Consider the following 285791-nt stretch of genomic DNA (forward strand, 5'->3'; position numbering starts at 1 on the left):
TGAGATACCGGGTATGGTGTTTTTGTTACAAGCTGTTTTACCCAAATTGGACTCATGGTATTTTAAATCCAATGCAGAAAGAATTGACTTATGGCTAAAAAGCATGTACTGTATTCATCGGGCTCTAGAATCTACTTTATCCAAAAATGATATCCGCAAAGAATTACAACTTGTTGTAGTATATAGTCTGCTCTACTTGGAACCGCGTCACGCGTTATTGAAGTTACTCCGAATGGGCGAACGTACATTGCACAATAAAATGATCACGGAGACTGATTGGATTAGTGGAAAAGGATTCAAGACTATCAAAACCGTAGAATTAGCCTTGTCGATAGTCAATCGACTTTTAATGTTTAGAAAGTCTTTGGATCTCGAACTGGATGATAGATCACCTCTCGAGATTGCTTTGTATTCCTCTCCGAGGGTACCTAATGGACTTCTCATAGTGCCGACCATTGTTAATTATTTGTACGTTTGGTTTAGTCCTTCATTGCAAAAAATGGCGGTTAGATTACTGAAGAAGTTTGCGGAAGAATTTTCTATGTCTTTGCTCGTTTGTATGGGAATGGATGGTACCTCTATACGAGAAACCTTCGCATTTCGATTGACGCTACCGACATGTGCGATTGAAGTAAAAGTCGCTATCCTGGAATTGGTCGCCGTATGTCTGGAAAAACAGCCCGGCTTGACGGAAGCCCTCTTCAACATCATGCATCAAGCGGAACGCAAAAGAATTTTCCCGCGTTCAGCCGATGAGTTTCTTACGGAGGGCTGCAGTCAATTCTTGGACTCGTATTTAGAACGAATGTACAAAGAAAGTGACATTGTGTGCGACAAGTTGTATGACAGCACGATGGCGGTATTACGTGCCATGTGGTATTACAGAAACGAGATTCTCGTAAATTTCTTTCGAAAGCGAGAGAAATTTTGGAGCCATCTATTCGCGCCACTTTTCAAACCTCTAGTACCGGGTGTGAAAGGTTATTCCCAATTGTTGGATGTAATTACGTTAGAATTATATAAAAGCCCATTACTCGAAGATAATTTCTCAAAAAATCTAAAAGAACTTTTGGATAAAACCAAGGATCATTGGAAGAAATTAGCCATATATGTCCTTGATGTTGTCGCAAACGGCGAAGACGAAAGTACTAAAGAAGAGCATATAAAACAAGACAAAACCGTCGATCCATTATACGAAATTAATTTAGAATCTTGGTATCACTTTATTGTCATGCTCACTGACGATCGAACGGCTAAACATTATCCAATTAACGTAACGCAGGCGCATCTTCTAACTCAGCTGGCCCTGGATTCTTTATTGGAGCGAGTGAAAGAATCCAATGATACCAGCAGCGGTAAAATTCCTATGTTACTGGCCTCTTTGTCCTTAAGATGCATCACTTCTTGGAAACAGATGTGTGTTGGCGATTCGAGGATCTTTAAAACCAGACTGTCACAGCTCACGCAAGAGATAGCACAGACTTACCGTGGCTTCGGAAAGGCCCTACGCCAAACGATGATTTCGTTACTGCTTGGATGCGTGCAACTGGTGAAAAGTACCTTAGCCGAAGATTCAGCGAGCCTGGAGTATCTTTTGGCGCATTCCTGCACGATCGCTATTTGTGAATTGGAAGAATTGAAGGAAGCTGCCTTTCAACTAGAACGTCGAAAGCAACAAATCTCTATCGATCTCATCAAAACCGAGAAGAAAGATACGCAGAAAAAGGCTGACTATTACAGCGCGGAGATCCTCCGTGGTATACGAGAAAGTTTACCGGCAACATTAGCTGTCTGCATGGTGACGCAGTTGTTACGATCATACGTCGAACGTAATGCAAATTTCAAGCATCGTCTACGAGCCAGTTGCGTACAACTGCGTCAAATGGTACCTGAATTGATGGCATGTGTCGGTTACACGGTGCAGAAGTATCCGTATTTTAAATTCAGTATAGCAGCTTTGAGTCTGCTGGGTGTCATATCGCGTTCGCCGTACTGTCCGCACCCTATCAGCGACAACGATATCGCGAAGCTCTGGCTCAGTCTGATCCCGCCAGAAGACATCGCTAACAGTATGCTCGACTCGTTGTATGACGATTCGCCGAACGGTCGATGGCGTTGCCAGGATTGGTGGCCGCTGTACACCCTGGGCTTGGAGTTCCTAATAGGTCTAGTGACTAGCGAGACGCACATGGTGTATATCAATCATGTGATCCTTTTCTTAAATTCTCATGAACATCAGTTAATGATTGTCTCCACTTTACTGAGACACACCGCAGATTTGTTGGCCGCCGATCTGATACAATCGTTGATCGCTCTTATACATGCTGTAGCTACGCAAACATATGTTTGGAACGCGATCCAGCCAAGCGTCCGCGAGACTCTGATCAAGTGCATGTATCTGGTATATGACAGTACGGTGAACTTGTTGTTAAGACCACGAATACTCAAGTTCATCATTGATGGCATTAGCGTAGAAAGTGCCGAGGAGCTCGAGTCTTGCGACAATCGATTGCCTAGCGGTGAGTTGAAGCTACTCGTGAACAAACTGATTGTCATAAACACGACCTGTGCGCTAACCTTCGTTCACTTCTCTCCAAAATTGAACACTCTCGTGGACACAATATACACTCAGAATTATTGGTATACGCCGATGGCCGAAATGAATTTCGGCCCACCGCAGATGAGCATGAGTTCCGGTCCGCGGCTCACCTACGGCACAATCATCAGTTCGACCCAGCTATTCACCCAGGCTCTTCATTCCCGCTCGCAACCCGTCGCTTCATTGCCTGCGTCTTTAATCCCACACACAACCGGACGCGAAGATAAAACGGATTCCGCGAAGAAGGAATGGGAACGCGCCGCACCGGATAATCTCCGGCGTATGCACACGAGCAAAGATCTACGAAGAATCATTCACGCCGCTTCGGGCTCAATTTCCAGAATGTCGACATCTAACATCGGTTCCAGAGAATTTCTGGGATACCCCGTCAGTGGCCTGGACGTTACCGTGCCATTACTTAGCAGTCCAAGACTCGTACGTCGTCCGTATGATCCGTTGATATGTGAAAACACTATTCTTTCAAGAGCGACCGCTTTGGCGACCGGTAGACACGTCACGAAAAGCAGCGGTAGCGGCACTGGCGGCAACGGTAGTCCAATTATAGCAAGAAATCATCGGTTCTGCGATCCGTGGTTCGAGTCCATGGACGAGAACAATACACGACTGGCATTGGAAATCAATCTTATCCTGATACTGTCTCAGGCGCTGGAAGGTGTAAAGAGTCCTAGACTTGCGTTGCGAGATCGTCAACTTATAGCGAGGGAGACCGCTACGGAGCTGGGGGTCTTCTTCGATTTTCTCGAACACCGTGGCACACCAGATATCTGGCAGGTGAAGGGCTCCTTGATAGATGTGGATACACGGAGCTCCAGGACAATTCAGGATACCAGTGATCTGACACAAATGAATTTACCCGCAAGACTCCAGAAGAACAGTACCATTGACAAAGCTCCAGTGTGTTCACCCGATCACGAAGACTTTTCCATGGAAATAATTCAAGCCGAGACACCAGAGAAAAGACTTGACGACAGTATTCTTACAACTGGTGTTTTCAAAACGAATGTTAGCAGCGTACAATTCTTGCCGTTGATGGGAAAACTTCTCAAGACAGTTGTCGAATCGTTGGATTCGGCACAATTTCGATAAAGTTTGTGAAACCATATTTTATAATTAGATCTTAATATACAGTTTATCACTTTGGAATAGAATTTAGATCTCTCTTAACATTCCAATATATAAAGTAGTCACAAATGGCAGACATTTAATACTGAAAGTGGACATGTATATATAAAGCTCTAATATTTAAATTGTGACTGCATTTCGTATCATGTATTATTTTTTATAATTTGGTACAAAATTGTACAAAGTGTGCAAATTGTGTGTGATATTATATATAATTGAACATTTGTGTGCATGTTCGCAAATATTAATCATATATATATAATAAATATATTATTTTTCTACTGTGCATAGCGCAATGTAAGAATTATAGTCGTATGAAAATAGTATAATACTTAAAGAGAAAGGAAGAGGAAGAGAAGTTAACAGGAACATAAAAAACATGGTATTCAATTTTTTTTTTTTCTGATTTAGCCTGTTCTTTTATATCACTATTTATAAATGATTAAACATAATGTAATGTGTATATCCAGTAAATTAGAAATACATCGTGTTTTTCTTAAATAGTTTCTAAGAAAAACGTGAAAAATACAAAGTATACGTTTTTATACACAGCCAACTACTTAACGAGGGACAAAACGAATTATTAAGATCGCTATTTATGCGTATCCCTTACATCAAAATAATAACGACTGTTTCTATTGACTTCCATTAAAATTTCATTTGAACATTTATTACTTTTTATTTATTTTGGTTTGAACTGACAAGTTCCACGAGATTTCGTCTTTTACAAAATTTATTGCCAATCCAAAGACAGAGATGTGCTTTGGACAAATTGTGAATTACATATTAATTACAATAATGGTGCATGTGATGTCGTTTCAGTTCTCTGTCGATTCACTGACTGTAACTATTACGGTTTTAATCGAAATGTGAATTTCAATCGAAATATACCTTTTTTCTAGTATATATCTTCAGAAACGGGGAGAAGAAAAATAGAGAAAGCTACAGTAATCCCCGCTCGTTTTTCGTTCAATTAATTATCTTTAATTTTTATCTTGAATCTTACATACAATATATATATTTTAGTCTCTTTTCCTCGCAAATGCACATTCCTTCATCTTCCGCATTACTATATATAACATTATGCACTCACGTGCTAAAGACAATGAATAATTACGATACGGTATAAAAATATAATCCTTGATATTAATGAATATTATTATGCGTTAAGACATTAACGATGATGTGAGTGCCGAGTTAGGCACACCGCGTAAAGACATCCGCCGCCTTTCAGGCTGAACACCTGAAGGTCGAATTAGACGCTAAGGGGGCAAATGAGGTAAAATGTTCTCAGGTGAAGGTGTATCGTGGGAATCATTGCTCCTAGATGATGTCACTCGCTGATGATAGTAATTATTGGAAACAGCAGCGGCAGAGGCGGTGGAACTAGTAGTAACTGTATTTGTCGAGCCGAGGCCTGTAACCATTGTCGTAGACATAGTAGCTGTGGTAGTATTGATTGTTATCGTTGTGATGACAGAGGAGGTAGGTTGACTTCGAGACGCTAGGTCGCTCCAGCGGTCTGCTAGCGAGTTCGCACAACCCGATTCGGACGAAGGACAGTCTGGATGACGAATTGACGACGAACAATACGTCGGTGTAGTTAAAGCGCTGGAATTGCACATTGAGGAGGACATGGTAACTGCGGCCGACGTTACCAAGGGCGGTGGTGGTGGAGGTGGCGGTGGTGGCGGCGCCGTTGGACCGTTGATCTCTGCCAATGGATCGACAGCATTTCCATCCCAAGGCTCTGTCGATTTGGATTCGTCATTATTAATCACGTTGGTGCTGGATCTTTGCCGTTTAGTGTCACCGTACAGCAAACAATGGACGTTAGGCGAACTGCTGCGATCTCGCACTCCCTCTTGTTCCTCGAGAAATCGGTCCATATAGTCCCTGCTTGCGATTTAATGGTTCTGTCATTCACGCTTGCAGTAATTAGATTAACAAAAACTATTACATTGTAAAGTGTATTAACTGGTGTACTGTTATTATTAAATATTGTATTAGACTCAATTTTTTGATAGATTGCAAACATATGTGATATCTCTATTTCAAAACTTTCTGTGTTTTGGTATAAAGTTCCATTATGATAGAGAAAATACTCACGTGATACCAGGATGCAGAGCATATTTTTTCTTTTCTAATCGAGCTTTGTACGTAAATATGTCATGCCGCTCAGTTTTCTTCCACAAGTAATAAAATTGCACTAACTCTCCGACAGATCTCGTTCTCACCTACAAAAAAAAAAAAAAAAAAAAAAATTCTCTTGCTATAAGTCACCACAACTCAAATAAGGCAATACAACTTATCATTAATCACTAAAATATCTCAATAATTTCTAGATGATTTATAATAATTTGTATAAATAATTTAATTTTGTATGATGTCATAAATGTTATTCATTTCATGTCTTTTTCTCCTTTTACATATATGAAAAAGGACAATAATACTTGTAAAATTTTACTATATTTTACAATGATAGCAATAATTTGTCATTCAATTCTATGTTACAAAAAGATTAAATTTTGATTATTACATACCTTATTCTTCTGTATAAGATGAAAATCTTTCCCATAAGTGCGCAATCCAGATTCAAAATTATGACATTCCTCTTCTGACCAAAGACTTACTGCATCTGTAGGAGGAAGTACGTTCATTCGACGTCTTCGCAATGCTTCATCAAGATTGTAGCCGCATTGCAATAGAAGATACAAGGCCTGTTCGTCATCCCTGATATGAGATCCAGCCGGTAATGAGCCACCTTTTACCGTCGGAAGTTGCGCGCGTTCCAAGAACTCTTCCGTATCTTCTTCGGATATATGACTGGGATCCCACAACATCTTATCTTCATTCTCGTATGGCAACGCATCGTCGTAACGACACAGACCTTCTGGTATTGCTGCTTGGTAGTCAGTACCAACCATGATTGTCTTCTTCCATTCTTCTTCATCTGGACTGTAGTCGCAATCGTCCTCTTCTTCCTCGCTTTGCGGCCTTGAAACACTTCGTAACAATCTCGAACTCCCACTGCCTATTCCCGTACTGACTATCCTATCTTCTGGACCATCTATCGCACCACTGGCGCTACTTTCTTCGACAATACTGTCAGCAGCACTGGCTGTACCTAAATTAACTATACCGTCGCATGTAACAGCATTAGCGCTCACTATCGTAGGCGACGATCTAGTTTTTTTTCCGTTTCCACTTCGAGTCTCAGTCATCGAGCATTCTTCGACTTCGGCGTCTTCATCATCATCTTCGTCATCGTCGAGCCTACGCTTCCTGTTGTCCCTATTTCCTACTCCACCACTGCTATTGCTTTTCATTGTTGATCCTGATAATGATGATGCCTTATCCTTTCCTTTCACCAACATTTCTGTGTAGAATTGCTTGAGATCCGGCTCATTGCTAGCCGCATCGGCCTCGTCGTCGTCATCATCGTCGTCCGCATCGTTGTCACCTTTATCCGAGTAATGCTCCTCGGTCTCAGGATCACCACTTCCAGATGGCAGTAACATGTGATCGGAACTGTTCGAGTTCTCCGTCGAGGGATCACCGTACCCGTACATGGCAAGTAGATCTTTCAGTGGCATATCACCTTCCTTACACGAGGAGACAGAGAAAAATAGATCATTATTACATCAAGCATATTTTACGGGCTAAACATGGAATCTCACTACGAGAACGCACTTTGAGTCCAAAGTGTTGCAGAAACTTATCATAATTGTAATTATTTATGGGCTCGATTTTTTCATTTCTCAGGCTTGATCCTAGAATAGTCGGGATCAGAACTTTGTTACAGAGTGACAAATGTGTATACATATATACAAAGTGCACAGTCTCAGATATTAACGGAGATATACCTTTTGCAAATTGGACAACTCGTTGTGAGAATCTTCACTACCTTCTAACGCTTCTTCTTCATCCAATGTTCGTTCATCATCAAAATCATTTACCATCATTTCTGTTGCAGGACCCATATCATAATCCCGATCTGCCCTGTAAAAAGCATACATTGTTACAAATAACAATGCTGCAATGTCTATTCTTTATCATATTTTTAATATTGTTTAAAATTTTCTTTACATATATGAAGCGATGTTATAAGGTTTATATTAAATGCTACATAGATGGACGTACACTTACATGATTCTATGTTCTCTATTCACTTAGATTGGAACATAACACAAATGGTGTACACACATTAATGCATAAACGATGCACCAGAATGGATCATCACAATGTACAAGAATTATTTTCCAACAGTCTACATCATCATACCATTCCTCTGGCATAAAGGGTAGACAGATTAGAGGTTGGCCTTATAACTTATCACATTTGATTCTATTGTCCAATGTAGGCGGGATAAAATGAAAGATACGTTTACATAGTGTTGTGGGATTTAACCTCAAACTGGATTGACATTCGTATCACAATAGTACTCACAACACTAGTGCGTACAGTCTTGTCATAGTGGGAACTGACATTTCATAAAATGTCACCGGGTACTCTTTCTCTCTCGGATAGTAGATTTCGTCAATTCTTTTGGTTACAAACACCGAGAAACTGCGAGTCCCTACCCTATTGTCCTCGTTCACAGGTAACAACAAACCCCTGTCTTTCTCTCAATTCGAAATGTCACGAATTTTTTAAGGCACAATTTTTCATCGATCGAGCATGATTCGTAACATAGATGTACGGCACATACAGATAAATCGTTAATTATTAAACGATTTTTTAATTAAAAGACCCACACTACATTATTTATATTCATCGCATTCATCCCTCGGCTTGTGTATGTTCCGAAAATGAATGCGATAATCAAGAAAGCGTCGTTACGGCTATTACCGCGAATGTCTAGATTCTTTCGGAATTGGGAAGTAATGCGTTCCTCGTAATGTGATTGGTCCATGTACAATTAATCCATAACAATGAATGGATGAAGTGTTAAAGTGATATTACACGATAGACTTTCCACTCTATTTAATACTCTTTAGCCATGCTCAGAAATGATTGCACACAAGCGAATAGTGATACATATACAACTATAGGTGTAACAACGTTTTGAATATTTGACAAGGCGTGTCCATTGCGTGCGTGATTTTATACGAAAGTTTTGCAATGCACTACGAGTATACAAGTTGAATAAGTGAATACATGCATATGGAAATATGTGCATAAAATTTGTAAGCGTTTAGTGCAATATTAGCATAAAAATCGTAAATCCTTGATAAAAATTATATTGCCAGTATATATCATATTCGTACAAGTTTTTTTAATTAAAAATTTATACTGTCATATATCAATTATATTGTCATATAACCGTTATTATTGCATTTATGGGCGTAATGTAATTATTAATGAAATATATGAATCCATGCAGAAACCAACTTGAGCATTTGCAATATTTGCTATTGCTATATCTATTTATTTGATGCGTGTATGTGTGTATATGTGTGTATTCCACACTGAAGAATTATATATCATTAAATACATATCATTGATAACACACGCACCCGCATACATTGCAACTTATAAAAAAATTTATCGCAATACTGTTTAAACATCTCTATAACTTGTGAGTATAAATAAATTATTGAATTAATGAATATCTTGTAATGTTTGATTTCTGATTAATTGTTCTTGATTTTGTTTGCAAGTGAGTCAAGATGCATCATGGAAAGAAGTCTCCCAGCATGGGAACACCGTCTGTTTATTCTCATGTAACTACTCGCAGCAGTGCAAATCTCAGATCGTCAAGATCTGTTCGCAGCATAAAGATTCCATGGTATCAGAAACCGAAACTAGCGCATGCTTTTATACTCGATATTCAAAGAGGTGCTATGTTTACTGCGATATTTTCATTGGTATGTATTTAATGGAGATAACATTTATTTTGAAAACTGTTTAAATAATATGAAATAAATATTTTTTTCAGTGTCTAGCCTTTTTCACAGTGTGTACAGCTATTTTTGATATCTACTGTCTGTCACAAGCTGCGCCTGGTTCCACACATTATGGATATTATATCATATCGTATGAATTTGTTTATGTGGGCAATCAACATGGTAAATATAGTTTCTAATTTTAAACATGATATAACTATATAGAGAAATAATTTCAAAAGTTGTTCAAATAGCTCATAGAAATATGTATTATTGATCTACTTTTTTCCAGTTCGTAATGCATTGATCGTATTTGCATTGTTCTCCATGCTGGGTGGAATGGTCGTCTTTGTAACTTCTTTGATGTTAATCACAGCTCTGCGGAAAGAATACGAAAAGAAAATAGTACCATGGCTATATAGTTTTGCCATATTCACTCTTTTCAGACTATTTACTTTTATATTTTTTAGCATTGTAAATGATATGATATTTGCCTATAATGTCTTGATCTGTTTCCTATGGACAATATTTATCTGCATTTCTGCGTACGGTTGGCTTATCGTGTATTCCTTATATCTTGAATTACATGATCTAACAAGATTAGAGGATCTTGCTCATTTGCGGGTATGATATATTTACTTTATCATATTAATTGCATTGTAATCATAATATATGATAAAGGATTGTTATGAGTTGCTAAATTATTTGAAATTTTATTATTTCAGATTGGTACAATGCAGTCTCTAAATGCATCAACTACGCATTCTATTGCCGGTTCTCGACCAACAACGCCTCATAGCGTAGTATCTACTTTGCCTGTTAAGTAAATCTTTTATATATATATATATATATATATATATATATATATAAAAGAGTGGTATTTTTTTATATACATCTCTGTTTTTTCTTTTGAGACAATTTTATATAAAGAAGAAGATGTTATAAAATACTCTATTTTAATGCTAATGCAAATGAAACATATTCTGGTAAAAAAAAAAAAAAAAAAAAAACGATTTCTAATATATATTTTTTTTAAATTATTCAATGAAATGGAAAACAAGATGGAGTACACAAATACTTTTTTTAATCATCACTTTATATATATATATTTTTTTTTCTGCTTTTATATATATACAGTGAAACAGTTAAAATAATTATTTGAGGTAAATAATGATAACTAACAGTTTTGTATATATAGATTACTTGCACAAAAAACTCAATGAAAGAGTTATATGCAATTTTTTTTTTTTTAGTGTTATATTGCTTTCTTAAAATTTTTACAAGAAACAAATTAATTAGTATGATACATAATAATGGCTGCGTTCAGCAGAAAAAGCAGCTTTGCACAACTGTTGTAAAATTCTTTAATATGATTGGTTTATACATTTAAATCCGGCAGGAACTAAGAGCAAGAACCAATCATATTAAAGAATTTTCCAACAGTTGCAAAGCTGGTTTTTTTTGCTGAACGCAGCCAGTGATATATAATAAGTTATATAAATTTTTATTTGCTACAGCACAAGACATTTACTAATTGATATAGTCTTGAACTTCATATTGTATGATTCCGTCCACATATAAGATGAATCAGACTTATATTGAATATATATATATAGTATATATACATATCTTTCCTGATATGTATTAATGTATTCCGTCCGTTTATATTCTTATAGCTAAGATTTTTATATTATCAAAAAGTGTTCACATTATATTAAAAAATTAATATTATATTTAAATTTTAAGAATATATTATAAGAATATATACAGTTATTTTAATGAATAATACCCAAGCAAGCCAAAAAATTATGAGTAGAAATAAGGCTTTTATCATTTAATACATCTAATAAAACCTGAAATTCATAATTTTATATTCTAATTGTAAGTTTAAATTAGTTATATTTTTGTACATTAATATTTGAAGAATATCATATAAAACGCAAATTAGTTTGTATAACGACAAGAGTACAAAATTTGTCTTAAAATTGGCAATTTAGCATAGCTAAAATGCACATGAACGATCAGATACTGTTTTTTTATTGGCCTGTATAAATTATCAATCAAGAGAGAGACAAGCGATGGTTTACCGATAAATATGGTCGGAATATTAATTATAATTTTTTTTGCGGTACACTCTAAACAGCTATTTGCAATATCTCGCAATTTTATGTTATCACATCAAAATCTTATATTTTTGCAGTTATTTATTTAATATAACTTTCTGTGTTAACAGTTAAATTTTTGCAACAATATTTTAGAAAAATACATATCTTAGAGTATATCATCCTTGTATTTTTTTAAATATGGCTATACGCAATATTTTCGGCCCCTTTCTTGCGTAATATTTCATATAATGGATACCTGTATGTGAAGGAAATATTCACGATATTAAAAGTAATATCATTGTAATGATGATAAATAAAAGAATTTATATCATACATACACATACTGGCATACAAAAATTCGAGTTATATAATATTAGTTGAAACATGCCGATCGAGATGATGATAGATATTAAACAGAGACAGAGGTCTTTTAGATCGAACGACTCGTCTTTACGGTGACAGATCTTGTTCGAAGGAATGCCTCGACTTCAAGGATGCTCCACTCATGGTGACGCGATCCACCTCTGAATTTGTATATAATTCTCTTCTTTCATTGACAATTTGACGTCTTCTGGGGATATCTCCTGTCGTTATGTGACCAACTAATAAAATTGCTCTACCTAACAAAGTTAATAGGAACACGCTGATCATCGAGAAGAACTGCTGGATTATACTGAATGCCCCGGTGGCGACGTACATAACGATGGCCAAACACATGGTGAGGGTCACATGGCGATAATTATCGCCATTCATTGACATTTGAATCGTGAAGAATCATAAAGAGATGCCGCAATCTATGATAATCTGCTAAATTCAATCACAAGTTCTGTTTTGCACATAGACATAAGAAAACATGAACAATATAAATATGAATATATATATATATATATATACATGAACAATATGCATATACGAATAGCATAAGAATATTTTTATGGTCTGTGATGTTTCTCTCTCTCTCTCTCTCTTTCTCTCTCTCTTTCGCAATAATTATTCTGAAAATTTTAGAAAAATTCTCATATATTGCACAGTGTAGTATTTCTTTTGTTGCGATATCAGTCTCATTTATAATTCTAATGTTTAAAATTTACATCTTGTGTATTTATAAATTATACATTTATACATGTTTTGTCAGTATTGTCTGATTGCGAGTTGTGTATATATTAAATATAAAAATGTTTAAATTTTACTTTATTATTACATTATAACATAATGAAATTTGAAAATTATTTTAATTTTTTATATTTGGATTCTTACTTTACCAGAATGATTTTGGCATAGTAGTATAACATTAATAAATTTCGCGAGATATCGCAAAGTCAAAGTACAAAAATCGTCGTAATGCGTATTAATAGAGATAATCTAACCAGTCGAATTGGATAAACAGTTCTTAATGAAAATAATCATAATACACGACTTCTATCGCTGCCATATATGTATGGAACATGTCAATCGCAATTAATTGTTTCGTTTCATATTCATCTCTTCGCCTCGAGTAATCCCTACTCAATTATTTTTATGAGATAACAAATTTGTTTCATGTATTTAATAATTTTTCTAGATACACATTTTTCACTTCTTTGATAAAAAAAAAAAAGCGAGTTTACGTGTTTGTAAGAAATAAAAAAGTGACAAAGACATAAATATGAAGCAAAACAATTAATTGCGATTGAAATGTTTTCGTACTATTTTGATCTGTTAAAAGTGACATGATGTCATTTATTACATAAGAATTTGTATAATGTCATTAGTAGAGATTATGTCACCAAATTGAAGCCTTCGAAATGTGTATTAGTTAAACGTCACGAAATGTCAACATTCAACGCAAGTAGATTCGGTTAGGAATGAATATATATTGTATAGCACAGTATAAATGATGCACCTTGAGGTAATAAAATTTATTAAAAATATTTAATACGAAATAAATGAGAAAAATATCTGTCTTTCTAATCTTGTGCAACTTGTTTTGATTCAAGATCCAACTTTTACGCAACCAAGCTCCACAATGATGCAACACTCTCGACACCCTAGTAAAGGGATGCAGGCTCATTCCCGCGAAGAGCGCATATTCACCCGGTCATATGACTGCAGTCGCGCTTCTAGAAATTATCGATTTCTGTAAGCTTGGTGTTCCTTGGTGGAGGATGACGCCATGGACTACTCATTGGACGGTATCGACTTTGAACTTCCGCCATTGGTCGGCAAGCCGGTATAAACGGTGCTTTCTCGTAATTCCTTTCAGTTGTGTTGTTACTCACTCACTGTACACTTGGTAAGTGACCTGCGATTTTTCTTTTTTTTTTTTTTCATTTTACAATTTATATTAAAACCGGCGAAATCGGCATATATGCCATCTATTTTCATATTTACCCATCTATTTATATAATTACCCTCTATTTATATTTTTTTTTTTTTTTTCCTTGAAAACCGAACGATCTTTTTTCTTTTTTTTTGTACTTTTAAAAATATTACTATTTATTAAATATTCTGAATATATTAGTGCTGAAAGCGGTCTTCTCAATATTTTGAAATATTTTAATTAATTTGTCACGTTCCATATAATGTTTTCAAGGTCGCTTTTATGATACACGTCAGTCATAGTGTAAAGGCAGATATGATTATCAGTGTCGACGATATATATCGCGTGACATTCTTTGTTTCATATTGGGGTTTGATCACTTGGCGAAAAATCAATGTCCGGTGACATTTGGATTGTAACTGACGCTTCTTGACATTTATCATATCGAACTCGTGAGCGACGCGACAGCTGATTATAAACTTATTTTTGCGATGTATACATAGAATTTTGTCGAATTATTAATTTCTTACACGATTTAGCTAAAATTTATGATTTCATAGCAAATATCCCTTGAACGTTTCGACTGTATAATGAAAAAATGTAACGATGAAAGGGAAACCAACGATTAACTTTATAAATGTAACACATTATTGGCTCTGCAACATTTAAAGAAAAATTAATTTTTGTGATTAATACGATATTGTTTCTTTAACACTTGATCTTGTTCGCAATTAAAGAACCGTAAGAAGTTTTCGAAAAATGTGACTTTCATGTTATTTTCGAAGTCAGCAACACCCATCAATTTTCAGCTCAATTTAACTTTCTCTTCTGCGTTTCTCTTTCTAGATTATAATAATGGCTGTAAAATAGACATAATGATACATCGTTTAACTAATTATAATTAACGTTGACCGGCGTTATAACACGCAAAAATCGACTTGTCGAGCATGCGTTGTGCGGACTGCGATGCTGTTGCAATCGAAGAGTTTTCCCACGCGAGCCGGCATCGTTTAACTCGCATAATACATACATATACATATACATTCTCCAATAGGCAATTTCGCAAGCAATTTCGCGAAATGCAAGTCGCGCTGCGACAAACGAAACGGCGCCGATTTGTCGGCGAAGCTAAGCATGTTTCACGGAGCATCGCATATAGTATGTGTATGCGCATTATCCGGGACCGAGAATTCGCCACATCGATTTTTTTTAAACACCCACACCGAGAAATATATGGCAAATACCGGGAATGAATATCTTTCGCGTGCAGCCCGATGGCAATTTTTATTTCACTTCATCGCATACGACTCGTACGTCAATTCGCGTGACCATAAGTCACGATGGTTCGATTCTCTGTAACAATCCTCGAGATTCTCGGAAAAATAACGCGGAAGCTCCAATTCGACATACTGCGAATGTATCATCTGTGATAGATATAATCCATGTTAAATCGCGTCGAAATCTGTATTAATAAATGACATAATTTTATGGCGGCTAATTCGAAAAAAATGAAAATTAAGAGTACGATTTTTTTTAATTTAAAATTTAAAATTTTTTTTGCTGGATTAACGGAAAGAGAGAGATATTATTTATTAATATCGATGATATTTGTATGTTGTAGCCGATAATATTTTGATATCTTCTTCATGCGCGTGTTCTGTGCTTTCCTGTCACAATGACGGGAATAATCAATACGTACCTTTCGTTTCGCATCGACGCGACGTATTCTCGCGCAAGGATACTGCGAAAATTTCGCGTTTCGAAGGCTATCCTGATTTTTTCTTTTTTTTTCTTTTTTTTTCTTTTTTAAGGAGGATAACGAGCAAGCAAACGATTCTTTTTTTAGTTTATAATTAGAGGAAAATAATTTTTTATTAAATTCGTTTTCTGTCGTATTTCAACGACATGAGAAAGAAAATTGTGTAAAAATTAAATTTTATAAAGATAGCCTTGAGATAAAATAATTTTAAATTTCTGCAAATTTTATTGCTTCAAATTTTAATAATAATTTTATTGTTTCAAAATTTAATAATAATTTTATTGTTTCAAAATTATTATATTTAATAACAATTTAGATTGAATTATGTTGTGTAATAGAAACAATATTTATACATGGCGTGACGTTACGAAGGCGCGGCAACGACGCGACACAGATTTACACGGCAAGATAATATTTCGAACGTGGACTTTGTACTATACTCTTTAAGAGCATGATGATATTTATTCCTTTGCATCGCGTTTGTGTTAGTAAATTCCAAGAAGCACGATGATTATTTTGGACTAGAAACTTACTAGAACTTTCACATGTGATTTATTCGCGTAGATATCTATATACTTTAACAACGTCATAGTCAATTGGATGATCTAATTAACTTATTATGTGCATCAAAATTTAACAAGGAAATGGAACACTGACTTATCGATGCCAAATAACGTCAGATATCGATTTCGAATTTACCTTCTAAAACGATGCGGAGGTTCGAAGTCCGACGACAATTTCTTTAATTGATTGAACGCGGCAACTGTATACAACGCATGCCGTTGCATAATTTATTACTTAAGTTCAATAAGAAATCAGTCGTATGACTCGATAAACGCAAAATAAAACGATCGAGCAAAGTCTACAAATCGCGTTTTGAAGCGTTCTTTGAACTCTGGACGCGTCACCTTATCCCACTTATTTAGTCTACTCATCTATATTTATCATTTATTTATGCAGTGACTCTCAAATATTAAGTATACATGCAATTGTTATCACTACGATCCTTTCTATATAAATAAGAGATAATTTAAGTACTGTGGTGGTCTCTTACTACGTAACACTTATTCAAATACTCGAAGGTTAAGATGATATAAACCACAACATATTTATTTGGAAAAAAAAAAAAAAATACCATTAGGCATCTGAAAGATAATCATTACAATTATTACAAATAAAGCCTCTTTCCGTTGGCGAACTACCAAGTCGATCGTAGTTCTCTTTTCATCCTCGGTGTTCTATTTCGGTGTCCGATGTTGTGCCGAAACTTCTTCGTGCGCAGAAACAGAAATACCTCCGACGTGGTGTCACGTTCGCTTCTATAATTTTGTCAGAGATCTGTCGTAGTATCAAGTCATAATCGCGAGACACGTATACGTCATAACAAACGGAAACGGATTGATTATTTAATATCACAATACGATATTAACTTAATTATTCTTATCTAGATAATCCAAGATTATCGAGCGCGCGCTTCGTTCGCGATCGAAAACGAACATCTGCAAGTATGGATTTTCGATGCTAATCAACGATCGAGGAATCTTGATAACAGGCAATCGAGTCGGCTACTTTTGGCTGATTATACGTTGCGATATATTTTCGCGCTTATTGATCGTTTTATTTTGTTGAAGCCCGGCACGATATCCATTTGTAGAATAAAAATAGCAACGTTCGATTCGATCGCATCGATTGACTTGTGTATCGGAATACTGTACCGGCGATTCTCTCGCATCACTTCTGTTCACAGGAGAATAGTATGTATAAAGAAGTTCACTGTCAGGAAATTAAACACGAGTGCTCGCGATCGGGAGGACTCCACGCTTATCCCGATCACTTCAGGGAACCGTATCTTCAAAACCACCGTTGAATTCATGAACGTCTGAAGGTTCCCGTCGTCCTCTGGAGGACTTTGTATATAGTGTACATAGAATCTTTTGCCTGTAACGAAAACAAAAGGAATTTTCTGCTGGAGGAAGAGGAGCAAACTTGCGGGATCGTACGCGAGGGAGAAGTTATCCAAGAATCTTGTACTGTCCTACACATACCTACGTATACCTTTAACTACACGCATCAGCGATAATAAAAGGGAGAGAAAAAAAAATAATAATTGAACACATCATGAAGCAAGGAACGTCGGAAGATTTTTCACTTGGCTTGAAACTGTTTACCGCCGGCACGGCAGCTTGCATCGCCGATTTAGCCACCTTTCCGTTGGACACCGCCAAAGTCAGAATGCAGGTAAGCAGCGAAATAATTCTCGCTATCGTTTTCCGTAAGATCTCTTTCTCTCTTCCACGACTGAAACCGTAATTTTTCAAGATTGCGGGGGCAGGACGAGCTTTATTGTTGGCGTCAGCGGAAGGTCCGGTTTTTGCAGTAAGAGCGAGCGAGCCGGGATTGTTCCAGACAATCGGGAACCTCGTTAGATTCGAAGGCGCAAGGTACGTTGTTCATTATCCTAATGATAGTGTAAGAGACGCGATGGTAGGTAAAATATCATTCATTTAATCTATTAACATTTGTATAAAATATCGCGATACATATGTATGTATATATAGTACATGGATTTATAAATATAAGATTTCTTTGCCTGACCAATGATTCCATTTAAATTGAAACTGCTTATAGAGCTGTTGCTCCTTGATATAATAATTATTTCACATTCAAGTATCAATCTCTCTGAAATAATAATATGTGATACTCCGTAACACACAGACTATTATTATTAACCAGACTTCTTGTTCCGGCGTGTGCCAGGTTGAGCTGATCGATCCTTTCGTCATTGAATTAAGCATGGATATAAAATATGTGTATATGCTAAAAATATAAGAAAAAATGTATGCATAAAAATTAATTAAAAAATTAATATTGAATGTCTAATTACAAATTTCAATAGTTGCAAATTAAATTCAAAATTAAAATGTAAAAACTTATTTTTGCAACTTTTTTTTTTTTTTTTTTAATAATCTGTAATTCCAATGGTAACATTATATATTTATGATGCAAGTTTGTCATGTTACGTAGAATGCCTTTGTTTAAGCCTTATGACGTAAATCGATCATTATTCAACAGTTTATATTCCATTTTATGTCAATAAAGGAAGGATCGATGTAAAATGATCGCGATAATCGTGCTTTCCATCAAAATTTTGCTCCATATCTGGCATATGTATGCATAAGGATGCTTTTTCGCTAATTCTAGGAAATTTATCTAGAAAATTAATTTCTGGATCAATATGATTTTCAATTTTGCCTTTCAATCAGATGTCACGGACAAGTTTCGATGCTCATAAAGAAATTTAGTAACGTAAGATAGTTGAAGCGATGCAGTCAACTTCCAAAAATTTATCACTAATCCGACGAGAAAGTTGAAAAATATAAAACGAAATAAGCATAACAAGCCTTGTCGATGACACTCTTATTGATATTTTTTTCTGCTATTTTATTATTCTTATTAATTCTTTTTTTTTTTTTTTGCACGTGGGCTGTCTCTCCTTTATATCTCGTAATTATCGTATTCGCGAAAATCGATGAACTATTTTTTGACTGCCTTTCTTTTATATGGAATATTTATAAATTCTTTATTAATTTTTGCAAGATAATTTGAGTTGTGATATGATACGGACAGATACGTGACATTTTGTATAAACTTTTTTGTCCACCACGTGAAATATCGCGAAATATTTCTACGTCTTTATGTTTCGGTAACTGTCACCGATGAGATAACCGGGAGAGACAATCTGCTTATCTCTCTTACATCATATGTTTCTCTTAAGTTCTCACGCAGCTTCTCTCTTTTTTGTCTCACAGTTTCTCTTTTTGATTTTGTACTGTCTATTTTATCTAGCAGTGATTTACTTTTCTGATCACCGGTACCTTCCCCGTTTGAGTCTTGGATTTTGTTATACAATAATATTACAATTTATGACCAGCTGACAATAATGCACGCTCTCTCCCGTTTATTTCTCGGCTCTCGGGCCGCTTCTCTTTTCTCTCACGCGTCTCCGATCTATAAAATCACTTCACTAACATATGATCTTGATTTTCGCTAAAGCGCATTCGATATGTAGAAAGATTATATAGCCCTTATAAAAGAAAAACGGAGCAAAATTACGCAATTTAATGAAAAAAGAGGGAAAAGGGGGAGAGAAAAAAATACGCGATATTTATACATAAAAGGCAAATAATACAAAAAGGACATAGTGAAACAGAGAGCAAGAGAGAGAGAGAGAGAGAGAGAGAGAGAAATGTGTAAAGAAAAATGCCCTGGGGATGTGCGCTTGAGGGTGAATTTTGAGGGCGGTGAGCTTGAGCGAGGGTGGTTACAGGAGCCTGTACGGAGGTCTGTCCGCGGGACTCCAGAGACAGATGTGTTTCGCCAGCATACGGTTGGGCCTCTACGACAGCGTGAAGTCACTCTACGCTGGATTCTTCGACGGTACATCCAGTAAACTCCTAACTTTTTCATAATATATCTTCTGCGATATACGAAAGTAGCCGCGCGTTAGGATTCCACTTGCATAATATTACACGCGTATATCGTATATATATATATATATATATATATATATATATATATATATATATATATAACAGGCACACATTTGAGCACACATGTACACATATACGTATAACACATACAACTGTAACAGTGTTGGACAATATTAGAAAAAAAAGTTGCAACGATAAAAGTTATATTTGATTAAATATTTGCCAAAAATGAGATTATGTGTATAACAATCGCAGAGATTTTTACGTTTATGAGAAAGTCTTCAAATTCATTTACTAGACAAAGTAAATCCATATCAAAAACAATGAATTTTATGTAAATATATATATTTACTTTATATTATATATTAAATATTATTAATGATCACAAAATGTTAAGAATTAAGTATTAGCAAATTTAAATGCCGAATAAATTGTTCATTTATACAAATGTCGTCCAACACTGACATATATAGATATATAAACAGACACATATATTCACAAATATGATTTATATCATATCGGCCGCTCGTTTTATCATGGCGAAAGTTTTCACAAGTTCCACGCGTAAATTGGATCGCCTCGGCTGGGATGTTCAAAACGTGTCCTTCTTCATCTTCGTCATTTTCGAGGCTGAAAAAGCAATGGAGATAAAATGAAAGTAATTAACAGTAAAGAAGTGGTAATGGGAAAGCTAAAATAAATTAACGACAGCACAACAAAAATATATATTATCTATCAAACGGGGATCCGAATGTCTTTTGTAACTCGCTGTATTGGACAATCGTGTGAGATTATTACATATTTATCCATTGCACTCTATTTAAAAAGTTCGGAAAAAATTCGTCGAAATGACGTTCGAACAAAATGCTATAGCATCTTGTCTTGCAAAAACCTGTAATATATTTATTTGGATGTAATAATTTCAAAGGTAGCCTGTCCGTCTTTTTTACGAATCGCTGAAACTTTTTTCAATTTTGTCTTGATTTAATATATTTATCGACTTTTAATCGTTATACGTATTTTCACGGTGGATTTTCGGTATTCTTGATGAACGTTCGTGCATTTTTCGATGATTTTTGACAGTTGTTAAAATGTTTATTAAAATAAACTCGTAGAATTCCACGGATCGTTTAAAATTTGTGCCGGGCATGCTTCAATATCGCGCGTACATATTCTCTTCTAATTTTAAGCGACAAATAATTGATTTTGAATTCGCGTAATTATCGATAATTTATTTTGAATGTAAATTGTATACTTTACATATTTATTTGATAATAGTCTTATTATAATTCATATGCACTTTGTATGTAAATGGGGCATGCACAGACGAGACAATGCTTTAGACTTTAGACAAGTGAAAGAAAAGGGATTTGTAATATCGGGCCTAAATCTCTTGGTATCGCATTTTTTTCGTATTCTTTTCGAAATTTATTTACTATAGTTAGTGTCTTAATTACATCGATGAGTCTTATTTTGCCCTCGACAGCTTATATTTTCGACAATGAGTACATTCCTTTTTTTGTAATTAACGGCAAAGCTAAAAACTCTGAGAAAAAATTATACATTTGAGAACAATAGGGACATCTCGTTAAGAAAAAAGACATTGATTATAATTAAGAACGTTTAATGAATCAATAAGAAGCGGCCGACGCGCAACCCGCGTCCGTCCTATCCCGCATCGTTATTAATTTTTAATCTATCCATCGAATCCTCTCCATGACAGCGTCATAGCTCTTCATCGTTCGTTTTTACATTTCAGCAGGTAATAGTAGAAGCTGCACGATAAACATTGGCGTGCGGATCGCCGCGGGGATCACAACAGGCGCTTTGGCGGTGCTGCTCGCTCAGCCGACTGACGTCGTCAAGGTCCGTTTGCAAGCTGGAAATAATGGGCGATCGTCGGTGAGGTATAGCTCCACTCTGCAGGCATACAAGAATATCGCTAACGTGGAGGGCGCGAGAGGTCTTTGGAAAGGTGAGAAATAATCATCGTATATTCCCTCTTTTTTTCATCTCTGTAAAATTATACGAAATAGCCTTTAAGCATATCTTTTTATATCCCTGAAATAATTGAAACGCTATCTCATCACGCATCAGGAACTATGCCGAACATTTCGCGAAACGCAATCGTGAACGTGGCGGAGATAGTCTGTTACGATGTCATCAAGGATCTCATTCTGGTCAGCGGCTATCTCCGCGATGGGATACCGTGTCACTTGACGGCCGCGACAGTTGCGGGACTTTGCACCACTCTGGCAGCGAGTCCTGTGGATGTGGTGAAGACGCGTTACATGAACAGCGCAACCGGCGAGTACAAGGGCGCGATAGACTGTGCCGTCAGGACCTTCGTCCAGGAGGGCCCGTCTGCATTTTACAAGGGTTTCGTGCCGAGTTTCACACGTCTGGTTTCCTGGAATATCGTGCTCTGGGTGACGTACGAGCAAATGAAATTGCAGCTGAAGAAGTGGCATGGCATCGAATAAAGATCTCCTTGTTCGCCGATTATTTCTCGCAAGTCGAGGTGAAAAATTAACGTAAAGGATCCCATTATTATATTGCGTTATTTTATCGAAATTCACATGTTCTATAGAGAATTAGCATCTGCTTTACATGAAATGTGTGCAAATCAAATGTAAGTAAATCGGAAATTCTTATTCCGCCAGCAAGTACTACATGTTAATCATAAGATTCCGGCTGATAATGATGGAAAATATTCCCATATTACTGCTTCTTTTTTCTGCATCTTTCATGTATGTTTGCGTATTATCGCTGAATTATTCAATATTTAATTGATCAAATTTTGAAACAAAAATTATTTATATCTTTAGAAATGACAGCAATAGGACTATAATTTCATGTTCAATTTACGACTTTCATTTAAATGTGCACAAGTGTATGTATCTAGTAGAGACAGTGAAGATTTCTTAGTAATTTGTAATCAATTTCGGCTACGCGTCAGTTTTATATACTTATAATAAAGCAATTAGGCCATTTCGACGAGGTTGATTGGATGATGATTACATGGACATCATTAATGAAACAGACAATAATATTATAAAATATCATTTCTATGCCTTTGCTTAAATCTAGCTAGAGTCTAACAAAGAATTTGCAACTACGTATTATAACGAATCCTTTTTTCAATGTTACTTCAACTAATTAATTCGCAGACGTAGCGCGCAATTTCTTGCATGTACAATATAATCTTGATTCAGTCAATTAATATTATATAGGGCACAATTTTTATTGTAGTTTTATCGACGAAACATTGCCATTAAATAATTTAATCTACGAGCAGCGGAGCATTAAAAAAAATCCTCTATTATCAAATTTTACATACTTATTATTAGAGATACTCGTTATTTGTAATGAAATACATTCATTCCCAGCCCTTATAAGACGACAATACCAAAATGTCGTTTTGTAATGTATTTACTCTTTGCAACGTATTGTCGATTTTCGATGACGATAACTGTGCTCGATTTTAAAATGACATATACAAGTATACTATACGAGCATTACATGACTGATTATACTTAATTACGAGGTGTATTCTTATACCAAGAATTAGATTTTCCAATTTGCTTGACAAATAATTAAAAAAAAAGCTTCAGATAGAAAAGCGATCTTATCATGAATTCTGCAATATAGAGATGTGAAATCAGATTGTAATTTATATTTTACGTGTCATCAAATTTTGAGTTTTGATAGAAATTAGTCTATTAGTAATACTATGTTGCAATATTTTTCATAATTGTGTTTATAATTACTTTAAAATTGCACTATTACATGATACAAGATAACCATTTATGCCAATATTATTCAACATATTTAAGCAAAATAAAATAAATTCTGAGACTACTACATTAGTATATATATAAACTAGTTTTTTATTTTCTAAATTATTAAAAAACAATTTATTGATTTTCTAAATTCTTTTACTGTGCGATTATTGTCCAGATTATTCTCGTATCATTATAAAATTTGCGATTAATGTTATATTGATACACATATAAAGCCTCATGAAGAACTTAAAATATCATAATCCGTATTTGAATACAGATAATCGGATCAGGGGCGAAGTCTCGTAAACCTACAGGTAATCAGAGTTCAATAACATTTATTTACTATATTTATATAATTATACGATAAGTATACAAAGTATAGAGCGAGGTACAATATGAGGAAATATATGATACAACTCCCTTATTTTATCTTTAATGTCGTTTAATATTTGCTTTTTCAATGTTCAAATTTCTCAAATATATAAAATTTTATATATATATTATTAATATTTAAATGATAATTTTTTTAAATAATATATATCAAATACGTAAATTTTATTTAATTTTTTTTTTTTTAGTTAAATAATTGTAAGCAGCTATGTATAACTAATTTAAGTAGCCCTCTCACGCGTATTAAATCTATAGCGGATAATTTTATCTATATAGCAAAATTCGATTTGCAAAGTACGTACAAATATGCTTTGCGACATATAAATAGTAATTTCATAAGAGGTAGCGATTGAACTTTGTTACCAGTTTTAAATGAACGTTGTTTAAGATATGTTTTCCTTTGTAAAGTGCAACACACTCTTGGTGCTATATTATTAGAATAGAAATTTATATAATCTTTATATCAATTTTTTAGTTTTATGTGCGGACAATTGAATAATGAATTACGTAATTGCTCCGATACTTGACTAAAGTGCGGGGCTTTCTAAGTCTGAAAATCGGATTCATCAGACTCGCTATCGGAACATTCTTCATCGAGGAGATGTCCTTCCATAGGAATTCTAAAAAAGATACAAAATTAACGATATTGAATGTAATAATATTAAACGATAGACTGAACGAGCAATCTTGCATTGATTTAACTAAAAAACCAATAAGTACGTATATATATGTTTTATGATTATTTAACCATACATTAAAAGAAAATGACATTTCTCTTTGCTTAAGTTGTTATTGTCAGTATAAGTGAATTAGTTCGATATCAATAATAATGTAAATTATTGATAACAATTTAGTGAAAGCGTTAAATTGGCACACGTACAATCATACATAAATCTTGCCTTAGAATCGCAATTGTTTAATTGTCTCATTTGCTAAGAGAGTGCCGTAGTATGATGTATAGCGTGTTTATCCTGAATACATTTCGGAATCTTCCGCGATTTTCGTAAGATGCATTCTCTCGGGCAACAGGCCTGCTCCGTCGAGCTATGTCGAATAACGTATCAATCTGTAGAATCTCTCATCTTGATCAATAATAGAGTAAAATTTAGATCTCATGAAACAGTTCGCGAACTAACAACATGGTCTTCGGAGATGCTTTTCCTTTTCTGAACGCAAGATACTAAAACCTAGATCTTTTATCAATACATCAAATGCTCTTTTTTTTAGCAGGCGTATTTTATCAATCGTGAACCATGAATTTATATTTAATTAGATTCACTCTTATAAAGATAAATGAAAGCGAGATATAGTTGCACGTACTTTCCGACATCCCAATCGTCACCGCCGTCCTTCATCATGGATAGAGCTTGACAGAAATCTGTCCCAATGACTTTAAGATGTCCTGTATCGAGATGCAATCCGGCCAATGTGCCTTGATCGCATCCACAAAAACTGCTCTCCATCGTGTAACTTCTGTTTGAATGAAACATTAATCATTAAAACTGACAGTTTTTCTTTTTTTTTTTTTGTGATATTAATTATAATTGAATTTTATTAAAAATATATAAATATAATTTTCTATACAAATATATAAATGTAAATGAAAATGCTTCATTAAGCTATTAATTTGAATGTTGATCATAAACTAATGTACGCGATTTAAATTCCGAAAAAGAGATCTTTCATGTTAGATGCATTTTCCAAATACTGCCTCGAGTAACTTTGACATTCCTAAGGAATCACATTGCGAATCGAATCGCTGCCCAGAATATAGTCCTTTTACCTCGAGACACCCAACTGCCGCCATACAGCGACTCTGGCGGTGGATTCTTTATTCCTCTCAACCTTGAAGGAACAGAGCGGCAGAGCGAAAGCCGGTGAGGTCCTCTGCATGAGATGCGGTAACATCTGATATAAAACGAATGCGCGAGAGAATTATTAGGAGGTCAGATTCGGTAACTCTGATGAAAATCCTGACGTCTTGAGAGAAGGGAAACTTCTCTTTCGCGGTATCGCTAATTGACTTAACGACATTCTCAGGACGAGACGAAATAAATCGCGATTGTCGACGCGTAAATTGCTCGCGTAAATCGAAAGCTCGAGCTACGAAGGACAGTCGCTGAAAGTGATAAACGTCCACTGCATCGGGCCAGTAAATATAAAATAAATGATCCGCACGCGAGCGGAGAATCTAAAAATATCGCCCGTAGCCGGATTCCCTCTTCCATCGATTCCCTTACCAAATACTGCACCGGCTGGTCCGGTTTCGCCCTATCAGCGGCGCTCCAGGAACCCGACCTTGAACAACCGAACAGAAACACGTTCTTCCTTCGCGAGTGGCCGTGGTAGTCGACGAAAACGTGGGGCGGCCTCTGAAGCACCCTGGCGCAGTACTCCATCAGGCCCTTGGTGTGATAGATCACCGGGTGATACACCTGATTGGGATTGCTCCAGCGTCGATTCAGATCCTCGTTCGTTAAACCGTAACGATTGCTGTCGACAACGAAAGCCGTACGTTGTAAAGACGTTAAAAGCGGACGACGTATATCGAAGAATCTTATGCATAAGCAGACGGAACGTGCAGATACTCTAGCCAGACATCTCTTGTCGTTCATGGTGCGATCGCGAACGTTTAAAATGCTGAAGTTATCAATGATCTTCGCTCTACACGCGGTACGCGACCGTAAACTTATCGCGTTTCATTAACTATCTTATGCGAGACCGAAAATTCCAAGCTAGTTTTTTCTGATGTAACATATAACGAGCTTTTTTCAGCTCGTTTCTGCGGTTTCATTCCATCTCGATATTCTTCCAGCCATGGAAGAATGCACGTATGTTTCGAGCGACTGCGCGATAAAATAATTTTAACGTCCGCGAACGTTTGCGCAGCAAGTTTCGAGATATTTATGCGTCTACCCGAGAGAAGTAATTTGCAAGCATTATTTATTAACCAATTTCCTAAGATATCTTCTCAGGTTTACGATATCCGGTGATTTCCCAGAAATCTATATATAAGATGTGTCTATCTATGCGTATAGATGTGTATGCGATAGGTAAATTATGCAATAATGCACTTAACTATTCGTCTCAATATATCGTTTGCGATCCAAGAGGGAAGGGACCCGCGAGAGATCGTTTTCATTTAAGGATTCAGCCGCGGTTAGAAGGACGTTTCCGGCGGCCGGAAGCCGGAGTCGGAGGAAGTGACGCCTTCGCGTCGCGCATAGCTAATAGTGGGGCATGGCAGGTGACAACCGATGAAGACGGTCGCTTGAATTATAGCTATTGTCTTGACACCGCACATATCGTCCCGCACTAATATCTCGATCCACATGGAATATTAAGCAGACTCGTTTTTTTTTCTCCCCGGTATAAAGATGGTTAAAGAAAAATCAAGTTTTGAATGAAATATCATTACGCGCTCATTAAATGCTCAAAGCATTTCCTTGAACGAGAAATTATTCAAAAATTTCTCCACGTGCATCTTTGAGCATTTATATGTATATTTATTTATATATAACGCGATTTAAATGAGCACGCATGGCGAGAGTGACAGCTAACGCTGACGTTGTACGTGCACCTGATGACAGTCCCGTCGAGAGAGAAAGAGAGGACATTCACCGGCGCGCCGCGTTCGGAGAAGCCGGCGAAAGAGGACAGTCATACGAGATAATGCATCTCATCACGCGCATGCAATGCGAAAAAAACGATTGGTTGTCTCAGAACGCGCAGCGAAACGAAATCGCAATGAGACGTGCAACGCGTCAGATAACGCTATTAAGATCATTCAACATCTGACGGCGAGCATTACATCCACGAAACAAGTCTCTGTCTGGTTCTTTTTTCCAAAGGTCCGGAGTAGGGTTCGAATGCGGAACTCTCTCCCAAATTTAAATTCGGGAAATAAAATCAGATCTCACTAAAGCTAAATTAGAATTATGAGAAATATAAGCTATCCATCTAAAAATTTCAAAATGATGTATACAGAGTGTAACGGAGCGCCCGTATCAGCTGTTTTTTTTTTTTTTTTTCAGGAAACAACGCATTTTCGTGAAAAATGTTTCATGCAAAAATTGTAGAGCTCTAAATGGCGCATTATATAATAATATTAGTATGACCTTGAATAGCACCGACAAGGTCATATAAAAATCACTTTGAATTTTTTAAATGGAACCCCCTATTTTTCATTACATATTCTTGTAGCTTACCTCGAGAGCTCTCCAAAACATTGTAATAAAATATTTTTTCATTAAGTACTTTTTGAGTTATTTTATATTTTAATCTGACATATTTTGATATAAAAAATTAAATATCTCAAAAAGTGAAAGATTTAGTTTTCGATAATCTTACCGTTACACTCTCTATATGATATGTACATGATAATAAATTTAAATTTAAATTTTTACGGAATTGATTATACAAGATAGAGAGCTCATTTTAATTCGCGAATATTTCTGAATATTAGGACTCTTCTCTTCAATTCTTATTCATGAGAATAACGAGGTTCTCTAATGTAGAAAGAACTCACGATGAGTCATATGTTTGGAAACGATAATTGAATGTCTGTACAATGAGAGTGTCGCTGTTTTATTAACCATGTAATGGGCAGCATCAGTCTCTCTTCGTGCCATCCGCCAATGTCAATGACTTTACGAGGAAGTAGCCTTGACTGGCTAATTTCTCTCACCTCTGGTAAGATCCTGTACAAATTATATGCAACCGACCAACTCGCGTCGAATTATCATACTTTGTGTCAAAGGACACCGCTCGTACATCTACGTAATATGGCGAATATTTTCGAAACAAACAGACACACACATACACACATATGCCGAATCCTCTCGTGCATAATATAATTGAGATTTTCGCGTTTATCTAATTTAAAATTGATCGAAGATTCAATCGATCATCGATTGCCTTTATATGCTCTAATCAATTACAAGTGCAGGCTATTTCATATAAATGTCGAGATTTTTATCACCGAGATATGATAACCAATAATCGTTAAATCTTCGCCGACTCAAGTTCGCTCGTTATCTCCACAAATATGGCATAAATTTCTAATAAAAAAAAAAAAAAAAAAAAAAAAAAAAATATTAAAAATGACTCCTCGAAAAAACAACCGTAAGATATCGGACCTTAGCGAGAATTCTCGGAATAACCGACAGAGAAATCGAGGAAGAGATGAAAGCGGGTAAGGCGCGAGGACTCGGAAGGGTTCGTTCTTGCGATCGTAAAGCGAAATTCTCCGAGCGTCATGGGAACTTCTACTATCCTAGGGCCCTTCCTCTACGCGTGTATCGCGTATTTCTTCCGTGAACTTTACTACCATCCGCGTCCGCTCGCATCTATCTCCGTCCCGTCTTCTATGAGCTTGGAAGCATTTTCTTCCCGGGGTTATCCCGAGGTTCGATCGTGCAACCATCTCGTGGTTGGACGTTTCTTTTTTTCTTCTTCTTCTTTTTTTCATCTCGGCTCTCCGTTTCCACGTCTTTGAATATCGCGCGTACATGAGCGTGGTAGCGTCGTTTCGTAACGCATCGCCGCCATCGCTATGCACAAAGAGATGCACTAATGTACGTTATAAATGCTTTCGCGTTAAAGAGCGTATTATAAATTATAATAATTTACATTTATTTAATACAAATATTAAATTTAATATGAATTATTTGATATAAAAATTACTAAAAATATTCTGATATTAATAATATTAAATAATATTTCTTAATAATATATAATAATAATAATAATAATAATAATAATAATAATAATAATAATAATAATAATATAATAATATATTATCTAATATTAATAATATTAAATATTATATTAAATTTAATATTAAATTTAATATTATATTAAATTATTATATTTAATTAAATATAATAAATATTATTTGATGCATTAAAAAAAAAAAAAAAAAAAAAACGTGGATACGTGACAAATATGCCGTTTTGAATTTAGCGGAGAAGTTGAACAATTTATAACGATCTTTTCCAGCGGGTCATTCCCCGATACATCTAGCTTTTAATCAACACAACATCTCGGAAATCGCGTCGCGAGTGTAAAGAACGACAACCTGTTTGTCCGGCAGGATGTTGAAAATATGCGGATACCGTCATCGTTACGAGATTCGACACCGTCGTTCGCGTTTCGTACGAGCCGTTTCTGCTTATTTGGTGGCACGCAAAGTATGTAATCGCAAGTTGTTCTGGGTGCGCGAGCATGATGCACCCGGGGTGCAGTTGTGGCTGCTGCGCCGATGGAAGGAAACGAATGACGTTGTAGCGACTAACTGCACATTAGAATATTCGTGACCGGTCCCGATTTGCATTCCTTCTTCGACCCAAGGTCTCCGAGCCGACCCTTTTTCCACGGACGGCAAAGGGCGAGCAAATCCATTCGCTTCTTCTATGCTTCTTTCTCTCTCTCTTTCTCTCTCGCTCTCATGGGATCGTTTCTTCGAAGACGCTCGTCTCCGGCTGGAGTAACGCGCTGGATTTCCTCTCGCGGGAACAAAACGCGACTTTCCTGCGAGTTCTTGCTCGCAAACGCGATTCATAGCGTCGAGAATGTCCTCCGAGGTTTAACACGATGATAAGAAAAGGCGTATTATGAATATACGGGCCCGGCGCGAATGGGACTGAGATTTTTTTCCATTGCCGACGGCGAGAGCCCCGGATAAATTATTCCAGAAGCGGATCGGCCGGATAGCACGGTCATATCAAAGAAGATTTATGGATCAAATGATTCGACGATATTGACCAGCGACTTTTATTCTCCCTCATCCTCTAGCCTTTTTCAGCTCGAGAGACGCAAGACTTAAGCGGCTGTAACTTGTCCGTCGTAACGCAGAATTTCTTCTCGACGATCCTCTACTCTACCAATTAATTTTTTTAGAACGGTGCAATTTCCGGTCACAATGTTATCCGGACGATTGTCGACAAAATAGTTATCAACAATAAGTGTCGCTACTAAAAAATGATTACCGTTTGTAAATTTACCTACTATTATCAGTTTCTCTTATACAATCCTTGCCTACCAAACTATGTAGTTCTAATCAATCCCAAAGTTATATTTGAATCGCGAAATAAAAGTTTTCAATATTTTATTACAACGTATGACGTATCAAAAATAATTAATAATAAAAAAACACTCAACTTTGCGATACATTTATCTTTAAATACATAGAAAGAAATCTGATATCAAGCTCATTATGTGTCACAGCGCACTTCGTCGTGTCCGATCTGCATATATGAATATAATAGCGCGTGTAAATTGTTTTTATATTCGTGTGGCTCACGCGGAAGGCGCGTGAATACCTCGTGCTGCATACGGAGAAACTGTTTTTCTTGAAAACACTCCGGCTTCGCTTCACGTAACGAGTCGTACGATCATGTTAAGACCTCTTCACCTCGACCCCGTAATCGGGCGGACGAGAGTTCACGGTTTCAGGTTCTCCCCGGTCGTCCTCTTAGACTCTTCCCCGAGGCACGTGACCGCAACAAGGGCGTGAGTAAAACCGGCCGTGGCGATACTACAGGATGTCCCTAACGATCCGCAATCATCGCGCTCGTTATTATTACACGGCGTGTCATTCGGGTCATTTCGTCATTAATTGCGCACACAAGATGTACGCGTTGAGAGCAAGAAGAGAATCCGGTATCCGCACAGCTTGATACAAAGCGTTCGAGGATATCACGCCCGGGATATTACGTATCTCGCGCATCTCACCGCGTCACATTCCGCGTGCGGCCGCTATAATTTCATTATATCCCCCTCCACCTCCCCCCCCTTTCCTCCCTCCCTACCGCAAGAAACTAACTGTCTAAATATATATTCGCAGGACCACTGCGGCTACATAATAAGCTGCGTACGTAATCGATGAGGGCTCCGGAGAAACGATCGGTAGTCGGCGATGTGTTCTCAACTTCGGATCTTTACATGCCACGTCGTAATGCATAATTGATTATAAGAACGTAATTAACATGCGAAAAAAAAAAACAAGACTCGAAATGCTGTTTTGCGATTCTAATCACTTTGAAATCTCTGATTACTTTTCGACGATCGAAACGATTTTATTAATTATATTTGCTTGAAATTCTATTTGGTAAAAAAAATTCAAAGCTTTTAGATGTATTATTATTAATATATTTGACAAATAGATAAAATGATCTATTTTGATTTATTCGATCTTGTCGAGCAGTTTTTCTCGCTGCCGAGACTATGTCAGTCGTATGATAAAATTGTATACTTGTCGGTGAGAAACACTGTTTTAAGACTATCCGATAGAAGAGCGAGTCCACAAGCTGCTCCGCGGTACTAACTGAATTATGACTCCAAAAGAGTGAACCATAAAAAAGTGTGCAAGGTCGTACGACCCTTTCGTACTACGAAGTCGCTCGACCACTCCTGCGTACTTATAATTGGATTCTTTCGGGATAGAACCGAATTCTATAAATAGTTACACGTCCCATCCGATCCGGTCGGGGCGATTTCTTTTCTCGTCTTTTTCCACGTTGCTTCACGATTCTTAAGAATCGAATATAAAAAATCGAAATTTTTTTGCAAAATATAATATAAATAGATAATGTGAAACGTAGAATCGACAATAAAATTGTCGATTAATTTCAATTTTATACGAAATATGTTGGAGACTATTGCGTTAGTTTGTTACCTGAAATTGATTCCAGATATATTTTTATTGGGTAAATGAATTTTGAAATATATTCGAGAAGAGATCGCATGAGGATCACTGTCCTAGAGGTATCAAAATGGAGGAACGGACGCCGTCGAAGCCTTCGGGGCGGTACGGCTCCTCGGATCGTCTCGGTCCGAGACGCTGTTCGCGAGCTAAAACCGAGAGTTCCGTACACACAGAAAAAGGAGGAAGAAGAGAGCCGGACGGTGGAGACGTAGGGGCACCGGGGCAAGAGCGAGGGGGAGGAGAGGCAGAATGGAAAAAAGGATGAGAGGAGGAGTAAGCGAGGAAAGGAAAGAAGAGGGCCTTACATAGCGCGATTGCTGGCGGAGAGCCTGAAATAGACCTCGGCAGGAATCCCCCTGTGGCATCCTCCCTCTCGCATCTCCTGCTCCATCACTTTCCACGCTTCCTCCTCCTCGTCGCGCGGCCGACGATGGTCGCTGCTGGCCGTTGCTGGCCACCGCGACGAATCCCCCCGTCTTTGCTTTTGTTTTAGAAAAAAAGGACCAAGTTCCTCGGCGCGGCTGTGAGAAGTTGTTCCTAGCGTCTCCCTCGCTGGAACGGATCGAGCAAAAGAAGGGAGGAGGAAGAAGAAGAAGAAGACGAAGAAGAAGAAGAAGAAGAAAACAAGACGAGAGAGAGAGAAAGAGTGAGAAAAAGTGGCGGTAAGAGAGAATGAAAGGACCAAGAGACAATAACGATGGCTATGGTGATGATGCTGCTGGAGGACCGCTTGTTCATCCAGCGCACCGAAGCTTCTGCTTTCGTCTCGTATCCACCACCATATAGAGAGATTCGCGAGGAGAAGACGCTCTGTAAGCGTCGCCGAATTTAACGATAAGTGTACTCGAGCGGACGCGTTGCATTCCCACGGGAATACCGCGATGGGAACCCAAACTGTTAAACTGACCTATACCAAGGTAACCGGTGAAACGTGACTTTTACGGCAAGTTCGGGCATTCACGTCGCATTCTCGATATGTACAGAAATTTAAGGATGTTTTCTTTAACTCGGACACCCTTTAAACCGAATTCTATCTTAAGAGAATTTACATATCCATTGAACAAGTTATTTTCTCTCATAATATTTTTTATATAATATTAAAAAATATATTATATTAATATAAATAGAATTTACTATGATGAAAAAAAGCAAGAATAAAAAATCTCACTATGAGCGAAGTAATCAGCCGGTTATTTATATTAAAATGATCTAATAGATAATCTATTAAGATCTAAGCGTAGATCCATTTTTAAAAAATTATATCTGGCAAATTTTTTATATATAGATCATTGAATCGCGTTTTACATTAAAATGCATTTAATTTAAAAGAAGCTGCAATATATATAACAAAGCGACCGCGAAACGCCTCTTTGGCCACCGCTGCCCGCGTCCGGCCGATTCATCTGCATTCTCGAATCGTGTTCGCGAAGGTAACCGGCACGGTTTACGCTACCCTGTCATTAAGCTCGCGGCGCGGCAAAGGATGCAACAGGCGGATGCTGCGCGATGAGACCGGAGAAGAGGATGGTTTCCGTGGTGCGGTAGGTCTTGGATGTCACGCGAGGCGCTTTTTGCTCACGGCGCGCCGTGTATGCCAGAAATAACACATCTCGTATCCGATCATTGATCCAGCAGGCGATTCTGCCTTTTGCCACAGGGCAGGATCTCGCGAGAAAGAGAGAAAATGAGAAAGATAATACCGTATACGGACGGTAACGAAGGCGAAGAGGACGACGCGCCGCGTTTTCTAGGGTACACATGTAGCCTTTCGTACCGGTTTCCCCTATCGTAATCAAACGATCGAGGGCGAACGAGAGAAGGATCGATTGTCCGCGCGGTATTTCGAGAGCGGGATCGCTGCGATCGACTCGAACGAAGGGAACGGACGAGGATGAAAACATGAAGTCTACCTTGAGTAGCACGGGCCCTTTTGCGACCCAATTGAATCACTCAAATATTTCTTTCTTTCGTATCCTGTTATAAATATTTTTCGCATCCCAAAGTTTACGTTATTTATTCACGGATTTTTTTATGCGAACGGGACCGATGATACTGTATCGTCGTTATCGAAAAGCAGCTCTCGAGCAGCTTATCGATAACGGCGATACAGCATCGTTGGTCCAGTACGCATCGAGGACGCGAAAAAAATTTGTAACAGAACACGAAATAAATATTTGAATGATTCAATTAAATATTTAGAAATTTCAATGATCGAGAAAAAATATCTTGGCATGCTAGAAGGTGAGAAAGAAGTGATTTAAGACGTCGTGCGTAAATGATGAAATATTGCTGTTTTCACTCATGATTACAGAATGCCACAGATAATCCACGATAATGGCGAGATATACGCGGCGAGTTTCTCGCAAAATCATCGACGGAGACATCGTATATCCTAGTGAAGTACTCGATAAGTCTCGTCGATACGCCTCGTTTGCGAATCTCGACGATACGATCCCGCGTCATTAATCACGAGCGTAAGCTTAATTGAGACGCACCCCGATGGTCTTCGCACGCGCCGCACGGCCGATACCTTGCGAAGCACGCATTCGAATCGGAATTCCATCTGATCTCACGGGGAGATGCTCTTGCGAGATGACGATGCGCTCCCGCGAGAGAAATCGAGCGCGAGAAGAAGCTCCGTAAGAATAGACGGCGGCGAAGGCCTCGAAGAAGCGAACCGGTTCAAGTCTCGACTCTCGCAGGAAAATTCATAGTCGCCTCTTCTACAAGAGTGAAGCGTGTCGAACGGCATACACCTCTCCGAGATGCTTCACTCGCCATTCTATAGCAAAATCTATAAATGTCGATAGATAAATCGATATAATATTTCGATGGACAAGATTTAAGATCAAGTAGATCTTGACAATCGAGATCTCCAAGCCTTCTGCATCGGTTGATCCGTTGATTATTCGTTCAAAACTCGAGGATACAGATACATGTAACGTATGCGAAACCGAGTTGTACCGTATGGTTAAGAGGGTATAATTTACGGATTTTCTTTTCGAAGGTACGCGATTTGTCGCAATTAGCGTTGAATTTAAGTGGCGATCGTGCGTGTTGTTTCGCTGACGAATGATGCGAGGCGATTTTTAGGGGTGGATGATATCGGGGCGTTCGCGAAGATGCCTCCGAGAGAGAAGGCGCTCAGAAATGAAGTCTGCCTTGAAACCGGCGTCTTTTTGCCGCTCACCGTCGATACAAATCCACGGAGAACCGTGAAGACGCGACGAAGTAAAATTCCGCACCGCGAGCGAAAAAACGCGGCGAGAGAGACGCCGCGATGAGAGACATAGATAGAGAGAGAGAGAGAGAGAGAGAAAGAATTCATGGTGTCGGCACAAAGTGAGAACCGGGTTCGCGCGCGCGCGGATATTATTAATGGGATCAACATAAATGCTACATTGATCGATACGCGGATAACTATCGTTTTTGCCGTTACTCGTTCTTCCACTATTTCACATCCACGCGATATGCCACTTGCAAATGGATTATAAGTGAGCAAACATTATTCATTCGACAACTCCGCTAGTTAATGTAATTAACCCGATGTAATCACATGTTATCGGTTAATTTACAATCGCGAGATATATATATATATATATATATATATATATATATACGTATAAAACGACGCTAACAGGCTTCTAAGACAAGTGGAGCAAACAACCAATGAATCTTGTTGCAAGAATAATTATTTTATGATAGATGATTGATCGCGCGATTAATTAACTTATTTTAGAATGAAAATGTATAATATATATTGCTCGTGGGTATTCGTTCACGGTGAAGGTAAAATTATTTGCGAGTTATTATACCGCGAAAGTATTTAAATATTTAATCATTAATAACGTCGCATCTCGAGAGTGTCTAAAAATATGTCTTTTCATCTGTCGACAAAGGCCGTCAAACACACGATTATCTCTTCAAACACTTTACGGCGGCGAGAAGAAGTATCTCTCTCTTCAGGCTCTAATATATATCCTCGATTTTGCACATCATCCTAGCAGTCGAGTGGAAAGGGTGGGAGGAGGGGGGGGGGAGAAAGGGGGAGGACGACCCATGCCAAATCAAGCATGCTGGTCATCGATCATAAAATATTCTTCCAGATTCGTCGTTCAATGTAGACTTTTCATCGCATCTTCTTCCTTCGACTTTGTAATCCGTGATTTTCTTTTTTTTTTTTTTTTTTTTTTTTTCGTGACGTGACTCGATCACTTTTCGATTCGTCTCCATGTCGTCGTCGTCGTCGTCGTTGTCATCCGTTGCTTTTGCCGCCGTCCCCTTCGCGCGTTGGTGCTCTCCTGCTCTAGGTTAGCCAGTGAATCATCTTCAACGACCCCCTCCTCCGGGATCCGGGCAGAAGACTCTTAAGGGGGCTCACGACGCGGCGCGAAGCCAGTCCAAGAAAGCGACCCTAACACTAACATCCGGTGTATTCTAAGAGAGAAAAAGAGAGAGAGAGAGAGAGAGAGGGAGAGGGAGACGAGAATCGGAAACGGAAACGACTGACTGCTTGATCGCCAGTACAATCGGCACGCCAACATGAAGATCGTCCTCTTGCTCTTCGTCGTCGCGGCCTTCGCCTCAGGTTAGTAACCCTTTACAAGATCGCGACGCAATGCCACGGTTCGGTTGTGCTCACTTCAATATCCGCCGGTGACGTATACATCTTCATTATTATGAAATGATTGTTGTCTTGATCTCATGACGGGCACGTTGATACAACTCTTCCGTTCGATCGTCAGTGTCTCCTACGCAACTTTCTGACCGTTTATCTAAATGTTGCGCGTAGCAATGTTCGTCCCTACGGCGTAAAATTCATATTCTAGCGTTAAAAAAAAAATTTATCAAATTTGCGAGAAAGAGATAAAATCGTAAAGTCGAGAAAATTTCGGATTTTTAAATATTTATGTTATAAATATTCTTTTTATTTGGAGATTAAACATTTTATTTATTCCTCTATAAAATTTTATCGTAAATATTCTCTTCATGTCAACAAGAGAGATACACGTATTTAAGAATATTAGAGAGAATATGAAGAATACATTTTGTATTATTATATCATTTTATTAATTTTCTTCATTTGACTCGAAGTGCGTGTGGCTCTGAGATTTATATTTTTTCCATTCGACGTGTACTTTTTAAAATCTTTGTATATTATTTGGCGTTTCTCAGCCTTGCACTTTCCTGTCATTAAAGAATGTACCACCATTGTCGACGTATTTGAAGTTTGAACCGGAAATAATCGATGGTTCAGACATACTGCATGTATTATACTCTTACAAAGCCTCTTTTTTATTTTTTTTTATTCTATCTGGTATAATGAGATAGTATATATATATATAGCCTACACAAAATATGAAAAATTATGTTATTTTTAAAATGCAAAAGTAAAACGATAATTTCTTAAGCAAAATATTCACACATTAAAGAAGATAAATTTTATGTATGATCTGTGTATATATATATATGTATGTCGGAATGTTCATAAATAAAAACGATCTCTCGAAATGGTCTTATGCATGACCGAAGATATCCAAAGAATAAAAATGAAAGAAAGAAAGAAAAAGATTATGCACGGATTCACGTTTATCGAGATCGTTTACAGAGGCTCGGGCTTCGTTTATGTACGGGATCTCGTTCCTCGCGTGAGTCCGGATCCCATCGAAAATCATTAGTCGGCGGCCGGGAACGCATTACGTGAACGAAGCTGTAGTTAAAGCGACTAGTCGTCTCTTCTTTCGCGCGCGCGCACACCGGTGGCAGACGTCTCAAGGCCTTCGGGTCATTTACCACCACCTGCACGATTCAACTTCACGATCCGGAACGTTTTTGCCCCGGATGCGCTCTACGAAGTATCCACAGCCGTGACTAGACTTTTGCCGACCGGCCATCTCGTTCCGGTCTTACCTCCACCGTATAAACGATGCAATTTGCGTGCAAGCGAAACTACCTTACGCCTTGGTATCGAGGGATTTTAATCGATTCGTGCACTTCGATTTCTTCGAAATGACGTAAATGAAGATATCGCGAAAATTCATCTCGTCTCTTGGAAAATTTAAGAAGTAATAACATCGATTTTTTTGGACTATTTTTATTCTCTTTCGCATCGCGCTTCTCCATTTCTTTGGCCCTTCGATTTCTTATCTCGATTTTTCGATTAATTTTTAAGCCTTCTTTGAATCTTTTCCGAACGATGAGATAAACTCGTCGTCTTTTTCTATTAAAGCCTTCAATCAGCGTATGTGAAATTAAAGTGTTATCTCTCTCGATTCACCGATTTCAGACCATATAATCATTACACGTACGTTTATACCCCGTCGTCCTTTTTTAAAAGATTAAATTTTCAGATTTGAATTTGAAAAATTATTTTCTCCGACGATCGTCAGTCTTCGCAGTCGTAAAACTAGCAGAACGGAGAACAATCGCGACTTAGAAACAATGAGGGGGACTTGCATTAGTTGCGACACTCTTACATCTATTCGGGCTATTCGGGGATCTCGGGAGGCACTTGATAATTCATAAATACAGTTAACCAAATAACCGTGGAGGTTCAATGAACTCGATATATCGCCTGAACACTGCCCTTCTCATAAAACTTCGAGTCATTGTAAGACCGGTTAAAAAAACCCCGCGCCGCGTCAGGGTACGCATTTAGAGTGAAATTAAAATCGTATTATGTGACGGGCATGAACGACGCTGAAATAATCGTATTAATTTCGTGCCACTTGCTGCGTTTTACATCGCTATTGTATCGCATAAAAGCGTAATATGAATGACACGCTTCTTAGCATATAAATTTAAATGACTTTCTTGCGCGTTATATAATCGGAATATTTATCGTCCCTAAAAAAAAAGAGAGAGAGAGATTACTACTGTATACAAATTATCTAAAAATCTCTAAATTGGAATAATATCGATGCTATTGTTCCCTTATAACGATCGAGTCCGCGCATCGCATCGAAAGACATGTGAATGTTTTTATTAATCGTAACGGGATTCTTGATACGTCTCGTACTACGATAAGTAAAATGGCTACATTAGAATTCACATAACGCATTTTCCCATATCCCTATTGCCATTTGCGGCTTTCTTCAATGACAGACACGTGCTTCGATGAACTATAAGATGTTCTACGTAAGAAAAGAAGATATCTTTTTAAATAAAATATTAAATAATCCGAAATATATCATTTTAAAAATTGTAGAAAATATTATATATATATATATAAAATTGAAACACGCGCAAATGTAAAAATGCAAAAATTTAAAAAGTATTATATGATAACAAAAATGTCAGTATATACTATATACATTTTGTGTCTAAAATTAATTTTTTTAAAAATAAAAATATAATATTTCTCTACTTTCGTATGCGTTAATTTAATAGTCTAGTGCGTGAATACTCCACTTGCAGTAAAATTATCACGCGAATTAACCTGATAATTGTATCAACTGGAATGTCCTAATTTTGCACGCGCCGCAATTGAACGGTTTGACGTAGTACGACTTCAACGTGCCTTAAAATAAAACATGATGCAAATAGAAAGCTCTTAAGCCTTTATCGTATTAAAGACATGTGAACGTGTTTACAGCCCAGAGAATCACGACGATTCAGCTGGATGGCATACAGTATTTCGTCTCGCGGATGAATCCCTACAGTCCGGAACTCAATTATTTCCTCGCGTATCAGTATTGCCGTTCGCTGGGTCTTCAATTGGCGTCCTTCGAAACGAAGGAGAAGGCCGATACGATGACGCAATATCTGAAAAACGCCGGTTATACGAAATACGACTTTTGGACCTCCGGCAACAAATTGGGTACCGATATGTTTTTGTGGATGAGCACGGGATTGCCGTTCAACGTCACCTTCGATTACATGCTGAAGCGACCTGGCAACAGAGCCGTCGATGTGCCACCCGGCACCGAACCTCAGAGAGTGGCACGTGAAAGGTAACATCTTCAATAGTGATCTTTTTTCGTTTCAAGAAGAGTTAATATCAAATATTAAAAATTATAAAAATTAACGAGAAACTTGAAAGTTTTAATTCTCAGCAAATTATGTTCAATTTATTATTACCACGAATCCACCGAAAATATAAATATAAAATTAAGAAACGTACGCGCACGTCATTTTAATTATATTGCTTTATACTATCAATTATTAAGAGTCTAAAAGATCCTATGATATATATCTGCTGATAGTAAATAAAACGTTATAAACATCTGCCACTGAAAAAAAAGTATCGATTACATTCTCGAAAAAACAAACTAGTTTATTCGATAAAATCAATTTTGCCGGATCGCGAAAGGAATCGTACGCTAACTCAACCGTATCGCGTCATGAGTAATGATTATCACAGCCGTTTTTCCGCAATCTACCACTTTAACACTCGTGGACATTCGTGCGCGGAATAGCTAACGACAATGTCATGTACAATATTCTCGTTTAAATTCCAAAAAGCTAGTTTCCCCGTTTCAGTGGCGACAGCGGCAGCGCGGACGGATGCGTTGCGATGGCTGCACCTACGTTAGCTTGGGATGCGCAGGACTGTACCCTCGTGAAGGACTTTATCTGCGAGCAAACAAGATGTTACTACTACAATTACGGCAGCATTCCAGTCTCCGCGACTCAGGGGTAAGAGGTGAGATAATACTTGTCACAAAAATACACGAAAGGAAAAGAGAGTGAGTGAGGGAGAGGAGGGAAAAAGAAAGGGAAAGATGGAGAAAAGAGGATCTCGGGAATGCCAATGTACTTAGGATGATTCTCGCTTTTGCATAGACAAGAAGTAAACAATCCTCCGACGATAAGATATGCAAATGCGTCGCGATAATCAAATGTGTTTATCCGTCGTGCTACTGAAATATATGCAGACTCTAAATTTTTTATTACAAGCAAACATATTTACGTGCTTGTATCGTCTCGATTATATCGTTGTAATCCCAATCTAGTTTAGAGATTAAAACTTGGCAATCTTCTTTCTAGCCGAGTTTACAAGAACGCGAAATGAGATGCGATACTTAATCGGCGTAAATTTTTTTTCCTCCGTGCGTTCTAGCGAGAGATATAAAAGTAGCTTGAAAGGGCAGGTGCTTTTTCTTTCGCAGATTTACGATAGAGTGGAAAACGATCATTACTGGCGATCGAAACACTAACGAGATCTTTGGTACGAACCAGTCCTTCGAGATCTTCTACGCACAACTAATAGCTTTGGAATAAAAGCGTGATGGTTGAGAATAGCTCAGTCGTAATACGGAATTCTATGCAGATGCCTTTACAGCTTATTTTCAGTAATGCCATTATTTTCTTGCTTCTTAATGCACAGTAAATACTTGATGACAAACGATATACTTCTTACTCACATATACACGCACGTGTGCGCAAAAAGTATGGCTTCACTCTCTCGATGCTGATAAAAGTTATGTAAAAAGGCTCACATCATAGTCCATCGGCGACAGTGAAGTTGCGCTTCTCTATGCTCTGTTAATATAACGCTTAAATAAAGATAATATTAACAACGTGCTGATTTAATATTGTAAATATTCCTAAGAGATTCACACAAAGATTTTCTCAATTCCTGTAAAATACAATGCGACAACGATCATTCTCTAAACGAGTCCTTTGCCTTTTCAGAAATCACAGGCCCTACATTACGACCACCTCGGCGCCAGCCAGCGACGACCAAACGAGTGATCGCGAAGACAGTATCTACGTCGACGATAACCATCCGGGTACCGACGAGCAGGACGAGCAGACGACACCACCGGAAGCGGGCGAGAAATTATTAGAGGACCCGGTCGTCAGCAGGCTGATCACCACGGCCGCTCCCGCATCTGGCAATCAGCAGCAGCAATACGCTGTTGGAACGACGACGTCGTCGGCGACGTCGCTACTCAACGACGGTCACGAGCACGAGCGCCCGGCCGTCGACGACGTGGACGACACTCGACCGGAGCACATCCCGGATATCGCGAGCCTCTTCGAGCACGCCGCCGTGGCGTCCCAAGCGCGCAAGGACAGCGTCTTCGACGGTCTCGAGACCCGCGAAATCCTGCGGCCGTCGGCGTCCCGCCCTGTCGTTCCCTCCTCCTCCTCCTCTTCAGAGATAAGGATGGAGCATCGCGAATCTCCCGATTACGGCGATCTGGCCGCGGAGACCGAGTTACCCAACAACGGTCTCCAGGACGCCCATACAATCGGGCCGTACGACAGCATGCAGGACTACGTCAACGACCAGCCAGCGGCGGACGCGACGATGATGAAGGATCAGGACGACGACAGCAGTACGATCCTGCCAGAGGCGGAACCGGCCTACAGGTACAACATCAAAGTGCGCACCAACGGCAAAGTATTAGACCCTCCGTCCAAGTAACGCTTCACTTCCTTCCTAGACAACGTCGCGTTAATTATAAGTGACAAACACATACACGCAATACACACATACACGTACGTACACACAAATCGACATTCTTGAGGAATTAGGTATATATGTATATCTCACGAGTTCGTTTCGTGACACGGGCGGCGAGCTGTCGCCGCCGTTGTCGCCGCTCGTCGCGTTTAGCTCTAATTTAAGATGTACATCCCCGGTACAATGCTCGATAGTTTTGGATCAGAGAGAAAGAGGAGCACGATTTATATCAGCTTTCTCGGTCGGCGGCAGAGAGAGATGAATGATTTCGGATCATCCGTTAGAATTATTCGGCGCTTTGGAACACGGCTCGAAAATGATAATATTGTCAAAGCTGTCGTAAAAATAGAAGCCGTGATTGGTATCAATCGAAAGGACGAATTATTCTCCTGCCGACGTTACTCGACAAGCTGTACATTTTCGCAAGGGCATTTACACGATTATTTAGTTCATCCTGAATCACTGATGACGCCGGCGGACGAATCTGTTTTATCATCGTCTCAATTTATTCTTCATTTTAATTTTGCCATCTCTAATAATTAATTGTCACATTCAATATCAATATCAAAATTCAGAAAAATCGGGAAAAACGAAAACGTGGCCCCAGATTTTACTATCGACGTTAAATTATGCATGGCACGTTCGCCAGCGTCTTATATCTTCATAAGGAAATAATCATCATCATATTTAACGTATATCTATACGTCTGCAAGACGAAACGTTCGATAGTCCAATAGTTCTCGATATTCTTGGGACAGTGGATATTAAAAGGATCGCGTATGTCAGTCTTTTAACGTTTTGGTCATTCGGACGTATGATGATTGATGGCGTACGTAGTTTCGTCAACTGAAATGTTGTTCTCTAATTGCTACGGTAAGTCACTTCCACATTAATTATGCGTACAACGACGCGAATTTGCGATTTGTATAACTAAACTTTAATAAAGGTACAATTACAATCTTACGACGTGGCGCGCGACCACGTGTTCCCTTACACCGTTCCATTCTTAAGTGTTAAAGTTAGAAACTTCTATCAGGCTTAGGCAAGAGTTAGAAATATTCCGCCATGATTTTTGTTCGATAAATGAAGCGGCGAAATACGTAATCGTTAACTCACCAGCCGTTCACGACTCCTTCTATATTTAGCATAGGAATTATTTTGAACACATAATCGTCACGTAGACTTCTGGCGTATTGGCTGTCGCTTAGAAGGGCCTCCATTGTTCCATGCATCACCCAGGACGCGTTACTTTCACCAGGATGCACTCTGGACGTTAAGAAGATCATCTTCCGATTCTGGAAACGGGACGACACACGCGACTTTAAATATCTATTGCGAAAATCGAACGACTTACAGCAAAATTTATATTATATTATAGAGGAAGAACAGAATTCTCACTTGTATAGGATTGATCTGGGAATCCGGTGACGTGATGGTGAGCACGGGATTCTCGTTACCGTTTAAGGTCTCGCAGAGTGTCTCCGCGCGAAAGTATATGTTTTTCGCGAAGACGCTCCTCGTCCATTTCCAGATGTTGGTTATCAGCCGACTGTACGTGTACGGGAAATGGTACGCCAAATAACAGACGTCGTGCGTGTGTGGAAACGTGACCGTGAAGGACGTTGTCAGATACGTCTTCCCTTTGACAGGTCGTTGGTAACAGTTCCGATAATAGCAGATGTCGACGCCGGTTCTCACCCAACCCGATCTGCCACATCTCGCTTCCGTGACGCTGAACAATATCGGTTTCATGCCGAAATTGAACTGCGAGTTGGCTTTCTCGCAATTGATTATATTAAACGTGTACGACACGTTCGCCTCCATGCCGGAGACCTCGAAGTAGAACCACTGATGCCTGGAACCGCTGTTAACATCCGGCGTGAGGATGAGGTCGTATTCTCGCTGGTCTATCTGCGTACAAGAATAACAATTGGAAGGCAAACGAAAATAATGGTAATATTTTCAAAAATAAAATAATAAAATTAAAGAAAATTCCAGGGTTTCTACATCCTAGGATAATCCGTGCGAGATCGCTGCACGAAATTCCTACTAGATCTTGCGTAAGACGAGCATAATCGATTACGTAAAGCATGAGTAGCCAACCGGACTACCTGAATAGCTTTCCTCAGATTTCCGCTTTCGAATCTAGACTCGAACTGCAACTGTCTCGCGTCCATCGAGTTACGCTTGCTGACGATCCTGTTCTCGTCCCAGTTGCCTAGAAGCCGCTCATCGTTCGACGTTCGCCGGGAAGCGGTGTTCGCAAGAGCGTCGAGATCATAGACGACTTCTTGGACGGTGGTGGCGGCGTGGAGGCCGCGCTCCACGCAAGTCAACAATTTCGCACGACAAACTCTCCTATCCTTGGTGTTGAGCGGCTCGGCTTTCCCCAAACCGTCACCACCGATCAGGTCCGGATAGGCGACCTTAACGAAACCGATAATGCTTCTCACCTTACTTGCCACGGCGCAATACGCTTGTCGATCCGTGACGTTTGTCGACACATCTCGTAAAATCTTCAAACCATGCGTGTCGCTTGTCATTCGATCCTTTATTGCACCGTTAGAAAAGTCTTTGATCAAACCCTTTCCATTCTTCGCGAGCTGAGAGCTGACCCGATCATCCTCTGTCAAACAAAGATCGGTTAGCTTGACGTTTGACAACCCGGCGATGCGCAATTGTGATCGCAAACTGCCCAATTCCTTGAAGAACGTATGGTATCTAAAAGAAAAGAAAAAATCTTAATGATATTTATAATAATATATCGGAATCTACGCGTTTTGAAAACAATTTTTTACATACCCAACGAGATCCTCTTCAGATCTCTGCGTGGTGAAGACTCCAGCGAAGAATTTGCTCTCGTCCACCTCGTCGCCCACGTGAATCGCATTATCCATCATATTCCTAGAGTCATAGCTTTCCTCATCATCGCCGGAATCAAGATCGCTGTACAGTCTACCGTTGGAAGCCACGCTGTTTGCCTGTCCGAAAATCAAAATATTTACGAATATTTAATATTATTGTATAAAATGATTGGAAGAAACAGCGTGACATTTTATATACGAAGCAAAAATTATTAAGCGTAATACAATACACGCTACATTAATAAACGCATATTTTAATTCGATCTTGTAACGTTTTAATGCAAAGAAGCGTACACACCTGGCTGTCGATGTCGCTACCGCTTTCAGCACTGTTCGCCCTGACATTTGCTTCGAGCAAAACGAATCTGCATGCAAAAAGAACTGATCGAGAATTTAGTCCGCCAATAATCGTCATAATGTAAACAAGGCACCATCATGCCATTTACAATGCATTAGTCCTTAACTAAGTCTGTTAATATTGCGTAACGAGACTACCGTTATCTCTCTTACGCAATACGCGATTTCCATAATAATACTAAAAAATGAGAAAATACAAGCAAAACATATCGTATTCGATACGACATAAATCTTTATGTCTAATATGATTCTTTATCAATTTTAATTAATTAATTTTGCTAAAATAATAATATAACAAAATCAGAATATAAAAATATTTATAACAATAATTATGCTGTATATGTATATACCAATTTTTAAACTTTCTAAAAGGCAAAATTTAATTATGTATACAAATATGCACTAGAAGAAATAGCGTAATAATTCAGTATAATACACTTTTATAATGTAAAAAGGCATTTTTTTGCGTACGCATCGCAGAATATATATACAAAATAATTATACGCGTATTTCAATTATTATTCGATATATGGTCAAAATGACCTCGAACGTTTCATTCACCTCGCGGGCGACAATTCGGGTACCGGCAGTTCCCTCTTCTCCAGACACTGATTGATTATCTCACAGATACGCGACAGCAGGCAGTCATAAGCCTTGTCTTCTGGACAATTCGTACAAAACCGGTACAGTAGCTGTAGGCCATTGTTCGACTTGATAGCCTTCCTTCCAGTTTCTAGAAAGTAACGGGACAAAAAGAAACATGCTACTTTCAAGAGTATGTTAGTAGAGGACAATAAATCTGAATATAATACGCAATTAGTATTTTTTCTCTCTTTAAGAAACGTCGGAATTTTCTACGAGGAGTTCGCGTTGGTAAGCCTACTTATAATGCAGAGATGCTGAAGTGTATTAAGAGCGTGATTACAAATCTTCAGTCGCATCTGCCCGTCGAATCTCTCCCATCTTTCGAAGATGCGCATTAGTAGATATACCATGCCGACTTTAACGAATTTGTTGCAGCAAAGTTCTGCAAGTAAAATGTCGAATCGATGTCACAGAGGAAGACACAATCTAATCAGTAAAAAAAAAAAAAAAAAAAAAAAGATAATATTAATTATTATGTGTACGTACTATTAATTGTTAAATGTTTAAAGCATTCTAACAATGTCTTCATTTTCAAGTGTGGCGTATAACCGACACTGACGAATGTTTTTTCCAAGGTGCTAGTAATGCCGTCTTTCACTAGCGTTTGTAAGGAAAGAGCTGCCAAAGAAATAACAGCTTATATTGTCCTCGAATGCATAAGCGAATTATATATTAAAGAAATAGGAAATAATTGTTTACAATTTTTAGCAAGAGTTTTGATGATCAACAGTAGCGATAATAATGTCTTGCTGTTGTTGTAATGTTGTTTCAACAACACGTGGAACACTTTTACGGAGTTGAGCAATTTTATTTTTGACACAAATTTCTGGTCCCTCTGAGCCACCTGAAAAAGATTGCAAAATCTCAACAATATATTATTTATTTTTCATTTTTTGTCGCTTTATATTTTATGGATCTTTTCATGATTTTGCGGAATAAAAATAACAACGTAATAAAAAGAAATGTAATGACATAAAATAATTGAAATAAATATTTTTTATACGAGAAAAATTTAAATTGAATAAATATTTTTAAAGTAATATACGCAGTGTTAGCGATAAAAGTTATGTTGTCCATTTATGTAACATGTCAAAAGTGTAACCTTTCGCAGAAGTAGCGAAAGAACGATAAGCAATATAATCGTTTCTGTGTGATTGCAAAAATAAAATTAAAGAGAAATTATATTAGAGTGCGTCAAAAAATCACCTGGCCCAAAATCCAGAGAATGTCTCGAGTGAGTACTTCGCTCGTGATAGTGTCTGCATGTTGCAGACTAATTAAAAGTTTAACTAGGACTTGCGTGATACCTAAGTTGATCAGTTGAATGACCGCCATGCGACTACTGGTTCCTGTCAAAAAAAAAAAAAAAAAAAAATATATATATATACGCGTCACTTCTGATCCCAAAGAATGAACATACCCGTAGATTCTTAACTAAATAAATAGCGAGAGAAAACAAATTTTCCCATAATAAATATTACTCGTGGTATTCTTGTTCTTGCTCGCCTTCTCCTTGGATTTGCCTTTGAACACTCGGGGTGATATGCATTCGCGAAGTATGCCAGTGATACTGCAATTGACAACGTGATCCTTGCAGTTCTGAAACGTGAATTTAAAAATTATCTTAATTTTTTTTTTAATACATTAAAAATAAAATTATATATAAATAAATAAAAAATAGAAATAGACATTAATTCTTTCCTCTCTCTCTCTCTCGCTTACACTAGCGTGTAATGCGACAATGCAGGACACGTCACGCTATTTCGCAGATAGTGCTAATTACATAAACTCTTAATTTGCTCCGCGCTATGTCAATATAATGTGCCGGCCAAGAATGACCGTAAGCTCGTAATTTTCTCCTTCAAACACACACACACACACACACACACACACACACTTATTTATTGATCGATAGCTATTAACACGCGAGAAGCTCGTAGCTTGTCCATACCGCTGATAAGATAAACGTTACAATTAAGCGAGAGGGATCAAAAATATATATAATAAAGATTTGTCACGCACACAAAGAATTATTTGAATTAAAAATTATTTACCTCTAGTGTCATAATAAACGATTCCATCGCACCGGAATTTTTGCGCCAGAGCTTTTCCAACGCGCGCTCGCGTATCCGCCGATCTGGAAAATACACGTGTAAAACGGTAAATAAATTTATATACAGCATCTTTCTCTTTATATCAAATTTATAAATCATGATTTATATTCGTAGCGCCAGATGTGATATTGTCTTGCCAAGATCGGCCTTGATAAACATATGTTCTTTGAGAATTCAGGGATACATTGGCGCGAGACATTTGAGTATTCTTACACCAAACTTGACGTAGTGCCAATTGAAATCAATGTCACGAACAATGTTTATAAAATTTACATGATGTTAAATCAATGCTCTTATGGCGGCAAATATCGTTACATATTTGTACTGCGATCATACAAAATAATACGAATCTTTCGATGTCATAATAGAAATATACATAGTTATGGAAGCGTGACGTATAAAACGAAAATTTAATTAGAACGCCTAGATATCTAAAATTATGTCGCAAAACTTCAGCCGCAATAACGTACAATGTGCAAATTAAAATTCGACTGCAGTAAATGCCGCGACTCGCGGAAATACCGGCCAGAAAGATTTGCCAGCCCTTATCAAATTGGCGCGTTTTCAACGCGCTCGGCGCGATTCCGAGTATGTGTCATTCGGAGTCATAGATTCCCTGGACGACGACCAACCGTTCTGTCATCAGTCGAAAATTATTACGCAATCGACTAACAGGCGGTTCTCCTATTCTCAAATAACGAACGGTAAAGTGGCCGACTACTCTGTCTGCACACTGCCTGTTCGCAAGTTGTCCAAAGATCCGGAACTGATTGGCGCGAATTTGACAAACATATACGCGATAACGTAACAATATTAATTAGAGTACAAATAGTGAAAGTAAGCAGATAATTGATAATATTGAAAAAAATTGCGAACAAATTTTATAGAGTAATTTGTATTGGAAATAAAAATTAGAGGCTCGATAAACGATCGCAATTATTATTAACGCTGTGCGACATATTCGTTAATTTCCGCAAATCTCATTCACGCGGATATTCTTTTTGCTAAAAATTTCATACGTCTCATGTTCGTTTCATTTAAACTTTACACCAGCGAATTTATAATAATAACATGATGGTGCATAAGACGCGGATAGGGAAGGAAATCGTTTCTTCGCGAAGGGATCACACGGAGAATGATAGATCGCGCAAGTTTCATCCTTGATTTCGCGTGCTCGTGCCGAGAGTAATGATATATCGTCACGAATTCCTCCCTAAAGTGTCCGATCTCTCCCTCAATCCGTTTAAAACTTTATTGCCGCGGTTCGCGCGCAATCCGTATACGCTTGTCGTACGGCAACGTTAAGGGAGACAACACGCGATGCGAAACGCTAATGAGAGGGGAAATTACATCGTCATCCGATATAATCGAAACGGAGATCTGGTATTATCATAAAAGAAAGCACGTTGAAATAAAATTCATGAAATGTTACTCGGGAACCGAGAAGCGATCAAGAAACTCGCGTTATTGCCACATTAAGTGCCAGAGCGTACAAGAAGGAAACGCAAATCGGCACAAGACGAGAGCATTCCCCCAGAGACGCAGAATTATACCACATCTGACGCGAGACGGGAGATTTTCTAGAGTAACGTACCTGACGAAGTGACACGTGCGTGAATCTTGGCCGCGATCGCCCTGAGCGCGTCGCCTGCCTCCTGCGGTTTAGCCGCGTGAGTTCGGAGCTTCTCCAACAGCGCATCGTTCACAGCCTCGTCCGCACTTTTATTTCCCCCTGACATCACACTAAACCGCACCGCAAAACAACGAGAAATGTCATTTACTCTCTCCAGTAAGCAGAAATGAGCTGTTCGATCGAGCTGCGTCGTGAAATGCAGAAACTAATGAGAAGCCATCTTTTCGGTCTACTACGAAATAAACACGTCAAATTTGCAAAAGCGAGACTCTTGTCTACGATGATGAATGAGACGCAATGATTAGAGGCTGCGAGCTAACGTTTCACGATTGCCTTACGGTACCTGAAAAGAATGACCAATGATTACCTTCTCATATAAGATAGATAACGCGAAAGGGAGGATATTGAAAAAACTCTGGAAAGAGAAAGATATAATTAGAGAAAATAGAAAAAGGCAGATTTGAATAAGTTAGTCTTAGAAGAATAAGAGGAATGAATGTGGGTATGTAAGGAATAAATGAATAAGGAACTTTGTAAATCAAGTTCACTTCTTGACGAAAGCTGAAGTTAAATAAAGATTAATTGGTCGATTACTTTCTCGTATGCGACAAATAACATTGTGTTGTGTGCTTTCTCGTGTAAAATCTCGATCAATGTCTAACTCGCCTTAAAATCTACCAATATAGGGCACAGGTAAAAGCAATAATTTTTATTAGGGCGAGGCACGATGAACTTCCTTGCGCATTGTCAGCAATGCGACGAGTTGTTCGCCGCATCAATGAATTCCCTGATATTGGCTTTCGGCCAATGGCAGTCGGAGATACTATTAATCACGATTTGCAATCAGCTGATCGCCGTAAGTCAATGTCGCGGGAATTAAAGTCAACTATTGGAGAACCGAGGCGCATCGGAGCCAAGATTAATTAACGCAGATAAAATGTGACATTCCGAAATAATCTTATTATCGAATAATTAGGCGTCCAACTGCTTATTAATTAGCAACGTTGTCATATTGAAAAATATTCAGTTTGGCCACATTTACTTGAGATGATAACAACAGTATCCTTTGAAATTATTACGTCACTTTACTCACGTCTACTCGTCGTAAACTCAGATGGACAATTTTATTGGGCACAGTTAACACTAGCTACATATGAAATATTCATAAGCAACTAGAAGCAAGAGATCTCGTGCAGAATATGTTCGATACAAAGCTGCTTTTTAATTTTCTTCTTGAACAGGCAGCTACAAAAATAAAAACAAAAAGATTGCTAATATGAGATATTTATTGTCAGCTCACAAAATACAAAATTTCTAATTATATGTCTTTTGCAATTTATACAGCGTGTAATTCAAGACATGTATACATCCTCAAAGGATTAAAGCAAAATATGTCAATTATTGCATCAAAAGCCGCAACGATTAAAAAAATTTTTCACCTTCGGCTCAATAAACGAAACAATTAATAAACATCGTAATTCTGTAAGTTTCTTTAGTGATAAACAATTACTGCAAATGTTTAATATTCGCATCCACTAATGCTATCCTCTTAATTGGGACATAAATACCGTCTGAAGCATATAAATCGCCACGCCGACGATATGTCAAACCGATGCAGCTTGAACGAAAAATATCGAATAAGATAAATTCAACACGTACACGCAAATATATACGCGCAGGATTATTATTCATCTCGATTTATTACCGATTCGCACGAGATTGGCTAAAGGTACTTGAGCTAATATAAAGCGTATAATCAGATATATATTTTATAATTAGAATAAATGAAGCTATTAATCAATTTTAGTGCCGCTTAAGTTTTCAAACTCTCTTGAAGCAAGTTTACTTTAACGATTTTCATTGATATCGAGAGGTAAAAATAAAGGCCTTCGACCTTACACATAAATTTAGCAGATTGTCAGAGAAATATAAGTAAAATAAGTTGTCAGTCGAAATAAATATCTTGAACAGAATATTGTATCGACCATGTGTCTGTAAACGAAACCGCGTGTAATCGCAGTCGACGACGATGATTAGAAATGCGAAACGAGAGAAACGCCGAACACGCATATATGGTACACACGTACACACTAAACACACGATTCTGTCCTCTAGGCTCTTTACTCTTCCTGCTGCACGTTGGCTGTGTTCTCGTCGTCCGATTGCATTGTCGCCATCTGCCTTTGATTCTCCTTGTCAAACTTCTCCGATGCACCTTTCATACTTTTTCCTTTAATTAACGAAGCGAGACTTGGTACCGCGACTTAGGAAGGGACAAAGGAATGAAATTTACGCGGGATCTTTCGAGATTTTTTGAAACGATGATCGCGTTTTGGCGGGGAACAAGAAACCTTTGAGACGCTCTTTCCGCGAAATTCGCGAAACGATTCTCGCGCTTCGCTACTTCGAGACGGTTTGACGTTTCTGCTTGCCAAAACTATGTTTAAAAGCAAGCAGCGCGTACGCACACATGAGGATCCTACCTATTTTTAGCGACGCGACCGCGCTTTCCGAAAATCGCGCCCTCCCTTTCTCCCATCCGTGATAACACCCGTCTTCCAGCACTTTGGCGTCATCAACCGATGCGCCGCAATGTAAATTTTCGGCGATAAGATAATGAACAGAATTTTTCTTACTTCTTCGAAGAAAACGATAGAACGTTGTTGGAGAATTTGGCTTAAATTTAACATGTATTTCGCATGTCCCAAACGATTCACAAATATTTGTATTAATTTAATATAATATAGATATGTTAAATATGATGATACTAATACTATTTTAACACAAAATGAATGCAAACTTTATAATAATTTGAAATAAATTTTATGTAAAATCAACAAATTTTTAATGATAAAATTAACTTGGAAAAATATTATTGACGGACTGTAGTCATTTTCATTCCTATTATAGAATCAACATTTTTCTCTGTAAATTAATGACAGATAAATCCTGTCACTAATAATACGGAATATATCTATTATGTAAAATTGAAAATATGTATATATTGTATTATTTTTACATTATTTTTTCAGTTAATAATTTAACATTTGAGTTCGATTAACACAATAGCAATATGTTAAATTAACACATGAATATGTTAAATATTTAACGCGAAAATTTAAACCGGCATATTTTTTAAGAAAAAAAAAAAAAACATAAATTTTTCAACAGTGAATGAATCATTTTACTAGAAGAAAAATGCTTGCATCTTTTATAATACGATAAAACATTTTCGCGTTTATAGATTAATTGTCCTGGAACACAGCAGGAAATATAGATGAGTATTTCCAGAATTATATAGTTTTCAAAATAAAACATTATCTGATGGAACAAATGTCTAGCTTTGAAATTTTTCCACAACGTCAGGATTTAACGCGAGATTTCCGAAATATAAGTGCTGTTTATTCACCAAGCATCGTCAGATATTATGAGATCGCTTTTCGTTTGCCAAAACCCGAAAAATACTTGTACGTCTTTATCTAGTCTTTCTAAACGTCATCAGTTCCGCTAGAATGCAAAAGGATGTTAAAATAAATCGCTACGAACAGGTGAACACATTGCGAAATTTCATCTGACAAGAATATTATATGAGGTAATATCAAGATTAAGTCCAAAATAAACGATCCGCTCAAAGCAAAACTCGCTTGATGAATCTTTATTCGAATATAAGCGACGTTCCTTGAGATTCGAGAAAGATCACTTTAGTAACCGAAATAGCGTAAAAAATGAGCGGACATCCAATTTTTGTTACAATGTACGAGACGATTTATTAGCATTTAACAAATATAGCTCGATGAAATCTGCCAAAAGTCCGCCAGGGCATCGCTAAATCAGATATCATTTTTCGGAAATGTCAAATTCGACGCTATGAAAAATCGATTTACAACAAAAAAATTTCTTTTCTCGAAATATAAAATGTGTACGACTATTCGATGTTATTAAGACGCCACGAGGAAAAAGTTGGGAGATTATTCACTTAATTATCCAGGTGACTCTCCTAGGAAATAGCGACTCGTTGAAGGAGGAAGTCGCGTGCGCGGCTGTCACGCTAGCACGTATATTTGTTCATGTGCGGCACGTTCGTCGGCATGTGAAGGCATTCGTCACACGAAACACAACACGGTGCTTTATTAACGAGAACTATGCAACACGATACGAGAGGCTATCGATTAAATGAGAGACGCGAAGAGTCGAGCAAAAAGATCGTCGAAGGAGACGAAGATCCGTAGAACGTGATCTGACTCGCTTCCTCGAGGCTTCATCTCCTGCAAACGCGCCGATTGTCGTGGTCGACAATCCTGGTACCACTGACCGCCGACGTTACATGACCCCGGACAATCCTGCAGCGACTAACCGAACAGCATCGTCGTGTGCCGATTTTGTATGCGGCACTTGTTGATAAGCGCGAAAGAACGGATTGATTAGCGAACGTGCGAAGTTCCACGAGGGTAGTCGACTACTCACGAGACTCCCTATCGATTGCTGAAAGGGCGCTCTGGTTCAAACTGGTCCACGCTCTTCTCTCATCGCGATTATCTCGCGGGATGCAAGCTTTCGAGCTCAGAATCGATAATGCGAGAAACTTGCTAATCCTGTAATAAATATGCCATATTGTCCAAACTTTCACGCAATAATTTTGTGTCATGTGTATATAAATTAAAATCTGTTAATGATTGATAACCTATTTTTCATATAAACCGCAAATACAACGTTTACGTAATTATTTATCCCGTATGTAAGATGTAAAGATTAATTAGAATATAACATAAATTATATTATTAATTACCAATATTGTATAAATTACGGTCTCTCGAAGCACGAAACACCGATGTTTGTTTGCAGATTCTTTGCTTGTTAACCTGCTGACTTGCTGACAATGAATGAACTTTCGAAACTATCGATAAACTAAATGAAAATTGAATACAAAATATTGTATTTCATAGTTTAGATATAAATCAGATATTTTTTACGCGACGCGAGATAAAATTAAAATAAGATTAGGATCTAAAATCTCGTATTAAATGTAACATTGAACAAAAACGTAATCTCACATTTGTGACAAATCGTCAGAGAAATATTTATGACGTAAGGTCATTATATTAAAAGGGTTAAAAATTTTGAGACGTATATTCTGGAAGACGAAATATGAAACGACACTCAATTTTTTATGACGAGATAAAAAATATTCACAAAAGTTTCACACATTTAAATTAAAACATATCGTACTTAGAATCATCAAGAAAAATTCGTATAGATCGATGCAAATTTGCATCTCAATACAACAGCCATTTTTTTATCCATTATTCATTTTTCTCATCAACGACAATTTGTCATAACTGTCAGATTATATTATCGCTATGTTTTTACCCATTCGCCCAGGGACTTTCCGCGTTATCGACGATCGTCATCAAGATGTTTCCTATCCAAAATTGCATATTAACGTCATTTAGCGGCCATTGTGTATTTATCTGATCAACGACGATCTGGTATAAATTTTGACCGCTATCAAGGTGACTGCTGTTCGACGTTAATACACCCACGCAGCTCGAACGTCATATTTCCACGTGCTATGGCGTTAATAACCGTCGATCGAGATTGTATCGGGCGTGAAGCCAATAAAAAGGGCCACGCGATCCCGACGCCAACATTAGAAATTCAAATTCGACTATGTCGCAAAACATCCGGTCTATTGGCCACACCCTTTATTCATGATTCTAAGCCGTCGATCTTAACCGGTTCGCGCTACTTTACTCATCCGGAATACTCAGGCAACTTACGGTACTCCGTTCGCAACAACTTCCTACAACCTCCCCCCTTCGCGAAGGATGTTTAAGATTACGCAGCGATTGTGATATATAAGATACTTTATCGATTGCTGAGAGACTTGCGCGATAAGTTTTCGCAGCATTTCATATTTATGGATCTTGTCGAGTCGATCGTAAACGCCAAGTTCCTTCGATAGGACGAGCACCAAAGAAATCGTCGCCAGCAAAAATTTGTCATCCAGCTCCGAGTCTAAATGGATAAACGTCCTAATCGAGATTTTTCAACGCGCTCTTTGGAAATAAAAAAATCAGAAACAGATTAAAAATATCTTTAAGTCTCCTTTATAAAAACTTTAAAAATGTATATTATAATAATTAAAAACAAGTGTAGTTGTGCAAATTAGAAACTTGCATACCGCTTCCTCATCATTTTACTTTACAAAGCTTAAGCTGCTTTAAGCATGCGGTTTTTTTCAATTTTTCCTTCCTCATAGAGGAAGCCTCGTGAACGAAGTAAAAAGATAAAGAAGCAATATGCTATTTTCTAATTTACACACTTTTTTTGTTTTTATATAATCGTTATAGATTATGCATGTAAAAAAATTTAATCCGATGTCTCAAATTTAATTGAAAGTTACAGCGTGTACAGACATTTCTCAAAAAATTCAAGATCTTATAAAAAAATGAACCCTTTCACCGATACTCATCAAATTCAGTAGCAATTATCCTTTAATAATACTTTATCCATTTAAAAAAATTTAACCCGATATCCCAAAATTTGCGAAAGTTAGAATGATACAGACATTTCTCAAAAAATTAAAAATTTTATAAAAAATGAACCCTTTCATCGATTCTCACCAAATTCAATACCAGTACCATTCTTGAATGATACTCTATCCGTGTAAAAAAAATTTAACCCGATATCTCGAAAATTGCGAAAGTTAGAGGTTGTACAATATATTGCGTACATACACACATACATACAGACATTTTTTTAGAAATATGATTTTTCGACGTTTTGGAACACTTTAAACACATTGACATAGGAAACTCGAAAAAAAGTTTTGTCATGAAAACAAAGCTTCCTCTATGAGGAAGCAAAAGAGTTAATTGAATTTAAAAAAATGGAATAACAATAACAAGTTTAGATACTGTACTCGCCGATATAGTATGGAATTTATTTATTGAAGGAGCGTAAGTTCCTATCGTCTTCCTGAAGACGGTAATGATGCCGACCGGTCACCTCTCGCCAGCTCGCGCGTTTGTGAATCGCGCTGCGAGTTTCGCGTTAAAAAAAAGAACAGCGGTACGCCGTATTTTATGTCCGTAGGAGGCAAAAAACAAACCGCGGATGATATTCGACGGGGTGGGGAAAGACTTTGCTCTCCAGGTAGGAATATATAAATCGCAGGTAGGGGCTGAAATTCAAGTTAGTACGGGGATACCTTCCGAGACTATCGGTGACCTGCGGATAAGCGATGATGCGGGTGAGTTTGCCGGCGTGATTCACTCGGAACGAGATTGTATTGACGTTCTTCATTCATTTGCATATTGCTTATCATCTCTAGTGTCGATCGGATATTCGAATAACAGACACCGGAATGCTTTTCGTTCTATTCTCTCTCAATGATAGTGTGATTCTTAAATATTTATCTTTTTCTGTGCTTTTATTTTTCTTTAAGATTAAAGGGATTATTTAATTATTATCGCGAAATTTATTCTGTTTTCTCTCAATGATAGTGTGCTTCTTATAAATATCTATCTTTCTTTGTGGTTCTATTTTTATTTAAGATTAAGGGGATTATTTATTGTAATTATTATCACAAAATTTATTCTATTTTCTTTCAATGATAGCGTGCTTCTTAAACATCTATTTTTTTTCTGTGGTTTTATTTTTATTTAAGATTAAAGGAATTATTTAATTATTATCACAAAAATTGCTCTGGGAATAATGCAAAAGGAGATTAAACTCTTCAATATATCGCAGCTTATTTATATCTTTTAGAAAGCCGCGGTATATTTTGATAGAAGATCATTATCATATACTACTGTATCGTGATGTTTTCGCGGAAGGTAATTTCATTTAGTTTGCATCTCGCCGATCATTCGCATGCAACACTCGTGAAACTTCGAAACGAGGTTGTCAGACAACATCATTTTCCCCAAAAAGCCGAATATGCGTTGCGCATATTCTTTGTCTATGCTTTTAGGAAATGGTAAAATGGTAAACAAGTACTCGTATCGACTAAGAAAATCAGAATGCGCAAACGCTGCTCCTTCTTTCTCTATAATTTAATATTTTTCTTAATCTCTTCGAATTTAAATATAAAAAAAATATTCAAAATATTAATGCAATTTACACGATTAATTGTCAATCTTAATGTTTTTGCAGGATTTGGCGTCATTCGTAATTTTCATCGCTATGATGATTGGAACAGCGGTATCAAAACCGTTATGGTCGACTATAATCGATAATCATGACGTGTATCCCACACCTGAAATCAACGCACATTATCTCGCTGCGTATCAACATACGCGTTCTCCCTATTATGTTTACAATGTACTACATATATATATGTGAAATATTTATATAACAACTGACGTCATCAAGACACATTTTTGTTTCTTTTTTCTTTTTTTTTAGATCTATACAAACGCAGGAGGTATACCGAGCACTGTTCACGTCAGTAAACCGGAAATCTCTTACGTTCCTTCTTACAATCTCTATTACGGAACGCCGATTTACGATTTTCGGATTCCATTAAATCCGGTAATTAGAGTTTTAGAAAAATCGCTGCAGATACGTATGAATTGTAGTACAGCAATTTGTACTATTACAGATTTATCCCATGCTAACGCCATCGCATCCAGGAGTGCTTCCTCCAGCACTTCCACCAACATCCGCGCAACCTTCCGACGATGATGATTGCGACGGCATCGAGAAATTAGATACAAAAGTCGATACAGTCGATACAGAAACAAAGAAACCGGGAAACGACGAGCAGGATGACGATTCCATAACCGTGGAAGCGATATGAAAGAGATTATTTTGCTCGTCACGCACATAGCTCATACAAACGTGGAAGGAATAAAGGTTTAATTATTGAACGATACGTGATCGTATTTACTTCCTTATTTCGTCTTCTACATTATATTGTATTTACGTTATATTATTTTGCGTGACGAATTTCAAGACGTTAAAAAATATTTTTTCTCATGTATAGAGGAAAGTTGGGCCAAACCGGATCCTCTTGTTTTTTCGTAACAATGGCTGCTATCTATGGCTAACTTGTGTTATTAATTGTAGATTGACGCCATCGTTATTTTAAAACAAACCAAGCCCCTATGCACATGATATTTCTCTTTTAATAAAAGTTTAAAGTTTTTAACTTCCCAAAGATCGATATCGAGGCGAGAATCGAATCGCCATGCGCTTTTTCTGTATAGAGCAATTCTGTTTCGGTAAGTGTGGCATTGCATTCTGTACATATTAGAGAGTATATCGTATTAGTTTTGATCGGCATTTTGTACACCGAAATATATAATCATCGTATTTGTTACTTTTCTTGTGGTGGGATAAAACCGGATGCTTACACATGACTTATCCTGACTTTGCGTCTCTACAAAAAGCAGTTGAAAACAAAAAGTAACGTTCAGAAAAAGAAATCATCAAAAAAAAAAGGCATATATTGAGACCCCTAAAGATAAAAAGTTAAACAACAGAGTCCTGCACCAATATCGAACAAGAGGATATTTTTATTCGTGATTTTTGTCAATAGAATGCATCTTTATATTGATCTTGATTAAAATAAATCAAAATTTACACGATGTTTTGCATATTTTCAAATAGGTATCCGGTTTCACCCTATCGATAGGACAAAACCGGGTACTTTGACTTCTCCACAAAATCTTGTTATTCTTGATATCCAAAAATTTTTTTTCTTTCAGCAATTAGCTTTATTTTTTCATAGTTTAAGGTTCGCTAAAAACTATTAATGGTCGGCAAATTTTTTTTTACTCTCAGATTTTTCTGTAGGAAGACAAATCCAAAAAGGTACCCGGTTTAAGCCTATTTTCCCCTATACGTAGACATTGCCGTTTAAAAGTTTGGAAGCAGTTAAGAATTGTTAAAATTAAAATTATCAAAAGTCAAGTTACAGATTTTTTATTATAATTAAAGGATTATATTATTAACATATATATATATTATTAATTTTTATTATGTATTATTATATATTATTATTTTTTTTTGTTTAACTAAAAAGTATGATTGTTTCCAAACTTTTGAACGGTAGTATACACACATACATAATATTGTATTAAATAATTATATATAATTAAAATATCGTATATAATTTTTTATTCAAAATAAAAAATGTAAAGTGTTAAAAATTTTCTAAGAATAAGATGCGATAATAAATCAAGACTTTAATACGTTTTGCTAATGACATCCTGAATTTTTCATCAAACATCATTTTCCTTTCTGCAAATTTTTTGTAAATTTTTTGTTATTTGTAAAGAGCTGTTTGTAAGAAAATGAAAGAGAATATATTTATCGAATGAGAGAGTCCAATTATGATTCGGTATCACTCTGAAACAGCGGGGTGCGGTAACGGCAGTAACTTGAAGCCGATAAATAGATTTATTTTCCTCGCAGAGGAACGCCGAGGTCCCTTACCCCGAGAATCCGCGATAGAGCGGACTCAAAGATGACGAGACGTTTTCAGATGCATCAGTGCACCGATCTCCTCGTAGCCGCGCGATTGCATCGATGACACGAGGATGATCATTTGTCGTGGAACACTATGGATGATCGCGGTACTCGTTCTCCTCGCAAACATATCGACGTCCGTAAAGCCACGAGGCAGGCCCACGACGAAAGCTCTGCATCAACAGCGGTCCAGGACCGAACCGGCGCTCCTAAAAGTGATATACAAGAATCGTGAGGATGAAGTCGCGTACGGTACATCATCCAATCGTACGCGTACGCGAATCAGAATTCCGTCGAATTATTTCAGCAGAACGAGAAGAAACCACGTCGGTGATTATACGACGCGAAGAAACGCGAGTGATTATTTTGCGGAGCGTAGAGCTGTCATGGAAAGATATTACGCGCGACAGCGTGAGATAAACGCGCGATACGCTAATCGAACGGGCAGCATCTTGGGATCGAAACTTAACGACGTTGCGTCGCAGCATCGACCGGTGACGAGGAACGCTACTCTCTTTAATCTCGGATACGAGTATCCCAATAAGGATTCGAAAGATAGCGCGACTTTTCGCTATCCGTACATAAGAATCCAGCCGATATACAGCAACGAATCGTGGAACAACGGGATATCGATCGAACCAGACATTCGACGAGATATCGCGCCGAAGATCAATCTTGGCTTCAAATTCGACGCGAATTTGTCGCAAACGAGAAACAGTAGCATCGAGAGAAACGTTTCGGATTATTATGTCGCACCCACACCGTGCACGAACGTGTCGTTGTCTGGTACATTCGAGCCAAAAGCGCGCATCGAACACGTTAAAAATTGCACCCACGAGACAGAACGGAAGTCTAATCGCGCGAATAATAATGTAAGTTAAACGTCAATAATTTTAACACTATTACTATACAGAATTTTCTACAAGTTCACGATACTTTGATCTTAATATTTCAACATTTCTAATGATTTTTTAAATATATATAACAATTTATTATGTATTATATATTATATGGGAATTGCACGTTTTATTTTCCAGAATTCCACTGGAAGCGACTATCGAAATTGGGGAACGTGCGAAGGAAGGATCGTGTATCAACATAACTTGCTCCTAGGTTTGAAGGGTCCTTCGAATCTCGATACGCTTTTTGAAGTAATCATTCAAGGTCCTATTTGTATCACTTGTGTGGAGGCGTTGCGATATAACGAAACTAGAGCGATGGTGACATTAGATTCCGGCGGACGTGGTCACGAATACGTGAAAATTAGGCTAAAAGGTTACGAGAATGAAGGATTTTCCTATATAATAAAGGTTTGGGGTGTCAAAAAGATTGATCAGAATTGCGATAATTAGTTGAGATACGAAAAATCCATGATAAAAGCCTCATCTCTCGCCAAATAACACTCTACATCAATCATATACGTGCGAAAAAAATCTTTAATATAAAAAATTATATATTTTTTATAAAAAAAAATATGTATATTAATATCGGTAAGATTTAATCTCGTAATCTTACTATATGATAATAAGCGAGTAATATCGAAGCACAAATGAAAAAAGATCAAGCTTAAACATGTATGTAAAATACATCACAAAAAATTCAAAATTTCTTTCTCTCTCTCTCTCTCTCTCTCTCTCTCTCTCTCTCTCTCTCTCTTTCTCACTCTATATCTCTTATATAAAAAAGATATTTATGTAAATATATTATAAAAATAATCTCTAATTATTCTATTATTACTTCAACATTAACATAGACGATAACATTAACACAGATAAAACCCTTCAACTCTCGGACAACGTGCGTCATGTGAAAAGATTGGAGATTACTTCAAGATTAATTGCAGTCAAAGTTCAATACAATAGCGTGACTAATGTACTAAATATCAATTGATTGCACAACTACTTCAACGCGACATTTCGCGGCATTAATTATTCTTTAATACGTTACAACACAAAGATCTCTTTATCTTAGAAAAGAAAGATAAAAAAAAGGAAGAGAAATGATGATCGTCTAAATATTGACATAGCTAATTGTTCCTCGAGCGTTCATAAATTTCGCGAATTTTTTCCCTCTTATCACGATTGAGTTTGGAATATTCTCAATTTTACGACTCAAGATTTCCTCGGCACGGATGTCGGAAGAGGCGGAGGCGGGACGTTCGGTATTTTCTCTTTATCGTTCCTCGTCCGATCTCTCTTCTCGTCGCGGTAGCTCGATAACAGATGGCCGGAATCGACGTTCCTCGACGTAGTCGCCGGGATCGGTTCCAAGGAACCGTAAGGCTGGTAATCAACGTAATAAGTGCCGGGCACAAGGTGCGGATTAAAGCCGTTATACGTGTAGATGTACGGCTCGTAATAAAGGGACTGATAGTTTGGGTAGAAGCTCAACGGCACTTGCTCATCCTTCTTCGGGGGATTCTTCGGTAAGTTCTTCGGGGGATCGCTGTTCTTCGGATCGTCTTTCTCGATCGCGCGATCTTCGTCGCGTTCCTTTCCGACACCGAAACTGGTCGACTCGGCCAGACGTGATGTCGAGGACGGGGCCTGATCGTTCCCGACAACCTTATCGTCGGCGGTACCGAGCGACGAATAACGCACTTCCGGTCCGGCGAAATGGGGCGATATTTGAGTATAATAGAAGGGTGGCACGTAACCGACGGCAGTTCGATGGATGATCGGTTGTATCACCGGAAACGCCCGCGACGGTGACAAATTCTGATTGCTCGTGATGACGGCGTTGTAAACTTTTGGCACCCTGAGGAGACCCGGGGTGGCGACCGCGATGGTCATGAGCGCGCACACGATCAGCAGCTTCATCTAAAAAAAGCGTTTTTATTAATTTTCATAAAATTATTTTAATATCCGCAGAAGGAGTGCAAAATTTTGATGAAAAATTCCCGATAACAATCTCTTTATGACAAAAAAAGCTGCAGAATTCTTTCACCGTCGATGTTTTATTATTCGCTAATAAAAAAAAAAAAATTAAAAATATGCAGAGTAAAGAACAATACCAGGAGGAGATAAGCGTGTTTCTACAGAGAAATAGCTGATATTATCATCGGTTTCTGGAAAGACAACGCTGGCGCAAGCATCTTGCACGAAACGGCGCATATAAACGAGTCGAAACACACGTGCACAGAATATTACCCCGGTCGTATTCATAGGGCGTGTACTCGGGATCGAGTTATTGCGTCTATAGCGCGGATTCCTATCGTGTTTTAAATTTAAGCTCCCAGAGTAATGGCTATAGTAGTGCATTCTAATGCATTGTAAGGCCATGGTACGGTATACTAAATCATATTGAATCCAATTAGAGAAAAAATGTTACGAGTTCTAGTCCTGCTACACATTATATAGTATATATATGTATATATATTTATTTATTTATTTATTTATATTTATTTATACTCAATATTTTATAATCAACACAAATGCGAGAATGCGCATAATTTTTAGTGGAAGATGTAAAAGATTAATATTCAGCAAAAGAAATCAACTTCTGGTTCCTTTGCCACTTTTTGCATTATAATAGAAAACATTGCGAGGCGAATAACGTATATATATATATATATATATATATATATATATATGTGTGTACTAAAAAAAAAAATTTCTCTTGCGCAATAAATAGGAAATAGATATGAAACGAATAGAATTGAAAAAAATAAATTATTGATTTCGCGAGCGAGTTGACGCGACAACCACGTGGCATTGCACCATGTGAATCATCAGTACTTCGCAGCATTATATCGCTTCCTACCTCTGATAAAGTCCACGATTCGCGTTCACCTTCGAAGTTACGAGCGGCGCGGACTACTTAGGCGGAGTGCTCGCTTGTACTCACCTTACGGTTGCGTCGCGTTATCAGCTTCTCTCCTGCGCGTTTCCCTCTGTACAGCGGGTAGCTCCGAGAAGCTGACACCACAAGTAGCAAGAGCACTGCACGAGCCCGTAGTATATATGGCCCATGGGGTTCCAGGGTTCAAGTCCCCCACTACGGGCGATTCTCGGCGAAAGTACTCTCCGATCAGTATTATAATATCCAAGTTCGGAGACCAGTCTATATCACCGGTAGAACTGTAGAAGGACAGCGATTTGCAACGCGTCTCCTTCGACGGTGCATCGAGTGCATTGAACCATCACGAATGATTTCTTTAGAAAGATAAGTACGTCCAAAAAAATCGCGTTTGAAGTTATGTAGACACGCGCAGATGATTCGATACTTGAACAATAGGCATACTACATTCTTATATAATATTGTCAATAAAGCCGTATTTATAGCTGTAATCATGTGTGTTTTATATGCGTTAATAATTTTGATCTCGAATGTATCGTACGCTAAAAATTGTAGAAAGAATAAAGCCTAATTTTCTCATACACATTACGTATCGCGCGTAATAAAATTTTTAAAAATTGTAGTGCGACAGATTATAACGGTATTACATATGTCGGTACGAAATTTACGTAATGTCAAATAGTATGAAATTTATCAATCAATCATTATCGATCAAATTTGAGCATGTGCAAGCAAAAAAAAATAAAGAGCCTCATATCTTATCCTATATATGGATAATTATCAATCATTCCTGACACGCGAATCCGAGCTGTTATCCTAGCGACGAAGCATTCGACCGGAGAACAAGGTGACACATATTAATCATCAACCTTTCCAGCTGACATTCGCGCGCTCTGTCACTTATAAATCCATAAATAATCCGATAATAAAATACGTCAATCTCGCCAAGAAAGCAGGGTGGTTCGCCTTGATATTTCCTTTTTTAAATTCACTTTTCAATTATGGATATTTAATTGCTATACGCGCTTGGCTTTGATATAAGGTAAAATATACGCACGCAAAGCGTAAGGTATATAATATAAATTGATATTTAAAAATGTCGAAAGATGTGTGTTACGTATCGTCTCTCTCTCTCTCTCCCTCTCCCGGTACAGCGTGTAATGCTAATTTTTATTGCATTGTAGCTTTATACAATACTGTTTACGCTAACGAAATTTAATCCTGCTTAAAACACTTTCGATCGAATACCAATGTGTATATGTGTGTGTGTGTATTCTCGAATAAAATTCCGCAATTGTAATTTCTCTCGTTTATGCATAATGAATATATTCCGTTACGTATTTACGTATGCGAAAGGCGAATGGGAGACAAAACACCGGCGATTGCGAAAGAATCTTTGCGTAAATCGCGCAATAAGAGAATTCAGAATTCTACGCGCGCGTATTCGACAGGTGGGATAGAAAAAAAGCGTCTCTCATCAGAATTCAGTGACACCGTATTATAGTTGGGTAAGTCGATACATTTGAAAATCAGCGTACATACGTAAACAGTAACAGACTCGCTGGTCCAATGCATAGCGGTGACGTACTTCGCATTACTCGCAGCTTAACGAACGCACTACAATATACAATAATAACGCATTTTTACATCTAATTACGACGTCGAATCCGCGATCATAAGCAAAGGAACTTGATTCATATCGGCAATACCGTAACATGCATATTATGAATATTTTTGAGCCATAATAATCAGCACATAAACATCCTTCGCGGTTAAAAATGACGCTATGAACGACTTAAATCTAAACCGCTCGAGTTGCCTATATTACTTAATTCGATTCTCGACAGTATTACTGTAAGCGATAATATAAAAAGTATATAATATAAACGTGATATATGTCGATCGATCTCGGTCAGATCGACTCGATCGGTATGTAACAGATTCTCCGCAGCAGCAGAATCGGGAAATTTGGGAGGAAGACGATCATCAGCAGCACCAAAGGCGACAGTAGCAGTAGAATGTTGGCGTACACCACCAACCACCAGATCGACAACGTTCCCAGAACCGGCTCTAGCATTATGATCCACCGCCGATCAAGGGATTGAATGTATGAAAACACGAGTGGGAGCGAGGCACTCGCGAGGCTTCCGAGATATCCGGTTTTGAGAAAATAAAACACTTCCCGACCATGGTCGTTAGCGTGTGTGATGCGCGAGCTGAAAGCATAAAAAAAAAACAATGTCTTTAATAGTCTTCTCGGTCATGGACACTGTAATAAAAAGGGACAATCAATCAAGGGAATTCAAATAAATAAATATTACAAAAGCGTAATGTAACCATTGCACATCTTTCGTTGCTAGGGTCTCATATATATAAATTCCAAGGTAAACGTATAAATAACGGTTACGAAATGTTACGTAATACGTATGAGATGTGTTTATATAATTTCAAAATATTAAAGCAACCAGCATTAATTGAAACGCGTCTATATATTGTACCATTTGTAATGTAAATTTTACGCGACATTGCCGCACAAAATTGATAACATTATAAATTATCTAATTAAATAGAAGTAGAAAATGATGTGCCAGCCAATAACGATTGTGTCAATCCTAAGAATGCACTACTTATCGATTGCTGATTATATAACAAAATTGTAATAATTATGTAACAGCGATGTACTAAAGCCATTTTGTCAATAAAATGTTTAAAAATGCTAATTCTGAAGTAACTTTGTGCTAAAATCTTTTTCAAACTGAATGGAGTATAATATAATAATCTATTGGTATATTTTTCTGTTCTTTAATTTTTTTCATTTCGAATAAAAGCAACGAATATTGAACAGATATGTCAACAACATTGACGCGTCTTGAAAGGTTATCGTACAATGTTTCCTAAATAACACAATATATTCTTTGACTATTCTATTTAGTGTCAAATATATTTTGAGGATATTATAAAATTATGTATGAATCTTCGTGTATGAATATTCTCGTGTTAAAAAAATATTTTATAAATCTATCAATTATCTATGATTATCTACGAGTCCTCGTAGAATATTCTCGTGTTAAAAAAAATATTTTATAAATCTTCTTAGAACATTGTATTTAGAACGGTCTCACTTTGAAGTTTTATGCAAATTCATAAATCATTTTTTCACTTTATTAGAATATTCAAATATTCACTGATGAATAATTATAGAATGTTTGTAGAATAGATTTGTGCTATCTGGCTCCTAATAAAGTCAATGAAATCATGTATAGTGATTCGTGAGAGAGATCTGCTCTTTTCTTGCGAGTTTGCGCGACCTCCATATTCCTTTCTTTCCCTCTCTTATTCTGTCGAAACTACACGATTGTCCTTATATCGGAGATAGTGTGGTAGATTCATCTCAGGAGGCAGGAATGTTGTACAAGCTTGCGATATCAATGAAGGCAAAACTATGTTAAAGGAAAAAGTGAAAAAGAAAGAGAGAAAGTAAAATGGAGAGAATGGGAAAATATCAGATGATGAAAAATGATTCCAATCTCTGCGGCGTACATACGTAATATTGCAAGGATGGTCGCTCGCATGCGCTTGACTCGACGTATTGCATCGAGAAAAGTGAAATTTTCACGATTGCGTAACAGCTGTATAATACTAGTATTCAACGCGGCGTCATCATATAACGCAATCTAAATGCGCAACGTAATGTCAATGATCAAGCGTAACGAGATAAATAGCCTGCTTCTTGCGCAGTCAATCGTAAATTTACGTAAATTTCTTTGGAAAAAACTAGAGCGTTTATTAACATTCGAGTAATTATATTATTTTATCTGATAATGTATATTTAATTCGATGAGAGCTATTAAACAAAAAAAAAAAATATATATATATATATATAAAATAATATTAATTAATAGTAAGTTTATTTTTCTGCGAAGAAGAGCGTGTTTATAAATATTAGATTACATCACAAATGTGGAGTAACATTCCTACCGCCGTCAAGCGGTGTTACGTCAAATCTCCTTTTACTTGCCTCGAGTCTGTCACAAGACTGTATATGCTACCTGGTGGAAATTGGAAACGATATAATTTCGCGCGGTAGGAACAATCGCGCAATCGTTACAAAAGCGATCTACGATTATTTGCGACAATGGTACGTGGCAATTGACGTAAATAGTATTCGTGAATCGAAAATACACAAATAAGGACAAATATATCTAGAAAGAATCTGGAGAGATCGCGCTTAGCAATATTATGAAAAATTCAACTTTATTTAACAAATCCTTTTCCCCACAAAACTTGTTCCACCCTACCTTCCGCTATCACGACGGCTTCACGACACTCGCAGCAGGCTGCATCGCGTCATCAGGATCCGTCGAAATAAAGCGCTTTATCCTTTCGCGTCGCGATGCATCTTCGCTGACGCGCCAAACATGAACTTGACATGAACAAGCGCCGCGTGCCAACGCCAATTCCTTGACATACGCACGCACGCACGCATGCACGCACGCACTCTTGTTTTTTTTTTTCTTTATTTTATTTCGCAAGCGTGGCTGCGAATCACAGCTGACTTGGCTGATCCGCGCGCGACACGAGCAGACGCGCGCTCGCTTTACATGGACTGAGAGCGTTAAAGTTCGCGGACGGTCTCCGGGCGGACTTTCCCTTTCCTTCGGTTCTTTTAAGACCGGTAACGGCGGTGTGTAATACCGGGACAGCCGCCACGTTAAATCACCCGGTTACTTACACACGCGCAGCACGTGTGTGCCGCGTGTGCGTCAACCCGATGGCATTGACGGGTTTCCGCGCGAGCCCGTTTCTTCGGCTCTCTTTGCTCAACAAAGACGCGAACAAAGAACCTGGCCAGCTGGCAGGGAGTGGCATTTAGAGCGGTGTGGACTAACGCGAAATATATGTGATATGGGCAACGAGCGGAAAATTTCATTAAATTTTTTTATTCTTTTCCCCTCCGCGCAAATACGATCGATTATTTCTAATAACGTAGCGGAAGAAGAAAAAATAGAAGGGTGTTATGGAAGAAATCGCTTTTTGGATCCCCCGTGCGGGTTCCCGTTGCGGTCAAGGCCCATTCGGATTTGTGTCAATATCGAATTGCCAAATCTCTGAATGTCATTCTCCACATATGAAATTTTTCATTTTTTATTTATAAAATATTCAGAAAAGGAAAGAGAGGGGGGGAAAATTATTTTCACACATCAAGATGAAGATTGAATAATGCAATTCTCTTGGCAGTATTCATGAGAAAATCGTTTGATATTTAATATAAAAAGGGGAATATAAAAAGAATGGAAATTGCACGATTCATTTCTAGCATGATTGTTTCTAAATTTACAGCTCGTTCCGATTCGCACGTTTATGCGCGCGCGAGCATTACGTGCGAAGATAAATCCAAGGCAAGTACCGTGCACGCATGTAATTATCGCCTGATGGAATTACATACAAACAGGTATACAATGACTGTTCGATGACTAGCGCGGAGAAAACTCCGACAGAAGATACGTGTCAGATGAATCCAATTATACGTGTGTTTTAGCCGACAACACATCGAGCGATTTAACTGGCCACGCGTTGCTTCTCCGACGAGAGAGAGAGAGAGAGAGAGAGAGAGAGAGCGAGCGAGGTTCATCGCTCTTGTACAAAGATGACCTTCGGATGTGAATTTACTTATTTGCTGAAGAAGCGCATAGTAATTGGACGCGTGTAGCGCTTCGGCAATAGTATATATGTCAAATTCATGCGCGTATGACTCACAGATGGTACACGAGAACAAATTCTTAGCAAAAACATTCACGAATCGTATCCGAAGACTTTATTGTCTTAGAAACCACACCGTATCATTCGATGTCTCCCTTAATACATATATTTATTCCACTTTATAGACTCGGTTATATCGTATATTTTTATTTAATCAGTTATTTTTTCAGAATAAATTCTTTGTTTAATTTTATCGTAATTTATTTACTCTCCTTTTACAAAGAGAGATAGAGAAAAAAATATATATGTGCGTATATATATATATATATATAACAAAACCTATAAGTATGAAATAAATTTCATAGAAGCACTTGTCTTATTTTTTTTCTCTCCTCGAATAAAAAAAGCTTTAAATCCAAGATATTTTCATGAAATAATAATTAATCAATTCTTATACATGAGTCAATCAATAAATTTTGATTTGAAATTATTAATTTCGAAAAGCGTTATCTATCTGACTGTGTCTTGGTCTCGATGATGCTTGCCTAGGATGCTCTCTCATCGATTCATTGATCTGTTCATTCATTAATCGTAATTAGCTTACTCCGCATTACGAGCGTGATGCAAAGTAGAATTCGTGTTATGCGGCGTTTACAATAAAGCGGGGAGCACACACTTTCGCATAAGCGCATAATCATAAACATGAGGAATTTGATTGGTCAATTTTCTTATACGTAAGGAAAATGGACCAATCAATTTCCTTATGCTTATGATTTTAGTGCCGGTCCACAATAGGTGATTTAAGCTCTAAGCCTTAAGAAATTGACTAAACACAGATCTTAAAATCTCTATTGTAGACGCCGCTTTACTGATACAATTCAGAATTTATCTTTGACCGTGCACTGTCCTCTATATGAAAATGTATAAGTTACAAAAGTAAAAGGAATATCGGTACAATCACGATGCAACATTATTGACACGCACCAATCGTTGCTATGAATAAATTTACCATTCATTCTTGTACATACTAATATAACTCTGATTAAATTTTTAATTAAATATTTCTTTACTTCATCTCTCGCTCGTTCTCTCTTACGTTCTTTTATCACTTGATTTTAATAAGAAACGATTTTACCGACATGTGTGAATGTGTTGGTAAAATATATTTAATATACATAATAGATGCAGCTCGGTTTTATATAAATGCAAATTGATTATCAAAGATACACAAAAGTTGCCTCTCGATTTATTAAGATATTATTTAATCATTTATCATCTATGATATATATTGCACTTATAGTATATCTGAAATTTCCTGAAACCTAAAGTTCTCGCATAACGAAAAAAGAGAAGAAACGCAACGTATCAATTAATATGGACTATCATATTTAGTTGTAACAACTTAGGTTAGGTTTAATTTTTTTTACATCTAGATTATGTAGATCAATAATTCTAAAACAAAAAAAAAAAAAAAAAAAAAAACAATAATTATTCAGGAAGATTTCGACATCCGAGTTTAGATAGGCTAACCTAAACTATGCGAGGAGGTCTTAAATGCTGTCTCGATAATTTTTACATTGATGTTTTTAGAATGTATGAAATAGAAGTTTGATCACCTTTACTCAAATCTTGGAAAAGTGAAGTTGAAGAAACGAGAAGCTATTTTCGTTACAACCTCTTCTCGAAAAAGATTACGTACCGCATGACGTTTTGTTTATTACTTTCGCTGCCTCTTTTTCATTCTTGTCGTATAAAACTACTCGTTATATCCGCCACTTATTACATATTTAACGGTGCATGTGCAGTTTACTTTTTAAGCTTTCTTGGCGTGTTATTGATATCATGGAATGACGAGAAATCTATTTAAAAGAGAAAATTATCTGCGTATTTACTACTCGATTCCCTAATGCATTATTCATAACTTATATGTACATGCGTAGCTGAATACAATCCCAGGAGAATTTTATGAAAATTGTTCTAATTGTCGAAAGGCTTTAAGATAATTATAGAAAAATAATGCTCTCGATATTTGTGTGAATATTTGCAAATATTTTTCCAATGTACGATTTATATCTAGCAATTAAAATATGTTTCCGTGTGAGAGAAAATTTTATTTAATAAATATAATATTTATATAAGCGTATGATGGAATTGTGAGATACATACAGGAAGAGAGTAAAATACAAAAAGCAAGGAATATGTATGTAACACGTGTAAGATCATAAAATATAATATCATTTAAGACTTTCCCCGCTTGTATGAAATAAAGTTAATGGTTGCATGGATACTTACGTATATCCATTGTCAGCGATATCAAGTAATCGACAAGTTCGAATATGTCCATTACTCGCAATTACCTTGAATATCTCGGGGTACCCCAGATTTTGATATTTCGAAGACCAGAGGCATCCAAATAGTACATCTGAAATATTAAGAAATATAAATTTCATAATTGTAACTAAATGTCTAATTCGTACATTATTTAAAAGCGAAGAAGTTTAATCGAAGTACTTAAAAATGCGTAGTTTTTCATTTTTTGAAGGCTACTTGTGATTACGGTTGAGAAATTCTAAATGAAAAATTGTTTTATCAATATTTATACACAAGCTGAAACTCTTCACTAATCATCGAAAAACTGCTACTTCGGAACATAAAATTATTAATTTTAATTTGATTTTCTCAAATATTTGTCTATAAAATATATATATATTAAATATTTTTGTAAAATTTAATTCGGAAGAAAGGGGAAAATTAAGGTTATAAGAATAGATATATATATAGTGAGGTTGGTTTCAACGTGTGATTGTTTGGGGCCCTGAAAAGGGCCAGTTTGTATGAGAAGCAGTATCAGAAAATTATTTCTTCGCTGCCTTAGCACTCTTGGTAGCTGCCGCCTTGGTGGTTTTCGGCTTGGGGGTCTTTGTCTTGGCGGCCGGGGCTTTGGTAGCCTTCTTGGTCTTCGATAGATTTTTCGTCTGAGCGGCGGCCTTTTGCTTCGCCGCCGCTTCTACCTTCTTCGCCGCCGCTGTTTTGGCGGTCTTCTTCGGCGTTGCCGGCTTCTTCTCGGCCGCTTTCTTAGCCTCGGTCACTTTTCTCGCAGCGGGCGCCTTCTTCGCGACCTTTCTCTCGGCGACCTTCTTGGTTGCCGTGCTTCGTTCCTTGACAACGCGCTTCACCACCTTACTCTTGGGACTCGGCTTGGCGGTTGCGAGCTTAAACGAGCCCGATGCGCCCTTTCCCTTGGTCTGCACCACCGCGCCGGACGTAACCGCCGCCTTCAGGTATCTCTTGATGAAGGGGGCGAACTTCTCGCCGTCGACCTTGTAAGTGGTGACGATGTACTTCTTAATGGCCAGCACGGATGAGCCCTTGCGATCTTTCAGCTCCTTGATGGCGGCCGTGACCATCTCCGCGGTCGGCGGATGCGTCGACTTGGGACGCTGAGCCTTCGCTTTCGATTTGGCAGCTTTCTTCGCTGCTGGAGTAGAGGCTGCGTTTTCCGCAGCTGCGGTATTACCGGATGCGTTCTTATCCTCCATGGCGATATATGCGAGAGAGAGAGAGATATTGTACAACGTTCGTAGACGAAGAGTACGAATATAAACTTTCGTTCTAAACGCTCACAGATGACGCTATTCACGAACTGCCGTTCGACGCGCTACTTGTACTGTGAGCGCGGACCATGGAGAGAGGCCCTCCCAATGTTGCGAGTAACATGCCGCTGGGAATGAAAGAGCCCCCGGTAATTGTTCCTTGTTTAAACAATATTTTGCACAATGAAGGTCGTTTAGTCGATGCACAGAAACGTAGAAGCTAGTAGCTAGTTACGTTCGATGCGCGTTTCCGTGGCCTTCCGTGCGATATACATCGATTTTTATCCGGTTCCGTGCGACGCGAGCGGCTGATCCATTCGGGAGAGTCGATTCAACTCGCCAAATAAGTTAATAAACAATACAATTATCGATGCACGACGCGTTTATGCGGCTCACGAAACGTCGCGATAGCCGTGCTAACTGATCGTGATTCTTTACCTCGTACGTGATACCAGATTCACCCTGAATATTCCAACTTTTGCGGGTGGCAGAATACAAGCGTTAGCGCAACACAATGTGAATACCGATTACAAAGTACATTTGCAGACAATTTTATGGAATAGTGTAAAATGTCATTATCGATCGGGAGGAGTGCGGATATCGTTACGTTGTAATATTATATGCAAAATCGTGAAATTTCCCTCGAAAAAAATCTATATATGCGCGAGACGATCCCTCGTAAAGCGTCGATTGCACGCGCGCGGTTAAACTTACCTGCCGTAATAAACCATCTAAGGGGACGAGATAACGAAAATAAATATCTAACGAGTCGTATCGATGAAACATTAATATTCGATAAAGAACGCGAACGATATCACACGATACAACTGTTTTCTTAAAATTCCTGGCATTGAAATTAATGCCAGGATTCACTTCTCATCGAACTCGAACTCGATCTCGAACGTGAAATTCGAATCGCGATTGAAAAATTCTCGGTTTTACAAACGACGGATTCTTTTTATATCCCGAGATTACCGATCGACGCTGTGTAATTCGATTCTTAAAATCCGTCGACAAAATTGAAAGGGAAAGATATTATCTCTCATATTAGATTTTTATGTCGGAGCGACGTTTCAATGATTTATCTGTAACCTGTCGGACAAATGTTTCCCTTTGCAACGGCATAACTTAATATAATATTTTCGAAAATACATTTCTGTATCTCAAAGCATACTTTCATTGTTTTTATACAATGAAAATTCAATTAATCTTCAGATATATATACAAATTACGCATATCACTTAAAAGCTATCTTTGCTTGAAAATTAACGGAAGACTCGTAGTCGCGTGAAAGGCACTTAACTGAGATGCGCGATTTTATATCTATTTATGAATAATTTAAACTTTATCATGAAACTAGAAAAACTCGTTTTTAAAGAAAGTACGCCACCTCATCCCGCCTTATCTTACTACTACGTTATCTTTTAACGTTCTTTGTTAGTGTGGAACAATACACATTCCCTTTATCATTCTCTTATAAATAATTAATGTAATTTTAGGAATAAGGGGGTTTCTGTGCCACTTGCCAATTTTATCCAATATTTCAATATACAATCGTAAAATATATATATATATAATTTTTTATTATATATTATTATTATAGTAATTAATTTGTCTATATTATTAATCGCATAATCAAAGTTCGTGAAAGTTAGATATAATGTCACGTGACATTTCTAAAGCTTTACGAATCAATATTTCGTATATACATATTTTCCGTATTTAAAAAAAGAATATGTGATGTATTGATGCAGGAAAAAAATATAGACGTAACATATGCGTATGTAGACACTTGACTGAGGAAAAATACCAGTTTCAAAAATAAAACAATATTAAAAGCCGTAATTCATTGATTTTCTTTTTGTAGGTTAACTTGTATGTCTAAAATAGTTCTATAATCTTAAGATGAATAATAAAATAGTTTTATAATCTTAAGACGGAAAATTCATACATGATAATCATTAATACTAGCTTCTTCAAACATATTACGCAATTACATTTGTAATCTCTTGAAAACTAGATCTGCATCTACAAGCATATTTCGATGGTACTTATATTCTAAATACGCAATAACGTATATTGATCGATATTTTGTCTCGACCAGAAGGACATTGCGTAGTGGATTATTATTACGATTTCATTTTAATTGTCATTTCTTTGATTGATTCATTGTCATTTGATTGGTCGATTCGTAAGGAAAAAAAAAAAAAAAAAAAGGACGTTTTCAAACAGAGGTGCAGTATGTCTATTACATTTTGCAATTCTAAGGAAAGTTTTATATTTAAATCAGAGCAATTTTAATGGACGAATAAATAAAATTCGAGTATATATTAGAAAATAACTTGAAACACATTAATATGACTATCAATGATAAAAAGAGAGAGTCAGTTATAAAAAAATATTTTACACCTACACAGAGTTATTAGAAAACTTGATTTCAGCTGCATAATAACATTCCTCATATTTGACATTTGACATTAAACATGTGACATTTGCTCGACATCTAAATCACGTGTCTTTAATATTGAAACTATTTAATGTTTTTAAATGAGAGTTGAAAATTATGCAATAATATTTAACTTCGCGAAGCTACTTTACATAACATTATATATAAACGAACATTTGCAATAAATTGAATGAAGCTTTAGTATTTACATATATAAAATGCGAAGATATTACTCGAGAGCCTGTTGACTGTAATTTTAGCCATATTGAATATTTGATCCCATTTATCTTCAAAACTTCTTCGAAATTGAATCATACGTATCATGTATATACGAATAACTCAATGTTCAGATAAAGACTCGATTTGAATTGAAATCAATTATCTCTCGCATCGACTTTTGTTAGAATTTTAATAGGTTTGCAAAGATGGCGAGCAAATATTTATTTTTCACATAAATGAAATATGCAATCAATTTTTTTTATATATTTCGTACCTTTGAAGCAAATTTCTTCTGCGTCTACATTTATAATAATTTACAATCATTTTTATAGGATGTGTATATATATATATATAGGATAACATAGAAAAACATTTTTCCTATATCTCGTACGCAACGCAAAGCATCCTCCTTATCGAAGCACGTAGCGTAGAATAGCATCTTCGCTACTGACACTGACTACTGCTTGAGCTCGCAGAGCGCTGCGGTCGTTTCTCCCCACCACTCGAGCTGCAACCAATCAGCGTCGAGCTGTCTGCACGCCGGGTCTATAAAAGCAGGCGGAAAACAGACTGCCGGCACTTTTCTACTGACCAGCGTGTTGACAACCGATATCTCTCGGCTCTCATAATGGCTCGTACGAAACAAACCGCTCGTAAATCTACTGGAGGTAAAGCTCCGCGAAAACAGTTGGCGACCAAGGCGGCGCGTAAGAGCGCGCCTGCTACAGGTGGCGTGAAGAAGCCTCATCGTTACAGACCCGGTACTGTGGCTCTTCGTGAAATTCGTCGCTACCAGAAGAGCACTGAACTGCTGATTCGTAAATTGCCGTTCCAGCGTCTCGTTCGCGAGATCGCGCAGGACTTCAAGACAGATCTCCGTTTCCAAAGCTCTGCTGTAATGGCATTGCAGGAGGCTAGCGAGGCATACCTCGTCGGTCTCTTCGAAGACACTAACCTATGCGCCATTCACGCCAAGCGAGTCACCATCATGCCTAAAGATATCCAACTGGCACGTCGTATTCGCGGAGAGCGTGCTTAAAAAGAGTTTTAACACACCGGCCCTTTTCAGGGCCACCAATCCATTATTCGAAGGATCATCTCAGTTTCGCTTGAATATATTCTATTTCATGAATATTTATTTCTGTAATATTTCATTACTAGTTTAAACTTTTAAATGATATTTTAAAACCTCTTGGATCTTTTATGAAATATTAGATTACTGCAAAACTTTTATATAACAGTTGAAAATTGACTACGTAAGAGTTTCGTTATTTTTATTAATTAAAAATATAATATATTTTCAATCTATCGCAATCAATTTTTCTATTCGCTTTTTGAAAAAAATATTCAATTTGAAATAACTATTTAAAAATCCATTTTAATATAAAGAAATGATATTTTTTTTTACATTAATGTAAAAAACTATTTCTCAATTTGTTCCTCTAAAGTGCTCGATGTAATCTTATTTAAAACATTTTTAATAATAAATGATTTTTTACACGAATATAATTATTTCTTTGTTTTTTTACTGCCCTCAATACTTTGGAGAAACATGTAATTTATAACAACATTTTTTACAAAGTTATATTGATTGTAAAAACATCGGTTTAATACGTATACTTATTACATATTAAAATTCTGATAATTTTCCATCTTGATATGTAAGAAATCTTATATGTCATATCATTATTGTAAGGCCTATTGCACAATATAAAAGTACAGGCAATAGGAACAGGGAATAATATCTATTCCCTGCTCCTATTGGTGGATAATTTCTATTTCCTCTTTCTATTGCCTATTCCTTTGCATTGTGCAATAAGCTTAAGACTGCTTTATCTGTAGAATATTATACTCGAGGCTCCTAACCTCCTCATAACCTACAAAGAGTTTTCAGAAATTCTTAATCATTTTTGATTACTTTATTTGAAATATTTCGTATACGTTTCAACATTTATTAACATTGCATGAATATTAAGCCAGCCTCAAATATATTATAATATTGTGTATATATATATATGCAGTTATCGATTTATTAGTTGCAATTCAATATTATTTTTTGTAAAGTTAGTATACGCTTTTAATAACAATATCGATATTAAAATAAGATAGCTGTTTTATAAAAAGAGAAACAGAATATGTTTTATGAATTGTCTAAATGCAAAGAGAGACATTTGTGTCTTTATTAAGTGCAGAAAGTTTAACTCCCAAAGAGATTAATTTCTCATTGTATGTATAATTGAAGCAGTTTCAATATACACATCTTATATTTTACATTCCAATAACAAATATCTTTATCTTTAGATAAATTGCAAATCTGGATTTTTCGATATGCAAATATACAGTGAATTGAAACAATGACATTGCAAACAAACATAATCGATCAGGAATTTTTCATTTTTATATGTATATCTAAATAATTCTATATATTCTATTATATATATATATATATATATATATATATATATATATATATATATATACATAATTCTTTTTAATATTAATTTTAGTAAAACCGAGTGTTTACCCAAATCTTATAAAAAAATTCCCCGATCTTTCAGGTACTTTTATTCAAAATTCCAGGTAGGGGATATTTTAAAGATTTTTTTTCTACCTAAAATAATTTTTCTTATTGTACGCGTTTTCTAATGCTTTTTTTCCAATGCCACTTAAGTTTCGAGTACTAGATTTACAAATATACTGCAGAAAAATAAATATTTTCGTTAAGATAACAATTTTTGTATAACATTTTCATTTTTTATCACTTAGGAAATTTTTCCCAGAAAGTAGACACCTTGTATAATAATTCTAATACGTCGTACAATTTGCTTTACATTAATGGGAAAGGAAATATGTAGCGAATAGAAATTATACCAAACGTATGAGTCATTTGTGGCCCTGAAAAGGGCCGATTGATATTCCGTAGTAATCCACAGTTCTTAACCGCCAAAACCGTATAGAGTTCTGCCTTGTCGTTTCAGGGCGTATACGACATCCATGGCAGTTACGGTCTTCCTCTTGGCATGTTCGGTATAGGTGACGGCATCGCGGATCACGTTCTCAAGGAACACCTTCAACACACCGCGAGTTTCTTCGTAGATCAAGCCGGAAATACGCTTCACGCCGCCACGTCGCGCCAAACGACGAATGGCCGGCTTGGTGATGCCCTGGATGTTATCGCGAAGAACCTTCCTATGCCGCTTAGCGCCACCTTTTCCCAATCCCTTTCCTCCCTTACCGCGACCAGTCATCTTGAGATACTATGTACGATCAGCGTATACACAGACGAGAGAACCAGATCGAATGACGATGTTGCTTTCCTACAGCGCCCTTTTATACAGGACGAATCCAGCTTCTCCCCACTACGTCGACACTGACCAATCAGAGCGCTCCTCTTGTTTCTTAGCTTAACGTACAGTACATATTCAGACACTGGACGATAAAGAATTATTTTTAATACCCAATATTTTTAAGTCGATCAATATGAAATAAATTGTCAACGATACACATAAAGATGTTATTTGCATTACTTATTAATAAAAAAATTGCTAAAACTATTTATTTTGAGGAAAAGAAAGAAAGAATAAAAAAAAAGAGCATTCGCTAAGTGTAAAGGCTATACATATTTATATTTGCTTTCAATAAACATTGCGAAGGGAATGGGAAAAAAAAAAAAAAATTGAATATGGAAAATTACACTTGATGTCTAAGCTAGCGTATAATATAGATATAGACTATATTGTAGAGTGTGTGTATTATATATGCATGCCGGATTATCACTATATGTTTATTCATGAATTTGATTTTCCCTAAAGCTCCTTTAAACTATTCTTGCATGATAAATCGTAATAAACAGGAAGGTTGGCGTAATTTTAATTACATCGAGTAACGTTGCATTAATTGCGTATAAAATGGCGACATTAATATTTTTTCTCTCACGGAATCTTTAAAAAGTTTAATAGCTATTGTTCGATATCTATTATATATATATATATATATATAATGAGATACAATTTTATTCTTACTATAAAAGCATTAATAAATGCAATTAAAATAATATTTTCCATAACTTTACTCGACGAGGAAAGAATTTTACGGCGATACAACGTCAACACACCGGCTGCGACGAGCGTCGACCAATGACAGCGTAAGGAAGCGAGAGTCGAGCGCTGCTCGCGCGTGATTGGTGCGCTCCTACTACCGGTTGTCGTTATATAAATGCGCGTGTTGAAGCTGGAGAAAATCATTCTGTCTCTGAGCTCGCTTCGATACGGACGTACGAGAGATCGACTATGCCACCGAAAGCTAGCGGTAAAGCTGTGAAGAAGGCCGGAAAGGCGCAGAAGAGCATCAGCAAAACCGATAAGAAGAAGAAGAGGAAGAGGAAGGAGAGCTATGCTATCTACATCTATAAGGTGTTGAAGCAGGTTCATCCGGACACTGGAATCTCCAGTAAGGCTATGAGCATCATGAACAGCTTTGTTAACGATGTCTTTGAGCGCATTGCGGCCGAAGCATCGCGATTGGCTCATTACAACAAACGTTCCACGATCACATCTCGCGAGATCCAAACTGCTGTAAGGCTTCTTCTGCCCGGCGAGTTGGCTAAGCACGCTGTTAGCGAAGGAACAAAGGCGGTCACCAAGTACACCAGTTCAAAGTGAACAAATTCCGTAAACGGCCCTTTTCAGGGCCACCAATAATAATGTAACATTGGAAGTTCTCGTATCGTAAAAGAATCGCCCCTTTGATTTATTAAGTTCTACTATTTCATTTTCTTCTGTCATTTCGTTGTTTTTGAGGATCTTTTATATTTATTTCTTAAATAATAAAATTATTTAACTCGTTTGTAAATTTCAAGTATAAGAATAAGAATAAAGAGACATCAGTATTTCTGAAACAATTACTACGAGAGAATAAATGCAAGTACAATATAATATAAATAGCTGATGATAAATATTAAATAAATATCAAGGTTTAGTGTATTTATATATAAATAAATTTTATATTTAAGGCACACGTGTATTTTATACGTGATTAAAAAATATCAATATCAGTTTATTCATATTGAATATTTAATATGTAAAACAAAAATAAATTTTAATGTTAATGATTTGAAACATATACGAACATGTTCATAATAAAAGCAGAAATTTAATCTTTTAGTCCGTTTATTACTTTTCAACACGTTGATGAAATAATTTTAATATTGCACTCTATCAATTATTTTATTCGTTTATTTTATAAAGTAATCTCACAGATGATTCGTTCATAGACAAATGTATCTTCGATACAAATCGATCGATACTTGGGGATAAATAGCGGGATTGACAGTGATGTGTGCCATGTGTATATTTTTGAAACAAATTGTGTGAAACATTATTATATATAGTATAAATATATTGTAAATATAATTACAACTTTAGGTGATCAAATTTTGATAATACCCGTATATAAAGTATTATCAGTGTATAATAAAATACATGCTTCATAGAGGTTATGTTTTCATCTGTGCAAGAGTAAAGGTTATGTACTTTTTATCTGTGCAAGAATATTTCTCTCGTTACGATACATTCAGTCAACATTTTTTTTTTTTTTGTTGTAATGTTTCATCGCTCATAAAAAATCAAAATCTTAATTTTACTGTTTAATAATAATTCGTATCAGTATCTGAATAAAAGATCATAGAACATCCTTAACCTTAAAAAATGTCCGACGACGAGGATCTGGTTTACGTGAAGAAACAGAAGACCGTTCATTATGGCTCGCTGGAAGAGGCGGAACGTGCACGTCTTGCAGCTTTGCAAGTTGCTGTCGAAACTACAGACGAAGAGAAGGATATCACAAATGCGAATGATATCAACAATGTTTTCAACTTGGTCGGCAATGTGCACATTTCAAACGAGTATATGGAACTCGAGGATGAGATGTCCAAAGATCGCCAGGCATTATTGGAAGAATTCGAACGTAGGAAAAAGGCCAGACAGATTAATGTTTCCACAGATGATTTCGAGGTAAAGAAACACTTGAGACAATTGGGTGAACCAATTTGTCTCTTTGGCGAAGGCCCTGCAGACAGAAGAACAAGATTAAGAGAATTGTTAGCCAGTGTAGGGGAGGACGCTATAAAAAAGAAGCACGAAGAAGAGGAGAAACCACTTCATACAGTTGAAAAGGATACGGAGACAACTTGGTATCACGAGGGCCCAGAATCTTTGCGAATTGCACGATCGTGGATAGCATGTGAGTCTTGATTTAATTCTCTCTAAAAAAAAAATATAAATATAAATTGTTATTACTTATTAGATATTGCAAACATTATACATTCTGTATATATTTACAGCATATTCATTGCCCAGAGCAAAGGCGCGATTGAACGAGGCCAGACAAGATCTAGAATTACCAACTGCGACTCGTACAGCGAAAAGACAAGAACTTTTGAAGAAGTTGCAAGCATTGAGCATTTATTGCTCTCAACTCGGGGACACGAGGCCGATTTCTTTTTGTCAGTTTAGCCCTAATTCAAAGATTCTTGCTACCGCATCATGGTCAGGCTTGTGCAAGTTATGGTCTGTACCTGACTGTACTTTGTTGCGCACTTTAAAAGGACATACTTGTAATGTTGGCTGTATTATTTTTCATCCAAAAGCTACGATAACCGAAGATGTGATAGGTGATAATGCAGGACAGACTTGCATGCTGGCATCTTGCGCATCAGATGGTATATTGTTATAAATTATTATATATAAGATTATGAAATAAGAGAGATATTTTATTGATATAAATATTACAATTAGGTACTGTGAAATTGTGGGGCGGAGGCAATGGCGAAGAACCACTGGCGGAAGTAGAAGGACACGAGCCTCATAGAGTTTCTAGGATAGCGTTTCATCCGTCCGGACGATTTCTTGGCACGTGTTGCTACGACGCATCTTGGCGATTGTGGGATTTAGAGCAGCAAGCAGAGGTACTTCATCAAGAAGGTCACTCTAGAGCTGTACATTGTATTAGGTATATTTTTTCTTATTGGCTTAATTGATTTTTCTTGTACATCAAGTCGATTTTTATTACATATTTTTATGCTTACTCAGCTTTCAGTGCGACGGAAGCGTTTGCGCTACAGGCAGTCACGATTCTTTCGGTAGAGTATGGGATTTGCGTACCGGTAGATGCATAATGTTTATGGAGGGTCATCTAACATCCATCTATGGCGTCGATTTCTCGCCGAATGGTTTTCATATAGCGACGGCGAGTGAAGATAACACTTGCAAGATATGGGACTTGCGAAAGAGGACCTGCATATACACGATACCGGCGCATACCAGCTTGTTGTCCGATGTGAAATACCAGAGAATAGAAGGACAATATTTAGTTACCGCGTCTTACGACAACACAGCCAAAATCTGGTCCAATAAAACGTGGCAACCGCTCAAGGTGTTACCAGGTCATGATGGAAAAGTCATGTCCGTCGATGTGTCTCCCGATCACAAATATATCGCGACTACTTCGTACGACAGAACTTTTAAATTATGGGCTCCAGAATAAAGCGATTCAAGGAATATTCTTTCTAAGATTACGTCAAGTAGTTTATAAAAATTTACCTTCTTTGATATTTCTTATTTATATAATATAACGAAGTATGTAATGTAATATACTTGTGTAAAACAAATAAAATCACATTTCATTTATTCATCATTTAATTATAGCGATTCTATGGGATTCACTATGCATTCATTGATTGTGTAATCGTACAATTTTATACAACTGTTTTAATAAAAATTAATTTCTGTGAGAAAGCAATAATATATTGCTTATATTGGAGAAACATAATTCTCACAAAATGTGCAACGTATTTGAAATTACAATTGGAAATATTCTTAACGCTCGTACTGCGCATTTCAAAAATATGTCTTCCGTGAAATAGGTCTTATAATCGCGTATAAACTTTTGACGTTATTTATAACTGGGGCAGCTGCCCGTTCAATAGGAACACCGCCGATGTTTATACCGTCCTCGACAAAGAGTCACGAACATGTTAACTATAGAATCCGAACTCTTGTGCCGAGGTTTGTGTCGAGTACATTTCAAGACGAGAACCAAAAGAGGAAGACTTCGCACGCTACTCTTATATTACTAACAAACTTTCAATGAAATTCTGGAACAGCATCCTTTAAAACTTTCATATTGTAGATTTTATACTGTTATACCGACAGAATTTCTCTTTGGGAAATGTAATCCACTTTTTCTTTATTTTCAAATTGCAATTTTGATATTTCACAGAATATGTTTACTTATAAAAATAAAGTATAACATATTCTTTAAAGAAATTAAAATTATTATAATAATTTATTAAATGTCAATTTATTAATATCAGGAAGGGAAGGAGTCTAACATTTATAATCTTGAAAGAAACCAGTAATTATATTTATATTCTAAATGATAGTATTGTATAATTACATATTCGTATCGCGTTATATTTTTCTTGTCAATAAGCTATATCGACGCAAATAAAATTATAATTTCGACCCGACACATATGTATCGAATCGAAATTGTCAGTAGTGATCGAAAAACACTATCAATCATTTTTATTTGATTTATCTAGTCCGTTATACGATATTTTGATTTATATTTTCCAAGATTTAATATGTATCGTACTTTTTTCCATAAGACTCTTGTGGTTTCTTGCTATAACTAGATTAAATTATGATAGAAGCGAGAAATTATGCAAGTTTTTTTTCTTGGACTATAAACATTTTTTACATATAAATACATTTTTAAAAATAAATTAGTTTTTTTATATTACCATTACAATATTCGACAATATTGGTAAGATATGCCCAAGATCTTTTGTTATTCTGTATTAACGAATATACACTTAATACCTTAATGTGCGTGTGTCTTTAGCGAATTAATCGACAGTTTATAAATTTTATAGTTATTGATTAATCTTTAGCAATATATCTATCTAAGCGACATAAACTAGAAAAAAAAAAAAAAAAAAAGATTAATTCGTTTGGACGTTTTTCGCAATAGAAAATTCATATGATATCTCACTTCATAATTCGATATAGCTACAGTGAGGGACAAAAAATCTTATAAAAGTTATTTTTCATATTATCTAACAATGTCAAGATAACAAAGCGATCGAGTCACGATTCGGGGGTAAGAGGTAAAGGTTGATGAAGATAGATTCCACTGCCTCCTTCAGCAAAATCCGTCACCGCGTGTCCGTCCCCTTTCAAAATCCATTTCGTCGTTAATAATCCGTCCACTCCAACTGGACCGCGTGCATGGATACGTGTTGTTGAAATACCGACCTTTAAAGAAGTATAAAAGGACGAAAAATTATATCATTTATCATTTGCAACTCATATACACGAGCGGAAGATACGTTATATCTTTTCATTCTGTAAGAACATATATTAGAGAAATTTTACGATTTACATTATATTGTAAAAAGAGCAGGATTTCATGATAAATTTCGCGATAAATAATGTGCGATTAAAACTTTAATTTGTTATTAATAAAACTTTTCATTTTTTAATTAAAATTTTCTTAATTAGAAAATATCTCACCTCTGCTCCAAGACCGAATCTATAGCCATCCGCAAATCTAGTGCTGGCATTGTGGAAAACACACGCACTGTCCACTTCCCTCTGGAAGTGTGTGGCTGCGTTAATGTTCTCGGTAACAATGACATCGGTATGATTGCTGCCATATTTATGAATGTGGTTGATAGCGTCGTCGATGTCGGAGACCACCTCTATGGTGCATTCGAGTGAGCCGTACTCGGTTCGCATGCTTTTGGCGGCAGGTGGACCGAAAGTCAATAGCTCTCTTATCTTTGGGCCAGAATTGATTTTCACCTGAAAGGCGTACTTTTATGTAACGCGTAAGGCGACGTAAAGTTTTGATCGATGACGATGAGAAAAAGAGTATCGATTGAAAGATAAGAGCAAGTAATTTGTTGAAAAAACATTAGATTTGAATTAATATAAATAATTGATAGAATGTATTGTATTAATGTCATGAAAATTCATAACACGCGTAAATTTTTTTTTTTTTTTTTTTCCAAGAGAGTTTCAAGTTAGGAAGGATTAATCTCTTTTCTGCTTCGTGTCGAAGGAGTATAAATACTTCTCGGCGTAACTTGAGTAGAAACTTTTGCCTTTTTACGATATCCCAGCGAAAGTCTCGCGACGAAAGTTTTACCTAACGCGAAGTTGCAGCAGCGCGACCCGAAACAAGGAGGAAGTAAAAAACATTACTCTCGGTCCTTAATCTCCTTCAAATTATGAGTTACCAGTAGATCCTTTTGATTTGATCAAAAAGAATCTTAATAATTTTTTAGTAATAGTATATTTAATAGTAATACTATATTTATATATTTTTTTCTTTCTTTTGGATATTATCAGAGATATAAAACTAACTCACTTCTTCTTTGTGCAACAAGTTGCATACGTCATTAAAGAAGTTGCTGCTCATGAGACTGTCGTGTATCAGCAAGGTCTCCATCGCGTTACATGCGGCCGGGTAATCGCACTTGGAATCCCTGATGATCTTCAAAGCTTTCGCCAGATCCGCATCCTTGTCAACATAAACATGACAGACACCCTCGGCGTGTCCCAGCACGGGTATGTGCTTGGATTGTTCCTGGATCGTGCGGACAAGATCCGAGCTACCGCGAGGTATGATGAGATCAATGTGCTTCTCCATTGAGAGAAGGTCGCTCACGTCTTCCCTCGTAGATACGAGAGAAATAGCGTTGGAGGCGTCGAATTTTTCGAGCGCTTCCTTCACGAGCTTCATCAGGTACTTGTTGCTATGAGCGGCCTCCTTGCCACCTTTCAGAAGGAGTCCGTTGGCGCTGGACATAGCCAAAGCGGCCACCTGGGGCAGACTGTCCGGTCTGGACTCGAAGATCACCAGCAGCACGCCAATGGGCACCGTTATCTGTTGCAATTCCAGGCCCTCGGCCAGTTTCGTTCTACGTAGCACCCGACCCACGTTTTTCAACGAATCTTCCGCGATCTGATGCAGACCGGAACTCAAGGACTTGAGCTTTGCCGACGTCAGCGACAGGCGCGAGAGCAGGGCCTTGGCCAGGTTCTTCTTGCTCGCGGCTTCCAGATCCATCGCGTTCGCCGCGAGGATGTCGGACTGTCTCGACTCCAACAAGTCCGCCAGAGTTCTAATACATTCGGCACGTTCCTCCGGGCGTAACGCCTGCAACACTCTACTGCCGAGACGAGCTGCAATTTTATTTGCGAGTTTATGAATGCGTTTGTCCAGCCGCTATCAACGATAGAGAATAAATCGTAGCTTAACATGCGAGTGGGATTTCGAAGTAGATTAGTCTCTTATTTTTATCCGCGATCGTGATGTTCAAATATTTATTTATTTTTCTTTACCTGCTTTTCGGATGATGATTTTGTTTTATAAAATCTCAAATGTGGCGCGTGTTATAATAATATTTCGTTACAGTGCGAATAAACAGATAGCAAATAAATGAAACTTTTAGCACCGAAAGAGCATCAGCAATATGCAAAGCGTTCAGTAGTAATGGTTACATTTATTCCGGTGTTATGTACTGAATGCAGCCAGCATCGCATTTCGATAGCTTACCGCGTATTTACAGAAATAAATCATTATGAAAATAAAAGCACGTTTATAACTTAAATTAACAATAATAATAAAACTATAAACATAAATTACACAAAGCGGAGAGATTATAATCAGGCAACGAATTATGCAACGGAAAAAAACTTATTACGTTTCCGTAGAAACAGACAATTTCTTGTCTGTTTGTGTATTATACATATTACATAATCCTTGGAAGTTGAAGCGTTACCATTTTCAGCGATCACCTCGACGGAAGTGGAGGAGGCAGCGGCCTGCGTGAAAAACGTTCCAATTTTTCTGCCGGTTATGATACTCTTAATGGCTTTTTCCTGGGTGCCCTTACAGATGACCACCGTGACGCCGCGATCCATCGCCCAGAGGGCGGCATTGACCTTGGAGCTCATGCCACCGGTGCCCACCTTTGACTTTTCACCGAATTTGATGGTACTTCTATGATCGGAGCTGAAAGTGTGCAGCATCTTCGCGCCGTCCTGCCAAGGCGGCAGGTTGTAGATCCCATCGACATCGGTCATGAGAACCAGCAGATCCGCCTGGATCTCGGCCGCCAGCATCGCCGCCAGGGAATCGTTGTCCTTGATGGATATACCTCGTCTGCCGCTACCGCCGGCGACTTCGTCGTCGATATCTAGCGGCGGTGATACTGCGTCGTTCGTATTGATGATTGGAACGATGTTCAGGCTGATCAGCTCGCTCAACGTGCTGAAGAGGTTCTTACGGGTCTCCTCGTTGTAAAAGTCGGGCTTGGTCACCAATACCTGGGCGATCTTGACTCCGTACTGCGCGAACATCGCGTCGTAGAGGGACATGAGACCTGACTGGCCTACCGCAGCGGCCGCTCTGGGTTCCAGCATGGTTCCTTAAATACAGTATCAAAGTGAGTAAGTTTTATACTTTACTTCGGGAGAGACGGTGTCTCGAGAGGAAAACAGAGAGCCGTGACTCGCGGCGCGACGAGAATCGTATTTGGAATATATTTAAAGATTGCTTTTGGGAGACGCTACGTTGACAGAATAGCAAATGACAGATAATTGAATAAGGTAGATTGAAGAGAATTGTTTACTGACGCATGCTTTGATCGAAAGATCTATACTCGACGTGATTTCTCGGACAAATAGAATCCCATAGGAATTCGTCGGGTAGTTATTGGCTCAAACCATATAGACAGACCGAATATTGTCGACTTGGCAGGTTGCCTGGACAAATATTCAGAGCTACTATCGAAACATTGACAGCTTCTGCTTGGGTACTTCCACGAAGTTAAAAATTTACGGACAATCGGTTGTATCCTAGGATTCAGATTTTTTTTGACTTATCAAAAAAAAAAAAAAAAAACCTCTTCAATGGTTGGACAGTACGCTTTATTGATACTTTTTACTTACGCTCAAGGCTGTATATTTCACACACACACACACACATATATATTATTTGTCTTTAATAATTATAATTAATTCTTTAATAACTGAATGGATAATAAAATGTACAGTCTGAGAATGATTTGCTATTATTTTTTCCATGAATAATATTATTACCGTACTAAATTAATGAATCATTAGTGAGGAATAATTTCGATTGCAATACCAATAAAAGAATTTTTATCGCATCGATATCAATAAAGAGAAAATTTCGTTGAAACTGAAAATATTATTGTCTCGACAAAATCGCTTTATATTAAATGTTGGCTTGAAAAGTATTCGTTTTTCCATATACAATACAAAATTTATTCTTTCTATCGCACCTTGTCTACAATGACATTTTATTACGTCTCTCATTTTCTCTTTTTTAAATTCTTATTTTTATAAATAAATAAATATCGAATAAAAATATTTCACGATGACATTATAATGTATGTAATATCAAATAATCTCTATTATTACGTTGTGGCATTGAAAATGTTTTATAAAAGCTATTTCACATAACAACGTTACGTGTCGTAAAACATAAAAAATGACCGTTTCTATTTCAGGCGAACCGTATTGATAGTAATATGTAGCTAAAGTTATATGTATCCTCTATATTTTATGTTCTATGCTATTGATTTATATCTCTGGCGAAAATTGTCTCGATAATTATCTTTACATGATCCGCGTGTGCGGCATATATCCGGTCTTAATTAGAATTACGAGAGCGCTATTCAGAAACGTTATTCGACCGGAAATCTTTCAAAGGGGATTAACGCAAATTACGCTTTGCTACAAGATTATCATATTCCGGGTTCAACTATGTTAATCGTGGTTCAGCTGTGTACGGTTCGTATTTACATACGAAGTTCGTCTCTTATCTCCTATGGCGCATGGAGGTATTAATTAAAGCGTACGTCTCTACCGAATCGCATTCTTGATATTGCGTTTGATATAGACGGTGAAGAGTATGTGAAACCCGACATAGGATATATAATATATATCGTGCCAATTATCGCGCTCAACATTATCTTGCAGGAAGAGTGAAGCAGCCAAGGAGGGTTTATTATTTACGAAATAGGTCAAGCTGAATTTAGGGTCTTGTGATCAGTAGTCTCTGAGCATAGGAAACTGTAGCATTTAGATAGATTATGTTCTCATATGACTATGATTCGGATTGAATAAAAAAAAAAAAAAAAGACGTAAGAGAAATTAATGTCTTCAATCAATCTATCCAAACAGGGTATACATAAAATCTTTTATAATTATTTTTCTTATTATAAAAAAATATATTATTATATAAAATTTTGAACAAAAAAAAATAAAAAGAAATATATATATATATATATATATATATATATATATATATATATGTATATAATATTAACTATTATATATACAATATATATAAAATTAAATAAATATGTATATGTAATGATATAATTAAAATATAATAATTATATATATATATATATATATATATATGTAAGCTTGTATGCAAGAGAGTAATTATATCTTATCAAGTTCTATTGGCAGGGAATAGAGATATCGATTAATGTAAATAAAATGTCGATAAAAGAATGAGAGAGAAACAGGGAAGATATACCTGCGTGTTCCCGTGTGTGATCCGTAGGGCTCAGGGTCTCTCTCATCGACATAGACATTAAAAGCTCCTGAGTGAGCTTCTGCTTGCCAAAGGCAACCGCACCGCTGGTCACCATGATGCATTCGCGTCCGTCGATCTGGCACTCGGCTACCTGCTCCACGATGGATGCGAGACGTCCGAGAGCCAGGCCGTGTTCGTCCTCCCTCGTTATAACGGCGCTGCCGAGTTTGATTACTAGTCGACGGGCATACTGTAATTCGGAGCGCTCCGTAAAGGTCTGCTGCCTGCGTGGCTTCTCCGACGTTTGCAGCTCTCTTCGCCCGTATCTTTGCGATGCATCTTTATCCACCTTAAAGAATTGTTTACGAGTCAGAAATAAAATCGTAAAAATTAGAAAAATGGTTATAAGAGAATAAAGCTTTTATCTCTCACATTTTACAACAGATCTATCATTAAAATATATCCGACAAATATTTATTAAATAAATATATTATATTATTGTATTTAATATTTATGCAGCAAAGGGATCTGAAGCAAAGTTTCTGAATCTTTGCAAGAATTTTGTGAATTTATAACTGTACACGAACACGCTGGTAGAATAAATATATGTATTTATAAATATATGTATATCTATTATTTCTTCTCTAGATCTTTTTTGTGAGGAATATTAAAGAACATTGTTCACAACGATGTATCGACACGGGAGAAAATGAGAGCGCATTTTGGATGCATGTGCAAGTATAAATTTAGAAATGATAAAAGAAGCAAGAATATCATATTTATATATCGTATTTAAAAATTGAAATCATTAAAATGAATTGAGGACATCATTAACACCCCCTCAAATAAATTTTTGAAGAGTATAAATGTTTGTTTTTGTTTTCTTCAAACATGCGTAATTTTCCATCATAAATCATCATAATTTTCAAGATCACTTAAAGGTCCATGTTATCATAGGTTGCTGAACTCGTCACGATGTTGCCTATAAAATCGCATAAACAAAAAACATGTAGCTCTATTTAAAAAAAATTATTGTGATTTTTAAGTCTCTGAAAAAATGACCTTAAAAGAGGAACACTTTTTCCGTCATCATAATTGTCCCCTCGAATGGTGCAACTTTTTTCTAAGACATTTTTTTTTCGTATCATCAAAACCAACTGAGTATTCAAGATACCCGATTCAAATGGATCACTGTATTGACTGATTTATTTCAGTATCTCTCTCTAATTTTACATATTATTAAATTATTTCAATAAAGTTATCGTATATTAACGAGTGATAATGTTCGTATCAGAAATATTTATCGATCTTTATGATCTATCCAGTGTGGCCGTTCGTATAATTTGTTTTCTCGCCACTCACACGAGTATAGTTGATAACGCAACAATAGTTTGATAAGTATTTATCATGTATTTTTCGTGTGTAGACCAGAACGTCATCTCTGCAACAAACAGAATTTCGAATTACTCGTGACACAAGTTTCGGCTTTCGCAATCGTTTAGCAGGAACGTTCAGTTGTGCGATTACTAATCGCGCGTTGCAAATCATATCGTAACCTTCTTATCTTTTCACTGACAATGAGAAAAAAAGAGACAGACAGAGAGAGAGAGAGAGAGAGAGAGAGAGAGAAATGTGATGTATTTTTATTTATCAGTTCCCGGCTGTAGAGAGCTCGGCAAAGTGCATTTTTCCACATGTGCATTTGCCGATACGCAATTCCATTTACTTGGAAATTGTTGAGCGCACGAATAAACTTTCGCAAAAGTTTTCACACCGTTCCATAATCATATCACGCATTGACGGTCAGAAAAATATTTTTATCACAGTAACAATACGAAGGAACGATCGCGTGTCTATAATGAATGGAAAGAAATAATTATGCATTTTTTTTATTAAGCCTAGGCAATACGTCGAATAAATTTGATAATTATTATCTTTATTTAAAAAATTTTCGAATATAGAGTTAATTATATCTATTAATTATAAAATAATCTTTCTTTCCATTACATTTTCAATGGAGAAAAGAGATATTATGCCTCTAATTAATTATTATTATCGTCGATTTTGTACACATTATTTAGATCTTTTCTAAACAAGAAAATTTTTCTTGTAGTAGATATCCTCCTCTATATTCGCTTTTACGTAAAACATTTTTATTATGTATTATAGACAAATTATAATCGAGATGCGATATCTAATGAATACTTTTAATAAACATATTTTGTCGAATAAATTTTTATGTTGCGTTTTCCCAGTCTTTCTTTGCCTACATCATTTACATTCAATCTTAATTTCTTTCCGATGATATGTATATTTTATAGCAGTAAATATCATTCAATTTAAATATCTAATTTCGATATATCAATACTTAATTAATCGATACTAATAGTTATCGTTGCGGTGCATCGCATTATCAGCGGTGTAACTCGAATACGTTCGCGTATGATATATCGATACCTGATACGATGTATTTTTTTATAAATCAATTGTACATAAATCATATGTCACGTTCTCTGAATTATTTATCTTTCGAGGTAGCTTGGAGCTTTGTATACGCGTTCGCCGAATACGCAAACTATTTGATACCACGAAGTTCTGTCAACGGATAATTGTCTGTTGCACATTTGTATCGTTTGTACAATAACAATGGAATTACACATCGACTCGTGTTATATTCTTCTTTTAACATTATCTCGAAATTGCATCGTACACTTTATAGAATTGGAAAAAGATGACGGATGTAATAATCGACAAACTTTAATAATCGATCTATAAAGAAAGTTTGTTAACTAATGTCTCCGTGTATATTTCGTGTAAAATGACGTTATCACAATTTCCCGGATTTATGGCCGATCGCGCATTCCCCTTGACAATGTTATCGATGTACCCTCTTCGACAACAAATAAGTACGACAGTGTATATAAGCGTAGAGTCCCACACACACACACACACATATATATATATATATATGTATAATACTCTCTACGTACTGTTAGCTGCGACAAACGCAGTCTCGCGAATGACGAGGACAATCTCCGTAATAAATGCCCGTGTCGGGCGGATCTTGCTAATAGCAGGATCGAGTACATGATACGGTCTCCAGTATCTTCTGCAAGGAGCAGGATAATTGGCCGTTTGCCAGTTGCCGGAATCACGCTTACTCGATGACGCTCATCGAATACTTCTCGCGACTCTCGATTATCCCGAGAGGCGTGGGCTCTTAATAGATGACACACGGGGAGGAATGCTTATTTGTCACGGAGCGATATAAGCGGAAGATAGATATCACGAATCACCGCTAATCGAGAGAAAAATGTTGATCGCAACGTCGAGTAGCGTGATTGAATCGGCGGTTCTTCTGATTGAATCGAATTAGAGAGGGCGATAAAAACAAAAGAGATAAATCACGAGACGAGAGGACGCGATTGATCTCGTACTTTGTCATCGAGACAGAGCGGCCGTAGCAATGGTCAATGACACACTACTGCTGTTTTCTACGTAAACTCACTTCGGAAGACATCGTTATCGTGGTTAGATTAGAGGACTCCGACGAGTAAACGGAGCGATGAAGCGGAGCAAGCCGGGAGAAGACCAGAGGGAGGAATCTCTTCCGCGGAGATCACGCACCGACTAGTCAACTGACTATCCCGTATACGTTTGATCTTATATTATACCGTTTCTCGATTCTTCAAGATTACGCATAAGTTAGCAAAGTCCGCACAAGTATGACAAAAATCGCCTTTGAGCTCGGATACTCGGCGAACTTTGACTTCAAAAATTGCCAATCGAACAAACAACACAGCTGATAGCGTGCCCATTCTTTTTCGACGTTGCGTCGTTGACGTAAGCAAATTGATTCATATCCGATAATTAATCGATCATTACACGACAAGGCGATATTTACGTATGTGTAACGTACGATCAAAATGTGTTATACGTATGTGATCGTTTCTGTATGCAGTGCTAAATCAATTAAAAGAGTATTGTGCTAATCATCACGGGCAATCCAAAGCGATTTAAATCAAGATACGGAAAGATTTATCGCCCTTGAAATAAGTATATCACAAGAGAGATAGTCTGCTATTCGTCTTTTCTAATACTTTTATCAGGATTCATAACCGACCGCGTGTTATTACATCATGCATAACGTGATAGATCGTATATATATATATACGATCCATCACGTTATGCATGATGTACAAATTTATGTATTACATATATATATATGTGTATCAATACAATAAATTATAGTATTTATCGAATGGATACACAAGTAATACACGTATACCATATATATATATGTAATACAATAAATTTGATTGATTTATACAAAGTTCGTTTACTTTTCATACTCTCCAGATCGTTGATATGCAAATGAAACTTTCTTCTTCTTCATAAAGTGATCATTTTGACAGTATTACGTTCTCTCGATCGCAAAAAATTTCGCTCATTTATGACACTCGTGAAACAATATACGGAAAAAGGATTTTTCCCATGGGAAAATCATTAGACAGCGGTAAAAAATGGAAGGTGAAAAACTTTGGTAATTTCCAGATAAGAATACGTTTTCTCTTCGATATATTTAGAGCTTATCTTCCGCATGTAAACTTATAACGCGGTGCACTCTATAATAAATACAAGTGATATCGTACAAATCATAGAGAATAAAAATTTATAGATTTTTATATGTATAAATAACAGAAAATTGTCAAGTATATGAAATAAAAATATTATTCTTTTTTGTTGAATAATTTTTTAATCTTCTCTTTTAATTCTTCATTATTTTTATCAAAAATATTGATAACATCACACTAATTAGATTAGTTTCGATATTATCTAACCGGATATCATTTAATTAGCGAATCAATATTTGCAAAGTAGACAGAGAAGTTCAAATTCGCTTTGAATACGGAGGGAGTAAAAATTCTTTATTATTAAAAAAAAAAAAAAAAAAATCAGTCTGGTAATAAAGAGAGCTGTCAAAAAACAGGCTGACAAGCAAATAATTGAAAAGGCTATTCCTTTTTTCTTTTTCTACGCTTAATTTATAAAAATAATCCTCTTTCGGATCCCCTTTGTCACAAGCAGCTTACACACACTGAAAGTTCACAGATAAAATATATACAATGGTGGTACTTCAACAACACTGCCCGATAAAATCCCTTCGACCACTTTCTTCTGTAAACGTAACATAAAATAATTCTCGAATAAATTTTCCATGTAAATCCCCGTTAGCTTATATTTATTTATTAACTCACGCTAATGGCCAATGAACAAACTTGCATTTTTCGAGCAGCTTATCGATATTATATAGACTTCTCTGACATATCAGAGAATATTGATAAAGACGAAATGATTAGATTTTTTTTCTCTTTGCAGCGAATAAATTAAACTGATGATTTTAAGATAAATGGCGGTAATATATTTGTCGATCACACAAATAGAATTCTTGATATAATATTACAAATATGCATGCATATTTTTCTTATTCAAAAAAGAAGCGCGGTACATATATGTAATACAAGTTGCGCATTGTGTACATATATGTATCGTAGCTTTCAACGAATTTATGATAGATTATAAATCATACGACATGGCAATATATCTTGCATGCTAATATATAGCCGTGTATATAGCATCCTTCTCATTATACATACATATCAAATGTATTGTATGCGCGGAACCATCTCTATTCGTTACTGTCAGCGATCTGTCTCGATTGATATTGCAGCATTTGAATACCTTCGATAGTTTACTTGGTCGTATCGATTTGTCTATATTAGACGACGTCTGTTAGATAATGAAGATTGTCAGCTTGATGCAGGCCGTATATATTGGCCAAAAACATATAAGATATAAGGATATAAAGGCATAAGATAATTTCGTATTCTATTTTGAAATTTTATACGATTTTGTGATACTGTACTGAAAAAAATTCTTTTACAAGATACAAATTTCCTGAGATAAAAAGCCTGTATTTTTATAGAGTATTTGATATAGCGATATGAGTCGTTCTTAAATATAAATTAGTAATCAAAAACTTCTTGATGGCATAAAATAGATCTTCTTATATCGTTTATAGAGATTAAAATTAAATTAAAAATATTACCGTAGTGCAAATGGTACTGGCATTACAATATAGGCTAATTCGAAACAGATTTTATTTCAACACGGTGCTTTAAGTTAAATATTAGCCGCATAGGGGAATATTTAATCTCAATGTTGACTATTAAAAAAAAGTCGCGAGAGAGAGAGAGAGAAGAGAGCGTCTAATTATATTGTACTTTCATTTATACGATAAATCTACTTTAAAGTGGCCAGAAGCTTCGTATAAATTAATCTTACTTCTAGCACGACCTATGCATCATTTACATATTCCGCAATAAAGATAATGCATCTTTATTTAGGCACCCGCTGTGTCTGCCGCCGACTAATTAAGGCCCAGATAAGAATAAAGCCCCCGGGGGCCTGCAGCTTCAACGCGAAGAAGTGGCATCGCGCGCGATTTCCTAGTAACGTTAACCGAATGATATCGATGTTCGCGGCCGCTGTTCAAGCCGCGGTGCAACACATCGATGAACAAAAAGCCAGCCATCGAGGGGAGGAAAAAAACGATCGGACGACCAGGCGCGTGATGAGGTTAATGACATCCGACAAGAAGTCTCTGCATCGGCAGCGGAACGGAATGATATCGCGCGGCGGAATACAAAAGAAAGGGAGAAAGAGAGAAAGAGTAAGAAAGAGAGAGAGAGAGAGAGAGAGAGAGAGAGAGAGAGAGAGAGAGAGAGAAAGAGACAGGTGTCAAGCAACGGTGTAGCGCGCGCGGTGTATTTTACAAAACGCCACCCCTTTCTTTCATCCCTCCCTTTCGCGAGCGCAGCATCCTCTTTGACGTGCGCTGGTCTCTTTAACCATCTCGTTTTTGCCCTTTCCGCCGGATCTCTCTCCCCTTCAACCCTCGCAGAGCAAGAGAGAGAGAGAGAGAGAGAGAGAGAGAGAGGAAGGCTTGCGCAGAGCGACGAGGTGCTCAAACGAGGAGCGGGCATCGGGCGACGGGTGGCGGCGTCGTCAGTCGTCGTTGTTGCGGGGAAGCGTGGGAGAGCATCCGCGGAAGGGAGTAAGGGATCAAGGGAGGCTGCAGACAACGGACGAGAGAAAGAAGACGCGAGGCCGGCCGCGCGGCGCGGTTGAGACGAAAGGGTGGCGGAGGGACTGAGAAAGAAAGAGAGAGAGAGAGAGAGAGGGGGAGAAAGAGAAAGCGAGATATATAGAGCACGCGCGTCTCTTCTCGACGTCGACGCAACTGGGTGGCGCAGAATAGCTGCTCAGTGCTCGTCGAACGGCGCCGCGCTGCGACGGGATCATGCCGCCGCGCCCTGCGTCACCGATCGACCGATCTCAGGTACGCGAGAGAGAGAGAGAGAGAGAGAAAGGGATTATCTATATTCTCTTTAGCGAGCGGAGGCGTCCAGCCTCCGAGTAAGGAGCCGCGGCTTCTCGCGTGAGACTCGCTCTCGCGGGGGGAGATCACCGGGATCTCCTGCGCGGATTCGGGACGCAATTGCGTCGGGGTGCATTGTATTAATTTTTACGAGAGTACGTACGTGAGGCATCAAGAGTTTGTCGCTTGATTCTGCCCGAGAAGGTCCTCGAGTCTCGTTTCGTCGCGTCAATCTACGTCCGTTGTCACAGAATCGGCGAATCGCGCATTCGGTGATTGTACGAAACACGAGAGCGAACATCTTCCATGATGCGTGCTCTACGAAAGTTCCGGGGTGTCTCACGCGGCCGACGTCGTCCCTCGGCGAAATCCCTTCTACGATCCTCGATATTCATCGATCGAGGAATCGTTTGCGTCGCGAAATAGAACGCGTATTCCCGCGAGTTTCGCCGCGAATTTCCGACCGGATCACTTGCTCGTAATAAGCGAGAAGCTGTCCGGGATATAGGTAGGCAACGAGTCCGAGAATGGGTCCTCGTTCCTTCGTAATTTCCCCCATTATTTTCCCAGGGGGGAGACGCCGCGATCTCCTCGGTGCTACAAGGAAAGAGAACGATTGACGTTATCCTCTCCGGAGAACACGATCGAGAATCTGCGTCGATTTCAATTTTCTTTCATCTTCAAGCTTCTCGCAATAATATTCATGAAATCTGCAATTCGATTCAAATATTCCCGGAAGTATTCCTTCTAGATTTATTATAAACATTCTTCTTCTCGTTTCTATTGGATCAAACGTGAGATGATTTGTTGTTTTGCCAGCGGAAGACAAACTCTTCTCGGATCCACGATCGAATCGAATGTTTTGTCGCGAATTCGTTCGTATTCGCGCGTGATTCGGCAAATGTTAGGGGAGTACGCGTGTTTCGAGGATAAACTCGATGGGGATGGGAGAAACATTACGCGTCTCGTGAGAGCTTTTACGCGATGGTTATCGCGCTAAGATATTCCTGGTCTATGGTATCTCCTATCGGTGCCGCAAAAATTTTCTTTAACATTTTTACGAGAGGAATCGGAACAGGAAATGTGCTATTTCGAATCACGAATAGCTTTTAACACATTAAAAATATCGTCACCGCATTTATCGCAAAGAAGCACTGTTGTAAATTTGTTTCGCGATTATCGGAAACGTTGTTGGAATTTATTTATACTAGGCGATTATTTCAGACATATTTTGTTATAAAATTAATATAATTAATAAATATTAATAAATTTTTTTTTAAATTTTAAATAATTTATATAGAGTAACTTTCCTTATTATTGTAGCATATCGTTATCGTTTAAATATCACATATATTAATGCTATAAGCGGATAGTGATTGAAAATCGTTTCGAATTTTCAAAAAAAATTAGATAAATTAAATCAGAAAAGATTTCAAATATAATTGTGAAATTTATAATGTATCTATATTTATAGTTTAACATTATCTAATGAATTTGCAGGGTTTAACTTTTGACATTTTTGTATGGAATTTTATTTCTAATCCATAATATACTTCGTGTACAATCAACTGTTAACTAAAAAAAAAAAAAAAAAAATCTACAAAGGGCAATTCAAAATTTAAATTGTTTTCAACTTCGTTGCATTTATTTGCGAGAATAAATCTTTTCTCTATCTTCTTTATTTCGTTTACATCTTTTTGCGAAATACTTGTTAAAAGCCCCGCCATTTCTTTCTCACCGCAAGCAACAGTTATTTACAATTGTTTACAAATACTCGCGTAGGTGGTATACGTGCGTATGCGAACACGTATATTCAATTAAATATCTCTACTCTCGTGCAGAAATTATTCACGCGCGATCGGGATATCCGTCCCTAGTTCCTATATGTCGTAATTCGATCGCGGCGGTTTTTAGGTCCATTACAATGACGACGGAGATGCTGAACGTGCGCTGGCACGTTAGTGAATTTTCGCCGTACAGGAAAGAGGCATAGGTTATTGATTATCGTGTGAATGGCTTTATAAATAACTGATCGTGTAGGAGCGCCCATCGGAGACGCGTAAATATCGCTCGGCGAGTCGTTCTTTAAAATCGCTCCGGCGACCCCGCGATATCGGGATCGTTCTCGATCGAGGAAATCGCGTCGATGATTGGTATCACGATCACGAAAGATGTCTGTCGTGTTCTTTCACGAGAATGGAAGGAAAATTACTCCCCATCAACGGAAAATAAATCCCTGCGTAATAAAACAAATCAATCGGATTACGAGGATACTGTTCCTGCGAGATTAAATCTATAATAAAAAAAAAATAATCAGGAATTGCATTCAAAATATTTGTATGTTGGCTGTAGATAATCTGTTTTGGCACGCGATGCAATAATTTTGTTCAAATATCAGGTTTTTTTTTTATTTTTTTTTTATTGAGAGCTTTATTAACGAATAACAGCGTAATTCAATCAAAATCTGTTTTTTTTATCCGGCAAAAATATTCCACGAAAGTTTATTAAATTTTTCATCTATTTTGTTAATTCGCGTGTCAGAAAAGGAATTTAATACTTGCGTAGGGAAAAAAAAGTTAGAGAAAAAACATTATGGAATTACAAGATTACACTCTCCTTTATTTGAATGAAATGAATAAAGTACTGGATGCTTTTATAAGTTTTTGCGAGTAATTTTTTTAAACTTTTTTTTTCTTTCGATAAATATGCTTGTGAGAAAGTTGGATATCGTAATCGATTAGACAATGTTCTTTCAAATTACTGGAGGTAGCGATGCGCGATATATAGGACGGCAGTAATAGATTGACCGGAAGCAAGTTGTTCGTTCATCGTACACACTCGTGCGGTATCTCTTCTGCACGGAATAATCCTCTACTACGTATATACCGTTGTCAATATCGTTGATAAATGAAAATTACTGTGTATGATACGATGATGGATAAGCTACTAACGCCTGTCTTTCTCCCGATATTAAGAGCTTTATCTGCTTTATCATGCGCTTCTCTTGTTATTGCTACCGCAGTACCGTAAATAAATTTTGTTACTCGCATTAATATTAATCGAGATCTCTTTTATTCAAGAATTTAGAAGAAACAAAATTCACACACGATATATGAAGGACATTAATAAACGCAACGATATTCAACAGTACGTGTGACTTGGTGCAAAAAATAAAATTATAAAAAGTTATATTAGAGTCCTATATAATTCTTCGACAATTTTAAATTGCATTTATATCATTTACGCTTTCATTATCTATCGTGACATGAAAATGTCAACGGTTGAATGAAGTAAAGAAAAAAATTTGTGATTTCTTTCTTTACATCGGATTTGTATACATTGAAATGTAGAATAAGCTTAATTTAAATATTGCTCTTTCTCTTTCTCTCTCTCTCTTTCTTTCTCTATGTGTTAAAAATACACTAAATATGATTATATTATTTTAAATTAAGACATCCCACACGTAGTCCCGCGCTTTCGAAATGACATTACATATTTTCGTTGTAAATATGATCACCCGATAAATGTCAGCGTGTCATTTTTTCACTTCTGCGATAGATATTAATAAAGGAATATTGCAATATATGTATAACATTTTATTGAAATACGTCGACTATAAGGAAGCTGAAATGTAGCTATCAACTTATTGTGAAAAAAGGGGAATAATTATAAAATCGATTACACAGTCCAACTTTTCTTTCTTTGACTTTAACGAATAGAATCGCAATAACTTACGCTGAATAAGTTTTCACACGGAGAAAGAAAGCAAACTTTTTTTTGGGCTACTTTTATCGAGAAATATTACCTGGTCGAAACATAAATTCTTGACTGAAATGAATCAGAGATATTGGAATGAAGTGCTAGAAATTTCAGCTATGCAGGTATAGATTTCCTCGGTCAATTACATTTTCAATCATCTTTATATTATATATCGAATATCGCTCAAATCTGCGTATGCAAGCAATTCGATAAAATATGGTTTATTCTCGATAGCCGAGATTTAAATTTTCGATAAATAATATTGAAGTTTGCGTAATATTCGATTTTCAACGTAGTAACGTAATATAAAATACATCGCCATTATTCGTCGGTAAAAGAGATTCAAAGACATTTAACGTAACGACAGTCCTTTGAAATAAAAACTTTCATCGTATCGAATACCCGTCACCTGATTCTTTATATATAGGCTGCGTGTCAATCGAACTTTTAGCCTGTCCATTGTGATAATGGATCTCGAATTGGTCTTTGACAGGGCACTTTGCGGTATCTCTGTCTCGATATCAGCGATTGGGGAGGGATCCTAATTGCTCGCTTAATTTGTGCATTTCCGTCCCATCTTTGTCTTTCAGTAATATTAACGGTAAAATATTTCTTCGAAAAATATCATCTCATATTACATTCTCTGACACAATTAAATGACACAAAGAAGAGGAAAAAGAAGAATATATATAAACTACTATATATATATATATATATATATATATATATATATATATAGAGAGAGAGAGAGAGGGGGGGGGGGCATAAAAGTTTTCACTAAATAATATTTATAAATGCGTATCAGCGGAAGTTACGTGTGATTTACTCGGTGGAAACTATTTAGTTTGCATTCCAACTGTCACGTATTTTCACGAGAACATACAAGATAGAATATCTCCAATTCTTTCATTAATACATATCTATGTATATACGTATGTCTCATTATTGTCATTAAATGTATATATATAAAATTAATATATAGAAAATTAGAAGGGGCATAATCTCAATAATTATTTCGACCGCAATGATTATTTTCAAAATTAACACTGCAAATATATATATATATATATGTATGTATATATATGTATGCATATATATGTATGTATATTAAATGAACATACGTTGGTCGTTGGGATTGTTGCGGCATCAAAACGTGTTAAACGACTACTAAATCCATAAATCCTAAGCCGCGTGGGAGTAAAGTTAATACGCAATTAACTGAAAATTATACAAATCCACAATACGGAAAGATATTTATAATTTGTATATTATATGAATTTTCGCGGTAATTAAATGTGTTTGCATTAAATATATTTGCAACGACTGTATCTTTACAAATATCATCAGCGTGTGCAGGTTGTATAGATATCATCAAAAGTGAGTTGATAGCAGTCGTAGATACGAAGAACTAAAGATAAAAACGTGGAAGAAATGCACGCAATGCGTCCGCTTACGATGCCTTTATTGCTGTAAACGTTATAAAATTGAGGGAGAGAGAGAGAGAACTTAATAACTAAGAAATGTATCGAGACGAGAATCTCTTTTGCTCTTCTTGCCGATTGTTCTCATTTTATGAAGCCACTGACCTTTTACGGTACACGAATCTTCAAGATACAGAATTTAAAAATAGATCCGGTTCACTTGAGACGTTTGGAAACAACATAGTCAATAGGAAAAATTGCATATTACAAACATATTCGAGTTATACATTTATATTTTTAAAGTCTCCTATTATGTATTATAAATTTTTCTTTCTATTTTTCCCGTACGAAAATTTAACTTGCTTCATATAATGCTTCTTTCCTTTTTTTTTTTCTTATTATATTTCTCATCTCAAATTCAATTGTGTCGAAGCTTATACCACGAACACATCAAGCGGCCTAATTCAGCCAAGATATTTGCATATAATTTTAGACCACAATCCGAAGAAAGAAATTTCGAAGATTGATATAATATCGAACGCGAGAAGGGTCAGGATCTATCGACGAATTATGAGGATAAAGTTTGCGCGATTTGAATAAAAGAAAAATCGGAAGTAACTTATAACTATTCATCTAAAAACTTTAATTAAAAACGCATTTCACGGTAAAACTTGGAAATAACTGAGGGAGGATATTCGACGAAAATATGCAAATTAGTATGGCGCGTATAACGTTGCGTTATTCAAAAGCCGCTTTTAATATTATGCGAGTGTTTACTACAATTGTAGACGAAAACGTTAAACCGGCAAGATTAAATTTTTGTTGGTAAAACTTCAGTTGAGAAACAGTGTGTGCATGTGCGTATATATATATTCGGAATTTTAATTACTAATTCAATATATATATATATATAGAATTAATAATTGAAATTCCGAACGGATAATATGTGGACGCTTAATTCGGCTTATACATATCCGTTCAGAATTTCAATTTATGAAAACTACGAGGCTTTCAAGCAGCAGCTGCTTATACCGTTAGAATCTTTGTACCGAAAAGATAGCGAAATAAGCTTCCTTAGAGCGAACAGCAATTTCCCTACGAGAGGGATTCATCAGCCAAATCCGGCAAGGGAAATACATGCGATAGAGCACGGTTATACGATGTGTGTGCGGCATGAGATAATATCCCGTTCAATTCTTCTTCTTGTTGCGTAAAACTCGTTTTGCGAAATGTCAAGTATATTCGACGACATATGCATACAACGGCCGTACGGTGAACTTCCTAAGAATGTATTACTCTTCGTTTATACAGTTGAATCTTTTCCAGATCTTTGCATTTATATTTTTGTCGTACAATTTAAATTATTTCTAAAAGATACTATAATCGCAATATTATATAACGATGAAAGAAGAAGTGTTGAATTTATTCAAAATTAAGGCTATTTATTGCAGGTTTCGCATATCAGATAATGAAGTGATTAAGGCGTAACAGTTATCAGATTACAACTACTCCATCAAACTAGCATGCCGCGTAAAGTGAAACGATTAGAATACCTAGTTTAAAGCCGGGAATTGCCGAGAATTGGCTATTTAGAAGTGATAGGAAAGTACTTGTTTCAAAGCTAAAAGCTTGTTCCTAAAGAGTAACTAATATTAAAACGCCCGCGTTTTATAATTCAATTATTTTTCTCATTTTATGGTAAAGTTATGGACATGGCATTTCACATGAACAGCCGAAGACGATTATTTCACGAAATTGTCGGGTATCATAAATTTCGGTCAGGTCGATCCCTAGTCAGGTCGATCTCTCGTGTACATTTACGAGCAAATTCGACTGAGAAATGAATCCCGTAGGAATCGATATGCCAGTTTGGTGAGTAGTAAATGCGAGATGCTGCTGGAATAATAAATTGAATACGAATTTACGACGGGAACAATACAATATATTTTTCAAGAAACATCTTTCCGTGTTCTCGTATACTTTCTGCAATACATCGCATTCTTTTTTTGCTTCTCTTTTTTTATATTTCTTTAATGTTTCTTCATTAAGGCTCTTTCATATTCTATCTATGTGTTTTCTTCCGCAAGTCGTCCTTACCGTCTCTTTTTTCCCGTGTCAAGTATTTTTTTTATATAATATAATTTTATATAATATTTTTTATGGAAAATTGACTATGTCGTGAATTAAATTGAAATCTCACTCAAGAAGCGTTCCAAAAAACTTTATCATTGAATAATACTTTGCGCGATATATTTTATCTCTCATTGTCAGCAACATGTCACTGTATCTTTCTCAAGGATATTCGATATCTGTTATAAGCACGTCTCTCTACTTTGTCGAGTTGTATTGTCGAAATTCATTTCGCAACAGAAACCTGACAGCGCCATTCTGCGTCATGCGATTTAAATCCCTCTCTTTGTTTTCTCGATCCTTACACGTATAGACGTTTGTCCTCTTTTCGAAAAATCCAACATTTTTCAAAATGGAAATTTCCTGCAGACGAAATACATAGAATACGTGCCATAACGTCGATTTAACTTCTCAACGGCTTAAGGCGACGTATTGTCACGTATAGAAAGATTTTCCTCGTGTACAGAGAGTGTATATATTTTTCGCAAATCGCAGCAATTCTTCTCTCCAAATAACGAGCAATGATTACATTCACGCTATTATTTTAATGAAAAAATAAAAATATATATTATATACGCAATGTACACTTGTTATCTGATCTCTCTTTTTTTCATTACTCTATTCGTGATTATAGCATCGTGAATGTTAGCGTAAAAAAAACTCATTTAGTAAACTGGGGTGATAATAAATTCTCGCATATGAATCTTCCTTATTACTTCTAAAAACAATTCTTATTTACTATTTGAATATTGATATTATTTTTATTATTTTTATTATTGTTATCATTTATTTATTATTATTATTGTTTATTTTTTCCATATAATATTATAAAAGCGCGGGTGAATAAATAAATAAACAATGTTTTTTTTGGTGAGAAAAGAAGTAGCTGGCAAATATTACGGATATAACGAAAATGTCTTGTAATTCGAAAAATTAAAGGACTCATATATCTTTGGAACGTGCTTTAAAACACTTTGTTCTTTAAAATCATTTTAATTTATGACATTCGAATTTTCGAGATGCCTCCACCCGCCATAACAGCGATTATATACAAGGTTGCGCGGATGGTTTTACTACTTTGCAGGATTCGCGCGAAACTTTTATCACTTTGCGTTAGCGTGAAATTCACAAAACGGCATCCTTGCGAAACAATCTCTCTCGTTGAACGCAATCGGTCTGCACTATTCGTCGCGTCCGCTTTCACGGTTCTCATAAGTTCGCTGCTGCGAAGCACCTCATTTTACGAATACGAATCTATGTATATATGGACAGATCTCGCGCACATTCTTCTGAAACTGGGTTAACTCTCGAATTAAATTCTCCCTCACCGCGGTAAAACCTACTTCGGGGAGGGGAAAAAAAAAAAAAGATGGGAGCGAACTTTTCGATGCGGCGCGATCTACCGTGTATTTACGCGTTCCATTTTATTGCATTCGTTCAATGCGAGTATCACGGTACGTACGTAACTCTATTTTTATTTATCGCGTGCATATACACGAGCAATAATGTAAAAATCAGTAGAGAATGTCATAAATGAGGGGATTAACGTTTATAATTTATTGGAAATTAAATTTCTCCGATATTATCGGAGGAGGAAGATTATCGTTTGCTTTTATCGAAAGCCGATTCTTTCCAAATTACATTCTAATTTTCTATCTCGCGTGACAAATTTTAGGATAAGTTTCCGCAGGTATAATGGTTCGTGTGCTTTTTATCGCAGGCGGTGTAATCCGTGGAAGCCGATGATCGGACTTGACCCGTGATCCTTGCTGAAATCAGCCGATCGATCGCCGTAAGCGAGGCAGGGGATCAAAATGTGACGTCCGATGTATCTCTGACGGTTTCGCATGAACGACCGGACGCGTATGGCGCTGGACTCGATAGTAAGTGCTTTGCCATTGTTGCGAGGAGATTGTATAACAGATTGCGTAACGATCGAAAAATCACTCGATCGAAAAAAAAAAAAGAAAAATAACGATAGACGATAGATTCGCAAGCGAAGAATTAAGGCGACGACTTCGCCGTGGAAATTCAATTATTTTAGAATACTTTGCCGAAATTTCCTTCCGATTTCTGGCTTACTTCCAAAGCCAATTGCGCCTTAATTTTATTTGCAGCGAATCGACGAAGTGATTTTGTTGCATCGCGCACGGCCGTTCCATAGCGTGATCCACGTATGGCTAAAAACGGCCAAATTGATTTTCTATTTATCGCTTCAAAGTTGTTTGTTTTTTCTGCCTTATTTTATTTGGATTTGCCAAATATTTGTACACGTGAGTTACAATGATTTTAATTATTCGGGGAACATAATTTCTCTCTCTCTCTCTCTCTCTGCTTCTCGTTATAACAAATATTCTTTAGATATTGTTGCTGTAAATCGAATCGTGTATTGATTCAGAACGAAATAATTTTATAATTACGCAAGCGATTTAAAAGCCAGCTGACCCGGTTTGTGATTAATGTCGGGATAGATTCCGAATATTCGACAAGTGCCCTTTCGCGTTCATGCCAATTATGCCTTATCGATTGCCTTATCGAGAGACAGAGGCATGGCATTCCGCTGTTAATGCTCTGCACTCTGAAACATTATGAGTTACGGTACGATCGACTAACGAAATGAACGGTGCACGCTAATACGAAGCGTGTAATTCTAACAGTATTATCTTACTTGTTATCATCTCATGTTAAACTCGCGTGATCAATCGATATTTATCATTATAATATACATTGATACATCGTTATTTTTCCCAGAGGAAATATATTGCTACTCGTGTCGGTGCTCGAAATAATGAGGAGTCGGTTTTATGCAGACAACATTATTTTATGTTGCCTTAAGGAAAATATTAAGAGGAGAAAACTACGGTTTTAACGTTCAAGGAAATGCGATTTTAGCGTTGAATGTTCAAGGAAAAATCATAATAAATTGTTATGATGTGCGAATTAGCAGGCTTATCTCTCAAGAGACCGAGCAATAAATACTATAATATAACAAAAAAGCAAAGCGTCATTTAAACCAGGTTTTAAAAGTGGGAACTTTCTGTTCTACGAGTCGCTGCGAATCGACGTACTTTAATTCGGATATCCTAGTTATAAGCTTAAGCAAACTAAAATCCTGTAGTGAAGTTACACAGAATAACATGAGCGAATCGGACGGATCTGTTTCTCTTGAAATCAAATGTTTTTCCTTTCCAAGGTTCTCAATTTATTACTAATATTATTATTGCAAAGTATAAAAGTAAAATAATGTTTAACGTGTGAAAAAATTAAGAAAGTAAAAAAACTGAAGGAACGGCGAGAAAATTGGAACGTCCTACATAGAAAAATGGCGCATTTAAAAGAATTATATCGATAAAATTTTCCATTGTGCGATAATGCAACTGCGACGAAACCAGTGCGCATAATTGATTTTAAAACGCGATAGAAATGTGTAATGTGCCGATTGAGAATGCGAGATTGTCGCGAGCCATTTATGATTCGTGTGCAAAGGTGCATAAGAAAGTCGCCGTCACGTCACGTGACGTTACATCGTATCCAGGTTGCGGCGAGTAAAACAGAATTTATCGATTACGCGAAATTTATCTCACGTGACGTGATACCGACGAAAAGTATGCAACCCCGTTTATAATCCTTCACGCCTCGCAGAATTTTAAGGACAGCAATTTATGTTCGGCGGGTTAGATACACGACGAATTCTTCAGGACAGATTCGTCCTTAAAACACCCTGAAAATTCTGATAAAACATATTTGAACTGTGCGATGTTTTTCGGGAGAATTTCTGACGCTAGTGTGCAATTTTCTCAATTTTCTATTTACCTTATAATTCTATTGAACCTCGGATGACGACGGAATTATAATTGAATTGTTTAAAACCGCGTGTTCACTCACGGACGATGTTGCGGTGACGAGGTGCGAGCTTTACCTTCGTTCTTTTTTTTTTTTTTTTTTTTTAATAGAAACTTATAACATGTGAAATTCACCGATGAGTTGTCGCGAGCGAAATTACATCGCGGATTCAATTGTGCAACTCAAAATGTTTCGCGGCAGAATATGTATTGTTCTCCAACTTTGCCCATCGCGTTCTAGTCGCGTGATTAATGATTTTTGCGCATTAATTATTATGAGTAGTTTCAATGTTACACGCGCTCGGTGATTTTCTTGAAAGTTTATAAACGCGTTGCATGCGAGAAGAGAGAGGATGTGTGTGTGCGTGTGTGAGTTTCTGCATGAAGATTTGCATGCGGGACGACTGAAACGCGTGATATACAAACTGTATACGCCGTTGTATCGTGTGTTAACCGCAATTCGCTGCGTTATTAATAAACCCCGCGCTTGTGAATTGAACTAATCAATCGTGTATGCACCTTTGCGGGTAAGTGGGTCGCGATATCGTCGATTTTTAGAATCAATCTCGATCCCTTCTCTTTACGCAAACATCGAATCTTTCCTTCCGGAATGCAGAACCTGTACCGCTCGAGACACGGCGAATTCAGCAAATGGGATAAGCTTAACAAAGTCAATCTTAAACGATGTTAGGTATTATGGAAGTTCCGTGATTGCTTTAATCAAATACCTACGGCTTGATACGGTAGCTTTAGTCCGGAATATTTCATCAGCCAAATTCCTATGAGAGTTTTTAGCGTTAATTCGGCCTTGATTTTGTGCAGCGATTAACATCTCAACGCGCACGATATCTTTTTTTTTTTTTTTTCATTTCGCGGTTCACTGATTCACCGAGCTGGCTACTCTCTTCCCTCTGAAGAGTACTTTCCGGTACTTCGCGATGCTCTCAACCCCCTTAGGCATTAAGTAAATCAATATTTGCCTTGTAACCGGACATGTGTAATGATTGAAGTTTGACAGCTCTCTCGTGCTTCAAATTAGTCGGCGCGAAGAAGTCGAGAAAGAGAGAAAAGGAAACAAATAGAGGGGAAAGAAAAAGAGATAGAAAGATCCAGTACGAGGATGATGAAGTACCCGACCGTTTTGACACGACGAGTGGCAAACAAAACGGAGCTACTCGAGAGAGCGATGTTTTCCCGAATCTCCAAGTGGTAATTGCGCGGAAATGAAAAAGGACGCGTAAAAAAAAAAAAAAAAAATTATATCTCACGCGATCCGCTTCACGTCGCGCGGAGAGTAATCTTTCTTCGGGAGAGGAAGAAAGGAGCAAAAATTTTCGTCGTAAAGATTCGCGAGGGTGGATTTCTCGGACGAGGGGCGGCGATATCGGAAGGGCGTCTCCAACGGTTTGGAAAATCGCGCGAAAGCGCGGAAAATCTTACTTCACCGTCTCAAGGGACGATTCATCTCGTTGACCGTTTCTCTTCCCGCGTGACAATTTACGCGCGTGTGTCTTTAAACCGCTATGTTTATCGGTGAGGTTTTTCAGCGAGCCGAGGAGAGCAGGTGACAAAGCCGGGGCGCACGCTGAGCACACGAAAATGGAAACATTTTCCGCGCTTTGGGACTCTTCTTGCGGGCTCTCGTGCAGAAAATGATGTCTCCTGCGTATAGCCGAATATACCGTATATATATGCCGCAATCTGCGGCTCGATAATTTATAACGTCGGGAAAAAGCCTCGCTGCCACGCTTGACGTTTTTATTAGCGACGTTAATAATTTCACTCGTTATTTTCAAACCAGTTAGCTGTATAATATCTGATTTTTATTGAATATGCATGTGAATATTTATAATCGCTTAATCCTTTGATTTCAGAACTGTTTTTAATTTTTCGGTTTAAACGCTGTTTGGAAAATCTATAATTTTAGACAAATTGAACGGAAAGTCTACGAAAATTACTTGCCAACAGCAAAGTTTGGATTTTTCATTTAGAAAGTATTTGGAGGGAATTATAAAACAAATAATATAAATGAAACGGGCAAATTTAAAGTGTTCCTTGAATTGAAGGAAAGATTTTGGAATTTTCTATTTTTCCTCTAATCATTTCTGATGATATTTTCTTGAAACGTGTTTCGATCGATACATCGCAAATGATTCGGCAATTCGGAATTGGAATTTTTCCGAAACTTTTGAAAACACTTTCACACATTTCACGCACGTGCACATGTGTCTTCTTAGCGATTCGACATGCTCTGGCTAAACCTAACTCTTCGATCAACCTTATAGATTGACGATGAAAAGTTTGGCTGACATAAGCGAATTGGATTGCCGAATACATTTCCGCAATCGTAGAGATTTTGCGGAAGAAACATAAAGTTCGTATTAATTTTTGTCTCAGACGATATTTCGCTATTTGTATTTCGCAAACGTACCTATTCCTCGAAAAATACAATCGGAATTTATATTTTGCATTGAATGTTATTTAAATTTCATACGAACTAAATATACATCTTTGTGTGTATTCGATTCTGAAACCAAATTAATTTTTGCATATTTGAATCAATCGTGTTACGTTAAAAATCTTTAATATCAGAGCGAGCTTTATATAAACATTGGTACCGTTCAACGAATGAAAGAAAAAAAGCGAGAGAGAGAGAGAGAGAGAGAGAGAGAGAGAGAGAGAGAGAGAGAAATTGATTTACCAAGAACAATGGCATTATAAAGAACGATTTGATTCGCAGAGGGTATCCTGGACGACATGAATTCAAGTGGAGAATCTGGCGGAACGATGTCCGACGATTACGAGGTGGGCTGCAGCGTCCCGGAAGAGGAGACAGGCTCGAATCTACCAACGTGGGAGGCCGTGGTGGCAACGCTGACCTTGAGCTTCCTCGTAGTGGCGACAGTGTTCGGCAACATGCTGGTGATCCTGAGCGTGTTCACGTACAGGCCTCTACGGATCGTCCAGAATTTCTTTATCGTCTCGCTGGCAGTGGCCGATCTCGCGGTGGCGATACTCGTGATGCCATTTAACGTAACCTACCTGTTGCTGGGCAAGTGGATCTTCGGCATTCATCTGTGCAAACTGTGGCTGACGTGCGACGTGCTCTGTTGCACCGCCAGCATCCTCAATCTCTGCGCGATCGCGATGGACCGTTATTGGGCGATCACCGATCCAATCAATTATGCTCAGAAGCGTACCCTCAAGCGAGTTCTTGGGACGATCGCCGGCGTGTGGATCCTCTCGGGTGCTATCAGTTCGCCGCCGTTAGCCGGCTGGAACGACTGGCCGGAAGAATTGGAACCGGGTACGCCCTGTCAACTCACCAGACGCCAGGGCTACGTCGTATATTCCTCCCTGGGCTCATTCTTTATACCGTTGCTGCTGATGAGCCTTGTCTACCTGGAGATCTTCCTGGCAACGCGCAGAAGACTACGGGAACGGGCCCGGCAGAGCAGACTGGGCCCGATGCAGTCCACCAGACACCGCGAGACCGACGACGCCGAGGAATCGGTCAGCTCGGAGACGAATCACAACGAGCGCTCGACGCCTCGTCTGCAGGCGAAACCGTCGCTGATCGACGACGAGCCTACCGAGGTAACGATAGGCGGTAGCGGAACAACCGCGTCCACCAGACGTGGTGCCGGCGCCGGCACCGTTGCCACCTCGGCGACCGTCTACCAGTTTATCGAGGAACGACAGCGGATCTCGTTGTCCAAGGAAAGGCGCGCGGCGAGAACCCTTGGCGTCATCATGGGGGTATTCGTTGTCTGCTGGCTGCCATTCTTCCTCATGTACGTCATCGTCCCGTTCTGTCCGGCCTGTTGTCCATCGGACCGGATGGTGTACTTCATCACGTGGCTCGGTTATGTCAATAGCGCTCTCAATCCCCTCATATATACCATCTTCAATCTCGATTATAGAAGAGCGTTCAGACGATTGCTGCGAATCCGCTGAGATTCTTAGAATTTGGTGACGCGGAGGATCCCCGCGACTGGCCGATCTCTCGAATCTCTGGCTCCAGTGACGGCAAGCGAAGCGGAATCTTGCGACGATCGGTTAGTAGTAGTCGTTCTGTACCCGCGGGGCTTTCGTCCACTAACCAAGTCAAGAGTCATTAAATAAGTTCTTCGTCCAGGGAGAAGCGTGTCGCTCGCGCGTAGCCGCGCGTCGTAATTAACGGAAATTTTGATGCCTCGCTTACCTCGAGATCGCTTGTTCGCACAGCTCGTTATGTTATGCGATAAAAACTTAAACGCAGTCAGCGCAAAAACGACGACGTTACGAAGCGAGAGAACCCGGAGCAAGTAAGTTACAAGATCGTAAATTGATGGAATTATTATCCTTTCACGACAAGTTATCTATCCTACGAAACTTGAGTCGATGCGGTAATTTATTTTTGACTACGCGTTTAATTAAGCTGTCGATCTTAATATTCATAATGAAAATAATGCGCGGAAGAAGAATGATAATTTAATTTTTTGATCCAAGAAACTTATATATTAACGCACTGCTATTCGTGTCGAAAAAGAAAGAAATGTGTGCAAAAGTCATTAATTCTCATCTTGTCGTATTCAAGAATGACAGGGAGAAATGAATGATTTCTGTTTACGCGAAAATTATTAAAATCGATAGGATTAATCTAGATTCTTAATATGCCGTGGACCTAAATAAAAATTTTACAAGAAAATTACGCGACTTTCAAAGTAAATTTGAATTTGGAACAAAAACGCCAGGAATCTGTTTCCCGCAATTGACATAACGGATTGTCATGAAAGCTCTAACAGAGAATCGTAGAAGAGTAATGTTACACTCATCGTAAGTTTCGAGAAAATTTATCGAGGATTTTAAGAAGATGTTGAGGGAGGAAATGGATGTAGTTTTATCTGAGAGACGCGAGCAGTGCATCGCAATCAAGATTGGCAGCCGGGCCAGCGCTAATTCGCCCCTGAAGAGTTCCCGAGGGTAAAAGTTGCAAAGGGGAACTTTTCGCGGGAGTAATAAAGGAAATTATGCTTCCCGTGTGTTGGCCGGCGATCATCTTCCCCTAATATTATCACGAGAAGCTCCATCAGCTTCATATGAATCTTATCCGCGCGATTTCAGAGATTAATCTATAGACGGTAGAAAATGATTAATGATATTGAATTTAGCACTCGAGAACGTATAAAAGTACGATCTATCGCGATCAATAATGCTCGCTATCAAGTAGACAGAAATTGAGGTCACAGTCGGGGAGAGACTCGCGTTCTCGCCGATCTCGCGTGAAGTCACCCTCTTCTTTTTTCCCTCGCGCGACGATCGGCATTCGTCGATGCAGCTTTCGATCTCGGATGAGAAAGAAAAGAATCTCCGTCGGGTAATTGTCTGTCGGTTTAGCGGGTTGGAGAAAAATCGGGACGTGCTTTTCTTACGATTCAACGACAAACGGAGAAATAATATCGTGCGTACATTTTAAGTAGACTCGATCGGTAGAGATCTACGTATCTACCGATCGTTAACAAGTATTACGGTTGTGAATAATTAATTACTCAGCCATAAGTCTCTCTCTATCTCAATCGCGGAGCATATAGCGTAAGGAAACAAACGTAAGAATCATCGTTCGTCATTCAAGGGACGGTCGTTATTCGGTGCGATGTTCAACACACCGAGTCGTAAATTTCCGTGATTCGCCCCGCGCTCAATCACGACCGCGAATTATAGTCATTGAAGTCAGACTTTAAATCATCTGTCAACGCATATTCATGTTGACGGGCTCTTACACCGGCACGTATCTCTACACGGTTTACCGCAGAATCACCGTTATTAATTTTAACGACAGGTGCTTTATTTTTATTTATAACAGCGGCTTCTTCAATTTTATCGAATGTACGATCATCGTATCCAACGATTTAGCGATCTCTGTAGCTCCGTATCGTGATTTACAATTCTTCATCTTGCTTATCGACAAGATAATAGAATGGTATTATTTATGTCCGAGGTTGATGTTTTTAACAAAACATTTTATGAAATATTAAAACGTATATATCTGTTTGAGAATCCTCAAACGAATGCAAAATTGGAAGTGATTGTCGATCGTCTTTCTTGAAACATTTCACTATTAAGAATCGCTTTCGAGAGTAAAACTTCCAAGCGAACCATCCACTCTTGCGACTTCATCGCTTGTCAATAAAATATGTATCGGTGATTTCGAGATATTCTGTATAGAATCACATATACGCGCGCGCCCACACACACACACATACACTTACACATACGTAACATTCGCGAAGCACTATTTATATTGACCAGAATACAATTTAAAGTATATTTAACGATAAAAATACGAGGGAACAGGCGGCGAAAAAACCGTCATCTCCCCGAGTGCCGCGCCAAACGATGGATTAAACGGTGAATTGATAGAGTGAAACAAAAAAATTGGATAGGACGACCCGATGATAGTTCGATCTCGTCACCAAGGCACTCTATAATAAGGTTGTGATAAGGTTGTGAGAACACGTTCGTAGCCGTGCTACGAACGACATAACATTTTTAATTACTAGGATAGGGAACATTCCTTTACTCGAGTTGTACTCTTCAATGCAATGTTGTTTCCTACCCAAGAAAGAGAGAGAAAAAGAGAGAGAGAGAGAGAGAGAGAGAGAGAGGAGGAGGAGAGAGAAGAAGAAAAGGAGAGAACCAATATCTTGACGCTCGATCAATTTTAGATGAGTAGAGCTTTTTTCTTCGTAACTCGCGTTTTGTAAAACGCTATATGAGTAGTTTTGAATTTTACACGGATAAGATCCTGAATTATATTTCCTGCAGGCTGCCACATGAGAATCTCATTTGCGTAAAATATACATAACTTCTTCCCTCTGAAAAAAACGCTGCCGCTCGCTTCGCACTAATTTTATTTAAATGCAATTTATAGCTTATGTCTTTTGATGTAAAATCTATCCAATCTCATATACAAACGTAAACAAATCCTTTTAAATAAATTACAAGACCTTTGTCATCGTAGAGATGATTGTCTTTTGCGCGCGTTATACATTGATATATAATTATCTCGATATTTTCTTTTGAAAAATATAAAATGGAATTTATATTGAACTTGGGAAAATTTTTCGTAATATTACTTTTGCAAAAATATGAATAAGTGCCAAAGTATTCGCATTTTGCTTCAATATAAAATGTTGAGTTTATTAGAGTTTTCTCTTTCTCTTTGCAATACCTCCAATCTTTTCATATCTCTCCTTCAGAAGGTAGCGTTGAACTCTTCGGATGTCTTGGGTAGGGATTTCATATGGGTATATATATATATATATAGTTTATGATATTATATTATATATTATATATTATATCGTATATTACAGTATAATATACGTATCAGCAGTTCGATTCTCGGTGAGCGTTTCGCGAATCGGCACGCGGCTCGTTTTAATATCCTTCCTTGATACCGTTCGAGATCTAAATCGAGCGCAATTTTTCTTTTTTTTTTCCCTTTCTTTTTGATGAAAAAGATATGAAAAAAATAATTTGTCAGATGACATTTTGAACGCTGCGATCCGTGACGCGTGAGAATCTTACATTGTGATCGGGCCTGGTCGCTCGATGTAAAGATTACAATTCTAGATACGTATGATAAATAAAAAAAGATATATATATATATATATACAAAACACATCTAGTTGATAAACTGATACTCCGTTGGTTGTGATTTACAAGTATAGCAATACAGATATTCTCGTTTCTGCGCGTGGCAAGGAACTGCTGGCGGAGTTTTCCTCTCCTAGTTGAGAGATATTTTTCCTGCGATTCGAAATTCTTTCGTGTTCGCATATTCAGAAATAGTTCTATTTTTAAAGGAAAATTTATGCAACGTAACTTATCGTCTGATAAATGAAAATGATGTGCTCGGTAATTGTTTCATTTATTACGATTTGTGTGTGTGTTTTTTTTTTGTGATTTTGTCGTATATTATTAATTAATTTTCAATATTATTGATATTCTACATAATAGTGTGTATTTATCGTGATGTTCTTCCTTGTAAAAGGAAAAGAGATTCGAATTTTCCACGTTGTGTATTTTACAGGTGGGAAAATACTAGTGTGTTTTATGATACATGATATTGCAGAAAGGAAAATCATATATTAGGGCACGAGACGGGAAATGCGCTTGGGAGAGAAAGGGCATATATGAGGGGATTATTTTTGAATTCAAACGGAAACAGGAAACAGATACCGGAAATAGACAGTTACAATATCTAGGATTACGCGTATACCAAAAGAAGCAAATATAATACGTAGTTCGATATAACATGCTTGGTGTTTCAAAAAGCGCATCCGCTGTTTCGATATCGGAGAATAATCTAATGAAAATCGATGTCAATGGGATCGTTATACTTTGATTAAATGTTATCCTTCTCATAAACGCCAGATTCAATTGTGTATATATACATATACATGCGTCAGGCACTCCCGTATCCGTGAAATTTACATACAAAGATTTTCAGGAAGAACTTCCTATGGAGAGAAATCTGTTATAAATAAAGAAAAATATTTATAAATAATCTGTATAAAGAAAGAAAATATTATTCGTATAATAAAGAGTTTTTGTAAGTGAAACAAATTATTGAATTTTTTTGCGTTTCAAATAAAGCAAGCGTTCTGAGATATTTTTTTTAGGTTCTATCAATATGATAAATCAAAATGACGAACATTAAAATTTTCACGAGGCATGTTTGTGTAAAACTCTCCTTTTATTACAGCGTTCTTACTCTCTAGAATTATAGATACATTTCATAGATTTGTTCACGATACAAATATCAGCGTTTAAATAAATGTGTGCGATATTTGTTTGATTTAATAAAATGCGAACACGAAAGACGCGTGATGTAGAGAATTTACGTTGCAACACACTTTTAAAATTCTCGCGTTAGAGAAAAAGATCTCGCGAGGAGAATTATGAGGAAAAGATCTGGGAAGGAGCTCCGCTCGCATTCGGGGGCGCAGATCGAACGAGCGTTCACGTGAGTTTGTCGCTTGAATGTATGGATATAAAATCAATTAATGATTTAACGGACAAGATTGATGTACGTATGTGTATACACAGTGAGTGACCAGTGTGCGAGTGCAGTGAGTATGTCGAATCGTTAATCGATTCCATCTATATCGCGATGAACGATGTAACGAGAGAAAAAAAAAAGAAAAGATTTATTTTGAATCGGCGACGATTATGATTACTGCGTGAAATATTGAAATTTTTCTGTGCAAGTGTCGACTAAATCGATTAGAAAATATAGATAAAATAGGGGATATAAATATTTTGTTTAAAGAAATTGGGTCTTATTGCGCTCAAACGGATCCCCGATCCAAAATCTGAATAAGATCGTCTATTGGCCCCCTTTGAACCCTACAACTTTTGTCGGAAAAAAAATTTTTCTCTAAAATACATTGTTCGAGAAATATTTGAGGTCGTCATTTAAAATGGGACACCCTGTATATTATACGTAACTCGCGCTGAATATACAACTTTGGTCGATATTTTATCGACTTCGCGATAAAATCAATTTTCGGCTACGTATAGAAGAATCGATACCGACGATCGAGCCGATACTTTTTTTAATTTTCATCGTGCAAATTCTTTGCATACTATGGAAGCTGTATTAATTCTCTCGTATAGGGATGCGGCGTACGATAGAATTTGCCGTTAATTTTAACGAGATATTATGTGTGAGATATGAATGTACGAATACTAATGAAATATTGAAATAAATAATGTTGTATGGTGTTATGGATTTTACGCAATGTTTACTGGATTCCTTCAGAATTTTTTTGTTTATACGATCAAGAAAAATAAAAAAGAAAAATAAAACCAGATACATGTATACATACATATATATATATATATATATATATATATATATATATATATATAAAATATGTATGGATATATATGTATGTATGGTATATATCTGAAATATATAAGTAGCAAAATTTATTATTGATTTACAAAGAGCGATGCCCATTTTCACCCTTTTTTTGTGAATGAGAAATTTAGACCTTTTTTTTTTTTATACCCGAAATAAAGTTTAGGTCTCTAACTATTATTATATCAGATACGAAAGTAACGGCTAATTCGTTACCGTTATTGTAAAAGGAAAAGTAACTGTAACGGTAACGACGTTACAAGTAACGCGTTACTTCCCAACCCTGGGGTGCAAGAAACTCCTTTTGCATTAGCTTTTCGTGCGTTCTAAAAAAGCCATTTCGAGTTGACGAGACGCAACGTCGGAAGGCAACATGCACTCGTGTAATTTAACAATCTAACTTGTTTCATCGAGAGAAACAGCGTGTGCACGCAGATACTTTCATATGCATGAAAGTCTTGTTGCTTATCGTCGCGTTAATAATTTTCACTGGATATCTGGAAATGCATCGCTCCCGAGAGTCAGCTTATGTAAGAATTCGCGAAGAATTTCGCGATTAGATAAGACTTGCCTCCCTCGCACGCGGGTGCGTGCACGGGAAAGAGGCATGTGTCCTCGTGAAAGGCGGATTCATTTCCGCGGACACGCGAGTGAAGCTGCATGTAAATCGACCCGGTTATAACTCGAGCATTTTATGTTAATTCCTCCGATTATTTCCTCGGGCAATTTATGAACCGTCAGAGGGATTAAAATAGTTTCCGCTTCGCAAAGTGATACAGGTATAGGAGTATGCGATCCTTGCATAAACGTTATCTTCGAAAACAGCTTCAGGGAGATACAGGGGTCGATCTCGTGCATTATATTTTCTCCGGGTTTGTTCTATATAACTGCAGATTCGCAAAAGAAAGTCCGCATGCAAATTTTGCACCGCGTCACCTTTCATCATCGCCGACGATTTTATTATTACGGGTAAATACGCTTTTATCGATCGAATAATTGCTCCGGCAATTTTCTTTAATGGATTTCCGCCTATTCGTTATCAGGAGCAGACGCCGAGTGCACGCGGGGCGAGATAGGAATTATCACGATTACTTTTCTAAATGTGAAATAAAAGGCACGTCATCTGAATTTTATTCTATGTCTATATATGCATGCTCTCGACCATAATTTCTTATAATTACAATGAATGTATTTGCAGCTTAAGTGCGCGAAAAGTCGCTGATGAATAATTAATAAGTCGTAACTGTGTAAGCTTTCAGAATCCATAAATAATTCAAATCACACAACCAAACATATACCGTGCGCAAAAAATTTTTTTTCCCCTAAACGATTATAGAAATGATACAAAATAATTTTTTTTTTTTTTTTAAATTATGTTCTTAAAATTAGCATAAATATCAATTGCTCTTTAACGGGTGAAGAGAGGGCTGCGAAACGACATGCAACAACGTCCTGTTCGAATAATAGACATTATAAAGTAACCTGAATATATGCAAATCGCGAAGTATTCGGAATTCTAAATCGAGTCTAGTCTAATGTTGAATATTTAATATCCTCGACATCTTTCTTTATCGCGTTATATAAGAAATTTAAAGCCCACTTTATTGCTATTTTGCATGAAAATTTTAATGCTCAAACGCGCTTGTTTCTTATTTACACCGGTTAGACTAAATTATGAGTTCTCGTAAATTATTTTGCGCACGTTTTCGTTTCTCTATCCCCCCATATTTGAATAATTTCAAATATTCGATGTGATGACTCTTACCGACACGTATTCAGTACCGATGATTACGTATCATCTTGAAATTACATTTCAAAATAAATGAAATACGATGTCGTGACGTTTCGTTCGTAACAAAAAATTCTTCATCCTCAATAATCGTCCTTCAGATCATTAGACTCAAGGACAGAATTTCGTAATTAATTAAAGTCAATGTGAAACGATCGACAAGTTTCCCAAGTAAGTAATTAAGAGTTCGCAATTTCCCCGGTTTCATTAATATATTCAATAAACCAGTTTTGCTATGTAAACTCGAAGAAGATCGCGCAAAACTTTGTAACAAATTCAATTGAATTTATTGCAAGAAAATAAATTATATCACAGGCAATATTATTCGTGTAATGAATATTGTAATTGTTTCATACGATAAATTATACTTATGAAATTCAATTATAAAGTGCTGAATAAAAATTTAATGAGAAAATTAGCTGCAGTCAAGCAAGCTAGTATAAAATAAAGGGAATGGAAAAATTTACATCAATAGTACGTCATTATTTTTCTAATAATCTCTAGAAATCGCTCTAAATTGAAGAAGATTATTAGAATCCACGATCTCTATTTATCACAATTCTGTAAACTTATAGTCCGGTAAAATCTTTCATAAAAAATGAATTTTGTGCGCAAACCATTGATTTGTGAGACGTTTACAAGATTTCGCGAGATTTCAGACAGCTCTTATATAAATGCACGTATAAAGCCGCGCTAAATTGTCGGTATGAGGAGAATATATGTATATCGTTATATATATATATATATATATATATATATGGTACACGCGAGATATTAATGTAATTAGCCACGATATTGCCCATGCGGCCTTTCTACTAAATCTGATTTTCAGCTTATATGCCTTTATAATAATTCATATACAATAAGCATGATTTCGCAATCTTACGACCTAGAACTTAGATTTCTTCATATTTCTCAGTCCTTATATTTCTAATGTAGTCTACTCTCAAGTAACAACGTCTTTTCTTTTCTTTCCTCGGAGTTTTAAATTCACAATGGAAATGAAAAATATTGAGAGGGGAAATCTCAAGTCGCTTGAGATCTCAGTTTGTGCGCAAATTTAAAATTAAAATAATGAAAAATTAAATGATAGATTTTTTGCATTTACTTTATCATTGTCATTTAACTTTCTCTAATATATACAATACGTATATTTGAATTAATTCTTTCGGAAAAAATTTTCCAGAGATCTATCAGGTGCATAAAAATTACCACGTATTGTATCGAGTCGAATCGAAAATTTTACACTCATCAGAATATCTGCAAAATTTTTATGCTATTTTTTTTGTAATATGCCGAACCAATTTGCGTATAGGTACTACACAGGAAACGCATATGTACATAATCGTGGTGCAATTTGCACGGAAATATGTAGAAATGTATAGCATCAAGTATTGTCGAAACCGGGATACTTTGTAAAAAAAAAAAAAAAAAAAAAAAAAAAAAAAAAATGGTAATAAAGATAAGCCGACATCATCCCCGAAGCAACCGAGCACAAGCGACGCTCACAAGGATCATTATTCGGTGAAGACTATCGTAGCTATCTACATGAAAGTGAAATCCTCCGCGACTAGTCTTCATTTTCTACGGTATTTTCCACGGTATGTTATTTCGCGAGAATACGCAATGAAAAGTTGGGAAAAATTACGCGGCATCGGTGTATCGCGCCCACGCATGTTTTATTATAATTTTGATAATTTTTAACGTGAAAAAGAGCTCTTGCTATTTACCAATGACGCGCATTATAATGGTCAACGCGCAAAGCGGCTTCGAATAAAGGGAAATAAACGTGAACACATAACATTGATGCGATATATCTGCTTTGCAATTTATAAAGTATGTACAATGAAGCTGTTGTCTTTATTTTGAATTATTCATTAATAAATCAGCTCATATCATATATGTGTCTTATTTGAAATTCATTATCAAAAGAAATCAATCCAATTTTTCTAAAGCTGGATTTTTTAATTTAAATAAAAGTTTTCTCGATTATCCGTCATCGTCCAAAAGAAAGTTTTACTTTTGACTGTTTTCCGATATAGCACACACACACACACACACACACACATACACATATGTATATAGAATGTTATTATTCGTTAAAAAATATCTGCCTATAAATTGATATGAATCGCTGATCAGTTTTAGTAGAGATCTGTATGAACATTGAATTAACTCAAATGCAATTATCCGGACGGATCGTACGAAATTGCAAGTCTCAGAGTCACATCGGAGATCTTATGCGAGTGTTCGCAATGTAATTAACAGCTTGAAAGGCCGTAAGATGAATGTTATACCACGAGACCGCGTAGAAATGGCTCTCTATACGTTGTTCGTCATGTATAACGGTAGTGGCGATACCTGTTAGGGCCACTATATCGATCTTCTAAACGCAACGGTGGAGATCTCGAATTTCGACTTTGATGCAAGAGAAGCTAGCGACAAAGACTTCGGCAATTGAGCCGAATCGACTGATACAACAAAAGACCCGCACATAGCGAAATCGCCATGAAGCCATTAATGAGTGATGTAGATCTGCGATAGATATATCGTTAGTGTTAATCCTATATGTCAGATCTTTCTCAATGCGAATGAAAGAGACCGGCAATTGATATATATATATATTTATTTTCGTTCAAAGTATCTATTAACGACTTCTGGTACCTTCATTTATGCACGACCTACATTCCTGAAGATTCTCTTGCCAAGTAAATTATATTCTTATACAAGGTAATAGTTATATCACAATCGCGATGTGAAAATCGTACAGTTCCTCGTGATCAGCATATCTGACTGAATTTCGATATCGCGTTTCACATCAGTTCCGACATATCGATTTATCCTACGGAAACATGTCCGAGAGATATAAAACGGATTTGTGACGTTTTATCAGTTTGAGAAAGTGTTTTTGACTTATACCGATATCGATTAGGATTGCGAATGTCAAGCATCGGTCGATGTACATTGATAAGTTTTCATGTTCACATCATCGTGTCAATGTATAATAGTTTTCGCAAATACGTAGGTTGTTCGCTCGAGACTGGATTGGTAGTATATGAATCTGTTTATCTTTCAGAAAGTTCCGTGAACCATACTGGTAACTCGCCATGGGCGAGTTATTATCAAAGATGTCTCTTTGCCGGTAGCAGACAAGCTTAACAATAAGCGAGGTTGTTCGCTCAACAGACAGAAAGATGATGAGTTTGATATCCTTTGAGTAACAAGATAAACGAGATGAGTCTTGTTTGTGGAAACTATTGTACAAGGCAAATCTTGTCGCGTATATGTATGTTCCTATGTCGCGTCAATCGTCTCTTGGAAACGATAATCTTGAGATGATAAATGCTAAAATGTATTAGCCAACAATTTATTTTATCATTGATAAATAGCATATAAATTTCAACGATCCTGCAAGAATGTACACTTATATATATACTATTTCAAGATTAAGAGACGATGAATTTTTATGATTCCTAGAAGAGAATCGATATAAGACTGGGTGAAGCGAATGGGGGGATGTAGCTGCACGATAAAATGCCAATCAATATTTTCGGCGGACACAGAAAATCTCTCGATAAAAAATTATGGGGCGACCCTGATAACAAACAACAATAGTGATTGTGAACCTACAATGTATGTCGCGATATTATTTTTTTATGCGTTTATATTACAAAGAAGCACCGCAAATATATTACGAAGACGAAAATATTTATTTATACGAGAGAATAACTTGCTCGTATTTAATGGCATATTTCTAGTATAATTAGTGTTATTGTTCGACAAATACGAGAAAGAAAATAATGATCAATTTATCCAAGTAATGCATAATTTATGCACGACTGATCAAGTTATCCGCGCGATACGCGTATTAAATTGCTTCGAAATAGAATACGTGCCCTATATTTCGTTCTAATAAATTATTGTTTGATACATGCAAAGCTAAATTATATACATGTATTCTATGCAGATGATTTATTTATTAATGATGATTTTAGTCCATTAAAACTGTTTATATTAATATTTGGCGAATTTAATTAATTGTTTCATAACCAAAAATCATAACCAATATATAAAATTCAGAAGATAAGCTTTGCTGCTTTTATTTATGTAATCCTTATTAGCACCTTCGTCATTAAGGCGATTATAGAACGTATTTGCATCTGTCACGCGCGGGACAATTAAAAATTCATATAATTCATAAATATGATAAAAGTGTGAACGGTGCGCGCGCGTAATTAAATTTAAGTACTAATTGCGTAAATGAACATAAGTAATTTTTTTATCCCTCATTTCACAGCAAAAGAGCAAATCAATCATAGCAAAGATGCTCTAAATCAAATAATCTAGATAATCGTAGAAATTTTGCAATCTGTAGAGACAAATGAATTTGTGTATGAGAGCGTGTCGGATTATGAAAGGGATGGGTTAACTGTATGGTCGAGGATTAAGTACACGAAGATTTATAAATGAATCGTCATCAGATGAAGAAGAAATCCGCCGACATTCAAGAAGCCGCAAATAATGTATAAAAAATAAATCTAACATTTCATTTATATAGACTATACGAATTAAATATCTTATGCTAACAAACCGTGATTCGTCAACATGCTGAATAAAAAGAAAAGATCGTCGTTTGAAAAGAAAACACGTATATATTTTTTATTTACGACCTATTACCGACTAATATAATATAATTTTATAATATTTGATTCGTTGAGAAACGGCATTCAGATGCCAAAAAGCTCGTATAAGAAAAGTATTATATAGTTTGATGCGTTAATATATATAATCAATCATATATATAATATATATAATAACATATAATATATAATATAATCCTATATATTGTAATTATGTTTTGATTCGACACGTGCAAAATGTTTTTGACATAAATGTTCTTGAATATCGGGACGTCAAAACAAGCGAGCGAAAATTAATGTCTGCCTATATTAGATCCATAAATAGATACGTAAAATATAAATTCGATCGTAATATTTACTTCTTATCTGAGATAAGAATCTTCAATTTTAATGACAAAAATAATAATAATAATCACCTTGTAATAACATACCGTTCGATAGCGCTGTCGCACGCGATATCTGTGCATGTACCATATCTAACGCCTTGACGCCGAATTGATTGTGCTTAAATTATGCGTTTCTTAAGATTTTTAATCCCCGTTTACTCGTTAACCATGGTAGCGTGTGTGTCAAGGACGTAGTTTAATTCCTATCGCGTGTAATTATGAATTAATGGATGACGAAATGTAGTTTTCGACTATATAAAAATATTTCTTTTTTCAATCGGTCGATTTGCGTGTAAGAAATGCTTGGTAATCGTTTCGATTGATGTATATATATCTATATATAAAGCCATCGATTAAATACACATCAAAACGACAATCACGATTTATCTAAGTGACTTTAATCGCTTAGTCCTTAGTCTTCTCGTATTTTTATTTCTATGGCTATAATTTTTTTTTAATCTTAATACATCCCCTTTTTTTTTTAAATCACGGATATTATTGCGATTCAAAGAAATACATGGAAAAGTGAACGAAAAGAACAAACGGTAATCGAAGCGCCCTTAACTGGCTAAGCAGAGCTCTTTTCGTGAAGGCTGAATCGATTTCAGAAAAACACCGAATAAATGAAATGGAAGTGATCGATTGTACCGATCCGGCAAGCAGTGCGTAAATGCAAATCCTCTAGCATTCGTACTTCTTTTCGCGCACGAGCGATCACTTTTTCACCGTGTGCAAATCATTGACATCGATCAATTTGACTCGAGCGAATACAATTTCCCGACCTGATTCAACTGTATTAATCCCATCGTTGCTAATATGCGTAAATAAACATCGAGGATCAAAAATTTAATTAATATAATACAATATGTTAATTATGATTCGCTCATTCCTATTAGCACATAATAATTGCGCTTTCCTTTTACACAGAGAATTCGGCTGTGTAATATTTTCGTTATCAAGATATTATTTTTAGTAAATACCTCGGAGATTCTATCGAAATAATATAGACGTTAAAAAAATATTCCCTACGCATTTATGAATTTTTTAAGCGGTGAAACGATGAATTATTGATAAGACTTGTAAAACGTGCAATGATTTGCACGGGATTGGCTCGTAATTATATCGCTCGCGTGTTGTCGCATGGATTCTCGCGACGATGCACGTCAGATCCCACCTGTCAAATTTTCATTAAAACGAGAGATAACAGGTGTATCCATCACATACGCTAGGACGATTGATTGGGGTCATCCCCGCGGCAACCGATGGGCAAACACAAATAAACCGCAGGACACCTCGAAGTGAGACGCCTGCGAACCTTTTCGTCAGTAGATAGCTGACCGCGTAACATCCGCTTTGGAGTTTTCGTGTATGGCGAATTCGAGAAGAGATCATTTCGGGAGGAAACGTCCCGACGATGCCGCGTAACAACGATCACCGTTATCAGCGCTTTCATCCTCTATTCGTATAACTGGACCGTGAAGGCCGTATTGCCGACCCAGCGTCCCACTTCCATATGCCTGCTTCGAGATCAAACTGACGATTATTAAGCTCGATATAAACGCAGTTAATCGAGTGGGAAATTAAGCGCGCTAAGCACTTTTTTGAAGCGACCAACTTTGGCATATTTTTCCTCTCGATGCGTCTTCGATATTCTTGGCGAGAACGAACGAAAGAGCGTTGACATAAGTGATAAATGCAATTTCAAGTTTTAATCCGTGTTGTTGAAAATATCTTCGATGGACCAAGTCGATTACACTTTCACTATATTCTTGGGAATATTGAATCCCGCGGCGATTGTTCGAAGCTTTTAACTTTCAAGTCGGAGAACGTGCTCGATCGTGATCATGATTTTCGACTATTGCTTCTCGAAGACTTGTATGATGCTGTACGTTATAACGACGATTTTTACGGTCTATGGAGTAAGAGATGCGTCGAACGGAGGCGATAAACAGAAACCGACGCGATCAAGACCAGTGAATCTCTGTAGGTTTCCATCCCGTGGAAGTTTTGATTGAAATATTTCTTGCGTAGCGCGATAACAATATCTGATGGTAACGATATTTATGATCGATGTGATATGACATTGTTATAACGGCTACATTTATCATCATGTAGAATAAAAGTCACATCCATTAGTAGGTATTAAGTACGTAGAGAGAGCTTCCATTTTTTACGAAAATAGAAACAGCTTTTTAAACCGTTCCATTAAACTTTTCGAACGATGCGGGATAATTGCTTTTGTCTCGCAACGTGATTGTAACTTTTCATTAACAAGCTATTTAAGGTAGTACGGCACCCTAAGAGGGTGTTACATCTTAAGATTAATTAAGCCTGACTCGGCTTTATCTTTTCTCTTTTTTTTTTTACATGCCACGTCGGGACGCGATGCTTTTTCCCCAATTAGTTATAATTAATGACGCGAAGAATAAAATGGCCAACGCGAGCGTGACCGCCGCCTTGAAGGCCCTGAAGGAGAGATATCCGGGTCACCTAGGCAATGTGTGGTCCGTGCAGATCAACGAGAGCGAGTACAGCGAAAGCCTCGATACTATATGCGACGTCTGGGACTCGGCCGTCAGCAAAGGCGGTTCTGCCGTCCCAGATCTGGTCCTGGACATGACGAAGATCGGGCTGGGCGCCGAAGCGTCGAGTTCATTCACCGCGGCCATGGGAATCCCGACTTTATCTGCCCAATACGGCCAGGAGAGCGATATCCGTTACTGGCGAAATCTGGACCTTGATCAGAAAAATTACTTGATCCAGGTATCAGAAGTATAGTTGCGCGCACGAAAAATCCGCTATAGCAAATAATATAACGTGTTCATTGATATATTTAAAACGTTCAGAAGTGTAGTATATTCCTATGTTTTGTTAGTATTATAATTTTACGTATCTTGCTTTGTAGAGTTCAGAAATACATATAAAGTCCAGGTCAGAGAGGTCACCTGGATCAATTAGTTTGAAATATTTAAAGTTTCTTTCACCTTTTTAGAAGAAAATCCTTCAAACATCTTTTAGATATCTTTTCCAGTTTCGTGTTATTTGAAATTTTATTTCAGGTAATGACACCGGGCGATCTCGCGCCCGAGGTGATTCGACAGCTGGCGATCCAGATGAGCATCATTAATGCCGGTATTCTCTTTGATCAGAATTTCATCATGCATCATAAGTATAAGAGTTTGTTGTTGAACGTGCCGACTAGACACATCATCAGCAATTTGCAGAACTCGACCGCGTCAGTTATGAAGCAATTGTCGAGAATGCGAGATCTGGATGTGGTTAATTATTTTTTAATGGGTGACGAGAAATCCATCAGAATGGTATTGGACGCCGCGGTATCGTTGAGCTTCACCGGACGGAAGTACGCCTGGTTCATATTAAGTTTGAATGACGAATTATGGCCGAGTTGCCCATGCGAGAACATCACCGTATTGTTTCTGAAACCGGAATCGCCGACGGTGGGCAATCAAAGCCAGGCTGAGTCTGTCGTGAGGACGATACTCCCGAAACCGCTCATCACATCCGCTTTCTATTATGACTTGACCTTGTTGGGAGTCAACGCGATGAAGTCGGCCTTGGATAGCGGTGACTGGCCTTTGGAACCCCGTCAAATCGATTGTAACATCTACAACGAGACGAACACGCCGACGAGGGGCCTGGATTTTTTGGCTAAACTGATGGAGACCTCAACGAATATGACACCGACGTACGCCGGTATTCATTGGGGTAAAAAAAACGGGGAGCACGGCGCGGACTTTAAGATGTCCATATACTTAATGAACATCGAGCATGAAAAGATTTCGTCCAAGATACAGAGTGGAGAGTGGCAGGCGGGCATCGAGATGCCCTTGCAGGCAAGTCCAAGTTACTTGAGACGTAGCATATATGTGAGAAATGTGTGTTAATTTTTTTATATTTTCCTTTTATTCGTAATCGATTTGTTGATATTAATTGAGCGAAGGGATCACGTTTGCACACACATATACAATATATTCTAAAGTTTTTTTTTCCGGCTGGAAAATTCAAAGATATTTTCAATATCGCGTGTAACTTTTTCGATTTTTCTTCCATTTCTCTCGAGTGCCATATCCAAGGATTATTGATCACACTTGACCATCGTGACTGACCAAGCGGCATTTATGCGATCGATCGTTCATATTTTTTGTCCGCATTGTACTATCCTTTTCCATGTTCCATGAATAGGTTCAGAATTAATTCGCAAAAAAAGCAATTTGATCATCGTATTGAATTGGAATTGCGTTAAAAAAATATTGTAGTGTATTTAAAATTTTATATCAAACATCTGTTCACTTGCGAAAAGTGTTCGCTGCATCAAAATATAGTGTAATAACTAACGTTCATAAATACTAAAAGCTCGTATATACATCGAAACGCTCAAGTAAAATATTTACACGCATTTCGTATTATCGTCCTTCTCAAAGAGACTACGTATTAATAAATGCAAACGCGATAATGTCCATTAAATGAGATGCACTTACGTTGGAGAAAAAAATGGATATCTTTCGGCGTAAGCTCTTCTTTTATTAATACCGCACCGCGTATCTGCCTCGCCATCGCTCTCCGTCTAATGACGATCGGTTATCTGCCCTGGAAAAAGTTCAAGGTGGTTAGAGAATGGATAAACATGCACTTATATTTACTCACATATCGCGTCATGAAAGCACACGAGTTCGCACCCTCTCCCCCGTCGTCCTTATTTGCGTATTTAGTTTCACTCGCTTCGCACCACCTTCTATTCGCACATCGGCGCTGGCGCCGAACCGATACTCCCCATCCTGAATGTGATTCAACATTACCGTCGATTGTCTACGTATATGAGAACTAGAGAGAACTTACAACTCTTGTGTCTTTCCGCAAAGATTACCAACAGGGATATCATGAACAAAAGCGCGGTAACAAGCTACAGGGTGGTTGCCGTTCAGCACCCGCCTTTCATGATGTACGACAACGAGACTGAAAATTGGTACGGTTTCTGCATCGACCTGCTGGATGCGATCCGCGAGACCGTGCCGTTCGAATATGAGGTGCGCGAGGTGGAGGACGGACAATATGGGTCATTGAACGAGAACGGTACCTGGAACGGTATGATAAGGGAGTTGATAGACAAGCGGGCCGATATCGGCCTGGGCTCGCTATGGGTGATGGCAGAGCGAGAGAAGGTCGTAGACTTTACCGTGCCTTATTATGATCTGGTCGGTCTAACGATCATGATGCAGAAGACGAAGACGTCGACGTCGCTCTTCAAGTTTCTCACCGTACTGGAGAGAGACGTTTGGCTCTGCATATTGGCGGCTTACTTCTTCACCAGCTTTCTCATGTGGACGTTCGACCGTTGGTCGCCCTACAGCTACCAGAACAATCGCGAGAAGTACAAGGACGACGATGAGAAGAGAGAGTTCAATCTCAGGGAGTGCTTTTGGTTCTGTATGACTTCTCTGACTCCTCAGGGCGGCGGCGAGGCGCCGAAAAATTTATCCGGTAGATTGGTGGCGGCAACATGGTGGCTCTTCGGATTCATCATCATCGCATCCTACACAGCGAACCTGGCGGCTTTCCTCACAGTGTCCAGACTGGAAATACCCATCGAGACTTTGGAAGATCTTAGCAAGCAATACAAGATACAGTACGCGCCTACAATAAAATCGCCGGCGTACGTTTACTTCCAGAGAATGGCGAACATCGAGAATCGCTTTTACGAGTAAGCGATCTTTTCAGTTATAGCTTATCATTTCTTCCTCTCTCATTAGCTTCATGTGCGCGCGAAACTCTCATTAAACTTATTTCAATTTTTTGCAGTATTTGGAAAGATATGAGCCTGAATGATAGCTTATCGGATGTGGAAAGATCGAAATTAGCCGTTTGGGATTATCCTGTTAGCGACAAGTATACGAAAATGTTTCAAGCCATGAAAGAGGCTGGCTTCCCGAGCAGTATCGACGACGCTCTGAAGCGAATTCGACGCGAGGGTCCGTACGCGAATAACGAATTCGCCTTTATCGGAGATGCCTCGACCATCAAGTATCTCATCCTAACGAATTGCGATTTGATTCAAATCGGGGAAGAATTTTCGAGGAAACCGTACGCTATCGCTGTCCAACAAGGATCACCATTGAAGGATCAATTTAATAACGCGTACGTATACACGGAAAGGTATTTATCTTCTTTCGTGAAGAACAATCTTTTTCTAAAATCGATCTTTCTTGCAGAATTCTCATATTGTTGAACAAAAGAAGATTGGAAAAATTAAAGGATAGATGGTGGAAACATAATCCTGCGAAAAAAAACTGCGATTTAGAAAATGATCAGAGCGACGGTATCAGTATTCACAATATTGGTGGTGTGTTCCTCGTAATTTTCGTGGGCATCGTCTTTGCTTGCTTCACACTAGCATTTGAGTATTGGTATTATCGTTATCGTGCAAAAGTTAGCGACTCACGTAAAGATCCCAAAACGTCTCCCAAAACTGAAATGATAAAGACAATCAAGCCGATAAGATTCAATTTATATCCCGCTCCCACACATGGAAATAAACCAGTGCAATTTAGATCGAGATTTTAAGTTCCGTTACTCAGGATATACATACGTGAAATATAGAAAATAAGTATAAAGTTGTCGCATAAAGAAATATGAAATTATTTTTAGACAACGTGTTAATTTTCTCTATAAGATTTTCAATACGATATTTTTTAGATTCATGAATCTTCATAGTGATGTATCAGAGAAGCGGTATTGTAATATATGATAGCTTTGTAGATCAATTTGCATGCTCCTAGCATATATCATCCCATACATGTGTTTGTGGCTTTAGATAATTTATCCTGAAAGGAGAGGATATAACTCGGATTTTTTGGATAAATAAATTTCTGAAGAGATAGAAGATTCCAAATTTATGTGTAATGTTCGCAATGCCTTTATTTTGTCCTTTTCCATACATTATTTCGCGCAAAGATATTTTTGCTCATTCCGTTTTTTTCTTATTTGCACATCATTCCTCGAAGACAAAGGGTCAATTATAAGTGACATATTTCATTCATTGACATCCTTCACAATTCGATTTTTGCATATCCTTAAATCATTTCTTTCAAAGACAAAATCAATTATAAGTTATACATTTCCTTTCGACATTCAACATCTTCCAACATTCCTTCCTAAGGCATTTGCATGCTAGTAACATTTCTTGTATTTTTTTTTCTTTTTCTTGCATACCTTTTTCGCGAGGTAAGCATGTGTTTTCAAATTACACGTTTTTTACATGTACATTCTCAGTTATTCGATTTTCTTAGGACGACCACAGGGAAAGCATTGGATACAAGGAGATTTGGAAGATGGGGAGAGGGAAAAGAGGATGGAGATGGAGGGAAGGATTAATCTTCTAGGGAGTTAAATTATAATTAGGAGAATACGAGATTAAGAAGATAATCCATTAATAATTACGAAAAACAACAAGAAAATAGAACAGCACTTTAATTAAATACCCGATTTGCAAAACGTGCAGCTTTCAAAATAAGTACTCGACTATATTCTCTCGAATTTGTTCGATTTCCAACTTTAATATCCGTTTCTTTTCCCTTTTATCAATAAGAATTGAATAAGTATGCTCTTGACCTGCATGTCGGGCGAGAAACAAAATTGCTTGCTACAATTTCCTAGAAAATCAGCGTACTAAGTTCTCTCCTCAAAAATCACAAAATATAATCAACAACCTACAACTTAAATCACGTAGACTATGTCTTCAACGTTCTTACAACGTGAGACACTGTGTATAAGATATACACTTCTTTTTTTCTCATTTTACTCCTTTCCTTTTTACTCATCTCACAAAGAGGGTTAATAATAACTATCTAAATGAATAACTAATATCCTCGCGTTTCGTTTTGTATTCGATTGCATGTTGCTTATTACGAGTGACGATGGGGTTTACTCGTGCCTTCTTGGTTACATGCATAACAAATTCCACATGCCAAGAGGACCCCCATTCACGCACCTATCATTCGCTTCTTTATCTTGCGAAAAAAAAGTATATATAGCTAAATCTCAAATCTCCAGTCATATAGAATTATTTAGCAGCTTACATTATCCAGTTCACAAGGTCAATGGGCGCAAAGTCGTCAATGGCTGGCACCCAAAGCTGCTACTGTGCCTTCTATGAGAAAAAAGATATCATTTATACAATTAGATACAATTATAGTGTGACAAAACTAAATCGTGTCTGTAAAACTTTTATCTAAACGGACTATCAATATATTTTGGAATTACGATTGAATTCAGGACAATTACTGTCATAGAAAAATCACTGCTATAGCTCGTTTTTTGGGCATGTGAGTCCTATTTTAAAGAAAAATTTATTCAAAGTTTTTTGAAGGGTCAAAATTCATTCAAATATTTTCCAATAAAAATGGTAAATATTGTACGTGTTACAATTGCACGTTTAGATTAGGTTAACTTAGTCCATTCAAATTTTTTAATTATCTAGAATAATCACACATACATCAATATTTATTTTTTACAATAAATATAAATTGTCTATAAATACCAATTTTTTGTCATTACCCAATTATAATGATTATGTGTTGTATTGTAAGTGTCGTATTCCAGTTTAGTAATATCGATTCCACATTATACTTAATAACAAATAACACATAATCACTTAATAACAAAAAGAAATTATCTAATCTCTAAAGTCGCCTCCTCCTTATCAATATGCAATTACAATGCAATGTTACAATTGTCATGTAACTGAGACGTTTTTGCAATGCATATATGATATATGTCTTATAGTGAAATTCATTACCTTTTTCTATCATTGTGCAGAGGTACACTCGATTGTACCCAGCCAAGTTGATCCAAACCAAAGGAATCTTTTTCGAGATCTTCTTGTTCGTGTATAACAGCATCTTCAGCTCCGATCGGAGAATAACGAAAATGATCCTGTTCGGAAAGGATGCGACGTTTGACCGGAGATCGTACGGGCTCAGTTTGGACGCCTTTATCGCATTGACGCACTCGAAACTTCAACGTTAAATTCGTAGACACAGGCGGTATCACCGCATCGTTCTCCCGGTACTCCATATAAGGGCTTTCTCCGCCAGGAAGATACAGCAAATTTCCTGATTCGGATCTGCGATAGGCAACTCGTTCTACTGTATTGTTCACGGGAAACGTTGTTCCATCTGCCCAGTGACCATCGTCCTTTATCGGACGAAAGTGAGTACGCATGGAAGTCAATAAATCTTCGTCTGGTTCGGGAAGGTTGTTTACCTTCAAACTCGAACGAGACTGTTTACAAGTTCCAATTGGAGTTTTACATGATGCCATTGGAAAGAAGCAACTACCTGTCTCAGGATTGTGACAATACAATCCTGTAGCTAAGTTGCTATCAATTCCTCTCCAGCACCAGGGTCCATCCATAACTGAATCCGACCAATTTATATTGTATTCTGTAATGATACATTAGTATATAAAAATCTTTGCTAATAGAAAAACAAAATTTTTGAAGTTTTATTCATAAATTTTATGTTGCATCGTATTAATGTCTGACCTGCTTTATTTTTATTGCTGTATTCATCTGCATTATCTTCAATGCTGATTAGATCTATATCCCAGGGGATAAGCGGTGATTCGTCAACAATCGAGTCTTGATTTGGTGTGTCAGTAGCGTAATCGTTATTTGAAGTAGGTAAAGTAAAGATTGTCTTGGTAGTGTCTGTTGGCCATAGAGGTCCAGAAGGAATGGAAAGTGTTGGAGCTGCCCATATCGAAGCTGTGTCCTGTGCATTGCCTGGTACTGAATTCCAAAGTGCTTCCAAGTTTTCATTAAACTTTGCCTTTAACTGCGCTAATCTTAATTGATCGAGTTCCAATTCACGTTCTTTTTCTCTTTCCCGTTCCATTGATTTAGCGAATCCGAAACTTTCTTTATCTTCTGATCTTTGTGATTCAATACTCTAAAAAAGGAAAAAAAAAAAAAGAATAATTTACCATATTGACGACTATATAAAACGCCAAATAGAAGAATATTATACTTACAATAGACATTTTATTTTTTTTATTGCAAGCGCTATTATTTTTGTTATTGTGCAAATTAATTCTGCTGTTTTTATTATTGTTGCTATTGGCAAAATTTTTTTGCGGAGAAAACTTTTTGATGGATACAGATTGCAAGGCTGGGAATGCTGCGTAGTATCTAAGAGCTCTGTCACGAGGCGTGAGTGCTTCTAAATTCGTTTTGGATTCGCCATTAGATTTCTTAGATTCTTCTTTTTCATTATGCGAGCTTCCTCCTTCCAATTCTTTTAATTTTATGCACAATTCATCAACCAGCGTTTCCACTCCGTATTTCTATACGCAGAAGAAATATTTTTCTTACATACAATTAGAACATAATATATCATTTTAGAAAATAAGAAAGTTAAAGATTTTATATATTCTTAGCAAAAATTATATTTTAAACTCACATCATCAGCGGCACTTGTCAGACATTGCACAACAGCTCGTCGTTGCTCCCCGTCACCATGTGTTGGCAGTTTTGCTTTAGATTGGGCACGTATGCGACGTCCTGTGCCTCTACCTAGCTCAATTGCCTCTTCTGGAGGACTTAGGGCCGAGTCGGGGCGGCGCAATAGGCTGAGCACAAATCGCGAGTACGCAACAGGGTCAATCCCCAATGCGTCCAGGCGTGCCTCGAGCCACTGGCGCAACTCCTCCTCGGCCCGCGAACCAAAGACTTCACCTCCTCCAGGGGACGCCGCTATCCCGACTAAATGCAATGCCGGATTCCTCATTCCCTCTTAATGAATCTCCTCCTAGACCCAGAAACTCTAATCAACTCCACTACCTCCAGGGTGATCATCTTCTCTCCTACAAAAAATTACATTCAGTTTATCGATTATATTCATTTTATAATATCATGATTTCACAACGAAAAGCTATAGAGTTCAATAAGGATATTTACAATTTATATAAATCTAAACTTACGTATGTACAGTAAGGTATTTTATTATTGTCCTTTAATTTTTCAATTTTATAGAATCCACCACCACAACGCTTGGACTTATTAAACGGGCTTATCAAACCTTTTTCTTCACTTCTTGTTTTGAATTTCACACATTAAGTTTCTTAATTGCCCGGAAATATTATTAACGTTTCTTAAAGTTTGTTACGTTGTTTAAAAATTATTTAGTTCTTGTGCATGAGTGGTGGATACATCATTGAAGTGAGGCTGGCAGGTCTTAGTGAAGGATAACATATATAGTCTCCTTCCCATTTTGACACTGAAAGTTAAGAAATAAAAATGATATAAATAATTGTTTTACTAGGGGAAAAAAAAAAAACTTTATTGTTTCATTTATACAATTAATGTTTTTTTAGTATTGTATGCAAAATTCAAATAACATTTTATCCATCTAAAAAAAAATTTTTTAGTATTTTTTATCTGGTATAGTTGTATTTTTTGTAAAAACAATTAATTTCTATAAACTTTCTTTGACAACTTCTTATATAAATGCAATCAAGGAAATTAAATTATAGTTATAGAAGTGATTCACAATCTCTACATATAAGTTTAGTTATACATTTCTACATTAGAGATCATTATCAACATTGTTATAAATCTCTGCAATATATTCTATATGAAATATGCTACTTTACTATATTTAACATATTATATTAATATTTATTTGCATCTATTTCAAGAAATACGTCAGACTCATATATAGACAATCTACAGTGTGTACACCACAGTGCACAGAATAATAAATTTTGCCAAAGCGTGCATCGAGAAGACGTAGAAACAAAGACCAAGGTCCAGAAGTCATATAGCGCATATGTAAATAGAATCGCACATCGCGACGTTACACATGTTTGAGATCATGTGACCATTGTCAAAGAGACGTATTATGTATCTATAGATATGCAGACGTGTGCAACAAAACGCAATACATCGATCTCTTCGGAGTTATCTCGCCATGAGGATTGCGAATACTCGACGCGTAGAAAGAAAGAGCGCGAGAGATAGAGAGATAGAGAGAGAGAGAGAGAGAGAGAGAGAGAGAGAGAGAGAGAAATAGAGCGGAAGAGAGACCGAGCGAACGAACGAAAGAGAGAGAGAGAGAGAGAGAAAATGAGCGGAAACTTAGGCGGGCGATGCAATTGCGTGTCCGCGAGCTGTTGGCAAAGGGTCGGGACATGTGTAATGCAAATAACCTTGTCGATTGCGCTATAGAATTTTGTCTGAGTCATACCTCTTGCCCGGAACGGCATGAGCCCGTGCGATGTGACGACGTTACGAAACACGACGTTATCAAGCACTCGCGATCGGCAATTGCGACGGGACGCGCTAATGTACACGAATCTGTACACGCATCCCAATCGCGATAATGAGAAATTCAAAATTCTTCAACGTACCTGCATGCCTCGAGAGATGATTTTCACCCCGGCCTCTCTTCTACACACCCCACTCAGTAAAAAACATGGCGAGCTACTGAGGCTTCCGCAACTGTCCGCGCGGAGTCGCGAGTGCGCTCAACGGCAACTTCGCGCCGGTAACGGTTATCGATAGGGCGCATGCGCGCAATGCGGCGCGCTTGGCGTCATCGGCTGGCGGGACGATTAGTCGAAGCCTTGTTTCGAAGACGAAATGTGAATCAAACAGAGAGGCGAATCTATGGAGGAATACAATATTTGCTGAAAAGGAGAGTATAAGAACCTGTTTTAAAATAGTGTTTCCTCAACGAAAAAGGGGATGCAGTAATGCTGTATTTATCGTCTCGCGTTATCGAATGAAACGCGATGTACTGGAATCCTGTAAGTAAAACACATATATTGGAATTCATTTTTTTATAATATGCCTATATATATATATTGTGCCGTTGTTGCGAGTATAATAAAACATCAACGAAAAAAAAAAAAAAGATGGCAACAGATTTTGCGTATCGAATACAATATTGGCATATTTCCTCTTCACATCCACTTTTAACACGGTAAAAGATATATGTTAATAAATAAAAACCAATAACCCCAAATAATACTAAACGCACTTTATTTGAACATATGAAAACAATGCCCAATAAAAATGACGCGTTCCCAATCAAAAACTTGTTGACTTTTTATTGTTCTGAATAATATATTTCTATGATGACTTATTAATTATTTTATAAAAATGTGTTACCATTTGTTACGGAATTCTCTTAGAGAGAGAAAGAGAAAAATGATATCTTTCGAAAGTGTATGTGATATTGGAAGACTACGTTAGATGGCAGCACGCTGTTCATAAACTGCTTGTCGCTGCATAAAAGTTCATCGATCTTTTTTTTGATAAATATACATATACATATACATATATGCATACATCAATATTGTGTGCGCGCGCAAACAATACTATATATATGCAATTAATATTTTATATATATATATATATATATATATATATATATATATATATATATATATATATATATATAGTGTATATTTAATACATCTTTTTAAAAAATATTTAATTTAGAAAATATAAATGAGCGCGCGCGCGCACACACACACACACACATACATTACATAATATATATCATTAAATATATATATATATATATATATATATATATATATATATATATATATATATTGACGTGCGAGTGAATAAGTAAGTATTACGACACTATGTATATATGTATATATCTTATGAAAATAAGGGATAGATTGCTTCCATCTTTCTCTTGTCCAACAATTATAAATATTTTAAATAAAAAATAGGGAAATTTTTGAAAGCTGAATATTATGATATAGATTTTATAAAAAATTTAAATATTACAAAACGATAATAAATTTTATCTTACTGTACAGATAAATTTAAATTTTACATAAATAGACTCGTTCATTTTATTAACAGCTTAAAAAAAGAGAATGATCAAGTTATAAGTAATGGGATTGATTAGAGTTTCTGTTGATCTAAGAAAATATCCATTAAGAGGGGAGCTGATCGCGACATTCAGAAAAATCCCATCCGATTATTTTCCTCTCAACGAATATCTGTCACTTTTTATCTTCTTTAACACTCTTTTTTCTAAAGTCTTGAGATCTTTCCTTCTTTTTTCTTATTTTTTTATCATTATATTTCGATAGAAAGATAGAAAGAATCATCAATTTCTTACGTTTTATCTACTTGAAATTACATCTACTTTTGATTATTTCAATGCTCAGGCAGAAAGCATCTCTGAAAAGATCTCTGAGATTATTTCATTATTAATTATCCTTCGCGTTTAACTCGGGTCAATACAGAAGTATCTTTCATTTTAAAACAGAAATTATGGTATTTATTTTTGTGTAATGCAAAGAAATAGAAAAGAATAAGAATATATACTTACAACGTTTTTCAAATCGGCATTAACAATAAAATAATATAAAATAAAGCAATAAATTGAATTTGAAGTGAATGTGAAGACGATGATAAGATGAACGCGAGCAATTAGCAATCCCGATATAATATTTTTCTCTCGCAGAGGCAATAAAATATTAGTACTTTGTAAGAGAAAGCGAAGAATGTGAGGAAAGCTCAGTCGCCCTTTCTTGGCAACGTTCCCGCTTTTGGCAGATAAAAGAAAGGGTGGAAAAAGAAAAAGCCGACGATTTTATAATCTGGTATCGAGGCGCGGATAAAGGCCCGGATCAAAATCCGGAATTAAAATATCATTTCGGCCCCGACGAAACCCGATATTAATTCACTGGCGCGCGTACGTGTCGACTCCGTTGCACAGATCCGTCCCTCTTGCCTCTCCGCATTTTCATCCCGATTGTCACTCCGTTCACCCCTCGTCCTGGTTCGCGGAGGTTAGTCGCTTCTCCTGGGAAACTGTCCGTGAGCTGCGCCGCAGCGACAGGGTGCACGGGGGTTGCAACCCCGTGCACAGTGGACGAGGGACGAGAAGGGATTTGGCGGGACAACATTGTCGGTAGTAAGGGACGTTTTGCTGCTGCGCAATCGACACGACGCAGGCATCAACCGCTGGTTCAACGACCACCGCCCTGCTCTCGTCCAACCCTGAAGTACCCAGCCCAGCTCGAGGGGGATGCACGGGGCGGTACGGAAGGGAGGAAAACGCACTCCTGGCGGCAAGAGCGCGAAAACGGGGGCGGCAATCGTGGAACGATAGGAGAAGGAGGGTGAAAGGGGGCGAGCGGCGGTGATGGTTGTCGGCGAAAGAGGAGGGTTACCGCGAGCGGGGGGAGGGGGCGGGGAGAGGAAGAAGGGGGATCGCGTAGATGGGGGTTCTCGCGAGACCGCCGGAGCGGCCCACGGGCCAGTTCCGTCTCGAGCCCAGGGGTAGAAGAGCTACTGGCCGCTTGTCTGCTCCCTTCTTTCGCTATAGTTTCATTTCTTTACGTTTTAGTTCCTCTTCAGTTCCGATTGATTGACACATATACACATATAATATATAACCGCTAATATATCGGCACACCTACATATACATATACATAACATATCCGAAAAACACGCACGCACATACCGTCCTTACGCAGGGACCCGCTCTCTCACGCACAACGTAATCACATACACACGAACACACACACACACACATACATACATACATACATACATACATACATACATACATACATACACATACACATGTATACACGCACACGGTAAATTCGTTTGTTCGTTGTTCGTGATTGAATTCGCAAGCACGATTAGTATACCGACCTTCCCGTCGTTGTCGTTTTTAAACGCACGGACACACCCGCGTCCAGTATCCGGAATATTCTTAGATCCGTATCCGGCCAGGTGTAACGGGCCGTCGCGTAGTACCTGCGTCTTCTGTCCATCCAATGCGCGCGTGCATCGAGCGCGGATTCGTTGAGTTTTAGGAAACGTAATTGTCGCATTCTCTCAGGTATGTGCAATCACTGTCAATCGCGGGCATTGGCGGAACATCGCGACCGTTTCCGAAAAGCATCCGGAGCTAGTAAGATCGATTTGGCACGTGTGCGATTGATAAAGATTTGGATTTGACAAAGCGATGTGTCCAGAATAAAACCAGACAACTTTGCATCTCGATCTTTTCTCGACGAACAATAATTATATTACTAAATCATTATAAGATGGAATAAATAGAAAAATTATTAATTAGATTGTGATCGTCGTGAAATTTTTTTATTCTATCCATTTTCAAGTACGAATTAATTATTTCATATGATAAGAATGATAAAACATAAAATATTATCTAATAATATGAAATTGTGTGTTGAAATTTTGAACAAGTTTGTAATAAAGTTTATAATTGTGTGGCGATATTGTTTATTACATCATATGTAATTATATTACAACTCTAAAGTATTTTACACGCAATTCGGAAACGGTATCGATAACAGCATGCTTTCTCGATGTTTTATTTGGTATCCGTAACAATATCATTATTTCATTAACATATTTATTTTTAATATATATATATTTTTTTTATATATATAGAAGTAAAGAGTTAATAGTACACAGCATAATATTAATAACAATGTTATAAACTGTAAGAAATATAACAGGTATATTGCTAGAAATTGTAGACATGCAGTAAGATGGAAATATATATAGATACATAAAATTTCATTGATAAAATCTAACAGTTAGAAGAATTATTTATTATCGGGAGGAAAGAGAGGTAAGAATATATAGTATGATATAAGAGAAAGTTGAAAATCTGATTGTTGACGTGCATCCTAATAAATGATGTACGTGGAATATATGTATAAACACTATGTTAATGTGTTTCGTTAATATTGTTAGATTCGAAATTATTCAATATAAAAGGAACAATAGTTATTGGTAATAATCATTATGAACAATTAGATGGATAGTCTCCCCCTCAAGGATGCATTCTCGATACTCCTCGTTAAGTAATCTTTTATTTTCATCATTAAAAGTAACGTGACTCGCTGCAATGGTTCATTTCGTCGACTAATTATATCTAATTATAAATCAACGTCGTCATTATTAAGATGACGTAATTTTCTAATCACTCCGATCTGTGGAGGATAAAAGGAGCGCATTCGTCGGAGGACATTTAGGACAGGAGGCGGTTTGTCGCGTCGTGAAGATTTCTTCGAATAAACGACTTGGTCCGAGGCGAGACGATCGTTATCTGCGCGACTTGACGCTTTTGCGTGGGACCGTCGATCTGTTCTTGGTGGCTGCGAGCTCCAAACCACCCCGCGTCAGCTGATTGAAATCGATAATGGTGAGCCGCGGCTCGGCGGCGGGCCGCTCTGTCAGGGCCTGCACCTTCTCGAGCGGTGCCCCGGGGCTCCGGAACCCGTAGCTCCGGCCCCTGCACCCGCCGCCGACGCCCGTTCCAGTTTCACTCGCGATTCCAGTTCCGGGCTGCTGTCCCATCCGCGTACCGCTCATCGATCGGTAACGAGAGCTCGGGAGCGGCTCAACTTCCTCCCGAAAGTACCTGACGATTCGACCCGGGATTAGCCGATTTACAATGCATCTCGACAAACAATAACCGTATCGCTCCCTCTTAGATTTAAGCTAACTTTTATACGTAAACGAAAGATCTGTTTGCTTGTAAAAAAATCCTCAATATTGTCTTACATCATTCAATAATATTTGGTCCCCGATTATTTATCCGTTCATATACATATTTGAAAGACAAGAGAGCCGATTATTGTGGTAAATTTAATGTTGAAACGAACGTCATTTTCTATATCTTTTTTCTTAGTTTTGTCTCTAATGTCTCTATATATAAATAGTTAACAATAGAAGCTATAGTTTCATGCTACGATTAACATACCATATATATAATATGTGAAAAGATTGAAATAATTACTCATAAATACTGGCGAGATGTAAAGTCGCCGGAGTTCTCACTGTTTTCGGTCTGGGCTCTCTTGGAAATCGATGTCTCCGCCGAGATTGACGAGTTGGCCTATTCGATGGCTGATCGGGAAGCCCGGATAGGATAAGTCCAGTAAGCTTGTAATATTCCAAAAAAACGCGAGCCAAATTGCGACCGAGCCTGTAATCTGTATTCCGTTCTGGTAGTCAAGGCTTTAAATTTTCCGAATTAGATATCGGCCAAAGTTTGACTTTATAAATCGCGTATGATTACTATCCTCATGTATGAAACTCTTAATAAGGCTCAACGAAACTTAAAAGAGAATTGTTTTTAACATTCGCTTGTGTAATAAAATTATTTTCATATATTTTGCATTTTTATATATTTATAATGATAAGCTTTATGATACGTGTGAAGGATACATCCTTCTTCCGTGTACGGCATTATACCGGGTATCCCTTTCTTATTGTAACCATACATGGAAACCTCTATGCTGTAACAGTTGACGTGCTCTTTCAGGATCGAGCACAAATAACGTCGAGCGGTTCCGGCTTTGTTGTGATCCTGATTGTACATGGTGTTGCCTAGTTCATAATCCTCCGCGTACTGAGCTAATAATTTCGGCAGGACGATATGCCTCTCGTACCTGAGAGGCTGGCCAGCCATGAGTCAGATAGGATTACAAGCTCGATTGATTCATTAATTTTCTATTCTCTCGTTCAAATAATATACTTTTGTCACGAATTCGATTTAACGGAATGTCTAATATTACTCGACTCATCGCTAAACAAGATTAGAGTTACCTGTAGACATCCTCGTACGTATTTCCATAGACAAAGACACCCGTGGCATTAGTATGCGCGTGCAGATCCAACACGCAATCTAATGGCGTGTGCGAATTCTTATCGAGAGACTTTAGCATCGATCTGGTCGCGAGTAGAGTAGGATGAATCCATTCAGAGATACGATTCCAAGATCGATTCAGATCTAATCCCATCACGGTAGACCTTAATACGCCAAATAATTATTATATATATTATTATTCTGCGATACAATCTTTGTCAAAAATAAATATTAATGTTTTTCTTACAATTAGAAATACATATAAATAATATTATTATTTAAAAATAAGTTTGAACAAAATTATTTATTTGGTTATAAAATATACCCAGTACCAGTTTTATATATATATATATATATAATTATTTATTCGGTTTCTAATTTGACGTTTAATTCATCTCATCGAATTATTAAAATATACATAGTTACTAAAAACAGATATGATCAAAAGTCGATTATTTCTCGGGAATACTCGGATGATTCATACCTGTAATTCCCAAGAAAGACGCCATCAGGATTCAACATCGGCACTATCTTGAAGATCACATACTCTCTTAGAATCTGAGCGATAGGATGTGCACTGACCAAAAAATCCATCAATCCCTGACACACGAAAGAGGACGGTGATTCGCCGGGATGAACTCTCGCGAGAATGACGACCACCTTTCTAGGTCGTTCCGTGTCTTCGAGATCGGAGGCTATAGTTACGAGTTCTACATTCCTCTTTTGGATCGACTCGGCCAATATTTCCCTCTTTGTGTATAACAATCTGCTGCACAAGTTGTCGAGATGCCCCAAGTAACGAGTGTACGAATACGGATATGTCAGGGCGAACTGGTAGACCTCATCTTCGCGATCGAACGCGAAAGCGAAGCTCAATACGTAATGATTCTGATGCTGCGCAGATCTGTAATAGAATACCTGTAACATGAAGAAATAGATCGGAGAATAAACTATGTAAAATAATTTATATAAAACCTGAAATTATATATTAGGGATTTATATCGAACGTATTGTCAATTTAATAAATTATAAGGTATTTGATAAGTTTAAAAATAATCGAAAATGCTTCAATGCCCTCATTACTACAAGAGTTTAAACATTAATACAAATTAATTATTTCTTCGATTTTAATATTAACATGTTTTTCGAATTATTTTTTCTTGAAATATACCAACATCAAATTTATTTTGCTTATTGTTTAATTTAAAAGAAAACAGACCAAACATATGGCGGTGCTAGCTTGCTGTATAAGAAATGAAAATGAAGAAAAAAAATTTTTTTGGCTTCGCTCTTTTCATTTTAAAACGTTTTCTGAATTAATTGCTTTCAAAATATATATCACTCTCTTTAATTTAATGCTCGTGAAACAAGTTATTGATTATTTTATAAAATTATTTTGCGATCAATGAATTGTCCGAAGTAATATATCTTGAATACAATTAATTCATAAGAAATATTTTAGTATCAAGATCAATAGGGTACAATTAATTGTTTTAACATATTTCACTCTTGTAGGGGACAAATTATTATAGAGGATCTTCACAATCTCTGACCGTCGTTTATTTAATTTAACGATGAGCAATAAATCCAGCATTACGTCTCGGGAGTAATTAATTGGCGAAATATTTTAATATCAAAATCGAAGAATCAGTTAATTGCATTAACATAATTTAGGTAACGATACGATTTAGGGAACGTTGGGGTGTTTTTTATTATTTTTGTAAACTTATTTCGCAAGCGATAAATACGGTATTAAGGGAAATAAATTAGCAATAAATTAGCATTTAATTATGTTTTATATTCATTAATTTCTCTTGCTGGAAGTCAAAGGAGACTTTAAAATGCGCGACCATTTATTTACTGTCCGTTTGATTCATAGATAAGCGACTGTCTAAATATAGTTTGTTTTATTAGTCAGTTCTTCCGTTATCTCTTCTTAAGTTAATTCTTACGTTTCGAGATGATGTAAAATAAGACTATCTCGACGATAGAAATGGACAATTAATTTTACAAATAATAAAATGATGAACAAAAATTCTTTACCCCATGGTTGTTTCGTCATCGTCTGATATTTCCTATTCTCTTGTTTATCCTTTGCTGTTCTTTCAGAGTACTCATACGACACTTATTTGTGAAAACAATGTTAATTTATAATCGTGCACGCACTAATAATCGCACGATTATTTTACGTAGCCTTTCCAACGAATTAATCGTATACGACGCGCACTTTATTTTATATTGAAAAAAAAAAAAAAAAAAAACAAAAAAAAAACTATCGTAAAAATCGCAAAGTTACGATTCGTTCAGCATTGAAAATTCACATAACGTTATCCCTGTTTCTAACGGATAATATATGCACATATTTTATAATAATTTTACTATCTCTTATTTATAATATAAATGAAAATAAATATATAAGTTAATAAACGCGTTGCGATAATGCTCGAATCCTATTATTATATTTATTTTGTATACGTTTGCGATATTCATTAATGACTGATTGAAATTTAAAGATAATATCGCCAATTTCATTGTAATAGTGAGCGATACTACACGAGTTAAAGCTAGTTGAGATGCGATAATCGAAGAAGTTAATTAATCATACGAATATGATAATAATCTCTAATTAATCTTCTAATAATTCGGGAATATATGATCGCGTTTTGAGAGATGATACAATAATAATATTTTTTCGGTCGAGTCTCGTTACAGGAATGATAAGATTCCCCCGTTCACAAATATATAAATAATAGCGCGCTAATAGTTGGCGGCGTGTAACACACTATTGTTTATATAGCGTAATCTTGTTGTCATTCACGCGAAGTGTCAGACACACGAACCGAATAACAACTTCACGAGGCATTTCCTATATATTATATCGTCATATTAGCTCTAAAAATACGATTGCGATAAGTATTAAAAAATGTCAAAAGCGAACATTTCCTTTGGTTATTATAATTACTGATTATCAATCCGTGCGATTAATTAATTTTCGCGATTATCATGTTTTAACTAGTCATTAACTCGCATTGAGTAATAAAATTATGATTTCTCTCGAATTCCTCTATTACTAGCAAAGCGTTTCAGAGATAAAACAAATCGACTTTAAATCGAGCGACATCAAACGACACGTTTAATTAATAAGCAACAGTTAAATTTAATTATTTAGTTATATCTTAATTATTATCAACTACGTATGGTAAATTCCAATGTCTAGCGTATCGTATAACTGTGATTTTCGCGTTTTTCCGTCGCAATTTAAAATAAAATACACGTCGTATGCGATTAACAATAGAAGCGCTATATAAATATAAAGTAACACAGAATCAGTTGCATTTGATGATTAGTGCGCGCGCAATTGTAATTAACAGTGTTTTCGCGAATGAGTGTTACGCAAGTGCCGTGAAAAAGTAGCAAGGTACAAACAAAAAAAAAAAAAAAAAGAGAGAGAAGGATGTCAGAAGAGATATCAAGCGGAGCAATCATAAGGTAAGCAAAAATTTGTGTTAATTATTTGTTATTTATAAAAGTAATTACTCACATCTATCTTCGCGCGATAGAATCTCACTTAACATTATTTTAAAATACAATAGTTAACAGTTGACTTTAGACAATCGTTCGTATGCATATGAGTCGCGCATAGATTATAGTAACCGCACACTTCGAGATATCAATTAATCCGACAGGAGAAATAAAATTTTTGTATGTAAGGCATAATTAAATGCTAATTTATTTGTAGTAGGTGAGAAATGAGAATTTATTTTAAGACTATATTATGATAATAATATTATTCACATCATATTTCTCGCATTATAATTTTATACAAGAATGTCCATTGATTAAATTTATAATGATAATCAATCACGTAGTCAGCGACGGTAACCATTGATCGATTTATGATGCCAATAATTCTAATTTAAAAGATTACTGGTGCCTGATGAAGTAATTTGATATTGGAACTCGCTCTGACACAGTTTCTCTTAGATTTCAGCCGACAATATTGCCAATCAATTGGAACATCTATATCAATCGCGCGATGCAAATTTGTCTCAGAGATGTAGATATGCATCTGCATATTGTATAATCGAACTTTATCGAACTTTAAGAGCGAACTTCATATATTACCAATTTATATTCATATTTCGTATATAATTTAGTCATACGATTGATAAGAAAATTGATTATTAAAATTGAAATTCTTTTAAACTTTTAATTGATATAAAGAATTTTTATTCATCGCCGAGATGAATTAAATCATTATTCTTTGTCGATGCTTGAGAATTAAAGATTTTATATATTGTATAACAAAATACTCAACTTAAAATTTATAAATCATAGCCGTAGGGACAATAAATTATTGACAAAATTTTACCTGTTCCCGCGATATCCTTTGCCACTTTGGTCTACTGCTGCTCTTCATTAACGGCGTCATTCCCTGTCGAAAGAGATTCGCGCTCTTCGAAATATTCACGATATTGAAGATTACTCGTTGATCCGCCTTTACATTATCTACGGTGAAATTGAACCATAGGCGTAATCTAGGTCCGCAGGTGTCAGGTCTGATGAAGAGATCGTACTCGAATTCGGAGATCAAGTCCACCCTACCGAGATTGCCAGTCTCGAAGGTGGCGTCGAAACAGATGTGGCCCTTCTTAGCTTTGCCACTGTGTCCAGGTGGTCGCATCACCATCTTATTCACGTTACCTAAACCACCCTCGGCATCGCTATCCTCGCTCTCTGCAAGAGTATCGGTCCAGCAAATTAAACGTAGTTAAACGAAAAGATAAACATATGATATAACAATATATTAGACTTCGGGATATCCAATTGCATGAAGAAAAATGATGATAACGTCGACAATAACGCGTTTCACGAACGTATCGATTAAACGCTATCGTTATCGACTTGCAATTTTTAAAATACAAATTTTACGCTAAAATATTATCGAGACGTGTATGATTCATAAAATGGAACGGCGAACATATCTGACCCGCGCGTTGATAAAGACTAGTGTGCTCCAGAGGGTCTCGTCCTTCGGAAGAGAAGGCCATGACTTCCCAAATGATTCGAAACGATCTATCGATGGGACGACGCGATTTGGCACCATTGAAGAACGACGACCGAGTCTCTCTCTAATTGTAAGACAGTCGACTAGATCAAGCATAAAGCAAACGACACTCTGACCTATCGGGCGGAAGACCCGATGAAGCACTGACGGCTTCATACGAGACGACCAGCTTTACAGTAGTTGGTAGATGTGTTACCGCCTACGTGATAAGAGCGGATTCCCCGCAATTCGGCACGCCTTCCGTGGAGGATCTCCTGGTTCGCGAGTCTCGCGTGAACGAACGAACGAAGTCCGTGCAGGGAAAAATGGGAATCGGCTCGCAGGGAACTCGCGTGGCTGCCAAACGTCAAAGGTCTCGTACGTGCGATCTTTCGACAGCCCCCTCGCCGTCCCCCGTTGCCCTCTTCTTTCGCCCACGATTTCGAAGCTTCGATTATAAACCGGGAAAACTCATTTGCGGTCACGAGATCTCTGCAGAAGTTCTAGCATGACTCTCTGATTGATTCGATTACAGATGAACTTATAGATTAGAGGAGAGCGTGATTGAGAGACTTTGTGAAAATAGCGATAGTTTTACAGAATTGGCAAATGGAATAAAGTGATACTCACGTTAACCTGATATCTATAAGTTGATTAACTGTAGATTAGAGACCATGATACCGAGGAAGTTATTTAAAACTTTGTATTATTATGTGTTATTTATACAAAGCTTTATCGAGATTTCTTATTAAAATAAAAATTATGTATTCAAATAAGATTCTTACATGTCATAATATCTGTATAATTATTTGATAGACATTTCTTGTCTTTTTAATAAGATATGTTAATAATTATGTTAAAAATTAATAATACATTATTAATATCATTAAATGATACAATTTTCTTTCTTCGCGATTTACTTAAATTATTTACATAAAGGTAAATGTTTCATAAATTATTCGTTCAAAGGAATATACGATTATCATGGTCTGTAAAAATGAAACAATTGTTCCGTGAATGATATTTCTACAACCCAGGAAAACAATATTGCCTATACAAAAGTATAAAGAAAGGGAAAATTGACGAAGATCCGCGATATTTCCGTCATCAATCTAACGTAATATACAAGACAGAGTTCTACCGGGAACCGGCTCTCTTTATCGCACTTCTTATCATAGAAATACACAACCCGTTCTGTATAGAAATACAGATCTAAATTCAGATCACTCGATATCTATTTCTATCACATCTAAGACTCGACAAACATAAATGTCGCGCTTTGTGACTAAAAGTATTATACTTCTCTGCCACAAGCAGGAAAAGTGTACTGACTTTACATCAAGATACGTATAGCCAGGTTATCAATGATTCAGCGTGCGGAAATAAAAAGTTACACATCGTATTTTTTTTTTTAAATACTTTATCTATCGAATAACGTCTCACAGCGCCACGTGTAATATTCGAGATAACATCGTAACATCCGTGTGACATTTTAAAAAGATTTTGAGTTAATTCATCAATATATTGTGTGTGTATACATATATATTAATAAATACATATATATATATTTTTTTTTATTAATAATATTTTTTAAATGATTTCGTACTCTCCAGAAAGAATGCTAGATTTTGAAGAATTGACAAAAAAGTTTTATTTTAATTGGAAAAATGTCTATATATGTAATATCTTTCACTATTTATAAAACTGAAAGATAACTTTAAGAAACTTGTAAGATTCTTGTATAGGCGGAATTTAAATCTCAAAGCAATGACAGATTTTACTATAAATTAGATAATAATTACTCGTAACTAGTTTAACTGTGACTCCGCAATTTTTTTCAGTAACATTTATAATTGCATTTAGAAATCATCCGTTCTCGCAATTTTGTTGAAATATGCTTGAGAAACAAAACGATTTATTCCTAATAAAACGCTTTTAATAAATGAATATTATTATCTCATAAAAATATGTTACAAAATTTAAATTGATTATTGCATATTTATATTAATGAAATATTTATTTAATAAGTAAATATATTAATTTTATATTAATAAAATTTAAATTAATTATTGCATACTTATTATTTCATACTTATACTAATCTAAATTATTTGCAAAAACTAAGTATGATTTTGGATCGTCTTAAGATCTCTTCAATCGATAAAATGGCCGCTTAGCATCTCAAGACCGTATTTAAGACGATCTTGAATATAAGAACGGACTATGAATACCGGCCTAATAGTGCGAAAAGTTTAAAGTTCATTCAAGTTTATTTAATTAAGTAAAAGTGGAAAAAAGAAAAAGTAAAATTACACAATTCTCACAAATATACATCGACGAATTCACGCTAAAAATCTCCGACAATTTCTATTGTATGTTCAGAAAAAAATAACGAGAACTCTCGCGTTCGATTCAAATTCATTTTAATTAATTCATTTTAATTGTTGCGTCACAGAATCGCGTCGCGAGTTAAAATTCAATAAACGTCTGTTATTTTACTGCGTAAATAGTCGTGAAATTTTTCTCGGAGCTGAATTATCTTACGTTATTGTGATATGAATCACTATTAGCGACACAGTAATTTATCTTGCAACAATTAATCCGTAGTAAATAATTAATTGCGAGCGAGGAATTTCAAATCCAAGAGATAAGAACAAATAACGTCGTTTGTTTCACCTGTCATTGCTAGTTCAGAAGATGAACATTACGAAAAGAGAAAAGATGTAACGAAAAAATATAAGAAAAAAATAGAACTTACTTACCGAAATATAACTTCAAGATACGCTTCTGCGACTCGCGGCATAACTTGCGTACACTTCATCGGCACGTAAAGCGCATTCGATTAACCGACAAAACTTTCGCCTTTTACTTTGGCGTGTGTGAGAGACGGCTCGAAAAAACGTCGATCGTCGATGTTCCTAGAGCCAGCCTCAACTTGTCCGACCGAGTGATTGACAACTGGTGCTCGCGTACGTGACGCCGCTTTCCTAGACGGAGTTTCGAAACGGTGATGATGCGAGATGGGAAATGTCAGGGTGCAATCGAGGAGCGCGTGATGATCCTCGCGTGATCCCTTTCGATCGATTTGACGAATCGCGAGATTCATCGAGAACGGACACGTCCCGCGTGATTGCGGCTAGATCGGCGATAGCGCACAAACAAGGTCTCGTGCGAGTCGATTCGAGGATCATGTATGAAGGATACATGTATGTATAATATATACATATACGTACCGGTTTCTTCGTCGGACATGTCGGCGGGACTTGGCGGGACTTGTCTCTGACTGGACCACGCAGACCGCGACTTTGTATACTGGACGACTACGTCGCCGAGTCCATCCTGGTTTCCTTGGTTTGTTGAATCGATATGTATACGCGAGCAACGCGATTATCTTGCACTGCAATGTTCCAGATAAGCTTGTATTAGATGAAATAAACTTGTTTGCACGAGAAGGAAAAATTTAAGCAGCTAATTCGCTAATTCAATTTAATGCACACATTCTTCTTCATAAGGTATATTTTCGAATTTTATTTAACTATAAAACAGAAAATTATCTCCGTTGCAAATAGCCTGGAAACGTAAACAATCTGAATGTTTAGAGGATAGTATTTTCGATTTAGCTTTGTCTCTTAAGCAGTAAAAACTGAGTTTGGCACCCAAAATTTGTTAAATAATCACTTGATTAACTGGAAGCTAATTTTCTTCAAAATAAAATTTTTATTTCAAAAATTTATTAACGAGAAAACTTTTCGCGCGTAATCTTTACCAGCATCCAATTACAGTATTAATCAGTTCTTATTTAGCTCTGAAAATTACCATTTTACAGCTTAATTTACAATTAAATCAGACGCTAGTTAGCAACCAGTCACGTCATTTCCAATCTCGTCGCTCCGACCTATTCGTAATTTCGCAAGCTGGCATGCTTATGTAATGCCTAGATAAGGCAGAAATGGGGTAGATACGTAATTTGCGCGCGAAATAGGGTAGATATATAACTTGCGTGCGTGAAATTTGATCGTTACAAAGGTAACGCCTAGAGGACAAGGCATAGACATAATATATCTAGATCGAGTGTTGAGGAGTCGAGGTGCACGTAGAAAAGGACATACTTTGTTTCGTGCCCCTTGCCTTCTCTCTCGCTCGCACGTAGGATGACGAAAGAGAGCGTCGCTATGCTATGTGCGAGCGAGAGAGAACGCAAGGGGTGCGAAACAGAATATGTCCTTTTCTTCGTGCATCTTTACCCCCACTTCTTAAATAAAAGCAAACTCTCGGTCTAGATATACTATGTCTACGGGACACAAGGTATATATATATATTATCTTTGTCAGCACGCGTGTAACATGCAGCCTCGCTCTCGGGTCTACGCAACGTCTCATACATTCGTTAAATGCGCATGCAACATGCGTAAGGTGTGCAACCATCCACCTATCCCTGGCCAGGCTTTGCTCCGGGAGAGGGATGATGATCCGGGCTGCGAAACGACGGAAAAGGGAGATGGGCGGGGGACAAAGGGTAGCGATTCTCTTCGAGCGTTCCGGGATGACATTTCCGCGAATAATTTCACAAACGAGATGTCGACGCCGCTTATTCACTCCTCCGTTTGCCATGCGACAAATTTGCGCTTGATAAATGAATTAAAACGTGTACGTAGAATGTTTTCTCTTGCGTAAGTTTGACAAAATAAGAGAATACGATAAGGAGAATAACGGTAATTTTTATTATACTGACGCGTCAATATATAAGTTCGAGAATAGCATATATCAAATTATAGACAGATAATAGAGAATTGTTATTAATGATAAATTCGTATAATAAAGAGATGAGATAATACATTTTGCATTTAACGTATCGTATAAAATATTTAAGAAAAAATTTTGCATTTATATCGATCGCTTATAGTTATTACGAAGGAAGAAAAAGATTTATAATTATTATAAGTAACGATAAAAATTAATTTCTAACGAAATCAAACGCGTAAAGATTTACTTAAACAATATCGGAACTGATATTTATAATACAAGGCTTTCGAAAAATTCAAAACGCGCTTTAGTTACGTCAACTGATCTGCATCTTTCTCTTAGTTTTCGTTTCCTCTTGCGAATTTAGACAGCTGTGAAGGAGGCTACGATGTAACGAATTTCCAAAGATAGGATGCAAATTAGATGGCACGGAGAGGCGAAGCAGGAGGAGGAGAAGGGAAGAGGGGGGAGGGGAGGGAAGGGATAATTCCTGCTGCAGGTTCCGATAAACCAATTTCACGAGGACATTTTTCTAAATGTCGGTTAGTAGCGGTAGTAGTAGTAGTAGTAGTAGTAGTAGTAGTAGTAGTAATAGTAGTAGTAGTAATAGTGACGGTAGTTGATGGCAGCGCATTCCCTGGTGAATGCCCTCCTCCTCCGGGCTTTGGCTGGGACCGCCGGGCGAAGCTCCCCTCGGGTGCGCTCCCTCCTCTCTCTCTCTCTCTCTCTCTTCCGCCTGTTTCGCGACCCCTTCCACTCTCCGGGAGAGTGCTGGGTGCGCGCGAAACGGGTGGTAAGAGGGACATGGCGCTGCACGGAAGAGAGAGCGAATGACTGGGAGAACGCGCGGGGAGATCGATATTCGAAAGGCCTCCCCCCCCCACCCGAATTCCCCCTCTCCCTTTTTCCCACCCTCCAAACCCCGGCCGGCGGCCCCCTCTGACGCTGGCACCCCTCGGTCTATCCTCCCAGTGGCGTAGGAAGGGGGCGCGCCCGGGATGGAATGGGGGCGCGCCGGTTCGCCCAGGACACTCGGAAGCACAAAGAGGACAAGCGCGCCCGTAAATTATCCGCCGCGCCGTCCTCTCACGGAATTTATGCGACCACCTCTGGAAGGTGTCTAGACTCCTTTGGCGATTAAGACCCGCGGGGTGGGCGCGACCAGCGAGCCAATCGATCGCTGGCGATCGACGAGTTTTACGAGTCGACGAGTATACCGGCGACACACGACGGTATCTGTCAATACGAGACGTCACGATTGTAACGTATAGCGATGACACTTGACAAATTATTTCTCGAGATTACAATTGTTGCAAAGTATGTTAAGAGAAATTGAAACTAGAATAAGCAATTTTTTTTTTTTGCTCGCAATCAGCGAGCTGTTTTGCTGTTTCTAGCTAACGTTTATAAATATGTCGAGATTTTTTTACATGGATCATTCTTTTAATATATGCATAAGGACGCAAATTGTAAAATGAATAATTGATTACTTAATGTAATATAGAATATGGCGTGCACACGCGAAAGAGCAGTTGCATTAAATGTTAAATTCATCGCCAGATTTTTTGCATAATTTAAAGAAGCGTGTGCATAAAATATTATATGTATAATAATAAATTATTATAATATAAATTAACAACACGTAATCTTTCTCTTTTGAAATATTGTATATATTACATCATTATTGTAATAATATAAATTAACTATACATAATCTTTTAAAACGTATTATAATAAATTTTTCTTTCATTATAAAACTGAAGTTCCTATCAGCATCGAACTAAGAGACTCTCCTTTCCTGGACTATTTTTTACCGTGTTTATTATATCTCTGTATTTTTTTATCATGTCGTAAGATACGTTTAGCCGAGAGTTTCACAAGAATTACCTATTTTAGATACGTTGGTAATTAGTATTCAGTTTCCTACGCCATTGGGACGCACTTCGACTGACCCTTATATGCATACGTGCTATTTACCATTAGATTACACCCCTTGTCTCCCTTGTTCCTTTCTGCCTCTCCCCCGTGACTCTCTTTCTTTCTCCCTTTCTCTTTGCTCCACGCACCGTTCGTCTATCTTTCATATTTTGTAATACCGAAAATGTACATAAAATATGACGCAGACGAAACCAATTAGTATATATCGTCCGATATTTATCGATTCTCCCCATTCTACCCATGACATGAGTCATTAAAAAATCGTTTATCACAAGGTTAGCGTTAACGAACATCGTGAGTAACGGTACAAAAGCAAATGAGCCTACGCATCTAAAAAAATCGATTGGTAAGTTTTATATATTAACGCTATTGTTCGCGGTTGCTGATCGAGATTGATCGAGATGAGATTGCTGTCGCGAGATAAGCGCGTTCTCGTCATTCGCGTCATTTTATTTTTTTGTGCATTTATATACTGAATTCAAATCATATATTTGATATCAACTCGATAACGCGTAAAGTTTCAACATAAATGGAATGGAAACAGATGTAATCATAGGTTTCATTACAATAGATTTACCTTTTACCATAATCTGTTAATTATTAATATTATTATAATTTTATAATATTTATAATTATATTTTATATTGATTATAATTATTACAATTTTATGAAGATACGAAGCCTTGTATTTGCTTACGATCAAATTGTATTTTTTACGTGTAATCCTTCTAGACATATTTTATATAATGCTAATTATTTTTTCGTATTGATTTTTTATTGTCGATGGAATAAAAATGGAAAAGATTCGACATCGTTTTCGCAGTATCTTATACAAAATTTATTTCTCGTGATCGAATCGCGAGCTTTGCTCTTCAATAAAGTCACCATAAACGATAAGGCTTGGTGAAGCGCGGTTTTATTTGATCAAAGAGAATATGAGATTCGCGCATCGTATGATAAAATTTGGCCGCGTTCGCGTTACCGAAAAGCCATTTGCCGAGAGAACGAGCGAGCTTTTTCACCCTCTGACCGGCCGGCGCATGCGCTGCTCGCTTCTTCATCAATTCTCTCTCTCTCTCTCTCTCTCTCTCTCTTTCGCTATCAACCCCTCCATTTCACGAACCCCATTTGGCGCGTGCGTACTTCCGCCGACTACTATTCTCACCCCTGTCCGTCTCCCTGTGTCTTTCCCCTTTCTCTCTCGACCCCTCCATAATCGAGGCAATGTACAGTTGTTCAAAAGTTCATGTGCACTCGCGATATTAATCATGGCAATTTCCCGTGAAGATCAGACGTCGTAATGCACGCCGATCGATCAGGATTGGTCCGTGTAATGGATGCTACTGCAGTTGATATAAATTATATTGCGTTTTAAAAATTTATCCGCTTAACAATGAAACGAGTGCAATTTTTGCGCTCTTCTACTTCACTCCCATATGTATCTCCCCTTTTTAATCCACCGCTGTCGATGGCAGCTTGAAAGTTGGTAGCTATTGTCTTAGAGACCCTTTTCTCCCTCCCTCCCCCCCCCTCTCTCTCTGCCTGTCCCTCCCCCCTTTCTCTCTTTCTCTTAAGAGAGAGAGAGAGAGAGAGAGAGAGAGAGAGAGAGAGAGAGAGAGAGAGAGAGATGATTGATGTTTCTCCCTTTTTTCTATCTTTTCTACCATTTTTTGTTTCTCTTTTAATTTAAAACTCTATCGTCTTTGTAAACTAACAATAAGATCTGTATATACATTTTATCATGATTTTTCGATTTATTTTTTGTCAAGTTCTTTTTATATTTTTTTCGTTATCTCTTCTCGATCTCTTTCTATTCTTGCACTAAAGATATTCGAGATCGGTGAAATATCATCCAAACTAACGATACCCCATTTCTATCATATTTTCCTATAATATAATCGATCGTTCCCTAAATAAACGCGACGGTGTTATTTGTATTATTTATATTTCTATATTATTTATATACTATTCCCCCGATAGTACACTCCTCTCAAGGTTACAGATAAATTTCTTTCTCTTTTTTTCCATCTAGCATATATGTGAACGATATAAGGTATTCATTCTCTCGTAGGACACGGCTCAGAGCTTATCGCATTGCGCTCGAGAATCTAAATTAAGACTCTGAATCCTGGAAAATATTACTTAGGTACATCGACCTACAACGATGCCGAATTAAAGATTGTTTCCGAGAAGCATCGAAACGAAACGATCGATGGAACAGTTATCCTTCCCCGTGTAACTGCACTTATTCGTGCAATGACCGACACGAAGCGGGGGCCCGGGGGGGGGGGGAGAGTTATTTTCCGTAATTCCCAGGCCGATCATTTTAATCAATAGTTCTCCTCTTTTTCTCGACTCGTCAATTATTACGTCGGGATGTCGCGCGCGCATAATGACTGAAAAAAAAAAAAAAAAAATCTCTCTATAGCAGCAGCGCGATATGTTTGGAAATATTGTATGTGCATCGAGGTAACGCACACAGAATCAATCGGGCAACCCCCGACGATCGGTATGCGAAGGGTGCGGGCCGTCTATTACGTCTGCGCGAATTTCCACCCTTTTACCGTCATCACCGATTCCTCTGCCAGTCGCCATCCCCTGGCACTTCTCCCGTCTTCATATCCGTCCCGATCTCTCCTCTTCTTTCTAACCGCTCACACACATCCCTCTCCCGGTGTTTCTCCTCACCTTTTACTAACGACGACGACGGCGTCTGCGTACATCGCCCGCCAATCTCCCTTGGCCAAGCTTTTTCGCGATTTTTTCGCCCTGAGTCTCTATCCCCCCTTCTTCTTCCCTCCTTCTATCGACGAGCCGAGACGGTGGGGGTGGCGGCGGGTGTCCAGAGGGTGCAGCCATCGGCATTGGAGGCCGGCCTCGTCAGTTTAGTTACCGCACCACATAAAGGCATTGCGTTGTAGACACCGTTATACCCGCAACATTCTTACTATTTGCTTGCATATCTCCTAATTTTTCTGATCCTTCAATTCGGCATAAAGAAAGAAAAAGAAGAGAACACTCGGTTCGGTATATCGTTCGTCGTCGTAATCAGAAGCATAGTCGTCGCCGTTGCTGTCATCGTTATTCTTGTCCTCGAAACGTTCAATTGTCCCCTACTGCTTTGTCCCGTTCACGTGTCTCGATCGAGCGACGTCACTGTTTGTCATCACCGGGTGACAGCGTCGCGAGAAAAATCGCGAAAAGATTTCGTGAACGTCGGGTGCGGGAAGATAAGTTTACCGGACGAAATCGGCTTATCGAAGATAAAGCAGAAAGGAGTGACTTCCGCGTTCTTCCAATCTTATAATTTCATTTTATCCTCGACCCTATGCTCTCCGCCATCTCGTATTCCCGATTCATCCTACCGTAAGGAGCACTTTTTGGTGTCCCGATCGCTCATCCATCTCGATCGACGATCCCTCTGATCGACGCGTCGCGATATCTCGAGGAACGATTCGATCGTGAACGTATAATCAAATGGGAATTGATTACATTAGGGAGAGAGCGGTATCGTGAGCAACAAGATCGTCAGCTGGAAGATTCTTTAATCGGCGGAAGAGACATCGGCAAAGAGAGAAAAGAGAGCGAGAGAGAGAGAGAGAGAGAGAGAGGGACAAATAGGAAAACGTTTCGCCGATCGGGGTAGGAGCGAAAGAGAGAGACACTGGGTGTGTTGGTCGCGCGCGAAATTTGTTTATTTCCTGTCGCGAGATACGTATCGAGTGCTCGCAAATTATATCCGATCTATAATTTCGCGCGTTTTCGCGATTATTCAATGTCGCAACTCTCGTTCGATGATCGGAAACTGGCTTCCAGATTGATCGTCGCGCGATCCTCGATTCCGGATGTTTCAAGTCTCGCGTCGCAATAGAGAAATTTGTTGAAAAAAAATAAGAGAAAATTGTACAAAGATATTACGGAAAACGCACACGCACGCGCGTTTAAAATCGTGACCGAGATAAAAAAAAAAAAAAAAAAGAGATAAATATCGACAGAGGGACACGCATAAATAGAGAGAAAATAAAAGTAATTAAATAAAACCCATCGTCGTTCCGTTCTGCGCCCAGATTCTCGGCATCCTCCAACCACTGATTTTCATCGTTAACCGGTATGTTCATTTGTTTCTTTACTTTCCTTGTTTCTGTGATTTTTCACAAATCTTTATCTCTCATTATCGTTATTATTATCTTGTTATATTATTGTTGTTATTATTGCCGTTATAATTATTGACTATTCATCAGCGGATTTGCGTACGTTTATCGTACACTGATCGGCTGTCGATCTTATACGTTCATTCTCTGCACTGGAGATCCCTCATGCGAGGAAACTTCCGGTACCAATTAGGTTGACCTTTCCAAAAATTCCTTCTGGTGCTCCCGTGATTCGCCTATTTATTAATTACGCATATTTTCTTCCCGAATTTTTTATAAATATTGTAACACAAATATATGAATAAACAATATAAAGTAAAATCGCGTGAAATTTAGGATATTATAAATGTATTGTTGGCTGAATTAAAATGGAGATTGTGTACTTGTTAGAAAAATATATTTCATAAGAATGACAATAATATAGATCGCGGTTAAGATAAAATTATATATATATATATATATATATATATATATATATATATATATTGCCATTAGGATCATGATTCTCTTTCATAATTAATCACGATTAATACTATTAGAATAGATTAGCCTCGTAACGATATTACAAATTTATAGAATAAATTATAATAGAAAGATATAAAAAATTATAATGTAAAAAATCACAATTTTTTTATTATTTTATAAAAATTATAATTCTTTGCGCCGATCGAGAAGTATTATTACGAGTGATTAAAGCGTCATTCTTATACACGTTATAATGCGAATCTTGCCGTGTTGAAAACAATTGCGCGATCTCATGCAATAGGAGCGCGTTCGGTGATAAAAACTTATTAAACGCCGGGGCTCATTAACGAGGCAAAGTTGTTGCGTTTAACGTCGATCAGCCGCCATAACCATCGCGAGAAATCATCGCGTCCAGCAGCTGACGGCTTACCACGGCGCAATATTGTGTGTTGCATCATATCGTTCTCTCTCCCTCTGGGCGTGGCACCAGAAAGCGACTGTCGCGGGAGCACCGCGTCGCAATACACAAACGCACACACATACATATACACAAACACACAAACACACGCAAGTACACACGCAACCCCAATACGCATAAACGCATACGCATAAAATCTCCCGCTTCTCTCTTTCTCGATCCAACCCCTTATCGATCCCGCAACGTACCCCGACCGAAAAAAAAACAACAAATTGAAATATAGCTCAGTAGCGAGGACGTCGAGCTTTCGCGATGCATGATGAAGCGTCGAGCAGATCGAGCGGGATGGAGCGGGGACCGGCACTGCGGGTCCTTGTCGAGGACAAGCAGGATGTCTCGAGAGGGACACTTCCGTCCGCGACGGCCTCGATCACAATGGTGCGTGAGCCAATGAGGGGGAGAGTTAGATGATAAAGCCGGTGAAGATCGATTTGATATCGCTTGCTTTTTTTCTCTTTTACCAAGCTATTAGGTAACTAAACACGAACGACAGATTCGATTTCATTTTTTTTTCTTTTTTTTTTCTTAGGAGAACGAATCACGCATGATGAGATTTGTTCGTGCGAGATTCGAGTATTCAAATCTCATATGTAAATATGGTATACATATAATAGATAAGACGTTTAATAATAAGTTTTTTAAATAAAATTTACTTATTTAATATTTGAACTAAAAACGAACGTGCAAAAGACAACGAGAACGAATGAAAGATGTAAGAGAAACGTCACTCATGATTAGTAACAAATTCCGCTTCGTTTTTCATGCCGTTCGACGCGAAATTTTCGGACCAGTGTCAAAATATCAAAGATTAGCCGCGATTTTGCAAAGGGTGACTAGAAGATGGTGGCGAGAATCACGAGAGACGGAGAAAGAGACGGAAATAGAAACGGAGAGCAAGGGAGAGAAAGAGAGAGAGAAAGAGAGAGTAGGCCTGGTTGGGGAACCTCGTATTGATCGTTCCTGGGTCCATGTGATGCGCCTGCGTTTTACCACGGGGTAAAATCGTAGCGAGGGTAAACGAGAGACGAGTGTGAGAGAGTGAGAGAGAGAGAGAGAGAGAGAGAGAGAAAGAGAAAGGAAAAGGGGGCGAGAAAGGGGATGACGGAGAGAGAAGAGCGTATATATATCGGGGTTCGTATACCCCCAGGATAGCTGCAATGTTCCACCGTGCCACCGACCAATCAATGGAGCTTCTCCGCGACTCTCTCTATCTCTCTCCGATGCTTCCTATACATTGTATGTACAATATTGCCTTGCAGAAACGCGCACGTACGCATTCGTGATGTACGGGCATACATATGTGAGTGCGTACGTATATAATTTGATACGACATAACATGTCGCGGGTGTACGACGACCACGTAATCGTGTTTTGCACGAAACATGAAATATATATATAATGAATTTACGCAATCGCTCGCGAAACTCGCTCGCTTCCCGATGAATTTGCATGGTTATCGAAAAATTAATTTATCACATCTCATATATACTGAATTGAGTACACCCACAGAAAAGATTTCCGGATCTAATGCTATTTACTCTTCAATATCTATCATAAAATAGGACCGATATAGCGACGATCATATTTATTATTGAAAAAGGAATATTTTAATCTTAAATGGAAAATTCTTAAATCTAGAATAAAATGCTCTTGGTGCTATCCCGTTAATTTTCTCACAAAGATGAAGATGGAAATTTGTAGCGATCCAACATCAAGTTATTCTAAATGCAAGAATATATAAGCTTAGATTTGTATATGTTACTCTTGTCTCAAGATAGTAAGACAATCTTATTTAATTCGAGAGAGAAGAAAAGGAATTATTGATTTAATTTTAAAATTCTTTTATTTTTATACCGCATAAGGTTGCGATACGATTAAATATGTGAAGAATATTTTTTGTCTCGTTATCAGAAATCCTTTCTGAGGGTGTATATACGCTGAATTTAATTACGCTTCGCGAATTTTGAATTACGGACAAGTGAACAAGAAGAATGGAGTAATTTAGTCGTTTCGTCAAGTTATTTTTACGCAGGATATAATATGTTGAGTTTAAACTTAATTGAAATTAAACTTAATTGAAAAACTTGAAAAAATGAGCGAGAAATTAACCAAGATGTATAATCTTGGTCGTTACACGACGCTGCATGAATTAATGAACCTTTTCTGAGGGGAAAAAGAAAATGCAAAAAAATTCTTCAATATGTCAGAGCGCAAAATTTTAAATTTAGAAACGGAGTTTAAACATTTAAATCTAAAGATATCAAAAATGTCAACCAAATTTTTTATTCTCATTCTTCATTAAAATAATTTCATTTCATAAATATTCAAGTGCTTTATATTTATTATGCAGGATTTGACTAGCGAAGTAAAAGTGATGCAGAAAGTCAAAGCTAAAAAGCTGCTCCTGTACGGTATCTAAATACTCTAAATACTTTCGCTAATAACCGATGTTAAAAACTTCTTCGCCAGTTATTATCTATATTTTGCTTACATTAAGTAAAAAAAAAAAAAAAATCTAATCTAATCGCAAGAATATAATAATTATTTCTTTTCTGCAAACGCAGCAGAGGCTACTCTTATTATGTATTTATATTTTTATAATCTTTCGATCGAGATATCAACGCGATTAAAATATCTTTACTCATCCATAATGTTTATCCTACATTTTTCTTCGTGGAACTCGATGCTTGTAAATGTTAAAACAAATTATGCAAATACAATAACATATTTTTAGGTCTTAAATATCAATTACACACGAATATTTATATCCTCGGAAAGGTAATTAGGTCTACAGAAATAGAAGCTAAACTATCTCGTTATTAAATCAATAAACATTTTGCGTGATACTATATATTCGCGCGCGAGTGTGTTCTCGGTACTTGTAAATAACTTTGTTCTACCGATGTAAGGCCAAATCGATTTCGAGCCAGAGGTATCGACGGAATTCTAGTTAAAGGTTCGATGACCCCAGAAAAAGTTGCCGGACGGAATTATTGTTCCCGAGGTATAGCCCCGTATAGAATTATACTCGTGCCCGCCGTGCCAGATCGATGATGCCGAGGGTCTACCCCCGAAAACGTAGCTTCGACAGCTGGATTGTGACTAAACTAAAGAGGGTGAGGTCTGCGTTTGTCGACAGGAATGATTCACGGATCCGCCACGTGACTGGCGTATTTTTCGCATTTTTTAGTATCCATTTGAATAATCCTAGTATTTATCTCTATACTGATTTAATATTTCCTTGGCTATTTTATTATAACAGTGTAGACTGCAATTTGAGTTTCTATATCAATAGCTAGTGAATTCAAATGAGCATCGCATCATCAGATCTTTTACCTTTATTTTGAAGATGAAGAGTAAAAAAAAAAAAAAAAAGAAATTTGATAATATCTTTTTAACCGCAAACTTATATTAATAAATTATCTCTTTACATATAAATTTGTTTGAAAGAATAATTATCTAAAAAATGAATAAAAAATGTAATACAAACATTTCTTCGATGTTTAACAATTATTAATAGCGCAACTCGGGATAAAAGATTGAATCTCCCTCTCTCTCTCTCTCTCTTTTTAAGTTAGTTGGCCGATTGAATGGTTTAAAAAGAGGCTTTTGATTTCGAGGGGAATTTGCATGCGCGTGCAACAATACATGTACACGCGTAGCGTGCACGTACACGTGTACGTTGCTTCTTTTCCGCATATGTCCGGCATCTGTTGGTAACCGTGCCCCAGTCTAAACTTTATCCCCTTTTGTTCTCCACCTTGACCAAACGTTATAGATTCTCCGGTGACGACGATCAGCATTAGGTATGGTCATGGGCGCGATTCGAGAGATTTCTTTCCATTCTCTTCCGCGATCGCGTTACAAAAGTGTCCGATAAATTGGAAGAAATCTCATTGTCAGTCCATAATGTGGATTATCTTTGGTAATTCGTTAAGACACGGAGCGGAGTGCTTATTCAACCGTTTTCGATCTCGTTGCTTCTCAATTATTTTGCATATATATATATATATATTTAGGATAAAAAATCATTCTCTATTTGTACAATCGATGTCGTGTCACGGGGCTATTCTCTAAAAGCGTATATATTCTCATTTTCGTGCTCGATTCGCGTTCGTTGAGCTCCACAGGGCAGGAATAAATTTCCGAAAACATCAACGCATACATAAATACATATCGTTTATTGGCACGGCCGCCAAATCTTACTCGGTCCGTTTCGTCAGAGCCGTATAATTTTCGGCTGTGTAAATCGTTTTGGAGACCGACTGGCTCGATCTAAGGTCAGGGATGCAGCTACCTCGATTCGTTTCCCGTGATTGCACGCTTTCGCACGCGAGCGAGACGAATGGTAAGGGTACCTCTCGCAAAACATGGAGCGCCGATGAAATTTTATTTTTATCCGGATGCACAGCCACAATGTCGCAAAGTTCGCAGCGACGTACTTACGGTTAATGGATCCCTATGCACGATGTGCTCGCGAACAAGGAAAAATAATCTGATTATTTTTGTCAAACGCCAGTTCCGTATTTTTCTGGGTTTTTTTCTTTTTTTCTTTTTCTTTTTTTTTTTTAATATCGTTATTTTATACAATTAATATTAATATTATATCAATATTTAATTAATATTAATATTAAAATATATATAACAATATTAATATCAATATTCATATTTTATATAATTGTTTTATATATTTTTCATATAATTATTCTTTTTCAAACAAATTTATATACGTAAAGAGATAATTTATTAATATAAGTTTATGGTTAAAAAGATATTATCAATTGAGAGGATCTTTTCTTCTTAACATACATATTTTCTGATATATATCCAGGATAATTTTTTTTTTTTTTTTTTATGTATGATTTTATATATTTTATTTTTTTATAAATACGAACGGGAAAGACGAGAGGGAGACCCTTATCTCGATGCGATACCGTAGTACGTCGGGGGGGGGGGGAGGTCAAAAACCCTGAAGGGCCGGTAAGAGAAAGCGCAGTTGGGGTTTCAAGTGTACACCTTCTTTTCGTGCAGAACTGGGTTGATGTAACTCGATCGAAAAGATTTGCAATTAAACGCGGACTTTGCACGTTAAAGAAGTTTTCAGTTTCCGTTTGCATATACATTATGTAATGCCCGGATATATCTGCAGTTTTATACACATACGTATACATATATGTATGTGTGTTTTTTATCTTTCTATCGAGAATTTCATGACGTGTGAATTTTATGACGTCTCACACATTCCTTGCCTTAATAAAGGTATACATGATAAAAATAAATTTTAAATATCTTTCTGTTGCGTACAGTATTTATTATTAAACTCGCTTCAACATGATTCGTAATCGATCTGTCAAAATCGCGTGAAATAATAATAATAATAATAATTCACATATGCAAATAAACAAGACACGATTCTCGCAAATATTTTGATAATTAGCATAGCATCGTTATCAGAAATTTGTGGACGCTCGCAAAGTTCGCGCGAGTTCGAGTAATCGGTAAGTCGGTAGGATTGGAAAATATTTTAGATATCCCCGTGTGTATTTTTCGAAGTCATTAATATATGCACTTCGATTAGCAACCCCGCGTTTTGGGCACGCAGGGGAAAATCACGGACGAAAAAGGGTTCAATCGTAATACGCTCACCGCGGCGTCGCATCTATAGGCGGAGTGTAGACGCGCGTGCCGAGTCGTGCCGAATCGAGCCGAATCGAGCCGAGTCGAGCCGAGCGCGACCGATGTCGGCCGAGGTTGGCCGATGACGGCCGAGCGATCGCGAGCCGCGGGCCGTAGCCGCTTCGAAGCGAGCGAGGCGTCCAGTCTGTACGCAGCCTCCGCCCGTTTCGCGTCGTTCTTTCCGTTTCCTTAGTCTAGTGTTTCAAACTTTAATTTTCTCGGCCATCTTCACGCGCAATCCTTCCGTCCCCGATAAAACGCGCGCGCGTACGCACGCGTTAATATTTGCACGCCGGACAGAGGCTCCGATCCGAATTCGCGTCCTTCTCCTCCTCTCCCTCCCTCGGCCCCCTCTCCATCCCCTACGCTCCCCCTATTATCTCGTCGCCGTCGTCAGATCTCTACGCCGAAAGCAGCCACCGTCGCCGTCGATGTCGATACGCGACCGTCACCCGTCACGAAGTGCACCGAGAACGGTCAGGCGGTGCGCATAAATGCCGGTTTACGAGGATTCGCGGCGTACTTTTCTTTCATTGATTTCCCCTTCTGTTCCGGACGGTGGTGCGAGAGCAGTAGCGTGATAACAGTGCACACATTGGCGGTTGTGGGAACGATAAAACGAAGAGAGAGGAGCCGGAGGCTCGCGTAAGGGCTGACCGCTCGCACGGTGCTCGGTTTCGCGTGTGACAAGGAGAGAAAGAAGTGTGACAGGCACGCCAATAAAGAAAGAGGGAGAACGCAAGACGCTAACAGGTATCGAAGGAAAAATGATCCGCGAGAAGTTAGCATTTAGCTGGTAAACGAACGATATGAGAACGCGTCTGAACGACCCCCGGCGAATGCATCGATTATTGCAAAGAGAGAGAGAGAGAGAGAGAGGATTAGTCGATTCGTTGAAAGAGGTAGGAAGAGATAATACACTTGTCGCCTCCATCGTCGTATTCTCGAGATCAGCGTCGCGAAAGCACGTGTCATCGTCTAGTTCTCTTCTCAATCCCCTTATTTATACCTATCTACTTACGTACGTGCGTTCGTACATGGTTCTTTCCGCGCTGATGTACCCCTCTCGCGTCTCCCTTCGCCGCGATTCTCAAACTCGCCGTCTCTGCGTTTACGCGCGCGCTCGTACTTGCGTATACGAGCCGAGCCGCTTTTTCGCGCGCGGGAGGGGTCACCCTCTGAAACGCGCAGGGGCGACGGTGCGACGGCAGGAAGGGGGTTCTCGTAGAGCAACGAGAGAGAGAGAGAGAGAGAGAGAGAGAGAGAGAGAGAGAGAGAGAGAGAGAGAGAGAGAAAGCAAGCGCGAGGCACAGGGAGCGACGAGGAGCTGCGCTCGTATTGATCGGCCCCGGCCACGCGATTTTCACGATCCGTCGCCATGGCCACCTGGCCACCGGCCGAAGATCGTATCTCGCGACGTACGTGCTAATCGAACTTTAACCCGCGAGGTCGACTAGGCTTAGGCGCAATGTCCGTCCTTGTCCGGCCGCATTCTCGGTAAAGTATTTTTTTTTTTTTCCCTTCCTTTCCTTCGAGCCACCTCTCGCGAAGGGCAACTTTTCCCCGCAAGTCACGGAATATTCTCGGTGGTTGGCCGCATATGCTCGGTTTCCTTGAAAACGGATCCTAATTCGATCGTCGTATAATTGATAATTGTATCATTTTTTTTTTTGTATTTCGATTATTATAATTGTCGAATATATGTCGAATTAATAGTGATATTTGAACGAGAAGTTATTTTTTTCTATGTAAAATCGAAAAATCGAGGACAGTTATAAAATTCTTATGGATAATTGGATGTTGCTATCTCTTGCCGTGCGATAGGGACATTGCTGAATTGAAATAACAATGTAGCATTTACAAGAATAAAACGGTATTTCCGTTGTATCGATTTCGTCAGATCGATAGTCCCGGGCTGTTCCGAAATAACTCGTCATCCATTTTCCCTTCGTACTTCAATTTATACGACTCGTCAAAATTTTATTTTACGTGATTTTTGGAATATGACGTCTAATACTTGCGCGCGCGCGCGTGTGTGTGTATAATTTTAAATTTTACTAACTGAACTTAAAGAAATTTAGAGATATCGAAGCATATAAATATATAACACACTCGACAGTTTCAAACTGCTGAATTTTTTTAACTATAATTTGAATCATGTATCAATAAATTATCATGGAAATACAATAAAAATTAACCAAGATTTTATTTAAAAAAAGTTTCATATAAAATTGCTTTATTATTCAAACTACTTTAGTTCATGAAAATATATTTTCCATTTAGAATTCTTCATTTCTCTCGAAAGTCGAACAGTTTCCTTTCATAGGGTGCGCGTATCTCCGGCGTCATATTCGAAGTTTTACGATTGCCTATCTTCCTCCTTTCCCCCCCTCCACCCCTTCGCCCCTTTCGGCGCGTGCACGCGTGTGTAGCCGCGTCCATTGTCATCCGATAATGACAGCGGAGATACGTCTAAAAGTTGCATCGGTGTCGCACGGTATTTTCCCGACACGCGACAATGTAGTCGGCCACAACTCGTCGTCGGCTCTCTTTTATGCCTTCGGTATTGTCGGATCCGAAAATATATCGCGATGGCGAACGTGCCGAGCGCGGATCGATACCGAGGAAGATGCCGGCTTACGATAAGCGCACCGCGACTTTTCTGCCTTTGCGAGCGGCGCTTTTATCGCCTGCGTTCGTAAACAAAGGGGACGCGAACGAGAGTGTGAGAGAGAGAGAGAGAGAGAAAGGGAATAATCGGCCAGGCTGTTTCTATTCGGCGAATACGAGATACTAATTCCTTCGTAAAGTCATTCCTATAACGTACAAAAAATAACCAACCTTCAACCTTCTCTCTCATCTGTAATTTCATCAATTTTACGTCACGTGTTTATTAAATTTATCGAAAGATACGAAATAAAGTCAGGAAACATTTTATCAATCTTTCTCGTATCTTCGTACAACGAATGTTGAGATAATTTGAAATTATTTATCAATGGTTCACATGCTTGAAAACTGTATTGTATTATTACTACTTTTGCCATATTGTGTTTGCAAAATCTCGCGTCTGAATTTATGAATGATCGAATCTCGAATATTATCAACTTTTTCAGTCAGATTCTTTCACAATATTTCCGATTTTTTTTTTTTTTTTTTTTTAAATCTCTTGTATTTATACAATTTCTGTACATTTTTTTTATTCAGATAAAATTCAGAAGCATCTTTTCAATAAAAATTTATTATAAAAATAAAAAAGCAATATATATAAGCTCACTGTTTTACATCGAATCTCGAGTATTATCAATTCTTTTCAGTTACATTCTTTCACCACAATATTCGCGACTGTCAATCAATTTTTTTTTTAGTGATGTAAATCTCTTGTATTTATACAATTTCCGTACATTTTCTTATCCAAATAAAATTGAGAAGCATTTTTTCAATAAAAATTTATTATAAAATAAAAAAGAGATATATGTATAAGCTCACTTAAAAAAAAAAAAAAAAAATCTAAGCGAAAAGATGATTTAATATCAATATTGAACTGTTTATTAATTATTAACTGCATATATTTATTAAAATACATATATGCAAATTTTTGATATATTTATTCGTTTAATTTTTCTATATTAAGATACACATAATCTTTTAAGCTAATACTTGCGTGCAAATTAATAAGACAACAAACCGCTGACCGTCACTGCGTTCAATGCGTCATACACGAGGGGAAGCACGACATATCACTGTCCCATGTGCACACAATCGTATTTCCATGTATGATAGCGCATATTCGATTCATTTTGGAAACTCGAGGCCCCGGTCACTGTCCGCACGCGCGTAATAAAAGCTATCCGTTACATCACGACATTGCGGACAAGTCGTTTTGGGGTGGCTACTACCACGAGTCACAGAGAGCTAATCGCAAAGAGAGGGAGACTTTAAGGACAGCTGATCGTTACGCAGGAAGGAAAAGGGGGAGATGAGAATAGAGAGACGCGTGTCGAGAAGGGAATGTAAAAAAAAAAGGAGCGGGTGAATTAAAATATACGTCGGTGGCTCGTGCCGACTGATAAATGTGTCGCCGTAGCTGTGTGTGTACATGTGTACTCGCTTTAACCATGAACACCATAGCGTTACCCTACAGTAGCCACCATAGTAATTCCCCTTCCTCGCTCTGCTTCCGTCTCTCTCTCTCTCTCTCTCTCTCTCTCTCTCTCTCTCTCTCTCTCTCTCTCTCTCTCTCTCTCTCTTTCGCTCTAATTTTTTCCTTTGCCCTCTGTTATGTGCGCGTGTACCGGGTGTACCGCTTGTAAGAGCTGACCGGATCGTCCGATCTTGGATTGAAGTCAATATTTTTTTTTTTTTTTTTTTTTTTTGTTGAAAACTTGATCTGAAATTATTTATTGTTATTTTTCGCGTAATTTTCGTTTTTGCGAATCTCCTTTATGGAGAATTTTATCAAGCGCGTGTATCTAATTGGCAAATTAATTAAGATTGAAAATTAAACTTTTCCAGATACGTAATTACGTGCTCGAGTTTTGTTAAAGATATTTGTCTCGACATTTTTATGTTAATATAATTTCGTTGCGATGTCGCATTCTAGAGACGCGATTTTAATTATAGATATAGCTCGGAATTAATTGCTTCTAGATGGTAATAAGGTTCTGGATGGCCGACTGCCACTCGAATTCATAATTCACTCAGAAATGCAGCGGGCGGTGCAGGAAGCATTTCCCGCTTTTATTTTATGTGCCGGTGAACGAAGGGTGGTGAAGAAAAAAAAAATTAATGATACCGCATTAATTAAAAATTATTAGTTAAGTTTCTAATAAAACTTTTTTATTACGAAAGATATTCAGGAATCTTTTATAACAATCTGCTTTGGACACCATGTATGTAGGTTTCTATAGCACTCTGTGTGCTTCGTAGTTTGGACAAGGGTCTCCGGCCCTTTAAATGACAACGGGGGTCGTCGGCCCCTTTAAATTACCCGAGTTCGTATCGGACGTTACCCCAAAAGCTCTCCCAACTGTCGCTCTTGTTCCTTTTATACTTATGTTTTTGGAAAGTCATCGTTTAGATTTACATTATCAAATTACGAATGTTACAAATGTTTTCTTCACAATATTTGCGACTTTAAATCGAATTTTTCCAGTCATTAACAAAGTAAAACTTTTATTTATATAATTTTCATACGTTTCTTTATAATATTAAAGGCAATAATATTAAAAGCGTTCTTTCAATTAATTATAAAAATTAAAAAAAATAAATCGGCTTTCGTAGAAAAATCTATATAAAAATATTTAAATCGATCATCGACGAGATTGACGTTTATTGATTACAATATATATATATATATATATTTATTTTCGTGTATATTAATTATTTTACATATATGAAACTTGTTCGATAGTTTGTTGTTTTATTATAATTGTAATGTCAAAGTTAAGATAATTTGCGTCAGTTTTTACTCTCGATTGCTACCAACCGCAGGCTGTGCTTTATACAATTAAAGGCACTGGTTCTTGTGTCTAGTTCACGCGAATAGACTATACAAAAACTCGAGGCCACTTGAGCTTTCAAATGTCAAAGAAAAAGAAATGTCTTGTGCATCATTGTTTTCATGTTATGTGTTTTTACGTCCTTCGATATTTCGTGTTTACATCGATGCTATATAGTTTCTTCCACATTCGTTTTGCGATAAACTCATATACACGCCGTTTCGATGTTTTGAAAGTGAAATTTCCTGGAACTTTTTTCAATACCTTAGAATAAAATATGCAGATCCAACGATATTATAATTATCCAAGAAATTCACAATATATTTCACATTTATTGATAGGAATATATATTTCAATATACAAATGTATGTGTGTATGTACGATATGTGAGCTGTTAATATTATTATTATATAATTACAATGACGATTATTTATCTATATTGCGAGACCAATGTAACGTATGTGTTTTATTTGCAGATTTCGTACGTAGTTAGAGAGGATTCGTTAGAGGATTGCAATGATGGCGAACGGAATGGACACAGTCGTACAACAAAACGGAGGATCTACCCTCGGACAGACCTCGCAGGAGGAGTCGAAGACGAATCTCATAGTAAATTATTTGCCGCAGAGCATGACTCAGGATGAAATTCGTTCTCTGTTCTCCAGTATAGGCGAAGTCGAGAGCTGCAAGCTAATCCGTGATAAGCTTAGCGGTAAGAGATCCAGCGTTCTCTTATTATATCCTGTCTTTTCGCGTTAAGTGTTTAGACTCGAGTCGGCAAACGCATTAAACATACCGTCTATTTTAAGGATGATGTAAATTTAATTTTAAGATGTTGCGAGTTCTAATCGAATGTACGCGACGTATCGATATTAAATAAAATTTTGAAAACTGAATTTGCATCATTCTCAAAATCGGCGGTTCTTTTATTGTAATTTTCTAAACGAAAGAACTCTCCGTTACATTTTATTCGTATAATCGAGTTTGATTAGGCCGACTTAAAGTCAGTGATAAAAGGATATCGCAAAATATTGTCGTATAAAAGAATAATTTTATTAGAAAAATGAAAACTCGACGATTAATATTTTTACCTTATAACTTCGAAGAATGATTCTTTTCCTCTATAAAATATCTTCCTGTATTTTATCCCCCTGTACTATGCGTTTAAATTAAATCATTCTGTTTATATAATGCTATCCCATAAATTTTTGATTACGGTATTTTGCGCAGCCTATCCGTATTGATCCGTCATACCGGGTACGCATATCTTAGCATAATTCGGATCCGTACGTGCACGCCGGGTATATTCCGTGCAGTGGCAACGACGAGCACGTGTGTAGACGTTGCGACGCTATTTCGAGCCGCCGCGAAGAGAGCGGGGGCGGCGTTTGGTTTGAAGATTTGCCGCTTTATGCTCGACCTCGCCATCACGGAATCGCAGTACCGTGCTACGACGTTTGTTGCCTCGTATTAAACGCGTCGTTCGATCACATTCGAGACAATTCTTTCCTCATTTCGGTGAGAAAATTGTATCCTTATACCCTTCGTTGTTTATTTTTATCGAGAACGCAATTGAGAACAATATCATTGTGAAGAGAAAAATTTACTAAATATAGGGGGGAGAGATTTTTCTCAGATTTACTATTTTAACAGAATAGAATGTGCAAGCAATGTGACTGAATTGAATTTTTAAAGTTAGCTAAAATTAACTTTTCGGAACATTGTAGCATTAAGATATTGGAGAAGGATGAGAAAAATTAATATTATTCTCCCCTTAGAAAATAAAGCCAAAAAACAATTCGCTTGTGTATCCTCGCAGCTTCAGGCATTTCGCCAACTACTCGGTGATATATTTGCCACCACGCCATTCATAAAATTAATTCCGTCACGTATCGAGGAAATTATAGTCGGTATTATCGTGTTCAACTATTTCTTCAATATGATTCTATTCCAGTTAATAGATAGACGCGCGGATACGAACGAGCGATACTTTGAAATCCGTTGGCAACGTCGAGAGAAAAGCTATCGAGACATATTGTCGGCGATGAAATGTTTTCGTCGCTTCTTTGTCGCGAATCACATACGCGCGTAGCTCGATCGTTCTATTTGTCCAAGATATAAATCTAATGTCGCGAAATGTATACGAAATTTATCGAGCCACGTGTCTCTGTTTGCAGGTCAGAGTTTGGGTTACGGTTTCGTCAACTATCACCGGCCTGAAGATGCCGAAAAGGCTATAAACACGCTCAATGGTCTTCGTTTACAGAACAAAACCATCAAGGTGAGTGGAGTCTTTAATGTTTAATGCAGTCCTAAGTCTTCTATTTGTCCCTCGTGTAATCCTCGTAATAACGCACAAGAGGTTTCCCATCAAATTTCTTCAAAGATTAAATTCATAATTATTTCTTAATTTGCAATACAAAAGAAAGATATTAATATAGAGATCTCTTAATGGAATTTCGAGTTTGCTATTAATTTCATCGATATATTCGAAATCAATAGTCTCTTTTTTCATAGTCGACTGGTTTGTAAAGCGATCTGTCCGATTTCTAGAATGCTAAATGCATCTATGCGAGAGTGCAAGGCGGCAATGCAGCAATATAAATAGGTTGGCCTGGATTCGGTTTTATCGCGCGCGCGAACAAGAATAAAGAGATGATTATCGCGCAGGCACATTTTTTGGTTCTTACTCTAAGTAAGATTCAAATTATTTCAGTGACATTTATCTCTTATCGGTCGATTAATTCGCGATTAATATTCATTGGAGTTATAAAGAGATTATATTTCGGGATGTATTTGTTTCTCGTTTTAGGTATCGTACGCGAGACCGAGCAGCGAGGCGATCAAAGGTGCGAATTTGTACGTCAGCGGCTTGCCGAAGAATATGGCGCAACAGGATCTGGAGAATCTTTTCAGCCCTTACGGCAGAATTATCACATCGCGAATACTGTGCGACAACATCACCGGTAAGTCCCATGCAAATCCGTCTGTCGATTTTTTTCGCGAGAGCTTTTCATAGTGGATTTCTTTTACGGATCGATTAATCGCTTGTCAATTTTTCCGACGACGCGAAATAAATTATATAACAAAAATTTGACAGATCGTCGCACGCGCGCGCGCGTGCGCGCGCGCACACGCGTACATGATTATCGTTTAAAATATTTCTGTGATTTGTCTGAATTCTCTTGTACCAGATTTTTTCCATCGAATTGACTTAAATTCGATTTCTCTCACTTGTTTCTATTCGCGCTGAGGCACAAATTTTTGCACAAGATTAAAATCAATGTATCTATAATTTAAGACAGCGACAAAATTGAAAAAAAAAAAAAAAAACTATACATGGAGGATTTTAAATAAAACTATGTGTCCAGATCACAGGTGTGTAGGCCATGGGGTTAGAATTATTTAGGGTGGGTCGGTGCGCCATAAACGATAATGACAACGAAAGTGCGAGTAAAATAATTCGATGAAATGTGTGTTATAGCGATACGATAAAAATATTCCAACAACAAGCGAATGAAACCGCAAATCGTATCAGTTTCACTTCATTATGTTTTTTTTTCGCCCGTACACGCACTTTTTTCTCACCTTTCCTCATTCAAAGAACACGAATCAACAATTTCACGAGTACAGCTTCGCATATATGTACACGCAACTTCGTTTTTGAGGGGAGGTATATCTACCGACGAATACCGAATCAAGTGTCCCTCCCCGTCGTCTTTCGCTTTTAGTTTTTAGATCCTTCCCGAGCTGGATATTTCATTTACGTTTTTTAGTTTATTTGTGACAAACGCCCGCCCCTCTCTGGCCAGTCCAGATTGCACGAACAAAGCCTCATGGCCACCACCTCGATCTTAATTTCGCGCTTCCTTATCGTGCTCACTTTTCACTCTTTTCCATCCTTATACGTTCCGACACGTTCTCACGCATTATTATTATTACTTCGTTATCCGAACCACCAGGCTTTCTCCATCATCTCCAAGACTTACGTTAGATGAACATCGCTTTCGTTTCCCTCCCGCAAAAAGTGAACATGCGCGATACATCAAATTTTTCCCTCTTTGACACTCATGCTTTTTATATGATTAAGGAGATGAAAAATAGCGTAATTTACACGCAGTCCGCTCGCCCCTTATTCGCTCCATGTTTATTTTATTTAAAGCGATATAACGCGTTTTCTTTATTAAAGGCATGAAGGCAAACATTTGTTGCGAAAGCAACATAAACCGATTTAGCAACGATAAACAAAGCGTTACATAATATAGTCAAAATAGAATAACAGAGATCTCTTTATTAATACTTTTCGTAGAATTTCTTATATTTGTTTATTAAACCTTTTTTAATTTTACGACATATTAGTTTTATATTTTTTTTTTTATTATCCATATATATATGTGTAGAAGAAAAAAACATTTGTGATATTTTTTATCGATTTATCAAATGTGTAAGTTATTCAGATTAATTTATCGCAGTTCTTGCATCTCACGCATTATTGGAAATAAATTATGCACTATTTGATTTATTAAAAAATTTCGCAAAGAATTAAATGTTTTAGTTCAAGTCGTGGATGTGTTGCTTTTTTTTTTTCTTACATTTGAACGCGATTGTTGTTGCTCTTATTTTGCTTCTGTTGCGTCTCTCTCGTTAATCTCTTCACCTCGTCTTATCGCGAACACGTTTTATCCCCCAAACCGTCGACGAATCAGGGGCGAGCGAATCGCGCGTAGTGCTGCCAGTTGAATTTTAACGAGATATGATTTTTTCCGTTTCTTTTTAGTACGACAGTTTGTGACCGGCGGCGGAGACAATTTGCCCGGTACGTAATTCACAAATCTCTCTTTTTTCTTTTCCCTCATTACGTCCTTTCTAGCTGAAATGACAAGCAGCCGTTTCTTCCGATGCGCACGTCTCTCGTCTGCGCGCTCTCGATTTTTTTTTTTTTTTTTTTTTCCCCTCCACGTCTCTTCGTCGTGCACTTCGTCAATGTCACCGTCGTTAATAAAATGCACAAACGCGGTACAGTCGAGCATCGGAATCGAGAATCGATTTATACACGCAGAGTAAACATCGTCTCTTAAATGAAATTCATGTCTGCTTATATTAACAACGACGTCAAAATTAATAGCGTGAAATTTTGGCCAATTTTTAGGGACATTTGACGATTTCGGCGAAAGATATCAAAATTTAAAATATAAATTTTTCATGAATCTCGGCTGTATCGCTTTTGCAAAATGCGTTCGGGAAGAGGTACGACGATTTTTACGACCGTCAAAAATATGGAGAGATGACGAGAGAAAGATGCGCCTTACATTCTCAATCGTGCAACGATGGAAGACGCGCGCATCCAATGTTTTCCCTCCGAGCGCCATTTTTGTTTCTTTACGCTTTTTGTCATTCGTTATGATTATGATTTGCTATTACGATCTCTCGATTATATCTATACGTACGTCCACAATCGAATATACTCGCTCCTTTCTCTCTGTATCGCTTTTTTTTTTCTCTCTCACTTTTTCATTGTCGTTTCTTTCCGTTTCTGTCTACCCTTTATCGCGATGATGAGATACAACAGCAAAGTAAAGATTCGAAAGAAAGACAAAAAGACGCTCGCACGACAATAATGTACTGTCGGTGTGTTTGTAAAGAAACGAATCTGCGCGCACCGAACCACTCGCTTTGCGTGTTTGTGTGTGTGTATATGCGTATGTGATGTGCGTGTATACAATTTACAGATAAATTGACTTATAATTAAGTAAATTATTGGCATTTCTCGCGCGCGCTTGCGAAGGCACGCAAATGGCTTTTTTTTTTTTTTTTTTTTTTTTTTCACCATTACAAGTGATCGTAGCCGCCAATTTATCGCTACGCGATTAACGATATGCGAATACACGAGAACGTGCATTACAATTTGTGAGATGAAATGATGTTACTCGTGTCATACTCAGGGTAAAATGCGTGAAGCATGACAAATGAATATTTTTAAAGATATTGACGATATGAAAACGTGTTGATAGGTAAAAAGCGTAATATTTTAGAGCACATATCTTTTGGATATATTTATTTTTTTCTCTGTAAGGCCGCTAAATGAATTTTGTTAATTATGATTAGGAATACGACATTTTAAGAATATTATTTTTTTCCTATTCATTTAATATTCATTGGCATTAAATGACTATGGCAACTATATTTATTTATTGAATAAATTGAAGAAATTACACATATTAAAAGGTATATATTTTTATTTAAAAAATATTAGACTTTATAAAGTCTTCTTACAGCTAATTTTATATAAAAAACAAATGAATGTATTTGAAAACAAAATGTATCTCTTTAAAAACTTCAATTTTCTTAACGGCATACTCTAATCATCAATATTTTAAAAATATTCACTTATCACGCTTTACGCATCTCACTCTGTATATATCAATAACATTATAGAGAGGCTCACACGTGCAATGGAGCGATAACCGTCGCATTGTATAGGATGATGAATTGAGTTAAGAAAGCTAACTGAAAAGACACATTAATAATATTGTATAAATTAAAAAAAAAAAAAAATAAATAAATAAACAGAGATGATATCGCGGTAAAAATACCGCGTAGATGACAGTCACGAGTCAAAAGTATTCAGAATCAGGCTTTAAATATCGTAGCTTTTTATCTTCGCTGTTTTTCTTTCGCGATGTCTCTCTAGTCTCGTATTAAATCGGGGGGAAAAAAAAAAGTACGAGAGAAGCGACAGAGATCGGATGCGACCGGAAGCGGATCCGGTGCGATTCCGACAAGTCAAACGTCAAGTCAAACGTCATCTCGCAATAACCAGTGTGATCTTGTGTGTCCCGCCGACCTCTCGGACAGGCCTGTCGAAGGGCGTCGGCTTCATAAGGTTCGACCAGCGCGTCGAGGCCGAGCGGGCGATCCAGGAGCTGAACGGCACCATACCGAAGGGCTCGTCCGAGCCAATCACTGTCAAGTTCGCCAACAATCCCAGCAACAACAACAAGGCGATACCGCCGTTGGCCGCCTATCTCGCACCACAGGCCACGCGCCGCTTCGGCGGGCCCATCCACCATCCGACCGGCCGCTTCAGGTACATTCCACTGTCGCCACTATCCAGGTACCTACTCGCCTCTACTCGCTCTACCCAAGGATTCTCTCTATCTCTCTAATTCTGTCTCTCTGCTCTATCTCTCACTCTCTTTCTGCCCCTTTCTATTTTTACAGCTTTTGTTAGATTTTCGTTCAGGATTACTCTGTGCGATCAATTAATGCGATCTTCTCGCCTTTCTTCTTTCTTTTCATTCGCTTCTATTCCTTTATCGATTGGTTTGTCTGACGATTTTTCTTTACATATAGATCGAATTCTTTCTAGATTGAGCTATTTATCTACTTGTCCGTGGATCTGTCCTTATTCGTCCATTTATCTATCCAATTGCCCATTTATTTCGTTATTTATCTATTTATCTATCTATATCTATTGGACGCTACTTGTCTTTTTCCTTCTATTTTCTCTCTCTTGACACACGCCACACAGACACCACGCAAACACAAATACTCGATTAGATCGATCGGTCGTTCATATAATAAACTCGCTTAGAGAAACTTTGCTATTCTGATAATAACTTAGCATCGCAAAACGTAATATAGTTTTTTGTTATTTTTAATAAATGACGAGGGAAAATAACTGGCAGAGAATGAACGAATTTGAAAATTTTTGTACATGACATATATTAAATATATGATAATAATTAAAATAATAATAATTTACAAGATTTATATTAATGTGAATAAATTAATTATACAATAATGAAAGTCTATCCGCTATCCTATTATATTGCTTTTTAATTGTTTATTAATTGAGGCGAGTTGATTAAAAAAGCATGGCTTGATAATAAATATCTTGCCGATTGAACGATCAATCGATTGTAAACAATCAACGTTATCTTTACATTGTACGAGTTATTCGGCGCAAAGCTCCTCCTGCGATAATTCTAACTATGTGCGCATTAACATGTCCGTCTCTTATTTTAAGTTGTGACAGAGCACGCTCTGTTATTTTGCCGAAATTATTAGACTTTTGTGTTACTTACACGTTACTAATCCTTAAGTACGGTACTTTTCGTATTTTTATTTATGAAAAATCGCCGCGATATTTTACGAAACAATAATTCTACAGAAGATATTCTTCTTTTTTTTTTTTAATCCTGATTATTTTGTTGCTCAAGAAACAAATATTACTATTATTTTTAATTTTCAGTTACAACTAGAGTAACGCGTAATTTAAGACGTAGGATGAAAGATGGACGAGCAAAAGTTCGCGAAAAGATATAAAATGTTTCAGAGCAAAGGGTCGTATTCGCGATCGATACATTTCTATCAAACTTGCATATCGACGAAACGAAAGCTTGTTGAGGCCGATGGGATGGGAGGCACTCTATTGCCTTACCACAAATAATATATCTATGTTGGACGAGATAACATCGGTGCGCGTAATAAGAAACATCGGCCGGACCTCCTTTATTATTTACCATTGCAGTTGCATTACTTTAATTAATTATACGATTCTTGATTTGTGCTACTTTTCTATCCCTCTTTTATTTCTCGTCTTTTGCAAGGCCAGCGATCAGTAGATCTCACGAGGCAAATATGTACAATCTAATAATATCGTTATCCGATCGAAACATCGAATACGGAGAAATAATGCAATAATGCAAGATTGATTTGAAAACGAAGCTGATTCTTGGCCATTCTAGAAACATGGAGGAGCAAGACATGCACAATAATCTTTACATTCTGTATCAATACTTGTCGTCAAATTTCTATATAACACTGTTTTCATAAATTATTATATATGTGTGTTACAATATCGCCGTAGAGATCTTTCTATAATCATTTGATACCGACGACAAATGTCAGTCATAGAAAATATCAAAGACTGTAATGACACTCACAAGTTACATCTCTCTTTCGTTTCGAGCCTTCCGTATATAATACGCATAAGTCACGATGCTCGCTACCGATGTCTATTTATTTATATATATATATCTACTCGCATAATTTTGTTGCGAAGAAAACGATATACACGCATTGTACATCTTCATTGATCGCACACGCTAGGTCTGTTTGTATGTCAGACTCGAACTACAGAATTATTGAAATTCTTCACGAGATACGTGACAGACATTGATCGTTTGGTTCTTTTATCAAGTGCAAAGCGTTAACTGAGCTGTAGCTGCGCTTTGCTATCGCTTTTTCTCTTATTATCCTGTTTCTCTTCCGGCAGAAAGTGGTGCGGTAACAGTTATTAGATTGTCAATGTTGAAGAAAATTGTTCTCAAATTGTTGACGATTTTAGATTTGAGTAGAGCGAAGCTAATTTTCCACAATTTTTACAACATATAAAATGTATAATTTTCTCGCTTATCACGATTAGATTTAAATCATTAGATTAACTTACGAAATTCTCTTTCTTCTTTCTTAACAATCTTCAATATTTCTGCTTTTGTAATGTCTTTTTAATTTATTAAGACAATTGAACACACATTTTGTAAATGTCTTGAAAATTGTGGTAACGATATCGAGAGCTTATTTCATATTTCTTCTCTAGCATTATTTTTTCATATTGATGTTTGGAAAATACGATTTAAGTTCGATCAAAACAATACTTATCTCATTGCCGCGACAAACAATAATCCCTTAGCTTCCTTTCCCGATAGAGAATCGAAGTGATGCGATAAGAGATGAATTTTATTTTAATCTTTCACCGTAGATATTATATGTGGATGAGATGAATCTCTTCTCTAAATCTTTTTAAATATTATTTAAATAGATTACTCATTTTTTTTACAGTCTGATAGTAAACATTATTTATTGAAAATTGTATATGATATAAATTGGTTTAATTAAAAAAAAAAAAATTCCTATACTACCTTTACACTCTAATGTTACTATACTTTTATTCAAAAAGATTATACATATACTATTTTTTTCTGATATCACGGAATTAATTTTGCGACAAAGCAATTATCGGTAGGATAGGTATTTATTGCAAGTCACTTTCGCTTTTCTAAGTCCCGTATCGCATCTTCCCCCATTGTGTTTCATTGGGAGTAAAAATGCACCGCTATGTAGGAATAGAAAAATGAAATACGATGGCACAGAGGAAACGCCCGACTTATTCCTCCCCCCCCCCCCCCCGACTTTGGCTCGATCCCGGAGTATCTCTCTTCTTACGTTGTTCTTTTTGTGTTTTTGTTTTAGCACTGGCAAGGCCATGCTTGCCATTAACAAAGGCTTACAGAGGTCAGTATTTTTTTCGTTACTACCACTACGTTTTTCACTTCTGATTTTCATTTACATTTTACGTTGTGTGGCTTCGTTCTCTCTATCTCTATCTTTTCCATCTTCGACTCGTTACGAATTTAATATATTATTTAAGGTGCAATTTTATTTTATCATTAAAGCGAAGTTACGTTAATCAAAGTTTGTATAATTTGTAATTATTAATAATTATTACTTAAATTTTTTAAGTAATTCATTTTTGTTGTTCAGTCTTGTATGTTTTTGTGTGGAAAATTTTTCGTGATAATATTATTCAGATTTGTTATATCAATTTCTTTTCATGCAATCATAATTTCGTAACGGGATCCCAATATTCTTTGTATTTTCCATCACTTATGCATTTTTCACGCCTCTTTGCTTTGAATTTTGATTCAGTTGCAGACACAATGGTAGATATATCACGTTTTCTTGAGTCTCGCAACCAAGTCTCCTTGGTTCCTTCACTCCTCGTTCTTTCACTTATTTATATATAGTGCAATTCTTTATAGTAATGATTAAACTGCAGCAGTATTTGCCGTCGCAACATATAGCTATAGAATATTTAGAATTTTCTTCTTTTTCTATATCATTTATAAACGCCTTTCGAGAAAAAAAACGTAATTACGTATTGTCGAATTGGCATATCTTTTTAATAATAATCAGAGAATTTAAATTGCGTTTTATTGTAACTTGTTAAAGAAAAAAATCTTATCTAAAAATATTGTAATACAAAGAAAAGTGTTTGTTGATATTTTTATGGAAAATTACTCTTTACGAACAAGTTTCGTAAAAATGAGCGCGATTTTATCTTCGAGAGTAAATATGAGTTTCTGTAAACGTGTAAATAGAGGAAATCGGATGCAGATACTTATGCAAGTGTACATATATGTACATATGCTTAACGAATAACGGAATGAATTTACACGCAAGCAACGCGATGTTACTGTCCTCATTCCCTCGTCCTTATGGTCCTGTCGTTTCTTTTTTTTTTTTCACTCCTTCACAAATACACACTCGCACAACTTACACTCACACACAGAATTAAATCAGACATGTGCACGCGGTCGTAAAACCAACCAATGCACACAAATTTTGCGTACGCGTGCGTAAAAAAATACATATTTACTTCGCGATAACGTGTTAACAAGTAAAACAAATGTTCATGACGAATGCATACGTAATTACTGTTGGTGGCCTCGGCATTATACTGAGTACTCACCGAGATGTGCCCTGTTTTAACGCGGCTTGTGACGTCAAGTAGGTACGTAGATACTTTTTACAATTGTAAATAGTACCCTTAACTTTTATAAGCGCCCACGTATGGGACGTACTTTATACTTTGCTCCTGTTTTTCTAAAATCTCGTTTATCTATTGAATAATACTGTCGCACATTTAATGATGAATTATATCGTTGAACTTTTACTGTAGAATGTCATTCAAGGAACTGGCTTGCGTTGCAAGAAACACGTTTACTACCCCGCGTGTGACCCCGCGCATGTGAATGCATGAATGTGAAATAAATATACCTTTGTTCAATATCGCTTTTTTTTTTTTTTTTCACTGAATATATTACGTTATATTCTATTTATAAAAAATGCATGGTTCAAAAAAAGTCTAATTATGTTTGATTAGAATATCGATATTTGGTTAGCGCGATGTACTTTTGTATAATTTTCGTATCTCTATGCAAAATATGAACGAGTGACATTTCTACGGTTTTGTGTAATCTTGCTACTTGATTTTTGTATTTCTACTTTTATTTTTATTTATAAATTGAAACAAATCATCATTATAAATTCGTCTCTATTCTTCTTAACGTTTTTTCTCGTTTTTCCTATTTCTTGTAGCACAAATTTATTATACACGTACATAGAAATTTCCATATGATTGCTCAATGTTCGATGATCATTATCTATACAACATGTATCAGAAATACAAAGTAAAATGTAATTTATGAAATAATCTGAAATAAATATCGCTCTCTTTTTATAACACGGTCTTATATACATATGTATAAATTTGAGTCACTTATAGAGTTTCGCAGTTAAAATAGATCGATCTTTTTTTTACATAAAATACGATAATATTAAAGATGTATTTTTCTTCTAGAGAAATAAGTAACATAAAATTGAGAAAATATTTATTTTTAATTTTTTTTTTTTTTTTTAATATTCATACATTAATTTATATATTTTAAATTTGCTATAATAAATATACAATTGAAACAGATAATTCAGTATTTTGTATGTAAAACGCATGTCTTTCTAGACATTCGTGTATAAACGAGATTTGCACGTTATCCTTACATATCTCATATGCTATCATTATCTCTCGTGTAAATTATATAAAATATGAAATCAATTGTCACGCAATCTTACATAATTTTTCATCTTTTTATGCCAATATCATATGTAAATGTCTGCGAAAGTACTATTTATGTAAATAAAAATATCGTATATATCGCGCGAAGTAAATGTTTACATCGATATATTCGCATCTTTACACATTTAATTTCATTGGGATTGCGATATACTGTGCGAGTAGCGTATAATGTAAATCTCTCTTATATATCTTTTGTTCAGAATAGAAGTTATATTTCCAGCAAGTACAATATATTTATAACATGAACTGAACGGTGTTCAAACGTGCTTTCGTGAAACGTGTAACAATAATATAAAGTGAGAGCGAAACATTTATATAAAAAATATTAAATTTATACAAATAATTATAAATCACGTATCATTATTATATTAAAATATCTGTATTCGCTAAATTTTTTTAAATCTTAATTAAATATTTCTCTTTGTCATATAGATATGAGATTTTATAAAATTTTCCGCAAGAAAAAAAAAAGGAAACATTTCCGATTATATAATTTATACTAAATTATTGTAGCCAGAAAATACATTTATATTTTCGATCCGCGATTCGAGACCGATTCATCTACGATTTGGTATTACTGCGAATAAACGTTATTCGAGGAGTAATCACGTTTCAGCATCGTTCGTCGCCTCCGCGACGCCGTCATTGTCAGCCGCCATCGGGCGATGACGATGTCCGTTTAATCATCGGCCCGGCCACCGTGTTCCAGGTACAGTCCGCTGGCGGGCGACCTCCTCGCGAACTCGATGCTGCCCGGTAACACGATGAACGGCGCCGGCTGGTGCATCTTTGTGTACAACCTCGCGCCCGAGACCGAGGAGAACGTGCTCTGGCAGCTGTTTGGGCCGTTCGGCGCCGTCCAATCGGTCAAGGTGATACGCGACCTGCAGACGAACAAGTGCAAGGGCTTCGGCTTTGTGACGATGACCAATTACGAGGAGGCGGTGGTAGCCATACAGAGCCTGAACGGCTACACTCTGGGCAACCGCGTGCTCCAGGTCAGCTTCAAGACGAACAAGAGCAAGGCGGCGTAGGACGAGCAACAGGCGGCAGCGGCGGCGGTGGCTGCGGCCGCGGCAGCGGACGCGGCGGCGGTAGCGGCGCCGTACCATCATCGTCGCCATCGGCTGCTACGTACTGCGGCGGTGGTACAGCTGCCGATGCCGATACCGGCGGGTCATCTTTACAACAAGCGGGGACCCGGCCAGATACCGGGCGTTATCGGTGGCAATAACAACATCAACAGTCACATCGGCGGCAGCGGCATCTTTCATGGAGGAATCAAGGCCCAACGGCAGCCGTTCCTTCAACGTCTACCGTCGCGCATACACGATCTCACTCGAGCAATCGAGATGGCCGTTTCGGGAGCGGCGAATCCTGCAACGCAGCAGCAGCAGCAGCAGCAACAGCAACGTCAGCACGCGCAAGCCAAGGAGACCTCTCTGAAGAGCAAGCCCAACAACAACCGTCAGGCCGGCAGCAAAAAGCTCCAACAGAGCGAGAAAGCGTAGTTGCGAGGAGTGTGTATGTGCGTATGAGAGAGAAAGGGTGAAAGAAACGAAGCGTATACGTGTGAAAATGAATGAAGAGAAAAGGGATAATGAAGGAAGGAAGGAACAAGAAAGGTCGCGCGAGAGATAATTAGGAAAAAGTGGGTAGAATCGTTCGACTGTCCGATATATAACCGTGGAACTGTGCGTGTAGAAAGCTTAAAGGGAAATAGGGGAAGGGTGGAAAAAAAAAGATGCAACGTTAACGATCGTCGAGTCCTCTCATTATCCTTCCGTTCCTCGCTGCGCTCGCTGCATCCTCCCGCGCTTCTTCTCTGTCGCGTTTCTATGCTTGCGCTTGATCGCGGTCAAGGATGCGGGAGCGAAAGACATCCTCGGTATATTTTATTGACACAATCGAAAAGAAATTTGACAAGGAGGACGAGAGAGATCGATGTCGCGCTTTTGCCTCTACGTTTTTTCTCTACGATCATCATCGATACAGACGCCGCGAGAGTAGGAAATTTTATTCCTAGTCACTTTGAGATATAAAGTCCTCTAATCGCTTGACTCGCGAGGATATTGCGAGAATAAGATGAGAGAACAGTGAAAAAAGGAGGGACGGAAGGAAGGGGAGACCGGGGCACGTGTTAAGTCTTTACGTGCGCTCTCGCACAGTGACCGCTCGCGGGTCCTGTACATACATATTTGTCGATTTATATGTATATGTACGCGAGGGCGTTTGTGTGGACAACGTGGTGTCCGCGTGCGTAAAAAGGGGGACAAGATAAAAAAGAATAGCTCGAGGAGATGCAGAGAGCCGAGATGCGAAAGGAAGAGAGAGAGAGAGAGAGAGAGAGAAATGACTTTCCTCATATTATGACATTTGACGATGCGTCGAATGCCTCCGCCGGGCACTTTGGTCAATTTTTTTTCTTTTTTTTCTTTTTTTTCTTTTTTTTTTTACTTAACGTACATCCATGACCGGATTAGTCACGACGATATCGGGCTGTGAGACTGAACTACTCGTCACAAACACACAAGCATATATACACACATACACGTATACGTACACTTAGAAGAACGATCAATAAAATGCGCGGTGTTAAAAATGGCGGGCTGTTGTAAAAGAACATATTTCGAATTTCTCGAGACGCGTTTACGTGAGATAGGACTCGTCGTGGGGAACACGTGGATCACGTGACAGCACCTCGCGCTTCCTGGTCGCGAACGAAATATGAAAAAAAGTGAATGGATGGGAGAGAGCGAAAGAGAGAGAGAGAGAGAGAGAAATAGAGGGGAGTATAAAAGAATGAAACCTCAGAGAAACACACAGTGCTTAGTAGTAGGTGGTTATACATACTCGTTTTATGTATAAGTTTTAGAGAGTATTAGCGTCGTGTGGATGAGAACTAAAGCGAGAGAGAGAGAGAGAGAGAGAGAGAGAGAGAGAGAGATGTGGAATATGGTGAAAGTACGAACGAAGGAAAGGCAAAGAGAGAAAGCTGGAGAAGAGATTAGAATCGATTTTTTTCGCAGAAACCCATAAGAGCGAGAAACGGGTCTGACTGTTATCGAGGCTCGCGAAGATATCAATTAATTGATTGGTGAATTAATCGCGTGAAAAAGGTGGAGGATTCGGGGGTGTAAAATGCGAGGAAATAGATGTACCAACAGCGATAGAATACGGGAATCGGTAAAGAGAGAATGATATATAAGATATTGGGGCAGGGCTCGCACTCACAGAGTTCGAACGGATACGATGTGTATGTAGACCTTAAGGTAAGCCTAGTTTAATTAAAAGAGATGTTTACCCCGTTTGTGACGAGAGCCATCGAGAGACGTATTTATTCCCGGGCCGGGGCTGTATGTATGTGCTCCCCGTGGGTGACAAGGAGCTATCGATAGACGGCGAGGAGCACGATTTCGAGGAGGGATCGCGAAGCGATACCGCGTGCTAATAACTATGTAAAACATTTGTGCTAGTCAGTATTGACGTGGTCTCCATCCCCGTTCATACGCGCGTAACGCGTCGCTTTCCTTTTTTTTTTTTTTTTTTTTTTATATAAAACGTACTTATTAAGTAGTAAAAAGGCGCTTTCGCAGAATTCTCTAACTCTCGACAAATCTCCGCAGAGGTGCACTGTCCTAGAGGATGTTTTACGACGTTTTGCAGCCTTACGGCCGTCGATCCTTTTACAATGTCTAAGAGATTCTTGTGTGCGAACGTGACGGATCTCTCAAGAACGGGTTTCTTGTCTCTTTGATAGAAATTAAAAACTAAAAAAAAAAAAAAAAAATAAAATACTTCTTTAATCTTCGCGTATATTTATAACTTTTACTTCACATTTACGGTATGTCGGATACAAATATTTAAGCGCATAATCGCTCAAGCATCACGTTGGATTTTACGCTTTTCGTCGATTCGGTATTGCACGTCTCAAGAAATGTAGACATTGATCATGCAATTGATTATCAATGCAAACGATAATGTTGTTTAAAATAGAAAAAAAAAACATATATACATATACTTACAACATTCGTCATTTCGCCTCAATCCTGTAAAGCAGAGAATCGAAGAAACAATTATACATTTACGCACGGATTTAACTCTCTTCAGACTCTTGAAATGCCGAAGGGGAAAGATATTTTGCGTATTCTTCAAGGACGGTGCACGCAAGTATGCGATACACGGATTAACGGCAAAATTGGTCAACGTATCTGAGATTAGATTACAAAACCACGCATCTAGTCCATGTGCAAACTGACGCGCTCTCTTCGCGCAAAAGGGGATAAATGTTTAGCAGAGAGAGAGAGAGAGAGAGAGAGCGAGCGAATACGGGGAAATTGGAGGCGAACGCGATGACGAGTGCGATTAAGTGAAACCGACAAGCGGGTCAAGTTTCTCACGTTTGTTTAGCAGCGCAATCATTGATCCAGTCTTTTTTCAATCGTGGATAGATTCGGTGACGAATGGGTGACCTAGACAGAATTGTGTCTTAAAGCGATTATCTCTGTACTTTTATTAAACTACTTTTCAATTTTCATTCTATATGCGTCTCAAGGACATTCTCTATAACTGTGAATAGGCTGAAATCGCTTTTTCAAAATGACTCTCTTCGTTCGCCATCGCGGATATGTTTCTACACAACCGCGTGGGAATAATCACGACCGTATAGATCATTTTTTCATAAACGATTTCCCGCACCCGCTTTTCCCGCGAGCGATTTTTCACAGCTGTTAGATAGTATCTTGATCGCGATCGTGATTTTCACGAGATGACTTTTGACCGATTGACGGGATCTCTGGATGCGCGAAACAGCGAGCGTGAGAATACGGAGGATCGCATGTACTCGATTCGCAAGCGAGGCGACGCTCGATTAAGGACTAAATTTAGTCAAAGAAACCAAAACGGGGCGCGTTAATACATGTATATTGTTCTCTATTTATGTGTACCTTTTTGTGTCTAGTCCGGGAGTCGGGGGAGACGCGAGAGAGGGCCAAGGATGCTGTTTACCCGTCCCGTCCCCTCTCCTCAGAAAAGTCTATCTCGCGGCTCCCACACGCGAGCATTGTGGGTTTTTTTTTGTTTTTTTTTTCCCCCTAAGATATTGCTTTATTTATTCACAGCCGTCGTCGATTCGCGCGCGAATCCTTATCTCGGATGAAGGACGCCGGGTGTCGGCGAGAGGCGGCAGGATCTCGAACATTAGTGCAAATTAAAGCGTCGACGTGCCTTTAAACGTCGCCGCATAAACGCAAACTTAGCAAACTCGCTGATCGGAGGGTGTTCGAGCGACGATTAATCTCCCTCTCCCACCTCGTCACTTATAATTATTGCAACGCTATTATATGGATGTGTCGCGAATATATTGCGGTAATGTTCGTACGAATAGTAGTTTTTCGATTTAATTGCGTTATTTAAAAGAGCGAGCAGTGAGTTTTATTCGCGATTTGAAATACACTTTTTGTGTGTTTGTCGCAGACATAAGTCGCCACTAGAATTAAATGACAAATGCTGACGTGCATTAATGCCACTCGAAGGTGTTGCATATGGTCGGCAGCTATATACGGATACGTGAGAGATGAATCCCTCGACAGCATCCTCTCGATATCAGCGAGGCGTCCGTTTTTTTCGGACGTTTCTCTCGTATTGTGTACGATTATATATATATATGCCATTATAACAATTATTCTTCTCCTTCTATCATTATTACCGTATTATGATTAGACTTATTATTCTGGTTACTATATTATTATCGCCATCGTCATTGTCTCATTATTATTATTATTATTATTATTATTATTATTATTAATTATTATTATTACTTATGATCGTGTATATCTTCTGTGTCTCTTGTCTAGTAGCTACGTGTAACCTCTAACGCCTCGTTACTTAATTAATTCTTGTAGAGAGGAGGCTATAAAGATATACTTTACAGTCACTCTTCATTTGCTCACTTTAACATCGCTCTACTGTCGCTCTACTTTCTACCACCCGCTCTATAACTATTACATTGCTACTACTACTGTTACCAGCACTACTATACTTACCACTTACTACTACTACTTACCAACTATTTATTTATTTATTTAATTAAAATTATTAAATAACATAACTATTATGTTTTATTTAAGGATTAAACTGATTTGTGTTTGGTTCAAACGAGTCGTTTGTTTTATTTCTATTAAAATGTTTCAGTTGCCATACATGTTCACCGGATCCCGATCTCCTGTTATATCACCGATTTATTCCCCCCCCCCCCCCCCTCCCAACCCTCTCCCATTCTCACCGACATTCCACGATATCTTCTTTCCGGCATTCCACGAGTTACAGACTGATTTAATAGCGATGTAACGACGAGCCGCTCGACCTCGATGCACGAGACACGCTTATGGATCCTGGTTCGTAGCGTCTTTATTATTATAGCAATTACTATTTAGTAGAATTCTCGCGAGCACCGCACCACGATGCGAGAGAAATCATTTGCAAACCGCGATTTGTTTATTATAATTAGAAACGAACGAGGGTCAAGCACGTGCCATCTTTTTTCAAAATGAAAAAAAGATTACGTTTTAGATACTTATTTTCGGCGGCGTTCGCACGATAATGCGTACGATACTGGCCACCAGACTGCGCGTATTCGCGATTTCTGAATAGTATAAAGAAATCGGATTGGTCGAGTTAGGCGAATCTTTCATTTATACTATTTGCGAATTATAAACGAATCGCGAATACGCGCATAGCGTGACGCACAAGCGCTCATTAGAGATTATTATACGCGTATAAATTTCAAATTTCAAGCTAGTCATTAATATCCTGTTTAATATCTCTGGAGTATGTATGTCCTCTAAAGAGACCCGCGATCGAAATAATTGCATTGTAGAGGAATGGACTCGATGACGGGTAAGATGGAAAAAATCGAATCGAGTTCGGTGTCACGATTCTATGAAAATAAATATAATAGTTTCGTTACATTTTGATAGTACGCGATCTTTCGCGAGGGGACGTAGTCGTTCGATAAATTAACTCTATCGAATCGTTGATTCAACACGCTTAACGTAAGGATCGGATACGACCATCGAAATTACGCCTGTCGTTTTAAGAAACTCGTTATACAAATTCGCGGATCCTCGCCGGAGCGATTCACGTCGGATAAAAAGAAATTCGAATTTATAGCAAATCCAATAAAATATGTCAAGCAATAAGTTACTTGCGTATCTTTCGCGATGACATAATTCAGAGAGGATAAACAAGCGATTCATCCCTTTCCAAGTATCGGCGAATACTTCTGTGATTAGTTATGTTCGCCGATGCTTAAAGTCCGATAAGCGTCTTTCTGGATCTTGATCGATCGTCTAAGAGGAAGGCGCTCGAGATATAAGGGTAGGCATAAGATATAAAAAGAGAGAGAGAGAGAGAGAGCGGAAGAGATGGATGCGAGGACCAAGGCGAGATTGAGAAGGAAACGAAAATGTGTTTCACGAGAGAAAAGGGCGGCGGTCGAAAGAGTGGTGCGAGCCCTACCCCTACGTTTTTAAGGGATGCGTACTCGCTCGTAACGATTCGGATCAGATTTTACTGTCGTTGGCGAAAGGACGCGGAGATAGAGGCGAGTTCGAGAGAGAAAATGCGAGAGAAAGAGAGGGAGAGAAAGAGAGAATGAGCACGCTAATCTACTTAAATATAATATATTACATACGATTATTACGTTAGATATACATTATGTGTATTGTATTTATGTCTCAATAATCGTTGTTAGTTATATCGCTATGATGATGATGATGATAATGAGTATGATAATTACCGATGACTTCGGAGAAGGGGAAGTAAAACACACGCGCGGAATCAGACACGCATACACACAGTACGTATACTATCGCACACACGCAACGCGCGCGCGAGCGCGCGCGAGCCTGATCTGTGCGATTGTGGAGGTATCGCGAGGGAGATTTTTTTTCAATTCAACATTAATTTCAAGATACATACACTATTGTGTGCGTATCAATCTATAATCTCTTAAAAAAATTTAATTTATACGGTTATCAATTTTTAATTTTATGTAACAAGTTTCTGTGTTAAAAATTTTTTCATCTTGTTCCCCAAGATTGTTAAAAAGATTTTTCAATCAAAAATACGCTCTGCGTATTTTTTTAATGCAATTCGATCGAATCTCCCATGCACCTCGTCGATCGCCCGGACACGCTCGTAGGACGCGAGGACTTTCCCAACGACAGGATCAAGGATATATCCTGCAACATCTCGAAAGAGACGAGAGCCTCGAAGTAGATCGGTACATTCGCGGTTTCTAACTGATTTCTGCGATGGACGAACGATATTACATTTATTAAACGATTTACATTTAACCATTAGTCGCATTATCGATATTATTGTACTACTAACTAGCGCTCGTACCCTCTTATACTCGTAAAAAAAGAAGAAGAAGAAGAAGAAGAGAGAAAGAAAGAGGAGAAGGAAGGAAAGGAAGAAAGGGCAGAGATTGCGAGAGAAACGGAAACGCGCGTTGGAAATCAGTCTGTCGGATGATGGATCGGCGCGCGATGATGGAAATTGGCAGGATAGGCGAAAGATTAACGTCACGAGATTAATGACGATTATTATTAGGACGTTCTCGCGGCATCGTATCCGAGTGAGAACGATAAAGCGCGTCGAAGTGTAAAGTCGCGCCGCAAAGTCCGAGTCTCATCTCATAGATTTCGTCCTAGATTCGCACGATTTTGTCACGCGACTTTAACGTATCCCGACATAATTGAACCTCGGCGTGACCTTAAGGGTATTCGTGAAGTACGGTACAGCGGGAACTTCCTATTGTGCTCGTTCGTCAGCGAAGTGGCCGGATTTGCTGTCGTCGACGGGAAACCTCGAGGATCGAGGCGCGGCGCGCGATTCCAGGAGCGGATCCTCGGGACTTTGACGACGGATCCTTTTGGAGTAGCGCGGTATTGTTCGCGGAGAGAACGTTATTCTCGGCAGTGAGGGATGAGAGGTGGCTTGGCCGGATGGAAAGGCAAACCGACCGGAAGACGACGGTGCGGTGACGAAGGAACGATAGCATCGAGCCCCAAAAACCGTGTGATCCGTGAGTTTACACGCTCGTGAGATCGAACGTTTAGGGGGCCCGTTTCTCGGCAGTTCCATTAATTTCGTTGAGAATCCTCATATTCTTTGATATATCGCAAGAAATACGAAATTTTTAATGACATAAATTTCTTCTTAACTCTCATACTTAGGTCGTCCTGGAAATATTAGCAATGTGCGGATGTTGTGTTTCATGAAAATGAATCTTAATTCTCTCTCTTCGCTTGAATATAATTACTTTGAAATATGCCCTATTAATCGCTCGCATTACTTACTTATCTTTTCATAATTTTCTTCATATCTCATTGCTGATATTTCGCGATATATAAATTTTGAGAGATTAATCGAAATGAAGCGGGCGCGATGTTTATTCGCCTCACATTGTGCAATATCAAGTATTTTGTCGCTCGGTCGAGGTGCGGCTCCGGGGAAAAAATCCAAAAGTGGTGCTGTAGTCAAAAACATTATCTTTTTTTCGCGGACTGGCGCCTCGCCGAAGACAGCCCGAATGATTTAAATCCAATCGAAGCCAATCATATGTAATTAAGTGCAATCGCGGCAGTCATTGACGTTGACGAAATTAGTCGCCCGAAGCTGGGAATAAAATTTTTCGAATAACAACGAAACCGACTTTGTTTTTTTTTTCTTTTTTTTTTCCCGTAACATTTATCGGTCGTAGAGATTCCAGTAATTGGATGGTTTTGCGAATGGTTTTGCTGAAAATTCGAGGCTGTGATGATTTTCAACCCGAGACGAAAAGACGCGCGTATGCGACGGATTTTGCGCGAAAGATCATCCGAGAATTTTCAGCGAAACTGTTTCGAACATGTCGAGCAGAATAGCGTCGCTGTATGCTAAAATACGCACAAAACGTCGTCATTATGTGAACGGCGACTTGTTTGTTAGTTGTAAATCACGAGATTGTCCATAAATCATTGTCATTAATATATCGCATCGTCATTCATCCATAATCGTGGCATTCATCATTTCGATTCCGCTTAAAGATTCATTCGTCGATTCGTTGACCCATTGATCATCTCATCGCGCCATTATGTATTCTCATCGAAATGCCACGATATGTTTCATCGAATCATTCACACATCATCACACGCATACACGCATACACACACTCGTAATCATTATTCCATTTCATACATTAAAATGCGGCATAATAAATTTATTACAAGACTCACAGTCATTGATTCATTCACCCATCGTCATGATTCATCATTAATCGTCCTCCCTCGTGTTACGAGTAAAACAGATGTAACGTATATAGGGGAAAGAGAGAGAGAGAGAGAGAGAGAGAGAGTAAGATATCATATTCGAGTAAATGTACCATCGTTATATCATCATTAATGATCGAATAAACATCGCTCGCCCTAAAGGGAAAACTTTTCTTCCGATCCAGGCACCCTCTTATCGTTCGAGAGATAATCCTCATTTAATTAAAAAATGAGAATTATATATAATCCACGAACTTCGATCGTCGTCTTTGTGGATCTCGCGAGCGCCTTTTGCATTTTTTTTTTTAACTGCCAGTGATATTAATTTAATTTTTATTTTCGTAAAAATTTCAGATATTCATTTTACATGTTATAATATTCATGTTACAAGTTATAATAATATGCGATAACCTGATCTTCCTTGGATATTAATTATCTTGAATCGACAATTTATTTTATAACGCTATTTGATAAATCTAATTAAGCGTTTCCATAATGGTTTTTGCGTAAAGGATGCAAGCGGCACTCGCGACATCGGCAATACGATTGCGAAAAGGGTAGGTAATGAAATTGCATAATGCGAGACGGTGCGTGACTTTTGCGACGGATTCGGGCGTGCCCGCACGCACGCACGCACGCACGCACTTCTGGCATGCGTAAATCCGGAAACGTGCGCGTGAGACGTGGGCGGCAAAACGTGGGATGGGAACGGCGTCATGGAAAAGCGGCAAAAGCAACTCTAGCTCATATCTTAGGCCTAACTAAGAAACAAAAATGAAAAGTATTTATGTACTGTCTAAACTAACTAACTTAAAAAAAAATGCGGACGAAGAAGTGGAAGAAAGAGAGAGAGAGAGAGAGAGAGAGAGAGAAAACAGATATTATGCAAATAAAAGAGTGCGAGTGAGAGAAAGAGAGAGGGAGAGAGCGAATGCGAACGAGCGAAAGAATGAGAGAGAATGAGATAGAAAATATTTAAAGTACTCGAGAAATTATTCCGAGGCGAGCCACAACGATCCACAAAACTGATAACTATTCTGTAACAAAAACAAAAAAAAAAGGAAAATAGAAACGGATTAGAGCGGAAGGAAGAAAACACATCAATCTAAAGAATGAAACAGAGAGTGTAAGGAGTTAAGAGAGAGAGAGAGAGAGAGAGAAGAGAGAAGTAATCTATAATCTTCTGTACATGTTTTGATATATTATTCTAATTATTAATTATCTCATAACTTATAATAACTAATTAATTAATTAAATTAATTGATATCTATGAAACTATATTTAAACGATAAAAAAACGTGGTAGCTAGTCTGTCAATGGGTGTATAAATATTTAATTACGATAACTCTATAGTGATACTAAAAACAGAACAAAATCAATTGCGCGAGAATGAGAGAGCGCGAGAAAGAATCTAGAGAACGATTGACGATTATTAAGAGAAACGCAAGCGAAAGAAGGCATGAAAGAGGCGAGAATGACACATACCCACACACACACACACACACACACACACACACACACACACACACACACACAGAGAGAGAGATACATGCGTACAAATAAACAGTATAAAAATATAAATATAATTATTAAACTTTAACGGGGAAAAAAAGCACACAAATTACAGGACGGAAAGTCAAGCGCGCGGATATTAAGACGAATAATTTCGAGATAAACGAAAATAAATGATTCTCTAACGAATGTCCCGAAGATTTTCGTTGTACGTTTAATGGGACGGGTTTCACAGTGCATCACGGGGGTAGAAGAGGAAAAAAACGGGGGGGGGGGGTAGGGAGTTCTTCCGATTTATAATCTTCTATTTAAAAACATAAAAGTCGGGTCCTCCTCGTGGCCAGGATGCGAAGAACATTTTCTCACAGTTTTCACACGTTCCTGCGGTCTGATCGATTGTCATTACGCAACAGCCATAATTTGCCACCGGTGTGTCCGTATGCTTTTGTCGCGAACACTCCCTACTTTGAGAGATCATCGTAATTTCGCGAATTATGCTGCTAATATTCAATATATCTCGCTGATCCAGGATCCGCAACCGTTCTGTTGCTAATCGCGAAAGAAAGGCCCGCATGCGCGTGTGACAACGCAGCAATAGCTACGATCAGCTGGCATATATCCGATATGCCACTGTTTAATCGCGCGATCATCTCGATCAGTAATCAAGTTGCAATCGCATCGATTTCTTTCCGAATCACGATGGCGTCGAGACTCGATCGCTCGCTCATCGATAAGACTGTTATCGAATCTCGCATAACGATCGATTTTCGTAATTCACGTTTCTAGTTGAGCGCTCGTTAAGAGATGATTTACTTATACTTACAATCAATGTGCGTATTGTACGCGTAGCGACTCATATTCGTCGACTATGGAATTCGAAGGGTGCTTTATTAAAAGGGGAGGAAAAAAAAAAATTGTAAAATGAAAGTTTCGCTTCGTTTTCCTGTCGATCTCGGCCGTCTCGCTGAAATAAATCGCGGGAGAGACTTTCTTTGACAGATGTCAAAGAAAAGTCTCTTTGAAGGAAACTTTCTTTTTCGGATAAAACGAGATTTACAGCAGGATAATTAAATTTATGCTCGATCACTCTGTCTTCTGGGCAGGCTGATTTAAATTAAGGGGATCAGCTTGTCCTGGTTACTTCGATTGACATAGTCGTGGGAGTAGACGAGGTTACTCGAAGCAGAACGCTTATTATTGGCGTGAAAGCGAGAATTGAAAGCCAATTAAAGATATTCTTCCTTCGCGAACGTTCTCACGAGCACTTCGAGGAAGCCCGGCAGCGATCCTTTGTTCCCTATCGAAGCGTATAATTTAACATTGAACACGAACTGTTTTCTAGTTCAATCCGCTATATACGATAAGCGATAAATTATAAAGCGAACAGTTTACCGTTAAATATACGCTGAAAACATACGGATTTCTATCTTCGAGATGTATGCGTAGATAAATTGTCCTCGAGATACTCGCTTGGATTCCCGATGCAATAGGCATGGGTAAAAATAGTATTCGTATATCATTTGCACGGATTAGAATTTTTCATCGAGATTCGACATTATTTTTTTTTTTCCATTTCGCATTCTCTACCAAATAAGATCTTATTCTATCGGCGAGAATCGATAACGGATACTATTTTCATTCGAATAGCTCAAGTGTCGCGAATTATAGGATAATAATTAAAAGAAAAATTGGTTCCAAAGGAACATTGTAATTCATATAATCACGTGAAAAAGAAACGTCGATTTACGAGGTCGCGATCATTTCGGCGTTTTCACCGAACAATCGATCGCTTCATTATCGCGAGAAAAAAAAAATATAGAGAGTAACTTCGAAAGTTATAGGACTCGTTAGAAGGGATGGGGGATGAGGAGAGTTGACGTATCTAATTTTTCGACGGGATATTTGCGAGATGCTTGTACAAGTAAGATCAGAGGCCAATATCGATCTATCGAAACATTCCATCCGAATCCTGAGGATTTTTGCGCGCGACATAAAAAGACTTCCTTCTCTCGTCTACGATCTCGGATCCCGTCTTTTTTTATTTTTCATTTTTTTTTTTATTTGTTTGTTCTAGTTATTTAATTCGGAAACGAGTCTCCGAACGAATTAATGATCGTAATTGTCATTTGAAACGATTTTATTTTTCCCCCTTTTTTTTTTTAACGAATTCTCTCATATTTTTTCTATCAGAATAATTTGTATTATACGAATTAATTTTATTCGTATAACGCTGCGTCGAGAGAAATAGACGAGACGTTCACACACATTATTGCACATTCCATAGCGCGTGCAATTAATCCTCTGCGTAAAAAAGCCGAGCGAAAAATCGTATATATATATATATATATATACACATGTACATATATATACGCGCTTTTGATTATCGATTTCGATTTATATACCGTACTACCGTCAAAGATATCCTCTTTGTAACAAAGAACGCATATATTTCGGCATAGGTTCGAATGAAAGTTAGACGAATATCAGCAGTGTTAAGATAAATTTTTTTTTTTTTTTTTTTTCCGATTATAAATGGCATTGTCCGGAAGAACAGTACAATCGAGGAAGTTCTCCTTGATCAAACGTAACAAAGTTAGTTACCCGTCGCCTTTAATATTAATTAATTTAATATTAATATTAATTTTAATATTAATTTAAGATAATTATCGAAATTAATATTAATTTAATTTTAATATTAATTTTAGATAAATATCGAAAAAAGCTAATTTGTTCTAAATTGAAACATATAATTTATAATCAATTTATTTAATCTTCATTTAATTTATCTAGTAATTTATATTAAATTTATTATATTAAATAATTAACTATTTATATTATATTAAATATAATGAAAATAAATTATATATATAATTGATTATATATATATATATATATATATATATATATATATATATATTTATTATATATAAATTATATATATAATTTATTTATTTGATTTTAAATTTTATTAAATTAGGCAGCGTTTTTTTCTTATTTAATTCAGAATGATTATTAATTTTAAAACACTAGGATATATTTTATGCAATCAGTGCAAATCAGTTTAACTTTATGTAGATACCAGGCGAAATTCCAAACTATTGAAAGTCTATGACTGAAACGAAAGTTGACTTTTCAATGCGCGAGTTACGTTTCAAGGAGAACGTCCAGATAAAGGAGCCGACAGTTACCAATGTAAACAGATTGTCGACATGATCGATATTTTCCGATGTATACATTGACGAGCCGTCGTTGTCGTCGTCGTCGTTTTCGTCACAACGACCTCGTGTTACTATTACGATTACCAGCGACTTTACCATTACGATATTATATAACGTTGTATGTATAAGTGTTCATAGAAATTATGTCAGGCAGGCTAACGCAGTGCAATACTACCGTTTTGGATATTTCCAATCGCGAGCTAGACGGCTATTGAACGAACGCGAACCATGTTATAAAAAAAAAAAAAAAAGAAGAAGAAGAAACGAGTAAGGAAGCAAAGAGGAGCATACAAATGAATCGTGAGCAAGATTATGATTAGCATTATAATATAAACGCATGAATCAGGGGAGAGAGTCAGAGAGAGAGAGAGAGAGAGAGAGAGAAAGGAAAAGACACTTTTCTTTTTCGTTGAATCCTAGGGAAAAAAAAAAAAGATTGATACGATCGAGACGCACAGAGTAAAATTTCGTTTACTTTCGATCGCACGATCTTGCGAGCGAAAGCGAGATAGCGTAAGACTGTTTCTCGCCTCGTTTACCGAAGAATTCATCAAGATTGTTCGTAAATTACATCTATACGACGATAATCGTAACTGTAAATAGACAAATGACCTGTTTATGCAACTTTGGACGAAATATATACGATTCCTTGAATAATTTAGACTTTTGTGCCATCTGCTCATTTTCGTTTTCGTTATTAATAAAGTACTGAAGATCGAGGGTTTTAATTCACGCACAGCACTTTAATGCGCAATAATTTTCACGTGGAAATTTGTTTCGCAATTTTGTTGCAACCGGCGACTCGATGTCGATCAATCGACGGATATAATCGAGAGGACGATGGAAGGAATTAAACACGCACACCGTAAAATAATAGATTCCTACTCTAATATTTTTTCCATAAAATTCTATAATATTACTCTTTTCTGTAATCGCAAATTATCAATCAATGAAGGAAAACGAGTGCCAACATTCGAAAATTATACACATGATATGGAAAAATGTAAATGGGAAAATATTATTCGTATCATAGCACAATTCATTATTCTTCCATAATTAAATCAATGTCTTTTAGATGTTAAAGAATTAATTTATTTGAGGCGTGTAAAATGATATCCGTTAAGATTCCACAGAAAATTTATTTCTCTTAATATTTTTGAATCTCTTTTAATATCCATAAAAAAAAAAAGAAAAAAAAAGATACATTTTTTTATATCGATCTTTTTTTCCAATTTTCAATACTCTTCTCTTAAATATTGACACTTTTATAACGGTCGGTCGTAATAGGAGACGAAGAAACGTGGAAAGTTAATCACGCACACGAACGAATTATAAACGGATGGTCATGAAGGAAATTTCAATGTTAATTTTATTTTTCTAAACATATCCATTGTTTGATCATCTGATCAATTTGCACATACGATTATCCGCGATGTTAATCCTTGACTCATGACGTAGAGAGCAACGCACAATAAGTATTTCTGATAATTTTGATGAATCGTGTTAAATTTGATTAATAATTTATAATACTTTAACAGAAATTATAGAAAATGTATAAAGCAATCCTCTCTTTTCAGAAATAATTATGAAAATACCTTGAAGATTTTTAATGTCGCTTGCGATGCTTACAAGAATTAAAAAAAAAAAAAATTCGCGTTATCAGTTGAGGATTAACGTGACACAAGGACACGGATGGATTAATCACGCATATATGCAAGTACGTACGATGAACATGTCGATAGATCCGCTTAGATCGATCTTAGATATTCGCTTAATTAGCCGCTTTACGTGACTAATTAATCGCTCCAGAACGTGCGCTGGAAAGTTTCTTGCGTCTCAGTCTGTTTATTGGCACGACATATGTGAAGTATCACAATGTTATGAATAATGTGATAAAAGATATTTACAAGGTATCCCGAAACACGAATAATACGCTAACAATAAGACTGTTCTCAAAAAAAATTCAACATTGATTTTCGTTACAATAATTTCTCTGAATATTGAAGATTTGAAAATTCATATATTATTTTTTATTTTTTTCGATACATACATACATACATATATATATATATATATATATATATATATAATTTTTTTTAACTTTATAAAATTTGATCGATATATTTTTTAAATTTCAACGTTAAATAATATTGTGTTAAAATACTAAATACTAAAGTTGATTGCAAAAAATTGAACAGGTATTTTGGGAGATTCTTCGTACATCTCGATATGGTATATTATAAAGATAATTAAAAATAATTTGAAATCAATTTTGCTGAGAGGCTCTCGCTGTACTGGGAGAGATAGACTGTTGCGAAAAACGAAAGCTAAATTCACATGGCGATAATTGATCGTTCGTTTAGTAACGGACGAATAAGGCCGAATAGTTAGATTAAAGAAAAGAGAAACTTTAATACGACATTATTTTTCCGCCGTTTCCGACCCGAGTCGATAAATCGGATTACGGATGAGAATTAATTGTTTTCTTACTTACGTGTTTTCCGCGCGATTGTTTCTACCGACACTTATCGTATACTTACAAATGAATTAATACTTTTTGTGTAACTTGTATTTAAATAGAATTATTCATGACTCGATTATGAGCGAATTTCAATAAATCGTATAATTATTCCTTTTTTTTTTTTTTTTAGATATTTTTCATTGGCGGCAACGTCCTAGCAGCTGATCGGTCGATTTAACGATCGATCGATGCAAATTCTTTATCGATCATGCAAAAGAGATTCTATATCTCGATATTAATTAAGTAATTAGGCAAAAGAATCAAGCGGTTATTCGATTTTTACGCATCGAGGGAGGAGGATCGCCGCTGGATGCTAGGTATGCTCTTACGCAATTCCGTAACTATATTAATCTCGACGTAACGTATATAGCGGAAAAAAAAGAAGCGAAACGATAACGTTGTAGATGCCGTAAGCGAGAAAGAGAGAGGCACACGGATCTAAATAAAGTAATGTATTTTATGACGGGTTTATACGGTATTATATTAATAGCGATATTTACTGTAACCGAATAATAAGAGCGGTATTAAGGAAGAGGAATCGCGATAGCTATACATTATAATAGGGATAACGATAACGTTAGATATTATGCGACATGCATATAATATTAACGTTAACGTGAAAAGGGACAACGTGAGTGAGTAAACAAAATGAGCAAGGATATCGATATCGTCTAACGCGGAGGGTCTTTGTTCGAAAATATCGATAGGATTTAATCTATTCAACAATATACAAGATTAGTTATACAAGATTATCGTGTATTAATTATACAAGATTATTGTAAAATTCTATCTTTCCATTCAACTGTAAGATTATTTTTTTTCGTAAAAAAATTGTTTTTTCCCCCCCCCCCAAAATTGATCACGAAATTATGAAAATATACAAACTGTTTCTTAATTCAAGATCTACTAAAGTCATAAAAAAATTAATTTGATAAAAAAATTATAAATCTTATCGCCAAACCTCTAATTTAATTTTAATTTAATTGCATACATATAATCTTACGTTTTAAAATACGAAACATTTCGTTTCGTCGCATTAAAGGAGAAATTGTTTGCACGCGAATACGCGAATTGATTAATATCAATCGATGCTTTGGACCATGGGGATAAGAAGGTGGGGGAGGGGGGGAGGGGCGAGAGATTATATGTACGGGGTGGGGGAAGGGGGAATGGATTTCGCGTGAATTCTCGATGCTTCCAAACTTAATCGGACGATTCGCCCTAAGGACTGTATAAAAACTCCAAGTGATAATAATAGCGATAGTATCGCGACGACCTAAGCATTTCCAATTTTGCGATATTCGATGTTTAACGGGTGATTAAAAGAAAGAAAAATGAAAAAAAAAAAGCGTAATGATTGTAATAAACGAAAATAAATGGATGGAGAGAGTAAGGATTAGGATAATTAAAGGGAATTGTTCCATTGATTCGATATCAATTTTGAAACGGTAACTGTTGCGTCAGGTATCGATATACTTGTCGAAAAAGTCGATGTTACGTGTGATCGATGAAGTTATTTAGTGAGTAATGATGCATGAGGAGAATGAGAAATTTTTGATAATCGAAAAATGAAAGAATGAAACGCACGTTTTACGACCAAGATTGATTCTCGAAAATAGGTTTTACTCCTTAGGCCTCGCACGAAGTAAACGAACGAGGGATCGATTCGATTTAATCCGGGACGGAAACGAACGGCTCATCAAATATGTCCGACCGTATCTCGAGTTCGCTACTGCAAATAGCTTCGCGACGTCATAGCTCAACAAAAGGAGGATATTAAAAGTATTCTTCTGTCGCGCAGACTAAAAGAGGCATTTTGCATTGTTAATTCTATAGTTCGTAACGTCGGCAATGCGGTATTTTCGAATTGTCGATAAAACCGCCAGTGTCTCTTCGTGATGATTAAAAATCGAACAAGATTCAAAGTACTATAAACTTACGGAGAGCTTAACCCTTAATAATCTGGAGATATCTAGATTAATTATAATAATAAATTGTAATAATTAATTTAATAAAGTTGCGAGCCAAGCGACAAGATCGGATTAATATGGGTTAAACGAAATTCCCGTATATTGGCGCCATCGCCGGGGACTCTTTACACAACTAGTATATTTTATATATATACACATATACATATACTGTGTATATTTTATTTGTGTATATATATATATTGTATATATGATTAAAAAAAAAAAATAAAAAATAAAATAAAACCGATAAACAACGATGCGTCTCCGGACGTGTTGAGTCACTTGGTGAAACATCTCGCGATAAGATAGAGGAGGATATTACGGAAGAGTCCCGCCTTTTCTAAAGATCCTTTCAATCGATTTCTTTTATTCGTGATTTTTGGATTCCAATACCGCATCCTGAATTAAGCTTTCAACAGATCGATGTCCGTCGACATGATGATACCCCGAATAAAATTCATCGACGCCCGTCGACACCGCGAAACCGCATAACTTTCAACGACGAAGACGAAGGGAAGAGTTTCTCTCCAGATTCTATTTTTTAATCTCTCGAGGAATAGATCTTCGGGAACTTTCGGATCGCCAAGAAGCCCCGAATCTCTTTCCCCTCATTACACCCCTTCGAGGATCTTAGTTTACCTGTGCAATCGCGAAAACAGCTTTCCCATTACGTATAGCAATGTATAGAAATAAACGAGTATAATTGAAATTGAGATTGTGATGATAGAGAGAGAGAGAGAGAGAGAGAGAGAGAGAGAGAGAGAGAGAGAGAGAGATAGGGATATTACCGTATCGTATCTTCGACAGAACTTTGTATACACACGTACATATTGGTGTTATTATCGTTCTTATTATTGCTATTATTATTGTCACGTATTATATTATTAGTAAACGGAGCGACATATATTATGCGATTCGTGTATCATTATTAGCTCATTGCGTATATCTTATTATCCTGCGAGATAATTGGGGCGCGCAACGAGATACCTCGCGATGATTAATTAACGATCAACGAGCGTTGAATATCCTCGGGATGCTGCGTCGCGCGCAAACTGAAACTGTAATTCATTTATCTCTCTCACCGGGATATATAATGATTTAATTATTTCTGTATAGAGATGTATACACGATAGGATCGCGCGGAAGGATTAAAAACGTGCATTTTACCCGACAGTTTATTAATGTTTCTCTCGACGGAAATCGCACGTATCTCGCGCGATAGACGCATTTATTCGCATACTTTTTAAGGAGTTAATCCGGGAATACCGACGTTAACTGCAAAAAAAAAAAAAAAAAAAAAAGCGCAGAAAGCTTCCACTCACACGCGGACTATATACATATGTAAACTGAAGCACGTGTTGTATCGTGAGAGCAGGATGAGGGAGAGGGATCCTTTTTTACGACGAGTTAAACCGCGAATTTCGGAATTCGGAGATCGTTCACTTATTCGAAACTTGCTTCGTGGAATCTTTTTGCGGACTTGTTGGCTCTAATTTCAATCCCCTCTTCTTTAATTCCACGTTCACGATGTAACACGCTGGGAACAGAACAATGAACCACATGATTGATCTTCGAGGGAAAAAGGAACATGCATACACACACACACACACACACACACACACACACACACACACACACACACACACACACACACACACATATATATATATACACATACATTACATCTCGTATATAGGAAGCGGGAAGGATATAGTCACGCACACGGGAACACGCACACACACACAAAAGGGCAGATACATATACAGAAAACGGTAATTAGACATTACCATTCTTCAAAACACGTGCGCGCCACCACATTGTTGATATAAATTGCGATCCACATAATATTATTATTACTATATTTACGATATAATTATTATCTTGCATTGTCTAGTCATACGTTATTATTGTATAACTAACACGATATTAATTATTAATTAACCTGTACTACCTAGTCGCATTATGTGTTGCATAAAGAAAAAAAAAAAAAAATTACGAAACTTCAGAAGGCAAATGAGACCGAGCGAGCAAGAAAACGAGAGAGAGAGAGAGAGAGAGAATGAGTGAGTGAAAGAGAACAAAAGAGAAAAAGAGAGGAGATGATGATTCACTATGGCAACAATGGCAAGTAGTACAATATGTTCCCATGAGAGAATGGTGAAATGAGAGAGAGAGAAAAAAGAAAACGTGATAGAAATGCGTGAGAGAGAGAGAGAGAGAGAAAGGCGTGAGCATTTCCTCCGCAGATGTAAAGAGGAGAGATTGCCCGAGTAATATCGATCGGATCATAGTGTTCGGGGATTAGGGAATTAATATCGAGCCTTCGCTGCGATTCTCGCGGATCCGCGATTCTTGTCGATCGGCGCGAGAATCGCGCGAGGCGAACAGAGCGATCGGATAAATCCGTGTCGTTCGATGCTTCAAGCGAGAAGACTGACGATATAATCTGGTCCACGAATAAAATGCGCGCGCGTTTTAGGCTTAAATCGACGTTCAAACGAATTTTTCCGTACGCCATTCGTCGAATCCGTCAATCATTACTGTCGCATCAATCCACAAAGCACCGAGATAAAAATATAATTGGTGATAACGAGTGGTGATAAGGTATCATTCAGAAGTCGGCACAGGATTGATTCAATCGCGAATGAAAGGGACATTGTCATCATAGTTGAATATCGCAAAATAAGTAATTAAATCGAGAGAAAACTCGTAAATCGCACGATGACGATTTTCTCTTATATAATTCCTATTTCCGAAGAAAGTTTTCTCTCACTTATACTGTCTATATCATTGCGATGACGTAATGATGATATACGGCTTCGGCGAAACGCGCACGACAATCCGCGAGATAGATCGCTATGTCTCGATCGATCGTACGTCTGCGAGGCAGTTAGTTAAGAGAAGGCGCAAGGCGACGATAATGATAAGGCTAACGATGGCGATTATGATAGCGAGAGGAAGGAGGAAGAGAGAAAGTGAGGGGGAAAAAAAGTAATTACTGTCACGAAATACGCACGCGCGCGTCGCGACCCTTCGTGACGCGCCTGTGCGTACAGGTAGAAAAAAAGAAGAGAAAAAAAAATGAAGAACAAAACGAGTATTAAATATATGCGGGGGCCGTGGAGAGGAGGGAACCTTCCTTTTATCCAAGCGAAAGAAAAGAAAAAAAAAACCCCCCCGACGGACGCCCTCACGCTTTCCGCGACATCCGTCGGGCATCCCCTCCGTCGCGCCTCGAGAAGAAAAAAAAGGGGAGAAAAAAAAAGGAGATAAATTTAAGGCAAAAGTAAAAAAAATGCGATATAAAGATATATAAATATATATGTGACAAATATGATTATATATACATATACATTATATATACATTATACACGTATACGCGGTTCGCTCTCGGTTTTTATCCGAACGCAATATCCCCGTATCCCGCAAGGAACATCCCTTTTACGTGCGTCGCCTCTCCCTTCTGTGAAATCGAAACCCTTTCCTGCCTTCCCTCCTTCCCCCCTTTCCCTCCCTCCCACCCGAGGAGAGCTCGCGGGCCCTCCCTATATTGCAATATTTGTACTTTTCCATGTTGAAACCTCGATATATAATAAATTATATTAACAAACATCGATCGCCTGTCATCTCTCGCACGAAACGTTACCTATTCTTCGGCACATCGGTGTTTTCTCTTTTCTCTTTGCTTTATATTATGACAGGATATGGTAAGGTCGGAATAATATGCTAATAACAAGAGAGAGAGAGAGAGAGAGAGAACTCGTACTATCTGCAAGTTTCTTTTATTTAATAATTACTTATTATAACGTGTGTCTTTCTGTTAGAACGATAAATATCTCGTCGAGTCTTTAATCGCCTTAATATTTCTTAGAAAATGTTTCCGCGATATATTATAGTGGCAGCGACTTTTTGTAATCTTTGATTGAAATTATTTCGTCAAAATTAAATATTCATATTTATGAGAAAATCTCGGTCAAAAAATCAAGAATAATTTCATTATTGATCATTAAACAGTAAAGTTTGTCATCTCTGCGCGATAACATTAAAAAAGAGAACAGCCTGATTCATATTTACAGAAGTTATAAAAGTATTTTTCATTTAAACAAAGATATTATTTTTTCTTTTTTGGAGCGAATTCTAAACCTCTTATATAATTCTTTTTAATTTGGTATTTTTCTGTAAATAACAAATGAGAAATTTACATATTTTGTTTGCGGAGTTATAAGATATTAGAGATTAAAACCGAAGCGACTCACCTGTGAGTAATTTGTACACATATAAAATTTGATTTCCCTGAACAAGAACACTGGGCGTCTTTTTGCCAGGATCATCGATGATTGTCGCGCTTGCCCCAATGTTCTGGCATTCTTTACTGAATTCTTTCAAATTGATTCCAAATGTTTCCAGATTGTTTACCAATGTTACCTATAATTTATACGATACTGTTAGAAAAGCGAATAATTTCCACATCTCAAGTTGTTGCTTTTACCTTTTTGCCGCCTGATCGCACCGTCACCCTCATGTCAATCGGTTCCAGTTTTCCCGTGTGCAACAAAGTATTCCCCGCTAGAGTGACCTCATGCATGTGCGTCATACGTCCGATGAACTTATTTATTCCGTCCTCCATCGTCACTGTCTCCTGATGAGCCTTGGTTCGCATGATACCTGCTAGTTGGGGATTCAGCTTTAACGTTCTACAAATCCAAAGAAGTCACATTAGCGTAAGAAGAGGCAAGCTCAAGTTTATGCAAGTGAAGCATCGTCTTACTTTCCGTTCTGCAGATCCTCCACTTTCACGTACTCGGTAAAACATTTTCTGATGTCAGCTCTTTTCATCACATCGCCCTTTCTGCAATCAGCATTGATTCCATACATTCGGTGTAAAGAGAACACGTGTTTATGTATATGGATATGTGACGATTTAACAATTTCAGCGACTTGTTATAATACAGAAAATCATCTCTTCAACAATTACACTGTATCACAAATGTAAGATGGCATTACTCGGCAAGTAGCATATCCATCATACTTACTCGTAGCCAAATTTCGATAAAATTGGCAGAACGTCGGCGGTCACTCTGTAACATTCCGATACGACGGCGCTATTCGAAACCACTGGTTCGGCCACAACCGGTTCTTCGTTAACGATCAATTGCTTCACAAGCGGATGATCGAACTGAAGATTGAAAGAATGGAACCTATTACAATTTCAGGCTATTCTAATCAAACACATTAATCAAAAGACTATTTCTAAAAATATAGAAAGTTTTTCAACATGTATGATAAAATCTTTATGAATTAAAAATATGGATTTAAGATGACTTTGAAATAACTTTTCGATTATAAAGAAACATGAGATACGAGTATCACCTTGATCGACAACAAGCTCTCGACACCTTTCGTGATAGATGTATTGATTATTCCTTTGGCTTTCATTTCCGCCAGAAAAACCGATAATTTTTTGTATCGAGACTTTTTCACATCGACATTTTTACCCGGCGGACAGGCAACCAGTAAATGATTTTTAAAGAAATTGGACGACAGCATCGGCAGGTCGCTAGATTTTACCGTCGTTTTGCACGCTTTCAAGAAACAATATTCCAGTAATTGATCCATCTCTTGAACTGGATCTATTTCCGATTTGATTGTATGTGAACTTTGTACATTTTCCATTTCTACGTTTTCTGTTTCTTCCAAATATTCCTAAATATAATAAAAGCAACCATTTTAATTTCATCTCTTTGCATCAAGAAAATCGCCGACATATTTACCTTAGTTTCATCTTCAGTGACATCCTTTGAATCCTCGCCGATATCAAGCTGCTCCAATTTAACCGGCAGTATTTCGGTTTCATCCACGATTGTCTGTTGATTATTCGATTCGGCATTTTCCGACATACTCGTGAAATTGTCGTTTGGTGGTCCCAAATCAGGCTTTAGAGGTGGCTTGCCTAATTGACAAAGCATATCCCCAATAACATGAAAAACTTCTACGCATTTCCCATGTCCAGCAGCCATATACATATCTTCACCGGAAAGCGCAGTGATACCTACAGCAACTGTGGCCTGCGCAAAGAACAATCTCTTTCTCTTATCAATATATTGATATATTCGATTAATTGGCAAGAAAATAAAAATTCAAACCTTGTTTTCTTCAGTATTAATCGATGCTGGAGAACCTTTTGGCAATTTACCGAAAGTATACAATGTTATTGGCTCCTTGAGAACCAATCCAGGCAACATGAGATCTGCACCACCCGCTAATTTGGATAAAACTGCTGAATGCATAGTGAAAGTGTTTATTAAATATGGATGGTGCCATAATGTATAAATCGTGGGAAATAACAGATTATATGAATCTAATTGAAAAAACATGGGTATCTTAGCGACGCAATATATTCTGCCTATCTGTCCATTATGTGTTACTATTTTCATAACACTGATGGATTCCTTTTTAGGCAACAGCGATTGAATATCTTCCAACAAGCTCGGATATGCCGCCAATACCTCCTCGCACAATTTTTTTCTAGAACAAATATGACACAATAATTATATCTTATTTATTTAGCGTATTCAAATATATTATAGCCAAACATATCGAAATATAAATATATATATTAAACACATTAAACTTAAGATGTTATAGTTAATCTCGTTAATCTTCTCTTATTTTTCGTTATTTATATAAAATATTTAAAATTCTATGAAAAAAAGTATTTTGGTGAACGATCTGATAGATACACAGGATGTATTATAAAAAGTTAAACACATATTATAGACAATGGAACGAATCGAAAAATTCTACAAACCTTTCAGTTCCTTTCAGCTGATAATTGGACTTGATTTTGAATGGCTTGATAAACATTTTGGCGTAATTACTGATCGGCGAACGTACAGTACCGTGTCAATGTGGACGTTCCTATCGTATAAACCGAAGTCAAATGGCCTTTCAACTCAAGTCCTTACCTCCTTACATATCAAAACTCTAAACTTCACCCGCCAGATGTGTTCAAAAATCCTACACGTAAAGTAAAGTAGCGTTTAATTAACCAATCAGGACAACAGATTTCTTACCCCTGATTGGTCAATTGGAAGCCTCTCTATCCCATAGGTAGGATTTTTAACGCACCTCCATTACCACCATGTATTTTCTAGTCTATGGATACAGAATCGCTTCGCGATAATTTCTCTAGACTTTCCTCCACCCTGTTGTCACTGTGCAGTGTGTCCATGCATCGTGTTCTCTTACGGCACGTGCTAACAAGTACGATGAGATGTGTGCGGCGGGGTCAATATAACCTCAAAGCGCATCATTATGTATAATCGAGCCGCGACAGGCGGCTCGCGAGCGTTTTGAGGTCGTGGCTGAATCACGCGCAAGTTGTCGCCTCGCTGTTGGTTCAATTAAATAAAAATAAAAACATGGCGATCGCCAATATCTTGCTGCGGTTGGACGTCGGGACGAGGTTCACTGGAGTCAGAGTGAGTAGGACTTTTCACCATTTCTTCTTTTACATCCCCTAACTGTCATTCGACGATGATGGTTTATTTTTTTTGACAAGCTCTCCCTTTGTTCATGACCTCTTGCTCTTTTCTCTTTATTTATTCCGATCATCTGTATATATCGTTATTATAGGACGTTATTATATTATGCGCCTTTTACATAATACTTCGGGGGAGTTTCATAACTTTGTCATTGTTATTTTTAGTCTTATATATGCAATGCGTATAATCATAGAGGCGTAACACACTTTTGAAATATTCATTAGAGGTTTTGTTTCTTCTTTTTTTCCCTATTCGCAAACTCTATTGTCATTATTTTTTTTTTTTGTTTACTTATAGACAAATATGGACAAATAACAATGTACAAAAATATCTTTTGCTTAATTCTTTCTTTATATAAATATTATAAGTTCTAATACTGTATTTCTTCTATGACGAAACTAATCTTTTTATTGCATTTTTAAATTAAAAATATTTTTGTATCCGTACTCATGCCAGTTCGAGAGATAAATATAAATAAAGTAAATATACATAATATTATCTTATTGATTTTATCATCACTTAGATATTAGTTGTAGGAGAGGTTGTTCTAAGTAATTCCCTGTAGAAACCAAGTGGAGGATGGCATTGGTTTAGGAGATATGAAAAATTAAAGTTTGACTATTTTAATATTTTTTCTTACGATATTATGAACTGATATATTAGGAACAGTGAAGTTTGTGTACGCCATACTAATCTATTTGTTATCTTAAAAAAGGAGTTTTTCTTTACTTTATTAAAGAATAGCTACCTCATAGCTACATGGTCATAAATATTTTGTGAACAATTGGTTTCACATCTATTTCTTGCCTATTTATAAAAGTCGTAAACAAACTTTTTCAGTAAAAAATAATTGATTATTACAACATATACAAACTTTATTGTCAAATTTTGATTTCTTATATCTTCGAAACTAATGCTGTTTCCTATTTGATTTTTGCGGGAATTTACTCAGAGCGAGAGAGAGAGAGAGAGAGAGAGAGAGAGAGAGAGAGAGAGAGAGAGAGAGAGAGAGAGAGAGAATAACTTCCTTTATAATGTATCTAATATAAATGATGATAAAATTGGTGAATTATTATAATAGTTTATATTAGAAATAATTTGATATCATAAATATATTATAGTTATAAAATTCTCTGTATCTTTCGTGTATTATATCCAAAGAATTTTGCACAAATAGTTAAACAGTATTAAAAATAACAAATTTATTTTTTTCTGTTTGCACAGCGTTTAAGTACAAAGCCAAAATTTGGTCTAATTTTTGACATTGACGGTGTCATAGTACGTGGAAAACAGGTACTGCCACCAGTAAAAGAGTGTTTCAAACGGCTTCAAGGAGAAAATGGGAAATTTCGCATCCCCACGCTATTCGTCACTAACAGTGGAAATTCATTGCGCAGGCAGAAAGCGGCAGATCTATCAAAATGGATAGGTTTCGAAGTCGCGGAATCTCAAGTTGTGTTGGCACATTCACCATTGCAAATGTTCGATTATCTTCACAATAAACAGGTTCTTTTATCGGGTCAAGGTCCAATAAAGGATATAGCCCGAGAATTGGGTTTTGAGAAGACAACAGCCATAGAGGAATTAGTAAAGAATTTTCCATGCTTAGATTATATAAATATGAAGAAGAGAAATCCAATTTGTGGTCCAGTTGATCCAAATTTTCCACAAATTGAGGGGATCGTGCTCCTGAGCGAACCGATAAATTGGGAAACGTCGTTGCAATTAATGGTAGACCTCCTAATTACTAATGGGATGCCCACAGGATTGCCTACTACTATTCCTTATCCGCACATTCCAGTATTGGCGTGCAACATGGATTTATTATGGGCATCGGAGGCGCCAATTCCCCGATACGGTCATGGTGCTTTCTTATTGTGCCTCGAAAATTTATATAAAAAGGTTACAGGCAAAGACATGACATATGCTGCTCTAGTCGGAAAACCTAGTGAGATTACATATTATCATGCCAATCAAATGCTCGTAAATCACGCCAATTGCATTGGTATCGAGAACGTCGACACGATTTATGCTATCGGGTATGTGTTGAAGATAAAAATCAAATTCACAGATATGTTTAATTTATAACATGTCGTGATAAAGCAATTCGCATTTGGTTTTTTACAGTGACAACATTAATACTGACATCTTTGGCGCGAATTTATACGACAAGTATTTATCCCGTTACGAGTCCGGAGAAGGCACTAAGTCCCGCAGTTTGGAAAAGCTCCTTGGCAAGAACATGAGGTGTCCCAACGCAAAGGCCTGCATTAGTATTTTAGTCGAGACCGGCGTGTATCAGCCAGACTCCAAATTCAGAACTGATCATAGCCCTAGGGATTTCTTGCCGGTCGATGATGGCCTTTGTAAGCCGGCGTTCATCGTAAAGGATGTCGGGCAAGCTATCAATCTCGCGTTTAAAGAAGAAAAGTTTGAATAAGTTAGCATACACAAAGTAGGTAGGCATCACTAGCCTTTACATCTTTATAGAGACAAGAACGAAAAAAAAGAAAGAAATGCACGAAATGACGTGAGTATTATAATAAATAATTCTTTAGAAAATGCTAGCCTATATCACTAGACAATGTTCCAAAGCAGAGTAACAGAAAATAGCAGGAGAGGCTAAAATATGAAAGCATAATATACTTAATTTGCTCCTTTTTCGATATTTTTTGATTCTTTAAAACTGTCTCTTTAACGAAAAAACTATCTTTAAAACTAATCCGTTTAGTAGATTATATTAATCGAGCAAAATATATCAATTAATGAAACAAATTAGGATAAAGATTAAAGACACGCGGAACCGTAATAAATTATCAATCGGAAAATACCAAGATCTCGGAAAAGAATGTTTTTGCAAGATTCAGATTAATATATATATATTGTAGGTAGAATAATTAAAAAATATATATAAATTGCCATATATTATTGTGTATTGTGTATATATATTGAGACAACATGTATAAAGAGAATTTTTATTATGACTTTCAGTATGTTCACTGAAGTAAAATTTTGTTCAGATATGATGCACATGCTCTGAACATAACTTTATAATTGTTTAACACTAAGATTTTATTAGACGATGTGACGCGCTGCATGTTAATCACTTCAAAATACACGTTAGACAATTATATATCGTAGTTGCATCGAGTAGGTGAACTGAGCTAAACGTATTTTGTATGCAAAGTGCAAAATTGTACTTTACTAAAATGCGCCTTGCTTAGTCAAAAGCAATGTAAAATATACAAAGTGATATGTACAACGTTCCCTTAATGGATAAATAGTCATAATATTGATTTGATTGCTCCTAAAATTTGCAACTGCTCCATAATATTTGTATGTATATATATTAATTATATGCTATACTGCATTGTATGAGGATATAATACGTATATATTAAAAATATAATCTATATTAAATATATATATATATAATATGATACAGATTATATTTAGTAATATAGTCAGGTCTAGTCTCTTGAAATATAGCTCGTTAACCGAATGCAATCCGCATAAAGATTTTAATGTTGTTAGAAATAGGCCAAGACTCAAATAATCACTTTAGTCGCGAAGATAAATCTACGAAAATGAATAAATTCCGAAATAATCGACGAGAATTTATTCTACGCGGAAATACGATTTTAATCTTTGGAATCGAGAAGACATCGGCTAGAAATTTCAGTAAATTTTCTGAAAAGTTCTTTAAAAAATTCTAAGATTGTTTCCCTAATTTTGAAATTAGGAATCTAATTCCATGAAATGTATTTCAATGTCAATTGTTTTTTAATTTATTAATTTTTTTTTCTTTAGGATATCTTAAAATTTATAGATAATTATTTGGAAAGAATCTTCGGCATTTTCGCTGAAAATCATCTGTAAATCTGTAAATTGAGATTCTTTTTCTTCAGATACTATTTGTGCGCACTGAAACTTTTTGTGTGTAAGAAATTGCATGATAATTATCGATATACTAATCCAAAGCGCACATTATATTTTATACTTGTCGTTTGTACAGAGCGATTTTGGCATAGCGATAAAATCAAAGATTTAATCATACCAATTAATGCATCAATGTTCATCGAAATAAAGACTGACCAATTATGTAAATAGAACTTAAATTCAAATCGAACAAATTGGCTTATCGTTCATTCGCAATGATCGTATCGTGCAATGGTCGAAGTTGCAACACGATCATATGCCAATAAAAGCTCTGCCTCCGCTGCCAACAACACTTAATAGTTAACGGCAAAGAGATACATCATATTAAAATACATGCTATTGTATATATTATAAAGGCAGCTATATAAAGAGAATGTGTTTCATCGAAGGCAATACTAATACTGTGTCTCCTATAATTATAATATATCAAATGTAGAACTTTTCTGATATAGCGTCTATGAATTTTATGGAGCAAATTAGAATTTATTTTAATAAATGGCAGGTTTATTTATTTCTCATCCTCATTCCTTTATAATCAAAAGCGCACTCTCTCTTTCTCTCTCTCTCGTTTTTGTGTAAACTATTATTTTAAACATGTATCAACTTTTTTATATTTTCATGTTTTCAAAACTTGCGATTAGCATAATCTTCTTCTCTTTTCTTTTACGATGCACAATTCGCATATTCGACTTAGCGATTCAAGGATAGCGGATCTGATAGTGGCATGTGATTATTTATACTGCAAGAGAACACAAGCAGCTGAGTCTCATGACCCTTGAGCTGAGCCGTCAAACGTTCGATTAAATAATTCGATTGAGATCAATCTGGGAACATGCCTGTACGACGTAAATAAGCTCATTCTCCGACTTAATATCAGTCGTCGATGTACAAAATTCGATCGAAAGTCGCGACGGTTGATTCAACCTATTAACATCCGAAATCATTTCCAAGAAATTTTTCTGTACGAAACTACGTGTTTCTCTGAAATATAATAATGACCGACAAAAATCCGACTAAATCACTTACCAAGGAAGACTCATTAATTAATAAACGTTGGTGAGCTATCAGATTTCTTGACAAAAATATTCAAAAAGGACAAATAAATACTACACTTGGCACCTTACTACTACCATTTAGCAACTTTGTTGATTTAACTATTTACAAACAGATACCGTGACCTACATTTTATTAAACGATTTATGCACTCGGGCAGATTTTTTAATATTCCAGATCGGGTCATTGCACTGCGAAACTATCGTAATAATGTTGAACAGATCTGGCACAACCGGCAAAACCGGCTGTCCTGAAAATGTGTTGATCTAATTAATAATATTACTTTCTAAACTGCGTGAGGGCGACTCTTCAAATAATATTTAAATAATTTATTCTTTAAGCTGCCGGAATATTTCTTATAAAAACTTTTTTTATTTTTATTATATTTTATTATAGTAAGAATAAAATTTTTAATATATATATATATATATATATATATATATATAATATTTAATAATAATAATTATTATTTTATTATCAACATTTTATTTGTTTTGTATCATTTAATATAATAAAAATAATAATAAAATATGTATTTGATATAGCTACACTATTATATAATTGACAAGAGACTTATCTATGATTTGCAAACCAAAAGGACATTATTTTGCCATCTACGTGCACAGAAATATTACAATTAGATAAAAACTGCATTTTTATTGTAAACTTTTTGCATACGTTATTACTTTTGACGAACTTTTTCTTAATGCAACCCATTGTATACGATATTTTAACATAATATAATTTTATGCGTTGTCCATATAATACATTTTCAACAACTCTAATGCCCGACAATTCCAGCAAACTAACCACCGGACTAGCAATTTAACGACAAGGTCAATTACGTTAGCCTGAACATATATTAATGAAGCCGTAAATTAGGCGACGGGGCCTGTGCGTAACAGAAGACGTGGGTTGCAACGTTTAAGATTAGAATTCGAAGCCAGTCTCGCTTTGCATTTAATTGCATATTAGAAGGAGAATAAATTATTCTTCTCTAATATGCTCTTTTATTTTCTATAAATAATTTAGATCAATGAATGATTTTTATGAAATAAAGGCTAAGAAAGTTAATATTATATTAGAGAGTAATAATTTTTCCCCTTCATCTGTATCTATCGTGCGAACAGGTGACTGAGATGCGTGAAAGTTTTCTCACACGGCGATTTCACTCTATCGTATTCAAAATGAAAAGAGACAGACTTCCACGCTTGATTTTTTTTTCGGGATTGACGAAGAATGTGGGAATATTCGTTGTGCTAGGAACAGTAAGCAATATACATCAGGTATCAATGTACCGGCTTTAGTTAAACGTCAATATATGTTATGTATTTTTATATATTAAGTTATATGTATATACACGATATATTTAATGCAAATCTCTGTGAGATTTGCCTTACGTTATTTAAATTCTTCTAAATTTAAGCTGCGCAAGGGATTGAAGAATTATTTATAGCAGTTTTTTTTTTTTTTTTCTTTCATTAGTAATGACTTGCGACAGACAGAAGAGAGACCAGAGACGCCGGTCTTGCGTAATACTAATAATACATTGCGGATTCGCGTATGTATCATTAGGCCTTTCTCGTATCGTTGGAGTTGGAGTATAATTTATGCGGAAAACAACAATCTATTTTTCGCGCGAATTATGGGAAACGAGATCGTTCCATTGGATAGAAATTAAATTTGTTTATAGGAATACCTTTCTCTTCGCTTATAAAATTATTGATTTTTAAATTGCATTTTTACATTTTACGTGTCATGTGATTTGTACGCCATAATTTACTTATTAATTCCTTATTTCTCGCGATGTCATTTACAAATTCTTGCCGTTTCAAGATGTTTTCGACAAATTATATTTCAACGCAATTTCTAAAGAATCATGATATTAAGAATTAAACGGCGATCTCTCATGAATTGTTTCTTAATAAAATATCTAGGACATATCTGTGACATATCAGAAAATGATAGGTTGCAACTATCACACCTGTTAGTCAGCATGGCCGCTTAAAAGCATTTTACACATTTACCTCTACAAAGCACGCGCGATATTAATGTTTTTTATTGCGATTTAAGCACCAATAATCCATATTCTCACCATATATTTATTGCAAAATGTGGCTATTCGATTTTTATTTTAACAGACGTGATTTTCATAAATAAATCCCAGAATCAAATGGTCACATCATTTGAGCCGTCGAATGAAATAGAAGCACAGTAAGTGTTGTACGGAAAAATCGTCTGGTCCTAGTATCAACGTCGATAATAAGTATTCTTATACGTAATAAAAGAGTAACCAGAGAATATTACAATCGATATAACGCACTATATTCTGTCTGAATATTAAAATAATTTTTCAGATTATTACTCGCATGTGCGTTTTTGTTACCTGAATAATTAATGCAACTCTTATCAACATTGACATTAGGATCGGATTATTTTATCCCGTTTAAGTCGCGCATTATCATTCCGTCCAACGGCTCATCCAGCATTAGAATGCTTTCTTAATTCTAGCAGCCATCTAGTTTCGCGTCTTGTGAGGTCCTGCCGGCGTAACATTCCATCGCCCTCTGCAATCTCTCGAGATATTCCTGTAGAGCATCCTGGTCCAGCTCCCTCGCCCCGTCCGATCGCGCGAGAGATCGCTTTTGCACGAGGGCGGAGAGCATCAGAGTCACGACTGGTAGCGTCATGCTCAACAAGAAGGTCGGCGTCATGATGTTCTTCAGGCCGTGCTTCGTAAAGCCACGATACAATTCCGACCAAATGCCATCGTCCTTCTCCTCTTCACGCTTACCTAACTTCCCGTAGAGATACGGCCGTATCTTTCCGGTCGCGGCGATGTAATTGTAATAATGAGGATCGTAGGATTGCGCATATAGCTGCGAATAATAGACGTCCTTGTGAGATGGCGGATGATCGGCGTCGGGGAACCAAGCGCTCGCATCCTCGTAAGGAATCGGTGGATTACCGATGAGGGGCGGTCCTCGATGGAAACCTGGTGGCTTCGTATAAATCACCTCGATCGGGGCCTTGGGCTTGAAGGGAACTGAGAAAATGATGGATTCCATTATTCCATTAATAGAAAAAGATTTATACAATTTATCGCGATGTATTCTTAAATGTATTCTGTACGTGCGCCTGTTTTTGCAATGCAAATGTACGTTAATGATATTCGACTGTCGAGTACAAGGAGAATATGCGTCATAAGTGATCTTTGAAAGGAAGAGTTGTCAATTTGTTATCGTAAAATTATTATTGTATGAGTTTCTGTTGTTCTTAAGAATTTGTCTTTTTTTTTAGATGCTGAAATATATGATACGTGCAATAGCTCGTAAATGATTATGCTATAAGAGAGAATGAGAGTCATATAGTGATGATAGTCATATAGTATTAGATTCGATCGTATACAATTCATAAATTTATGCGAACGTAGATCGAGTTAAGAAGGATGTTGCTGATGGAAAGTGTTTATTCATGATTTTCGCATAAAATTGCTAAAAATATGTCGAGATGTCTCATGGTAATATACATTCGCATAGCATCGTAGCTATAAAAGTCATATTATTTCCATCAGATCAATGTTTACGAATTTCAACACTGCTCATTAAAACACTATTGTCTATTATGCAAACCAAAGTAACTAAATATTTCTCGAAGAATTTTAAAATGATTTTTTTATATTTATAATTAAATATAAAAAAATATTTTATAGTTAAAGTAATTCAAAATCCTAAATTATATAAATAATAATTTATTAAGTGTAAACTTTTCTGTTTTAAGATACAAGATATAAAATAATTTCAAGACATGATCTTTTCATTCGCAGAATTTTGATGAATTATTTGGATAATATTATTGATGACATATAATTGATGATCTCAGTTAAATGTTTTTTCTTATTGTTAATAAAATATCGATTATTATTAGAGGCAAATAATTTTAAACACAAAACAACTTTGAACAGCGATATTTTTATGCGAGTGAAGAACTGTGTTTGTTATTTTTCAGACAAAACCACGAGTTTAAACTCTTGTCAAGAAGATGAAGTTTTTTTTTATCTTGAATCAACTCGCAAGAAATTGTTATTCTGTCTCGCATTCAAGGCTATCTTCGCTTAAAAGCACTATTATATATTTTCTTTTTCAGATCTTTACCTGCGATCGCTCCTTTGTACAATCCTGGTGCCAGCCTAGGTTGCGCAAAGGGGAACGGCTGTCCGCGAATCCTCCTCATTCTCTCTCGCCACATCGCTGGCGTTATCATATCGTTCCTGGTGTGAAAGCCGGGCATAAACGGTATGGGCTGCATCATTCCCTGTCCCAAAATGATTCCCGCAGGTGTCCTGATTACAGGCTGAATTGGAGGCGGTTGTCCCACGTAATCGTAAACTTGTCCTGTAGGCGGTAACAGCTGGCCCTGCGACATAAGCTGGTTTTGCGGCACCAACTGGCCCTGCGATGCCAATTGTCCCTGCGGCGCCAGTTGATCCTGGTTCACTTGCGACGTCAGCTGCTGGTTCACCTGAGGAATCATCGATGATTGTTGTTGTTCGATTTGGGAGTTCAATGATCGTTGAACATCGAACGTTGGTTCGATCGCATTTTTATTCTGACTGATGATTGCGTTCGAGGATCGAGATTGAGCGTTCGGGGAGTGCTGGCTGCGGAGATAGTAATCAAGAGACAAACGGGACTCTTCGGGTGTTTTGGAATTCAGGAACGTGTTCAGCGCGATCTCTGCTGAATTCTGGTCGGAAGAAATCTGTAACTGCCGAGCGGAATGCGTATCCGTGCTGTTCGATCGGAAACCCTGGACCGAAAATGAAGTTTGCTTCTGCGATTTATCCGTGAGAAGATTGTCGGGTTCCGTAACTTGCTGGAGACGCTTGTCGATTTCAGACTCCACGATCGGATACAGTTTCTGGGAAGGCAATGGTATTCCGGTATCCGAGAGATCGAATGAGGCGTCATTCTTCCTGGCAGACTTTTCGGAAAGATTGCTCTCTTCGGCAATGTACTCGGTGTATTCTGTGAACGGGTTTCCCTCGTAGTTGAGCTGGCCATTCACCAGATTAATCGCAAGGATGAGAATCGCGAGTCCGATCATGATTCTGAATAAGAAAAATAATTTTTAAAGTGATAAAAATATATATACATAAAATAATAAATTTGTATAAAACAATAAATCTTTATTCATTACGGAAAGAAGAATTATCTCTAATTGTGTTCTATCTCAACAAGTTTTCGTTCTGTGATGGATGTAATTTCTCGTAGCAAATTTTAATGACTACAGTCTCGGTAAAAGCCCATAGTCGGACTCCCGCTATTCCAGCGGAACGAATGCGTGGGATTTTTAGCATGTTGTAACGGAGAGAAAGATGTTCACAGGATGCAGTGTGCTCCGCACACGTAATCGCGATTGTCTAGATGTTCGTGCTCTCTTACGTGAACTTATCTTTGCTCTCATTTATTACAATGGAACGAATGTAAGCGGAACGATGGCATGAGAAAATGCCTTCGGCTGTTTCGTCAAAATTCTTCGCTATTTTTTGCAGTATCTTATTCAATGATTTGATTCGACATCTGCGACCTCATAATCGAAGAAATAGAAGCGAAATATAAATGTAGCGGCAATGCTCATTAAAATTTATTACACGTTCGCAATCGCGGTGACAGCGTAATACTTTCGTCGATCAAGGTAAGATTAATATGTGCAATTATAATTTGCAAATATTTAATTGATTTCATTTATACATTATCATATTTTCAGCTGGAAATTTTGTCAAATTTCTCTATGAGAACTTTCATCAACATAATCTTAAAGATCTATTACTCAGATATTAATAAGAAAATTAAAATATTGACAGATATACAATATATATAATAAAGAATTTATAAAGAGGCAATCTTATCAAAAGTGGTTTTGTACTTATCAGGCTATATTTCTTAGAATGATCGAATTATTGGGTCAGGAAGACAAAAAGGCTCATCCCATTGAAAGTACTTGTATGTCAAAGCGTGACCCCGAAATGGAAGGGAAAAGCCTCATTCCGGGAGAGAGTGACGAGAGCGTGCTAACCACGTGCGTGCTGGCCAACACCTCAAGAAGAAAGAGAGAAAAAGAGAGAGAGAGAGAGAGAGAATATTTAGATTCAAAGTTACTAGACAATTTGCTGGAAAGTGCGTGTGATAACTGCGTCACGCTGGAGAGCGTGATGCTGCACTTCACGCGATGAATGTTTTTTGTATTTAATAAATAATAAACTAAGCTAAAGATTTCTTTTCTAATTCGACAATTTTCTCTTCGTTCGATTTCTCTAAATCTCACGAACAATTAATCCGCGCGTAGCCAAGTTACTTTTCTACATATCTTGTCGACGGATTATACCCAATTAAATTTTTCTTTTATCTCTCAATTGATTAATACTATGACAATTTAATGATGATATAATTCTTATATTAAGAATTAATTGCGAATTCGTATATCGGCTGTAATAAAGTTCAATAACGAGACAAGATAGTTAAATTTGGACAATAGAAATTCCAATTTATATGCAGTGTTTTTAATTACGTATGTAGGCGAAGCGTGACAATTAAAAGTTGGCTCACCCGACATGTCCACAGTTATTCATTAAATGAGTCAACCTATTATACGTGTGAAATTTTCTGTGTCAACTCATTCAGTTTTAGTTATTATTTCTAGACTCGTTTGATAATTACTTCAATCACGGAAATATATATAAAAAAAAAAAAAAAAAAAGATCGTAAAAGTCGTAATTTAAGAGAAAAAAAAACTGATTTTTCAAATGTCAAATGCATTAGGCTTTCTTTGATTTGTATTGCAATAATTTAAGAATTATATCTCTTAAACATATTTATTGATATTGCCACGCGTTGATATCTCAATTTTATATTTGATACACAAATAATGTGAGAGGAAAATAATTTTTTATTCGCGCAAAGTATTCATTTGGAAATTAATTTCTGATGCAAATTGTTTTTTGATTTTACGCACGATTCCTGTTCTATGTCTTATATTTTTCACGGCTTTCTAAAACCGTTAATTCCATTGGCAATTCAGTCTTCGACCAATATTCAATAGCGCAGCCATTTGAATTATTACGACTGACCTCAAATTTGGTCGCATCTGTAAATCACGATTGCATGTTTATTATTCGTTCTACTTTTTAATTTATTTCGATATTATAAGGACTAATAATTTTGCTTAATAATAAGTCACAGTAATAGTTACAGAAAAATTTTTAATATTTCGTTCACGTTTATATATATATTTATTTATATGTGTTTATATATATATATTTATTTATTATATATATATATATATATATATCTTTAGATATTTTTAGTATGTTATATTATATATATATATATATATATATTATATGATATACTAAAAATACTATCGAATTTTTAAATTTTAAGTCTGTTTAGCTTCACATCATCATTTCTTACCCGATTATCTTAATTTATTCACATCTCTTCGAATTCAAGGAGAAGAATATTATTAGCAGAGAGAAAAGTAATGAGCTGAATAAATTTTCAATTATAGCTTAAGAGCAATTACGATTGTAAAGCATAGTTTTCCAAAGAGAGAACTATTCCGACTATAAAAGATTAATATCGTTTAAAGATCTGAAAAGAATCTTTTCATCTTAAGAGGATTTTCACATATAATATTGTACATTCAATATATCGTTCAGCGCGCGTTACATCGTTACATTAGTCGCATAATGCTATTGTGATCACATTACACTTTTTTATTGCATTGTATGTTGCTAAATTAATTTTGAAATTAATTTTTTTGTTTATGATCTTTAATTTAATCTTAGAAAATGACAGAAAATTTCATAATTTCGGGATTAAATTTAATGCTAGGAAAGATATTTAATCGGCACATATTTTTTGCAGTGTATTTAAAAGTATTGAATGTCGCTGTTATTTTGATGCCACTAGTTCAAACGCGAAATACTATCTGAAATTATTCAAATATATTTGAAATTACACTTACAAAGTATTAATCCTGTCCGAATATTTCTTTAATAAAATTCCAATTCACGAACTTTACACGTAAAATGTATGCACACCGGATTTTAAACTTCGATTATACTTTGACGAGCCATTTTAAGTTAGGATAGAGCAGGATGGTATCCAGCATCTCGATTATTACATCGAATATCGAAGGTCAGAAATGCGTAATAAATTAGATGCAAGCGAGTATCCGATTTATTTTGACGTTTCTGAATTAATATTCGATCTTCGACCGAGGCCAATAAATCGTCGAACGTATTACTCACGTTAGCGATCTCGGATCAACGATGCTATTAATCGATCACGCGATCGATCAGCTCGTCGATCGTTGAACTTGATCCCGCCGATCTACCGATATCTCTCTACGTTTAGGTTTCTTGATCGCGACCGCGCGCGCGAGGAGACGACGAGTTCCATCGGTCGATGCAGCACCAGGAGCACTGAAATGCCGGGACGAAGCTACTGGGAAAGGCATTCACTCTGCTCCGGGAGTGAATTCCCTACCTTGACACCTTCGGCCATCGCCGGTTTACCTCGTCAATTACCTGGTCACATTCGCTTGAACGAAGAAACCGGCGACTTCCCGGCCGGTTTCGTTATAGGCGAGAGGACCTGTTATATATATTGCACTGGAACGAAGGAACCGGCGACGAGTCATCGATTTAGCCGAAAGTATTCGACGCCGGTCCTATCAAATCTGTCGAAGGACGACCGGTTGGCCGGGATTTCCGGAAAAGGAGGATTGCGAAAAGTGAGCAGTTGTAGATATGTATGCAAATGATGTGCGGAGGCGAAGGCTATATTCGCATTTTTTTCTTTTTTCTAATAAGAGTTCCTTCTTTTCTCTCTTTTTCTTAGGGAAAAAAGGTAAATAGATAAATAGAAGATAAGAAAATGAAAAATATTATTCATAAAAGTTGAATACCATTAATTTAACATTTTAATAATAATATTTATTAATCTTCTAAAATCAGCTAACGTTTAGAGAAAATACTTCAGAAAAATTGATTTCTAAATTGAATTTTCTCAACTTTAAAATTTATTATACTATACTATTTGCACTAAATCCTTTAATCTATTTTAGATTTTAATCTATTTTATCTAGAAATTTAATAGAATTAAACTAGACATTTGTATTTCTACAATATTGAGATTAATTATCTCTGATGCACAAAATTCTTTTTAATTATTACTGATGCAAATTAGTATAATGTAATAGGCGAGGGCACACACATAAAAATTCTATTGCTAAGAAAAATGATTACTCAATTTACTTCTCTTCTTTTAAGTAACAGTTATGTTTAACAAAGAATATTTTCTTAATAATAGTCTTAAAATAGACTTGTCACAAATTTTAGAAAAACCCATTATCATGTACTCAAAAAAAGTAATTATTTTCTTTTGAAGAAAATTATAAAAAAATATTATAAAATTTGAAGAAAAGTCAAATGTGATTAAATCTAATGTAAGAAAATTTATTGGATCAGAAAAATTTATTTAAATTAATTGTCTTTCTTTCAATTAGATAATTTAATATTCTTGATCGAAGTATTAAACTTAACTAGGATTCAGAATACATTTTGAATAAATTTGATGCTTATGATGATGCCGATGATAGATTTGCGGATATATGAACATTTGAAATACTTGAAACAAGTAATATTTACTTTAATATATAATATATTATTCTGTGTGCAATATCAATGGAATAAAAATAAATTTCAAGTCTGATAATCATCAATTGAACTATGTAAACTTTCCGGAAATTGTGCAAGCTGATTTGTACGGTCATGATCCGCCGAATCGACGTAACCGATATCGTCTTCTGAATCGCTCCAACTGATAGTATATGGGAAGCTGGATGAGCGCAGTGTGTCGCGAGATCCGGGCAACGGCGGTGCCGTTGTTGCACGAGGACAAACGACCGCAGACGGATTGTTTGCCGAAGGTCGCGAGCCAGATAACGGTCTTTGAACGGCTAAAGACCTACTTAGGGGCGCGGAGCTCTAGCTTGATTCGTCTTTTTGACTCCCCTCCTAGAATCGACAGGCCCAGGTGGATCCGGCAAATTGTTTAGCCTGCATAAACGTCGAGAACAGGGACAAATGTGAATTACCATCACCGATGCAGAGGTCAAACCAATAGAGTTTATAGTATAGATGTCTATAGTATATTATCCGCAGATTGCTGATATCAAAGTGTTACAAGTGTTTTGGATAAGGCTGATCCCACGATCCACAGAAATTCTTTTAAATTGAGATTTTATCTAGATAATATACAATATATCTCTTCGGATATTTCCATATCTAAATTCAGAAATATTTAAAATAGAAACCATGCCTTATAATCTAAGGATGAGTACAACGTGTTATATAGAATAATTTAAATGACAAGAGAAAGATGTATCAAAGAGAATTTTTTAAATCAATTGAAAAATACGATTTAGTGACATATATTTTTTTCTGAAGCTTAATTCTTTTTAATATATTTTTTACTTTTTAAAAAATTACTCTAAAATACTATCATTGAGAACAGAACCGCGATAAAAATATTTTAATCAAACTTTTATCTAAATTTTTCAAAACTTTCACGTGTTCCATCTTATGTTGCAGTGTTGAAATTCTATATAATTATATTGCACATACGCCTGATTGAGATCTTTACCCGACAGAAGAAAAAAGCATCTTTTTCTTGCAAAGTGCATGGAGCAGGATTAAAGACATTTGTTTTCCTTGTTAGACGATAATCTCATCCCGGTTCCTCTTCTCGCATGCGCGTACCATAGCAATAAGTACCATACACCAGATAAGGAATTTGCGTAGAGCGACTTGTCGCGCGCGCTATGATAAGAAGTCATAATTCCATCCTTTTCTCTCGCCTAGAGGCTGGCAACTCTCGCAATGATACGTGAAATTATATTCCCTGAAAGGGTGCAATTTAATATAAGATGGATTACGTATTCAGGCCGAGATGCAGTTGAAAATCGACTCGACACAAAGGCAGCAGGAAGAAAACGTTAAAATTACCGTTCGCTAATCGCGCGATGTTCATCGTCTAGCCTCGATTCGGCGTACATCGCCTCCAGAGATGTGTTCTAGAAGAGATGTGTTCTAGAAGTGTCTTCCCGCGCAAACTTCAGCGCGCGTGTCCCACGAGGTATTGTAGCGCGTATTTTGTCTCGATGTTTGTGCGCAGCACGATTGCCGATTAAAATATTTGAAATTATATTTTATTTTTATTAAATTTTATTTTGTTATATTTTTATATCGAACCCACTCTTTGTTATTTGATTTTATGTTCCATATATTGTATCTTATTCGATACTTACAAATTGCCGAAATATCAGACTGCTTCCTAGTGTCATAAATATTTAGATCTGCTGCGCATGCGTCAGAGATTACGTCAGAATTGGTGGCAACTTCTTCTTTCTTCTTCTTCTTTGTGGCTGTTTAGGCTTCTATAGAGAATTTGTCTACACACCAGTTGGTAATTGATGCAACTTATTGTTAGTTTGAGAACCATAGACGCAGTAAGTATAGACTGCGATGCCTATACTTGTAATTTCGATCAAGAGCTGCATAATCCAAATTCGAGAAGAGAAAGAAAGCTTTCGAGAATGTAGCCTATTCTCTCCTATGTAAAAATAGAAAGGAGGGATCGTAGACGTAAGTTATTTATACATTCGTGAGTATCATTCTAATTATGCCACACGCGCCGTTTAGGATTAAACCGGGTCTACAATAGGTGCTAGTAAGCTTCTAGAATTATATCGGTCAAAAGTTTTAGCTTTGAAAGCTCGGATCTGGCCAGCTCGCTTAAAGCTTATCGTTAGAGATTAGAGTTTCAGGCAACGCAGGAAACATTTTTGGCCGAAAATTATCATTGTTCGTTTGTTTAAATGTCAACTGTCTGCATGAAGCTATCTAACATCAGTGTCTTCAGCTAAAAGTTATGTCATATTTTAAAGCTTAGAGATGCCTTACTACAGTTATTGTAGACCCGGCCTTAAGGTGGCTAGTCTAGATTTACTACATATCTATGATTCAAACCGCGCGTTCGCCCAAAGTTCAGATTCCACATTCCAGATGCGCCTAACTTCACGCGAAAAGACATTCTTCGGCATCAAGGCATCAAGTAGCGAGCGCAATGAAAAAATCGACGTCGTAATTCGTCATCGATGATGCGTTCACTGTTAGATGAAAATTTTATTGTCCGGGTTTTTTTTTTTTGTGAGCGAATTAATTCATCAACTTGCATTTTTTTAATACCGAATACAATTACATTCGACTCTGAGTTCGATCTTTCGGATGAATACTGCCTTTATTATTATTCCGAGGTAATCTCTTTCAATAGTTGTAATTAATACGATAAATACTATAGATTTTATTTTTGTGGAGCGGCAACGTGTTGAAAATTTTGATAATAAACAACATTATTGTATAAGACTTTAAACTTTAAAATCATGATCATGTATTCATTCACGTTCATTTGTAGCGTGTCATAGTTTTTGTAACGCGTCATCACTGCTCTATAAATATATATTTACATCATAGATAAAAAAGCAGAGGTATATGATCACATATTTATCATAATCACGTAATTTGTAATTATAATCACAAACGCGTAACGTAAACTATTCACGTGTGTTACTTCACATTTTCTGTCATCCACCTTATCATTAACAAACATCTTATCACAAACACAATTAGCCCTAATTATACGAATTATTAAATTGAATCTGAGATTCTAATTGAATTATATAAATGTAAATTATATATAAATATCAAACTTAAATAATAAGTTTAAATTAATTCCAAATTAGAATCAGATTCTCTCATTCAGAGAGAGAACAAAAATAAATTATAATCAAGATAAAAATCCATCTTTCAACCAACAATAAGATTTGTATCATTAATTATATTTTATAGGATTGTACTGCTACATATAAAAATATGACTTGAGTATCGGCCTGTAAAGGAAAGCGTGAGAGAGAAACCTGTTTCCACTCTTTCCGAAGGAAATCTCGGTGTGGGAGCACCACAGATGATTAATCATCGTCGCAACAGTGCGCGCAACCGCGGACGGGTCGGTGCATTCGTACGCAAACAGCTGTTTGCGAGTGCATCAGATTGTTATGCAACAGCATCATGTGGCTTCAGACATATCTAACTATACGAATGTACGAGAGGACGGCGACGGGGTCGCGAACTTTCCCTAGACGATTATTTCGGGCTGTTGAATCAATTACACCGCTACAGATAGGTCCGCTCATTTTAAGCTGCTTTCTTTGGCTCATTTTAGATCTGCTTTGATATATATATATATATATATATACACTCAATTTTTTTATAGACGTGGAGAATGTAACTAAAACGAATAAACTTGACGTTTACGTTTCATTTGTGCTTAAAGTGATTTATCCGTTTAAAAAAGATATTTCTTTAAATTATATTTCTAAATTGCTACGCGTAAATCACATATATATATGACAACAATTTCTATAAAAAATTTATAAATATCCTGTGTATATATATATATGATTTAAGCGATTGCGCAATACGCAACTTTTTATTCACATTGAACGCGATATTTATCTGTTATTGTAAAGTTGACTTGTTCAGATATTGCGCGTCTTTATTTTCGCATATGTTAACTATTTATTTAACCTAATTATACAGAGTATGTTTTATAAGAAATCAGACAAAAAAATGTTCAATAAAAAGTAATAATCCTCGTAAACAATTCTCGTAGAAGATAACATTTGACCCTGTTTTCGGTGCATACGCACTCAACGAGATACGATACTATCTATATTTTAGCACTAAATTAAGACTAAACATTTGCAATGGAATATTAAAGTTATATTCTGCACGCCAGAAAAGATTTAAACGTACTTACTTTATTTTAAAATAGCTTAAAACGAGCCAACGAAAGCAATTATAACAAGTGGATCTATAATTTGATCATTTAAATAAGGTAAGCTTAGAAAGTAGAAAAGTTAAATTCTTTTCAAAATTTAAATGAGGCCGGAATTTTATTAAAATGCAAAAGAACGAAATAACGTGACTCTTAATTAAATTTTGATTAAGCTTAAAAATATTTGATTCGTCTGTGCTCCAACTGTCATATTTTATATTTTCTACTGAGATAATGAGAAAAAACTTTCGTAAATAGAGAATTATAAATATTTTCTTTATTCGTCTTTATTATATCATTCTAGATAGCAAAAGTAGTTATTTTGACGTAAGTTGACGTGGAAATGACTTTTTGCTCTCTAGGATATTATATAATATCTAAAACAATGAGAATTCGCATCTTGTTTCGCGTTTGCGGATTTCCTCGTGCCAAGACCCTAATTAACATTTTACTCACTCATTTACGCACTCTCATTTAGTGCACTTGTACCAAGAGCTCTTCCTCCATTCTCTTCGTATATTCGGAAGCAACAGTAGTTCTCGGTGCACATGACCATCTATGTATTTACGTCTATCCGGCAAGCATTTATATCGCACATACACCATTATATATATATATATATGTCATTACACAACTTGAACTCACTAATATTTAAATTTTCGACCATAATACAAACAATAGTCGTATTTTATTAAAATTATTAAAAAAACATTATAGTATAAGATGTAAGAAATTATTATAAAAATTTATTATGTTTTATTTGGAATACATATAATTCTCTCTAGCAACTTTTGTAACGATCACAAATAATGATTTTTGAGTACAATACTCTCTCGGATTTTATGTCGCTTAAGCGCGAAATGAGCCACTGTGTCTGCATGTGTAAATCAGCTATTAAGTAATAATGACAATAGAGAACTAGACATCGGTTACTTTTGGAGTCTAACGGCTGTCGAGAATAGCTTTATATATGTATATTGGTGTTTGACCCTGCGATATGTGTGTGTATGTTTGTGTCATTGGAACTAAATCGAAACCTTCCATTTGTTTCAGAAACTCTGTTCGAGTATATTCATGACCAGACGAAGGAAAAACAAGAGCGTCCAAATAAGACATCTTTCCGAGAATTACGTAAATCTGTGATTCCTATATACAGATAGATTTCGAGAGATTACCTCAAAAGTCAACAAAGAATATATATCGCTAGTAATAATTATAGAAGCGTGGGACGGATATTTAAAAAAATATCGCATTATACACAACTTGTAAATATAAATGAAATATCGACGAAAAGGTATCATTAATCGCAAAACACCGACAGAGATGTACTTGCACGGCGTATAATCCCGCCGTTCAATCCCGGCGGATTCATTCGACATTCGACACTACTGCTCTAGCTCGCTCGGGAGCGAGTTAGCCAGTCAGTCAGTCAGTCAGTCGGCAACACAAAGAGCGACCGCGAGAACGTCAGTCAACGGTCGGACGCGGGTAGTGAGTGTCGCCGAAATGGAGACGTGCGATGACGGCGGCCGATCGACGACAGCTACATCCACAGCTGACAACAAACGGAGTGGAACGACCATCGTCACGTGGAACCGCTGCAAGGAGTTGCTGCTCGACTTTCACTTGAACGCCGATCGAATATTTTACCGGTGAGTGTGCGGAAGTACGCATAGTCGTGTCTCCCTTTTCCCCCCTTCGCCCCGCAAGCTCGCAATAGCGCGGTTGGGGAAAAGGGTTCCCCGCACCCCATCGCTCGATCCCTAACTACCGTTCGTAGGCAGGAATGTATTGTTTATCGCTCTCCACGTTTGTTTACAGAGAGTCGAGTTTGGGAGATCTATTCTCTTTAGTTCTTAATCTTTAATCCCTTCGTTTCTCTCCTTCGATGTGCCTATAATAATTTATTCCGTTTCAAAAGTTCAGAGACTGTGTATAACGGTACTAAGAAGGGCAATTTTGAAAAGAATTCTGGATTGAATGTACCAGCGTGGACTGTTCGTTTGCGTTCGTTATTTGTAGATTCAATGAAATATATATTCAAGGTTCTCTCTCTCTTTGTTTCAGAGGAAGAATGAACAAACTAGAATACTAGGAAAGTTTAAATACAGTAGAAGCAAAGAGAAGAGAAGAGAGAGAGAGAGAGAGAGAGAGAGAGAGAGAGAGAGAGAGAGAGAGAGAGAGAGAGAGAGACTGAGGGGGAGAATAATAGTAGAATCTTTGTGCACATTTATAATTTCAAGTAAATTTTATGTTAAAATATTTATATAATAATTTGAAAATTTATTAGACAAGAAGATATTTAATGTTGAAAATTGCAAACTTTGCTAAGGAGATCAATTCTTCAGCTCGGTAGAAGAATTCATGAATGATAAATGACGTCTCGCCAGTCAAATAGATACATCGTCCCGGATAAGAGAACTTTTTTTATATTATAGAGTTCCTTGTGTGTGTGCGCTTTATATAATACGCACAGAGAAAGGAGAAGAACATTTTTTTAATCTCTTAAATTATACACTATGAGAAATGGCTATCTATCTACCTATAATTTTATAAATCTTGCATTATTTGTGTGCTGCAAGCATTCTGATGATCTAATATTTTTCTTATCGTGTTTTCTTCGAGAAAAGACATTTAATGAATCAATATCAATTAGTGTTGTTGCAGTGTAGAATTAATTATAATCAGCGTGGAGTTTGCATAATGCAAACACTAATTTGCATATGCGTATATATTTGTTTCCATATATATATGTATTGTCTTTCTTTATTTATAGTAGATTAACAGAGGGCAAACAGTCCATGAGATAGACGAGGTTTGAATTGGATTAAAGGAACCTTCGAGAAGAAACGAAAGAACCTTGATAAAGTCAAAGGTTTCACTTTCGTTCCACGAAAATTTTTTTGATTATTGCTCATTGCATCTTGTCTATAGTGCGATGCAATATTATACCTGATTATGCAAAAAATGATTGATAGATCTTTAATAACTCAATACTACGAAATGATATGGAAGAAATTATATATTTTGAACGCACTTCTGATAATATATACGGTATACAATTTGCAAATTTGCATTTTACATGCATCGTAATAACGCAATAAAAAAATATATTTTATATCCAAAATAGAAAAAAAAGAGACGATCAAATTGCCAAATAATTATATATAATACAATAAAATTGTACGCGCTATTATCGTAAATAAATACAAATATGTCGATAAATATTTACGATGATGCGTTTATATGTATATCTGCTGTGTTATCGATCTTTAAAATGATCAAGTGCAATCCCGATTTCTTATCATTATCAATTTGTGATTTGAAGAAAATCTAAAAAACAAAGAATAAATTGGCTGCAAAAGTATTTGTTTGCAAAATATTTTTGAAATCTTGTATAATTAAATCATGTATATTTATTTATGTATATTTATAAATTTATTTATAATTTATAATTTAATTACATTACACAATTAAGTTTTATTATATTACAATGATATTGATATATGTATAACACAATATCGTGCGCGATATTGTCTTAATATCTTATAATTATAACTTGATATAATTCTTTCTCTCTCTTTTTTATCATTTATCTGAATATATCATTATTTCATTATATTTAAAAAGCGCCAGAAAAATTATTTCAATTTGCAAATTATGTGTAATATATTATGATTATATGCAACTGTCAAAGACTCAAATGCTTTTCCACATTATTACAAGTATTACTCTTTCTCGAGTCATCGAGATAATCAGTCTCAAATGGAAAGATGGTAGTCACCGTATATTAACTGTTACTAGGTTAGTAAGTTGGTTTCATCCAATTTTCGCAATGCTACAGCAAGATCGCTGCACTTGATCATTCACGTTCTTCATTTCCAATCAAATAAATTCCACGGGAATAAAGTTCCATTAAATAAATTATTTTGTGAAAAATTTCGTAAGAATTCTTTAATCATTTCTTTAGAACTTAACTTTTCGAAATCTGATAATATGTTACTATAATTCTCGAATCCCTAATAGGAATATTATTGAGCAATAAAGTGCTAAAATTGTGCACGTGTAGTAAAAATTGTATAGGTACATGATTACAAAATCTTAAATGTGAGAAGAAATATAATTAAATGGGCAAGGGGATTGTATAAGAATATACAAATAACAATTTTTATATACATACAAAAATGTTTCTAAACAATATTATTTTATGGAATTTTAAGCTTTATTAGTTTTTATATAGATCGTTTCTGCGTTTGTTTTTTTTTCAAAAGCTAATTTGTAAATTTTTTGTATTTATGAAGATGTACTGCAGTATTATTGTCTTAACAACTGTCCTCAATATGTACATACATAATTCCACTTTCTAATAATCTATCGTCATAAATACTTATCAAGTATTCTTCTTTAATATTGTAAATTTTTATATATCTCATTATGTGTTCTCATCTTTTTCTTTGTATTATGCGGCACATTTGCGTTTATTGAAACTGACAAGCATTACTGAAACTGTTAATTTTCAACATATATCGCCTTACATAACTCTTCGAGATCTTGTGCGAAGTTCTATTTTTTTGTGTTGCGTGTCTAGAACATCAAAGATCTCATTTATAAAGTAATGCAAAACAATTTAAACAACTTTATTGACTCTCGTGCAAAAAATATTTTTTCTTCGTCTCTACTTAACGGTTAATTAATAGTTTAAATGGCTTGAATGATAGCTGACTTGCTAAGATAGAAGTTAAGTCTCATCCCGAGAAAATCTGTTTGCGTGTGACCCTGAAATTATCTTGAATGCATCTAATTAGTAATTAGCCACATAACTAGAAACAGATTTCAAAGTCTCTGAAAGTTTTTTAAAGTCTATAATTTTAAAAGGTTTGAAAAATATTTTTCGAAAATTAATGGAAATATAATATCTATATAAATCTATCAATATCTATTAGGTTGAACGGAAAGTTCGTTCCGTGTATTGCTAATAGATGAAGAATGAAAAAACGGTACGAATTTTCCTTTCAACCTAATATATATAAATTTGACATAATTTAATTAGAATTTTTGATCAATTATTATAAATACGGGTAAAGGGTGACAAAAATTTCACACAGCTCGAACCATTTTTCTTTTGACATATATTATAAAAGGCACATTCCTAATAATAAGTAATAAACGCTTGAATTTTGTGACGGTCTCTTTTAATTCCTGAGATATGCGAAATATCATAATTTTCGTATTTATTTGGATCATCTTTTCGTTATATATAACGAAATCTATATGTGTATCTATATTTATATTTCTTTCGTTTACATCTGTTTGTTACTGTGTCATTGTCAGTACGCTTCGGGATTACCATTTTGTTTTGCTAAGAATTTCAAAATAAGTACAATGTTTACGAATTCCTTATAGCCGTTACTTTACTTACTATAAAATAAAACTATAAAATACACGGTTTGTACCCGTGCTGTGTAAGATTTTGTCAACTTTTACCTAAATATATGTATATATATTTTTACTAATAAAAAAATATATATATACTCGTATAAAATATATATGCTGAAGTATAAGTTTTATACTATAAAATATATATACTAAGAATTACGTGAGGTATGTGTGGATAAGGAGAATTTGTAAACCAAGTCCACTTCTTGGCTATATGGCTGAAGTTAAATAAAGTATTATTATATATACTAAAAATTTATACTAATAAAAATATATACTCGTCTTTTTATAATTATTGAAAAAAAAAGCTAACAAGCCAGGAACACACAAACAGCGCATATATAATACATACATTATTGTATTTTAGCAGAAATAACAAAATATCGTTGAATTATACATTGCTAATATATCAATCCTGACAATGGGACAATTGTATTTTTGTTTCTGTCTTATTTGATTCGGAGATCATTGGCCTTGATCTCAGCTTATCGATTACCATTGTCTCTCACGATCATATATATGATCATAGATTGAATTTATATAATTTAATATAAGTTGTCTGGAGCTGGCGTTGCATTCAATCTTTTTGACGAATGTGCCAAACTGGATGCTTTATCGAATTAATTTTTATTTATTTAGATATTCTCTCATTTTTTTATATATACAATATATAATTTTTATTTACATTTAATATGGATAAATTAGTTTATATTTATTATTATATTATTTATTATATATTATACTTTTTATTTAATTTTATCTTCTAATTTTTTTGTTATCTTTGTTTTCGTGTCTCTTCTTCAGGATCGGATTTAGTATAGCCACAAAGCCATGGCTTTGGCTAATCATATCTCTTTGTCTAAATCTCGTTTGTGGCTTGGGATTGTTACTCTGGAAGGAGGAGATTGACGAAATTGAACTCTACGTACCGATGGATTCTGTGATTCGCAAGGATGCTACCTGGGTAAACGAGCACTTTCGGGACGATCTCAGGCACGAAAGCATCATCATCGTTGCCCCCAACGTGCTGGAGCCTGAAGTGCTGCGATCGGTACATAGGCGATCATGAATTATACGAGTATCAACGAAGGTTCTTTTCAACATTAATGCACAATTCTCTCGCGTAGTTAAACCAATTATTATCAAATTTATTTATAAAATTTTCACAAAGCATAGTCTGCAATCTTATTTGCCATTAAAGGATCGTCTCTTTGTATATATGTTTTTTAAAATAAGATTAGCTGTATTACATCAAAATCGTTTTTTATGTAAGATACATATATAGTTAATCTAATTAATATTGATACTTATGACCCTTCCGTTTGTATACATGTATTTTTTAAATATTTATTTAAATATATTTTTTTAGAATAGACATTCTTGATAAAGACACGTTATAAAGTATGTATATTGTTTCGATCATATTTTGATCATAATGATTGCTTACTTAATTGTAGATTCGAGACATCGAGAAAGATGTGAAAAGCATAATCGTAAAGAATAACACTTGGGAAGATGTATGCGCTGGGTAAGTATTTTTTTACATATCTGGAAGTACGAAGATTATTTCGGATTAATTTACTGAAACATTTGCATTATATTACAGGTATTTTACATGGTTCCAAGAAGACGATAAATGGGAAACTATGGATAAATCCGAGTTTCCCGAAGAATATTTACCTATTATAAATAGTACAATGACAAAAGAGCCTTGTATTCATAAATCGCTCTTGAAATTATGGCAGAAGGATGGTAAAAAGAAGATTGATAATTTAACGAAGACAGAGATACTGAATGACGTTACCATGACTTTGCAAAATAAGTGAGTTCCTCTTTTTACATGAAATTTTACATGACGAAATTGATGCGTTTGGATCGCTCAAAACTTTGAGATAAAATTTAATATAATTTATAGTATATTGTAAATTAATGTCTCTTATATTTTCATGAAAAAATAATGTTCCATATCTTAATAAAAGTCCTTATTTTCGTACAATTATTCTTTCAATATCGATTCAATTATATATTTCGTACTTTTGTAAATTTTATTTTGATGAAATACGCTACATAGTTAATGTAAGAACACACAAATACAATCTTTTTATTTATTTCTCATATATTAATTCACTCTATGCAGGAATACTAAAGACATACTCTCCAATATCGCGCCATTATTGGCGGGTGTCGAGTACGACGCGAACGGGACCGTGAAGAGCGCGAAGGCAACATTAATGTACTGGTTGCTGAAGAAAAGTAATCCGCACTCACCGGAGTGGGAGATTGAGTTCATCGAGAGAATATTACATTGGAATCGTACCCTACCGCCGGGTATGGAGATCTACGCGGTGACGCTGCGCAGCTATCAAGATATGCTGCACCAGGTGATCAACAGCAATATGACAGTGTTGTTTTGCGGCATGTCGCTGATTACGATCTACGTGATCGTGATGATTGGTCGGTGCAACGCGCTGCAACAACGGATATACCTTTCTTTCATGGGCATCTCCGTAGTCGGTCAGGCTCTCCTTTCATCCTACGGGATGTGTTACTACATGGGATTTTTCTACGGACCGGTGCATCCGATTCTGCCATTCCTATTGCTCGGCATCGGCGTCGATGACATGTTCGTTATCATGCAGAGCCTCGAGACTATATCGGAAACGGACAAATCCTCGAACATATCCACCCGTATCGCAAAATGTATTCAAGTATCAGGTATGACGAAGTATTTGGCAAGCTCAGCGTTAAAGAGGACAGAAATAATATGCGTTATCGTCTGTAAAAATATATGCTCAAATAATTTGAAAACGTATAGAGATTAAAAATACGAAAAGCTTATACAGGCTTATGTGCTCAAATGCGCTAATAGAATCCATCATTAAAATTAAAATAGGATATCTCATATACAATTCATTTGATACTTTTGCTCACATTCGCAGGTATGTCCATCACCGTGACATCTTTGACCAACATGGTGGCTTTCGCTATCGGCATGACGACGGTGATGCCATTTTTGAGATCCTTTTGCATGTTCGCCGCGATGGGCATATTATTTCTTTACATCTACGAGATCACATTCTTCGTTAGCTGTCTGGTGTACGATGAGAGACGATTGGCAGCGAAAAGGGATGGTTATTGTTGCCAGCCGTGTCCCAATTGGCGACTGAACGAATGCAGTAAACGGAACTTTCAGCGGCTCATCTTCGAGAAGTACGTTGGACCTTGTGTGATGAAAACGTCCGTGAAAACGATCATCCTATTACTTACCGTTTCCTTGTTGTGCCTCAACATATGGGCGATATTTCAGTTGAGCCAGAATTTTGATCCGCTCGCGTACCTGAATCAGGAATCTTACCCTATACAGTTTCACAATAAATTGAAGGAACATTTTCCCAAGTATGGTAAACATGTTAACATATATTTGACGGGCGTGGACTATTACGAAGATCGTCAAGCGCTGTTTCAGCTGGTGAACATTCTCAAACAAAATCCGTATGTCAACAATCGCACCCTCGATCCATGGTTCATGGCGTACGAAGAATGGTTGGAAACTACCGACAAAGGTAATTTGATTGACGCATAGTAAAATGATAACGTAAAATGCGATCTAACTATCAAAATCACAAAATAAGGAAGGATATAATCATGCGAGAAGAAACTATAAATTTTGCCATAGTAAAATATAGCGTATATACAATACTTATAATAAATATGCTGTTTATTAATATAACATATTATCTTTCATCAGTACAATATATTGAGGATAAAGATGAATATTACAATACTCTCACGGAATATCTCCTGTTTACGGTAAAGGGCCAAGCATACATCCAGGATATGAAATTTAACAAATTGCCGTTCAATGACTATAACATCACAGTACGTAAAAAAAGGACGATAGGTTTTATACGCCTGCAAGTGCGAAACATTTTTTTCTCACACGGGAAATTGCATGACGATTTCAGACGTCGCAGATTCCAGTGCAACATATCCCCATAAGCACGACATTCGATCAAATAAAGGCTATGCAATCATTAAGAGACGCCGTGAAAAGCGTGAACTTTACTCAGGGATACGAACACATCGCGATTTACTCGTTAGATTACATAACATGGGCATCGAACAGGGTAAATGAAATTTTTTATCTCATCGATTAAATATGTCGTTCATTAATCAATTTGCGCAGATCATCGGTGAAGAGTTAATTAGAAACTTGAGCCTGGAGATAATGGCGGTGGGAATAGTAACATTGGTGCTACTCAGAAATTTATTGACGTCGTTTTGGGTAATGTGTTGCGTGTTATTCACACTTATCGACCTCCTGGGTTCGATGTACTTCCTGGGATTGACCGTTGAAATCTCGTCGACTATTATGATCCTGCTTTGTGCAGGATTGGCAGTTGATTATGCCGCACATATCGGACTGGAATTCATACGCTCGAGCGGCAGCAAACAAGGTTACTAGTAATCACATTAGAAATGTATATATATTGAGAATAAAAAAAAATAATTAAAATAAAAATTATTATATAAGTTAATTAAAGATTATATGATCAAAAATTTATTGCTAAGTAGATATTATTTAAATTTTTTAACACTGGATAAGATTGATATTTTTTATAAAGAGGATTATATATAATGTTGAATAATGTCTATTAGAGAGATTGAGAACTCTAATATTATTTCTTATCTCACAGAACGAGCATTAACAACGCTCAACGTTATCGGACCGGCAGTATTGAATGGTGGCCTGAGCACATTCTTCGCCTTCGTTTTGCTAGGTTTCAGCCAAGCTTACGTTTTCATGACTTTCTTCAGGGTATAAATCATAGTGCTCTCTATTAAAAATACAATTGTCGCGAAATAAACTGAAATATGATAATCTTGTATCTGTTTCAGCTATTCACATCAGTAGTGCTGTTTGGTTTGTTTCACGGATTGCTATTTCTACCAGTGATATTGAGTTTGGCGGGACCCGGCGAGAGAAGGCAAGCTAGCACGAAAAGGGATCAAGATATATATCAAAACGGTTATTTTACCGTCCGTCTGTCCCAAAACGAAAAAGGTAATATTTTAAGAATATTAGTATATTATTAAGTGTATATATTTTTTTTTAAGAACGAAAATAGATTTTTATTTTTCTTTTGCAGATATAGAAGACGGTCTTACTAAATGATATTTAACAATGCTTCAGAAGGCTGCTTAGGTAAAACATTTTTTTAGGTTATTTTATAGTGCTGGAATTCGTATGATTGTGGAACGAGTGCGCACATGTTAAGTTGAAATATATGTATACATATATATATATATATATATATATATACACATACACACGAGAAGAAAAGCGCTAAATAAAGATATCTTTTATACAAGTTGGGAGTTATCTGCTTCGTCTGTTTGTAACTACTGTCCATCCATTGTCTTGTTGATTTTTATCCACATCCATATCTTCATCCGAGCTGCTATCCTGTTGTACTGGCAGAGGACGAGTAGATCGAATAGGTCGATCACAAATAAGCCAAGACTGTAGCGGTGGTAATTTTTCAAGTTCCGTTTTTGCTGTAGATTCATTGCCCTCTATGCAATATCGATAAAACCTTAATAATTCCTCTGCTACTTGTACAGTGCTATTATCTTCCAGTATTGTGTTAAGTTGTTCATCCATATAGTCTTCTAATTCGGCAGCAATCTGGTCGCTGGTCAATCCCTCTATAGGAAAGTATAATGAAATATAATTTATAATGTCACTTTTGTGTAATAAGAAATAGTAAAAACAACTAACCATTCATATAAAATACTTCTGTTGTATATGGACAAAATTCTATTGCTTTTTCTATTGAACCCATACCATGTTCTACCGCCAACTAAAAATGGATAAAATTTTATAAGATTATAGAACCTTATTCTCTAGCTATATTGTGCGATATATTTTTTATACTTGAAATAAATAAAGTAATAAGATTGCTCTCTATACATTTCTTTAAAAAATTTACTTCTTAAAATCAAAGAATTTTATATTTAAATTTAATTATTATAATAAGAGAATGAATAAAATTATTTATAATGAGAGAATGAACAGAAATAAATACCGCATAAAAGGTTGCAACTAAAACAAAAAGACTCTGTTTTTAATACAAAAAAATTTGTTTGCTCCTGTTAATATGAGACTACAAAAATTACATGAGCTCACCTTTAAAGCTGTCCAGTTACTAAATATACGTTGAGTAACTGATAGGAAAAATGATTTAGTGTCTTCCATTTGGAGGTTAATTTACATTTACTTAAATACACCAGGATACAGAATACATGAGCCACAGGCCACAGGGCAACTTGCTTTCCGATTCTATCAGACACAAATATGAGTTGATATGAGCAAATAAAAATCGATTATATGATAAAGAGTTAAAAATAATCGCTGTTAAAAATTGTACACGCATAATATGCTACTTATACACGTGCTAAAAGTTAATCTAGCTTTACGAAATACATAAAAGTCAAATAAAGCTAGGTTAGTATTGTTAGTATTGTGCATATATGTATATGTATGTGTATACATATGCAAGAGCATAATATGACAGTTAAATATAAATATTAACATATGTGAAATATTAAAAAATGATAAAACAAGTATAATATTACGTTAACTGATAATAATAATCTAATTGATAAGAAATTAGAAAAACCGAAGAACCAAATCTTCTACTCCGTTTAACCTTCAACTCCGTCTTATTGACAAAGTTACAATTGCTTTGTCCGCGTATTATTTAAAGTATGTTTTTATATACAATCTACGTAAATCATGTCGGATGCATTTGAGGAGATACAAGCGATCAAAATAAAGAGGAACAGCTATCGCGAGAAGTTACAGAAGAGGAAACGCGAACGGCATGAATTATATACGCTCACATCAACGCCGGTTTCATCCACCTTGACAACGGAATCAGCGTGTCTTGGTATTGAAAAATACCAATTACATTACAAATACCAATTTCATTCCAGAGAAGAAGAATTTATTCGATTTTAATATATAAATTTGTTGCAGATGCTAATGCATCTTCACGCTCTGATTACAGCGAATATGAGAGAGATGTACTTTGCATCTTGCATGAATGCTTGCCTAATTTACCGATAACGTCTGCAGACTTGATAGATCAACTACGAAAAAATCTCAATGCAGATGTATCTTCCACCGACATTCACAAGATCCTAGAGAAATTGGCTGCTCAAGATATAATCAAGTTAGTAACAATTTATACGTTGTTTAATGCAATATATAATCCTAGTCTGTAATTTATTTAATATGAAGAATACATTATACATATTTTTAGAATCAAAGAAGTCACAGAGAATGGAGTGTTCGGGTATACAGTGTTATCTGTAACAGAATCCCAATCGTCGTGTCAATCCCAATCTGATGACACAGAGAATCCCGAAAGCGTAGAAACGTCCGCGTCCGATCCAAATGACCATGTACCTCCAGAAAAGCAAGCAAAGATAGAAAAGAAGAATACTGAAGACATCATGTCCTTAATTTCGATGCCAACTATCAGAGAAAAGGAGAGTAAAAAGGTCGGCGAACAGATCTTGGACTTATTGTCAAAGCAAACTTCGAAAGAGAAATCGCTGGCTGAACGATTTCGCTCTCAGGGAGGCGCTCAAGTCATGGAGTTCTGTCCGCATGGTACAAGAGTTGATTGTGCAAAATTGAACGGCGGTCCGGGATTTGCAGAGAAGTGCAAAAAGCTGCATTTTAAAAAGATCATACAAAGCCACACAGACGAATCCTTAGGGGACTGTAGCTTTCTAAATACCTGCTTCCACATGGACACTTGCAAGTGAGAATCCAAGAAGTATTATAATCTATCAAATCCATACATGATAAAATCTATCCATTTTTCATGCAAATAAATATCATATGACGTTTATTAATCTACAGATTTTATAAACTTAAATATTAGCTAGACCGTGCAATGTATCTCTTTGAATATCTTTATATTTTAAATCAGAAGGAGAGAGAATTTAAAGTTAAGTTTTTCTATCACTTTTTTATTTTATACAGATATGTCCACTATGAGGTGGATAGTCCCACGGCTCAACCAAAGGAAATCAATGACTCTGATAGTCTAAACAATAGCGCACCCAACAAGATATTGAACTTGGATAACAAGAACGGTAGCGGTACAAGCAGCAATGTAGGCAGCGAATTGACTCTGTATCCACCACAGTGGATTCAATGTGATTTACGTTACCTTGATATGACAGTTCTTGGCAAGTTTGCTGTAATCATGGCTGATCCACCATGGGATATTCATATGGAATTACCTTATGGCACTATGTCAGATGACGAGATGAGACAATTGGGAATTCCGGCGCTTCAGGATGAAGGACTCTTGTTTTTATGGGTAACTGGCAGAGCCATGGAACTGGGAAGAGAATGTTTACAGTTATGGGGCTACGAGAGGGTTGATGAGATCATTTGGGTGAAAACCAATCAGCTGCAAAGAATAATACGGACCGGTAGGACGGGCCATTGGCTGAACCATGGTAAAGAACATTGTCTAGTTGGCATGAAGGGCAATCCTCGTATCAATCGAGGGTTGGACAGCGATGTGATTGTCGCCGAGGTTCGCGCCACTAGCCACAAGCCCGATGAGATTTATGGCATTATCGAACGCATGAGTCCCGGCACAAGAAAGATCGAATTGTTCGGTCGGCCGCACAATGTGCAACCCAACTGGATCACTCTAGGTAATCAAGTTGACGGTGTTCATTTAATCGATCCACAACTTATCAAAGCCTTCAAGAAACGTTATCCCGATGGAAATTCAATGAAGCCCGCTAAACCGTAAATCTGTTCTCTTTCTACAATATATGACTATAAAATGTTTGTTGACATGAATAAAACTACTTCACGTTTTGTTAGAATTTATTGCAAAATATATATATATAAATTCCATTTACCATTTAAATATATGCTAATACAAAATAAACGCATAATTATAAATATAGGAAAACCGATTTATATCTTATATTTTGAAGTTGATAACATTTGTGTGTGTATGTGTATATATTACATTATATTTAAGCTATGCTTCATCTAGCATGTATGTCTTACGCATATATGTAAGCTACTCTTCTTTAATGAAACTAATTATTCATGTGTAGAAAAAAAAATATCAATGTAAATTAAATTCCTTGAAAATTAAGAAAAAACAATTTCTGCAATATATATAAATTAATTCATTTTAGCACAAGGTGAACTAGGATTGTGAATGTAATATGTTAACTATTTTATATATAAGAGTACAAAAATTATAAATCAAATATCTCTAAATTTATATCACCACATTTATTGTACATATTACGGAATGTGCTGCCATGTTTAAAAATTTTTTAGTAATTACTAAAAATTCCTTTAAACTTAAAATGCTAAAATTTTGTAAAGTAAAATTACAACACAAATAAGAATAATTTTTGTTGCCCTAACTTTCTTTGTACTAATTAGAAATATTTCACCGTTTTTGTATAATATATTAATATGAATGTGCTTCTTATCAAAAGTACAAAAGCTCGCAAATGAGCTTTCATTATATATAGCCGATACTGTTGCGCTTTTGCTTGAGTAAACTTTTCCTTATAGAAAAGGAAAAATGATTATCGTTTATACTGCTTGTGGAAGTTCTCCTAGACATTGATGTTCGTGTAACGCGATTATTCGACTCTGATAATTCTATGTTATTCAACAAGTTCTCCTTGTCGTCAGTGTTAAACACTTTGTCCGGAATACTCATTCTAGAGTACAATTTATTGAATGCATCAATCCAATGCCGTTTTTTATGTTCATCTTCCATTATGAAAGAATGTTCTCGGACTTTAAATCCGATTTCCGTGTTATTTTTATCGTCCGTTTGTACATGTATTTGTTCTTTAGGTATGACGGGAAAGAACAGATTGTACTTTTTGCTAACACGCCGTGTAGGACGAGTTATTGCGAAACATGTGTCGAAAAGAAAGCAATAATATTTCTACAAAAATATTAATGTTAGCATATTTAAATGAATTTGCTATGTTATATCGATAAGAAAGTGTAAAACAGAACTTACTATTCCACGTGCGTCTTTAAGTTGACCTTCAATGATTAACTCTGTGGCGTTGACGATGCACTTGTCAGGATCATATTCGATCTTTGCATTTATTTTCGATTGTGCGACCTTGCACTCGGCATCACCCATGATCCAATCAATATTTTTTAGCAAATCAGAAAGGACATTACTTGCTTCTTTCAGCAACAAATAATCTGCATCACTAGTGGGAGTATGTTTTAAGATCTCCTTCACCAATAATGGATACTTGACGATCCTTGAACGTGGCACGTCTAAATAAGTCCACAAGTCGACAGAATGTGGTAACTCTAATCGTTTTTTCAGAAATGATTGGAATCTTTTATTACTAAATTTCTTCTCATCCAGTAAATGTCTCGCCCAAACTAATGTCCTGCATCTTTCCAAATACGGTTTCTTTAACGTAGATAGCTGCAAAAATAACGAAATTATAAAATATCATATATATAATATATATTTACAAAACATTAGTTAAAAAGAAACTGACCCAATTCAATAATGTTGGACCGACAGTCTTTGTGAATCCAGATTTATCTCTGAGTTTGAGTAATTCATCCCTTAAATTACTGTGTATCTCAATAAGATTTGTAAGATCACCAAAAAGGGTGAATAACTCTTCGGATGTAAAAATTTCAGTAGATAACATTGGTTCGTAATAGAAATTTTTTAGTACATAGAGTTCATTTAGTAATACATTTTCACCACAGTACAATTCATAGATAGCCTCTTGTCTTTTAATTTCACTTCGACTTAATATACTGTTTAAGCGCTCTTTGCCATGTGACTGTGCGATATCCAACATCCAACTTCTGATTGTCAAGTTGTTGCAACTCTCAGCAACATTATTCAATCTGAAATTAGTTATACATTTTGAAAAACAAATTTATTTCCTAAACCGAGACATTTAAGAATCAGACAATTACTTTCTATGTAATGTTCCAGTATCTACTTCATCCTCAATAATTGATAAATCCGATGAGTTTGGTTGGGTCGTGAAAGATCTGTGCAGAGTATTTCCCAGCTTACTTCCTACTATGGAAGAGGAAAATATACTGTTAGCAACCTCTGTAATCCTGCGGCGCTTTTTCTTCTTTCCTATATCAGATTCCATGGATATGTCCATCGAGCTAATGCTCATCGCGTCGCTCTTTGGTCGTTTTCTTGATCTCTATTGCACAATACGATACATAAATAATATTTTTAAATTATTTTCAACAAAAACAATTTTATTGTCGATCAGTATACAAATTGAACAATGGTAGCTCGAATAAATGTGAATGCTGCGACGTGTGTGATGTTAATACAATTTCAATTGCAAAGTCTGGGAAATTGAAAAGAGAGAAATTCACGCGGATACATTAACATTAATGATATTTTGACATTAAAATGTCGGTTACATTGGCCGCGAAAGACGTCATCTCGCGAAGCGTTGAAAAATATGCCGACTCACCAGCCAAAACCTTTTCCGCGGTTCCTGGAACGTTTCTTTGATAGTTGTGTTGCAGTCATCGTTCATGGTTTATCGCGAATTGTTTAAAAAAAATAATTAAAATTTTACGCGCAACGACCGTGTCACACGCGCCGCATTTGATTTCACTGCAAGTGGTTGTCAAACGACATTCATCGCGACATCTTTCGGTACACATGAAGTTTATTCTTCGTAACTGAACTTTGTGCACTTTTTGTATTTCTTCTCTCTTTCTCTCTAACTTCCAGATATATATCTGTCTCATTTTTAATGTACACTAGTGCAGAAAGTTCAGTTATAAAGAACAAATCTATGGTATAATCATCTGTGGTATAATAATATGTTTCATGTAATTTTCATATGTATCATTATTTGGTCGCTAATCAGGTATGAATCGGTTTGCCACCTGTGATTGGTGTTTTGTATATACATATAAGTGACTTTTATATTTATACGCGCATTTTTATAATATATATCCTATAAAGATTTCTGAAGATATTGAAGATTATCACCATTAATTATGAACAACAATATTACGTATGTATTAGTTTTTGTGCTTTCTTTTAGAAACGTTCTCCTTTATATGCTTTTATATATACATCACTAGATATATATAAGTATGAAATTTGAAAGTATCGGAGAAAATATAAGATATGTAGGAGAGATTAGGTTAGAGAAACAATTAATGTGGACACTTAATATTCTCTTTATATTATATATATAAATCTATTATAAGCTATTTATATAACGCTCATTAGAAATAAATAAAATCAAAGTAATAAGAAAAAGGAAACATCTTTTTAGAATGAACAATGTATCAACTGGTATGGGAACTAAGAAGAAGAACAAAATGACGAAACAGCTTGCTCCAAGCACCGTAAGCACCGAACGTAAAGCGTCCGGATCTAATTGGGAGATGTACAAGAACTTGTTTTCCAAACCAAACATAGAGGAAGGTCATGCCACATATAATAGGCGTTCAAAATCTAAAAAAGTACATGTTACTTTGCTACATACAATAAGTATTCAAAATATTGCATGTATATATGTGTATGTTAGTAAATATACTTGTTGACATTTTTATCAATTGCAGAATCGATTGGAGGAGAATACTGAATACAATGATGTCAAGAATAAAGAGAATAAAACTTTGACGAAACATATTGCCATGGATTGCGAGATGGTTGGAATTGGTGATGGCACAGAGAGCATATTAGCTCGGATATCGATAGTAAATAAACATGGTTTTTGCTTATATGACAAATATGTTAAGCCGAGAGAGAAAGTTGTAGATTATAGAACAGCAGTCAGTGGGATTCGACCAGAACAATTGCAAAATGGAGAAGACTTTAATATTGTACAGAAGGAAGTAGCAGATATGTTAAAGGGTCGGATTCTCGTAGGTCACGCATTGAAACACGATCTTAACGTATTGTTCTTGTCGCATCCGCGAAGATATTGGCGAGATACCTCGAAATATAAACCCTTTCGTCAAATATCAAAGGGAAATACTCCCAGTTTGAAGAAACTTGCACATGAATTGTTAGGTAGAGAAATACAAGTGGGTGAACACAGTTCTGTGGAAGACGCGAGAGCGGCAATGCAGTTGTATATGTTGTACAAGAATAAATGGGAATCGGAGAAAAAGGGGCGTTGGTGAGCAATCTTTCATATTCATAAAAAGAACTTCCATCTCGAGACACATTTTTATTTACCAATAAGAAAATTTTGTACAAAATTTGAAAACGACACAATGTAACTTATTTACATTTATTCAACTAATTATTATCGATTCGTGAAGATTTCACGAAATATCTTTATAAGTTAAGTACACCTTTGTAATGTATATATTTATAATCTATATAATAAAATAAATTGTATTTTAGATAATAAAATATTAATACGCATTTTTTATTGTACATAAAATTAAGTGTACATAAAATTAAGTGTACTTGTCATATAGTGTATATAATTTCAATTGTTACTTTATTTTTCCTTTAGATATCCCTTTAGATCAATCTTTTTAAATTAAAATTAAATATAAAAGAGTGTCGTGTCAACGATTACTCCAGGATAGTACAAACAGATGTGTAAAAAAAGATTGAAGGTCAAACTTTGCGTTTATTTGATAAACACATGGAATGCACGATGACCTCGTTATCGGTATCAGCCTTGCATTTCTCCTTCCCTTAATACGATCACTTTAACGAACTCCATTCGGTCATTTTATATTCTGCTTCAGTTGTGATACATACATTACTCATTCCATTGGATTTTGTTGGTGCGAGTACTTTGTGTTTTCCCATTCGTGTGAGTAAAGTGTAATTATACTGTATTTTATCGAAAGTTATTTTAAATTTGATTAACATTGTGACGTCTCATCACATTTAATTGACCGTGATGTTACTTATATATATATGTAGAGCATCTATCTCTAGCAAATCCAATGTGTTATTATATTCAATCTGATCAGCTTCTATAACAATTAAGTGTGAAAAGTTTTAAGCGTAATAGATTTAAATTTAATAAAATATATATAAACATGCTTTTATATTGGGATAAAGAGAATATAAATGCTCGAGCGAATCTATCGTAATTTATTGCGAATCTAGTCAGAATTTATGCGAGGCTAAAATAATCCGAGCTGCGATCTTGACAGAAAAAAAGTTACCTGAACGAATCGTTTATTCTGGATCATCCAATTACAAACAGAAAATTATAGTAATTATATATGAGTGTAATCTTTTTTGTTACTATGTATATATATATATATATATAGCTCATTCAAACTACTATTGTATTAATTTTCACATGATCAATTAGTAATAACTAGTATATTCCAATTAAAATAATTGAAAGATAACGGCTTCTCGCAAACTAAATCACAAGTAAACAGATAACTTTTATCATTCTTAACCAGTATGGAGACTATTTTTTTGCGATATAAAAATAAAAACAAGATATATTCCATATTATTTAATTTTATTAGGAAGTTGCCTCCCGATTGGCCAAGAATGATAATGAGTAAGCGCGATAGGTCCAAGATACCCCTAACAACACGCATGTTTAAAAGACCTCCAGAGGACATCCAGAAGATTTAAAACATCCTGATCATCTTAATGTCCTCTAGATGTTTTTTGAATATATGTTGTTAGGTTTTGATTCGTCTATAATAAAATAAATATTACCGTGCTCCGTTAATTACGAAGTAGATTATCAATCATTTTCGCTGAAAGTTCTGCTCGCGTTCTGTGAAATTTCAACAATCATGAAAATTGCTGTGATCGGTGCCGGAGCCGCAGGACTCGCTGCGCTTCGTCAATGCATTTCCGGTACTTACAACGATCATGTAGTATGCTACGAGAAAACGGATCAAATCGGCGGGACTTGGGTCTATCGAGAGGAAACTGGTTCCGATAGATACGGTTTACCGATTCACACCAGCATGTACAAAAGCCTCAGGTACGCATTTCATCGCAGACATAACTTTCGTTTTTTCTTTCAAGACAATTTGCAATCCTGCACAGAAAGCAAATTTTAATTATAAATCTATCATAATTAGCATTTCAATCTTATATAGAGATTTAATATTAATCTTATCCATAACACAGTAAATTTTAGATAAAAAAATTCATATTTATATTTTTTATAAACGTTTAAATATATTGCAGAGATTATTCGATTTGATTTATGAAAATTGCTATATCACTTATGTTAGGACTAATCTGCCAAAGGAAGTAATGGGCTATCCGGATTTTCCGATATCGGAAAGACCCGAGAGCTACTTGTCGCGCACAGAGATATTGGACTTTCTAAACGCATATTGCGATCACTTTGCGCTACGTCCTTACATTCGGGTGAGTGTATAAAATTGCATTAATTATGTAGCAGCGCAAAAAGTCGCGTCCATTTTGATTACATATATATCTCTATATTTAATGCGAATTACGCGATTAAATATTAATTTATGCAAAAATTATTAAGACACAAAATTGCCGATCAAAAGCAATGATCGCGAAGCTTGCAAATTAACGACACAAATCAAATTTTGACATATATTGTTATAAATGTTCTATATCGCAGCTTCTGCATCATGTAGAACTGGTGGAACCGGCCGTCGGGGATCGGAAGTGGTCGATCAAGGTCAGGGATTTGCAGAGGGACGCGATCATGACCGAGGCGTTTGACGCAATCATGGTGTGCAACGGTCATTATTTCGAACCCAGAATCCCGAAGATATCCGGTTACGATGTTTTCGCAGGCAAGCAGATGCACAGCCACGATTATCGGGTCCCCGAGATCTTCGACGGCAAGACTGTCGTCGTTTTGGGAGCTGGTCCTTCCGGTACACATAAAACATTATACAAATACTTCGCTTATTTTTTTAACACAAATTTTCTAGCAATTTTTTTTTCTTTGCAATTTTCTAGCGTTTCGTATAATTATTAATAAATTGTGAGAATAATCGTGAGGAAATATTCTTTTTCTGATAATTTTGATTTTTTTTTCTAGTTTTATTAAGTTATTTAATGAGATAGTAAATATAATATATAAAATAAATAATAAATGAATAATAAATAAAGATTATATAGAATATATATATATATATATATATATATATATATATATATATATATATATATATATTCGCGCGTAAATATTTGATTTTTATCTCTAGAATAACAGAATAAAAATATCTTTGACGAAGTTATTCGCGACAATTAAAATTCTCTGTCCTCCGATCCAGGTATGGATTTGGCGTTGGAAATATCCAAGAACGCGAATCGCGTAATTCTGAGTCATCACTTGACCGAGACCATACTCACCGTATTCCCCAAGAATGTCGTACAGGTAAAAGCGTCACGCGAGTTCAGAGAGAAAATAGTAAAATCAAACAAACTTGAATATACTTCTTAATGGCCTTAATTATGTCTCTTTAGAAAGCTGATGTGGTGCAACTGACGGAGCACGAGGCGGTTTTTGCGGATGATACGAAGGAGCAGATCGATATCGTCTTCTATTGTACAGGTATTAATCTTCCTCATTATATAAGTCCTGACGAAATATTGTATCTCGTTCTCGTGTAACAAGACGATTAAAGTACATGTTTCCTCTTCGATAGGATACAAATACAGTTTTCCTTTTCTCGCCGAATCTTGCGGAATTCGGACGGATTCCAACATGGTCACACCCCTTTGGAAGCATCTGGTGTCCATAGAAAATCCGACCCTGGCACTAGTGGGTCTTCCCTTCTATGTCTGCGCCTTCAGTATGTTTGACTTGCAGGTATAAAATACTCTTATCTCTTCTTAATCTAAAACATAACATTTCTCTCGTGGTATCTTTTAAATTTTATTTTTAATTGCTATTATATATATATTATATACATTAGATATTGTGAAAAATGTGCTTTATAATATTTTAAATCGATAGTTAAAAATATACCGGACACACAAGAAACACAAGAATCGCATGTAATTCATTTGAGTGGTAATAGCATTCCAAGCGTACACAGGTCATCCGGGGCGTATGAAATTGCCTTTGCCGGCGTGACTGACGAAGAAACGCGGTCGCGCATTCGCGACAGAAAAATGCTAGAAAGCCACGGTCGCGTGGTCGCCGACCACGGCATGACTACCGCGGTAACATAATGGCGATGCGATTACTTGCAATTTCAAGGTGCGATTCGTCCTACGACATTGGCACGGCGAGAGGCAGTTTCCCGCGAGAGCGGATTTGCTGCGCTCCGAGGCCGAGGAAGCGGCGAGACGCGCCGAGAGGGGTCTGCGGAAAAGACACTTTCACATGATGGGCCCCGAGCAAGGTCACTATTACGATGATCTGGCGAACATCGCGGGCGTCGTACCGCTACCGCCCGTCCTGACGAAACTCCACAACGAGAGCAGCACGCGCTTCCTGGACGACCTGGTGCATTATCGGCAGGACCGCTACAAGATCCTCGACGACTACAATTTCGTTCAGCTGTAACATTAAAGAACGTTAGGAATAGAATCATATCTTTTATATTGTATAATGAGACTAGATATTTTTTTAATCAACTATGAATTTTTTTTTTTTTTTTTCCATATATATTCAGGGATACATAATTTATGGAAAAAATATTCACGTTTGCCGTTGCTTATGAATGGATTAGAAAAATTTTTTTTGCATGTCTGGAAGTAGAATATCATTTTCTGGGCGTGAATTGTGCGCCGTTTCAAACTACTTCTCTTTGTATGTATGTAATTAAGATGATTATTTCTCGGAACAAGTAGTTAAAGAATTTTCTTATAAATGATAAGTAAAATATACTCGGTGTCATTATTGTCTTAATACGCAAAATTCCACGAATATCCATACACGAGGTCTGCTGAAAGTAACAATTCCAAGATATTTAATGACATCAAGGGCATTTGACTTCTTGAAACAGAGTTTAATTCTAATAAAAGAAAACTCACGAAATATATGTATGTGTTTGTGTCGTCTCCTATTCTAAAGGAATCTAAATCATGCAATAACTACATGAGATTAGTACAATATATTTCGAGTGAAGCAAATTTAGTCGTTCTAAAGCGATTAATGACTCCGTCATAAACTCCTCAATCTTGGAGTTATTATATATTAGGTACTTGGATTATTAGATTAATCAATATGTGAAATACTTCTATAAGCGTTAAATAAGCGTTTGATCGATTAGGACAAAGAACCTCGTGTTTTAAAATAGTGTCAGACTGGATGTATACTTCATGTTATTTGTGTTATTAATGTATTATTTATATTAATCAGATTCAATACCCAAGTTTGTCCAAGTATTTTTCGTAAACACTCTGTATTTAATCGCTCTTAGGTCCTGCGAATAATAAGGAAAATATTAGGAATAGAAATAAATATTAAATATTAAGAATATTAGCAATTTGAAATTATTTTACTTTAAACAAGAGAAGGGAATAGATTAATTATTTCTAATTTTTAATTTATTATGCGTTTAATCCATTCCGTTTTCTTACTCGAAAGTAAAATAATTCCAAATTGTTCTTTTTAATATTTATTCCTATATAATATTTATAATTTGATATTCCTATATAATTATTTATAATTCCTATATAATATTTAATATTTATTTCCTAATATTTTCTCCATTGTACGTAGGGCCTAAGAACCCCCGCACAATCAAAAATATAAGGAACAGAGAACAAATATTAGAGATAAGAACTCACCCCTGACTTTTGTTAAAGTAACTTTACAGTATTTTAAAGTAAAGCGACTTTACTTTAAAGTTACTTACACACCATATAAAATTACTTTAACAAAAATCAAGTCAGTCCTTATTTCTAATATCTTCCTTATGTTTCTTATATTTTCGATTGTGCAGGAGCCTTAAAAGTAATCGAACCTTTTATTGCTTCACTCGAAAACGCTATTACGCACGGACGCCGCGCGCCGATTTCAAATTTCCCGCGGTGACGCGGTCACGTGGGTTCGATCGCGCGAGCTGCAACGGCGACGGCGGCGACGTACGGCAGTCGGTTAAATGCCTCTGAATGCCTCGTACGCATGTAAAGTGCGTACATCTGTTGTGCGAGCGAGTGGCGCGGTGCGCCGTGGTCCTAATGTAGTCGATGTTGTACGAGCGAGTGGTGTGTGCGCGCGCGTTCTCTCTCTCTCTCTCTCTCTCTCTCTCTTTACCTGTCACGAGCGACCGCGCTATCATCGCCCCGTTGGGCGATGAGAGTTTTCGCGATCCGCGAGTGATCCATTGCCGACGGATATTACCCGCCTGTCTGCCCACATCGCCGCTGGAACCATGACGGTTACGTGTGCTGGCGAACGCATCATCGTGCAAGGAACGCAGCGTGAGTAATAATCCCGTCTCTTCCCGTCGTAGCCGCGAGAGAAAACAGAGGAAAAGCGCACGCCATGCATATGAGCATCTCTCTTTCTCTCTCTCTCTCTGCTTCTTGGATTGCTCACTTTGCATCTCTCTCTCTCTCTCTCTCTCTCTCTCTCTCTCTCTCTCTCTCTCTCTCTCTCTCTCTCTCTCTCTCTCTCTCTCTCTCTGTGACAAAAACACCCAGTATCTTTCGCAAAAAAAAAAAAAAAAAAAAAAAAAAACACAAAAAAAAAAACGCGAGATCGCGTGCCATTGTTTCCGTCGTTCGAATTGTGCATGTGCCTGGCCACGTCGATGCGGGAGTATCATGAGGAGGAGAGAACGAGAAAGAGTGAGAGAGAGAGAGAGAGCCGCCACCTCCCGCGTAGCATTATTTACGTTACGTACGGCTAGAAAGCTGCATCCGACAAACCTTTTTTTTTCTCATCTGCAGCTCTTCAGTTTTCTCTCGTCTTCTATCTCTCTCTCTCTCTTTCTCTTTCTCTCCCCCTCTTTCTGAAACCTGCGAAGCCACGCGCTCATTTCGCTCTAAACGCAGGAAGCGCCGGAGAAGGCAGCTGAAACGAATACCGGACGAACGCTCCGATTAGATCTTCGTCTCGCGTACGCCTCGTTTCTTTCCCTCTTCTCTTCCCCTCCCTTCTTCACTCGAAATCGTAGAAAGTACAGGAGAGTGCTCCGAGACGAATGGACCTAATGACGCGCGTCATACGTGAACGGCACGGTCGCGCGCGCGCCGCGCACGGGTGAATGCATTCGTAAGAATGCATTCACGTTCGTACGGCTCGCCCGCCGTGCCCCGCGTGCGTGCTTTACCCTCTCTCTCTCTCTCTCTCTCTCCTCCCTCTCTTCTTCTGCTCCTCTCTCACCTCCGCTATCTCTCGCGGTGGCGTTCCTCTTACCTCGCTTTATGTAATTGCTCTCGCGGACACCTGTCCGTCTCTCCGGAGTCTCTCGTGGCCCATCCGTTTAAACGTGATTGCAAGACGATTAAAAAATTTGTCGAGGGGGATCCGATCGAAGATAGATCCGTTCGTTTCGATCGTATCTTTTACATTCTTCTGTCTTTTTCTTTTTTCCTCCTCTGTAACTCTGAAATCTGGATACATCACATTTTATATACGACGAACGGAACAAGACAGGCAACATTATTGGAGACGCGAGTAGAGGGAAAACGGACGTTGTCCTGAATAAAGTCGCTTCGTTAAAGCCGCTTTTCTCTCTCCGCACTTTTGTACTCTCGCTTCTTTTCTAAGTTGTCAGAATTAACACACACCGGCGAGCGGGGCCACTGTCCGTGACGCGCGCAATGTGATACGTCACGCGTGTATATATGATACATGCATGCACGGCATTGCTGTTGTGCCTCGTAATGACGAGATTCTTCTTAATTACACGATGCGTCGGATGATCGTTACGTGTGCCTTTTTGTGTAGTATATAGAGTGTTACAAAAGTGGAGTTCGATCGCTCGGGAAGTGATTAGAGATCGAAAAACGAGAAAAAAGTTGATATAAACAAAGATACGGAAATGCATTGTTTTCGAGTTATCGCCATTTTTATGTTAAAATTTCAAATTGCTTTGCTTTCGAATTTTTTGGTCAAAATTTTGAAGAAGAAATGGCTTTTATAAGTTTTGTAACATAATATTAAAATCAAATAAAAGTTGTTGTTTTAACAATATCCAGAATTTAAAAAAAAATCATAATAAAAAGAACAAATAAAATAATAAATAAATACAAAACCATTCGAAATCTGCTTTCGAAACACCTTGTATGTATATGAATACGATATATACTGCGTAGAGAACATGACAGTGTAGATTTGTTGGACGAAAATCTGCTTTTCTTTTTCAATAACAACTTCAACAAATATTGATAAATCCGAGTTTGAATAATGCATTTGATATTTATATACACGAATCTTTCCATAAATTTAATGATCTTAAAATAAATTTTCTTTATGTGAGATATTAATATTGTATGTATTTCTCCATCATATGCCCGTCGACGTTTATTCACATATAGTAAATTTTTATTCAGGATCATAAGATAAACGTAAAGACTTTGAGATGGCTACAAAAACTGATGACGCAGCGTCTATCGACAATCCTAATGATGGTACAGTAATTATGTTCGAAATATTGAAATAACGTAATTGCAAAATTTTTTACTCGAAAATATTTCATGTTAAAGGGGAGAGTCTTGATAAAGAAATATTGATGATCGGTGAAAACGATGGGGGAAGAATTCCACCGACGTATTTATATACTACGGGATCGGAACAAAGTACAGGAATCTCCGATCAAGAACAATCCGTTCGAAATCGTACTCCAGCCAACGAGGATCAATTAGGTCCGTTACCAACTAATTGGGAGAAGGCATACACGGACACAGGAGAAGTTTATTTCATAGAGTATGTATACATATTTATATATATATTGTACATTGCCATTGTATACTTTACATTATATAGATAATAAGAAGATTAAAAAATAAATAATTTTTATTAATAATCTTGATAAACTCTTCTTATTTTGTGTATATTAATTGTGTGTATTAATATTTACAAGAATTGCATTATATAAATATTACACACACATATCCCATTAATATATAGTACAAAAATGCTCATAATACAAAAAACATGCTCATGTGTGCCCAATATAATTTTTTTAAATATTAATGCTGTTTTTTATTTATTATTTATTTGATTATTTTTGTTCCAAATAAAATGTAAAAATATTTTCATAAATTATATTACAGCCACAACACAGGCACATCTCATTGGTTAGATCCACGTCTGTCGAAATTTCAAAAGAGATCTCTGGAAGAATGTCTCGACGACGAATTACCCTACGGTTGGGAAAAAATCGACGACACCCTATACGGTACATATTTTATCGATCACGTGAATCGTAGAACACAATACGAAAATCCGGTCTTGCAAGCGAAGAGAGCGCAACAGAACTTGCTCGAGAGGAAGAGTCCCAACTTCACCAGAAATCCCGACAAACTCAAAGGTCAGAGGATACGAACTGCCTTGATAAAGAGTTCACGGGGCTTGGGATTTACCATTGTCGGCGGTGATGACACCGTGGAAGAATTCCTACAAATTAAAAGCGTCGTGCCAAATGGTCCAGCATGGCTGGATGGGAAACTACAAACCGGTAATTTTTTTTTCTCTAGATACCGCTAAAATTCTCAAGCGCGTAATTCACTTCCGCTTCCGTGTTTCTGCCTGTACGATTTATTACATTTTGTACTTATTATTTTAGGAGACGTGTTAGTATACGTTAATGACACTTGCGTGCTAGGATTTACCCATAACGAAATGGTGAATGTATTCAAGTCGATCGGTAGCGGGGAGACAGTAAGTTTGGAAGTGTGTCGAGGTTATCCGTTGCCTTTCGACCCCAACGATCCTAATACGGAGGTTGTAACAACGATCGCCGTCAATGCGCCAGGTAAAGGAAGAGCTAAGAATAATTAATAGATTTTTTCATCGGAGAATTAGATGGTATCACCTCGAATCTTTTCTTTTGACAGAAGATCCTGCGATGTACATGGATCTAAACTCGTCTCTTCAGGATAACGGACGTTTCAATTTTCTGGATTCCACATTTTTACCAGTGCACAATCTTCAAAACGGTGAGAATCTTGCCACAACGTCGGTCAATTCAATGCCCGATCTCTGCATTTCGGACAAAATCAACACGATTAAGAGACCGAGCAGCACGGACATTCTGCTATCGGAAAGCAGCGATTTGAACGATTGTAAGAACTCGCCGATATCTTCCAAGCCGGAATTTCTCAGCATCGCCATCGTGAAGGGGGCTATGGGATTTGGATTTACGATAGCAGACTCTGCCCATGGCCAGAAAGTCAAGAAGATCTTGGATCGTCAGCGTTGCAAGAATTTAATGGAGGGCGATATACTGGTTAACATAAATGAGATCAATGTCAGAAACATGTGCCACTCAGAGGTGGTGCAAGTACTGAAGGACTGCCCCCGCAACGAGGAGGCATTGATACACGTTCAACGAACGACAACAAAATCGACGAAAGAGAAGAAAGAGAAGAATATGCAGGATTTTTTCAGAAGTAAGACACCCACCGCAGATATTTATAGCACTCAATCAAAAACGATAATACCTAGTAGACCAAAAACGCCACTGATCGACACCAGGAATCATCCTAAATCACCAACTAGCGCGAGCAGATCGAACTGGAACGATGAACAAGGGGAAAATGAATTGAATCCGCTGGATAATCACTATAAGTATGCCGATTATTCACACGGAATGTATTATTCGGATCCGTATAAAGCTAATATCACAGCCAACTTGTCAGACAATTTCACGGTGATGAATCTCGACGACGATTCCGTCAGAAATGTGTCGAAACGCGACTGGATTGCGAATGATAAATTGAATATCAACAATGATGTGTATTCCATCGATATCTCCCATCACGACAATATACTCAAGCAGAATGGATATTTGCATTCCGATTACTACAAGGACGTCTATCCCGTTCAATCGCATTCCCAATATAACGAGGATTATAGTATGTATTCCATTGGACAGGAGCAAAATGTTGATACCGGCGAAATCTGGGATAAAAGAAAAGAAACGACCAGTTTCGAACACGAACAGCCACATTCCAGTTCTATATCTCGGTACGTATATTATTTCGTTATTTGTTTAAATTAAATCATAAATTTTTATATAAACCACAATCGTTTTCCAGAGCTCTCAAAATTAATATTACATTAATTATTTAAATAAATAATATATATGTTTGAACATCGTTAAATATATTGCAAAAACTAGATACACAAAATAAATAAAGAATAAATTAAATGATTTTAATAATAAATAATCTTTATTTATTTTGATTTATGATATTAATTACAGATATCCTCAATACACAAGTGAATTGGTCTATCCAATGGTTCCCGACATAGAGTGGATAGAAACTCTAGTGACTTTAGTCAGACAAGATACTGGATTTGGATTCAGAATAGTGGGTGGTACAGAAGAAGGATCTCAGGTTGGTTTTTTAATGATCCATATTAATCATATAAATGTGTTTTTGAAGATCTTACTTGAATGGATTGCAAAACCAAATCATCACAGCACTAATGAAAGCAGAAACGTTAAAAATATCACGGTCAGCAGGTTTCGGTGGGTCATATAGTTCCCGGTGGAGCGGCCGATCTTGATAGCAGACTCAATACCGGCGATCTGATCATGTCTGTCGACGGGGAAAGCGTCATGAATTCTTCTCATCATCACGTGGTGCAGTTAATGATAGCAGCAGCGCAAAACGGACGAGTAACTCTAGGAATAAGACGTCGGATCAATACGCAGGAACACCTTCAAGAGAACCTTCAGTCCTCTTACGGTCGGCAGATGAATCTTCAGTATCCATATGATGTTACCGTCACTCGATTGGAGAATGAAGGATTCGGTTTTGTGATAATCTCGTCCGTTAACAAAGCCGGCTCCACGATCGGCAGGATAATTGAAGGCTCACCTGCTGAAAGATGCGGGAGATTGAACGTAGGAGATCATATTCTCGCTGTCAATCACATCGATATCACGAACGTTTGCCATAAGGACATTGTTAATTTAATCAAAGATTCTGGTTATTCTGTCACATTGACGATTGGATATCCGCTTGATGATTGCTGTAGCAATACATCTCTTTCCCAAAAGGTACAAACTTTCTTGATTTTGTAATTTAGCAAAGTATACACAAATATGAAAAAATAATTTCTTTTTTACTCACCATAATAATAGAGTGATCATAGATTATTGAATTTTTTTTCCAGGATGAACTTACAGGAGACGGAGATGGAGGCCAATATCATGCTGTAGAGCTTACTCGGGGTACCCGAGGTTTTGGCTTTAGCATACGCGGTGGTCGCGAGTTTCAAAACATGCCGTTATTCGTCTTACAGATCGCTGAGAACGGACCAGCGTCTATTGATAATCGGCTTAGAGTAAGTAATATTCCAATATCTCATTATCATTTAAACTATAAATATAATATTATAAGCAAATCTATATATTACTCCTAGGTTGGAGATCAGATAATCGAGATAAACGGTATTAATACCAAAAACATGACACATACAGAAGCGATTGAGATTATACGTAACGGTGGACCATCTGTTCGTCTGTTAGTACGACGTGGCTGTCAAATGCCTTCAGTGGTAGGTGCTCCTCCACATCTCTACGATATGAACATATAGACAATTAACCTTTTGATAATAACATATTAATTTTAATTTAACGACATTTTTCCCCCTCTTTTGATGATACTAATGCTAACATTAGTATTATATAGAATTTTTTTGATGATCTGGAAGACAGAGAGCTTCAGGGTATATAACATTAGGTACTATGCTAAGCAGAAAAAAAAATGGAAGACAATACAAGAAAAAAAGAATCTCGGATAGACAATTACGTTGCTGTAATAATTCGATATTATAATGAAAATAGTAATAGGTTTGATATGGATATGTTAATGAGAAGGATACGTTCTATCGCATAAGACTCTTACAAAATCTTATGCAATTTCTAAATCAATAGAAACAAAATATGATGCATATTGTTTGTGAAAATTATACATATTACTCTCATTTTTACAATTAGTATATATTGTGTGATATTTTTACTTATTTTCAGTGATGTTTATATAGTCATGGACTTAATGTACCATAAATTTTTAATTCCCATGAATGAAAATGTTTACTCGATTTTGTTTAAAAATAGCACTAAGCTAAATTTAATAACACCAAATGATGATGATTCAAAGACAAATAACAAAACGCGGTAACGATAAAAAATTTCTTTAAGTATTGTGCTCATGCAGATAGATGTATTAAATATTCTCTAATGAGAGAAATGATATTTGATAAGGAACACACACAGATGACTTTTTTTCTTGCAGCTATCATTACGCAGCTTGCAAAAGTTTTAATATAAGGACAATCGTACTTGCTCATCCTAACAAACTTAGGCTGGTGCTAACCTAGTTTTTTTTTATTGATCTAATGGCAGAGTAAATGTAATTCATCCTAACATGTGTGATAGCTTTGAAAGTATTGTGCCTTGTTACACGTGTGTTCCGTATTTAATGAAAATTACTAAGCAAATATCACAGCCTTGAAAAGTGATTATAAACGTACATTGAAATTCATTATAGAGTAATCTCACAATCGACCAAATAAGTATTCGACCGAATGATGAGGGCAAGCATTTATCGAAATTACCCGAGAGGGGTGTGCCCTCCAAAAAACATCAGAAAGTTCGATTTTCCATTTCATTGAACTGCTGTTCATCCAAAAATAGATACTCTTAAGCGCTTTTAGACGTGTTTTTACATCTCGCGAATTGTATGAAATAAGTTAATATCTCATAAGAGATATGAAATTTACTTTATGGAGAGAGCAATCCTTTCAGAATGCATTTACTCGAAAACGCCTTTAAGCGTAGACTGCTGTAGTTTTTTTTTAAAGGAGAACGAATTATTAATTTATTCAAAAATGTGAATATAAATCATAAATGATTTATACTAGCATATAGAGATGTATTGAAAATGGCACAGTGTGTAGAGTGTCAAGAGTATAAAATTGCAAGTACTATCTATTTATTAATGCAAGTAGCATTGATACATATAAAGAATCTCAGAATACGATATGTTATATTATATAGAGACACAACACAAGGGACAGCTATATTCATATGCTGTCGAGGTGATATTGTAGACTGGCAATTATATATATATAAATTTATTATCTGCTCTTCTCAATAATGTTTCAAAGTATAGACTTTTAAAATTTAGACTCCTATCATAAATACCATTTTGTGAACTTTTTTTATATAGTGACATAATTGTGGCCTTGACAATAAAATGTTACGCTTTTTGGCAAAAAGTATAGAAAAAAGAATTAACAATCATTTAATCATTCTTATCTGATTCTATTGTTTTGAATTATTACCAAAATTTTAGGATTCTATCATTATTTTATTTTCTCTTTTTCCTAAATATTTATTACTACTTATATGAAATGTATATGTATGTCAATAATTAAAATTAAGGACTCATACAACCAAAGAAGCAAATGCACTTATCAGCCATTTTGTTTTGAGGTACAGTGTGTGATGGGAGATCAATATTAACAAATTTATTATTATTATAATTACTTGATCAATCTTCTCTTTTTCGAGCGATTTAATCTTTTACCCACGATTAATGAGCGTGATGAGTTTCCATAATTAGAAAACGAGGAACGGAGCAAAATTATAATGAAGAAGGACTATAATAAGAGTTTCTTCTTCATTCTTCCTGTCTTTTTTCGATATTTATGAAAGAGTTACATATTATAAGAGAGAGAACAACATATATATTTTTTTACTTGTAAAGCAATGAAAGATTATAGAGAGATTATCTAGCACGATGTACTAATGAAACAAAAAAAAAGAAAGGTAAACACTAGATTATATTTCTAGATCTCAGGATTGGGGTGTATAAGAAAAAAAGAATGCGACGTATTGTATACGTATGTATATGTATGTATATATTATATACACATATACATATATATGTATATTTATAAATGTGCGGGAATTTGTTTATCATTATATATATATAATATATACGTGTGTATATATATATATATAATACTTCAACAAACAATTCAACAATGTATAGGTGATAAGCAACAGCAATCGCATTTAATCGGATCATACAGTATCCATTTTATATATAGATTTATATATAATCATCGCGTTTATTTTTTATAATTATATATATAAAATATTTGTATAGCATGTAGGATATGATAAGTTTAGTATAATATGTGTATATATACTTGTTTTTCTAAAGGATAATGTTGATAATTTATAAGGCTATTATAAGGAGCAATAATGCGTCAATCATTGTTTTCCCGGTTCGAAATTTATTTGCGGAAAAATCCCGAGTCTTCTTTACTACTCAGTTTAGCTTTACTCTTGCCAAAACTGCAGGTACATTATACTTTTCGCATTTTCTAACGCGATATACTATGAGTTAGGCTATTTCTCACAAATATATGTATACAATTATGGTGAACGATTTAGGATTAATTGAAAAAAAGCACTGCAATGTTTCTCCGAACATTGTTTATCTATTGTCTCGAGTAGTAAAGATAGCACTATTCATTAAATTTAAATCGCACACATGAAAATTATTTTATATATATATTGTTTGATTGATACAAGTTAACTGGGTCGAACAGGTTTTTTTGTACGAGCTTCACATATTTATTATATAATTCACAGATGTAAACCGAATTTTTTCTGTATATGCCCGTTACATCTTTAATAATCGTCGTTGAGTAATCCGAAGTAAAAACTGATATTGTTATTAAGTGAATATAATATACTATCAATTATATATATTGTTGTTGAAATATACTGAGATAAAATAAATGCTACTTCTCAAAAAAATTCAAAAAAAAAAAAAAAAAAATTATCAAGAAAACATATTTGTATTTTTATATACGTGATTCTATATATGTTAATTCAGAAATCCCCTTAATATCTAACACTGAATTTACAAATTACAATGTGCGGTAGGAAATATAGCACTTTGAACCTTTATAAATTAAATTGCAAATACAACTAGCAAAATCATGAAATATATTAAATATTCTTTTGCGAGATATTGCTTATTCGAGACGAAAAGGTGAAAGGTCGAGATAACTTTATATTAAATATATATATTTAAATATCAAAAATATATTTAATATCAAAAATCTCATATTTTATATCTGTTGAGCCAAGATTAATTTAACATAAAATCAATGGTCTTTCTATAAAAAATAATATATAAAAACATAATATAAAAAAATATATAAAAAAATATTTTACGCTCTATAAAAAAATATTTTGATATAAAAGAAAATGAGAAAGATATATATATATATATATATATGGTATATATGCGCTCTCATGAGAGACATCGATATTTTTTCTTGAAATATGGCGCTATCGCAGAGCAGAGACAACAGTCTTTCAATTTTCTAAAGAAGGATTTATCATAATGATGTCAATCTAGTTAGCCTAGAATCTTATTAAACATTTCCGCATTCCAAGACGACGTACTTTCTGCGAAAACGTAAGGCAAATAAGGTTATCGATACATTTATAAAATCATGAGTCTTTGAAAATTCCCCATGTCCAATTTTTCCCGTTAATCACGATCGAGATCAATAGCAGCATTTTATTAACACGTTGACAGTGCTGTGTCAATTATTGACACTCATTTTTCGCTGAAACAAACGCGCATTCGTCATCGATCATTGTCGATTCCTCGTAAATGATTTATCGCAAAATATTTAGATATTAATAATATATTAGTCACGTAATTTTGTCGCATGCGCTGAGATTAAAGGTCGCTTCGATCAAACCCGAGTTAAATTAATTTCTTTGATTTTTATTAATCGAAGAGAGTTCTTAAGGCAAAAAATAATTTGAAGAGAAATATAGATAGATGAGTAAATATATTAGTAAATGTATTATAAATTCTTATGTCTGGAACTGTGAAGCTTTTGTCAAGAAGGAAAGATCGCTTTTGAAAAGAGCGCCACCCGAGCGTCATCTGGCGGCGGCGAAAGAAAACGCGGTTCGTTTCCAAGAATGCAGCGCCTGACGTATCTGAACGTATCAACCAACGTGACGTCAGTCGCTTGATCGGCGCGCTTGTAGCTGCACGGATCTCCGGGACCCGCGATCGCGAACGATCGTGCGCGTACGCGTTGAAAGCGAAAGGAAGCTGAAAATTGTAGCCGAGTTTAAACGGGACGTACGTAGAAATCCGGCGTCGTATAATGGAGGAGTCCGATAGACTCGAATCTACGCGAATCTGACGCGAGCGTCGAGCGATATGTAATCTCGACGCGCTGGCCTCCCCGCCCGCCCTCCCCCCTCTATCCCCCCCACCCCCTCACGTCTGCGCCATCTTCCTTTTGTGCATCGCCGTGCGATCGTCGGTTCCCGTCAAGTTTACAACACTGGCGATTGATCGCGCACACATACGTGCTTTCCTCAGAATGTCCGTATCACGTATAATGTTGTCGTAAGGGTTTCCGTACCGCGATCCAACCGAGAACGTAAACAGAACAATTTTTCTCTCTCGCTCGGGATATGAAGAGGCGTCGGGGATTCTTCAGGCCGAAGTTCGTCGCGGTCTGAAGTCGCGCGCGCGCGCGCGCGCGTGTGTGTAGAGTGGGATAAACTGTGGTGGAAAAATTCGTGTCGCATACTCGATCCGGATCCGTCGTTGAGTGGTGTGCGTGTTCGGGATACTGTGCGAAGTGCGAACGCGCTAATCATTGGTCGCCGCTCCAGGCTCGGCCCGTTGCGTGCGGTTCGCATTCTTTCTCTCTCTCTCTCTCTCTCTCCCTCCCTCCCTCTCTTTCTTTATATAGCCGACCTTCCCTCCGTCTCTGTTTTTCCCTCTCGTGCGCGAGCGCTCATAGTTGCCTAGGATATATTCCCGATACCCGAGGCGGGTTCGCGTGCCCGAATCGCTCACAGTTTTGTGCGTTCGTGCATTGGCTCCGTGCGGTGGCGATGAGAGATCCCTGATCGGAAACTAGCATCGAACGTAAGTAATAAACTTCCTGCATAGTTTTTAACATTCTTCCCTCACGTTTGCGTTTGGGAGAAAACTGAATTTGTACGGGCCGAAAATGTACAATGATATCCGGGCTTCTCATCTTTTATGCCCTTCTTCCTCTCCTCTTCACGGCAACGCGAAACCATCGTTCGATCATCGCGAATTTTTCAGAGCAATCGAGCATAATTTTCGCTGGTTTTTTTTCCCCCCTTTCCTCCCCCCCCCCGTTACGGGAGAGGACGTATGTACGCATTAAATCTTTTTCGATCTATCCTATTTAATGCGCTCGCGTGAATTGTTTAGTTTCGTCGCGCTCATGTGTGTGTATGTGTGTGTGCGTGTATGTGTATGTTATATGTGTGTGCGCCTGCGTTCATGAGAACGATCCGCTGTATTTATGTATACGTCATACGTTTAGGGTTATCGCTTTCTTGCGATGCTATAAGAATGTTGGGGGAATCCTTCTTCTTCTTTTGAGTTTTATTGGTCTGAACTGAGCCCCTATTGGTAGATTCTGAATTCAAACGCGCGCGTGTAAATGTGTGTGCGTTTATATGTGCGCGAAATTTAAATCGCATCTTTGATATAGCATTCGACATCAAAAAGCAATATATATTTTTTTTTTTCGGTAGAAATATACAGGGTTTCAAAAGTAGAGTGTATCAATCGCTCGGGAGATGATTAGGGAACCCGAAACAAGAAAACAAATTGATGTGAACATAGGTCCGGAATTGTTTATCGAGTTATCGCTATTTTTATATCTAAATTTCAAAAATTTTTGCTCTTGAATTTTTTTTATCAATAATTTGAGAAGAGAGATGGTTTTTACGAGTTTTATAACATAATTAGAGTCAAATAAAAATTGCAGACTGCTTTAGCATTACCCAGGATAGAAAGGAAGACTATCGTATAAAAAAAAAAAAAAATATTAATAAAATAGAAAATGAATAAATAAATACAAAAAAAAAATGGATAAATACAAAACTATCTTTCCTTTTAATTTTGAAAAAGAAAATTCGAGAGCCAAGCAATTTGAAATGCCAACATAAAAATTAACATAGAAAACAATGCATTTCCGGATCTATGTTTATACCGACTTTTTTTTCTCGTTTTTCCCAATCGCTGCCTGAGCGATTGACCTCAACTTTTGAAACACCCTGTGTAATTAATTAAAAAATCGCGCGCTATCATAGAAGTCGCAAGTTCTTCCCATTTCTCGAATCCCTTGGGAACGTAGCCTGAATCTCCCCCATTTCGTTTACGAGTGAGTTCGTGCGCGTGTCTTTATAGCCTGGTGCGGATATTCTTTCTTCCTCTCTCTCTCTCTCTCTCTCCTTCTCGCTCGTTTGTAAATCGAAAATCGTGGTACTTTTCGAGAGCGGCATGTTTGCCACTCTTAAAGAACCTCGTGAGTGCCTGTGGTAGAATAACTGTATATTCTTGGGTTGCCAGGTCAATTTTTGGTCGCGAATCTTTAGGCAGAAGAAAATTTTTGAACAAAAAAAAAAGATGAAAGGAAGATCCTCGGTCCTCTCGGGGTTACATACTTCATTTTGTTTCCTTGCGTTCCGTACATTTGAAAAATTTCTTATTACGCAATGTGATTCCATTAATCATTACTCGCTCGCGTATTCCTAAGCTTTGCTAATGGTGTGCATGTGGTTCCTTTTTTATTTTTACCTTTTTGTATTATTATTATTATTTTTTTATTTTTTTTAGAGGACCATATTTGGATAAATTTTTATACGCAGGTGGCCTATATCTATAAATGGCGTATATGTATAGGTCCAAAGCCTTGTTGGGACATTTTTTATATTGTCATAAATTTCTATGAAAAATATAAATTTCCATATAAATCGAAAATGGCGAATCCAAAATAATAGAACCTATTTGTTTTAACTACGCTGTTCGCAATACTTTTCGTCGAAAGCGATTTAAAAAAATAACATTTTTTAAAACGTTAATATTCCCATTTTTCGGTAAGTAATTACACATTTAATACTTTATTAAATATTATAGAAATGTAAACTCATGAATGTTTAATTAAAAAAGTAAGTATCACGAATAGAAAAGAGGATGTTAATTTTTGGCTAAAAAGTCTTTTGAAAAAATAAATAGAAAAAAGAAGATAGCATATTGTAAAATATATTACATTCCAAATGGTTTTTTTTTTTTTTTAGGATATAAACTTATTTTATTCCTCACAGAAAATATAGCACCAAAGATTACATTAAAAAATGTAAAGAATAAAAAAAACAGATGCAGTAATATAATTATTACAACAAAGAAAAATTATCATTAAAATTACTTTTTTTTTATATATAAAAAGGCTTTTCTTTTATTTAATATATTACATGTTATTTTGCTTAAAGAATAAAGAAGTAATGATTAGTACCACAGACATATATCGATCTACCTGATATTGTCTGAGCTGGAGGTTCGAAGATTTTTTCCTTTTTTTCTCGGACCTCTGTTAGAAAATCAGAGAATTCAGGTTGTAAAACCATAAAACAGGGATAACCCAGGGTAAACGGGAAATGGTATTTTCCACGCTAATCATACAATTCCTTTTTTACAATAGCATAAAATGCTTCAGGTCAAGATTTTTCTAGGGATACCTTGACCTGAGACTTTCCAGTCTATTTTTGGAAGCAGAATTCGAACGTTTCGTTAAATCATCGATGATGAAAAAGAAAATAACTAATAATGTTTTACAAATTGTAAATCAGTGGTCACATTTGGTGTCAATTTTCTGCCTATATATTATTACAATGCTATATTCTCGTAAGAGTGTTATTTTTAAGAAGAAGAAGAAGAAGTAAAATTTCATTCGATAATGAAAAAGAAAGAACTAATAATGTTTTACAAATTGTAAATCAGTGGTCACATTTGGTGTCAATTTTCTACCTATATATTACAATGCTGTATTCTCGTGAGAGTGTAATTTTTAAGGGAAAGAAATAAAATTTCATTTTAATTTCTTTGTGATCTTTTCTATAATTATCAAAGATATAGTCGCGTCAAAATTGCGTAATCGCGTTTGAATCCCTTAAATCTCTCGCTTTTACTTAAAATAGCATGTAAACAGCTTAACTGCATTCCGAGGGTGGATAAAGTTATAATTCTCGAATCGCGCGTGTCGCATCCCAATGCGCGTAAAAACGGGCAGACGCGCTTTAAAGTCTTCACCGAGACAAGATGCACGGCGACCTTCGCCGAGAACAAGATATGACGTCCCGCTCGTAAAATGTCGAGGTGTGTTTGGAACATCGGAGGAACCGGACGATCGACGTTCCTTTCGTTTCTCTCGGTATGCAAAGGAGCGTTTACGAAACTTCTCGTTTCGACCGTATGTTTTGTGCATCGAGCGTTTTCGTGCCACGAATGAGAGGTGGGAATTTTATAGATCGAGGCAAAATGGGCTCGAAATCCGCGGAGAAACCGCATCTCCTTGGGTTTTAATTCAGGCGAAGGAGAAAATCGTAGCTGGATCTTCGTAGGGACGATATTCTTCTCATTTCTCCCGGTATGCAAAGGAGGCAGGGTAACGTTTCGAAACTTTGCACGACGGTGTTTCATATTACGAGCATATAACCGTGATGTATAATCCTTCAAGAAAGCAACGATTTCGAAATGCCTTTGTCAATTGTATAGATCAGGCTAAAAAAAAGACTTAAAATAGGGTCGCTACCTCTCCTCGGATTTCGAGCCAGGCGAGGGATGAGATGATTTCCGGATCTCGGGTAAAAGGGAAAACTTTGGAGCGTTCAGGTTCTAATTTTTTTCGTCAATACACCCTTTTATAAAGTTGCATTTTATGCAATGCGATGACTTTATGCTTGGCTTTATTTTATAATTCCACGTTAATGTTTCAGTATTATTCGTTACCTGGAAATATGTCGTTTCGATAGGTTGTCTTAATTTATTTCCTGAAAAAAAAAGCATGTAATCCCCAAGGATTTCTTTTGTAACCTGGAAAGATCAAGAAATTCTCATGGAATTTTATTAGAATTCGGGAAATTTTTAAAACGATTCCTTCGTTGATAATTTTGCTCTTAAATTGTAAAGCAATCGGTAATAAGCCAATTTTTGAATTTTATGTATTTAAAATATATACATAGATCTCTGTTTATATGTATATTCAATGTCTTAGCAAAATATTGAATATGCAATACATATTCTTTATTTTAATTTTTAGTTATAAAGAATGAAAAATTATGACAATTTTTTTCCAGTACATTTGCAAATCTAGTATATGAAATTTAAGTGGCTTTGCGTGTTTTCTTTGGAGGAATGTAAAGCATTAGAAAACGCGCATTAAAAAATAAATACATAAAAAAAAAAGTTTATTTTAGGAAACTGCGAATAAAAAATCTTTAAAATATTCCCTTTACCTTGAATTTTGAACAAAAATATTTGGTAGATCAGGAAATTTTTAGGGAATTTTTTGAAGATTTGAATAGACACCCTGCTGTGTAAGAACAGGGAGTTTTTTTTATAAGATTCAAATAGACACTTTGTTGAAATAAAACATCAAAGGACACAGTAATATCTCGCGCCACGTCATGGTGAATCAGCCAATTGATAGCTTGAGTTCGAATTATAATAATAAAGACGTTAAAAATTAACATTGTATATAAAAATTAATACTATAATCATATTATTTACTTTATTCGATGTAATAAAAATATACGAAGATTTGATGTGCAAAAAGGAATGTATAAATCATTTTATTTGAATCTAATATTTTATGTAAAAAAAGAGGACTAAGAATTTGAGATAAAAGAAACAATGCAACGAATAGATATTTTTTATGTATCAAACGGAAAAGCAAGATTGTTGTTCCTCATTATTCGCAATTATAATAGATGCATTTTATTTGACTGCATAAACAGAAAGTTGAGTTAAAATAAGAGAACACCTCTTTTTTATTAAAATACTTTTTGCAATACAAACTCAAATTATTGATTAAGCCTATTAGAAACTCGATGCTTTATGTTACTAAAATAATAGTAAAAAAAAAAGACATCAAATGCACACACCACGTGCAGATCTGAAAAACTCTTATGTAATATACTGTTATTTTATTTAAATCAGAAAAACTGTTGGTTATACAAAACTTGTTCAAAATAGTTGCTTTAATTTTCTATAAAAAATAGTGATATTGTGAAAAAAATGCTATATCTAAATGGCAATATCTTTTAAAATATTGAAACATATTGAAGTAGAAAAAAATTTTCAATTAAAAAAACTTGGCGCTGCTAAACATATGTTAATCAAATTAATGTATTCGTTACATTTTGAATTTAAAAAACAATATTTCTTTTTTATAAAATATTCTTGACTGCAATGTTTATCTTGTAATCATTATTCGCACGCTTGCTTTTAAGTTTATATATATATATATATATATATATATATATATATATATATATATATAAATTCTTTTTGAAAAACAATCCTCTCGGATGAATTTTTATACCGAGATGACAGTCATGACTTAAACACGGGTTCCGTCTCGCTTGGAATGCGAGTAATATGCGCGGATTGTAAACATGGGATGAAAATCGGACGGCGATTTATCGCTATTAAATTGTACGATGAGAGAGTGTGTAAATCGTATCTGTGATGTACGGGAGGCATCGTACACGATAGATTACTCGTTTTCGTCTGCTGACAGACAAACATAGACGCCTTCGCAGTGTGTATGTATAGTACGTGCGACGAGATTGTATAATCGTATCACTATGTTATTATGTCATATTACTGTTATATTGGGTGATTGCATAAGTTCGTGCCCGATTTAAATATAAACTTCAATAGATTATATTTTAGAGATAACACTTTTATTAATCAATTATATTGTCTCCATTCTTTTCTACAATGGTTTTCCAACGATCTATAAGCTTGTCGATTCCATTTTTGAAGAAAGAACTTGGTTTTTCTTGAAAAAAGTTTGTAAGGTGGTTTTCGACAGCTTCCTCGGAATTGAGATTCTTGCCATTTAAACTATTCTGCAAAGACCGGAACAGATAAAAATCTGAAGGCGCAATATCTGGAGAATATGGCGGGTGCTGCAGAATTTCCCATTGCAACTCCTGCAGTTTTCCTGCAGCTTATTCCTTTCAGTCAGGAGATGCGGCACCCACGTATCAAGCTTGGAAATGTATCCAAGCTTTTTTAAATGACGAAAAGCGGTTGAATTATCCATGTTCAGCCTCTCAGCAATATCCTCAGTTGTAATCCTTGGGTTTCTTTCCACTAAGGCATGCACAATGTCATCATCGATGCCAGAAGGCCGTCCAAAGCGGGGTTGATCCTCCATGTTGAAATCACCATTTCGAAATCTGCCAAACCACTTTTTGACTGTTCGGAGAGCAGCAGCGCGGTCCAAATAAACGCTTTGAATATTTTTTTGTGCAATCCCAACACTCACGCCTTTCCGAAATTCATATAGCATTACATGCCGCAAATGCACCTTTTCGTTCTCCATTTTTAATGATTTCTCTTATGCACAAATGGACTTATCTGAACAATGTCTGACGTTAAATTGACATAAGACAACGTCATCTATTCGGTGTAAGCAACAATTACCACACGAAAACAATAGAACTCCGCCATGCGGTAACTTAATGTCATCTATGAAAATCGGGCACGAACTTATGCACACAATCATTCAATATAATATCACCGTTATCGTGGTAAGAGGTTGACGGCCACCAATTTCCTAGATCTTAAAATTCAATCCACGCTCTTGTATCCATATCTTGTTGCCATATTCACTCGAATCATCTAATATCTAACTATCGTTACTCGGTATCAGTATATTGAAAGAAAGATACGATCGCAAGATACGCTTTATTTGTAATAATTCTTAGGATCCTCAAATCATTTAAGAACAACTATCGCGTTGTGGGAAACATTGATGATTTCTAACGAGTCGTCAGTATTCAGAGAAGCGCAATATGCCATTAAATGATCATTCAGCATTTTCAGTAATTGCTGGCGTCGATAATTAATGCCTCGCCTTGAGAAAAGCTTAGGGCTTCGTTGAGATGGCACATAACTCCGGTATATCTAGGGTTGCCAGATTTGAAAATCCCGAATGAAGGACACGAAGCAGTTTTACAAAACAGAGAGAGAGAGAGAGAGAGAAAGGGAGGACATGGAATGGACAGGTAGATGAAAATGAATAAATATTGCAGTCCTAATTATATATTTATTATATATACAGGGTGGGACATTTATATCGAGACACCTGACTATCTAAAAAATAAAGCAAGATAGAAAGAAATGTTTCGGACAAAAGTTGTTCGGTTCTAAAGGGGATCATAAGATGGTGCCATTAGTTTGACTTTGGGTGGAGGCGCTTCGGAGATTTCATTGTCAATCTTGGTTTTTTTTAATGGAAACACCAAAATTTTTTTTCATAAATCGATTCCTTGCAATAGTCTGCTAATAAAAAGTTGTAGGAGTACGATGGACAAAAGTTTAACAGTTTATACGAGATATTTTATACTTTATTTTATTACTTTACTTCGACATAATTTGACATAAACAATGAAATATCTCATAAAATTATTTATTTTGCGATAATTTTACCTTAATATTTTAAGCTCAAAAAAATGAGAGACATCAATTGGTGTAAAGAAAATAAAACAAGATTGACATTGAAATTCTCCGAAGCGCTTCCATCCAAGGTCAAACTAATGCTACCATCTTATGACCCCCTTAGAACCGAACAACTTTTGTCCGAAACATTTCTTTCTATCTTGCTTTATTTTTTAGATATTTAGGTGTCTCGATATAAATGCCCCATCCTGTATATATATAATTAATATATTTTAAATTATATCTATTATATATACCGTATTATATCTATCGTCTAGGAAGGAAGCAGGGAGGTCTTTAATATCTTCTCAGATAGCACCGTTTGATGAAAAAAAAAAAAAAAAATGGGAAAAATATTTGCTGAAATTGGAGGACGTCTGGCAACCCTAGGTATATCATACCTAGTGATCGATTTTCTGATCGATGAGGAGAGCTATCGATGTATAGGTACTCTATAAAGGCACCGAAGCAATCGCGAAAACAAACTTTTTACGCGACATAACAATCCTCTCTCGATGATGCCATTTAAAATCTTGGACACGGTAAAATATTGCAACAGCACCGATGCTACGCTTGATGCGTAAATGTTTAATCAAGGATGTATGTGTCATATGTTAAAAGATTGACGAAAACATGAAAATTTCTTAGACTATTCTATTATTTCTTCTGAGTATCTGTGCAACAATTCTGAGCATAATTCTCTTAATAATCTAAAAATTATTTTAGTGATCTTCCTAGTTTGACACTCTGAAAATAAGGTGATTCTTTGAATTTTTTTTTTTTTTTTTAAAGAAAAGTATAAAACATATTAATCCTAAATTTTGCACGTTTATTAAATAACATTTCAAATACGTCCTGAATTTTTTTCAAACAAAAATATTTCTTTGTTTCGGTGTTATAGTAGTCCAATCAGGATGTCTTAAAAAAAAATTGTTGTTCGTGGCGAACATGATCCCAACCTTTATAGTCATCTGGAGGAAAAAAAAAAGATTCTTAATCTATACGAGTGTGGCTATCGCGTGAACCAGAATAAAAAAAATATTGAAAAATAAAGAAAATGGCGGCGTCTCAAAAAAAAATTTCATTTTTCACCAAAAGATTGGTTAATTTTGTAAGTCGCAAAATTTGAATTTTGCAAATATCAATTTAATTCTAGTTCACACGATAACCACACTCATACAGATTAAGAATCTTTTTTATTTTTTTTTATTTCAGATGACTATAACGGGTGAAACAATGTGGGTTTTTTTTTCATCCTGGTTGGACTATTATAACTCCAAAACAAATATTGTTGTTTGAAAAAAATTCAGGATATATTTGAAATATTATTTAATAAACGTGCAAAGTTTAGAATCAATACGTTTTATACTTTTCTTTAAAAAAATTACTAAAAGTCGTCTTTATTTTCAAAACATCAAACTAGGAAGATCCCTTCAATTTAAAGTTAGTATTGATTCTTATGGAAAATCGCGTATTGTGTGGCACTTATTGACAAGTTTGACAAGGAAAAAACATTGCCAATAGAGATAAAAATTTTCACATATATCAAGAAAACTCTAATAAATATTTATACAAAACTTGATTAGAGAGATCCACTTAAAAGTTATTTACTAAAAATTGTAAAAACATATTATCTTTCTTTCTCTCTCTTTCTGCAAATTACTCGTTTGTTTTTTTTGTTTCTTGCAGTTGATTTTAGGGGATATTTTTGTCATAAATTAGATAAATATTAATTACAACTATTTTCTTTTACAAAAACGTTAAAAACTATATTATTATGATATTTATAATTCTTTTTATAATCCGGATTTATTTATTTGATTTTTCAAACAATATAAACGTAAGAGATGTTTTTCTTTTTTTTTTTTAAATTTTGACAGTTTTTTGCTACAGCCGAAACATCCTTAAAAGAGATTCATACGAGTAGATATCATCGTCTCTGATTAAATCGATTAAAGAAAAAGATACTTGCGAACAAACAAGTATATCGATAACGATGTATTATTATTTTTTTATCGATTGTTTCGATACACGGAAAAAAAAATGCTGTTGCTTCAATTAAAGTCTACGTCACGGGCTGCCAATAAACATGCATAGTTTATTCAATGATATTTTTATTGGTCCAAATATTTGAATTATTAAAACAATTATCCAGATATTTGGTCCAATAAAAATATCATTGAATGAACTATGCATGTTTATTGGCAGCCCGTGACGTAGACTTTAATTGAAACAACAGCATTTTTTTTTCCGTGTACGCGTATGTACTTCGTATCCTCAGTGTATTGTTAAACGTACCTAACCACGTCACGGAAGAGCGTATTCCCGCGAAACTCACGTCTTGATCGTTTTTTCAAAGAGATCTGTCATTCCGCGCGCGCGCGCGCGCACGCGGAGATATAAATACGCGACGACGGCCGCGGCCGGCGCCGCGTTCCTCGGAAAGCGGAATCCGCCGCGAGCGACGACTCCGCTTCTCTCATCTGACCTGCCTGCTCGATTTACAAACTTATGCATGCGTGTATAACGTGAGTGACTTTCTCACGTTTTCCCGAGAAAATTCAACACTTCCGGTGAATATATTTCCGTTCCGAAATCTGTATATTTTGATAACGCACGTATTACTCGTCCGTGTATACACGGTGTATCGTTGTAAACAGGTTAGATAGGTTTGCTAAAAATATGCGTTCTTAATGCACGCGCCAACGGCGGTTCTCGTCAGTTGAAATTTCTATAAAATACATTTACGTCAACGATCCCGTTCAATTTGAGGGCAGAGTCGTAAGGCAACGTTATCGATCATGAGAGTGTCAATAAGTTTGATGATAATAAAAATTAATTATAAATGTACGCACGGGGAGTCTTCCTTTTAATTCTCTTATCAACGTCATTATTATCAGCATATGTTACATGTGTGTGCGAAGATACTTTTATGAAAACATTGCATAATTTTGTATAATTTAAAAAAAAAAAAATAGACAGCACAATCAGAGAATAATTTCATACAATTTAGATGGACGATTTTTGATAATTAAGGCTAGTTTTCATTTGCCTCTTTTTATGATAATATATAAGATGGTGACAAAAGAATATTCTAAATTAAATACAAATTTTCCATTTTGAATATCTAAAGAAATTTTTTTCTTTCAATTAGCAATTAATAATCTTAAATACGTCGAAGCAATACCGATAGATTTTTACTTGTAATAATTAAGCTTAACGATTCTCTTTCGATAGATATAGGTTTCCCGGATTTCATCTCTTTCCTAGAACATAATTCATTACGAAAATCGCAATGTAAAATTTTCATTCGTACAGCACAATTGATTGATAATACGTTGCTAATCGAAGACGCAATCATGACGCGGCGCGACGCGATTAAAAGGAGCCTCTGCTCCTTATCAGTTTTCCCTATTATTCTACGATTTGTCGATGCCGTTGCGGATCTACAGCTGCGAACAAAACGGATAAAACCGGTCGCGAGGAAGCAGCGAGCGAGCGAGCGGGACGATCGATTTATCGGCGAGATAAATTGCGCCGAACCGGCGACAAACCCGGCGATACCGTTCTCTGATTTCGCTGTGCTTCGAGACTCCGCAAATAAGACACTCGATTGTTGTTTTCGCGATAGGATATCGATTGTTCGCCTTTACAATACATGATCGCCGTTGGATTCCCTCGCGTGCAAAGATCATCGCGCGAAATTCACCTCGAAGGAGCGCATATACATTCTACCAGGCTAAAAATATAAGTTATCAGAGAATTTGTTCCTTTTTTATTATTTTATCGATTTCAAAACTGTGCGACTTCTGATTTACAAAGTGTACAGTCTCGATATGCCTTCATATTGATAGCGATTTAAACTCATGGCTTCAATTCGGAACGCTATTATTATTATGGACAGAGCTGGGTCACGAGAGAGACCGAAGACGCAAGATTCAAAGAGTGTAACGCGAATTAAATATTGTTTTGTAGTTAGCAGTCGTTCGAGAATGAAAAATTTTATTTCACGTCCTTTTTTTCTCACAAAAGTCTATTAAAAGATTATTATAAGATTAGAAATTAAAACTCAATTAATTTTAACTCTATTAAAGGATTAATATTTATAACTCTATAAATTTCAATTTTATTAAAAGATTAATATTTATAAATTTTACAAGAGCAATTATATTTAAAGCGAATATTCGAGCTCTCCCACACATACATAATTGAACAATTAATCTTTGTAGAATCGTTTTCGCGGCGTTTTCCTATTAAAATTGAAGTTTGAATAATTCTGTTAGAATAAATTATTCGATTGCACGAAATTTTGGAAACTTACGTAGATTATGCGACATCAACATTGTGTTGCGTAATATTTTTACGGGACGTTTGTGTGAAAAATAGATTACTATTGTATTATGCCAACAGAGAACTCTTCCGTATTATTTCAGTATGAAAGAGGAAAAGGATCGGAGTTGGAAAGAAATAAAATGCTGAATTTTCCTGCTGTATTCTTCCGTCATTAATAACACATATCTGCAAATTGCCATTTGCATATTTGCGAAAATCATGTCTTCTTCTATCGCAGTGTCTTATGCAATATGCATCATACATAATTGATTTTTTAATGATTTCGAGCCAATTTGGTGGCGATTTTCTTTTACTGTTAGCGAAAATGTCGAGGCATCAATAATTTCCTAGTCACAAGAGATTAAAAAAAAAAAGAAGAAGACTTCTCACAAACTACAATATATACTTTGTTAAAATTTCAAAGATCGACAAAATTACATTCTTCAATTAATTTTATATGGATTTTTTACTTCAATAAAAAATATTAATTTGGGGCTTATAATTAGTTACGAAGATATATAGTGAAAAAAAAAAATTGGAAAAACTTATAAAAACTGATAACTTTCTTCAGAGGTTTTGAGAGGAATTATTTTAATCTCATATAAAAATGTCAATCGTTGAGAAAGGGATGCTATGTATTTACATTATCGCTGATACACCATGGAATATAATAATGATTTATCGGAAATTCAACAATGTCGCTTCTTCATGTGTCGTGATCTCATAAATTCGCTAATAAACGAATCTATACTTTCCCTCACGCTCATCCCCTACGTTCCTCATGTGTTTCCTAGACTGGCGAGTTAGTTGTACTATAGCTCGGATACGAGTCACATCCATCCCGACTGTCTTTCTATATATAAACGAATTTGACATTATAACATTTGTTGTTTGAAGCTCTAGTATAAGACTTTTGGAATTAATTATAATTAAAAGATTTTTATCATCTTTTATTTCGAAAGATCTTGCCTTGTTGTCGATGTTAGATGTGATAAATTATTTTATTAAATTTTGATACATTATCAATATACGTCCGCGTAGCATTACTCTATGGTAACATGAGAGGGAGAAAGGGATTTAGACACGATTAATTTAATAATATTGGGGTTAAGGATTGATATATATACATGAGATTTCTTTTAATTGAATTTCTTTTATTTTTCAGTGAAACTACACATAATATTGTCTTTAATACCTCCAATATACGATGTCTGAGAGAGATGCCTAATAAAATGAATCAATATTTATCCTACGGACCAGACATTGCGTCGAGGCGTGTTGGGTGCCGATGTGCGTCGAATATATCTAGTATGTCAAGATTGCCGTTTCCGGTCGGCGATTTCGTGATGTACAATGACAATTGTGTTGCACCTAGAACCGATAGTGTCGTTTTGTCCGAAAACGAGGAAGAAACCATCACGACGACTTCAGAAAACGAAACAAATAACGCGGCTCGCTTGTCGCAAAACACTTTGCCATCTCATAGCGTCTGTCCAACTGATCAGTGCTCGAGTGAAGAGAATGATCGTCCTACGTGTAACTATAATTGTATAATAAATCACCGAAATCAAAATCACATACAGAAGAAGAGTGCGAGAAGATATCTTTACTTGTGTATATCTTCGACAATGAAATGCTATTTCAATAAAATATTTCGATTATCGATTCCACAAAGACGAGACCATTCATGGGGAATTAGATGGATATTTATTGTCTTGAGTTATCTGTTCCTGATAGTGAATGCAGCCAACGAATGCGCAATTGGAATCGAAACACCAGGATGTAAGTTTTATTGAAATAAGAAATTCTTCATATATAACATATGATACTTTTATTTTATCTTTATAATTAAAATTGCTATGTATAACGCGGTAAATCCTGCATACAACTCGATAGATACCTTAGATAGTTTTGCATTTCTTTTATCAGCTCAAATAATTTCGTATTTTTGATTTTTATAACTTATAAATATGATATAAACACAGAATCAAATATCTTATCTGTTCACATATAAGAGTTTAATTGATAGAATAATGCAAATCATGTCATACACACGAATAGTAAATTATCAACTTATATTTTTATAAAGACAATTTTCTTTTGGCTTTATCACAAATGATTATATACAAATATATAACACACACAAATTTCAAGGTAATGCATATATTTGTATTTATGTGTACATTAAATAGAGATAACATATAAACTATTTGCTTTCAATCTCTTTCGCATGCGTTTAGTATATGCGCTAAGATTATAATGAAAACACACGTCTCTTATCTTTCTTTATAAAATTCTAGTTTCAAACTAAATGCATACATCTATATTTAACGCCAGCAATATAGTTGATACTGAAATTATCAATATGATTGGTACAGTATACAACATATATTATCTCTCTTTAATGTATTTTTATATTTTATAATGTTATAATATTGTGTGTATATGTTATAACATTCAACATACGTTATATATTATGTAGAAGGACCTATACTTCCGTTAAAGTTATATCATATATATTTTTTTAAAGAGCTCACTTATTCTCGCGTTAATCTATTATTAAGTAAGTAAACATTATAAACAATTGTTGTTTATGATGTTTAATATTTAAAAAATATTTTGGAATATTTAATAAATATTACTTTATTTTTCGTCATAGGGACAGTACCGCGAGGTGACATTATTATCAAATATGGTAACCCACTACGAATTATGTGTGTGTTAAATGAAACGTATGTAACTAAACATTTCCCGGGTAAAAACTCTTCGAACCTGATCTTCTTTCGCAATGATAAAAGGATGGAACAGGAATACATTACTGTAATCAATAGAACAACAATAATGTTGTACAATGAACTACCACCACCTGGTGATAATATGTATTATTGCCAATTGAATCTATCCGGCAAAGACGTAGGTGTTTGTCTCAATAAAGTTGTAATTGGATGTAAGTAATCGTATTTATTTGTGAATTATCTTTTTCATATATTTTTAAGCTATATATTTCTTTAAGAAGGATTGTTTCCTCTTTAGTTATAATATCAGTCATCCGGTTATATACTATCTATTTCTATCCTATTTTTGTTCTATTTCTATAAAAGAAAATGTACTTTATCATATACTTGATATGTAATCTGAAAAATTTTCTCAAGAAAATATAGGAATTGTATTATTTATAATAAATACGTATCTGGTATATATATTTTTTCAATAGTAAAAGTACATACATCCAACCTTATCAGAGCACGACATTCGACGGTGTTTTGTGGAAACAACACAGTGCATTGATTCTCTTTTCATCAAAATTATGAGTGAACCGTTTGACATATATATGTCTTAGAAACCATTTTACTATCGTCGACGATAAAGATAACTAAAAAGGAGACATTGTATAATGTTAAGAGTTATTCATAAGTAACTTCTTATCTTGTGGAATTTGTACATTGAGTTATTTCTACTCGTTTGAAAAAACAATGTTCGAGATAAATGTATATAAATTATACATTGATTTATATATTTATCTAAAAAGTTATAATTCTTTCATATAATTTATATTGTATATATTGCGTTAAATTACATTTATTGTATATATAATGTATTTGTGGAAACATAGAAACTATAGAAACTGAGAATTTATATTGAGAGAAGTAATTTCTAATAGGACTGAAACAGAAACAAGAAGTCGTGACAATGTTTATGAATGCGCAAATACGAATAAAGACAATCCGCGGCGAGATCTGTTAGCGAAGATATATTAAATACACATACTGAAGGATATATTTAAGAACTTATTGTGTAATTATAAGAGATATATATTCCTCTTTTTTATGTAATGTATTTTATTTATTCGGCAGATGAACCTAAAGCGCCAAGCAACTTTACTTGTAGATCCTATAATTGGGAGAATATCACATGTACCTGGGATACGCAAAAAAACTATGTCCAGACAACTCACGAATTAATGTTTAAATTCAATGGAGGTAGGCGAGGAGCGCGAAGATTCTATCCTTGTCCTGTAGAATATACGAAGAAGAATTCATGCTCTTGGACTCAATATAGCAGTCCAATGTACAGGCAAACGTACGAAAACTATACATTTGTAATGTATGTTCATAATCAGTTTGGGAATGTAACCGATATACATAAAATCGATCATTTTGCTCAAGGTTTGTAAATTTTTTATTAATCATTGTACTATTTCTTTTCGTGTAATAGAATAATGTCATATATAATAATTAATTAGAAATATATGATCTTTGAATATACTATGTATTTTTATCATCTAAGAGTGAAACTATGTTACTATTTTCAGTTATCCCTGCGAAACCCATGAGTCTTTCGGTGATTAACAAAACGTCGAATAGTGCAACATTGTATTGGGAACTTCCTTTCCCATTGCAAAATTTTCCACCTGGTGTAATTCATAAAGTTATGTATCAGAATCAATGGGATCATA

The 285791-nt window shown here is 36.5% G+C and overlaps 31 protein-coding genes and 1 long non-coding RNA gene across 80 annotated transcripts in view; 19 read left to right on the top strand and 13 right to left on the bottom strand.

Moving 5' to 3' along the window:
- Positions 1-4404, top strand: part of Nup188 (nuclear pore complex protein Nup188) — a 7313-nt gene extending 2909 nt beyond the window's left edge. The window contains exon 6 of the mRNA XM_070308622.1: positions 1-4404. This exon is cut by the window's left edge and continues 719 nt beyond it. Coding sequence (XP_070164723.1) covers positions 1-3706 — 3706 coding nt within the window. The 3' untranslated portion in view covers positions 3707-4404.
- Positions 4169-8525, bottom strand: LOC138940090 (mesoderm induction early response protein 1). Of its 3 annotated transcripts, XM_070308625.1 has the most exons (6): positions 8192-8525; positions 7892-8089; positions 7609-7744; positions 6286-7347; positions 5852-5979; positions 4169-5641 (listed from the first exon to the last, which is right to left on the bottom strand). In XM_070308625.1, coding segments are annotated over exons 2-6 (1965 nt in total). In that variant the 5' UTR covers positions 7894-8089; positions 8192-8525; the 3' UTR covers positions 4169-5004. The 3 variants fall into 3 exon arrangements, with proteins under 3 accessions (XP_070164726.1, XP_070164727.1, XP_070164725.1); XM_070308626.1 differs by having other exon boundaries at positions 4169-5638; positions 7892-8525; XM_070308624.1 differs by having other exon boundaries at positions 7892-8525.
- A 258-nt stretch (positions 8526-8783) lies between these two features.
- Positions 8784-11427, top strand: Pasi2 (Protein pasi2). Its single transcript, XM_070308918.1, has 6 exons — positions 8784-8931; positions 9129-9323; positions 9406-9612; positions 9684-9813; positions 9923-10254; positions 10356-11427. Exons 3-6 carry the CDS (start codon positions 9415-9417, stop codon positions 10455-10457), a joined length of 762 nt encoding a protein of 253 aa, XP_070165019.1. The 5' UTR covers positions 8784-8931; positions 9129-9323; positions 9406-9414; the 3' UTR covers positions 10458-11427.
- Positions 11428-13841: 2414 nt separating this feature from the next.
- LOC138940244 (dicarboxylate carrier UCP2) lies at positions 13842-25181 on the top strand. Of its 2 annotated transcripts, none has more exons than XM_070308917.1 (6): positions 13842-14007; positions 17541-18031; positions 18113-18234; positions 20121-20230; positions 22046-22258; positions 22381-25181. In XM_070308917.1, the coding sequence occupies exons 2-6, from the start codon at positions 17912-17914 to the stop codon at positions 22764-22766; spliced, it is 951 nt and encodes a 316-aa protein (XP_070165018.1). In that variant the 5' UTR covers positions 13842-14007; positions 17541-17911; the 3' UTR covers positions 22767-25181. The 2 variants fall into 2 exon arrangements, with proteins under 2 accessions (XP_070165018.1, XP_070165016.1); XM_070308915.1 differs by having other exon boundaries at positions 13843-14007; positions 22043-22258.
- On the bottom strand, positions 24628-55609 carry LOC138940241 (cytosolic carboxypeptidase 1). 6 transcript variants are annotated; one of them, XM_070308912.1, is made up of 20 exons: positions 54602-55609; positions 53317-53422; positions 51154-51302; positions 49500-49582; positions 48927-49044; positions 48652-48794; positions 48145-48289; positions 47932-48063; positions 47684-47827; positions 47362-47533; positions 46742-46808; positions 46382-46560; positions 45691-46300; positions 44978-45490; positions 44696-44874; positions 26699-26951; positions 26242-26366; positions 25779-25931; positions 25358-25502; positions 24993-25078 (listed from the first exon to the last, which is right to left on the bottom strand). In XM_070308912.1, exons 1-19 carry the CDS (start codon positions 54606-54608, stop codon positions 25391-25393), a joined length of 3390 nt encoding a protein of 1129 aa, XP_070165013.1. In that variant the 5' UTR covers positions 54609-55609; the 3' UTR covers positions 24993-25078; positions 25358-25390. The 6 variants fall into 6 exon arrangements, with proteins under 6 accessions (XP_070165011.1, XP_070165013.1, XP_070165010.1 ...); XM_070308909.1 differs by lacking the exon at positions 53317-53422 and having other exon boundaries at positions 51154-51535; positions 55169-55609; XM_070308908.1 differs by lacking the exons at positions 53317-53422; positions 54602-55609 and adding an exon at positions 52761-53309 and having other exon boundaries at positions 44696-44898.
- Nw (narrow) lies at positions 37553-44549 on the top strand. Of its 2 annotated transcripts, none has more exons than XM_070308913.1 (4): positions 37553-37753; positions 40760-41117; positions 41647-41802; positions 42802-44549. In XM_070308913.1, exons 1-4 carry the CDS (start codon positions 37708-37710, stop codon positions 43538-43540), a joined length of 1299 nt encoding a protein of 432 aa, XP_070165014.1. In that variant the 5' UTR covers positions 37553-37707; the 3' UTR covers positions 43541-44549. The 2 variants fall into 2 exon arrangements, with proteins under 2 accessions (XP_070165014.1, XP_070165015.1); XM_070308914.1 differs by having other exon boundaries at positions 41647-41809; positions 42802-42891.
- Positions 55610-58396: 2787 nt separating the features above from the next.
- LOC138940154 (uncharacterized) lies at positions 58397-61155 on the top strand. Its single transcript, XM_070308726.1, has 4 exons — positions 58397-58444; positions 59350-59517; positions 59602-59727; positions 59798-61155. The coding sequence occupies exons 1-4, from the start codon at positions 58436-58438 to the stop codon at positions 59993-59995; spliced, it is 501 nt and encodes a 166-aa protein (XP_070164827.1). The 5' UTR covers positions 58397-58435; the 3' UTR covers positions 59996-61155.
- A 553-nt stretch (positions 61156-61708) lies between these two features.
- Positions 61709-63020, top strand: LOC138940101 (uncharacterized). The gene is made up of 2 exons (XM_070308641.1): positions 61709-62540; positions 62706-63020. Exons 1-2 carry the CDS (start codon positions 61740-61742, stop codon positions 63018-63020), a joined length of 1116 nt encoding a protein of 371 aa, XP_070164742.1. The 5' UTR covers positions 61709-61739.
- Positions 61967-65944, bottom strand: LOC138940104 (uncharacterized). The gene is made up of 2 exons (XM_070308643.1): positions 65515-65944; positions 61967-64487 (listed from the first exon to the last, which is right to left on the bottom strand). Exon 2 carries the CDS (start codon positions 64485-64487, stop codon positions 63780-63782), a length of 708 nt encoding a protein of 235 aa, XP_070164744.1. The 5' UTR covers positions 65515-65944; the 3' UTR covers positions 61967-63779.
- A 171-nt stretch (positions 65945-66115) lies between these two features.
- On the bottom strand, positions 66116-74788 carry LOC138940102 (histone H1E-like). 5 transcript variants are annotated; one of them, XR_011447948.1, is made up of 4 exons: positions 74037-74788; positions 73459-73588; positions 72866-73025; positions 67594-67682 (listed from the first exon to the last, which is right to left on the bottom strand). XR_011447948.1 is itself a non-coding variant. In XM_070308642.1 (3 exons), exons 1-3 carry the CDS (start codon positions 74703-74705, stop codon positions 67379-67381), a joined length of 1038 nt encoding a protein of 345 aa, XP_070164743.1. In that variant the 5' UTR covers positions 74706-74788; the 3' UTR covers positions 66116-67378. The 5 variants fall into 5 exon arrangements, 1 of the variants encoding a protein (XP_070164743.1); XR_011447949.1 differs by lacking the exon at positions 67594-67682 and adding an exon at positions 72441-72618; XM_070308642.1 differs by lacking the exon at positions 72866-73025 and having other exon boundaries at positions 66116-67682; positions 73524-73588.
- Positions 74789-78020: 3232 nt separating this feature from the next.
- LOC138940316 (histone H3) lies at positions 78021-78528 on the top strand. Its single transcript, XM_070309101.1, has one exon. The coding sequence runs from the start codon at positions 78053-78055 to the stop codon at positions 78461-78463; it is 411 nt and encodes a 136-aa protein (XP_070165202.1). The 5' UTR covers positions 78021-78052; the 3' UTR covers positions 78464-78528.
- Positions 78529-79943: 1415 nt separating this feature from the next.
- Positions 79944-80714, bottom strand: LOC138940318 (histone H4). Its single transcript, XM_070309104.1, has one exon. The coding sequence runs from the start codon at positions 80670-80672 to the stop codon at positions 80361-80363; it is 312 nt and encodes a 103-aa protein (XP_070165205.1). The 5' UTR covers positions 80673-80714; the 3' UTR covers positions 79944-80360.
- A 941-nt stretch (positions 80715-81655) lies between these two features.
- LOC138940317 (histone H2B-like) lies at positions 81656-82416 on the top strand. The gene has a single exon (XM_070309103.1). It carries the CDS (start codon positions 81714-81716, stop codon positions 82083-82085), a length of 372 nt encoding a protein of 123 aa, XP_070165204.1. The 5' UTR covers positions 81656-81713; the 3' UTR covers positions 82086-82416.
- A 425-nt stretch (positions 82417-82841) lies between these two features.
- U4-u6-60k (U4-U6 small nuclear riboprotein factor 60K) lies at positions 82842-85113 on the top strand. Its single transcript, XM_070309100.1, has 4 exons — positions 82842-83664; positions 83765-84142; positions 84219-84432; positions 84513-85113. The coding sequence occupies exons 1-4, from the start codon at positions 83130-83132 to the stop codon at positions 84964-84966; spliced, it is 1581 nt and encodes a 526-aa protein (XP_070165201.1). The 5' UTR covers positions 82842-83129; the 3' UTR covers positions 84967-85113.
- A 1216-nt stretch (positions 85114-86329) lies between these two features.
- On the bottom strand, positions 86330-95725 carry P5cs (Delta[1]-pyrroline-5-carboxylate synthase). Of its 2 annotated transcripts, none has more exons than XM_070309099.1 (6): positions 95578-95725; positions 92070-92418; positions 89275-89922; positions 87858-88675; positions 86999-87289; positions 86330-86740 (listed from the first exon to the last, which is right to left on the bottom strand). In XM_070309099.1, exons 1-6 carry the CDS (start codon positions 95587-95589, stop codon positions 86573-86575), a joined length of 2286 nt encoding a protein of 761 aa, XP_070165200.1. In that variant the 5' UTR covers positions 95590-95725; the 3' UTR covers positions 86330-86572. The 2 variants fall into 2 exon arrangements, with proteins under 2 accessions (XP_070165200.1, XP_070165199.1); XM_070309098.1 differs by lacking the exon at positions 95578-95725 and adding an exon at positions 95060-95561.
- Positions 95726-96032: 307 nt separating this feature from the next.
- Positions 96033-120471, top strand: LOC138940052 (tyramine receptor). Of its 9 annotated transcripts, XM_070308563.1 has the most exons (4): positions 99513-100018; positions 107905-108274; positions 108541-108703; positions 113403-120471. In XM_070308563.1, exon 4 carries the CDS (start codon positions 113420-113422, stop codon positions 114617-114619), a length of 1200 nt encoding a protein of 399 aa, XP_070164664.1. In that variant the 5' UTR covers positions 99513-100018; positions 107905-108274; positions 108541-108703; positions 113403-113419; the 3' UTR covers positions 114620-120471. The 9 variants fall into 9 exon arrangements, 8 of the variants coding, with proteins under 8 accessions (XP_070164665.1, XP_070164661.1, XP_070164667.1 ...); XM_070308564.1 differs by lacking the exons at positions 99513-100018; positions 107905-108274 and adding an exon at positions 96033-96125; XM_070308560.1 differs by lacking the exons at positions 99513-100018; positions 107905-108274 and adding an exon at positions 99168-99471.
- An 8217-nt stretch (positions 120472-128688) lies between these two features.
- Positions 128689-134216, top strand: Ir25a (ionotropic receptor 25a). The gene is made up of 6 exons (XM_070308883.1): positions 128689-129370; positions 129792-130150; positions 130447-131241; positions 132268-133106; positions 133205-133540; positions 133615-134216. The coding sequence occupies exons 1-6, from the start codon at positions 129232-129234 to the stop codon at positions 133964-133966; spliced, it is 2820 nt and encodes a 939-aa protein (XP_070164984.1). The 5' UTR covers positions 128689-129231; the 3' UTR covers positions 133967-134216.
- A 78-nt stretch (positions 134217-134294) lies between these two features.
- On the bottom strand, positions 134295-139919 carry LOC138940233 (uncharacterized). The gene is made up of 7 exons (XM_070308887.1): positions 139811-139919; positions 138383-138678; positions 137863-138265; positions 137435-137746; positions 136947-137352; positions 136200-136845; positions 134295-135551 (listed from the first exon to the last, which is right to left on the bottom strand). Exons 3-7 carry the CDS (start codon positions 138187-138189, stop codon positions 135491-135493), a joined length of 1752 nt encoding a protein of 583 aa, XP_070164988.1. The 5' UTR covers positions 138190-138265; positions 138383-138678; positions 139811-139919; the 3' UTR covers positions 134295-135490.
- A 137-nt stretch (positions 139920-140056) lies between these two features.
- LOC138940235 (ELAV-like protein 3) lies at positions 140057-190561 on the top strand. Of its 13 annotated transcripts, none has more exons than XM_070308893.1 (9): positions 160382-161906; positions 163116-163270; positions 174543-174778; positions 176244-176347; positions 176879-177032; positions 178844-178882; positions 180922-181180; positions 184324-184365; positions 187476-190561. In XM_070308893.1, exons 3-9 carry the CDS (start codon positions 174583-174585, stop codon positions 187798-187800), a joined length of 1119 nt encoding a protein of 372 aa, XP_070164994.1. In that variant the 5' UTR covers positions 160382-161906; positions 163116-163270; positions 174543-174582; the 3' UTR covers positions 187801-190561. The 13 variants fall into 13 exon arrangements, with proteins under 13 accessions (XP_070164996.1, XP_070164995.1, XP_070164994.1 ...); XM_070308892.1 differs by lacking the exon at positions 163116-163270 and adding an exon at positions 168966-169321; XM_070308895.1 differs by lacking the exons at positions 160382-161906; positions 163116-163270 and adding an exon at positions 140057-140209.
- Positions 143966-169669, bottom strand: LOC138940231 (cytosolic carboxypeptidase 6). Of its 3 annotated transcripts, XM_070308885.1 has the most exons (8): positions 169594-169669; positions 154353-154516; positions 150446-150810; positions 146558-146991; positions 146034-146237; positions 145653-145876; positions 145222-145417; positions 143967-144843 (listed from the first exon to the last, which is right to left on the bottom strand). In XM_070308885.1, exons 2-8 carry the CDS (start codon positions 154369-154371, stop codon positions 144525-144527), a joined length of 1761 nt encoding a protein of 586 aa, XP_070164986.1. In that variant the 5' UTR covers positions 154372-154516; positions 169594-169669; the 3' UTR covers positions 143967-144524. The 3 variants fall into 3 exon arrangements, with proteins under 3 accessions (XP_070164987.1, XP_070164985.1, XP_070164986.1); XM_070308886.1 differs by lacking the exons at positions 154353-154516; positions 169594-169669 and adding an exon at positions 153882-154062 and having other exon boundaries at positions 143966-144843; XM_070308884.1 differs by lacking the exons at positions 154353-154516; positions 169594-169669 and adding an exon at positions 151064-151449 and having other exon boundaries at positions 143966-144843.
- Positions 190562-210064: 19503 nt separating the features above from the next.
- Eif2d (eukaryotic translation initiation factor 2D) lies at positions 210065-213269 on the bottom strand. Its single transcript, XM_070308888.1, has 9 exons — positions 213112-213269; positions 212447-212828; positions 212075-212368; positions 211674-212006; positions 211337-211479; positions 211072-211152; positions 210793-210997; positions 210560-210728; positions 210065-210479 (listed from the first exon to the last, which is right to left on the bottom strand). Exons 1-9 carry the CDS (start codon positions 213165-213167, stop codon positions 210415-210417), a joined length of 1728 nt encoding a protein of 575 aa, XP_070164989.1. The 5' UTR covers positions 213168-213269; the 3' UTR covers positions 210065-210414.
- Positions 213270-213529: 260 nt separating this feature from the next.
- Positions 213530-218303, top strand: LOC138940212 (haloacid dehalogenase-like hydrolase domain-containing 5). Its single transcript, XM_070308848.1, has 3 exons — positions 213530-213784; positions 215072-215886; positions 215975-218303. The coding sequence occupies exons 1-3, from the start codon at positions 213725-213727 to the stop codon at positions 216285-216287; spliced, it is 1188 nt and encodes a 395-aa protein (XP_070164949.1). The 5' UTR covers positions 213530-213724; the 3' UTR covers positions 216288-218303.
- A 1086-nt stretch (positions 218304-219389) lies between these two features.
- LOC138940342 (uncharacterized) lies at positions 219390-230470 on the bottom strand. 4 transcript variants are annotated; one of them, XM_070309163.1, is made up of 4 exons: positions 229913-230470; positions 229551-229808; positions 222993-223948; positions 219390-221884 (listed from the first exon to the last, which is right to left on the bottom strand). In XM_070309163.1, the coding sequence occupies exons 2-4, from the start codon at positions 229607-229609 to the stop codon at positions 221346-221348; spliced, it is 1554 nt and encodes a 517-aa protein (XP_070165264.1). In that variant the 5' UTR covers positions 229610-229808; positions 229913-230470; the 3' UTR covers positions 219390-221345. The 4 variants fall into 4 exon arrangements, with proteins under 4 accessions (XP_070165264.1, XP_070165265.1, XP_070165267.1 ...); XM_070309164.1 differs by lacking the exons at positions 229551-229808; positions 229913-230470 and adding an exon at positions 227153-227331; XM_070309166.1 differs by lacking the exons at positions 229551-229808; positions 229913-230470 and adding an exon at positions 226867-227119.
- Positions 230471-234069: 3599 nt separating this feature from the next.
- LOC138940340 (patched domain-containing protein 3) lies at positions 234070-243610 on the top strand. Of its 2 annotated transcripts, XM_070309159.1 has the most exons (12): positions 234070-234454; positions 239043-239289; positions 239696-239766; positions 239845-240060; positions 240376-240953; positions 241178-241801; positions 241987-242117; positions 242204-242365; positions 242425-242695; positions 242936-243057; positions 243138-243303; positions 243389-243610. In XM_070309159.1, the coding sequence occupies exons 1-12, from the start codon at positions 234309-234311 to the stop codon at positions 243412-243414; spliced, it is 2760 nt and encodes a 919-aa protein (XP_070165260.1). In that variant the 5' UTR covers positions 234070-234308; the 3' UTR covers positions 243415-243610. The 2 variants fall into 2 exon arrangements, with proteins under 2 accessions (XP_070165260.1, XP_070165261.1); XM_070309160.1 differs by lacking the exon at positions 234070-234454 and having other exon boundaries at positions 239197-239328.
- Positions 241965-244938, bottom strand: LOC138940344 (pre-rRNA-processing protein TSR2 homolog). 3 transcript variants are annotated; one of them, XM_070309169.1, is made up of 4 exons: positions 244922-244938; positions 244429-244581; positions 244021-244102; positions 241965-243947 (listed from the first exon to the last, which is right to left on the bottom strand). In XM_070309169.1, exons 2-4 carry the CDS (start codon positions 244495-244497, stop codon positions 243619-243621), a joined length of 480 nt encoding a protein of 159 aa, XP_070165270.1. In that variant the 5' UTR covers positions 244498-244581; positions 244922-244938; the 3' UTR covers positions 241965-243618. The 3 variants fall into 3 exon arrangements, with proteins under 3 accessions (XP_070165270.1, XP_070165271.1, XP_070165269.1); XM_070309170.1 differs by lacking the exon at positions 244922-244938 and adding an exon at positions 244328-244344 and having other exon boundaries at positions 244429-244707; XM_070309168.1 differs by lacking the exon at positions 244922-244938 and having other exon boundaries at positions 244429-244707.
- Positions 244835-247383, top strand: Mettl3 (methyltransferase like 3). The gene is made up of 4 exons (XM_070309161.1): positions 244835-245191; positions 245281-245476; positions 245567-246073; positions 246298-247383. The coding sequence occupies exons 1-4, from the start codon at positions 245038-245040 to the stop codon at positions 247085-247087; spliced, it is 1647 nt and encodes a 548-aa protein (XP_070165262.1). The 5' UTR covers positions 244835-245037; the 3' UTR covers positions 247088-247383.
- On the bottom strand, positions 247164-249979 carry LOC138940343 (neuroepithelial cell-transforming gene 1 protein). Its single transcript, XM_070309167.1, has 5 exons — positions 249810-249979; positions 249283-249527; positions 248847-249210; positions 248342-248770; positions 247164-248263 (listed from the first exon to the last, which is right to left on the bottom strand). Exons 1-5 carry the CDS (start codon positions 249873-249875, stop codon positions 247826-247828), a joined length of 1542 nt encoding a protein of 513 aa, XP_070165268.1. The 5' UTR covers positions 249876-249979; the 3' UTR covers positions 247164-247825.
- A 195-nt stretch (positions 249980-250174) lies between these two features.
- LOC138940407 (RNA exonuclease 4) lies at positions 250175-251682 on the top strand. The gene is made up of 4 exons (XM_070309295.1): positions 250175-250214; positions 250313-250364; positions 250632-250821; positions 250921-251682. Exons 2-4 carry the CDS (start codon positions 250348-250350, stop codon positions 251485-251487), a joined length of 774 nt encoding a protein of 257 aa, XP_070165396.1. The 5' UTR covers positions 250175-250214; positions 250313-250347; the 3' UTR covers positions 251488-251682.
- Positions 251683-251916: 234 nt separating this feature from the next.
- LOC138940406 (senecionine N-oxygenase) lies at positions 251917-256248 on the top strand. Of its 4 annotated transcripts, none has more exons than XM_070309291.1 (8): positions 251917-252137; positions 253040-253289; positions 253546-253684; positions 253911-254172; positions 254575-254678; positions 254768-254855; positions 254950-255113; positions 255507-256248. In XM_070309291.1, the coding sequence occupies exons 2-8, from the start codon at positions 253096-253098 to the stop codon at positions 255813-255815; spliced, it is 1260 nt and encodes a 419-aa protein (XP_070165392.1). In that variant the 5' UTR covers positions 251917-252137; positions 253040-253095; the 3' UTR covers positions 255816-256248. The 4 variants fall into 4 exon arrangements, with proteins under 4 accessions (XP_070165392.1, XP_070165393.1, XP_070165394.1 ...); XM_070309292.1 differs by having other exon boundaries at positions 253064-253289; XM_070309293.1 differs by having other exon boundaries at positions 252085-252137; positions 253037-253289.
- LOC138940408 (uncharacterized) lies at positions 254487-258526 on the bottom strand. 2 transcript variants are annotated; one of them, XR_011447995.1, is made up of 3 exons: positions 258131-258526; positions 255273-255809; positions 254487-255141 (listed from the first exon to the last, which is right to left on the bottom strand). It is a non-coding gene; the product is annotated as an uncharacterized lncRNA (long non-coding RNA). The 2 variants fall into 2 exon arrangements; XR_011447996.1 differs by lacking the exon at positions 258131-258526 and adding an exon at positions 257221-257675.
- LOC138940405 (membrane-associated guanylate kinase, WW and PDZ domain-containing protein 1) lies at positions 257351-267170 on the top strand. Of its 3 annotated transcripts, none has more exons than XM_070309288.1 (11): positions 257351-257680; positions 259760-259837; positions 259913-260132; positions 260483-260886; positions 260995-261183; positions 261266-262397; positions 262636-262771; positions 262897-263439; positions 263556-263726; positions 263805-263939; positions 264935-267170. In XM_070309288.1, the coding sequence occupies exons 2-11, from the start codon at positions 259789-259791 to the stop codon at positions 265088-265090; spliced, it is 3135 nt and encodes a 1044-aa protein (XP_070165389.1). In that variant the 5' UTR covers positions 257351-257680; positions 259760-259788; the 3' UTR covers positions 265091-267170. The 3 variants fall into 3 exon arrangements, with proteins under 3 accessions (XP_070165389.1, XP_070165390.1, XP_070165391.1); XM_070309289.1 differs by having other exon boundaries at positions 262900-263439; positions 264935-267169; XM_070309290.1 differs by having other exon boundaries at positions 264064-265027.
- Positions 267171-268487: 1317 nt separating this feature from the next.
- Dome (cytokine receptor domeless) overlaps positions 268488-285791 on the top strand; it is a 25207-nt gene continuing 7903 nt past the window's right edge. Inside the window, exons 1-5 of the mRNA XM_070308616.1 lie at positions 268488-269380; positions 282501-283117; positions 283995-284282; positions 285190-285501; positions 285648-285791. The exon at positions 285648-285791 is cut by the window's right edge and continues 14 nt beyond it. Of these exons, the coding sequence (XP_070164717.1) occupies positions 282556-283117; positions 283995-284282; positions 285190-285501; positions 285648-285791 (1306 nt within the window). The 5' untranslated portion in view covers positions 268488-269380; positions 282501-282555. The remainder of the gene's footprint in view (positions 269381-282500; positions 283118-283994; positions 284283-285189; positions 285502-285647) is intronic.

This window comes from Polyergus mexicanus, unplaced genomic scaffold (genome assembly GCF_030449975.1).
Source record: "Polyergus mexicanus isolate NDT 795.1 unplaced genomic scaffold, iyPolMexi1.0 SCAF_16, whole genome shotgun sequence".
Lineage (NCBI taxonomy): Eukaryota > Metazoa > Arthropoda > Insecta > Hymenoptera > Formicidae > Polyergus > Polyergus mexicanus.

What these genes read in the sequence shown, in the direction of transcription:
- LOC138940090 (XM_070308625.1), bottom strand. An exon ending in AGTTGTCCAATTTGCAAAAG is followed by an intron (nt 7,348 to 7,608) that starts GTATATCTCCGT and finishes TCCTCGTGTAAG; the next exon opens with GAAGGTGATATGCCACTGAA. An exon ending in ATCTTATACAGAAGAATAAG is followed by an intron (nt 5,980 to 6,285) that starts GTATGTAATAAT and finishes TTTTTTTTGTAG; the next exon opens with GTGAGAACGAGATCTGTCGG.
- Pasi2 (XM_070308918.1), top strand. Translation starts at nt 9,415, where the DNA reads ATGCATCATGGAAAGAAGTCTCCCAGCATGGGAACACCGTCTGTTTAT. An exon ending in TTATGTGGGCAATCAACATG is followed by an intron (nt 9,814 to 9,922) that starts GTAAATATAGTT and finishes ACTTTTTTCCAG; the next exon opens with TTCGTAATGCATTGATCGTA. An exon ending in AGGATCTTGCTCATTTGCGG is followed by an intron (nt 10,255 to 10,355) that starts GTATGATATATT and finishes TTATTATTTCAG; the next exon opens with ATTGGTACAATGCAGTCTCT.
- LOC138940244 (XM_070308915.1), top strand. Translation starts at nt 17,912, where the DNA reads ATGAAGCAAGGAACGTCGGAAGATTTTTCACTTGGCTTGAAACTGTTT. An exon ending in CCGCCAAAGTCAGAATGCAG is followed by an intron (nt 18,032 to 18,112) that starts GTAAGCAGCGAA and finishes TAATTTTTCAAG; the next exon opens with ATTGCGGGGGCAGGACGAGC. An exon ending in CGCGAGAGGTCTTTGGAAAG is followed by an intron (nt 22,259 to 22,380) that starts GTGAGAAATAAT and finishes ATCACGCATCAG; the next exon opens with GAACTATGCCGAACATTTCG.
- Nw (XM_070308913.1), top strand. Translation starts at nt 37,708, where the DNA reads ATGAAGATCGTCCTCTTGCTCTTCGTCGTCGCGGCCTTCGCCTCAG. An exon ending in CAGAGAGTGGCACGTGAAAG is followed by an intron (nt 41,118 to 41,646) that starts GTAACATCTTCA and finishes TCCCCGTTTCAG; the next exon opens with TGGCGACAGCGGCAGCGCGG. An exon ending in CCAGTCTCCGCGACTCAGGG is followed by an intron (nt 41,803 to 42,801) that starts GTAAGAGGTGAG and finishes TTGCCTTTTCAG; the next exon opens with AAATCACAGGCCCTACATTA.
- LOC138940241 (XM_070308912.1), bottom strand. An exon ending in CAAGAACAAGAATACCACGA is followed by an intron (nt 48,795 to 48,926) that starts GTAATATTTATT and finishes TTTTTTTGACAG; the next exon opens with GAACCAGTAGTCGCATGGCG. An exon ending in GTAGCGACATCGACAGCCAG is followed by an intron (nt 46,561 to 46,741) that starts GTGTGTACGCTT and finishes ATTTTCGGACAG; the next exon opens with GCAAACAGCGTGGCTTCCAA.
- LOC138940154 (XM_070308726.1), top strand. An exon ending in CTCCCTATTATGTTTACAAT is followed by an intron (nt 59,518 to 59,601) that starts GTACTACATATA and finishes CTTTTTTTTTAG; the next exon opens with ATCTATACAAACGCAGGAGG. An exon ending in TTCGGATTCCATTAAATCCG is followed by an intron (nt 59,728 to 59,797) that starts GTAATTAGAGTT and finishes GTACTATTACAG; the next exon opens with ATTTATCCCATGCTAACGCC.
- LOC138940101 (XM_070308641.1), top strand. Translation starts at nt 61,740, where the DNA reads ATGATCATTTGTCGTGGAACACTATGGATGATCGCGGTACTCGTTCTC. An exon ending in CTAATCGCGCGAATAATAAT is followed by an intron (nt 62,541 to 62,705) that starts GTAAGTTAAACG and finishes TTTATTTTCCAG; the next exon opens with AATTCCACTGGAAGCGACTA.
- LOC138940104 (XM_070308643.1), bottom strand. Translation starts at nt 64,487, where the DNA reads ATGAAGCTGCTGATCGTGTGCGCGCTCATGACCATCGCGGTCGCCACC.
- LOC138940102 (XM_070308642.1), bottom strand. Translation starts at nt 74,705, where the DNA reads ATGGAGGATAAGAACGCATCCGGTAATACCGCAGCTGCGGAAAACGCA. An exon ending in CAGCTACCAAGAGTGCTAAG is followed by an intron (nt 73,589 to 74,036) that starts GCAGCGAAGAAA and finishes TTAATATTTCAG; the next exon opens with ATGTACTATTTGGATGCCTC. An exon ending in GGTACCCCGAGATATTCAAG is followed by an intron (nt 67,683 to 73,523) that starts GTAATTGCGAGT and finishes TTATGCTTTCAG; the next exon opens with CTCGCGCATCACACACGCTA.
- LOC138940316 (XM_070309101.1), top strand. Translation starts at nt 78,053, where the DNA reads ATGGCTCGTACGAAACAAACCGCTCGTAAATCTACTGGAGGTAAAGCT.
- LOC138940318 (XM_070309104.1), bottom strand. Translation starts at nt 80,672, where the DNA reads ATGACTGGTCGCGGTAAGGGAGGAAAGGGATTGGGAAAAGGTGGCGCT.
- LOC138940317 (XM_070309103.1), top strand. Translation starts at nt 81,714, where the DNA reads ATGCCACCGAAAGCTAGCGGTAAAGCTGTGAAGAAGGCCGGAAAGGCG.
- U4-u6-60k (XM_070309100.1), top strand. Translation starts at nt 83,130, where the DNA reads ATGTCCGACGACGAGGATCTGGTTTACGTGAAGAAACAGAAGACCGTT. An exon ending in TGCACGATCGTGGATAGCAT is followed by an intron (nt 83,665 to 83,764) that starts GTGAGTCTTGAT and finishes ATATATTTACAG; the next exon opens with CATATTCATTGCCCAGAGCA. An exon ending in AGAGCTGTACATTGTATTAG is followed by an intron (nt 84,433 to 84,512) that starts GTATATTTTTTC and finishes ATGCTTACTCAG; the next exon opens with CTTTCAGTGCGACGGAAGCG.
- P5cs (XM_070309098.1), bottom strand. Translation starts at nt 95,158, where the DNA reads ATGTACTCGATCCTGCTATTAGCAAGATCCGCCCGACACGGGCATTTA. An exon ending in TGCGTTTGTCGCAGCTAACA is followed by an intron (nt 92,419 to 95,059) that starts GTACGTAGAGAG and finishes CAATTCTTTAAG; the next exon opens with GTGGATAAAGATGCATCGCA. An exon ending in GATTCGGTCTTGGAGCAGAG is followed by an intron (nt 86,741 to 86,998) that starts GTGAGATATTTT and finishes ACTTCTTTAAAG; the next exon opens with GTCGGTATTTCAACAACACG.
- LOC138940052 (XM_070308559.1), top strand. Translation starts at nt 108,997, where the DNA reads ATGGCTAAAAACGGCCAAATTGATTTTCTATTTATCGCTTCAAAGTTG. An exon ending in TTTGCCAAATATTTGTACAC is followed by an intron (nt 109,094 to 113,402) that starts GTGAGTTACAAT and finishes TTTGATTCGCAG; the next exon opens with AGGGTATCCTGGACGACATG.
- Ir25a (XM_070308883.1), top strand. Translation starts at nt 129,232, where the DNA reads ATGATTTTCGACTATTGCTTCTCGAAGACTTGTATGATGCTGTACGTT. An exon ending in ATCAAGACCAGTGAATCTCT is followed by an intron (nt 129,371 to 129,791) that starts GTAGGTTTCCAT and finishes TTCCCCAATTAG; the next exon opens with TTATAATTAATGACGCGAAG. An exon ending in GCATCGAGATGCCCTTGCAG is followed by an intron (nt 131,242 to 132,267) that starts GCAAGTCCAAGT and finishes CTTTCCGCAAAG; the next exon opens with ATTACCAACAGGGATATCAT.
- LOC138940233 (XM_070308887.1), bottom strand. Translation starts at nt 138,189, where the DNA reads ATGAGGAATCCGGCATTGCATTTAGTCGGGATAGCGGCGTCCCCTGGA. An exon ending in TGACAAGTGCCGCTGATGAT is followed by an intron (nt 137,747 to 137,862) that starts GTGAGTTTAAAA and finishes TTCTGCGTATAG; the next exon opens with AAATACGGAGTGGAAACGCT. An exon ending in CTGCACAATGATAGAAAAAG is followed by an intron (nt 135,552 to 136,199) that starts GTAATGAATTTC and finishes TTTTTCTCATAG; the next exon opens with AAGGCACAGTAGCAGCTTTG.
- LOC138940231 (XM_070308884.1), bottom strand. Translation starts at nt 151,124, where the DNA reads ATGGCCTTCTCTTCCGAAGGACGAGACCCTCTGGAGCACACTAGTCTT. An exon ending in TAGTCTTTATCAACGCGCGG is followed by an intron (nt 150,811 to 151,063) that starts GTCAGATATGTT and finishes ATACTCTTGCAG; the next exon opens with AGAGCGAGGATAGCGATGCC. An exon ending in ACGTACGAGGATGTCTACAG is followed by an intron (nt 145,877 to 146,033) that starts GTAACTCTAATC and finishes CCAGCCTCTCAG; the next exon opens with GTACGAGAGGCATATCGTCC.
- LOC138940235 (XM_070308895.1), top strand. Translation starts at nt 174,583, where the DNA reads ATGATGGCGAACGGAATGGACACAGTCGTACAACAAAACGGAGGATCT. An exon ending in ACTGTGCGACAACATCACCG is followed by an intron (nt 177,033 to 178,843) that starts GTAAGTCCCATG and finishes GTTTCTTTTTAG; the next exon opens with TACGACAGTTTGTGACCGGC. An exon ending in CGGCGGAGACAATTTGCCCG is followed by an intron (nt 178,883 to 180,921) that starts GTACGTAATTCA and finishes CCTCTCGGACAG; the next exon opens with GCCTGTCGAAGGGCGTCGGC.
- Eif2d (XM_070308888.1), bottom strand. Translation starts at nt 213,167, where the DNA reads ATGTTTATCAAGCCATTCAAAATCAAGTCCAATTATCAGCTGAAAGGA. An exon ending in CAGCTGAAAGGAACTGAAAG is followed by an intron (nt 212,829 to 213,111) that starts GTTTGTAGAATT and finishes TATTTGTTCTAG; the next exon opens with AAAAAAATTGTGCGAGGAGG. An exon ending in GAGGATCTGCAGAACGGAAA is followed by an intron (nt 210,998 to 211,071) that starts GTAAGACGATGC and finishes TTGGATTTGTAG; the next exon opens with AACGTTAAAGCTGAATCCCC.
- LOC138940212 (XM_070308848.1), top strand. Translation starts at nt 213,725, where the DNA reads ATGGCGATCGCCAATATCTTGCTGCGGTTGGACGTCGGGACGAGGTTC. An exon ending in CGAGGTTCACTGGAGTCAGA is followed by an intron (nt 213,785 to 215,071) that starts GTGAGTAGGACT and finishes CTGTTTGCACAG; the next exon opens with CGTTTAAGTACAAAGCCAAA. An exon ending in GACACGATTTATGCTATCGG is followed by an intron (nt 215,887 to 215,974) that starts GTATGTGTTGAA and finishes GGTTTTTTACAG; the next exon opens with TGACAACATTAATACTGACA.
- LOC138940342 (XM_070309163.1), bottom strand. Translation starts at nt 229,609, where the DNA reads ATGTCTTTAATCCTGCTCCATGCACTTTGCAAGAAAAAGATGCTTTTT. An exon ending in ATGCTTTTTTCTTCTGTCGG is followed by an intron (nt 223,949 to 229,550) that starts GTAAAGATCTCA and finishes TTTCTTATTCAG; the next exon opens with AATCATGATCGGACTCGCGA. An exon ending in GTACAAAGGAGCGATCGCAG is followed by an intron (nt 221,885 to 222,992) that starts GTAAAGATCTGA and finishes TCATTTTCTCAG; the next exon opens with TTCCCTTCAAGCCCAAGGCC.
- LOC138940340 (XM_070309159.1), top strand. Translation starts at nt 234,309, where the DNA reads ATGGAGACGTGCGATGACGGCGGCCGATCGACGACAGCTACATCCACA. An exon ending in GTTGGAAACTACCGACAAAG is followed by an intron (nt 241,802 to 241,986) that starts GTAATTTGATTG and finishes ATCTTTCATCAG; the next exon opens with TACAATATATTGAGGATAAA. An exon ending in TAACATGGGCATCGAACAGG is followed by an intron (nt 242,366 to 242,424) that starts GTAAATGAAATT and finishes CAATTTGCGCAG; the next exon opens with ATCATCGGTGAAGAGTTAAT.
- LOC138940344 (XM_070309169.1), bottom strand. Translation starts at nt 244,497, where the DNA reads ATGGAAGACACTAAATCATTTTTCCTATCAGTTACTCAACGTATATTT. An exon ending in GTAACTGGACAGCTTTAAAG is followed by an intron (nt 244,103 to 244,428) that starts GTGAGCTCATGT and finishes ATCCATTTTTAG; the next exon opens with TTGGCGGTAGAACATGGTAT. An exon ending in AGAAGTATTTTATATGAATG is followed by an intron (nt 243,948 to 244,020) that starts GTTAGTTGTTTT and finishes ACTTTCCTATAG; the next exon opens with AGGGATTGACCAGCGACCAG.
- Mettl3 (XM_070309161.1), top strand. Translation starts at nt 245,038, where the DNA reads ATGTCGGATGCATTTGAGGAGATACAAGCGATCAAAATAAAGAGGAAC. An exon ending in GCTGCTCAAGATATAATCAA is followed by an intron (nt 245,477 to 245,566) that starts GTTAGTAACAAT and finishes ACATATTTTTAG; the next exon opens with AATCAAAGAAGTCACAGAGA. An exon ending in TTCCACATGGACACTTGCAA is followed by an intron (nt 246,074 to 246,297) that starts GTGAGAATCCAA and finishes TATTTTATACAG; the next exon opens with ATATGTCCACTATGAGGTGG.
- LOC138940343 (XM_070309167.1), bottom strand. Translation starts at nt 249,875, where the DNA reads ATGAACGATGACTGCAACACAACTATCAAAGAAACGTTCCAGGAACCG. An exon ending in ACTGGAACATTACATAGAAA is followed by an intron (nt 249,211 to 249,282) that starts GTAATTGTCTGA and finishes AACTAATTTCAG; the next exon opens with ATTGAATAATGTTGCTGAGA. An exon ending in GTCCAACATTATTGAATTGG is followed by an intron (nt 248,771 to 248,846) that starts GTCAGTTTCTTT and finishes TTATTTTTGCAG; the next exon opens with CTATCTACGTTAAAGAAACC.
- LOC138940407 (XM_070309295.1), top strand. An exon ending in GGCGTTCAAAATCTAAAAAA is followed by an intron (nt 250,822 to 250,920) that starts GTACATGTTACT and finishes TATCAATTGCAG; the next exon opens with AATCGATTGGAGGAGAATAC.
- LOC138940406 (XM_070309291.1), top strand. Translation starts at nt 253,096, where the DNA reads ATGAAAATTGCTGTGATCGGTGCCGGAGCCGCAGGACTCGCTGCGCTT. An exon ending in TCCCCAAGAATGTCGTACAG is followed by an intron (nt 254,679 to 254,767) that starts GTAAAAGCGTCA and finishes ATGTCTCTTTAG; the next exon opens with AAAGCTGATGTGGTGCAACT. An exon ending in TATCGTCTTCTATTGTACAG is followed by an intron (nt 254,856 to 254,949) that starts GTATTAATCTTC and finishes CCTCTTCGATAG; the next exon opens with GATACAAATACAGTTTTCCT.
- LOC138940405 (XM_070309288.1), top strand. Translation starts at nt 259,789, where the DNA reads ATGGCTACAAAAACTGATGACGCAGCGTCTATCGACAATCCTAATGAT. An exon ending in ATACATCTCTTTCCCAAAAG is followed by an intron (nt 263,440 to 263,555) that starts GTACAAACTTTC and finishes TTTTTTTTCCAG; the next exon opens with GATGAACTTACAGGAGACGG. An exon ending in CTATTGATAATCGGCTTAGA is followed by an intron (nt 263,727 to 263,804) that starts GTAAGTAATATT and finishes TATTACTCCTAG; the next exon opens with GTTGGAGATCAGATAATCGA.